At 40.5% G+C, this 288,202-nt stretch overlaps 7 protein-coding genes across 15 annotated transcripts in view; 3 read left to right on the forward strand and 4 right to left on the reverse strand.

Annotated features, from left to right (window-relative positions):
* Positions 1–78,804: 78,804 nt before the first annotated feature.
* Positions 78,805–158,019, reverse strand: LOC140679755 (tubulin-specific chaperone D-like). Its single transcript, XM_072915804.1, has 39 exons — positions 157,574–158,019; positions 157,437–157,487; positions 156,549–156,646; positions 152,100–152,201; positions 151,864–152,010; positions 144,786–144,841; positions 143,156–143,288; positions 142,739–142,784; positions 139,338–139,470; positions 139,114–139,235; positions 138,977–139,037; positions 138,812–138,886; positions 138,639–138,733; positions 123,892–124,048; positions 116,201–116,258; positions 116,083–116,112; positions 115,725–115,810; positions 110,281–110,361; positions 108,083–108,156; positions 107,846–107,963; positions 107,712–107,772; positions 107,608–107,630; positions 107,499–107,530; positions 107,355–107,417; positions 107,216–107,292; positions 106,046–106,127; positions 103,880–103,998; positions 103,699–103,790; positions 101,151–101,291; positions 95,338–95,421; positions 95,068–95,226; positions 94,856–94,994; positions 88,643–88,764; positions 84,560–84,637; positions 84,272–84,358; positions 84,089–84,176; positions 83,915–84,024; positions 83,752–83,836; positions 78,805–78,928 (listed from the first exon to the last, which is right to left on the reverse strand). The coding sequence occupies exons 1-39, from the start codon at positions 157,818–157,820 to the stop codon at positions 78,917–78,919; spliced, it is 3,624 nt and encodes a 1,207-aa protein (XP_072771905.1). The 5' UTR covers positions 157,821–158,019; the 3' UTR covers positions 78,805–78,916.
* LOC133615117 (zinc finger protein 750-like) lies at positions 131,898–138,379 on the forward strand. 2 transcript variants are annotated; one of them, XM_061973473.2, is made up of 3 exons: positions 131,898–132,028; positions 135,556–136,762; positions 137,323–138,379. In XM_061973473.2, the coding sequence occupies exons 2-3, from the start codon at positions 135,567–135,569 to the stop codon at positions 137,825–137,827; spliced, it is 1,701 nt and encodes a 566-aa protein (XP_061829457.2). In that variant the 5' UTR covers positions 131,898–132,028; positions 135,556–135,566; the 3' UTR covers positions 137,828–138,379. The 2 variants fall into 2 exon arrangements, with proteins under 2 accessions (XP_061829457.2, XP_061829458.2); XM_061973474.2 differs by lacking the exon at positions 131,898–132,028 and adding an exon at positions 132,437–132,538.
* Positions 158,020–164,146: 6,127 nt separating the features above from the next.
* LOC140679756 (ketosamine-3-kinase-like) lies at positions 164,147–178,101 on the reverse strand. 2 transcript variants are annotated; one of them, XM_072915806.1, is made up of 6 exons: positions 177,816–178,101; positions 173,809–173,960; positions 173,625–173,716; positions 166,168–166,244; positions 165,965–166,087; positions 164,147–165,875 (listed from the first exon to the last, which is right to left on the reverse strand). In XM_072915806.1, the coding sequence occupies exons 1-6, from the start codon at positions 177,954–177,956 to the stop codon at positions 165,633–165,635; spliced, it is 828 nt and encodes a 275-aa protein (XP_072771907.1). In that variant the 5' UTR covers positions 177,957–178,101; the 3' UTR covers positions 164,147–165,632. The 2 variants fall into 2 exon arrangements, with proteins under 2 accessions (XP_072771907.1, XP_072771906.1); XM_072915805.1 differs by having other exon boundaries at positions 164,147–165,900.
* A 1,923-nt stretch (positions 178,102–180,024) lies between these two features.
* On the forward strand, positions 180,025–215,526 carry LOC133615662 (ADP-ribosylation factor-like protein 16). 2 transcript variants are annotated; one of them, XM_061974419.2, is made up of 6 exons: positions 180,025–180,169; positions 180,367–180,422; positions 182,794–182,910; positions 182,981–183,096; positions 185,012–185,108; positions 215,027–215,526. In XM_061974419.2, exons 1-6 carry the CDS (start codon positions 180,094–180,096, stop codon positions 215,033–215,035), a joined length of 471 nt encoding a protein of 156 aa, XP_061830403.2. In that variant the 5' UTR covers positions 180,025–180,093; the 3' UTR covers positions 215,036–215,526. The 2 variants fall into 2 exon arrangements, with proteins under 2 accessions (XP_061830403.2, XP_061830402.2); XM_061974418.2 differs by lacking the exon at positions 215,027–215,526 and having other exon boundaries at positions 185,012–185,214.
* Positions 185,209–227,153, reverse strand: LOC140679757 (epsin-3-like). 5 transcript variants are annotated; one of them, XM_072915807.1, is made up of 11 exons: positions 226,927–227,153; positions 221,431–222,136; positions 214,881–214,922; positions 207,718–207,827; positions 203,484–203,531; positions 203,072–203,161; positions 199,199–199,282; positions 192,756–192,885; positions 192,525–192,680; positions 189,353–189,583; positions 185,209–186,209 (listed from the first exon to the last, which is right to left on the reverse strand). In XM_072915807.1, exons 2-11 carry the CDS (start codon positions 221,996–221,998, stop codon positions 185,944–185,946), a joined length of 1,725 nt encoding a protein of 574 aa, XP_072771908.1. In that variant the 5' UTR covers positions 221,999–222,136; positions 226,927–227,153; the 3' UTR covers positions 185,209–185,943. The 5 variants fall into 5 exon arrangements, with proteins under 5 accessions (XP_072771908.1, XP_072771909.1, XP_072771911.1 ...); XM_072915808.1 differs by lacking the exon at positions 226,927–227,153 and adding an exon at positions 226,410–226,550; XM_072915810.1 differs by lacking the exon at positions 203,484–203,531.
* Positions 227,154–242,185: 15,032 nt separating this feature from the next.
* LOC133615653 (ankyrin repeat and SAM domain-containing protein 4B-like) lies at positions 242,186–262,631 on the reverse strand. The gene is made up of 2 exons (XM_061974404.2): positions 262,402–262,631; positions 242,186–244,412 (listed from the first exon to the last, which is right to left on the reverse strand). Exons 1-2 carry the CDS (start codon positions 262,560–262,562, stop codon positions 243,308–243,310), a joined length of 1,266 nt encoding a protein of 421 aa, XP_061830388.2. The 5' UTR covers positions 262,563–262,631; the 3' UTR covers positions 242,186–243,307.
* Positions 262,632–270,264: 7,633 nt separating this feature from the next.
* LOC140679726 (peroxisomal membrane protein PMP34-like) overlaps positions 270,265–288,202 on the forward strand; it is a 32,782-nt gene continuing 14,844 nt past the window's right edge. For both annotated transcript variants that reach the window (XM_072915749.1, XM_072915748.1), the window contains exons 1-6: positions 270,265–270,446; positions 270,544–270,604; positions 276,438–276,504; positions 276,660–276,814; positions 282,357–282,473; positions 282,553–282,698. In XM_072915749.1, the coding sequence (XP_072771850.1) occupies positions 270,372–270,446; positions 270,544–270,604; positions 276,438–276,504; positions 276,660–276,814; positions 282,357–282,473; positions 282,553–282,698 (621 nt within the window). In that variant the 5' untranslated portion in view covers positions 270,265–270,371. The remainder of the gene's footprint in view (positions 270,447–270,543; positions 270,605–276,437; positions 276,505–276,659; positions 276,815–282,356; positions 282,474–282,552; positions 282,699–288,202) is intronic.

Genomic DNA, 288,202 nt, shown 5'->3' on the forward strand with positions numbered 1-288,202 from the left:
TTCATCAACTCAATAACAGTCGCAATTTTACAAGAAAAGCTTACAATTTTAGCAATTTTATGAAAAGAGTCGTAATTTTACTCCACAAAAGTCACAACTTTATAAGAAAACTTTAAAATGTTGGCAATATTATGATATAAGTCGTCATTTTAATCAACACAAGTCAAACTTTTACAAGAAAAACGGAACATTTGTGCAATATTATGATAAAAGTTGGAATTTTGCGCAATAACAGTCGCAATTTTACAAAAAAAGCTTACAATTTTGGCAATTTTATGAAAAGAGTCGTAAAATTACTCAGCACAAGTCACAACTTTATAAGAAAGCTTTAAAATGTTGGTAGTATTTTAATAAAAGTTGTCATTTTACACAACACAGGTCAAAGAAAAAGAAAAAGAAAAACTTCTTCTAAAACCAATGTCCAAAAACGAGTATTTTGTTGCAACCCCCTCCACCCAAAAGCAGTTTTTGTGGAGCAATAAAGGCGAGCAAAGAGTGACAGGTCTCATGTGGCAACACGCCTCATTGTTCTGTTACCTCATCAGGGAGTCATTTGGCCATGACGTCCAGCGATGACACCAACTTACTCACAACATGCTGTCAGTTCATCCACCAAATAGTCCATTATCAACAGTTGTCAGTTGGGTAAAAAAAAAAGTGTCCAAGCCAGAACTTGTACCCTGGATCCTGAATCCTGACACATCACACAGACAAACGCTTCTCCTCGTCGGACGGGTTTAGTTTCCCATCGCTCCAGACATCGGTGTTTCACAAGAACCGGATAATGGCCGTGATGTGTTACGGGAGGGATGTTTATAAATCGTAACAGTTGGACAAGTCCATGCAGCTCTGCTTGTTCCCACAGGGGGAAAAAAAGCAAAACAATAAAGCAAGAGGCGACTATAGTCTTGGATGGCTGTCTCGTCATATTCAACAAAAGCCTAAAACAGGTTTAGTTTTTTTCTCCTACATTTTCTGTGCAAGGAGTGAGAGGAGACTCACATCAGCTAGATCAGGGGTGGGCAATTCATTTTTACCGGGGGCCGCATGAGCAACCTGAGCACTGCTGGAGGGCCACACTGACAATATTTCAATTAAATTTTGCTCAAATTCCATCCATCCATCCATCTTCTTCCGCTTATCCGAGGTCGGGTCGCGGGGGCAGCAGCTTAAGCAGGGAAGCCCAGACTTCCCTCTCCCCAGCCACTTCGTCCAGCTCCTCCCGGGGATCCCGAGGCGTTCCTAGGCCAGCCGGGAGAGATAGTCTTCCCAGCGTGTCCTGGGTCTTCCCCGTGGCCTCCTACCGGTCGGACGTGCCCGAAACACCTTCCTAGGGAGGCGTTCGGGTGGCATCCTGACCAGATGCCCGAACCACCTCATCTGGCTCCTCTCCATGTGGAGGAGCAGCGGCTTTACTTTGAGCTCCCCCCGGATGGCAGAGCTTCTCACCCTATCTCTAAGGGAGAGACCCGCCACTCGGCGGAGGAAACTCATTTCGGCCGCTTGTATCCGTGATCTTGTCCTTTCGGTCATGACCCAAAGCTCATGACCATAGGTGAGGATGGGAACGTAGATCGACCGGTAAATCGAGAGCTTTACCTTCCGGCTCAGCTCCTTCTTCACCACAACGGATCGATACAACGTCCGCATTACTGAAGATGCCGCACCGATCCGCCTGTCGATCTCACGATCCACTCTTCCCCCACTCGTGAACAAGACTCTGAGGTACTTGAACTCCTCCACTTGGGGCAAGATCTCCTCCCCAACCCGGAGATGGCACTCCACCCTTTTCCGGGAGAGAACCATGGACTCGGACTTGGAGGTGCTGATTCCCATCCCAGTCGCTTCACACTCGGCTGCGAACCGATCCAGCGAGAGCAGAAGATCTTGGCCAGATGAAGCCATCAGGACCACACCATCTGCAAATAGCAGAGACCTAATCCTGCAGCCACCAAACCAGATCCCCTCAACGCCTTGACTGCGTCTAGAAATTCTGTCCATAAAGGTTATGAACAGAATCGGTGACAAAGGGCAGCCTTGGCGGAGTCCAACCCTCACTGGAAACGTGTCCGACTTACTGCCGGCAATGCGGACCAAGCTCTGACACTGATCATACAGGGAGCGAACTGCCACAATAAGACAGTCCGTTACCCCGTACTCTCTGAGCACTCCCCACAGGACTTCCCGGGGTACACGGTCGAATGCCTTCTCCAAGTCCACAAAGCACATGTAGACTGGTTGGGCAAACTCCCATGCACCCTCAAGGACCCTGCCGAGAGTATAGAGCTGGTCCACAGTTCCACGACCAGGACGAAAACCACACTGTTCCTCCTGAATCCGAGGTTCGACTATCCGGCGTAGCCTCCTCTCCAGTACACCACATTTTATATATATCGTAAGATAAATAATAATAATAATAATAATTTCATTTAACCTAACTTAACTTTATACAAAAGCAGATTGCTTTTGATGGTTTTATTTTTAACACTGTCTTACACAACACTTCCTGATGTATAATACAATGCAAAAATGTCCATTTCTGTCACTTTATCCTGCATCCTCTTTAAAAGTCCAACATTTTTCCCTGTCAACCATCTGTTGTCACACCTGCCAGCTTGTCCCATTTCAGTCCTAACATGTCCAAACACACATTTACCTATGTGAACAAGTCATTACCTGTGGTTGTCTCTTTAATTGACTGCATGGCTGCCAGCTCCTTCGTGGTTTGAAAGTCTGCAGTTATCCCACGTAAGAAGATGAGCAGCTGGGCGGTGTCACGTACATCGCAGCTCTCATCCAAAGCCAGCGAAAAACAGTCAAAGTCGGCCCGTTCTGTTCTTCAGCTGAAGCTCCAAGTTTCCAGCGATGGTCTCAACCCGCCTCGTTACAGTGCGTCGGGAGAGTGACACGTTCTCAAATGCGCCCCCTCTTCTCCGGGCATATCAGCGCAACAGAGTCCAATAAGCACTCCTTAATAAACTCTCCGTCAGAAAACGCCTTACTTTTTCTGGCGATTTTGTGAGAAATGACGAAACTTGTCCTGACGGCTGCATCTCTGGGGGTGTGAAATTTGGCAAAAAGTCCTTGTTGGGTTTGCAGTTTCACCATCAACGCATCAGCCTCCCTTGCACGCGCTTCATCGGACAGATTCCGGTATTTTTCCTCGTGCTTTGTCGTGTAGTGGCGATTCAAATGACATTCTTTAAACACAGCAACATGTGTACCACAAATTAAGCACACGGCTTTACCTTTAATTTATGTAAAGAAATACTTGGCAGTCCATGTCTTGTTGGAAACACGCCATTCCTCATCAACTTTTCTCTTTTTAGCGTCTCATCACTTGTCGCTGTGCACCTTCACTCACAGGTTACACACGGACATACGCCCATAAATAACACTTTTCAAAATAAAAGCAGCACAGTTGTATTGCACGAGCGACATAGATGTTTTTTTTAAATTTATTTTGTAATTTGTGATTGCCGCTGTTCACATTCACTCACAACCGCGCACGAGCATACGTCCACACGGAAGTAATACAAATAACGCTTTTCAAAACAAAAGCAGCACTGTTGTATTGCACACTCGACATAGATACTTTTTAAAATGTATTTTGTAATTTATGAACGCCCAGGTCTGCTCTAGATCATACTTGCCAACCTTGAGACCTCCGATTTCGGGAGGAGGGGGGTGGGGCGGGGCGTGGTCGGGGGCGTGGTTAAGAGGGGAGGAGTATATTGACAGCGAGAATTCACCAAGTCAAGTATTTCATACATATACAGAATATATATATATATATATATATATATATATATATATATATATATATATATATATATATATATATATATATAGATATCTACATCCTGAAAATATACTGTCATGTCTGTATTATCATGTTTTGTTTTAAGTCATGTTTTGTTTAGTTTCTGTCTTTTCACTCCCTTGTCTGGTCACCATAGCAACCATTAGTTTTCACCTGTCACGTCACGCACCTGTTTCATGTTTTGAGTCACGCACCTGCTTTCACTAATCATGTCCATAGTATTTAAGTTCATTCATTTTCTGTTGTTCGTCCTGACGACCTCACCCCATATATGCTTCTGCACACTCTGCACACCCTTATGATCCTTGCTGCTCTTTTTTCATGCCGGTTCCATGCCAAGTACGTTTTTGTTTATCAAGCCACAGTTAATGTTTTGTTTAATTGTTCATAGTTTCCGCCACTGTGCGTGCTTTTCATTTGTACTTTTTTGCTATAGTCTTTTGGTTTCATAGTTTATTCTACGCCACTGTGCGCGCTTTTCGTTTGTACTTTTTTTAATATATTAAATAAATCATGTACCTTAATTCCCGTCTCGCCCGAGCCAACTTTCCGTTGCATCCCGGAAAAGCTAACACCCAGGACCAAGTCTTGACAGTAGGTCGTCAGCACGAACAACAGAAAATGAATGAACTTAAATACTTATGGACATGATTAACAACAGGTGCGTGACTCAACACAGGTGCGTGACATGACAGGTGAAACTAATGGGTAACTATGGTGACAAAACAAAACAAAAGTGCACAAAAAGTCCAAAAATAAAACCTGATCACACAGACATGACATATACAAACAAAACTGTGTTTAGATAATTGATACTTCAAACTTGCATAAATAAATATTAAGGAATATAACATAACTTGGCTTCTGAGAGCTTCAAAATGTAATGAATAAAATGTTAAAGTTGTTGATAAACAAGTAATTATTTTAATTATTAAATATGGTCATTTTAAATGAATTATTATGATAATTTAAAATCAATTATTTCAAATATGTTTATTTTAATGTATAATTCTATGGCTGGATGTAATAAGGAGTCAGGAAAAAATACAAATAAAAATACAATTAATTTTGATGTTTTTAGCTAAATATAGTAAACATGTATTTAGTTGGTTTTTTTTGTAAATTAATAAATATATTTATTTTTAGGTAAGATAAACATAATAATACAATTTATCTCTAGTCTGGATGATTTAGTTCTTGTCACCCTGTTGTCCTCCCGTCATGAAAAAAAGGCTGTCCTCACTCAGGTCCGCATGGAGCTGGAGGGGGCGTGGCTTCCAGCTACCGGCTGAAAATCGGGAAATTTTCGGGAGAATATTTGTCCCGGGAGGTTTTCGGGAGATGCGCTGAATTTCGGGAGGGTTGGCAAGTATGCTCTAGATACAAATCTTCATCCAGCAGTCATGTTCTGCCCAAGGAAGCAAAGAAAGAAGGGGAGTAGTTGCAGCCGTGTGAAACTATACCAAAATGAGCACAGCAGGTGTTTTAACGGAGTTTATTTCACAGCAAGAAAAGCCGGCATGTGTGTCAAAGGCACTTTTTCCCCTATTATTCCAGTTGCTCCATGACTTGTTGTTCCCTGCCCTTGGTTGCTGCTGTGGGCGAACAGGTTTGACTCTCACCCTCCACCTGTCATGACCTTTGTTTTGGCGGGATGAGATGCAGGAGTCATAAATTGATGGCAGACAGCAGGAAACGGTTACGCGTCTGCCGATACCGCTCCTTTTATACGACATTGGAGGCATTCTCATGGTATGCAACATTGAGGGGGGAACCTCCTGTGGAGTTGAGGGTGACAGGGTGGGGTTGGCTGTTGGAGGGGGGGAAGGGTATGGCTGTTGTTTTTAACTCCTGCTGACTCACTTTCATGACCAGAAGTCATCTGCAGGTGAAAAAGCAACCATAAAATAAATGACCCTGCTGACAGGATGGGATTTGTTTGCTCTCACACCCTGGAAATGATCTTCTTTTGTTGGAATACTTTCAATAGAATGTTGTTTAACCATGAAATATGACATTGTTTCAATATGAGTTGGGAAATTGTGTTAGATGTAAATATAAACGGAATACATCCATCCATCCATCCATCTTCTTCCGCTTATCCGAGGTCGGGTCGCGGGGGCAGCAGCCTAAGCAGGGAAGCCCAGACTTTCCTCTCCCCAGCCACTTCATCCAGCTCCTCCCGGGGGATCCCGAGGCGTTCCCAGGCCAGCCGGGAGACATAGTCTTCCCAACGTGTCCTGGGTCTTCCCCGCGGCCTCCTACCGGTCGGACGTGCCCTAAACACCTCCCTAGGGAGGCGTTCAGGTGGCATCCTGACCAGATGCCCGAACCACCTCATCTGGCTCCTCTCGATGTGGAGGAGCAGCGGCTTTACTTTGATCTCCTCCCGGATGACAGAGCTTCTCACCCTATCTCTAAGGGAGAGACCCGCCACCCGGCGGAGGAAACTCATTTCGGCCGCTTGTACCCGTGATCTTGTCCTTTCGGTCATAACCCAAAGCTCATGACCATAGGTGAGGATGGGAACGTAGATCGACCGGTAAATTGAGAGCTTTGCCTTCCGGCCCAGCTCCTTCTTCACCACAACGGATCGATACAGCGTCCGCATTACTGAAGACGCCGCACCGATCCGCCTGTCGATCTCACGATCCACTCTTCCCTCACTCGTGAACAAGACTCCGAGGTACTTGAACTCCTCCACTTGGGGCAAGATCTCCTCCCCAACCCGGAGATGGCACTCCACCCTTTTCCGGGCGAGAACCATGGACTCGGATTTGGAGGTGCTGATTCTCATCCCAGTCGCTTCACACTCGGCTGCGAACCGATCCAGTGAGAGCTGAAGATCCCGGCCAGATGAAGCCACCAGGACCACATCATCTGCAAAAAGCAGAGACCTAATCCTGCAGCCACCAAACCAGATCCCCTCAACGCCTTGACTGCGCCTAGAAATTCTGTCCATAAAAGTTATGAACAGAATCGGTGACAAAGGGCAGCCTTGGCGGAGTCCAACCCTCACTGGAAACGTGTCCGACTTACTGCCGGCAATGCGGACCAAGCTCTGGCACTGATCATACAGGGAGCGGACTGCCACAATCAGACAGTCCGTTACCCCATACTCTCTGAGCACTCCCCACAGGACTTCCCGAGGGACACGGTCAAATGCCTTCTCCAAGTCCACAAAACACATGTAGACTGGTTGGGCAAACTCCCATGCACCCTCAAGGACCCTGCCGAGAGTATAGAGCTGGTCCACAGTTCCACGACCAGGACGAAAACCACATTGTTCCTCCTGAATCCGAGGTTCAACTATCCGGCGTAGCCTCCTCTCCAGTACACCTGAATAGACCTTACCGGGAAGGCTGAGGAGTGTGATCCCACGATAGTTAGAGCACACCCTCCGGTTCCCCTTCTTAAAGAGAGGAACCACCACCCCGGTCTGCCAATCCAGAGGTACCGCCCCCGATGTCTAAACGGAATACAATGATTTGCAAATCATTTTCAACCCATATTCAGTTGAATATGCTACAAAGACAACATATTTGATGTTCAAACTGAAAACAGAAAAAGTAAGGCGTTTTCTGACGGAGAGTTCATTAAGGAGTGCTTATTGGACTCTGTTGCGCTGATATGCCCGTAGAAGAGGGGGCGCATTTGAGAACGTGTCACTCTCCCGACGCACTGTAACGAGGCGGGTTGAGACCATCGCTGGAAACTTGGAGCTTCAGCTGAAGAACAGAACGGCCAACTTTGACTGTTTTTCGCTGGCTTTGGATGAGAGCTGCGATGTACGTGACACCGCCCAGCTGCTCATCTTCTTACGTGGGATAACTGCAGACTTTCAAACCACGAAGGAGCTGGCAGCCATGCAGTCAATTAAAGGGACAACCACAGGTAATGACTTGTTCACATAGGTAAATGCATGTTTGGACATGTTAGGACTGAAATGGGACAAGCTGGCAGGTGTGACAACAGATGGTTGACGGAGAAAAATGTTGGACTTTTAAAGAGGATGCAGGATAAAGTGACAGAAATGGACATTTTTGCATTGTATTATACATCAGGAAGTGTTGTGTAAGACAGTGTTAAAAATAAAACCATTAAAAGCAATCTGCTTTTGTATAAAGTTAAGTTAGGTTAAATGAAATTATCATTATTTATCTTACAGGTGAACAGGCTAATTGGGAACAGGTGGGTGCCATGATTGGGTATAAAAGTAGATTCCATGAAATGCTCAGTCATTCACAAACAAGGATGGGGCGAGGGTCACCACTTTGTCAACAAATGCGTGAGCAAATTGTTGAACAGTTTAAGAAAAACCTTTCTCAACCAGCTATTGCAAAGAATTTAGGGATTTCACCATCTACGCTCCGTAATATCATCAAAGGGTTCAGAGAATCTGGAGAAATCACTGCACGTAAGCAGCTAAGCCCGTGACCTTCCATCCCTCAGGCTGTACTGCATCAACAAGCGACATCAGTGTGTAAAGGATATCACCACATGGGCTCAGGAACACTTCAGAAACCCACTGTCAGTAACTACAGTTGGTCGCTACATCTGTAAGTGCAAGTTAAAACTCTCCTATGCAAGGCGAAAACCGTTTATCAACAACACCCAGAAACGCCGTCGGCTTCGCTGGGCCTGAGCTCATCTAAGATGGACTGATACAAAGTGGAAAAGTGTTCTGTGGTCTGACGAGTCCACATTTCAAATTGTTTTTGGAAACTGTGGACGTCCAGACCAAAGAGGAAAAGAACCATCCGGACTGTTCTAGGTGCAAAGTGTAAAAGGCAGCATGTGTGATGGTATGGGGGTGTATTAGTGCCCAAGACATGGGTAACTTACACATCTGTGAAGGCACCATTAATGCTGAAAGGTGCATACAGGTTTTGGAGCAACATATGTTGCCATCCAAGCAACGTTACCATGGACGCCCCTGCTTATTTCAGCAAGACAATGCCAAGCCACGTGTTACATCAACGTGGCTTCATAGTAAAAGAGTGCGGGTACTAGACTGGCCTGCTTGTAGTCCAGACCTGTCTCCCATTGAAAATGTGTGGCGCATTATGAAGCCTAAAATAGCACAACGGACTGTTGAACAACTTAAGCTGTACATCAAGCAAGAATGGGAAAGAATTCCACCTGAGAAGCTTCAAAAATGTGTCTCCTCAGTTCCCAAACCTTTACTGAGTGTTGTTAAAAGGAAAGGCCATGTAACACAGTGGTGAATATGCCCTATCCCAACTACTTTGGCACGTGTTGGAGCCATGAAATTCTAAGTTAATTATTATTTGCAAAAAAAAAAATAAAGTTTATGAGTTTGAACATCAAATATGTTGTCTTTGTAGCATATTCAACTGAATATGGCTTGAAAAGGATTTGCAAATCATTGTATTCCGTTTATATTTACATCTAACACAATTTCCCAACTCATATGGAAACGGGGTTCGTAGATTCCATGAAATGCTCAGTCATTCACAAACAAGGTTGGAGCGAGGGTCACCACTTTTTCAACAAATGCGTGAGCAAATTGTTGAACAGTTTAAGAAAAACCTTTCTCAAGCAGCTATTGCGAGGAATTTAGGGTTTTCACCATCTACGCTCCGTAATATCATCAAAGGGTTCAGAGAATCTGGAGAAATCACTGCACGTAAGCGGCATGGCCGGAACAGTGTGGCTTCGTAAAAAAAGAGTGCGGGTACTTTCCTGGCCCGCCTGCAGTCCAGACCTGTCTCCCATCGAAAATGTGTGGCACATTATGAAGCGTAAAATACGGCAGCAGACTGTTGAACGACTGAAGCTCTACATAAAACAAGAATGGGAAAGAATTCCACTTTCAAAGCTTCAACAATTAGTTTCCTCAGTTCCCAATTGTTTATTGAATGTTGTTAAAAGGAAAGGCCATGTAACACAGTGGTGAACATGCCCTTTCCCAACTACTTTGGCACGTGTTGCAGCCATGAAATTCTAAGTTAATTATTATTTGCAAAAAAAAAAATAAAGTTTATGAGTTTGAACATCAAATATGTTGTCTTTGTAGCATATTCAACTGAATATGGGTTGAAAATGATTTGCAAATCATTGTATTCCGTTTATATTTACATCTAACACAATTTCCCAACTCATATGGAAACGGGGTTCGTACTAATTGGGAGAAGTTTTAGCACTGTGCAAGGCCAGTTCGTTCACACTCACAAGTGATGTCTAGTGTTAACAATTTTTGAGATTCATTGTCACTGGGGCATTTTTACCAGTGTGTTACATGGCCTTTCCTTTTAACAACACTCAGTAAAGGTTTGGGAACTGAGGAGACACATTTTTGAAGTGGAACTCTTTCCCATTCTTGCTTGATGTACAGCTTAAGTTGTTCAACAGTCTCCCTTCTCATATTTTAGCCTTCACATTTTCAATGTCTGGACTACAGGCAGGCCAGTCTAGTACCCACACTCTTTTACTATGAAGCCACGTTGATGTATCACGTGGCTTGGCATTGTCTTGCTGAAATAAGCAGGGGCGTCCATGGTAACGTTGCTTAGATGGCAACATATGTTGCTCCGAAACCTGTATGTACCTTTCAGCATTAATGGTGCCTTCACAGATGTGTAAGTTACCCATGTCTTGGTCACTAATACACCCCCATACCATCACACATGCTGCCTTTTACACTTTGCACCTACACTTGTTAGGGTTATTTCCACATCCTGTCCGAAATGAACCTCGCTCAATTGTCCAAACTTAGAAACATTTACACTAAGCCGGGATAAGGTTATCTTAGTCACCTCTAGTGTTGCTTTGTGTGCAAGTTCTTAAATGTAACTTATCTGAACAATATTCAGTGTTGTGGTATTTCAATGAACTGGAATCCAGGGTTAGGGTTAGGGTTAGGGTTAGGGTTAGGGTTGACACACGTCACATTCAAGGTAAGAAGTATTCAATTTATTATTCAGTATAACAATGCTATGATGAAAAATACGTTGAGATTAGGGTTGTACGGTATACCGGTATTAGTATAGTACCGCGATACTAATGAATCATTTTCGGTACTATATCGTCTCTGAAACGTACCGGTCCCGCACCCCCCCCGCGCCCGCGTCAAAGTCACGTGGTAACATTGCTGGGTTTACGAGCAGAGGAGCATGTTCGGCAGCGCACGCGCACAGAGTACTTACAAGCAGACACAGTGTGTAGACAGAAAAGGGAGAATGGACGCATTTTGGCGTAAAAAGTAAAGATAAAGGTGAAGTTATAACACTGAAACACCCTCAGGAAGAGCTGCTTTAAGACAAGGTTAAAGTCCACCCACAGTCTGCAGTGTTTTAGCTACGTCTAAATCACTAATCCTGGTATCCATGGCTACAGAGTAAGTTTCTTGCAAGTAGCATTATCACTGGAGGACGAGGAATAGCTAAACATGCTTTACTATACACCCTAGCTCACCGGCGTCACAATGTAAACAAACGCCACGGGTGGATCTACACCAGACAGCAGATATGAAGTAGATTGCTCACCCCCAAATCCTCCACACGACACCTCCGCTCCGGACAGGCTAACCTCCTCCAACCATCCGAGGACAAAGCTACGAACAATCGGAGACCGGGCTTTCTGCTCTGCCGCTCCCAGTTTGTGGAATGCTCTCCCTGACCACCTGAGGGCACCACAGACTGTGGATGCTTTTAAAAAAGGCTTAAAAACCCTTTTTTTTTTTTTAAAAGAGCCTTTTTTTAGATTTATGCGTGCTAGTTCTGGCTATTGGGCTGTTCTAGGGCGGTGTAGCTCCGTTGGTAGAGTGGCCGTGCCAGCAACTTGAGGGTTCCAGGTTCGATCCTCGCTTCCGCCTTCCTAGTCACTGCCGTTGTGTCCTTGGGCAAGACACTTTACCCACCTGCTCCCAGTGCCACCCACACTGCTTTAAATGTAACTTAGATATTGGCTTTCACTATGTAAAGCGCTTTGAGTCACTAGAGAATATTATTATATATATATTATTATTTTATTATCTTTATATTTGTTTTTATTAATTTTTTTATACACTGTAGCACTTTGAGGTTGTTTGCTCAATGTAAATGTCACGACTTGGACTACGGCGTGGTTTGTTCTCCCGAGGTGCAAAAGATTTGGACCATATGTGGCGTGAAGGGGAATACATGATTTATTTAAACACTATAACTACAAAAAAAAGTACAAACGAAAAGCGCGCACAGTGGCGGAGAAACGACTTGGCTATGAAAACAAATACTTGCACAAATGCAGAAACTATGAACAACAAAAAACACTAACTGTGGCTTAATAAACAAAAACTTACTTGGCATGGAACCGGCATGAAAAAAGATCAGCAAGGATCATAAGGGTGTGGAGAGTGTGCAGAAGCATAAATGCGGGGATGTCACCAGAAAGACAAACTGAAAACAATGAACTTAAATACTACAGACATGATTAACGAAAACAGGTGCGTGACGTGACAGGTGAAAACTAATGGTTGCTATGGTGACAAACAAGAGTGCACAATGAGTCCAAACGTGGAACAGGTGAAACTAATGGGTAATCATGGAAACAAGACAAGGGAGTGAAAAGCCAGAAACTAAAGAGTCCAATAACTAAACTAAACATGACTAAGACAAAACATGATTACACAGACATGACAGTAAAATGCTTTATACAAATAAAATATATTATTATTATTATTATAATTAATATAAATTCACTTTCTACCACTTGTCCTTAATAATGTGTACAAAATAATAGGTGTATAAATGACACAATATGTTACTGCAGACTAATTAGGAGTCTTTGTTTGTTTACTTACTACTAAAAGACAAGTTGTCTAGTATGTTCACTATTTTATTTAAGGACAAACTTGCAATAATAAACATATGTTTCATGTACACTAAGATTTTTTCTTATAATAAAGCCAATTTGTGCAGTTTTTTTGTGGTCCCCTTTATTTAGAAAAGTATCAAAAAGTACCGAAAAGTATCGGTATTGGTACCAAAATATTGGTAGATTTATGAAAATATTTATGTTTCATGGCTCACCCAGCCAATAAGGTTTCCAACCCTTGAGTGTGACAGTTTGACTAAACTACAACTCACACCTCTGGAAAACAAATAAATATGTTTATTACAAATAAAGTTTCACAACTTCCTGTTTTGACTCTGAACTGTGCTGTGCCTGTTTGGTAAGAGCTGGTGATGACAAGCTGACATCAGCACGTCAGTCACAGAAGTGTGTTGCACATGTCGTGGTATGTTGACGACCTGCCGCCGTACGCTTGTCATCATCCTACCTGGCTCGCTTCCAGACTGTCACTCACCTCCGACCTCGGGCCACATTCCTTGTGAGCAAACAGGAACACTGTCATTTGAACGTAACACGCATGTCTTTGTATCTCTTCACACCTGTGTTCCACCGTCTTACTTAAACATGGTCTTTGTATCTCTTCACACCTGTGTGCCACCCTCTTACTTAAACATGGTCTTTGTATCTCTTCACACCTGTGTGTCACCCTATTACTTAAACATGGTCTTTGTATCTCTTCACACCTGTGTGCCACCCTCTTACTTAAACATGGTCTTTGTATCTCTTCACACCTGTGTGCCACCCTCTTACTTAAACATGGTCTGTGTATCTCTTCACACCTGTGTTCCACCGTCTTACTTAAACATGGTCTTTGTATCTCTTCACACCTGTGTGCCACCCTCTTACTTAAACATGGTCTGTGTATCTCGTCACACCTGTGTTCCACCGTCTTACTTAAACATGGTCTGTGTATCTCTTCACACCTGTGTGTCACCCTATTACTTAAACATGGTCTTTGTATCTCTTCACACCTGTGTGCCACCCTCTTACTTAAACATGCTCTGTGTATCTCTTCACACCTGTGTGCCACCCTCTTACTTAAACATGCTCTGTGTATCTCTTCACACCTGTGTGCCATCCTCTTACTTAAACATGCTCTGTGTATCTCTTCACACCTGTGTGCCACCCTCTTACTTAAACATGCTCTGTGTATCTCTTCACACCTGTGTGCCACCCTCTTACTTAAACATGGTCTTTGTATCTCTTCACACCTGTGTGCCACCCTCTTACTTAAACATGGTCTTTGTATCTCTTCACACCTGTGTGCCACCCTCTTACTTAAACATGGTCTGTGTATCTCTTCACACCTGTGTGCCACCCTCTTACTTAAACATGGTCTGTGTATCTCTTCACACCTGTGTGCCACCCTCTTACTTAAACATGGTATTTGTATCTCTTCACACCTGTGTACCACCCTCTTACTTAAACATGGTCTTTGTATCTCTTCACACCTGTGTACCACCCTCTTACTTAAACATGGTCTTTGAAATGTGGAGAGGTATGTTTCAAATACGTCACATCTGGCTCAAGTCACTAAGAACATTCCATGAAGCCAGAGAAGACAAAAGGCTGCCTCTTGTTTGGATTACGCGCCAACGTAGGATCTCAAAATAATACGAGAGCGAGAGAAGAGCTGCTAAAGTGGAGAAGTAGTATCTGTTACAAGGACATGTGGGTGTTGCTATTGGAGGGTCCTGCGTGAGCCCCTTGATGCCTTCAAGCTGCGCCGGGCTATCAAATCCTATTTCCAGCAAACTGAGCTCACAAGAAGAATTTAGGCCTGAGAGTATTAGTCATTAAAAGCCATCAGATGTCAATGAGGACTAGGGTTGTACGGTATACCGGTACTAGTATAGTATCGCGGTTCTAATGAATCAAAACTGGTACTATACTCTGTTTGAAAAGTACCGGTTCCCCATTTAAAAAAAAATAAAAATTTAACGGGCATGACGGCGCGTCGTCACGTCATGACATTGCTGGTTTTACCAGCAGAGGAGCATGTTCGGCAGCGCGCACACACAGAGTACTTACAAGCAGACACAGTGTGTAGACAGAAAAGGGAGAATGGACACATTTTGGTGTAAAAAGTAAAGATAAAGGTGAAGTTATAACGCTGAAACACCCTCAGGAAGAGCTGCTTTAACACATGGCTAGCAAGCTAGCGGCTAACATCCATCCACAGTGTTTTAGCTACTTCTAAATCACTAATCCTCGTCTCCATGGCGACAAATAAAGGAATAGCTAAACATGCTTCACTGCACATTGTAGCTCACCGGCGTCACAATGTAATGTGATCTACACCTGACATCCACTGTAATGATACCAAGTACAGGAGCGTATCTAGTGGATACTACTATGATTACATCGATACTTTTTATCGTCACGCAATCTTTTTTTCTTTTAAAATAATTCTTATTATGTTTATAAAGTCAGTAAATATGTCCCTGGACACATGAGGACTTTGAATATGACCAATGTATGATCCTGTGACTACTTGGTATCGGATCGATACCTAAACGTGTGGTATCATCCAAAACTAATGTCAAGTATCAAAGAAGAGAAGAATAAGTGATTATTACATTTTAACAGAAGTGTAGATAGAACATGTTAAAACAGAAAGTAAGCAGATATTAACAGTAAATGAACAAGTGGATTAATAATCAATTTTTACAGTTTGTCCCTCATAATGTGTACAAAATAATAGGTGTATAAATGACACAATATGTTACTGCAGACTAATTAGGAGTCTTTGTTTGTTTACTTACTACTAAAAGACAAGTTAAGACCAACTTTTATTCTCTGGCTTTTAACACTGCTCTGTGTTTTTATATTTAGATTTGTATTTATTGTTTTAATTGGTTTGACCCTTTAAAATCTTTTTTAATCATATTTATTTTTATATTGGTTTTATATTTATTTATTTTTTCATTTTCATTCCGTCATTGGTGGCGCTAAGGATAATATTTTAATATTTTTTTTGATATTTTTGTGCAGCACTTTGGAAACATTTGTGTTGATTAAATGTGCTATATAAATAGAGTGGATTGGATTGGATTGAAGTTGTCTATTGTTCACTATTTTATTCAAGGACTAAATTGTTCTTTGATTGCAATAATAAACATGTGTTTAATTTTTTTTGTTCAAATAAAGCCAATAATGCCATTTTTTGTGGTCCCCCTTATTTAGAAAAGTACCGAAAAGTATCAAAATACATTTTGGTACCGGTACCTGTACTCAATTAATCAATCAATGTTTACTTACATAGCCCTAAATCACGAGTGTCTCAAAGGGCTGCACAAGCCACAACCACATCCTGAGCTCAGATCCCACATCAGGGCAAGGAAAAACTGAACCCAATGGGACAATGAGATTATTGGTATCGGGACAACCCTAATTAGGACTGCATTTTTCCGTTGGTTTTGGTGCTAAATGTTGGTGCTAAATGTTGACATTGGTACAACTTTTACAGTGCATAAGTAAAGCAGAAGGTTCTTGCCAACTTGGATCCTTCCGGAAGTGGTACTGCAACATGAAGACATTACAGCTGTCTCTTCATGCAGAATGTCACTGACAGGAAGAATGCTGACAACAAAACAAAGGTGTGTGTAGACGAGTCTTAGAATACTTGACTCTGTATCCACTGTAAACCCTGCAGTCAACTGGTCATTGAACCCTGCACGTGCTGCTCGTTAGCACGGGCAGGGTTCCACGGACTATCCCTGACCTAGGGCAGGGATAGTCCACTACATTTTTAGGGGAGGTCACCTTTCCAGGAAGCAAAAGACCGGGGGGCCGGACTACTCCCTTCACTATTAGTCTCATTTTGCATTTTTCAAAGAACCAGCGTCCTGTCCAGCAGGGCTCCCCAACGTTTTTCACACCACGGACAGGTTTAATGTGTTCATTACATTCCCGGACCGGCGTTCTCCGTGTGGCAGATCAAATCAGTGGCCTAGTGGTTAGAGTGTCCGCCCTGAGATGGGTAGGTTGTGAGTTCAAACCTCGGCCGAGTCATACCAAAGACTATAAAAATGGGAGCCATTACCTCCCTGGTTGGCACACAGCATCAAGGGTTGGAATTGGGGGTTAAATCACCAAAAATGACTCCCGAGCGCGGCCACCGCTGCTGCTCACTGCTCCCCTCACCTCGCAGGGGGTGAACAAGGGGATGGGTCAAATGCAGAGGACAAATTTCACCACACCTAGTGTGTGTGTGACAATCATTGGTACTTTCATTTTACTTTTAACTCAGAAATGTGTGAAAATCAGATTTAATTTCCACACTGTGTTCTTATTGGCCATCTTTAGAGATTTGTCATAAGGCTCGTAGGCAGTCAGAGTGAAGTCTGAAGTCAGAGTGAAGTCCGAAGACAGTCAGAGTGAAGTCTGAAAACACAGTGAAGTCTGAAGACAGAGTGAAGTCTGAAGACGGTCAGAGTGAAGTCTAGAGACAGTCAGAGTGAAGTCTGAAGACAATCAGAGTGAAGTCTGAAGGCAGTCAGAGTGAAGTCTGAAGACAGTCAGAGTGAAGTCTGAAGACAGTCTGAATGAAGTCTGAAGACAGTCAGAGTGAAGTCTGAAGGCAGTCAGAGTGAATTCTGAAGACAGTCAGAGTGAAGTCTGAAGACAGTCAGAGTGAAGTCTGAAGACAGAGTGAAGTCTGAATGAAGTCTGAAGACAGTCAGAGTGAAGTCTGAAGACAGTCAGACTGAAGTCTGAAGACAGTCAGAGTGAAGTCTGAATGAAGTCTGAAGACAGTCAGAGTGAAGTCTGAAGACAGTCAGAGTGAAGTCTGAATGAAGTCTGAAGACAGTCAGAGTGAAGTCTGAAGACAGAGGGAAGTCTGAAGACAGTCAGAGTGAAGTCTGAAGACAGAGGGAAGTCTGAAGACAGTCAGAGTGAAGTCTGAATGAAGTCTGAAGACAGTCTGAATGAAGTCTGAAGACAGTCAGAGTGATGTCTGAAGACAGTCTGAATGAAGTCTGAAGACAGTCAGAGTGAAGTCTGAAGACAGTCTGAAGACAGTCAGAGTGAAGTCTGAATGAAGTCTGAAGACAGTCTGAATGAAGTCTGAAGACAGTCAGAGTGATGTCTGAAGACAGTCTGAAGACAGTCAGAGTGAAGTCTGAAGACAGTCTGAATGAAGTCTGAAGACAGTCAGAGTGATGTCTGAAGACAGTCTGAAGACAGTCAGAGTGAAGTCTGAAGACAGTCAGAGTGAGGTCTGAATGAAGTCTGAAGACAGTCAGAGTGAAGTCTGAAGACAGTCAGAGTGAAGTCTGAAGACAGTCAGAGTAAGGTCTGAAGACAGTCAGAGTGAAGTCTGAAGACAGTCTGAAGACAGTCAGAGTGAAGTCTGAAGACAGTCAGAGTGAAGTCTGAAGACAGTCTGAAGACAGTCAGAGTGAAGTCTGAAGACAGTCAGAGTGAAGTCTGAAGACAGTCAGAGTGAGGTCTGAATGAAGTCTGAAGACAGTCAGAGTGAAGTCTGAAGACAGTCAGAGTGAAGTCTGAAGACAGTCAGAGTAAGGTCTGAAGACAGTCAGAGTGAAGTCTGAAGACAGTCTGAAGACAGTCAGAGTGAAGTCTGAAGACAGTCAGAGTGAAGTCTGAAGACAGTCTGAAGACAGTCAGAGTGAAGTCTGAAGACAGTCAGAGTGAAGTCTGAAGACAGTCAGAGTGAAGTCTGAAGACAGTCAGAGTGAGGTCTGAATGAAGTCTGAAGACAGTCAGAGTGAAGTCTGAAGACAGTCAGAGTGAAGTCTGAAGACAGTCAGAGTAAGGTCTGAAGACAGTCAGAGTGAAGTCTGAAGACAGTCAGAGTGAAGTCTGAAGACAGTCTGAAGACAGTCAGAGTGAAGTCTGAAGACAGTCAGAGTGAAGTCTGAATGAAGTCTGAAGACAGTCAGAGTGAAGTCTGAAGACAGAGGGAAGTCTGAAGACAGTCAGAGTGAAGTCTGAATGAAGTCTGAAGACAGTCTGAATGAAGTCTGAAGACAGTCAGAGTGATGTCTGAAGACAGTCTGAATGAAGTCTGAAGACAGTCAGAGTGAAGTCTGAAGACAGTCTGAAGACAGTCAGAGTGAAGTCTGAATGAAGTCTGAAGACAGTCTGAATGAAGTCTGAAGACAGTCAGAGTGATGTCTGAAGACAGTCTGAAGACAGTCAGAGTGAAGTCTGAAGACAGTCAGAGTGAGGTCTGAATGAAGTCTGAAGACAGTCAGAGTGAAGTCTGAAGACAGTCAGAGTGAAGTCTGAAGACAGTCAGAGTAAGGTCTGAAGACAGTCAGAGTGAAGTCTGAAGACAGTCTGAAGACAGTCAGAGTGAAGTCTGAAGACAGTCAGAGTGAAGTCTGAAGACAGTCTGAAGACAGTCAGAGTGAAGTCTGAAGACAGTCAGAATGAAGTCTGAAGACAGTCAGAGTGAAGTCTGAAGACAGTCTGAAGACAGTCAGAGTGAAGTCTGAAGACAGTCAGAGTGAAGTCTGAATGAAGTCTGAAGACAGTCTGAATGAAGTCTGAAGACAGTCAGAGTGATGTCTGAAGACAGTCTGAAGACAGTCAGAGTGAAGTCTGAAGACAGAGGGAAGTCTGAAGACAGTCAGAGTGAAGTCTGAAGACAGAGGGAAGTCTGAAGACAGTCAGAGTGAAGTCTGAATGAAGTCTGAAGACAGTCTGAATGAAGTCTGAAGACAGTCAGAGTGATGTCTGAAGACAGTCTGAATGAAGTCTGAAGACAGTCAGAGTGAAGTCTGAAGACAGTCTGAAGACAGTCAGAGTGAAGTCTGAATGAAGTCTGAAGACAGTCTGAATGAAGTCTGAAGACAGTCAGAGTGATGTCTGAAGACAGTCAGAGTGAAGTCTGAAGACAGTCTGAATGAAGTCTGAAGACAGTCAGAGTGATGTCTGAAGACAGTCTGAAGACAGTCAGAGTGAAGTCTGAAGACAGTCAGAGTGAGGTCTGAATGAAGTCTGAAGACAGTCAGAGTGAAGTCTGAAGACAGTCAGAGTGAAGTCTGAAGACAGTCTGAAGACAGTCAGAGTGAAGTCTGAAGACAGTCAGAGTGAAGTCTGAATGAAGTCTGAAGACAGTCAGAGTGAAGTCTGAAGACAGTCAGAGTGAAGTCTGAAGACAGTCAGAGTAAGGTCTGAAGACAGTCAGAGTGAAGTCTGAAGACAGTCAGAGTGAAGTCTGAAGACAGTCTGAAGACAGTCAGAGTGAAGTCTGAAGACAGTCAGAGTGAAGTCTGAATGAAGTCTGAAGACAGTCAGAGTGAAGTCTGAAGACAGAGGGAAGTCTGAAGACAGTCAGAGTGAAGTCTGAAGACAGAGGGAAGTCTGAAGACAGTCAGAGTGAAGTCTGAATGAAGTCTGAAGACAGTCTGAATGAAGTCTGAAGACAGTCAGAGTGATGTCTGAAGACAGTCTGAATGAAGTCTGAAGACAGTCAGAGTGAAGTCTGAAGACAGTCTGAAGACAGTCAGAGTGAAGTCTGAAGACAGTCTGAATGAAGTCTGAAGACAGTCAGAGTGATGTCTGAAGACAGTCTGAAGACAGTCAGAGTGAAGTCTGAAGACAGTCAGAGTGAGGTCTGAATGAAGTCTGAAGACAGTCAGAGTGAAGTCTGAAGACAGTCAGAGTGAAGTCTGAAGACAGTCAGAGTAAGGTCTGAAGACAGTCAGAGTGAAGTCTGAAGACAGTCAGAGTGAAGTCTGAAGACAGTCTGAAGACAGTCAGAGTGAAGTCTGAAGACAGTCAGATTGAAGTCTGAAGACAGTCAGAGTGAAGTCTGAAGACAGTCAGAGTGAGGTCTGAATGAAGTCTGAAGACAGTCAGAGTGAAGTCTGAAGACAGTCAGAGTGAAGTCTGAAGACAGTCAGAGTAAGGTCTGAAGACAGTCAGAGTGAAGTCTGAAGACAGTCAGAGTGAAGTCTGAAGACAGTCTGAAGACAGTCAGAGTGAAGTCTGAAGACAGTCAGAGTGAAGTCTGAAGACAGTCAGAGTGAAGTCTGAAGACAGTCAGAGTGAGGTCTGAATGAAGTCTGAAGACAGTCAGAGTGAAGTCTGAAGACAGTCAGAGTGAAGTCTGAAGACAGTCAGAGTAAGGTCTGAAGACAGTCAGAGTGAAGTCTGAAGACAGTCTGAAGACAGTCAGAGTGAAGTCTGAAGACAGTCAGAGTGAAGTCTGAAGACAGTCAGAGTAAGGTCTGAAGACAGTCAGAGTGAAGTCTGAAGACAGTCTGAAGACAGTCAGAGTGAAGTCTGAAGACAGTCAGAGTGAAGTCTGAAGACAGTCAGAGTGAAGTCTGAAGACAGTCAGAGTGAAGTCTGAAGGCAGAGACCAGTGAGGTTGACAGGAGGAAGCACTTGCAGGCAGGACGACTTCCGCTCCTCCAGATTAGCCTCACTGCTCTCATTCTCATGGCTTCCTGTGGAGAAAGTGTCCTGGGTTCACCCCCCCACTCACCCACTCACCCACTCACCCACTCACCCACCCGCCTTCTTTGTGCCTTGCCAGTTTCCTGGAGGAGAAACCTCATCCTCATTCTTCACCAGCGCAGGATGCGCCGCACCAAACACATCAGGCATTAAGACGGCTAATTTCTGGCGACAGCCGTCATGAGAGCGCGGAGGTGGGAGGAGCTTGTTTTGTTCATTCCCAAGATGCTTTGTACAGGGTGATTAGTTCCTGTACGATACTTCATTCCAGCACTAACCTTCTTCGTAGAACAGCGTGGACCCAGATGACCCCGATTGAGTTTCACTCAAGGTCTGGGAGGACATTTTTAGCTTTGAAACACACGCAGGAAGAAGCTTACGACGTACAAGAACCTGGACCAAGTTGAAAGCGGGCGATTTGCTGAGCGGACAAAACACGCCATCAGCCGCCAGATCAGATGAGGGATCAGAGAGGCTGAGTGCGGCTACACCACGCTCTGTGATCTTATTGTTGTGTTAGTCGCTGGCTCCTTGGCCAGCTTAGGCAGAACGCACACACCCTTTGCACCTTTAGAAGCTTCTGGAGAGATGACTCAGCAGCTTGTCTGCTCTGGGGTTTGTGTGTCTGATACTGTACACACCTCATGTGGTAGTCCTACATACTGTACACACCTCATGTGGTAGTCCAACATACTGTACACACCTCATGTGGTAGTCCAACATACTGTACACACCTCATGTGGTAGTCCTACAAACTGTACACACCTCATGTGGTAGTCCAACATACTGTACACACCTCATGTGGTAGTCCAACATACTGTACACACCTCATGTGGTAGTCCAACATACTGTACACACCTCATGTGGTAGTCCAACATACTGTACACACCTCATGTGGTAGTCCAACATACTGTACACACCTCATGTGGTAGTCCTACATACTGTACACACCTCATGTGGTAGTCCAACATACTGTACACACCTCATGTGGTAGTCCTACATACTGTACACACCTAATGTGGTAGTCCTACATACTGTACACACATCATGTGGTTCACATGTGGGAGTCCAATATAGTGTACACACCTCATGCAGCCCTCAGACACATTTTCTTCTCTAAATTCATTAGCATTGTTGACACACATACATATATATATATATATATATATATATATATATATATATATATATATATATATATTTGCTAGATGACAGCATCGATAGCCTTTTATTGATTCCGGTAGGTATTCTTTTCGTGGTGGTGGGTGGGTGGTTGCTGTCATGGTGCACGTATTGGAGTGTTGTGTTGGGTTTCGTGAATGGTTGGTAGCTGTTATTTCTCAGGTTGAAAGTGACGTCAAGGAAGTTGACGGTTTGCTTGTTGGCTTCAATCGTGATCCGTAGGCCGCTCTCTTTGAAAATTTGGCATATGCGCTTCTTGGTATTCTCGCTACTTTATCTCCTTTGATATCGAGGAATTTTACCCTTCCATCACGCAAGACCTACTGACTCAAGCACTAGACTTCGCCTCAGACTACGACTCAATCACAGGCAACGAAAGAAACATCATCATCCACGCAAAAAAATCCATCCTCATCCACAACAGTACACCATGGCAAAAAAAGAACAATGCAACATTTGACGTCACTATGGGAAGTTTTGACGGAGCAGAAACGTGTGAACTCGTTGGGAGTTTCCTCCTCTCCCAGCTCGCTAGCCTCAATCTGAACCTTGGTATTTACCGTGATGACAGACTGGCAGTGTGTCGCGCCTCGCCAAGGAGCAGCGAGAATACCAAGAAGCGCATATGCCAAATTTTCAAAGAGAACGGCCTACGGATCACGATTGAAGCCAACAAGCAAACCGTCAACTACCTTGACGTCACTTTCAACCTGAGAAATAACAGCTACCAACCATTCACGAAACCCAACACAACACTCCAATACGTGCACCATGACAGCAACCACCCACCCACCACCACGAAAAGAATACCTACCGGAATCAATAAAAGGCTATCGATGCTGTCATCTAGCAAAGCTGAATTTGACCAAGCAACCCCCCCGTACCAAAAAGCCCTTGATGAAAGCGGATACAATTTCACCCTCACCTATGAACCCACGCCAGGAAACCAGCCAAAAAAGAACAGAAAACGAAACGACATCATCTGGTACAACCCCCCATACAGCAAAAACGTCTCAACGAACATTGGACACAAATTCCTCAATCTGATTGACAAACACATTCCCAAAGACAACACCCTAAGAAAAGTATTCAACAAGAACAACATTAAATTGAGCTACAGCTGCATGAACAATATACGACAAATCATCTCAAACCACAACAAAACAATTGCAAATGAGCCGTCGGCCCCCAGACAGAGCGACTCCAAAACCAACAAAGGATGTAACTGTCGAAAGAAACCTGATTGCCCTCTCAACGGGGGGTGCTTACAAACATCAGTTGTCTACCAATCTAAGGTAATACGCAAGGACATTAACACATCCGACACATATGTAGGATTAACCGAGGGAGAATTCAAAACCAGATGGAACAATCACAAGGCTTCTTTCAGGAACAAAAACCTGCGAAATACCACAGAACTCAGCAAACACATTTGGGACCTCAAAGACAATAATGTTGAATATTCAATAACATGGCAAATTCTTGCATCCAGCACACCTTACAATAGTGGTAATAAAAGATGCAACCTATGCTTGAAAGAGAAACTGTTTATTATTTACCGTCCAGACCTGTCATCCCTCAGCAAGCGCAGCGAAATTGTAACAGCATGCCGCCACAGACGGAAACACCTCCTAGGTAACACATGAGCCAATCACCACGCCCCTAGGCCAGCCTGTACCCACCCACTCTGTGCCCTATATAAACCATGGTATGCGAATGCTCCCATTAAAATCTCCTGACGATTGAGGGTACCCCCCCTCATGAAACAGGCCTGTAGAGATGAAATAGTCTTGTGATTTTTTTACCACACATACATATATATATACATATATATATATATATATATATATATATATATATATATATATATATGTATGTATGTATATATATATATATATATATATATATATATATATATATATATATATATATATATATATATATATATATAAGTATGATATACCGGCCCTCAGACACATTTTTTTCTCTAAATGTGCCCCCCCTGCGTCAAAATAATTGCCTAGGCCTGAGTTATACTGTGTAGGAGAAATAGATAAGTGTACAAACAAAACTCATTAGCATTATTGATACACAAAAGGTCATATTACTCGGGCTTACAGTACAAAAAGCACTTTAAGTTGTCTACATTTCAATATTAAGGCTAGATTTCCCTTCCAACACACTGTTGTGGGACCTCTCAGACAGACTTCAAGTTGATGAAAGTAGTATAGCACAGGACTTTAAGATGTACTTAACATGTACTTCATCAACTCTTCCTGAAGCATTTTCTGAACACCAAATCTCCGAGAACAGCGGCGGTGTGTTGCATAAGGGCGATTGATTACACATGCATGGAAAAGCCGCTTTGAGTCTCTGACTATTGCAAGTGTGTGATCAAAACCCCGCAGAAAAATGTCTGAAAACAAAGCCGACACCTCAGCGCTGTCCCACTCGCTTCCTGCAAAAGCCTCAGATCCAGCAGGAGCCTCCCGAGGAGCTCGCCACCGCACAATGGGCCCATTGTGCACGCCCAGGCTGCACCATTTACAGGTGGAAAGAAAACACCCACTTTTCACTACAGGTGACATGTTAGGAGATTGTTGTTGTTTGTGGTTTGTTGAGAGGCGTCCTGCCCCTGATGTTGTGCTTTAATAAGCTCCTGTTCACATACAACACAGAGTTGAGAGGAGATCTTTTACACATCAGGGATCTGTCATCAGGCAACTGGAGCAGCTTAATCCTCCACTTATAATAGCAAAAACATACTCTATATTGCCAAAAATACCTGCCTTGACTCACATATGAACTTGAAGTGCCATCCCATTCCTAACCCATAGGGTTCAATATGACCTTTTGCAGCTAATACACCTTCAACTCTCCTGGGAAGGCTGTCCACAAGGTTGCTGAGTGTGTTCATAGGAATTTTCCACCATTCTTTCAAAAGCGCATTGGTGAGGTCACACACTGAAGGCCTGGCTCTCAGTCTCCCTTCTAATTCATCCCAAAGGTGTTCTATTGGGTTCAGGTCAGGACTCTGTGCAGGCCAGTCAAGTTCATCCACACCAGACTCTGTCATCCATGTCTTTATGGACCTTGCTTTGTGCAGTCATGTTGGAAGAGGAAGGGCCCCACTCTAAACTGTTCCCACAAGGTTGAGAGCATGGAATTGTCCAAAATGTTTTGGTATCCTGGAGCATTCACTGGAACTAAGGGGCCTGAAAACAACCCCACACCATAATTCCTCCTCCACCAAATTTCACACTCAACACAATGCAGTCTGAAATGTAGCGTTCTCCTGGCAATTTCCAAACCCAGACTGGTCCATCAGATTACCAGATGGCAAAGTGTGATTCATCAGTCCAGAGAAGGCGTCTCCACTGCTCTAGAGTCCAGTGGCGACGTGCTTTACACCACTGCATCCCACGCTTTGCATTGGACTTGGTGATGCATGGCTTAGATGCAGCTGCACGGCCATGGAAACCCATTCCATGAAGCTCTCTGCGTACTGTACGTGGGCTAATTGGAAGGTGACATGAAGTTTGGAGCTCTGTAGCAAGTGACTGTGCAGAAAGTCTTTGCACTATGCTGACCTCTCTGTCAGTTTACGTGGCCTACCACTTGGTGGCTGAGTTGCTGTTGTTCCCAAAATCTTCCATTTTCTTATAACAAAGCCCACAGTTGACTTTGGAATATTTAGGAGCGAGGAAATGTCACGACTGGATTTGTTGCACAGGTGGCATCCTATGACAGTTCCACGCTGGAAATCACTGAAAGCGGCCCATTCTTTCACTAATGTTTGTAGAAACAGTCTCCATGTCTAAGTGCTTGATTTGATACACTGGGCCTAGTGATTAGGACACCTGAGTCTCATCATTTGGATGACTGGCCACCATACTTTTGGCAATATAGTGTATGTGTATATGTATGTATGTATGTATGTGTGTGCAATGTGCATATGTATACATGTATATATATGTGTATATATATATTTTTTATATATGTCTATATATAGACATATGTGTATATATACATGTGTGAGTGTATATGTAGACATATATGTATGTGTATTAGAGATGCGCGGTTTGCGGACACAACCGCGGAGTCCGCGGATTATCCGCGGATCGGGCGGATGAAATTTAAAAAAATAAGATTTTATCCGCTCGCGGGTCGGGTCGGGCGGATTAATTAGATTTTTTTTTTTTTGCGGGTGGCAGTTAAAACAATTGGGAAATATATATACATAGTTAAATGTTGTTACCCACATACGAAAAACGAGCAGGCACCTGCAGCATATGCCACAACAGAAGGAAAAAAAAAAAAGAGATGGACACTTTTACGGAGCAGAGAAGGGACGCCTCGCCGGGGTCCGGGACCGAGGCCCCTTCCCCCGAGAGGGCCCCACCGGGAGCCGTAGCTGAGGCGATCCGCGAGAAGGGCCCGACGCACGTCCAGGGTCACTACCGCGCCCACCGCACCGACACCCCGCCTCGTCCGCTTTCGCCGTGGCCGGCGTCACGCGCAGCAGGTAAGCAGCTTACCTGCCCGCCACCCCCGTGGCCGGGGGCTCGGAACATGGGTCACTCCGCGCGCTCCGCCCGCACAGCTTACCTGCTTGCCACCCCTGTTGCCGGGGGCGCGTAACAGGGGTCACTCCGCGCGCAGTGCGCTCACGAAAGGGGTGGGGCTCACCCTGGTTGATATAGACAGCAGCTGGACGGTGGCCATGGAAGTCGGAACCCGCTAAGGAGTGTGTAACAACCCACCTGCCGAATCAACTAGCCCTGAAAATGGATGGCGCTGGAGCGTGGGCCCATACCCGGCCGTCGCCGGCAGCGAGACGCGCTTGGAGGTGCGCTCAGCGCGGCTCCCATATGATTGCGCACTGGTGTGCGTCTGGGTCGTGACAGCGTGGCACGCGCAAGTCTGTGCTGCGTTGGATCAGTCTCCTTTCTTTAACAGGCAAAAGCTTTATAACCTCACCATACCTGCCAACTTTTAAATCAGAAAAACCTAGTAGCCAGGGTCCAAGGGCCGCAGGCCCCGGTAGGTCCAGGACAAAGTCCTGGTGGAGGGTTCAGGGCTTCGCCCCCCGACGCAAAATGATTATTAGCATTCAGACAGGTTAAAATGTTGCTAAAACCATCACTTTTCTATCAGTCACAGTGACTTTTCAAAACAAAAATATTACAGCAAAAATCGTATGGGTTGATTGGCATGTTTATTCTGTAAGCTAACTTCAATAGTTTGAAATTATTTTGACAGTTAATGCCAGTTATCCTGTCAACCTTTCACAAGACTTCAATTTGTTAATTGAAAGTATAAATAGTATAAACACTTTTTACAGTATGTCGTGCTGTGAAATACAGCCGACAGGATGGCGCACCAAACACGAAGCAAGGCCATGGTGCAGGAGAACAAAGGACTTCTTTCATTTAAGGTTTGTGATAAACCATCAAACTCATTCGTTAAAAGGACTCTATAGTAATATAAAGCGAATTTTTCTGGACATTATCATGCAAGAAAAGTTTATTTTTGGGATCGCGATCACCGCGTAATGATTTTTAAAGGTTGCATTACATTATTAACTGTCCCATGTGATCAGCCAGTGCGATTGGAAGTCCATGCTCAATTATTGCCTCCGTAAATAAAACTTCGGCATTTATCACATCCAAAGAATCTGTTTGGGCGACGAAAAACGTTGAAAGTTTTCCACTTGTATCGCTAGCAACGGCATTAGACTTGTGTTTTTTTGTCCCAACGTGGTCTTTTACATCGCTAATTCCTCCGTGTCCGATCGAAAAATCTTGTCTGCACAAGGTGCAATTCGCGTAGTTTTCACCCTTTTTATTTTATTTTATTAATATTAGATATATAACAACGGGCGGATGGCGGGCGGGTGCAGTTCTGATCAAACGTTACATCGGGTGGATGGCGGATGGTTGACGATTTTCTGCCGCGGTTGCGGATGAAATAAATTGCCTATCCGCGCATCTCTAATGTGTATATATACACATATTCACACCCATATATATGCTAATCTATCTCAAAGCAGAGGTTTTTTTTCTTCCTGACGTCATGAAAACCCAGAAGCTGAAATGCAAGCGGCAGAAGTGGAACAAACAAGTGAGATAGTTTATGTTTGGTTCCCATAAACATGCCGTAGGGACACATTACTTTTAGAGCGTCGTTCAAAAAGTCAATTTTTGGTGATGCATGGCTTAGATGCAGCTGCACGGCCATGGAAACCCATTCCATGAAGCTCTCTGCGTACTGTACGTGGGCTAATTGGTAAGTCACATGAAGTTTGGAGCTCTGTAGCAACTGACTGTGCAGAAAGTCTTTGCACTATGCTGACCTCTCTGTCAGTTTACGTGGCCTACCACTTGGTGGCTGAGTTGCTGTTGTTCCCAAAATCTTAACTTTTCTTATAAAGAGTGATTAGGACACCTGATTCTCATCATTTGGATGGCTGGCCACCAGACTTTTGGCAATGGAGTGTATGTGACATACAGTAAATGTGTTTGTTTTCTCTCCCACCTTATCACAGGGTGTGTGTGTGATGACAGGGATGTCAGCCCCCTGTCCTCCCCACACACATCCTGGGGAGATAAATGGCGGCTAAAACGCCTGCGCCTGGTTCCTGTCCACGCAGGAAGCATCATGGAGGTCTTGCTCCTTCCAGCTGGTCTGCATCCAACTCTTAGTTGAGTCTATTTGGACTCTGTGAGCCGCTTCCCCGCCTTTCATCCGCTTAGGAAACATCTGGATTAATGCGCTGCTTGAATGAAACTCTGTGTGTGCGCGTGTGTGTGTGTGTGTGTGTGTGTGTGTGTGTGTGTGTGTGTGTGTGTGTGTGTGCGTGTGTGTGTCTTCCAAGAATGGTATTGTGCGACGATGAACCTTGCTGTCCAAACAATAAATGACGGAAGCTAAAAGACGTTCAGGCTTTGACATCACCACACATTCCTGCCAGCACTAAAACATACCGGTGTAGTGACTTTACATTATTCACCCGAGGAACTTGAGTTATTAGAGAGTTCCGGTCGGACGCTTTTCCACGGGACACATTTCGGGGGTGCTGTTGTTGCACTGGTGAGCCACGGATGAGGAGATGCTGATTGAAGTAAAGTCTGAATCTCATTAAAACGGTTAGCGCCATCTTTTGACACTTCTTCCACTCCCGTCCTTGCACGCTACACCGCTACAACATCATATGTTATGTAGACCAGTGTTTTTCAACCTTTTTTTGAGCCAAGCCACATTTTCTGCGGAGGCACACCACCAGCAGAAATCATTAAAAAACTAAACTCAGTTGACAGTAAAAAGTCAATAGTTGGATATGACTTTAAAGCATAACCAAGCATGCATCACTATAGCTCTTGTCTCAAAGTAGGTGTACTGTCACCACCTGTCACATCACACCCTGACTTATTTGGACTTTTTTGCTGTTTTCCTGTGTGTAGTGTTTTACTTCTTGTCTTGCGCTCCTATTTTGGTGGCTTTTTCTCTTTTTTTTGGTATTTTCCTGTAGCAGTTTCATGTCTTCCTTTGAGCGATATTTCCCACATCTACTTTTTTTTAGCAATCAAGAATATTTCAGTCGTTTTCATCCTTCTTTGTGGAGACATTGTTGATTGTCATGTCATGTTCGGATGTACATTGTCTTTGCTCCACAGTAAGTCTTTGCTGTCGTCCAGCATTCTGTTTTTGTTTACTTTGTAGCCAGTTCAGTTTTAGTTTGGTTCTGCATAGCCTCCCCTAAGCTTCAATGCCTTTTCTTAGGGGCATTCACCTCTTGTTTATTTTTGGTTTAAGTGTTAAACATCTTTTTACCTGCACACTGCCTCCCGCTGTCACATCACACCCTGACTTATTTGGACTTTTTTTTTGCTGTTTTCCTGTGTGTAGCGTTTTACTTCTTGTCTTGCGCTCCTATTTTGGTGGCTTTTTCTCTTTTTTTTGGTATTTTCCTGTAGCAGTTTCATGTCTTCCTTTGAGCGATATTTCCCGCATCTACTTTGTTTTAGCAATCAAGAATATTTCAGTTGTTTTTATCCTTCTTTGTGGGGACATTGTTGATTGTCATGTCATGTTCGGATGTACATTGTCTTTGCTCCACAGTAAGTCTTTGCTGTCGTCCAGCATTCTGTTTTTGTTTACTTTGTAGCCAGTTGAGTTTTAGTTTCGTTCTGCATAGCCTCCCCTAAGCTTCAATGCCTTTTCTTAGGGGCATTCACCTCTTGTTTATTTTTGTTTTAAGTGCTAAACATCTTTTTACCTGCACACTGCCTCCCGCTGTCACATCACACCCTGACTTATTTGGACTTTTTTTTGCTGTTTTCCTGTGTGTAGTGTTTTACTTCTTGTCTTGCGCTCCTATTTTGGTGGCTTTTTCTCTTTTTTTGGTATTTTCCTGTAGCAGTTTCATGTCTTCCTTTGAGCGATATTTCCCACATCTACTTTTTTTTAGCAATCAAGAATATTTCAGTCGTTTTCATCCTTCTTTGTGGAGACATTGTTGATTGTCATGTCATGTTCGGATGTACATTGTCTTTGCTCCACAGTAAGTCTTTGCTGTCGTCCAGCATTCTGTTTTTGTTTACTTTGTAGCCAGTTTAGTTTTAGTTTCGTACTGAATATCCTTCCTTAAGCTTCAATGCCTTTCCTTAGGGGCACTCACCTTTTGTTTATTTTTCATTTAAGCATTAGACACCTTTTTACCTGCACCCTGCCTTCTGCTGTTTCTGACATCTACAAAGCAATTAGCTACCTGCTGCCACCTACTGATATGGAAGAGTATTACACGGTTACTCTGCCGAGCTCTAGACAGCACCGACACTCAACAACAACACATCATTTGCAGACTATAATTACTGCTTTGCAAACAATATTTTTAACCCAAATAGGTGAAATTAGATCATCTCCCACGGCACACCAGACTGTATCTCACGGCACACTCGCGGCACAGTGGTTGAAAAACATTGATGTAGACCACAATGAAGTATTTTACATTTAGAAAAAAATCATAATATGACCCCTTTAATGTGCCTTATAATCCGGTGCCCCTTTTGTATTGAAAAGGACTAGACCCGCTCATTGGCATGCGCCCTATGGTCCGACAAATACGGTATATTAGTTTCACATTTGAAGCTAAGTTGCTGATATGCATAGATTTCTAACCCGAACCCACATTTTTGGAGTTTCACTTTTATGTAGTGTTTACTATTTTAGTTACCATCGGTGTATTTTCAAAAAAGAATAAAAGGAATGTCCTCGACCAACGAGTGACAAAGTAGAGGTTTATGTCACTGTTGCGGTCATACTTGCCAACCCTCCTGGATTTTCCGGGAGACTCCCGAAATTCAGCGCCTCTCCCGAAAATCTCCCGGAATTCAGCCGGAGCTGGAGGCCACGCCCCCTCCAGCTCCATGCGGACCTGAGTCCAGTGTGCGCACACAAGGAGACGAAGCAGAAGAACGAGACCGTAGTCGAAGAGCGCAGGGGAGACACTTCTCCAGGGCCGATGTATGCTCGGTGCAACACCCTTCACCTTACCCGGCAGTGGGTCTCCACAGCGGACGACTTTAGGGTGAATTTTGAGACCAGCGATTAGTTGCAAATCTTGCTTAATTGATTGCTTGCACACAGCCAAATCCAACACAAAACCAACTAGTCCCTCCCCGCACTCACGCTACCGCTCCCTCTCTTCTCTCGCCCACACACTCACTGACGTCACTCACCTCACATGCTGTCACCTATTAAAGGGCCACACACACACATACTCTACTCTCATAACACACAGTACAGTTAGTAGAACAACTGTGTTTTCATTACTGTGTATTTGATAGGTGCCATTGCCCCGGAATTGTATTGCATTGTACTTTCAAGTACAACAATGAGTAGATGAGTGTTATGTGTGTGTGTATATGTGTAAATAAATGAACACTGAAATTCAAGTATTTCTTTTATTTATATATATATATAATAAAATAAATAAATATATATATAGCCAGAATTCACTGAAAGTCAAGTATTTCATATATAAAAAAATTACATTTTAAAAATCACTTCAAAATGTGATACAGGATTAATTAATTAATTCAAAACAATCAATCTTGCATTGTTGTACTATACTGGCTTGTTGACACAGCAATGACCTCATGATCTGTACCATGAATCGATTTAAGTGGACCCCGACTTAAACAAGTTGTAAAACTTATTGGGGTGTTACCATTTAGTGGTCAATTGTACGGAATATGTACTGTACTGTGCAACCTACTAATAAAAGTCTCAATCAATCAATCAATCAATCAATCAATCAATCTGATGTCAAAGAGAATTGTCCCGTGTTGTGCATTTTGAAGCGTGCACTGTTGGATAATGTATGTCTGGAAGCAGGTGAGCATGCAAAAGGCCGAGTCAGCGACTGCAACGTGTCTCTCCGTGTCCACGCATCCTGTCAGCATGTTTGACACACACACACACACACACACACACACACACACACCTGCACACGTACACCTGTCCACAAGACCAGCTGCTAGGGTGGTGCGCATACTTGCCAACTTTGAGACCGCCGATTTCGGGAGGTGGGGGGGTGGGGGCGTATTCGGGGATGGGGCGGGGGGCGTGGTTAAGATATATATATATAAGAAATACTTGACTTTCAGTGAATTCTAGCTATATATATATTTTTTTTTATTACATATATATATATATATATATATATATATATATATATATATATATATATATATATATATATATATATATATATATATATATATATGTATGTGTGGGGGAAAAAATCACAAGACTATTTCATCTCTACAGGCCTGTTTCATGAGGGGGGGGTACCCTCAATCATCAGGAGATTTTAATGGGAGCATTCGCATACCATGGTTTATATAGGGCACAGAGTGGGTGGGTACAGGCTGGCCTAGGGGCGTGGTGATTGGCTCATGTGTTACCTAGGAGGTGTTTCCGTCTGTGGCGGCATGCTGTTACAATTTCGCTGCGCTTGTTGAGGGATGACAGGTCTGGACGGTAAATAATAAACAGTTTCTCTTTCAAGCATAGGTTGCATCTTTTATTACCACTATTGTAAGGTGTGCTGGATGCAAGAATTTGCCATGTTATTGAATATTCAACATTATTGTCTTTGAGGTCCCAAATCTGTTTGCTGAGTTCTGTGGTATTTCGCAGGTTTTTGTTCCTGAAAGAAGCCTTGTGATTGTTCCATCTGGTTTTAAACTCTCCCTCGGTTAATCCTACATATGTGTCGGATGTGTTAATGTCCTTGCGTATTACCTTAGATTGGTAGACAACTGATGTTTGTAAGCACCCCCCGTTGAGAGGGCAATCAGGTTTCTGTCGACAGTTACAGCCTTTGTTGGTTTTGGAGTCGCTCTGTCTGGGGGCCGACGGCTCATTTGCAATTGTTTTGTTGTGGTTTGAGATGATTTGTCGTATATTGTTCATGCAGCTGTAGCTCAATTTAATGTTGTTCTTGTTGAATACTTTTCTTAGGGTGTTGTCTTTGGGAAAGTGTTTGTCAATCAGATTGAGGAATTTGTGTCCAATGTTAGTTGAGACGTTTTTGCTGTATGGGGGGTTGTACCAGATGATGTCGTTTCGTTTTCTGTTCTTTTTTGGCTGGTTTCCTGGCGTGGGTTCATAGGTGAGGGTGAAATTGTATCCGCTTTCATCAAGGGCTTTTTGGTACGGGGGGGTTGCTTGGTCAAATTCAGCTTTGCTAGATGACAGCATCGATAGCCTTTTATTGATTCCGGTAGGTATTCTTTTCGTGGTGGTGGGTGGGTGGTTGCTGTCATGGTGCACGTATTGGAGTGTTGTGTTGGGTTTCGTGAATGGTTGGTAGCTGTTATTTCTCAGGTTGAAAGTGACGTCAAGGAAGTTGACGGTTTGCTTGTTGGCTTCAATCGTGATCCGTAGGCCGTTCTCTTTGAAAATTTGGCATATGCGCTTCTTGGTATTCTCGCTGCTCCTTGGCGAGGCGCGACACACTGCCAGTCCGTCATCACGGTAAATACCAAGGTTCAGATTGAGGCTAGCGAGCTGGGAGTGGAGGAAACTCCCAAAGAGTTCACACGTTTCTGCTCCGTCAAAACTTCCCATAGTGACGTCAAATGTTGCATTGTTCTTTTTTTGCCATGGTGTACTGTTGTGGATGAGAATGGAGTTTTTTGCGTGGATGATGATGTTTTTTTCGTTGCCTGTGATTAAGTCGTAGTCTGAGGCGAAGTCTAGTGCTTGAGTCAGTAGGTATATATATATATATATATATATATATATATATATATACATATATATATATATATATATATATATATATATATATATATATATATATATATATATATATATATATATATATATATAAAAATAAATATAAGAAATACTTGAATTTCAGTGTTCATTTATTCACACATATACACACACATAACACTCATCTACTCATTGTTGAGTTAAGGGTTGAATTGTCCATCCTTGTTCTATTCTCTGTCACTATTTCAGAACACACACATTATACAAATATACATTATAAAATCAATAAGAAAACGGGAGCTCTAATTTGGGAGTCTGAATTAGGATCAGAAGTTCCTATATAAACATTGCGTACTCACGTCGCCTTTTTGTATTGATTACTGCAGCTGTGCACTGGATTCATTCACAAATACAAACTACAACTCACAAACGCTTTAGAGTTAGTGCTCCACCATCAGAATGTGTACTTAAACTTATAAAGATCACATGGATATTATTCAGTGAGTTGATTCACCAAAACTAACCTGTTATACAGGAGGAAAAAGCACACAGGACGTTTCAATTGTTCACAGACGGGTCGCGCTCATCAGAATGACAAGACACTTCCGGTCTGCAGGTGATAGCATTCAATTGGAAAGAAACACCCTACTGCCCCCTACTCACCAATGTGAATACTGATAAATGTGTAATGACAGCTCCAAAAACGGATTCAAACCACAAAATAAAATAAATAAATCAACACAAAAATGTGACACATTATGGGTGGGTCACATATGCATGTACAGTAGATGGCAGTATTGTCCTGTTTAAAAGTGTCACAACATTGCTGTTTACGGCAGACGAACTGCTTTACGGTAGACGAAAACTTGACTGCTGTTGTTATGTGTTGTTACCGCGCTGGGAGGACGTTAATGAAACTGCCTAACAATAAACACACATAAGAAACCAAGAACTCGCCCTCCATCATTAGCTGTTTATATTGTGGGAAAGCAGACGTGTGAACAGGCTGTCAACACGTCACTCAGGTCCGCATGGAGCTGGAGGGGGCGTGGCCTCCAGCTCCGCCTGAATTTCGGGAGATTTTCGGGAGAAAATTTGTCCCGGGAGGTTTTCGGGAGAGAGGCGCTGAATTTCGGGAGTCTCCCGGAAAATCCGGGAGGGTTGGCAAGTATGGTTGTGCGGTATACCGCTACTAGTTTAGTATCCCGGTACTAATCAATCAAAAACGGTACTATACTCTGTTTGAAAAGTACCGCTTCCCAACAGGCATGACATTGCTGGTTTTACGAGCAGAGGAGCATGTTGGGCAGCGCACACACACAGAGTACTTACAAGCAGACACAGTGTGTAGACAGAAAAGGGAGAGTGGACGTATTTTGGCGTAAAAAGTAAAGATAAAGGTGAAGTTATGACACTGAAACACCCTCAGGAAGAGGAGCTTTAACACATGGCTAGCTATCTAGCGGCTAGTGTTTTAGCTACTTCTAAATCACTAATCTTGGTCTCTATGGTGACAAATAAAGTAAGTTTCTTACAAGTAGCATTATCACTGGAGGATGAGGAATAGCTAAACATGCTTCACTACACACTCACTGGCGTCCCAGTGTAAACAAACGCCACGGGTGGATCTACACCTGACATCCACTGTAATGATACCAAGTACACGAGCGTATCTAGTCGATACTACTATGATTACAACGATATTTTTTATCGTCACAAAATCTTAAAAAAAAAAAATCACATTATGTTTATTAAGTCAGTAAATATGTCCCTGGACACATGAGGACTTTGAATATGACCAATGTATAATCCTGTGACTACTTGGTATCGGATCGATACCTAAATGTGTGGTATCATCCAAAACTAATGCAAAGTATCAAAGAAGAGAAGAATAAGTGATTATTACATTTTAACAGAAGTGTAGATAGAACAAAAAACAAACATGTAGCTGTTTGGCCACAATACCCAGCAATATATTTGAAGGAGATAATCCCAGGAACAGCATTCCTACCGTCAAGCATGGTGGTGGTAGTATTATGCTCTGGGCCTGTTTTGCTGCCAATGGAACTGCTGCTTTACAGAGAGTAAATGGGACAATGAAAAAGGAGGATTACCTCCAAATGGTTCAGGACAAGCTAAAATCATCAGCCCGGAGGTTGGGTCTGGGGCGCAGTTGGGTGCTGACCCCAAACATACCTCAAAAGTGGTAAAGGAATGGCTAAATCAGGCTAGAATGAAGGTTTTAGAATGGCCTTCCCAAAGTCCTGACTTAAAGGTGTGGACAATGCTGAAGAAACAAGTCCATGAGTTGTAGAAATGATTGTAAAGTCAAGACAGCCATGACATGATGTTCTTTACAAGTGGATGTACACTTTTGACCACCACTCTACGTATTTTGTTAATTTGATATAACTACTCAAATAAGATTTTACTTAAAAAAACAACATACAGCCATCTATGGTATACATAAACAAATAAAAAATGTAATTTTCACCTAGGTATGAATACTGTCATTTACAAACTAAACAAAAACACTCCAAGGGCTCATTGGAAGGTCTGTTCAAATATGACATCATCATGGTCTGTGCAGAGACACTAAGATGTGCTTTTTGGGAGGGTCAGGGAGGATGTTTTGCCTCCTGTGCAGTGACCTTTGACCTCCGTCATCCTTCCCCCCTCGACCTGACTGACCCCGCCTCCCTCTTATCAACCGCTGACATGTTCATAACTTACACTATGGGACTTCTGCTCATGAGTTACTGTCTCTTTAAGGTCTTTAAGTGTGACAGTTTGAGTAATAAGTGACAGCTGAATAAAGTGTGTTACTAAACAACACTCTGCTGTTATTGGGCCGCACAAACACAACAACTTCCATCGTGACATGGAATATATAAATGCAACTGTTTTATATTTGCTCCCATTTTCTATTACCATATTTTCCGGACCATAGGGCGCACCGGATTATAAGGTGCACTGCTGAAAATTTTTTATTTTTTTTTCATATACAGGTAAAAGCCAGTAAATTAGAATATTTTGGAAAACTTGATTTATTTCAGTAATTGCATTCAAAAGGTGTAACTTGTACATTATATTTATTCATTGCACACAGACTGATGCATTCAAATGTTTATTTCATTTAATTTTGATGATTTGAAGTGGCAACAAATGAAAATCCAAAATTCCGTGTGTCACAAAATTAGAATATTACTTAAGGCTAATACAAAAAAGGGATTTTTAGAAATGTTGGCCAACTGAAAAGTATGAAAATGAAAAATATGAGCATGTACAATACTCAATACTTGGTTGGAGCTCCTTTTGCCTCAATTACTGCGTTAATGCGGCGTGGCATGGAGTCGATGAGTTTCTGGCACTGCTCAGGTGTTATGAGAGCCCAGGTTGCTCTGATAGTGGCCTTCAACTCTTCTGCGTTTTTGGGTCTGGCATTCTGCATCTTCCTTTTCACAATACCCCACAGATTTTCTATGGGGCTAAGGTCAGGGGAGTTGGCGGGCCAATTTAGAACAGAAATACCATGGTCCGTAAACCAGGCACGGGTAGATTTTGCGCTGTGTGCAGGCGCCAAGTCCTGTTGGAACTTGAAATCTCCATCTCCATAGAGCAGGTCAGCAGCAGGAAGCATGAAGTGCTCTAAAACTTGCTGGTAGACGGCTGCGTTGACCCTGGATCTCAGGAAACAGAGTGGACCGACACCAGCAGATGACATGGCACCCCAAACCATCACCCAACCATGCAAATGTTGCATTTCCTTTGGAAATCGAGGTCCCAGAGTCTGGAGGAAGACAGGAGAGGCACAGGATCCACGTTGCCTGAAGTCTAGTGTAAAGTTTCCACCATCAGTGATGGTTTGGGGTGCCATGTCATCTGCTGGTGTCGGTCCACTCTGTTTCCTGAGATCCAGGGTCAACGCAGCCGTCTACCAGCAAGTTTTAGAGCACTTCATGCTTCCTGCTGCTGACCTGCTCTATGGAGATGGAGATTTCAAGTTCCAACAGGACTTGGCGCCTGCACACAGCGCAAAATCTACCCGTGCCTGGTTTACGGACCATGGTATTTCTGTTCTAAATTGGCCCGCCAACTCCCCTGACCTTAGCCCCATAGAAAATCTGTGGGGTATTGTGAAAAGGAAGATGCAGAATGCCAGACCCAAAAACGCAGAAGAGTTGAAGGCCACTATCAGAGCAACCTGGGCTCTCATAACACCTGAGCAGTGCCAGAAACTCATCGACTCCATGCCACGCCGCATTAACGCAGTAATTGAGGCAAAAGGAGCTCCAACCAAGTATTGAGTATTGTACATGCTCATATTTTTCATTTTCATACTTTTCAGTTGGCCAACATTTCTAAAAATCCCTTTTTTGTATTAGCCTTAAGTAATATTCTAATTTTGTGACACACGGAATTTTGGATTTTCATTTGTTGCCACTTCAAATCATCAAAATTAAATGAAATAAACATTTGAATGCATCAGTCTGTGTGCAATGAATAAATATTATGTACAAGTTACACCTTTTGAATGCAATTACTGAAATAAATCAAGTTTTTCAAAATACTCTAATTTACTGGCTTTTACCTGTATAAGGCGCACCGAATTATAAGGCGCATTAAAGAAGTCATATTATTATGAATATTTTCTAAATGTAAAATACTTCCTGTCAGGTTCAAACACTGATGACATCTATTAAACAAGACAAGAGGCAAAGAATCAAATGGAGACAGAATTAAATTTGGACTCAATTTTGAGGAGCAACGCGGCCACTGTACTCTCTGTACAGTCTTGCACCACGCTCTGCCAAAAGATTGCATTTGACTTTCTCCCCCCCCCCCACCTGACCACAGCTGCTTTCAGAGGGAAGTGGGTCGTAAACAGCCTTGCCTTTGGTTACCGAACAGTTCAAAAGAAGAGGTCGTAAAATAGTTCAAAAAGGGTTCCATAAAATAGTTCAAAAAGAGTTCGTAAAATACTTCAAAAAGAGTTCGTCTGGAAATTGGGCAGATCCTGCCATTTGTCCGCTTTGAAGTCCCAGTGGAGTTTTACGAGCATTCTTCTTGGTACGTTTCAAATACAGCCCCTGTCCTTTTGTCTTCTTGTCAGGAACACAATGAAATACAAAGTCTTTTTGTGATAACTTACAAACAATTACTCTAACACTTCCTTGTGGTCTACATAACATGTAATGGTGGTTCTTTGCTCAAAATGTTGCATAGATGATGTTTCACACATCATCTTCAAGTCACTTTCTGACAGTCTCTTCAGGATACGCCGTTTTGTGGGCGGTTTTATTTACGTGCCTCCACTTGGACAGCGTCTTCTCCCCGTCATCTTTGTTGTAGCGGTGTAGCGTGCAAGGACGGGAGTGGAAGAAGTGTCAAAAGATGGCGCTAACTGTTTTAATGACATTCACACTTTACTTCAATCAATAACGGAGCAGCATCTCCCCTTCCGTGGCTCACTCGTGCATCAACAACACCCGAAATGTGTAAATAACTAAAGTTCCTTGGGTGAATAATGTAAAGTCACTACACCGGTATGTTTTAGTGCTTTCATGGAGAGTTTACTGACAGATATAAGTAAGAACTTTACACTACTTTATATATAAGTTAAAGTAGCAATGATTGTCACACACACACTAGGTGTGGTGAAATGTGTCCTCTGCATTTGACCCATCCCCTTGTTCACCTCCTGGGAGGTGAGGGGAGCAGTGAGCAGCAGTGGTGGCCGCGCCCGGGAATCATTTTTAGGTGATTTAACCCCCAATTCCAAGCCTTGATGCTGAGTGCCAAGCAGGGAGGTAATGGCTCCCATTTTTATAGTCTTTGGTATGACTCGGCCGGGGTTTGAACTCACAACCTCCCCATCTCAGGGCGGACACTCTAACTACTAGAATTCCAGGTTTTCCAGGACATTTTTCCCATTCAAAATGAATTGGCCATTTCCACATTTTTCAACCGATTCAAACCATTCCACCTTCAACACATTCCCCTCGTCCTGGAAATTAAAACGATCATTTTTTCAAGTTAAGGAAAAATTCCAGGAATTCCCAGAATTCCATTTTTTGACCCTTTTTTCTGGCGAGTACTTCCTCCACATTTTTCAACCCATTTCAACCGTTTTACCATCAAAACATTCCTCTTAATCAGGACAAAAACAACGAAGTTGTTTTTCGAACTGGAAAAATTCCCAGTTTTCCCAAAATTCCTTAAAACCATTTCTCAATTAAAAATGTTACAACTTCAACATTTCTCGACCGATTTGAAAAATTCCAACACCAACCATTTCAAATCATTCAATTTTTTTTTTTGCATTTTCCAAACAATTCCCTCTTTTTCCAAAATCCCCAAATTTCCATGAAATTCCCATTGAAAAGAATAGGAAATTTTTCAAAGTTCCATAACTCCCACTCAAACCGTTCCAACTTCAAAATATTCAGCCAGTTCAAGAATTGTGTGCTCCCTTTCAAAAACTGTAAAAAAAAAAAATTCCCGGATTTCTAAGAATTCTCAGTTTTTAGGGACATTTTCTCCATTCCCAATGAATTATCCATTTTTCACACTTCCAACATTTTTCAACCGATTCAAACCATTCCACCTTCAACATATTCCACTCATCTTGAACATTGAAACTATCATTTTTTTAGGTAAAAAAAAATAATTCCAGGAATTCCCGTTTTTTTCCAACCCTTTTTTGACCCTTTTTTCTGGTGACTACTCCTCCCACATTTTTCAACCCATTTCAACCGTTCCACCGCCAAAACATTCCTTTCATCCTGGAAATTGAAACTATATTTTTTTCAAGTTAAGGAAAAATTCCAGGAATTCCCAGAGTTCCATTCTTTTCAAACACTTTTTTGACCCTTTTTTCTGGCGAATACTCCTTCCACATTTTTCAACCCATTTCAACCGTTCCACCGTCAAAACATTCCTCTTAATTGGGACAAAAACGAAGTTGTTTTTCGAAACTTCCCAGTTTTCCCGAAATTCCTTGAAACTGCTTAATACCATTTCTCAATTAAAAATGTTACTACTTCAACATTTCTCGACCGATTTGAAAAAATCCAACACCAACCATTTCAACTCATTCAGAACATTCCAAAAATGTTTTGCATTTTCCAAAAAATTCCCTTTTTTTCCGAAATCCCCAAATTTCCATGAAATTCCCATTAAAAAAAATGGGACATTTTTCAAAGTTCCACAACTCCCACTCAAACCGTTCCAACTTCAAAATATTCAGCCAGTTCAAGAATTGTGTGCTCCCTTTCAAAAACTGTAAAAAAAAAAAAAAAATTACCGGATTTCCAAGAATTCTCAGTTTTTAGGGACATTTTCTCCATTCCCAATGAATTATCCATTGTTCACACTTCCAACATTTTTCAACCGATTCAAACCATTCCACCTTCAACATATTCCACTCATTCTGGACATTGAAACTATCATTTTTTCAAGTAAATTTTTTTTTCCAGGAATTCCTGTTTTTTCCCAACCCTTTTTTGACCCTTTTTTCTGGCGACTACTCCTCCCACATTTTTCAACCCATTTCAACCGTTCCACCATCAAAACATTCCTCTCATCCTGGAAATTGAAACTACCATTTTTTCAAGTTAAGGAAAAATTCCAGGAATTCCCAGAGTTCCATTTTTTTCAAACCCTTTTTTGACCCTTTTTTCTGGCGAATACTCCTTCCACATTTTTCAACCCATTTCAACCGTTCCACCGTCAAAACATTCCTCTTAATTGGGAAAAAAAACGAAGTTGTTTTTCGAACTGGAAAAATTCCCAGTTTTCCCGAAATTCCTTGAAACTGCTTAAAACCATTTCTCAGTTAAAAATGTTACTACTTCAACATTTCTTGACCGATTTGAAAATTTCCAACACCAACCATTTCAACTCATTAAAATTTTTTTTTTGCATTTTCCAAAAAATTCCCTCTTATTCCAAAATCCCCAAATTTCCATGAAATTCCCATTGAAAAGAATGGGACATTTTTCAAAGTTCCACAACTCCCACTCAAAGCGTTCCAACTTCAAAATATTCAGCCAGTTCAAGAATTGTGTGCTCCCTTTCAAAAACTGTAAAAAAATTTTTACCGGATTTCCAAGAATTCTCAGTTTTTAGGGACATTTTCCCCATTCCCAATGAATTATCCATTTTTCACACTTCCAACATTTTTCAACATATTCAAACCATTCCACCTTCAACATATTCCACTCATCCTGGACATTGAAACTATCATTTTTTCAAGTTAAGAAAAAATTCCAGGAATTCCCGTTTTTTTCCAACCCTTTTTTGACCCTTTTTTCTGGCGACTACTCCTCCCACATTTTTCAACCCATTTCAACCGTTCCACCGTCAAAACATTCCTCTCAACAATGTCCCCATCCACCTTGTTTCTCCTCACCTGTCACTCATGTCCCATGGAGCTTTGCCCCCCCCTTTTCCCGACTGCATGACTGCCTGGCCTGTTGAGACAAGACTACTAGCGGATGCTAACGTGCACTGACGTGGACTTTGAAGTGGCCAGGAGAGCCAGGACCTAAGCCCGGCCCAACAAAAGCAATCTGATCCAGCGCTCATGTGTCAAAGTCTGTCCCCCCCCCCCCCCCCCCCACTCCACTGACAATGGTCTGGGACCCCCCCTCCCTCCCCACATGTATTGTGTACTTTAGAAGGGAATCTGCACGTTCTCCATGAGAAAGATGTGTTGACAGAAGATCTGAAATGACAGCGCTCAGCATGGCGAGTCAGGCCCAAATAGTGGTCTGGTACGTTCAAACACGGTATGCTAAATAGTGGTCTGGTACGTTCGACTAGGAGAAGGCTGACAAGGCTCAAACAACAGTTTTTCTGCCATAAAATGAGCCGTGTGATGAGAGTTTAAAAACTAAATGTTGCAGTTTCTACGGTGGCTCTGTAAGGCGCACTTAAAATCCAGTAGATGGCAGTCAAACATAAGAGATACGTGTATACTGCAATATGATGGCAATAAAGTTAAAGTCCCAACGGTTGTCACACACACACACACACACACACACACACACTAAGTGTAGCTCACTTGGGAGAGCGGCCATGCTAGCAACCTGAGGGTTCCAGGTTCGATCCCCGCTTCTGCCATCCTAGTGACTGCTGTTGTGTCCTCGGGCAAGACACTTCACCCACCTGCTCCCAGTGCCACCCACACTGCTTTAAAAATGTAACTTAGATATTGGGTTCCACTGTGTAAAGTGCTTTGAGTCACGAGAGAAAAGAGCTATATAAATATAATTCCATTCAATTCAAAGTGTTGCTGCTTGTTAGAATAATCATGTGTAAGTTATCACACAACTCTTATGCTTAAAGGCCGTTGCTATAGTTGTTATCAATTGTGCTGAAGTTGTACTCTTCTATCTGTGCAAAGACACAACTTGTGGTCTTGCTTTGCGAGTTTTCTCTTGTCGGCAGTTTGGTTCCAGACCCTGCCTGCTGACAGCCAAGGACGGACATCGAGTACCCCAACGCAGACAAAGCAGAGACAGGGCGAAATCACGAGTGTCAGCACATTTCCATTCTGAATAATCATGTATGGTGTCTACTGGGAGCTGCTTGCACACACACCTGCACACACACCTGCACACACACCTGACTCAGTTGAGAGCTGGCTAGTGATGCAGCAGTTGAAGAATGAACTCGGCATCTCCTGAGCTACATCTGCTCCACTTTAGCGTGAGCGTCAACAAGCGCTTCCACACTGCTGCTGCATGCAACCTCCTTCAGTCTTGATGAATCATGGGTGTGACCGCCAAGCTTTCTTTTTGTGAGTAATTAGTTATTCATGCAGCGCCGTGTGTCAGGATGATGAAGAAGGACCATTTGCATACCCAGGAGTGCACACCAAGCCCACTGGAGGTAGGGGGTCCTTCATAACATGATTTACTGTCAAACATGCAGCTGTAAAAGAGGGCAAGATGGTGCAGTTTGATAAAAAAGAATATGCCGGATAACAATCTTTTAACGTACGCCTAGAGATGATGACATAAACCTGTTTCCACTCTGGCCCCTGTGTCTTTAACAACGCTCCCTTTGTTCCCGCGTGTCCAGTGAGTGGAAAAATGAAAGCGAGCCGTCGTCCAGCGTCTGTAAATCTCTCACAGGCGTCCACATGGCAATTTATTCCAGAGATTTTTTGGTCAGGTTCAAACACTGATGGCATCTATTAAACAAGACAAGAAGCAAGGAATTAAACAGAGACAGAATTCAATTTGGCTCAATTGAGGAGAAAACGTCTGGACTGTACTCTTTGTAGAGTCCCACCACGCTCTGATTTTATTTGGACTTTCCCTGATTACATGGCAACAGCTGTTTCTAAAGGGAGGGGGGGTCATAAACAGCCGCTGCCTTTGGTCACAAAACAGTTCAAAGAAAAGGTGCCTGGAGGGGAGTCAGGCCCTGCTTCCTCTCCGCATTGTAAATCTCGGGTCAAGACCAAATCTTCCTATGGATCACAATACATTAAAAAAAACGCCAACTTCATGTCGCTTCCCATCCTACACAGTGGAGTTTACAAGCCTTCTGCTTGGTAAGATCAAAGACAGCTTTTGTCCTCTCGCCGGGAACTAATGGTAACACAATGTTTTGTGATAACTTAGATACAATTATTCTGATATTTTTTTGGATTTTTTTAATGTTTTTTTTTTTATTAATGTCAGTGAGGAATTTTTAATCACTGCTATGTTGAAATTGTTACTAATATTGATACTGTTGTTGATAATATTCATTTTTGTTTGACTGCTATTAGATTGTTTTGTGTCATATTTGTGTGTCCTCTCACAATTCTGGAGCTTAATTTTTTAACCATTTCTGCTGGTAGTGTGCCCTGGATTTTTTTTTTAACGAAAAAAAAATGTGCCTGGGCTGAAAAAAGGTTGAAAAACACTGACTTAAAAAAGTTGAAAAACACTGACTTAAAAAGGTTGAAAAACACTGACTTAAAAAAGTTGAAAAACACTGACTTAAAAAGGTTGAAAAACACTGACTTAAAAAGGTTGAAAAACACTGACTTAAAAAGGTTGAAAAACACTGACTTAAAAAGGTTGAAAAACACTGACTTAAAAAGGTTAAAAAACACTGACTTAAAAAGGTTGAAAAACACTGACTTAAAAAGGTTAAAAAACACTGACTTAAAAAGGTTGAAAAACACTGACTTAAAAAGGTTAAAAAACACTGACTTAAAAAGGTTGAAAAACACTGACTTAAAAAGGTTGAAAAACACTGACTTAAAAAGGTTGAAAAACACTGACTTAAAAAGGTTGAAAAACACTGACTTAAAAAGGTTGAAAAACACTGACTTAAAAAAGTTGAAAAACACTGACTCAAAAAGGTTGAAAAACACTGACTTAAAAAGGTTGAAAAACACTGACTTAAAAAGGTTGAAAAACACTGACTTAAAAAGGTTGAAAAACACTGACTTAAAAAGGTTGAAAAAAACACTGACTTAAAAAGGTTGAAAAACACTGACTTAAAAAGGTTGAAAAACACTGACTTAAAAAGGTTAAAAAACACTGACTTAAAAAGGTTGAAAAACACTGACTTAAAAAGGTTGAAAAACACAAAAAGGTTGAAAAACACAAAAAGGTTGAAAAACACTGACTTAAAAAGGTTGAAAAACACTGACTTAAAAAGGTTGAAAAACACTGACTTAAAAAGGTTGAAAAACACTGACTTAAAAAGGTTGAAAAACACTGACTTAAAAAGGTTGAAAAACACAAAAAGGTTGAAAAACACTGACTTAAAAAGGTTGAAAAACACTGACTTAAAAAGGTTGAAAAACACTGACTTAAAAAGGTTGAAAAACACAAAAAGGTTGAAAAACACTGACTTAAAAAGGTTGAAAAACACTGACTTAAAAAGGTTGAAAAACACTGACTTAAAAAGGTTGAAAAACACTGACTTAAAAAGGTTAAAAAACACTGACTTAAAAAGGTTAAAAAACACTGACTTAAAAAGGTTGAAAAACACTGACTTAAAAAGGTTAAAAAACACTGACTTAAAAAGGTTGAAAAACACTGACTTAAAAAGGTTAAAAAACACTGACTTAAAAAGGTTGAAAAACACTGACTTAAAAAGGTTGAAAAACACTGACTTAAAAAGGTTGAAAAACACTGACTTAAAAAGGTTGAAAAACACTGACTTAAAAAGGTTGAAAAACACTGACTTAAAAAAGTTGAAAAACACTGACTCAAAAAGGTTGAAAAACACTGACTTAAAAAGGTTGAAAAACACTGACTTAAAAAGGTTGAAAAACACTGACTTAAAAAGGTTGAAAAACACTGACTTAAAAAGGTTGAAAAAAACACTGACTTAAAAAGGTTGAAAAACACTGACTTAAAAAGGTTGAAAAACACTGACTTAAAAAGGTTAAAAAACACTGACTTAAAAAGGTTGAAAAACACTGACTTAAAAAGGTTGAAAAACACAAAAAGGTTGAAAAACACAAAAAGGTTGAAAAACACTGACTTAAAAAGGTTGAAAAACACTGACTTAAAAAGGTTGAAAAACACTGACTTAAAAAGGTTGAAAAACACTGACTTAAAAAGGTTGAAAAACACTGACTTAAAAAGGTTGAAAAACACAAAAAGGTTGAAAAACACTGACTTAAAAAGGTTGAAAAACACTGACTTAAAAAGGTTGAAAAACACTGACTTAAAAAGGTTGAAAAACACTGACTTAAAAAGGTTGAAAAACACTGACTTAAAAAGGTTGAAAAAAACACTGACTTAAAAAGGTTGAAAAACACTGACTTAAAAAGGTTGAAAAACACTGACTTAAAAAGGTTGAAAAACACTGACTTAAAAAGGTTGAAAAACACTGACTTAAAAAGGTTGAAAAACACTGACTTAAAAAGGTTGAAAAACACTGACTTAAAAAGGTTGAAAAACACTGACTTAAAAAGGTTGAGAAACACTGACTTAAAAAGGTTGAAAAAAACACTGACTTAAAAAGGTTGAAAAAAACACTGACTTAAAAAGGTTGAAAAACACTGACTTAAAAAGGTTGAAAAACACTGACTTAAAAAGGTTGAAAAACACTGACTTAAAAAGGTTGAAAAACACTGACTTAAAAAGGTTGAAAAACACTGACTTAAAAAGGTTGAAAAACACTGACTTAAAAAGGTTGAAAAACACTGACTTATAAAGGTTAAAAAACACTGACTTAAAAAAGTTGAAAAACACTGACTTAAAAAGGTTGAAAAAAACACTGACTTAAAAAGGTTGAAAAAAACACTGACTTAAAAAGGATGAAAAACACTGACTTAAAAAGGTTAAAAAACACTGACTTAAAAAGGTTGAAAAACACTGACTTAAAAAGGTTGAAAAACACTGACTTAAAAAGGTTAAAAAACACTGATTTAAAAAGGTCGAAAAAAAAACACTGACTTAAAAAGGTTGAAAAACACTGACTTATAAAGGTTGAAAAACACTGACTTAAAAAGGTTGAAAAACACTGACTTAAAAAGGTCGAAAAACACTGACTTAAAAAGGTCGAAAAAAACACTGACATAAAAAGGTTGAAAAACACTGACTTAAAAAGGTTAAAAAACACTGACTTAAAAAGGTTGAAAAACACTGACTTATAAAGGTTAAAAAACACTGACTTAAAAAAGTTGAAAAACACTGACTTAAAAAGGTTGAAAAAAACACTGACTTAAAAAGGTTGAAAAAAACACTGACTTAAAAAGGATGAAAAACACTGACTTAAAAAGGTTAAAAAACACTGACTTAAAAAGGTTGAAAAACACTGACTTAAAAAGGTTGAAAAACACTGACTTAAAAAGGTTAAAAAACACTGATTTAAAAAGGTCGAAAAAAAACACTGACTTAAAAAGGTTGAAAAACACTGACTTATAAAGGTTGAAAAACACTGACTTAAAAAGGTTGAAAAACACTGACTTAAAAAGGTTAAAAAACACTGACTTAAAAAGGTTGAAAAACACTGACTTAAAAAGGTTGAAAAACACTGACTTAAAAAGGTTAAAAAACACTGACTTAAAAAGGTCGAAAAAAACACTGACATAAAAAGGTTGAAAAACACTGACTTAAAAAGGTTGAAAAACACTGACTTAAAAAGGTTGAAAAACACTGACTCAAAAAGGTTGAAAAACACTGACTTAAAAAGGTTGAAAAACACTGACTTAAAAAGGTTGAAAAACACTGACTTAAAAAGGTTAAAAAACACTGATTCAAAAAGGTCGAAAAAAACACTGATTTAAAAAGGTCGAGAAAAACACTGACTTAAAAAGGTTGAAAAACACTGACTTAAAAAGGTTGAAAAAAACACTGACTTAAAAAGGTTGAAAAACACTGACTTAAAAAGGTTGAAAAAAACACTGACTTAAAAAGGTTAAAAAACACTGATTTAAAAAGGTTAAAAAACACTGACTTAAAAAGGTGGAAAAAAACACTGACTTAAAAAGGTTAAAAAACACTGATTTAAAAAGGTTAAAAAACACTGATTTAAAAAGGTTGAAAAACACTGTCTTAAAAAGGTTGAAAAAAACACTGACTTAAAAAGGTTAAAAAACACTGACTTAAAAAGGTTGAAAAAAACACTGACTTAAAAAGGTTAAAAAACACTGACTTAAAAAGGTTAAAAACACTGACTTAAAAAGGTTAAAAAACACTGACTTAAAAAGGTTAAAAAACACTGACTTAAAAAGGTTGAAAAACACTGACTTAATAAGGTTGAAAAACACTGACTTAAAAAGGTTAAAAAAAACACTGATTTAAAAAGGTTAAAAAACACTGACTTAAAAAGGTTAAAAAACACTGACTTAAAAAGGTTGAAAAACACTGATTTAAAAATGTTAAAAAACACTGACTTAAAAAGGTTGAAAAACACTGACTTAAAAAGGTTGAAAAAAACACTGACTTAAAAAGGTTAAAAAACACTGATTTAAAAAGGTTAAAAAACACTGATTTAAAAAGGTTAAAAAACACTGACTTAAAAAGGTTAAAAAACACTGACTTATAAAGGTTGAAAAACACTGACTTAAAAAGGTTGAAAAAAACACTGACTTAAAAAGGTTAAAAAACACTGATTTAAAAAGGTTGTAAAACACTGACTTAAAAAGGTTGAAAAACACTGACTTAAAAAGGTTGAAAAAAACACTGACTTAAAAAGGTTAAAAAACACTGACTTAAAAAGGTTGAAAAAAACACTGACTTAAAAAGGTTAAAAAACACTGATTTAAAAAGGTTAAAAAACACTGACTTAAAAAGATGGAAAAAAACACTGACTTAAAAAGGTTAAAAAACACTGATTTAAAAAGGTTAAAAAACACTGATTTAAAAAGGTTGTAAAACACTGACTTAAAAAGGTTGAAAAACACTGACTTAAAAAGGTTGAAAAAAACACTGACTTAAAAAGGTTGAAAAAAACACTGACTTAAAAAGGTTAAAAAACACTCATTTAAAAAGGTTAAAAAACACTGACTTAAAAAGGTGGAAAAACACTGTCTTAAAAAGGTTGAAAAAAACACTGACTTAAAAAGGTTAAAAAACACTGACTTAAAAAGGTTAAAAACACTGACTTAAAAAGGTTAAAAAACACTGACTTAAAAAGGTTAAAAAACACTGACTTAAAAAGGTTGAAAAACACTGACTTAATAAGGTTGAAAAACACTGACTTAAAAAGGTTAAAAAAAACACTGATTTAAAAAGGTTAAAAAACACTGACTTAAAAAGGTTAAAAAACACTGACTTAAAAAGGTTGAAAAACACTGATTTAAAAATGTTAAAAAACACTGACTTAAAAAGGTTGAAAAACACTGACTTAAAAAGGTTGAAAAAAACACTGACTTAAAAAGGTTAAAAAACACTGATTTAAAAAGGTTAAAAAACACTGATTTAAAAAGGTTAAAAAACACTGACTTAAAAAGGTTAAAAAACACTGACTTATAAAGGTTGAAAAACACTGACTTAAAAAGGTTGAAAAAAACACTGACTTAAAAAGGTTAAAAAACACTGATTTAAAAAGGTTGTAAAACACTGACTTAAAAAGGTTGAAAAACACTGACTTAAAAAGGTTGAAAAAAACACTGACTTAAAAAGGTTAAAAAACACTGACTTAAAAAGGTTGAAAAAAACACTGACTTAAAAAGGTTAAAAAACACTGATTTAAAAAGGTTAAAAAACACTGACTTAAAAAGGTGGAAAAAACACTGACTTAAAAAGGTTAAAAAACACTGATTTAAAAAGGTTAAAAAACACTGATTTAAAAAGGTTGTAAAACACTGACTTAAAAAGGTTGAAAAACACTGACTTAAAAAGGTTGAAAAAAACACTGACTTAAAAAGGTTAAAAAACACTGACTTAAAAAGGTTGAAAAACACTGACTTATAAAGGTTGAAAAACACTGACTTAAAAAGGTTGAAAAACACTGACTTAAAAAGGTTGAAAAACACTGACTTAAAAAGGTCGAAAAAAACACTGACATAAAAAGGTTGAAAAACACTGACTTAAAAAGGTTGAAAAACACTGACTTAAAAAGGTTGAAAAACACTGACTCAAAAAGGTTGAAAAACACTGACTTAAAAAGGTTGAAAAACACTGACTTAAAAAGGTTGAAAAACACTGACTTAAAAAGGTTGAAAAACACTGACTTAAAAAGGTTAAAAAACACTGATTCAAAAAGGTCGAAAAAAACACTGATTTAAAAAGGTCGAGAAAAACACTGACTTAAAAAGGTTGAAAAACACTGACTTAAAAAGGTTGAAAAAAACACTGACTTAAAAAGGTTGAAAAACACTGACTTAAAAAGGTTGAAAAAACACTGACTTAAAAAGGTTAAAAAACACTGATTTAAAAAGGTTAAAAAACACTGACTTAAAAAGGTGGAAAAAAACACTGACTTAAAAAGGTTAAAAAACACTGATTTAAAAAGGTTAAAAAACACTGATTTAAAAAGGTTGAAAAACACTGTCTTAAAAAGGTTGAAAAAAACAATGACTTAAAAAGGTTAAAAAACACTGACTTAAAAAGGTTGAAAAAAACACTGACTTAAAAAGGTTAAAAAACACTGACTTAAAAAGGTTAAAAACACTGACTTAAAAAGGTTAAAAAACACTGACTTAAAAAGGTTAAAAAACACTGACTTAAAAAGGTTGAAAAACACTGACTTAATAAGGTTGAAAAACACTGACTTAAAAAGGTTAAAAAAAACACTGATTTAAAAAGGTTAAAAAACACTGACTTAAAAAGGTTAAAAAACACTGACTTAAAAAGGTTGAAAAACACTGATTTAAAAATGTTAAAAAACACTGACTTAAAAAGGTTGAAAAACACTGACTTAAAAAGGTTGAAAAACACTGACTTAAAAAGGTTGAAAAAAACACTGACTTAAAAAGGTTGAAAAAAACACTGACTTAAAAAGGTTAAAAAACACTGACTTAAAAAGGTTGAAAAACACTGACTTATAAAGGTTGAAAAACACTGACTTAAAAAGGTTGAAAAACACTGACTTAAAAAGGTTGAAAAACACTGACTTAAAAAGGTCGAAAAAAACACTGACATAAAAAGGTTGAAAAACACTGACTTAAAAAGGTTGAAAAACACTGACTTAAAAAGGTTGAAAAACACTGACTCAAAAAGGTTGAAAAACACTGACTTAAAAAGGTTGAAAAACACTGACTTAAAAAGGTTGAAAAACACTGACTTAAAAAGGTTGAAAAACACTGACTTAAAAAGGTTAAAAAACACTGATTCAAAAAGGTCGAAAAAAACACTGATTTAAAAAGGTCGAGAAAAACACTGACTTAAAAAGGTTGAAAAACACTGACTTAAAAAGGTTGAAAAAAACACTGACTTAAAAAGGTTGAAAAACACTGACTTAAAAAGGTTGAAAAAAACACTGACTTAAAAAGGTTAAAAAACACTGATTTAAAAAGGTTAAAAAACACTGACTTAAAAAGGTGGAAAAAAACACTGACTTAAAAAGGTTAAAAAACACTGATTTAAAAAGGTTAAAAAACACTGATTTAAAAAGGTTGAAAAACACTGTCTTAAAAAGGTTGAAAAAAACACTGACTTAAAAAGGTTAAAAAACACTGACTTAAAAAGGTTGAAAAAAACACTGACTTAAAAAGGTTAAAAACACTGACTTAAAAAGGTTAAAAAACACTGACTTAAAAAGGTTAAAAAACACTGACTTAAAAAGGTTGAAAAACACTGACTTAATAAGGTTGAAAAACACTGACTTAAAAAGGTTAAAAAAAAACACTGATTTAAAAAGGTTAAAAAACACTGACTTAAAAAGGTTAAAAAACACTGACTTAAAAAGGTTGAAAAACACTGATTTAAAAATGTTAAAAAACACTGACTTAAAAAGGTTGAAAAACACTGACTTAAAAAGGTTGAAAAAAACACTGACTTAAAAAGGTTAAAAAACACTGATTTAAAAAGGTTAAAAAACACTGATTTAAAAAGGTTAAAAAACACTGACTTAAAAAGGTTAAAAAACACTGACTTATAAAGGTTGAAAAACACTGACTTAAAAAGGTTGAAAAAAACACTGACTTAAAAAGGTTAAAAAACACTGATTTAAAAAGGTTGTAAAACACTGACTTAAAAAGGTTGAAAAACACTGACTTAAAAAGGTTGAAAAAAACACTGACTTAAAAAGGTTAAAAAACACTGACTTAAAAAGGTTGAAAAAAACACTGACTTAAAAAGGTTAAAAAACACTGATTTAAAAAGGTTAAAAAACACTGACTTAAAAAGATGGAAAAAAACACTGACTTAAAAAGGTTAAAAAACACTGATTTAAAAAGGTTAAAAAACACTGATTTAAAAAGGTTGTAAAACACTGACTTAAAAAGGTTGAAAAACACTGACTTAAAAAGGTTGAAAAAAACACTGACTTAAAAAGGTTGAAAAAAACACTGACTTAAAAAGGTTAAAAAACACTCATTTAAAAAGGTTAAAAAACACTGACTTAAAAAGGTGGAAAAACACTGTCTTAAAAAGGTTGAAAAAAACACTGACTTAAAAAGGTTAAAAAACACTGACTTAAAAAGGTTAAAAACACTGACTTAAAAAGGTTAAAAAACACTGACTTAAAAAGGTTAAAAAACACTGACTTAAAAAGGTTGAAAAACACTGACTTAATAAGGTTGAAAAACACTGACTTAAAAAGGTTAAAAAAAACACTGATTTAAAAAGGTTAAAAAACACTGACTTAAAAAGGTTAAAAAACACTGACTTAAAAAGGTTGAAAAACACTGATTTAAAAATGTTAAAAAACACTGACTTAAAAAGGTTGAAAAACACTGACTTAAAAAGGTTGAAAAAAACACTGACTTAAAAAGGTTAAAAAACACTGATTTAAAAAGGTTAAAAAACACTGATTTAAAAAGGTTAAAAAACACTGACTTAAAAAGGTTAAAAAACACTGACTTATAAAGGTTGAAAAACACTGACTTAAAAAGGTTGAAAAAAACACTGACTTAAAAAGGTTAAAAAACACTGATTTAAAAAGGTTGTAAAACACTGACTTAAAAAGGTTGAAAAACACTGACTTAAAAAGGTTGAAAAAAACACTGACTTAAAAAGGTTGAAAAACACTGACTTAAAAAGGTTGAAAAACACTGACTTAAAAAGGTTGAAAAACACTGACTTAAAAAGGTTGAAAAACACTGACTTAAAAAGGTTGAAAAACACTGACTTAAAAAGGTTAAAAAACACTGACTTAAAAAGGTTGAAAAACACTGACTTAAAAAGGTTAAAAAACACTGACTTAAAAAGGTTGAAAAACACTGACTTAAAAAGGTTAAAAAACACTGACTTAAAAAGGTTGAAAAACACTGACTTAAAAAGGTTGAAAAACACTGACTTAAAAAGGTTGAAAAACACTGACTTAAAAAGGTTGAAAAAACACTGACTTAAAAAGGTCTCATTGTCCTGTTGGAACACCCAATAAAACATTGACTTGATATTTATTAGTCAGTATACATTGAGACTATATATGATGTACAATATACACTTCACTATACAATATAGTGCATATTTGCACATGCTTCTGAGCCAGAAAGTGTCTCTAAACTTTGTCAAAAGACTTGAACCAAGTGTATTGTTTAGTGTTGGAGAGTAATAGTGAGTCCCACTGATGTGCAGACACTAGTACAAGTGTATTGTTTAGTGTTGGAGAGTAATAGTGAGTCCCACTGATGTGCAGACACTAGTACAAGTGTATTGTTTAGTCTTGGAGAGTAATAGTGAGTCCCACTGATGTGCAGACACTAGTACAAGTGTATTGTTTAGTGTTGGAGAGTAATAGTGAGTCCCACTGATGTGCAGACACTAGTACAAGTGTATTGTTTAGTGTTGGAGAGTAATAGTGAGTCCCACTGATGTGCAGACACTAGTACAAGTGTATTGTTTAGTGTTGGAGAGTAATAGTGAGTCCCACTGATGTGCAGACACTAGTACAAGTGTATTGTTTAGTGTTGGAGAGTAATAGTGAGTCCCACTGATGTGCAGACACTAGTACAAGTGTATTGTTTAGTGTTGGAGAGTAATAGTGAGTCCCACTGATGTGCAGACACTAGTACAAGTGTATTGTTTAGTGTTGGAGAGTAATAGTGAGTCCCACTGATGTGCAGACACTAGTACAAGTGTATTGTTTAGTGTTGGAGAGTAATAGTGAGTCCCACTGATGTGCAGACACTAGTACAAGTGTATTGTTTAGTGTTGGAGAGTAATAGTGAGTCCCACTGATGTGCAGACACTAGTACAAGTGTATTGTTTAGTGTTGGAGAGTAATAGTGAGTCCCACTGATGTGCAGACACTAGTACAAGTGTATTGTTTAGTGTTGGAGAGTAATAGTGAGTCCCACTGATGTGCAGACACTAGTACAAGTGTATTGTTTAGTCTTGGAGAGTAATAGTGAGTCCCACTGATGTGCAGACACTAGTACAAGTGTATTGTTTAGTGTTGGAGAGTAATAGTGAGTCCCACTGATGTGCAGACACTAGTACAAGTGTATTGTTTAGTGTTGGAGAGTAATAGTGAGTCCCACTGATGTGCAGACACTAGTACAAGTGTATTGTTTAGTGTTGGAGAGTAATAGTGAGTCCCACTGATGTGCAGACACTAGTACAAGTGTATTGTTTAGTCTTGGAGAGTAATAGTGAGTCCCACTGATGTGCAGACACTAGTACAAGTGTATTGTTTAGTGTTGGAGAGTAATAGTGAGTCCCACTGATGTGCAGACACTAGTACAAGTGTATTGTTTAGTCTTGGAGAGTAATAGTGAGTCCCACTGATGTGCAGACACTAGTACAAGTGTATTGTTTAGTCTTGGAGAGTAATAGTGAGTCCCACTGATGTGCAGACACTAGTACAAGTGTATTGTTTAGTGTTGGAGAGTAATAGTGAGTCCCACTGATGTGCAGACACTAGTACAAGTGTATTGTTTAGTGTTGGAGAGTAATAGTGAGTCCCACTGATGTGCAGACACTAGTACAAGTGTATTGTTTAGTGTTGGAGAGTAATAGTGAGTCCCACTGATGTGCAGACACTAGTACAAGTGTATTGTTTAGTGTTGGAGAGTAATAGTGAGTCCCACTGATGTGCAGACACTAGTACAAGTGTATTGTTTAGTGTTGGAGAGTAATAGTGAGTCCCACTGATGTGCAGACACTAGTACAAGTGTATTGTTTAGTCTTGGAGAGTAATAGTGAGTCCCACTGATGTGCAGACACTAGTACAAGTGTATTGTTTAGTGTTGGAGAGTAATAGTGAGTCCCACTGATGTGCAGACACTAGTACAAGTGTATTGTTTAGTGTTGGAGAGTAATAGTGAGTCCCACTGATGTGCAGACACTAGTACAAGTGTATTGTTTAGTGTTGGAGAGTAATAGTGAGTCCCACTGATGTGCAGACACTAGTACAAGTGTATTGTTTAGTGTTGGAGAGTAATAGTGAGTCCCACTGATGTGCAGACACTAGTACAAGTGTATTGTTTAGTGTTGGAGAGTAATAGTGAGTCCCACTGATGTGCAGACACTAGTGCAGGCTGAGAAGATGAAAGTCATGTGATCATCTCCCAGTCCCATGATCACACTCACACTCTTTTCTAACTTTCACTTCTTCAGCTGCAAAGCACTTAAGGCTGCACAATGTGACATCAGCACATCCTCACTTCCAACGCAACACCCCTTCATTTGATTTTTTTTTGCTTTTGGAAGAGCTGCCGATGTTAGGATAACAGATTCCAAGTATTAGTGGGATGGGGGAGGAAGGAGAGATGGCGACCTTCAGCTGGCCTCACGCTCACATGCTTTGCCCACAACTGGGAGCATCAACAGCAACGAGTGATGACATTTTTTTGCAAATAATCATCAACTTGGAATTTAATGGCAGCAACATATTGCAAAAAAGGTATTTTTATCAGTGTGTTACATGGCCTTTCCTTTTAACAACACTCAGTAAAGGTTTGGGAACTGAGGAGACACATTTTTGAAGTGGAATTATTTCCCATTCTTGCTTGATGTACAGCTTAAGTTGTTCAAACAAATATATGATCATAGATTCAAACAATGTTTTTGTTCAACTAGAAATAAATACTTTTTATCTGCTTGACTTATGATTTCTAAGCAAGTTATTCATCAAATTGTCAAATTTAAGAAATATTTTAAAATACATTTTAAATAAATATTTATAAAAAAAAAATTAAATTTAAATTTTTATTTTTTTATAAATATCTTTCCAACATAAATATTATAATGTAACAAATATATGATCATAGATTCAAACAATGTTTTTGTTCAACTAGAAATAAATACTTTTTATCTGCTTGACTTATGATTTCTAAGCAAGTTATTCATCAAATTGTCAAATTTAAGAAATATTTTAAAATACATTTTTAAATAAATATTTATTAAAAAAAATTAAATTTAAATTTTTATTTTTTTATAAATATTTTTCCAACATAAATATTATAATGTAACAAATATATGATCATAGATTCAAACAATGTTTTTGTTCAACTAGAAATAAATACTTTTTATCTGCTTGACTTATGATTTCTAAGCAAGTTATTCATCAAATTGTCAAATGTAATAAATATTTGTAAATACATTTTTAAATAGATATTTAAAAAAAAAATTGAATTTGAAATATTTTTTAAATGTTTTAATAAATATTTTTCAAACATAAATATTATAATGTAACAAATATATGATCATAGATTCAAACAATGTTTTTGTTCAACTAGAAATAAATACTTTTTATCTGCTTGACTTATGATTTCTAAGCAAGTGATTCATCAAATTTAAGAAATATTTTAAAATACATTTTTAAATAAATATTCATAAAAAAAATTTAATTTACATTTTTATTTTTTTATAAATATTTTTCCAACATAAATATTATAATAACAAATATATGATCATAGATTCAAACAATGTTTTTGTTCAACTAGAAATAAATACTTTTTATCTGCTTGACTTATGATTTCTAAGCAAGTTATTCATCAAATTGTCAAATTTAAGAAATATTTTAAAATACATTTTTAAATAAATATTTATAAAAAAAAATTACATTTAAATTTTTATTCTTTTATAAATATATTTCCAACATAAATATTATAATAACAAATATATGATCATAGATTCAAACAATGTTTTTGTTCAACTAGAAATAAATACTTTTTATCTGCTTGACTTATGATTTCTAAGCAAGTTATTCATCAAATTGTCAAATTTAAGAAATATTTTAAAATACATTTTAAATAAATATTTATAAAAAAAAATTAAATTTAAATTTTTATTTTTTTATAAATATCTTTCCAACATAAATATTATAATGTAACAAATATATGATCATAGATTCAAACAATGTTTTTGTTCAACTAGAAATAAATACTTTTTATCTGCTTGACTTATGATTTCTAAGCAAGTTATTCATCAAATTGTCAAATTTAAGAAATATTTTAAAATACATTTTTAAATAAATATTTATAAAAAAAAATTAAATTTAAATTTTTATTTTTTTATAAATATTTTTCCAACATAAATATTATAATGTAACAAATATATGATCATAGATTCAAACAATGTTTTTGTTCAACTAGAAATAAATACTTTTTATCTGCTTGACTTATGATTTCTAAGCAAGTTATTCATCAAATTGTCAAATGTAATAAATATTTGTAAATACATTTTTAAATAGATATTTAAAAAAAAAATTGAATTTGAAATATTTTTTAAATGTTTTAATAAATATTTTTCAAACATAAATATTATAATGTAACAAATATATGATCATAGATTCAAACAATGTTTTTGTTCAACTAGAAATAAATACTTTTTTATCTGCTTGACTTATGATTTCTAAGCAAGTGATTCATCAAATTTAAGAAATATTTTAAAATACATTTTTAAATAAATATTCATAAAAAAAATTTAATTTACATTTTTATTTTTTTATAAATATTTTTCCAACATAAATATTATAATAACAAATATATGATCATAGATTCAAACAATGTTTTTGTTCAACTAGAAATAAATACTTTTTATCTGCTTGACTTATGATTTCTAAGCAAGTTATTCATCAAATTGTCAAATTTAAGAAATATTTTAAAATACATTTTTAAATAAATATTTATAAAAAAAAATTACATTTAAATTTTTATTCTTTTATAAATATTTTTCCAACATAAATATTATAATAACAAATATATGATCATAGATTCAAACAATGTTTTTGTTCAACTAGAAATAAATACTTTTTATCTGCTTGACTTATGATTTCTAAGCAAGTTATTCATCAAATTGTCAAATTTAAGAAATATTTTAAAATACATTTTTAAATAAATATTTATTAAAAAAAATTAAATTTAAATTTTTATTTTTTTATAAATATTTTTCCAACATAAATATTATAATGTAACAAATATATGATCATAGATTCAAACAATGTTTTTGTTCAACTAGAAATAAATACTTTTTATCTGCTTGACTTATGATTTCTAAGCAAGTTATTCATCAAATTGTCAAATGTAATAAATATTTGTAAATATATTTTTAAATAGATATTTTTTTAAAAAAATTAATTTGAAATATTTTTTAAATGTTTTAATAAATATTTTTCAAACATAAATATTATAATGTAACAAATATATGATCATAGATTCAAACAATGTTTTTGTTCAACTAGAAATAAATACTTTTTATCTGCTTGACTTATGATTTCTAAGCAAGTGATTCATCAAATTTAAGAAATATTTTAAAATACATTTTTAAATAAATATTCATAAAAAAAATTTAATTTACATTTTTATTTTTTTATAAATATTTTTCCAACATAAATATTATAATAACAAATATATGATCATAGATTCAAACAATGTTTTTGTTCAACTAGAAATAAATACTTTTTATCTGCTTGACTTATGATTTCTAAGCAAGTTATTCATCAAATCGTCAAATTTAAGAAATATTTTAAAATACATTTTTAAATAAATATTTATAAAAAAAAATTACATTTAAATTTTTATTCTTTTATAAATATTTTTCCAACATAAATATTATAATGTAACAAATATATGATCATAGATTCAAACAATGTTTTTGTTCAACTAGAAATAAATACTTTTTATCTGCTTGACTTATGATTTCTAAGCAAGTTATTCATCAAATTGTCAAATGTAATAAATATTTGTAAATACATTTTTAAATAGATATTTAAAAAAAAATAATAATTTGAAATATTTTTTAAATGTTTTAATAAATATTTTTCAAACATAAATATTATAATGTAACAAATATATGATCATAGATTCAAACAATGTTTTTGTTCAACTAGAAATAAATACTTTTTATCTGCTTGACTTATGATTTCTAAGCAAGTGATTCATCAAATTTAAGAAATATTTTAAAATACATTTTTAAATAAATATTCATAAAAAAAAATTAATTTACATTTTTATTTTTTTATAAATATTTTTCCAACATAAATATTATAATGTAACAAATATATGATCATAGATTCAAACAATGTTTTTGTTAAACTAGAAATAAATACTTTTTATCTGCTTGACTTATGATTTCTAAGCAAGTTATTCATCAAATTGTCAAATTTAAGAAATATTTTTAAATACATTTTTAAATAAATATTTATAAAAAAAAATTACATTTAAATTTTTATTTTTTTATAAATATTTTTCCAACATAAATATTATAATGTAACAAATATATGATCATAGATTCAAACAATGTTTTTGTTCAACTAGAAATAAATACTTTTTATCTGCTTGACTTAAGATTTCTAAGCAAGTTATTCATCAAATTGTCAAATTTAAGAAATATTTTAAAATACATTTTTAAATAAATATTTATTAAAAAAAAAATTTAATTTAAATTTTTATTTTTTTATAAATATTTTTCCAACGTAAATATTATAATGTAACAAATATATGATCATAGATTCAAACAATGTTTTTGTTCAACTAGAAATAAATACTTTTTATCTGCTTGACTTATGATTTCTAAGCAAGTTATTCATCAAATTGTCAAATTTAAGAAATATTTTAAAATACATTTTTAAATAAATATTTATTTAAAAAAATTAAATTTAAATTTTTATTTTTTTATAAATATTTTTCCAACATAAATATTATAATGTAACAAATATATGATCATAGATTCAAACAAAGTTTTTGTTCAACTAGAAATAAATACTTTTTATCTGCTTGACTTATGATTTCTAAGCAAGTTATTCATCAAATTGTCAAATTTAATAAACATTTTTAAATAAATGTTTAAATAAATATATATATTTTTTTATTTTAATTAAAAAAAAATTAATAAATATTTTTCCAACATAAATATTATAATGTAACAAATATATGATCATAGATTCAAACAATGTTTTTGTTAAACTAGAAATAAATACTTTTTAACTGCTTGACTTGTGATTTCTAAGCAAGTTATTCATCAAATTGTCAAATGTAATAAATATTTTTAAATACATTTTTAAATAAATATTTGTTCATATTTTTCATTAAAATTTTTATTTTATAATAAATATTTTTCCAACATAAATATTATAATAACAAATATATGATCATAGATTCAAACAATGTTCTTGTTCAACTAGAAATAAATACTTTTTATCAATCAATCAATGTTTATTTATATAGCCCTAAATCACAAGTGTCTCAAAGGGCTGCACAAGCCACAACGACATCCTCGGTACAAAGCCCACATAAGGGCAAGGAAAAACTCACCCCAGTGGGACGTCGATGTGAATGACTATGAGAAACCTTGGAGAGGACCGCATATGTGGGTAACCCTTTATCTGCTTGACTTATGATTTCTAAGGAAGTTATTCATCAAATTTAATAAATAGATTTTACAGCGACTTTAACAACATTTACTGTGGTTTTTCAGCATTTTACTGTACATTAAAAATTTGACCATAAAATGCTGGCAGGTTTTTACTGTAAAAAAACGGTGGTACTGTGTTGCTACTCACAATAGTATACAGTAAAATCTACAGTTGTCATTTTTGCTGTAAAATCCTGCAGCTAAATTGCTAGAATCTGACTGTAAAAATGCAGTTTTATATTTACAGTAAAAAAAAAAAACAACCTGTAAAATTCTAACTGAGATAACAGTGGTACTGTTTTTTCCATTTACAGTAACATACTGGAAAAAACACTGTCAATTTTACAGTAAAAATTTTTGCGACTGACCTGTCACTTATTTACTGTAAAATCTACCAAAAAAAAATTCACATTGTTGTACATAAAAAAAAAAAAATCCAAATCATGAAATGCAATAATATCATTGACTGTTAGAAGTGGCCCTCTGAGGGCAAACAGGACTGCGACGTGGCCCTCAATTAAAACCAGTTTGACACCCCTGATTTAGCCTTATGAAGATGTTAAAATACAAAAATGTTATCCCGGAAATGTTAGAATCATTTGATCTAAGTTATCACAAAACTTTGTGTTGAAATGAGTTCCCAGCGAGAAGACCAAAAGCTGTCTTTGAAACCTACCAAGAAGAAGGCTTGTAAAACTCCACTGTGTAGGGTGGGAAGCAACATGAAGGTGTTTCTGTTTTCTTCCATGTATTGTAATCAACAGAAAGATATTGGACTTCAAAGCGGAGAGAAGGCAAGTTCAACCTCTTTTTGAACATCCTTTTTCAACTGTTTTACGAACTTCTTTTTCAACTATTTTACCACCTTTTCTTTTGAACTGTTGTAAGAAAAAGCGATGGCTGTTTATGACCTCGTCTCCCTTAGAAGCAGCTGTTGTCATGTGGTCAAAGAAAGTCCAAATAAAGGGGGAGGCGTACAATCTTTTGGCAGAGCGTGCTGAGAGACTGTATCAGGGCCGGCCCGTGGCATAGGCCGTATAGGCAAATGCTAAGGGCGCCGTCCATCAGGGGGCGCCACGCCAGTGCCACAAATGTTGGAGAAAAAAAAAAAAAAAGTTGGTACTATTATTTCTAAATACAAAAAATAATCCCACGTTAATTAAAATGCAAAGTAAAGCCTATATAATAGAAATATTATTTGTTACAATATTACAACCCCCGCCCCCCCTTCGCCCGGTGCGCCCCCTCCCTTCCCGTATCAAGACTCGTTTTGGACGTCACCACATCAAAAAATCAACACAAGATGTCAAAACGGCCAAAACTGTCAGGTGCCCAGGGAAGAAAAAAGAGAAAAGAAGAGGAGGAGAAACGAGAAAAAGACAGAGGTAGCAGGTAGGTAACGTTAGCCTACATGAAATTATTTGTCTGTTACAGAATGTGATAGTAACCTGGCTTTTTAGCATTAAGCTAATGTTACATGATTCGGCAATTGCTAATCAATAAATAGCTAGTTCTGTTTTAACGTCGGGTTAATATTGTGGAGGGGGCTAAATTGTTATGGAAAATAATAATGTAACGTTAGGTAATTACAGTACTCCCACCTTACATTCCTCAGGGACATTTGTATTAGATCTCTTAAGCAGGTGTTTTTTGTTTACATTGTTATTGCCTTCTGGTTAGCTAATGTTTGCCCTGCAGGTAATAGTCACTTTTCCACCCATTAGGTATAGTTGTAAGCCTAGTTGTTAAAGTGCACATCATTAATGTTAATTAAGCAATATGTATGTAAAAAATATTGTATTTCATATATTCATTTTTTATTTTTTGCATTCATTTATTTATTCATATTTTTTTTTATCTGGTTAACTATTCTGATTGTTAATTTGCTTTCTTTAAGTAAAAAAAAAAGGTCAAAGACAAAGCTATTTGGTTTCTTGTGAGTATATACAGTTCACTGCCGATGTGGGGGGGGCGCCATCTAAAATCTTGCCTAGGGCGCCAGATTGGTTAGGGCCGGGCCTGGACTGTATGCTGAGACACTGCGCAAGGGTACAGTGTCCGTGCGTCTCTCCTCAAATTGAGCCAAATTTCATTCTGTCTCTGTTTAAATCTTTGCTTCTTGTCTTGTTTAATAGATGTCATCAGTGTTTGAACCGGACAGGAACAATAACTTTTGATAGCTTGAAGCATCCCTGACCTTGTGTCATCAGCATAAATGAGGATAATACAGAGCAGGATTGTGTCATCAGTATAAATGAGGATAATACAGAGCAGGATTGCACCGACTGTGTCAGGACTTGGTCTTGGGTGTGTGCTTTTCCGGGATGCAACGGAAAGTTGGCTCGGGCGAGACGGGAATGAAGGTACATGATTTATTAATTATTATCAAAAAAAAGGAATAAATGAAAGCGCGCACAGTGGCAGAGAATAAACTATGAAATCAAAAGACTATAGCAAAAAGTACAAACGAAAAACACGCACAATGGCGGAGAACAAACTATGAAACCAAAAAGACTATAAACATGGAACAAAAACTTACTTGGCTTGGACAAAAATAGTTGCATATGGAGAATGGACATGGAAAGAAGTATCAGGCATGGACAGAGCATAAATGTGGTGAGGTCGTCAGAACGACAAACTGAAAAGAATGAACTTAAATACTATGGACATGATTAGTGAAAGCAGGTGCGTGACTCAAAACGTGAAACAGGTGCGTGACGTGACAGGTGAAAACTAATGGGTTGCTATGGTGACAATCAAGAGTGCACAATGAGTCCAAACGTGGAACAGGTGAAACTAATGGGGTAATCATGGAAACAAGACAAGGGAGTGAAAAGACAGAAACTAAAGAGTCCTATAACTAAACTAAACAAAACATGATTACACAGACATGACCGACTGTAAGGACACAAGTTGTAATGAATGAGATTGAAATACTGCAACTATAATTGTAGAGAAGATGGTCGTGTCAGGGACAAGATAGCGTGCAGCAGATTCTAACTGTGGTGAAAGGTTGTAAAAAGGCTGTGGTCAAGCTGTCACATTCATGATGACATCATCTCTTCTATTTCCATCAATGGTGGAATTACCAGGCTGGGCCGTGTTATTATCATGCTAACTTCCATCTTTTATTTATGCTTCAACTTCCACTTTTACGACTCGGCGTATACTTCATGAACGATTTCTATCTAAATTTAAACACGCCTCCCTGTGGTCTAGATCAGTGTTTTTCAACCACTGTGCCGTGGCACACTAGTGTGTCGTGAGATACAGTCTGGTGTGCCGTGGGAGATTACCTAAATTCACCTATTTGGGTTCAAAATATATTTTGCAAAGCAGTAATTATAGTCTGCAAATGATGTGTTGTTGTTGAGTGTCGGTGCTGTCTAGAGCTCGGCAGAGTAACAGTGTAATACTCTTCCATATCAGTAGGTGGCAGCCGGTAGCTAATTGCGTTGTAGATGTCGGAAACAGCGGGAGGCAGCGTGCAGGTAAAAAGGTGTCTAATGCTTAAACCAAAAATAAACAAAAGGTGAGTGCTCCTAAGAAAAGGCATTGAAGCTTAGGGAACAAAAGTAAAACTGAACTGGCTACAAAGTAAACAAAAACAGAATGCTGGACAACAGCAAAGACTTACTGTGGAGCAAAGACAGCGTCCACAATGTAAATGGTAAATGGGTTATACTTGTATAGCGCTTTTCTACCTTCAAGGTACTCAAAGGGGTTTGACACTATTTCCACATTCACCCACTGATACAAATATTTGCAAAAAATAAAGTTTTCCAGTGTGAACGTTAAATATCTTGTCTTTGCAGTCTATTCAATTGAATATAAGTTGAAAAGGATTTGTTGTATTCTCTTTTTATTTACCATTTACACAACGTGACAACGTCACTGCTTTTGGGGGTTTATACATACATAAATGATGTTGCAAATTACATGTTTGTTTTTGGAGTAAACCTGACTGTGAGTTTTGTTTTCAAAATACAAACCTGTTCCCATATCCCCAGGAGGCTGTCATGCTGATGAAAAGGTGCGAGCAGAAGGAGGGAAACTGTATTTGTCAGCCAGTCTCACACATGCAATGGCCACAAACTTATACCACATTATACCAAACTTATACCACAATTATTGACATATTCAAGGCTCCAATTACTTCACATCAAATATTACACTTTGAAATATATTTTGGGGAAAATACGTTTGCCATATGAAAACAGTTTTCTATGGCAGGGCATGAAACAAACAAAAAACATAATAAAATAATAACTTATAATCAACAATCTGAAGTTAATCAATAGATTTAAGTGTTGAAAGTAGAGGAAAAAATTTAAAATGATGTATGACTTATTTTTGAACACTTTTAGGAGTGGTACCCTTTTGGGTCCTGAGGAACTTTAGTGTGTTTTTTTTTTTAATGAATAGTGAATCAAAATTAAAGTTGTTATGAACTATTAACACATTCAAGGCTCCAATTACTTCACATCAAATATTACATTTTGAAATATATTTTGGGGAAAATATGTTTGCAATATAAAAACAGTTTTCTATGACAGGGCATAAAACAAACAAAAAACATAATACAATAATAACGTATAATCAACAATGGATCTGAAGTTAATCTATAGATTTAAGTGTTGAAAATAAAGACAAAATTTAAAATAACGTGTGACTTATTTTTTAATACTTTTATGAGTGGGACCCTTTTGGGTCCCTAGGAACTTTAGTGTGATTTTTTTTTTTTTATGAACAGTGAATCAAAATGAATGTTATGAATTATTGACATATTCAAGGCTCCAATGACTTCACATCAAATATTACACTTTGAAATATATTTTGGGGAAAATATGTTTGCCATATAAAAAAAATGTTTTTTATGGCAGGGCGTAAAACAAACAAAAAACATAATGAAATAATAACTTATAATCAACAATCTGAAGTTAATCAATAGATTTAAGTGTTGAAAGTTAAGAAAAAAATTAAAAATAATGTATGACTTATTTTTTAACACTTTTATGAGTGGGACCCTTTTGGGTACCTAGGAACTTTAGTGTGATTTTTTTTTGCAATGAATAGTGAATCAAAATGACTGTTGTTATGAATTATTGACATATTCAAGGCTCCAATGACTTCACATCAAATATTACACTTTGAAATATATTTGGGGGAAAATATCTTTGCAATATAAAAACAGTTTTCTATGGCAGGGCATAAAACAAACAAAAAACATAATAAAATAACTTGTAATCAACAAATGGATCTGAAGTTAATCTATAGATTTAAGTGTTGACAATAAAGAAAAAATTTAAAATAATGTGTGACTTATTTTTTAACACTTTTATGAGTGGGACCCTTTTGGGTCCCTAGGAACTTTAGTGTGATTTTTTTTTTTTTAAATCAAAAATGAATGTTGTTATGAATTATTGACATATTCAAGGCTCCAATAACTTCACATCAAATATTACACTTTGAAATATATTTATTAATATATTTATTTTATTATTTTAATATTGCTGATTATGGCATACAGCTTAAGAAAACTCAAAAATCCTCCCTCAAAAAATTAGAACATTTCCTCAGACCAAGTAAAAAACAAAGATTCATAACAGCAAAACAAAATCAAACATTTGAAAATGTCAATTAATGCACTCTGTACTTGGTTAAGAATAATAATAATAATAATAATGAATTGCATTTATAACGCACTTTATATTTGTTAAAATCTCAAAGTGCTACAAAGTATAAAAATAAAAATAGAAAGTAAGAATATATAATAAAAAATTAAAATAGAAATGAAATCATGACGCACAAACAGAAACATAGATAAAAATAGAAATGAAAAGCATGAAAGCACTGGATAAAAAAACAGATAAGCAAGCAGTGCATTTAAAAACAAGAAGGCAGAGAAATGAGATAAAAGCTGTGCTAAAAAGGTGGCTTTTTAGTCCCTTCTTAAAACGGTCGACCGACTGTGGTGCTCTAAGATGGTCGGGGAGAGCGTTCCAAAGTTCGGTAGCGGTCGAACAGAAAGCCCGAGGGCCCATAGATTGTAGCTTTGTCCTGATGGCTTTGAGCAGGTTAGTGTGTGAGGAGCGGAGGTTGCGGGTAGGAGGTTGAGGGGAAACTAGGTCCTTGAGGTAGGAGGTTGAGGGGAAACTAGGTCCTTGAGGTAGGAGGTTGAGGGGGAACTAGGTCCTTGAGGTAGGAGGTTGAGGGGAAACTAGGTCCTTGAGGTAGGAGGTTGAGGGGAAACTAGGTCCTTGAGGTAGGAGGTTGAGGGGAAACTAGGTCCTTGAGGTAGGAGGTTGAGGGGAAACTAGGTCCTTGAGGTAGGAGGTTGAGGGGAAACTAGGTCCTTGAGGTAGGAGGTTGAGGGGAAACTAGGTCCTTGAGGTAGGAGGTTGAGGGGAAACTAGGTCCTTGAGGTAGGAGGTTGAGGGGAAACTAGGTCCTTGAGGTAGGAGGTTGAGGGGAAAGTAGGTCCTTGAGGTAGGAGGGGGCGTTGCCGTAGATGCATTGGTGAGTGAGCAGGTTGATCTCAAATTGACTGGTTGGTTGGGAATCCTTTTGCACAGATTACTGCATCAATGCGGCGTGGCATGGAGGCAATCAGCCTGTGGCATTGCTGAGGTGTTCTGGATGCCCAGGATGCTTCAATAGCGGCCTTTAGCTCATTTGCATTATTGGGTCTGGTGTCTTTCAGCTTCTTCTTCACAATACCCCACACATTCTCTATGGGGTTCAGGTCAGGGGAGTTGGCAGGCCAATGGAGGACAGTAATGCCATGGTCAGTACACCAGTTACTGGTGGTTTTAGCACTGCTGGATCATGCTGGAAAATAAAATCATCATCTCCATAGAGCTTTTCAACAGATGGTGCTCTAAAATCTCTAGTAGCGTCTGACTTGGACTATGGAAAAGAAGCACTGGACAGTTGCAGAGTGGTCCAGAGTCCTGTTTTCAGACGAAAGCAAGTTTTGTATTTCATTTGGAAGTCAAGGCGCTAGAGTCTGGAGGAAGGCTGGAGAGGAGCAAAATCCAAGTTGCTTGAAATCCAGTGTGAAGTTCCCACAGTCAGCAATGGTTTGGGGAGTCATGTCAGCTGCTGGTGTTGGTCCACTCTGTTTCATCAAGTCCAGAGTCAATGCCATACTTGCCAACTCTCCCGGATTTTCCGGGAGACTCCCGAATATCAGCGCTTCTCCTGAAAACCTCCCGGGACAAATTTTCTCCCGAAATTCAGGCAGACCCGAGTGACGTGTCGACAGCCTGTTTTCACGTCCGCTTTCCCACAATATAAACAGCGTGCCTGCCCAATCACGTTATAACTGTAGAATGGTCGAGTGCGAGTTCTTGGTTTCTTATGTGGGTTTATTGTTAGGCAGTTTCATTAACGTCCTCCCAGCGCGGTAACAACACACAACAACAGCGGTCACGTTTTCGTCTACCGTAAAGCAGTTCGTCTGCCGTAAACAGCAATGTTGTGACACTCTTAAACAGGACAATACTGCCATCTATATATCGGCACATGCATATGTGACAATAACATCTACGGCTTTTAGAGAGTGCAGTGCACAACTGCGCACACAACAAGGAGACGAAGCAGAATGCGTCATCAGAGAGGGTGTTCAGCATGGTTAGAAAAATAGTGACAGAATAGAACAGGGGTCGGCAACCTTTACCAGTCAAAGAGCCATATTGACCAGTTTCACAAATTATAGAAAACAATGGGAGCCGCAAAATTTTTTTGAAATTTTAAATTTAATAACATTGCATACAAAGTTGTTTTTTTTGCTCTGTGCTATGTATAAACCAGGGGTCTCAGACACGCTGCCCACACCTTTGTGTGGAATTTGAAAGCGGATGCGCCACACTGTGAACCCACACCAAACAAGAATGACAAACACATTTCGGGAGAACATCTGCCCAGTAACACAACATAAACACAACAGGACAAATACCCAGAATCCCATGCAGCCCTAACTCTTCCGGGATACATTATACACCCCCGCTACCAAACCCTGCCCACCTCAATCGACGCACAGAGGGGGGGGTTGATGTGTTAGGGAGCAGGGTTGGGGTGGGGGCGGGGTTTGGTGGTAGCAGGGGTGTATAATGTAGCCTGGAAGAGTCATGGCTGCATGGGATTCTGGGTGTTTGTTCTGTTGTGTTAAGGTGCAGATGTTCTCCCGAAATGTGTTTGTCATTCTTGTTTGGTTTTGGTTCAAAGTGTGGCGCATTATTAGTAAGAGTGTTAAAGTTGTTTTATATGACCACCGTCAGTGTAACCTGTGTGGCTGTTGACCAAGTATGCCTTGCTGTCACGTACGTGTGCAAGCAGCAGATGTATATTATATAACAAGTGTTGGGCTGGCACGCTGTTAATACAGATTGTAGAGAGCGCCAAATGTTGTACCATCATGGCACCACCCTTATTATAGCTGTAAGGGTGAAAATCGGTGAATATTAATCCCGGGAGTTTTCTGCGAGAGGCACTAAAATCCGGAAGTCTCACGGGAAAATTGGGGGGTTCAGCAAGTGAGCTGCTGAGCCGCATCAGAGTGATCAAAGATAATAAATAAATTAACACTGAAATTCAAGTATTTCTCTTATATATATATATATATATATATATATATATATATATATATATATATATATATATATATATATATATATATATATATATATATATATATATATATATATATATATATATAAGAGAAATACTTGAATTTCAGTGTTAATTTATTTATTATCTTTGATCACTCTATATATATATATATATATATATATATATATATATATTTATCTTTGATCACTCTATATATATATATATATATATATATATATATATATATATATATATATATATATATAAGATGTCACGTTCAAACACTGAGGACATCTATTAAACAAGACAAAAGGCAAGGAATCAAACAGAGACATAATTCAATTTGGACTCAATATTGAGGAGAGACATGGCCACTGCACTCTCTGTACAGTCCTGCACCACGCTCTGACGAAGAAGGTTTTCGTCTCCTCTTTTAATTCAGATGTTCAATGTTCACGCACCAACACATGTCACAGCAGGAATGGGAGGTATGTAAAACAGTCATTGTTTTCGGTCGCTTTGAAGTCCAAGAAGAGGATTTCTCGGGCTTGGGCTCTTCCTGGATCCAGCTGGGGCAGGTGTTGGAGGACAATGGATAACCCCTCCCGTCTCCTGACCACAGTGACTTCAAGAGGGCAGCGGGTCGTAAATAGCGTTGACCTCGGTTACCAAATAGTTGGAAGAGAGTTTGTGAAATACTTCAAAGAGAGTTCGTTTAACACTTCAAAGAGAGTTCCTCTGGAAGTTGAGCAGATCCTGCCATCTGTCCGTGTTGAAATCACAGTGGAGTTTTACGAGCCTTCTTCCTCTTGTTAGGCCTCGAAAGACAGCATTCATAATACAACGTTTCTTTTGTGATAACTTACAAACAATTATTCCAACAATTCCCTCCTGTTTATCGCAAAAACTTTCCCATAATCTCCTTATCCCTAACAATATGAAATACTTGACTTGGTGAATTCTAGCTGTAAATATACTCCTCCTCTCTTAACCACGCCCCCGACCCCGCCCCCACCTCCCAAAATCAGAGGTCTCAAGGTTGGCAAGTATGGTCAATGCAGCTGTGTACCAAGAGATTTTAGAGCACTACATGCTTCCATCTGTTGAAAAGCTCTATGGAGATGATGATTTCATTTTCCAGCATGATCCAGCAGTGCCAAAACCACCAGTAACTGGTGTACTGACCTCCATTGGCCTGCCAACTCCCCTGACCTGAACCTCATAGAGAATTTCAATAATACTCAACTTCTTTTTACGCTCGTGTTACTCTTGGCGTGTTAAAATATTACTTAAAACATTTGCTGTAAAGTCAGTAAAGATATTGAGGCTCATAGTTTATTTGAATTGTTCTCTATGGAAAAGAATGATGAATGTATTTATGCCAGCCTCTATTGAAGTCATTAGCAATTACCAATAACACTTAAAGAGTGCAAAGTGCAAATAGCACAGAGTGGATCAGGGGGACACCTCAAGCCCACTCCACTCCTCCACAAGGCTGCTTTTGTATAAGTAAGGGATCGCCATGGCTACTGGCAGCCGACTGTAAGCCTTAACAACAATTCATCATCTCAGCCTTGAGAAGTGTATAGAAAGCGTTTGGTTTGCTCACTTTATCGTCAAACCGCCCCCGGCCTACAGGGAGAAAAAAAAACCACCACCACCACCCTGTTTTACAGACAAAAAAATACCACTTGAGGAATTTCCATCTGGGCTGGGAATTAATTAAAGTGGAATTATGTGGCCAGGGCAATATTAAGACTGCAGCAGACAAATATATAAGAAGGCCTGCAGTTGGCAGGAGTGAATGTGAACCACTGACACAATAAACAATGCTATCACTTATAGGACTGCATATCTTAGCCACAATACAGCCTTGTGGAGACTATCCAGGAACATTCACATGACAACATTACCAAGTGCTTACTGTATATACATGCAACTACAGCTGGGGCATATATGGAATATACTCCATGTATCGCGGGTTTGTCTCGGTTTGTGCGATGTAGAAAATGACTAGATCGTGATGTTGGAGTATACGTTCTTTTATCAGTGACGTGCGGTGAGGTTGATGGCTGGTGAGGCACTGACTTCATCACAGTCAGATTTACAAACATATGAACCCTAAAGAGTATCTTATTCACCATTTGATTGGCAGCAGTTAACGGGTTATGTTTAAAAGCTCATACCAGCATTCTTCCCTGCTTGGCACTCAGCATCAAGGCTTGGAATTGGGGGTTAAATCACCAAAAATGATTCTCGGGCGCGGCGCCGCTGCTGCCCACTGCTCCCCTCACCTCCCAGGGGGTGATCAAGGGGATGGGTCAAATGCAGAGGACACATTTCATTACACCTAGTGTGTGTGTGACAATCATTGCTACTTTAACTTAACTTTAACTTTACACATACAAACTGTAGCAAACAAAAAACACATTTAATAAAAAAAAAAAACGCTATTATGGTCTTACCTTTACTTATAAATTAAGTCCATGCGCCGCAACTAAAGCCCTCACTTCAACTTTCCACGTGCAAGATTGAATCTATTTAAAAAAGTGTAACCGAGGGTTTATAAATGTCGCCTATACTGTATGAAACTACAAAATAACAAACACGGAGGCTCCAGTTTACACGAGGACCACTTTATTTACCTTCTTTCAAAAACCTCCGCAACGTGACATCACTTCCGCTCTTAGCGCCTTCAAAATAAGAGCTCAAGGCATATACTGTATAACAGCGCATAACAGGAACTTAACATCACAAAGAGGAAAGCCCATGAAAATAGGTTACAAAAGTTATTTAATAAGAAGCCAAAAAGTGCAAAAACAATAATGTTCGTGTTGGAGGAGTTGTGAATTAGGTACACCTGCAGGCTGCAGGTGTACCTAATGTTGTGGCCCTGCAGTCATTCACAACTCCTCCAACACGAACATTATTGTTTTTGCACTTTTTGGCTTCTTATGAAATAACTTTTTTAAGTAGATTCAATCTTGCATGTGGAAAGTTTAAGTGTGGGCTTTAGTTGATATAACAATTCTACGGCGGGGGTGCAGGAGGCGAGCCTCAGCCAGTGTGTCTTTTGCAGCCGTTTTATGATCGCTCAGCACAAGAAATACTTTACACACATACAGTTGTTGACAAAATACACTGTACATTATATACCTCAGCTAACTAAACTATGGAAATGTATAATATAATTCATATAGCAATACAGTCTCACTGCACAGCAGCCCAGCAGTTAGCCGAGTCATTGCGCAATCCATGTTGAGGCACTGAGTGACGTGCCTCGACTGGCTGCTGTTCACCGCACCGTCTCTTCTCAGTATTTGAACGGAAAATGTGAAAATTCAGCGATTTTAAATAAAAAATAATGTAAAACGGGTGAAGTTAAATGGAAAATAACTTTATAGTATAATCACTGGATACATATAACAATTTAATAAAACATTTTTCTTTTTAAATTTTTTTTCTTTCCATGATGGCAGGTGAGGCCTCTAGTGACTGCACGTCACTGGCATTACACTACAGGCTCTTCTCACTCTTTCTTGTCTCTCCTTCTCACAGAGACATGAAAGAAGCGCACCTTCTTACATACGTCACATGAATCTGGTGACAAATGAAGGAAAAATATTTAATTCCCAAGAAAAACAGCAGGGGGTCCATCGTCTGGCGGTGGTTTGGCTTCAAGCGGGAAGATGTTGAACAGACAACCGTAATATGTCAAGTATGCGGCTAAAGTATTACAGGGTTACTCTGCCGAGCTCTAGACAGCACCGACACTCAACAACAACACATCATTTGCAGACTATAATTACTGCTTTGCAAACAATATTTTTAACACAAATAGGTGAAATTAGATCATCTCCCACGGCACACCAGACTGTATCTCACGGTACACTAGAGTGCCGCAGCACAGTGGTTGAAAAACACTGGTCTATCAAATATCGGTCACACACACATATATATATATATATATATATATATATATATATATATATATATATATATATATATATATAAACAAAAAACAAGTCAGATTATATCAGCTTGCATCTAAAGTCCCCAATATCATATTTATTTTACATTGTTTTTAATTGTGTTTAATATTGTTGTGCAGCACTTTGGAAACATGTTGTTGTTTAAATGTGCTATATAAATAAAGTGGATTGGATTGGATTGAATATAAGTTGTCTGATACAAGCAGCCATGTGCAAAGCTTGTGGAAAATTTAATGAATTTCTGTGGCCACTCTGTGTCGCCAAAACATAAATACCACCCTACTTCAACTTAAAAACAGCATGGTCCTGAATACGGACTACAGCTGAGAAACAGATATTTTTTAGCGGCCCTCTTGGGCAGTGTTTTTCAACCACTGTGCCGCGGCCGTGAGATACAGTCTGGTGTGCCGTGGGAGATGATCTAATTTCACCTATTTGGGTTAAAAATATATTTTGCAAAGCAGTAATTCTAGTCTGCAAATGATGTGTTGTTGTTGAGTGTCGGTGCTGTCTAGAGCTCGGCAGAGTAACCGTGTAATACTCTTCCATGTCAGTAGGTGGCAGCAGCTAGCTAATTGCTTTGTAGATGTCGGAAACATGCTTTGTGGTGATCACAATATGCAGGAAGCAGCGTGCAGGTAAAAAGGTATCCAACGCTTAAACCAAAAATAAACAAAAAGTGAGTGCCCCTAAGAAAAGGCAATGAAGCTTAGGGAAGGCTATGCAGAACGAAACTAAAACTGAACTTGCTGCAAAGTAAACAAAAACAGAATGCTGGACGACAGCAAAAACTTACATACAGCACGAGGAGCAGATGGCGTCCACAAAGGACATCCCATACATGACATGACAATCAAAGAAGGATAGCGTCCACACGACTTAAATAGTCTTGATTGCCAAAACAAAGCAGGTGCGGGGAATAGCGTTCAAGGAAGACATGAAACTGCTACAGCAAAATACCAACAGAACAGGAAAAGCCACCGAAAAAGGAGCGAAAGACAAGAACTAAAACACTACACACAGGAAAACGTCAAATACCTCAAAATAAGTCAGGGTGTGATGTGACAGGTGGTGACAGTACACCTACTTTGAGACAAGAGCTATAGTGAAGCATACTTGGTTATGCTTTAAATCAGGGGTGCTCACACTTTTTCTGCAGGCGAGCTACTTTTCAATTGATCAAGTCGTGGGGATCTACCTCATTCATATATATCATTTATATTTACTTATTTATGAAATATATGTTTTTGTTAACAAGTTAAAGGTGTTTAATGATAATACAAGCATGTTTAACACATATAGTTAATATTGTTAATACATTAAAGGTGTTTAATGATAATACAAGTATGTTTAATACATATAGTTAATATTGTTAATAAGTTAAAGGTGTTTAAAGATAATGCAAGCATGTTTAACACATATAGTTAATATTGTTAACAACTTAAAGGTGGTTAAAGATAATACAAGCATGTTTAACACATATAGTTAATATTGTTAACAACTTAAAGGTGGTTAAAGATAATACAAGCATGTTTAACACATATAGATTCCTTTCTTTCATGAAGACAAGAATATAAGTTGGTGTATTACCTGATTCTGATGACTTGCATTGATAGGAATCAGACAGTGGTGCTGACAATGTCCGCATTTTTGAATGAAGGAGAAAAAAAGTCCTCCTTTCTGTCCAATACCACATGAAAGTGGTTGGTTTTTGGCATCTTATTTGTCCAGCTTCCGTACTCCTTTGTATACACTTTACAAGAAATACATTGTCGGCAAACTCCGTAGCTTGCTAGCTTGTGCACGCCAGCTTTCTGAGACTCTTATTTTGGTAGCGCAGGCAGGATGAAGCAGAGCTTTTATTGTGCAACTGTGCAGTCGGTCTTTGGAGTTTTGACGACAGGTACGGCGCCAGAGTCTGTTGAAATAAAGTGTTTCTCGCCTTCCAGTCGGTCATTTTAATGAGCTGGCAGCAGCCAGCGTCATCTCAGAAGACCCTCGGGTGCCGTGAATGTCAATCAAGTGACGAAAGTGACGTCATAGTGAAGATTTACCATCGCTCATTTTTAGGACTATTTTTTTAATGCCTGGCTGGTGATCGACTGACACACCCTCCGAGATCGACCGGTAGCTCGCGATCGACGTAATGAGCACCCCTGCTTTAAAGTCATACCAAACAATTGCGAAAATCACTTTTTATTGTCAATATTGGCTGCTGAGTTTTATTTTTCAATGATTTCCCCTGGTTGTGTGCCTCGGGATTTTTTCAATGAATACAATGTGCCTTGGCTTAGAAAAGGTTGAAAAACACTGCTCTAGGCGGCTATGGCTAAGAAACACTGCTTTAAAGTATGTTGACAGTTTGTCCCTGCTTGCTAAAAAATGACTGGGCACAACTAGCTAACTATCAACACAACTAGCTAACTATCAACACAACTAGCTAACTATCAACACAATTAGCTAACTATCAACACAACTAGCTAACTATCAACACAACTAGCTACCTATCAACACAATTAGCTAACTATCAACACAACTAGCTAACTATCAACACAATTAGCTAACTATCAACACAACTAGCTAACTATCAACACAACTAGCTAACTATCAACGCAATTAGCTAACTATCAACACAATTAGCTAACTATCAACACATCTAGCTAACTATCAACACAATTAGCTAACTATCATCACAACTAGCTAACTATCAACACAACTAGCTAACTATCAACACAATTAGCTAACTATCAACACAACTAGCTATCTATCAACACAATTAGCTAACTATCAACACAACTAGCTAACTATCAACACAATTAGCTAACTATCAACACAACTAGCTAACTATCAACATAATTAGCTAACTATCAACACAACTAGCTAACTATCAACACAATTAGCTAACTATCAACACAACTAGCTAACTATCAACACAATTAGCTAACTATCAACACAATTAGCTAACTATCAACACAACTAGCTAACTATCAACACAATTAGCTAACTATCAACACAATTAGCTAACTATCAACACAACTAGCTAACTATCAACACAATTAGCTAACTATCAACACAATTAGCTAACTATCAACACAACTAGCTAACTATCAACACAATTAGCTAACTATCATCACAACTAGCTAACTATCAACACAACTAGCTAACTATCAACACAATTAGCTAACTATCAACACAACTAGCTAACTATCATCACAACTAGCTAACTATCAACACAACTAGCTAACTATCAACACAACTAGCTAACTATCAACACAACTAGCTAACTATCATCACAACTAGCTAACTATCAACACAACTAGCTAACTATCAACACAATTAGCTAACTATCAACACAACTAGCTAACTATCAACACAACTAGCTATCTATCAACACAATTAGCTAACTATCAACACAACTAGCTAACTATCAACATAATTAGCTAACTATCAACACAACTAGCTAACTATCAACACAACTAGCTAACTATCAACACTATTAGCTAACTATCATCACAACTAGCTAACTATCAACACAATTAGCTAACTATCAACACAACTAGCTAACTATCAACACAACTAGCTAACTATCAACACAATAAGCTAACTATCAACACAATTAGCTAACTATCATCACAACTAGCTAACTATCAACACAATTAGCTAACTATCAACACAACTAGCTAACTATCAACACAACTAGCTAACTATCAACACAATTAGCTAACTATCAACACAACTAGCTAACTATCAACACAATTAGCTAACTATCAACACAACTAGCTAAGTATCAACACAACTAGCTAACTATCAACACAACTAGCTAACTATCAACACAATTAGCTAACTATCAACACAACTAGCTAACTATCAACACAAGCACAAGCCGCTGACCACTTTCATTCAGGGATTAAGTGTGCCTTCCCCACAGGACAAATAAAGAAACTATCCTTGTTAAAGTAATCATATTACCAAAGAATGTATCGCAATATGCCCAAGATTCTTAGTCCAAGACCATGACGCAACAATTGCAGCTCTGTCAAGAGCCAGGAGGAGGACAAAGTGGACACTATGAGCAACACAATGGCTTCTGTCTCTGCTGAGAAGCAAGAAGGGTGCGAGTGCTAAAATGCTTCAATTGTGGAGGGTTTTACCTGCCAGGGGAGATCTCATTTGACATGCGCACACAATAACACGGACAGACTTTCAATTGGAACAAAATAGTCGACGCGAGGGATTTTTGTTACTATTTATTATCATGTAAAAACATGATTCCGAGCAGCGTAAACCATGCATGATGTCATTCAGTCATTATTTTCTACCTTGCTTTAAACACATGATCAGGAATGTCAGCCAGGTTTCTGTTGGCAAAAAGAGACACTAGTTCAAAACAAGTTTTGGTTAATACAAAACAGTTATAGTTCATGCACAAATTGTATCAAAGGAGTGCACTGATTGGTCACAACTTTAGGAACAGCAACAAAATCGAATGAGATAATTACCTTCATCTGACCATAAATGTTCCAAATAAAAACATCTACCGTATTTTTCAAAGTATAAGTCGCACCGAAAATGCATAATAAAAAAGGAAAAAAACATATATAAGTTGCACTGGCATACTTGCCAACCTTGAGACCTCCGATTTCGGGAGGTGGGGCGTGGGGGCGTGGTCGGGGCGTGGTTGGGGGCGTGGTTAAGAGGGGAGGAGTATATTGAAAGCTAGAATTCACCAAGTCAAGTATTTCATATATATATATATATATACATCCTGAAAATATGCAAACAAACTGTGTTTAGATAATTGATACTTCAAACTTGCATAAATAAATATTAAGGAATATAACATAACTTGGCTTCTGAGAGTTTCAAAATGTAATGAATAAAATGCTAAAGTTGTTGATAAACAAGCAATTATTTTAATAATTAAATATGGTCATTTTAAATGAATTATTATGATAATTTAAAATCAATTATTTCAAATATTTTTATTTTAATGTATAATTCTATGGCTGGATGTAATAAGGAGTCACGAAAAAAATACAACTAATTTTGATGTTTTTAGCAAAATATAGTAAAAATGTATTTAGTTTTGTTTTTTTAAATTAATAAATATATTTATTTTTAGGTAGGATAAACATAATAATACAATGTATCTCTAGTCTGGATGATTTAGTTCTTGTCACCCTGTTGTCCTCCCGTCATAAAAAAAAAGGCTGTCCTCACTCAAGTCCGCATGGAGCTGGAGGGGGCGTGGCTTCCAGCTCCGGCTGAAAATCGGGAGATTTTCGGGAGAATATTTGTCCCGGGAGGTTTTCGGGAGAGGCGCTGAATTTCGGGAGTCTCCCGGAAAATTCGGGAGGGTTGGCAAGTATGTGCACTGGAGCCCGGCCAAACTATGAAAAAAACTGCGACTTATAGTCCGAAAAATACGGTATTCAACTACAAAAGCAGTAAAGTTGGCACATTGCGTAATTTGTAAATAAAAAGAGAATACAACAAATCCTTTTCAACTTATATTCAATTGAATAGACTGCAAAGACAAGATATTTCATGTTCATACTGAGAAACTTCTTCTTTTTTTTTTTGCAAATAATCATGAATTTAGAATTTAATGGCAGCAACACATTGCAAAAAAGTTGTTACAGGGGCATTTTTACCACTGTGTTACATGGCCTTTCCTTTTAACAACATTCAGTAAAGGTTTGGGAACTGAGGAGACACATTTTTGAGGTGGAATTCGTTCCCATTCGTGCTTGATGTACAGCTTAAGTTGTTCAACAGTCTCCCTTCTCATATTTTAGCCTTCATATTGCACCACACATTTTCAATGAGAGACAGGTCTGGACTACAGGCAGGCCAGTCTAGTACCCGCACTCTTTTACTATGAAGCCACGCTGTTGTAACACGTGGCTTGGCATCGTCTTGCTGAAATAAGCAGGGGCGTCCATGATAACAACATACCGTATTTTCCGCACTATAAGGCGCACCTAAAAACCACAAATTTTCTCAAAAGATGACAGTGCGCCTTATAACCCGGTGCGCTTTATATATGGATAAATATTAAGATTCATTTTCATAAAGTTTCGGTCTCGCAACTTCGGTAAACAGCCGCCATCTTTTTTCCCGGTAGAACAGGAAGCGCTTCTTCTTCTACGCAAGCAACCGCCAAGGTAAGCACCCGCCCCCATAGAACAGGAAGCGCTTCTTCTTCTACTGTAAGCAACCACCCGCCCGCGTAGAAGAAGAAAAAGCGCGCGGATATCACCGTACGTTTCATTTCATTTGTGTGTTTACATCTGTAAAGACCACAAAATGGCTCCTACTAAGCGACCGGGATCCGGTTCATGAAAAGACGCAATCTCTCCATCCGCACACGGATTACTATTTCACAGCAACTGATATTCCTGTGAACCGCACTGTGGATACAACGGGAGCACGTACGGTGAATATTCGCACCACAGGGAATGAGAAGTCATCCTTCACTGTGGTTCTAGCTTGCCATGCTAATGGCCAGAAACTTCCACCCATGGTGATATTCAAAAGGAAGACCTTGCCAAAAGAGACCTTTCCAGCCGGCGTCATCATAAAAGCTAACTCGAAGGGATGGATGAAGAAAAGATGAGCGAGTGGTTAAGGTAAGTTTAAGTTTACGCGAAGAGGCCGGGTGGCTTTTTTCACGCAGCTCTGTCCATGTTGATATACGTATGTTTGTGATTGCACATTTGCGTACATTTTGGGAGTGAACAGAGTTGTTAGAACGCTGGTTTTTAATATATTATTAAAGTTTGACTGACCTATCTGACTGTTTTTTTGACATTCCTTTAGCGCAGTTAGATGCGGCTTACAACACCGGGCGGCTTATAGGTGGACAAAGTTTTGAAATATGCCGTTCATTGAAGGCGCGGCTTTTAACCCAGGGCGCCTTATGGTGCGGAAAATACGGTATGTTGCTCCAAAACCTGTATGTACCTTTCAGCATTAATGGTGCCTTCACAGATGTGTAAGTTACCCATGTCTTGGCCACTAAAACACCATTTGCAGGCATCACATTCCAAATGAGCTAATATTTGCAAAAAATAACAAAGTTTACCAGTTCAAACGTTAAGTATCGTGTCTTTGCAGTCTATTCAATTGAATATAAGTTGAAAAGGATTTGCAAATCATTGTATTCTCTTTTTATTTACCATTTACACAACGTGACAACTTCACTGCTTAGTATAAATGGCTGCCTTTGCAGTATTATGAAATCCCGCAACTTTATCTCCCTCTGCACGTGCCCTAAAGTGTTGCTTGTTGTGAAAATTGTGCGTTGACTATTGCCGTACTGTACTTATGATGAACTCATCAGCGGTGTTAATTCAAACTACCGTATTTTTCGGAGTATAAGTCGCTCCGGAGTATAAGTCGCACCGGCTGAAAATGCATAATAAAGAAGGAAAAAAACATATATAAGTCGCACTGGAGTATAAGTCGCATTTTTCGGGGAAATGTATTTGATAAAAGCCAACAGCAAGAATAGACATTTGAAAGTAAATATAAAATAAATGAAGAATAGTGAACAACAGGCTGAATAAGTGTACGTTATATGAGGCATAAATAACCAACTGGTATGTTAACGTAACATATTATGGTAAGAGTCATTCAAATAACTATAACATATAGAACATGCTATACGTTTACCAAACAATCTGTCACTCCTAATCGCTAAATCCCATGAAATCTTATACGTCTAGTCCAGGGGTCGGCAACCCGCGGCTCTTTGATCACTCTGATGCGGCTCAGCAGCTTACTTGCTGAACCCCCCAATTTTCCCGTGAGACTTCCGGATTTCAGTGCCTCTTGCAGAAAACTCCCGGGATTAATATTCACCGATTTTCACCCTTACAGTTATAATAAGGGTGTGCCATGATGGTACAACATTTGGCGCTCTCTACAATCTGTATTAACAGCGTGCCAACCCAACACTTGTTATACAATATACATCTTCTGCTTGCACACGTACGTGACAGCAAGGCAGACTTGGTCAACAGCCACACAGGTTACACTGACGGTGACCATATAAGACAACTTTAACACTCTTACTAATAATGCGCCACACTTTGAACCAAAACCAAACAAGAATGACAAACACATTTCGGGAGAACATCTGCACCTTAACGCAACATAAACACAACAGAACAAACACTCAGAATCTCATGCAGCCCTGACTCTTCCGGGCTACATTATACACCCTTGCTACCACCAAACCCCGCCCCCACCCCAACCCTGCTCCCTCACACATCAACCCCCCCTCTGTGCGTCGGTTGAGGTGGGCAGGGTTTGGTAGCGGGGGTGTATAATGTATCCCGGAAGAGTTAGGGCTGCATGGGATTCTGGGTATTTGTCCTGTTGTGTTTATGTTGTGTTACTGTGCAGATGTTCTCCCGAAATGTGTTTGTCATTCTTGTTTGGTGTGGGTTCACAGTGTGGCGCATTATTAGTAAGAGTGTTATAGATTTTTTTATACCGCCACCGTCAGTGTGACCTGTGTGGTTGTTGACCAAGTATGCCTTGCTGTCACCTACGTGAGCAAGCGGAAACACCATTCAACGTGTGGCTGATCAGGCACGCTGGTTGTAGTGGGTGCTATATGCTGTACCATCACGGCACGCATGACGCTGACAAGTGCCATTCATATAAAACCCGCGTGCCGCACCAGCTTTCAAATTCCATATAAAAGGTGTGGGCTGCGTGTCTGAGACCCCTGGTTTATACATAGCACAAAGCAAAAAGAAAACGTTGTATGCGGTGTTATTTCATTTAAAATTTCAAAAAACTTTTGCGGCTCCTATTGTTTTCTACAATTTGCGGAACTGGTCAAAATGGCTCTTTGACTGGTAAAGGTTGCCGACCCCTGGTCTAGTCTCTTACGTGAATGAGATCAATAATATTATGTGTTCATCATTTCACACATAAATCGCTCCTGAGTATAAGTCGCACCCCCGGCCAAACTATGAAAAAAACTGCCACTTATAGTCCGAAAAATACGGTAAGCAGTTTGCTCTTTCCTTCATTACAGCAATGATTCTTTTTTGCCATTTATCGCCTGTTTCCAATCAACACAAAGTCCTCTTTGCAGCTATACTTTCGGCTCTAACTTGGATTTCATCCCATGGGATAGATGTGTGCCTGGTGAGTGTTATACCTTAGCAATCAGCCGTGGCCTGGGGACTTCCAGCCAATCACAAAGCTGATTTCTGGGGTTCCGCAGTATGGCAGGGTCGCTCTCCCTGGACCCAAGAAGCAAACTTTGACATTTCCACAATCTACGAAATAAATGCTTGAAATGAAGGAACGTGGCCTTTTACCAGTTCGTGTCACTAAGCAGAGTCATGACATCATCCAAAACCTCGGGATCAACAACGTCATCGTAGGTCAGCAGCATCTCGTACATCTGGCTTGCAGTGGTTGTCCTTATCTGCAGAAGAAACGTTGCATGAGGAAATAAGATCATTCCTTTTTGTGTTGACTTGGGGAAGTACCACGAGGAATGAATGGCAGAGCAACAGCATCAGCTGGAAGAGGATCTTCTTCCTGACGTCACCCTGGAACTGGATGAGGCCACAGTAGCTGGCAATGGAATGGGTGGTACAAGTAAACATGGATGTTGACTCTCTAAGACAGGAAGCAGGGCACACTTCTTATCAAGCGACAGAGAAACTCACACGGCGATGCAGGCACGGAGCTTGGAGATATCTCTGCATCTCCTGATGCCTTCACACAGAGCCAGGAGGTCCATGCAGAACTGGTGACTGGTAACGTAGAACATACGCTGACAAAGTAGTCCACCACATTAACTCATACAGTGGTACCTTTCGACATTATTTCTTATGGGCAAAATTTGCTTTGACTTTCAAACGTTTCGGTTTTCGACTGTCCCGTTGGAACAGATTAATAACAAAAACCAAGGTACCACTGTATTGAAATATGAAAAGTGTTGCAGTGACACTCACTTTTCTTCTGTTGTAAAGATCTCAAAGGAGCTGTTAGACAACATCTGATTGAGCATCTTGAGGAAAGGGAGGGCAATCCTACAAAAATACACAGAAAATAAACATTTGATTAAAGCAAATCATATTCCGACATATGGTTAAAAACAACACCCAGTGCGATGCAGTACAGATCCATACTATTGCAAACTGCACAATAATATACATATTGTGTACAATAGTGTTTCTACATGATTACACCCTCTATGGCAGGGGTGCTCATTACGTCGATCGCGAGCTACCGGTCGATCTCGGAGGGTGTGTCAGTCGATCACCAGCCAGGCATTAAAAAAATAGTCCTAAAAATGAGCGATGATAAATCTTCACTATGACGTCACTTTCGTCACTTGATTGACATTCACGGCACCCGAGGGTCTTCTGAGATGACGCCGGCTGCTGCCAGCTCATTAAAATTACCGACTGGAAGGCGAGAAACACTTTATTTCAACAGACTCTGGCGCCGTACCTGTCGTCAAAACTCCAAAGACCGACTGCACAGTTGCGCTAACAAAACGAGTCTCAGAAAGCTGGCGTGCACAAGCTAGCAAGCTACGGAGTTTGCCAACAATGTATTTCTTGTAAAGTGTATACAAAGGAGTACGGAAGCTGGACAAATAAGATGCCAAAAACCAACCACTTTCATGTGGTATTGGACAGAAAGGAGGACTTTTTTCTCCTCCATTCGAAAATGCGGACGTTTTTAGCACCACTGTCTGATTCCAATCAATGCAAGTCATCAGAATCAGGTAATACACCAACTTATATTCTTGTCTTCATGAAAGAAAGGAATCTATATGTGTTAAACATGCCTGTATTATCTTTAAACACCTTAACTTGTTAACAATATTAACTATATGTGTTAAACATGCCTGCATTATCTTTAAACACCTTTAACTTATTAACAATATTAACTATATGTGTTAAACATGCTTGTATTATCATTAAACACCTTTAACTTGTTAACAATATTAACTATATGTGCTAAACATGCTTGTATTATCTTTAAACACCTTTAACTTATTAATAATATTAACTATATGTATTAAACATGCTTGTATTATCATTAAACACCTTTAACTTGTTAACAATATTAATTATATGTATTAAACATGCTTGTATTATCTTTAAACACCTTTAACTTGTTAACAATATTAACTATGTGTATTAAACATGCTTGTATTATCATTAAACACCTTTAATTTATTAACAATATTAACTATATGTATTAAACATTCTTGTATGATCATTAAACACCTTTAATTTATTAACAATATTAACTATATGTGTTAAACATGCTTGCATTATCATTAAACACCTTTAACTTATTAACAAAAACATATATTTCATAAATAAGTAAATATAAATTATATATGAATGAGGTAGATCCCCACGACTTGATCAATTGAAAAGTAGCTCGCCTGCAGAAAAAGTGTGAGCACCCCTGCTCTATGGCGAGTGGTCAAAATGATTAGGAGGACATGCTAGCACACATGTAATACAGGTGTTTTCAATGCATTACACACAATGTTAATGACTTATGGACAACTTGCAGCCTCTGTCAAGATGATTGTGTTGTTCTTCAGCAAAACACCCATGAGCACATAGTGGGGCAGGCCCCCCTGTGCGATGCCAGGTGGGGTGAGTGTGACCACGTGCTTTATTCGTATAACGCTTCAAACCCCGCTTTTGAAAAGCCGTGCACTACAAAACATTCCTCATTTTGATTAAAAAAACAATTGTTTTATTCATTTTTGTTTTGTAGGTTAGTGTTTTATATATTCTGCTCTTGGGTTAATGTTGCAATTTAATTTTAGTTTACAGTATCAAATGGTCCAAGTCGGTCCAAAAAATGGTTATAGTTTCAGTAAGGATTTTTTTTAAATTACAGGCAAATTGATGCACTTTAACTCTAAAGGCTTAGTGGCCACATGCGTGGACAGCACCTTTTAGCTCTTATTTTCAAAATCGTGTACACTGCTGAATTGGGGTCTTATGGCCACTTATGTGGACACTTATACTGCCATTTGGTGGTGTCAGAAGAGTATAACATACAATGGAATGGGGGCGTGGCTAAGAGGGGAGGAGTATATTTACAGCTAGAATTCACCAAGTCAAGTATTTCATATATTATATATATATATATATATATATATATATATATATATATATATATATATATATATATACCCTGTATATATATATATATATACCCTGTATATATATAAGAAATACTTGACTTTCAGTGAATTCTAGCTATATATATATATTTATTTTATATATATATATATATATATATATATATATATATATATATATATATATATATATATATAAATAAAAGAAATACTTGAATTTCAGTGTTCATTTATTTACACATATATACACACAACACTCATCTACTCATTGTTGAGTTAAGGGTTGAATTGTCCATCCTTGTTCTATTCTCTGTCACTATTTTTCTAACCATGCTGAACACCCTTTCGCAGGTACCCAGAAAGGTTTCGAGTACCACCAAAAAAACTGAATCTCTGAAGACAGTATAAAAATCTGTGTTAAAGGTGTACAAATAATGTTTGTATAATAAGCATGTTATTGTTTACAAATGAGGGTTAAGAGTTCAGTACTAAAAAAGAAAAAAAGAATGTGGCTTAAGTACAGTTTTTTAATTGAGCTGCTGCATTTTTTGGTTGGGTTGTTTATTTATTTTGAGTAACTTCTACATTTCTAAAAGGGGAGGAATGTAATAGAGGGATCTATGTTTGTCTGTTGCCATCTCCTGGTGAATGTTGGCTATAGCGTACTGGGGTTACTTTTTGGTTGGCCAACGATTTACGTGGTGTTGCGCACCTGACGTCAAGTGTGTGAGTCTGTTCTGAAGTCTACAGCAAAGAGACGTACTTCATCACCTCGCCTGGTTATTGCCTCCAACTCAATATATTACAACAACATTGCTGTTTACGGCAGACGAACTGCTTTACGGTAGAATAAAACATGACTGCTGTTGTTGTGTGTTGTTACCCCGCTGGGAGGACGTTAATGAAACTGCCTAACAATAAACCCACATAAGAAACCAAGAACTCGCCCTCCATCATTCTATAGTTATAACGTGTTTGGGAAGGCACGCTGTTTATATTGTGGGAAAGCGGACGTGAATACAGGCTGTTGACACGTCACTCAGGTCCGCATGGAGCTGGAGGGGGCGTGGCTTCCAGCTCCGCCTGAATTTCGGGAGATTTTCGGGAGAAAATTTGCCCCAGGAGGTTTTCGGGAGAGGCGCTGAATTTCGGGAGTCTCCCGGAAAATCCGGGAGGGTTGGCAAGTATGCTATTACAGACTAAAAAACAATGTTAATAAAGTTATTCTTTGTTGTAAGTTGATCTGATTTTCTTTGTTTTCGTTATGTTATAAGGATACAATGTTACGCAAATGTATACCTATAGACAAATGATACTGTTTATAGTCACAGCAGAGAGTGGGGGCGGAATGTTTTCTTCTTCCCAGGGGGTGCGTAACAGAACTATTGAGAAGCACTGCTCGAAAGCTATAGTATAGTGGATGTTTTTAAAGCACATATGAGAAATTTCTAGTCAATCTGTGGTTTGAATGATCAGGTTTAATAATGGTTATTTGTCAGAAAAATAGTAGGAGCGCATGTTTTGGCAACATGTTTCTTTTGTGTACAGCAGTTCAGCAGTAGAAGAGTTAGTACTTCTCAAATAATGGGGTGGTACCCACTGACAAAGAGGGCGTGGTAAAGTGTTGGATGGAAGGCAGGGGGTACTTTCAGTATTGGGCGGGGGGGGGCATGACAGAGAATAATTGATTGAGAAGCACTGGCTTACACAATATGGTCACGCAGTGCCGCTCGACAGTTCCAGTCGATTCTGTTTGTATTTAATGTCATTTGATAGTACATGTGCCTAATCAAATGCCTGTTCAGTGTCCGCATTTTAAGGCAGTTTGACTTTTAGAAGATGATTGAAAACAATCCAGGGTGAAACAAATGTATGCTTGTTGTTGAGTTAGGTGACAGCAGAAAGTTTGTACCTGTCATTGCAAGCATTGTCCCTAAAGATTTTCAGCAACGTGTCTCTAAAGTGTTGTAGGGCGGCGTGGTCGTCCTGGATCCCCCGCAGGAATTCAAACGTAGACTGGGACGAGGAGTGCACCTGGAGAGGAGCGACATAAAGTCAGAATTGACAACCTCAATGAATGGGACCATAATGTAACACCGTTAGCTACTTTGTTGTAGCTTTCTTGAGTGTCTGAAAATGGAGCTACACTTTTTGGGGGAATTTTGCCTGTCGTTCACAATCATTACAAAAAATATGAGGACAGATGGATTTTTTTAATGCATTCTAACTTGCAAATAAAAGTAAATAAAAGTCAGCTCATGGGAGCGCCTCTATTTCGCCCATAAATACCAATAAATAACCATTCAAAAACAACCAACAATACATTTTGTGACTTGAATAGCAAACAAGTATTATTGATATTGTTATTATAAGCGCTAACTCAAACAAACTATTTATAGCGGCGACGTGATCACTTCCGTGTGTGCCTATGTTACATCATCAAGTGGTCTGCTGCTTCCTCGCTTCCCTGCACGTTTATTCCTAGATCATACATCATGCACCTCACCTGGACAGAAGGCGTCTTCAGTAGGTATTGCGACAATTTGGTACAGGCCTTTAGGACCCGAAACTGGCGAGGAGGACACGAAAAGATGCTTGGTGCCCCCCCCCCACCCCTGCTTTTCTTTGAGAGGACTATGGTCATTCGTCATCTAAAAGGGAATACATAAACATCCCAGCAGTCTGCAACCCAATGACAGCAGACCTTGTATAGTAAGTGATGTTTTATTGAGAAACAATAAGAAACATCTGCGGTCCCCTCCGAGGTTTCTCATTGTCATCCCATTGGGTTGAGTTTTTCCTTGCCCTGATGTGGGAACTGAGCCGATTATGTCGTTGTGGCTTGTGCAGCCCTTTGAGACACTTGTGAGACAATGTGACACTTGGGACAATGAGAAACCTTGGAAGGGACCCCACCCCCAAGGCGACCGGTGCATAGTGGATCTAACATAATAGTGTGAGAGTCCAGTCCATAGTGGATCTAACATAATATTGTGAGAGTCCAGTCCATAGTGGATCTAACATAATAGTGAGAGTCCAGTCCATAGTGGATCTAACATAATATTGTGAGAGTCCAGTCCATAGTGGATCCAACATAATAGTGTGAGAGTCCAGTCCATAGTGGATCTAACATAATAGTGTGGGAGTCCAGTCCATAGTGGATCTAACATAATAGTGAGTCCATAGTGGATCTAACATAATAGTGAGAGTCCAGTCCATAGTGGATCTAACATAATAGTGTGAGAGTCCAGTCCATAGTGGATCTAACATAATAGTGTGAGAGTCCAGTCCATAGTAGATCTAACATAATAGTGTGAGAGTCCAGTCCATAGTGGATCTAACATAATAGTTTGAGAGTCCAGTCCATAGTGGATCTAACATAATAGTGTGAGAGTCCAGTCCATAGTGGATCTAACATAATAGTGTGAGAGTCCAGTCCATAGTAGATCTAACATAATATTGTGAGAGTCCAGTCCATAGTGGATCTAACATAATAGTGTGAGAGTCCAGTCCATAGTGGATCTAACATAATAGTGAGAGTCCAGTCCATAGTGGATCTACCATAATAGTGTGAGAGTCCAGTCCATAGTAGATCTAACATAATATTGTGAGAGTCCAGTCCATAGTGGATCTAACATAATAGTGTGAGAGTCCAGTCCATAGTGGATCTAACATAATAGTGTGAGAGTCCAGTCCATAGTGGATCTAACATAATAGTGTGGGAGTCCAGTCCATAGTGGATCTAACATAATAGTGAGTCCATAGTGGATCTAACATAATAGTGAGAGTCCAGTCCATAGTGGATCTAACATAATAGTGAGAGTCCAGTCCATAGTGGATCTAACATAATAGTGAGAGTCCAGTCCATAGTGGATCTAACATAATAGTGAGAGTCCAGTCCATAGTGGATCTAACATAATAGTGTGAGAGTCCAGTCCATAGTGGATCTAACATAATAGTGTGAGAGTCCAGTCCATAGTGGATCTAACATAATAGTGAGAGTCCAGTCCATAGTGGATCTAACATAATAGTGAGAGTCCAGTCCATAGTGGATCTAACATAATAGTGAGAGTCCAGTCCATAGTGGATCTAACATAATAGTGAGAGTCCAGTCCATAGTGGATCTAACATAATAGTGAGAGTCCAGTCCATAGTGGATCTAACATAATAGTGAGAGTCCAGTCCATAGTGGATCTAACATAATAGTGTGAGAGTCCAGTCCATAGTGGATCTAACATAATAGTGTGAGAGTCCAGTCCATAGTGGATCTAACATAATAGTGTGAGAGTCCAGTCCATAGTGGATCTAACATAATAGTTTGAGAGTCCAGTCCATAGTGGATCTAACATAATATTGTGAGAGTCCAGTCCATAGTGGATCTAACATAATAGTGTGAGAGTCCAGTCCATAGTGGATCTAACATAATAGTGTGAGAGTCCAGTCCATAGTGGATCTAACATAATAGTGTGAGAGTCCAGTCCATAGTGGATCTAACATAATAGTGTGAGAGTCCAGTCCATAGTGGATCTAACATAGTGGATCTAGTTACATCATGAGTATAAAACCTTAATGGAGGTGTCTGGATGTTTTTTTAAGGGCTTTATAGGCGGTATTGCGCAGCTCCCATAGGCTCCATTGTAAGTGAACTTTTGATTGTATTTATTTAATATTTCAAATGCAAAAAAAAAAAAATTATATCCCAAAAAAGTGCAGTTCCCCTTTAAGTCCTCATCTGCATTGAAAGAGCATGATTAAATGACAATGTCTGAACTATACTACAACAAATTGCTTTATAAATAGACACACGCTTGCTGATTAAAATCTTGTTAAGTAAACCACTTTTATAGGTCTCTGAACATATCCTCATATGCCCACGGGAGCTGTGAATGGACGGTTCCTGGGAGGCTATTTGATGCTTTAACACAATGTGTGTGTGTGTGTGTGTGTGTGTGTGTGTGTGTGTGTGTGTGTGTGTGTGTGTGTGTGTGTGTGTGTGCCTGTGGTGTGGGAATGCTGATGTTGGCCCGTGCATTGATTCGGCTCTGGTTCATTTTACATTCAATCCTGAGCAAACATATCAATCTAAGAATGCATGTGTGGAAAAGCAAGCATCTTTCCTTCCAATGTGTTGATTCACTCCACTGATACAGGAACTTGATTTTTACTGACCTCGTCTGTGCAGTTTTTAGCTCTTTTTTTTTTATCAGCTCCCAAAAGGCCGAAGGGAGAAAATGAGGTGAAGTGTTCTCAAGAGACAAGACTATGGACTCAGGAGAGTGAGTGGAATTGGCTTCAATAGTTATATGGCTCCCTCTGTTGGCCGGTTTTTGTTACACATAGGTTTGTAAATAAATATTTGAGCTGCATGCTGACAAAAAACAACCTTAAACAATACTTCAAAAATACAGATGGCCATATTTTTTGTACCTTTTTTTATCTTTGTATCTGCATTATAGCCAATTTAAAAACATGAGGAAAGTAATTCATGGAAAAGGCTTATCTCGATTGGTTCCGCTCTTACCTATACGGAAGGCAGCAATGTGTATGCGTCAATGATCACAATTCACCCTGTATGACCATAAATTATGGGGTTCCCCAGGGATCCATCTTGGGGCCTCTCCTTTTTATCCTATACATAAATGATTTTGTAAACTCCTCCGAAACTTTTCATAAAATAATTTTTGCTGATGATACAAATTTGTTTACCTCACACAGGAGCCTACACGATCTACAAGTAACTGTCAATTCAGAGCTTCTGAAAGTAGATTCCTGGTTCAAATGCAATAAGCTCTCACTTAATGTAAATAAAACAAATTTTATTCTATTTCGTTCTAATAAAAACCAGACAAATACTGAGCACTGCCATATCAACATCAATGGGCAGGAAATACAGAGAGTGTACTCCACAAAATTCCTGGGGGTCATCATTGACGAATACCTCAATTTCAAATGTCACATTAGCCATCTGTTAAACAAATTATCCAAATATGTTGGCCTGTTCTTTCACCTTCGTCATTATCTTCCTCTTTATGCTCTACTCACACTATATAAAACTCTCTTTGAACCACATCTAAACTACTGTAATGTCATCTGGTGTAACACCTTCCCTACCTACCTCCACAAATTAGAATCTATGCAAAAGAAAATTATACGGGCCCTGTCATGGTCCAAGTTTAATGCCCCCACTCGACATCTATTCCATAATTATCATCTCTTAAGACTGACAGAGTTCAATATTTATCAAAATGCTTGTTTAACCTATCAAGTCATTTACAGGCTGAATTTAAGGCTCTGTAGCTTGGTTCCTATCTACCATCCCCAGCATGCCCACAACACTCGTAACTTAGATTTGATATCAGGGAAACATCGTTTACTGGATTGTACCGCTCGAAGTGTTGTATGCAGGGGACCAAAGATTTGGAACCGGCTTAATGAGAGCCTCAAGGGGCCAAAGATTTGGAACCGGCTTAATGAGAGCCTCAAGATGCTGTATCCATTCTCCAACTTCAAAAATAAACTAAAAACTTATCTATTAACCACCTATATTTAATGCCTCATGTAGGGTAGACTACTGTTGGGTTTTGCATGGTTGAATGAATGTATGTATGTATGTGTATGCTTGCTTTAGTACTATTATCTTGTGTTAATCATATAGCGTTGTTTTTTGTTGTTGTACTTGCTACCATGTTCCATCATTCCATGTATATTCCATCATTTCATGTATATTCTATCCTCTGGACCCCCTGTCAAAAGCTTCTTCTAGCTTATTTGGGGGACCCTTTCACATACCAACATCTTTAAATGATGATATTTTACTACTATTGTATTTGTTATATGGTATTGTGAATAAACTTGAATAAACTATTAACAAAATGTCAAAATAAAAAAAAAAAGGAACTTAATATGAATCATAAAGGGTGTAACGGTACGTGTATTTGTGTTGAACCGTTTTGGTACGGGGGTTTCGGTTCGGTTCGGAGGTGTACCGAACGAGTTTCCACACGGACATATTAAGTACGTTGTGTAAACAATGCACACCGAGGCACAACATACGGCATGCTAGCAGCGACCGGGCTACGACAACATGCAAAAGCCAGAGCTGGAAGACCCTCCTGCCTCGTTAAGATCTCCCGTTTGGGAACATTTCGGTTTCGCGGTGCGATACAACAATGGATAACATCGCTTCAACGAAAAGAAAGACGAGCATGGTGCAAACACCGCATTCAAGCACAGCCTCTCCTCGGCGAGTCAGGCAGGGCTAAAGCAATAACAAATGTTTTTATAGCAGCACATTTAAGACCGTATTGCATTAAAAACTAGATTTCGAGCCACCTGTATGGTGGAAGAACAATGAGCCCATATATCCTCTTACTGCCAAGTTGGCCAGGCACTACCTCGCCATACCTGCTACTTCCGTGCCCAGTGAAAGGGTATTTTCCACAGCTGGAGACATTGTAACTGCAAGCAGGTCTGCTCTTTCTGCAGACAATGTGGATAAACTGATTTTTCTGGCAAAAACATGAAGATTGAGTGAAAGTCACCAGGGTTAAAGGCTGGGGGGGAAAAGAAAAGTTAATCTGAGGCTGAGTTGACTTGAAACTGTTTAATGTTGCACTTTTTATATGTAGAAGAAAAGTTTTGTCATTTTATTTAATCCGAGCAAAAACTTGAAGCAGTTTAATGTTGCACTTCATATGTGGAAATGTTGCACTTTATATGTAGAAAGGTTTTGTTAAGAAACCAATTCTGAGCCTTATCTTATTTAGTTTTTACTTTATATATGTTGACTGCATTAACCCTGGCAATCGACCCTGTGTGTATATATGTATGTTATTGTTATGTTAAAAGGATAAAGCCATTCTTTACAAATTTTGGTAAATATATAACCAGAAAATGTATATATATTTTTTCTTACTGTACCGAAAATGAACCGAACCGTGACCTCTAAACCGAGGTACGTACTGAACCGAAATTTTTGTGTATCGTTACACCCTTATTAATCATTCATTAAAAGAGTTTCCTAATTTTGTGGTCAAATCTCAAAATGGGTCAGGGGCACATTCTAAAAAAATATATTTAAAAACACAATCTGTTCTATGAGTGTGTGTGTCTGTTAGCTACTTACAGTGGATTGGGTCATGCCTCCCACTGACACTGTGAGGCCTAGGAGGGTGTGATACTGGTATTCCGGCAGCCCTAGCAATCGGGTAATATAGGGGAAGGCTTGGGACGGGGCGTTCCAGTTCAGAGTGGTTTGGACTTCCCTAGAAAGGCAAGGAGATTGACAGGTGAATATGAGGTCACAAACAGGTGGCAGAGGGGACAGGAGATGCTCACGGAGGGAAGATGCTGAGCAGCTCCTCTCGGTGGGGGATGTGCGGTACTGCAGGGTCAGAACAGTGGAGAAGCTGCGTGAAGACGTTGCCGGCATGCGCTCTGTAGCGGTCAATCTTCTCTGCTGCCTGTCGGACCAGGCCGCACATCATGCTCTTCACCCTTAAAAGAGGACGGATGCAGTGCAGATAATGTGTAATCATCGCCAAGACACCTTGCTCCTTCTTTGAAGCAACGAAGCAAGACGGTAAGGTGTGAGGAACATCTACTCACTGGTCCGGTAGAAGAATTCCTGGAGCAGTTCTGGTCACCAGGATAGTCACATCCTTCAGGCTACTCATGGCTGCCTCCCTCACCCTGTGGAGGATTGAAGAAGAAGCCAATGTCCACGTCATCATCAAACTCTTCAACAAGGTTCCACACCAGAGCTCAGCTTGGCAAGGATCACAAAATGAACGCTGGGTGTGTACTTTGCTGTTTGCAACATTCAGTCCGAGAGCTGGAGTATCGGGATTCAACCTAACCTTGTTTTTTTTATAGCCCTTTACAGAGTGAAAGCCATTATCTAAGTTACATTTAAAGCAGTGTGGGTGGCACTGGGAGCAGGTGGGTGAAGTGTCTTGCCCAAGGACACAACAGCTGTGACTAGGATGGCAGAAGCGGGGATCGAACCTGGAACCCTCAAGTTGCTGGTAAGACTCAAGCGGAGTCCAAATACTTTTGTAAAAAACATTCTTAAGGCGTTTGCGTTTCGCTTTGTTTTACCTTTCACAGTGCTTAACTTATTGTTACACTTGTACGACAACCACGAATGGTAAAATTGAACTTCAAAATGTTGGCGGTGTACTTAAATGTTTAATGATGGTGACGACTTGACTAAGGCTGAAACAACGCGTCGACGTAGTCGGTTACGTAAATACGTCGACGCCGTTTTTGTGCGTCGGCGCGTCGCATATTTACGTCACTCTACTTTACTGTCATGGCGGAGCGCAAAGCAGACGATGCGAGCGAGGGGAAAAAAGCACGCCAAAAGTCGTCAAAAGTGTGGGAGTATTTCAATAAACGGCCTAATAATGTTGTTGTATGCACACTGTGTCGAGCGGAAATGGCCTATCATAGCAGCACAACGGCTATGAACGAACATTTGAAAAGAAAACCCCCGACAGCGTTCTTGCCATCACCATCAACAAGTCAATCGTCCGCGTGCGTATACGTTGTCATTATTACACAAAAACATGAATGTGTCATTTGTATCTGCGTTGTAAATTCATAAACTAAAGCACCGTTTCGCTCTGAGAGGCGCGTTTGGCGTGCCTGTTCAGTGTTTACAAAGACGCGCTCCTCTTTAACGCTGTGGAGAGGCGGCGGCGGTGGCGAGCGAGCGGCGAGGCGGGGCGCGCCGGGAGCGACGCCGCAATCGTGCCCAGGTGCGCGATCCGCGCAGTTGGAAGAGAAAAGACTTTGTGTAAAATTAAAAGATTGTAAACCTGGCAAAGCCGTCTGGCGTTCAGTCTGTCGGTCCTGAAAGAACCCCACGGCACAAGACGTGTCACAAACGCTAACGTTAATTAGTTGTGCAAATACCTTTTACAACATTAACAGTTACATATACTATGTACAAACCAACAATTAACTTTCACTTTAATCATACTATCATTGTTGTGTTATTAAGCAAAATAAGCAATACTTTTACTTTTGTTGAAATGTTTACACTGTACACTTTTTTGTATTGGATGTTTAGCTTTATTTTTGCACATTTTAGCAAATAAGCAATACTTTTACTTTTGTTGAAATGTTTACACTTGTTACAGAATATTTCCGTTTTGCACTTTTTTGTATTGGATGTTTATCTTTATTTTTGCACATTTTAAAGCAAAATAAGCAATACTTTTACTTTTGAAATGCTTATACTATTCCAGAATATTAAGATTTGCACTGGATGTTTACTTTTATATTTGCACATTAAAAAGCAAATGAGCTACTTTTTAATTTTGTTAAATGTTAAAAGTTTTAAATGTTTACATTGTTACAGAATATTTTGTCATGTTGTTGTCAATGTTGACTGAGTGGCCATACTTTTTTTTTTGTAAATAAAAGCCATGCCTTTTGAAAAAACTGGCCTACATTTATTTTTTCCTCTTCATTTTAAATTAAAAAAAAATCGGTAAAAGGAAAAATAATCTATAGATTAATCGAAAAAATAATCTATAGATTAACCGATTAATCGAAAAAATAATCTATAGATTAATCGATAGAAAAATAATCGTTAGCTGCAGCCCTAGACTTGACACAGGAACAGATTATTTTTTATTTTCATTACAGTGGTACCTTTCTACTCCCAACTTTGATAAAGAAAGTGAGAAACACTAGTGAATTAAAAAAAAGGTGGTGTCTTCATGAGTGTCCCACACCTCCTCGCTCATTGCTGTCTTCAATCAAGGTAAATAAAATGTCAAATGTTCGTTTATCCATTTATCACATACATTTATAACCATTCTCTATAAAATGTGTTTGATGTTTAGTTTAGTTTAGTTTATTAAGGATCCCCATTAGTCTACACCGCAGTGGAGACTATTCTTCCTGGGGTCCAGGCACAAAACCTCACACAATCACAAAACAAAAGATTACAATGCAGTACAACATGATCAAATAATAAAATGTTGTAATACAAAAATAGCAACAACAAAGAATCAAAAAAAAAAAAAAAAAAAAAAACTTTGAGTTTACATAATAATGTTCATACCAAAGACAAAAATAGCAATATAAAAATAGTAGGGGTGTAACGGTACACAGAAATTTTGGTTCGGTACGTACCTCGGTTTAGAGGTCACGGTTCGGTTCATTTTCAGTACAGTAAGAAAACAACAAAATATACATTTTTTGGTTATTTATTTACCAAATTTGTAAACAATGGCTTTATCCTTTTAACATTGGGAACACTATAATAATTCTGCCCCCGTTAATCAACATTAAACTGCCTCAAGTTGTTGCTCAGATTAAATAAAATGACAAAACGTTTCTTCTACATATAAAAAGTGCAACATTAAACAGTTTCAAGTCAACTCATCATGCTTAATTTATTACAGCATTTGGGAAGCATGTAATTGATTTGTATTATGTAAATGTTATATTTTTATCAACATGTGACAGCAGGGACCCTGCCATTCAAAACTAGGCTGCTCCATTACTAATGATTCATGTAACTATAGCTGAAAAAATGGTACAATAGCAATAGGAGAGACTATTCATCCCTGAAGTTTATGTAGGCTTAATGATGCACTTACATTATTATATCAACTATCAGAGACAGAAACTCTTCATTTAACATAATGTCCTTTTTTGCTGTTTCAACACAGCTCAATCAACACAGAAAAAGGTAAAGTGAAATAACAGACAGATAGGGCTTTGCTGTCCGTAACACACACACACACACACACACACACACACACACACACACACACACACACACACACACACACACACACACACACACACACACACACACACACACAGCAAAATGAGCTAACGTTACGCTAAAAGCGAATTAGCTTTCACCTCAAGCCAGGACTGCGAGCGAGCTGAGCTGTCTTTTTTGTTTCTAGAAGGTCAACGGGCTCATAGTGATGTTACTAGTAGTTGACTGGGAGGTGTTTATTATCATTTGGGGAGAGTCCGCTGCCTGATGCTTACCTGCTAAACGCTAAGCACTGACTACATGCGCTCTGAATACGCACTGCTGATTGGCTGTTACCGCTCTGTTTGTAACCAATCAGATGGTTGTGTGGGTGGGACAATGCTGGGTGCTGTGTAGAGGACAGACAGAAACAGAGGCAGAAAGAAGCGGAGGCGGCTACTTAATATGTTCGTGTGGAAACTCGTTCGGTACACCTCCGAACCGAACCAAAACCCTCGTACCAAAACGGTTCAATACAAATACACGTACCGTTACACCCCTAATAAATACAGTGGGGCAAAAAAGTATTTAGTCAGCCACCAAATGTGCAAGTTCTCCCACTTTAAATGATGACAGAGGTCTGCAATTTTCATCATAGGTACACTTCAACTGTGAGAGACAGAATGTGAAAAAAAATCCAGGAATTCACATTGTAGGATTTTTAAAGAATTTATTTGTAAATTATGGTAGAAAATAAGTATTTGGTCACTTCAAACAAGAAAGATCTCTGGCTCTCACAGACCTGTAACTTCTTCTTTAAGAAGCTCTTCTGTCCTCCACTCGTTACCTGTATTAATTAATAAACCTGTTTGAACTCGTTATCTGTATAAAAGACACCTGTCCACAGCCTCAAACAGTCAGACTCCAAACTCCACTATGGCCAAGACCAAAGAGATGTCGAAGGACACCAGGAAAATAATTGTAGACCTGCACCAGACTGTGAAGAGTGAATCTACAATAGGCAAGCAGCTTGGTGTGAAAAAATCAACTGTGGGAGCAATTATCAGAAAATGGAAGACATACAAGACCACTGATAATCTCCCTCGATCTGGGGCTCCACGTAAGATCTCATCCCGTGGGGTCAAAATCATCATGAGAACGGTGAGCAAAAATCCCAGAACCACACGGGGGGACCTGGTGAATGACCTGCAGAGAGCTGGGACCAAAGTAACAAAGGTTACCATCAGTAACACACTACGCCGACAGGGAATCAAATCCTGCAGTGCCAGACGTGTCCCCCTGCTTAAACCAGTGCATGTCCAGGCCCGTCTGAAGTTTGCCAGAGAGCACATGGATGATACAGCAGAGGATTGGGAGAATGTCATGTGGTCAAATGAAACCAAAATAGAACTTTTTGGTATAAACTCAACTCGTCGTGTTTGGAGGAAGAAGAATACTGAGTTGCATCCCAAGAACACCATACCTACTGTGAAGCATGGGGGTGGAAACATCATGCTTTGGGGCTGTTTTTCTGCTAAGGGGACATGCCGACTGATCCGTGTTAAGGAAAGAATGAATGGGGCCATGTATCGTGAGATTTTGAGCCAAAAACTCCTCCATCAGTGAGAGCTTTGAAGATGAAACGTGGCTGGGTCTTCCAGCATGACAATGATCCCAAACACACCGCCCGGGCAACGAAGGAGTGGCTCCGTAAGAAGCATTTGAAAGTCCTGGAGTGGCCTAGCCAGTCTCCAGACCTCAACCCCATAGAAAATCTGTGGAGGGAGTTGAAAGTCCGTGTTGCTTGGCGACAGCCCCAAAACATCACTGCTCTCGAGAAGATCTGCATGGAGGAATGGGCCAAAATACCAGCTACTGTGTGTGCAAACCTGGTAAAGATCTATAGTAATTGTTTGACCTCTGTTATTGCCAACAAAGGTTATATTACAAATTATTGAGTTGAATTTTTGTTATTGACCAAATACTTATTTTCCACCATCATTTACAAAAAAATTCTTTAAAAATCCTACAATGTGAATTCCTGGATTTTTTTTTCACATTCTGTCTCTCACAGTTGAAGTGTACCTATGATGAAAATTACAGACCTCTGTCATCATTTTAAGTGGGAGAACTTGCACATTTGATGGCTGACTAAATACTTTTTTGCCCCACTGTATATATATATTTTTTTGCAAAAATAAAACAAAGAACCAATGGCCTAAAATATACACATTAGTGTACCAAAGACAAATAAGTGACGAAAATGTACCATCCATCCATTTTCTACTGCTCGTCCCTTAATCAATAAAATTAGTCAATAGTTCATATTGTTTGGGTGTCTGGAACAGATTCATTGGATTTACATTATGTCTTATGTTTTGGTCTTTGTTAGATTTAGTTGTGTTTGGTTTTCAGTACTGTAGATAGATTTTATAATGTATAGCTCCAGTATATCTCTACGTAAATAAAAGAGCGAAATGATTAGCCCACCCCATGTATCGAGGAGGGACACAAGTAACAAGTCTGGTGGCATTCCTGCTGAGAAGGTAAGCATCCCCTCAGGCTACTGCTAAGATCATTGTGTGTGTGTCCCAGGGTGGAAGGAAAACAAGACACTAGAAAGGCCTAAGGGAGGAGAACATTCTCAATACCTAAGGCCAATAGAAAAGGACCTTAGATAGGATTGACTCACCATGCCCCCACGTCACCCCTGCTGTCCATGCTGTAGTCATCCATGCTGTCCAGCAGGACAGCGTACACTTCAGCTATGTTGTCTGAGCAGAGAACTGAGTCAGGGGGTCCGCTGGCACAGACGCCTGCCTTCAGACACACTCTAATGTAGGAGGAAAACACATATGATTGAGTTAAACCAAAGTCAAGTGTAATGCTTTTCAATGTCTTGCAGTACTGTACTGTACTGTACTTAATCACATATTTACATCAATATATATATAAACATAAACACACTTGGAAGTGACGTCATTTCTCCATAGCTTGTGTGACAAATGAAAACAAGCATAGTCTATGCTAAAAACAAGACTTATCAAACTGAGACTCACTGACTTTGGCTCATTTTCTGTGAAGAATGGTAAATGGTAAATGGGTTATACTTGTATAGCGCTTTTCTACCTTTTTTTAAGGAACTCAAAGCACTTTGACACTATTTCCACATTCACCCAATCCCACACTGATGGCGGGAGCTGCCATGCAAGGCGCTAACCAGGACCTATCAGGAGCAAGGGTGAAGTGTCTTACTCAAGGACACAACGGACGTGACTAGGATGGTAGAAGGTGGGGATTGAACCAGGAACCCTCAGGTAGCTGGCACAGCCACTCTCCCAACTGCGCCACGCCGTATAGAACATATATCAGAATACATATTTAATGACCACACACCACACACCCCCCCTACACATTTCTATTACATATAAGATGTCTGGGTCCACTGGACCCGGGGCTAATAGAAGTGTGGAAATTGATGTTCTGTGTACAAAGCAATTTCCAGCTACCTACAGTATTTGCCGCATAAAAAACATGTTTTATAAAATTTAAGCAACGAACTGTACATAAATAAAATAATACTTTAACTTGTTTACTTACATTACTTTTAAAAATGTAATTAGTTTTGCTATAACTGTTTTTACTTACTATAGCGTATCCATTTTATTTATCCTTAAAAAACAAGCTCACTATTAGGTCAGATCCATCCATCCATCCATCCATCTTCTTCCGCTTATCCGAGGTCGGGTCGCGGGGGCAGCAGCCTAAGCAGGGAAGCCCAGACTTCCCTCTCCCCAGCCACTTTGTCCAGCTCCTCCCGGGGGATCCCGAGGCGTTCCCAGGCCAGCCGGGAGACATAGTCTTCCCAACGTGTCCTGGGTCTTCCCATTGGCCTCCTACCGGTTGGACGTGCCCTAAACACCTCCCGAGGGAGGCGTTCGGGTGGCATCCTGACCAGATGCCCGAACCACCTCATCTGGCTCCTCTCCATGTGGAGGAGCAGTGGCTTTACTTTGAGCTCCCCCCGGATGACAGAGCTTCTCACCCTATCTCTAAGGGAGAGCCCCGCCACCCGGCGGAGGAAACTCATTTGGGCCGCTTGTACCCGTGATCTTGTCCTTTCGGTCATAACCCAAAGCTCATGACCATAGGTGAGGATGGGAACGTAGATCGACCGGTAAATTGAGAGCTTTGCCTTCCGGCTCAGCTCCTTCTTCACCACAACGGATCGATACAGCGTCCGCATTACTGAAGATGCCGCACCGATCCGCCTGTCGATCTCACCATCCACTTTTCCCTCACTCGTGAACAAGACTCCTAGGTACTTGAACTCCTCCACTTGGGGCAAGGTCTCCTTCCCAAACCGGAGATGGCACTCCACCCTTTTCCGGGCGAGAACCATGGACTCGGACTTGGAGGTGCTGATTCTCATCCCAGTCGCTTCACACTCGGCTGCGAACCGATCCAGTGAGAGCTGAAGATCTTGGCCAGATGAAGCCATCAGGACCACATCATCTGCAAAAAGCAGAGACCTAATCCTGCAGCCACCAAACCGGATCCCCTCAACGCCTTGACTGCGCCTAGAAATTCTGTCCATAAAAGTTATGAACAGAATGGGTGACAAAGGGCAGCCTTGGCGGAGTCCAACCCTCACTAGGTCAGATATTGTTTTTGAAATCACCTGACATGTATACTGTGTATATGTACATCATTTATCCCTTTTTTAAACATATTTTTTATATACATGTTACAGCTTATATGTGTTTTATTATTGAATGTATCAAATATGATGAATATTTAATGGACCACAATGGAAACAAGCCTTTTGGCTTTTTGTGCCATCCATTTGCCTTTTTAAAGCATTACATGGATTACATTCTTTAAGATGTCAATAAACTTCTTAATCAATCAATCAAAAAGAGAGCACAATTTGCAGTAAAAAATATTATTTAAATATGTACATATTTATTTTGTAAAGCATGTTTTGAAACATTAAAGAGAGCCTAAAACAAAACTCTTGAGTTAGTAAAAAAAAAAGTATATTTAATAATCTGATGTGACTAAATAGGAGGTGTGAGGAGTAGGGTACAATTGGACTGACACGTCATTCAGGTCCTGCAGGTATTGTCAGTCAGCCTGACTGAAGCTTGCACACATCAGGTAGTATGACACAAAAGGGTTTGTGAGAAATATGCTAGAAAAAACAAATCACAACTTTATACAACAAGAAAAAAGCTCACTGTGCCACGGCTCGGACCGCATCCCTCCTGGCCTCTGGGAAACGCCCTTCTCTCAAGCAGGCGCCATGCATCTGCCCGAGACCCTCTAGGATCTAATGAGAAGCATACAGCAGACAATAAGTTGACATTGATACACTGCAGTGACGAGAATGTCAACGACTTGTGTTGACTTTAGGCACACCTGCTTCAGTTTGCCGTGGATCATAAAGCTTGGCAGACAGCCGAGGGCCAGGGCAGAGCCGCAACGGGTGAGCATCTGCGGGCTCTTCAGCTCGTCGATGTACTGAGTCATCACGACGCCTAAACACACATTCATTTAGAAGGTCACCTTTGTCTGTAATGCTTATCACACTGCTGCCTAGAATTGCCTAAGGGCTGATGGAGTGTTTATTTTAAGTACAAAGGGGTGAACAATAAGGTGGAATGTGAAAGTAGAAAGAAGTACAGTACCAAATTATGATTATTAGTAAATTGGGGGAAACATTTTAATTTAGCATGAAATAAGTTGTAATGGTAAGGGAGTAACAACAGTATGGGGACACATGTTTAAAGAAAATAATAACTCATAATATTACAATATGTTCATAATTTAAAAAAAAGACCATCAACCACACTCTTTTTCTCAAAATGAATTAGGTATTATCATTAAATACATTATTATTGTACAAAGTACAGAATATAGGTCTATTGTTCACGTTTACTTTGTCTAACTTGACAACATCCTTGACAGTTGTCAGTTTAATGCAGCCGTTTATGTTCCACTTTATTTGCTTAAGTTTTTCCTCAGAATATTACCACTTTATTCTCATACAATTAGTAGTTACTAACAGTAGTACTACTTTATTTTCTTAAATGTACATGATTTTCTCTTCTCTATCTTTAAAAACATATCTTAATATTACAACTTTACCCTCATAAAATGTGCACGTCATTCCTCATAATATAACATTATTCAAAATGTTTTGCTCCGAATATTTTGACTGTATTGTCATAAATTATTAATTTTTTTTTTTCAATGAACATTACGACTTCATTGTCACAAAATTGTCTTATCAAAATTTCAATCTTTTACATTTCCTATTAAGTTTCTTTAAATTTCAGTTAATAGTATGGCTTTGTTTTCATCAAATGTGTTATATCATTTATTAGTGGGGCTGTAAAAAATCGATTCACATTCATTACAATTCTGAATCTATTCAAAATCTTCAAGAATGGATTTAAAAATATATATTTTTTAAGACATTTAGCGCTTAATTGTGGTGCATATACAGTACAGGCCAAAAGTTTGGACACACCTTCTCCTCATTCAATGCCTTTTCTTTATTTCCATGACTATTTACATTGTAGATTGTCACATCAAAACTATGAATGAACACATGTGGAGTTATGTACTTAACAAAAAAAGGGGAAATGACTGAAAACATGTTTTATATTCTAGTTTCTTCAAAACAGCCACACTTTGCTCTGATTACTGCTTTGCACACTCTTGGCATTCTCTCCATGAGCTTCAAGCACACCTGTGAAGTGAAAACCATTTCAGGTGACTACCTCTTGAAGATCATCAAGAGAATGTCAAGAGTGTGCAAAAAAACTAATCAGAGCAAAGGATACCGATATATACAGTCGTGGAATGAACACATTATTATGCCTAATTCTGTTGTGATGCCCAGCTGGATGCATTAAACAATGTAACAAGGGGTAGCGGGGGGTGTATATTGTAGCGTCCCGTAAGAGTTAGTGCTGCAAGGGGTTCTGGGTATTTGTTCTGTTGTGTTTAGGTTGTGTTACGGTGCGGATGTTCTCCCGAAATGTGTTTGTCATTCTTGTTTGGTGTGGGTTCACAGTGTGGCGCATATTTGTAACAGTATTAAACTTGTTTATACGGCCACCCTCAGTGTGACCTGTATGGCTGTTGACCAAGTATGACTTGCATTCACTTGTGTGCGTGAAAAGTCGTAGATATTATGTGATTGGGCCGGCACGCAAAGGAAATGCCTTTAAGGTTTATTGGCGCTCTGTACTTCTCCCTACGTCCATGTACACAGCGGCCTTTTAAAAAGTCATACATTTTACTTTTTGAAACCGATACCAATAATTTCCGATATCACATTTTAAAGCATTTATCGGCCGATAATATCGGACTGCCGATATTATCGGACATCTCTAATTGTGGTCCTAATACTTTGTATTGTTTGAATTATAATAAAATGATTCAGATATTTTTGAACCAGACCCTTCACACAATTTCCTAAAATTCTTACCCTGAAAGCAATTTAATGACATCCCCCCCTTTAAAAATGTAGGGAATTGTATTTAAATGTACAGTAGTAAAGCAAAAAGAACACACTCTGCTTCTCAGAATCAGCCTGGCCAGTCTGGGCCTGGTAGTACTCCTCACACAAGGCCGTCAGGGCACAAACCACAGCAGCCTGTCGGCACACAAAAGCTACAATAGTAGGGGTGTAACGGTACGTGGATTTGTATTGAACCGTTTCGGTACGGGGGTTCCGGTTCGGTTCGGAGTTGTACCGAACGAGTTTCCACACGGACATATTAAGTAGCGTAACGCACGTTGTGTAAACAATGCACACCGAGGCACAACACACAGCATGCTAGCAGCTAACGGGCTAGGATAGACTGACCATACGTCCTCTTTTCACCGGACATGTCCTCTTTTGCGGAGCTGTCAGGGCGGAGTTTCATAAATGCCTCAAATGTCCGGCATTTTGAGTTGGGGTTGCGTGTATTTTCAATGTACGTTCAGGGTTAAGAAGGGGTTAAAAACAAAACAAACAGCAGCATTGGTGAGGGAGGGGCAGAGACAGAGAGAGAGAGAGAGTTATGATAAACGCGCATGCGTCACCAGGCTTTGCTTTTTATCCATAGATTTATCACATTTAATGTTTTATTATCTATAGCAGGGGTGTCAAAAGTGTGCCCCGGAGGCCATTTGCGGCCCACAGCTAATGTTTTAAAGGCCCACGGCACATTCTAAAGATACTATTAAAATAAACAAAAACATAACAAAAGTGAAATAAAAAAGCTTAAAGGTGAAATGTAATTTAGAAAAAGTTGCAATGTTGACTAATAAAACAAAACTGTTTTTTTTTTTTTTCAAACTGTCATTGCTCAAAACATAATATTGAATCAAAATCAATGTTATGAATTATTGACCTATCCAAGGTTCCCATTACTTCACATCAAATATTACACTAAGAAAAATATTTTCGGTGGAAGATTTTGCAAATTTGGTAAATAAATAACCCAAAAATTTATATTTTGTTGTTTTCTTACTGTACCGAAAATGAACCGAACCGTGACCTCTAAACCGAGGTACGTACCGAACCGAAATTTTTGTGTACCGTTACACCCCTATACAACAGTAAATACAATTGTCACACTTGTGCTCCACATTAGACCTGCCTACACTAACAACTGAGCATTATTGTCTTTGCAAAGGCAAATTATTTATCAAGGAAAAAGATGCTGAATAAAATTGCGTAATGTTTCGTCCTACCACAATGCCGTCCTTGGCGCTGCTGGAGACTAGATGCAGAGTCTTGATGGTGTCGTCAATAAGCCACTGCCAGCCAGCTGCAAGCCAGTACACTTGGTCAGTGGCACATACAAGCCTGTCATTGAACTACATGACTCACTGATGACTGGGTCCGTCTTGAAGGGCATTTTGGACAGGGAAAGCTTTTCTATAAGTCCGCACACTGCAAAAAACCATAACTCATAAAATCTTACTCATGTTAGTTTGATGTTGTTGCATTTAAATTTGTTTAAGATTCACTCACTCGCTGGCCTCATCAGCTCTCCACCAAAACCCCTGCACAACATTGGAAAAACAACAGTTATGTTTTCTTATCATAAAACGTTAGGAATGTTTGATTTTTTTCGTCCTACTTGTACTGTTTCCTGTCTTGTAGCTGAAAGTAGGTCAACACATGGTATTTAGCAAAAGTGTGAGTTATTGACCCCAGTTTTATACCTTGTGGAGCATGCATTACCTTCTGATGAATATCTTTCAACGCCTCCACACATTTTGGGGGAATTATGTCTACTACGGTCCTGTTTAGGAATGGAGTTTGTTTTAAAGTGATGCACCTGTGGTTGTGAGCAGTGTCCTCTACAAAACATTTACCTGCTGGTGTGCAGGCCCAGTTTGTAGAGCGCGTGTACGACCTCAGCGCACGCCAAGATGGCGCCGTGGCGACCGTGAAGGTCGGGAGCCACTGCCATGAGCAACAGCTGCGGCAAAACTTGCAAACAAACAAGACAGAAAGCGCAGTTTGTTTTCAATAATTGTAGGTTTCAGTAAAAAGATGTGCTTCCTGAGGAATTTAACTTTCAAGCAAACGGGTATGGCGACATTGCTTACCTAAAGTCGCCATGTAATCAGGGGCTTGAGGCGTCAGGTTGTGGAGGGCTTTGGATGTGAGCTCTCGAATGGAACTGAAAAAAACAAAAACATAAAAAATGATCTAAAAAAAAAAATGCACTGTAGGTATAGAAAAGTGGTTCTTAACTTTGTTTGAGGTACCGAACCCCACCAGTTGTATATGAACCCTTCTTTAGTTAAAAAATTAAATGTTTTTTTTTTTTTCAAATTCAAGACAAAGTTATGTTTTTGGTAACACTTTAGTATGGGGAACATATTCTAAGTACCGTATTTTTCGGACTATAAGTCGCAGTTTTTTTCATAGTTTGGCCGGGCTCCAGTGCGACTTATATATATATTTTTCCTTCTTTATTATGCATTTTCGGCAGGTGCGACTTATACTCCGGTGCGACTTATACTCCGAAAAATACGGTAACAAAGACTTAATTTAGAGTTTTTTAGACACTAGGGGAACATATTCTAAGTAACAAAGACTTAATTTAGAGTTATTTGGTTAGGGCAGGGGTCGGCAACCCGCGGCTCCGGAGCCGCATGCTGCTCTTTGATCACTCTGATGCGGCTCAGCGGCTTACTTGCTGAACCCCCCAATTTTCCCGTGAGACTTCCGGATTTCAGTGCCTCTCGCAGAAAACTCCCGGGATTAATATTCACCGATTTTCACCCTTACAGCTATAATAAGGGTGTGCCATGATGGTACAACATTTGGCGCCCTCTACAATCTGCATTAACAACGTGCTAGCCCAACACTTGCTATATAATATACGTCTTCTGCTTGCACACGTACGTGACAGCAAGGCATACTTGCTCAACAGCCACACAGGTTACACTGACGGTGACCATATAAAACAACTTTAACAATCTTACTAATAATGCGCCACACTTTGAACCAAAACCAAACAAGAATGACAAACACATTTCGGGAGAACATCTGCACCTTAACACAACATAAACACAACAGAACAAACACCCAGAATCCGATGCACCCCTGACTCTTCCGGGCTACATTATACACCCCTGCTACCACCAAACCCCGCCCCCACCCCAAGCCTGCTCCCTCACACATCAACCCCCCGCCCCCTCTCTCTGTGCGTCGGTTGAGGTGGGCGGGGTTTGGTAGCTGGGGTGTATAATGTATCCCGGAAGAGTTAGGGCTGCATGGGATTCTGGGTATTTGTCCTGTTGTGTTTATGTTGTGTTACAGTGCAGATGTTCTCCCGAAATGTGTTTGTCATTCTTGTTTGGTGTGGGTTCACAGTGTGGCGCATTATTAGTAAGAGTAAAGTTGTTTTTTTTATACCGCCATCGTCAGTGTAATCTGTGTGGTTGTTGACCAACTATGCCTTGCTGTCTCCTACGTGAGCAAGCGGAAGCTACATTGAACATGTGGTTGATCAGGCACGCTGGTTGTAGTGGGCGCTATATGTACCATCACGGCACGCATGACGCTGACAAGCGCTATTCATTTAAAACCCGCGTGCCGCACCAGCTTAAAAATTCCATAATAAGGTGTGGGCAGCGTGTCTGAGACCCCTGGTTTATACATAGCACAAAGCAAAAAAAAAAACTTTGTATGCAGTGTTATTTCATTTAAAATTTCAAAAATGTTTGCGGCTCCCATTGTTTTCTATAATTTGTGAAACTGGTCAAAATGGCTCTTTGACTGGTAAAGGTTGCCGACCCCTGGGTTAGGGTTAGGGTTAGAGGGTTAGGGCCAGGGTTAGAGGGTTAGGGTTATAACAAGGCCATGCCGAATAAGGCATTAATAAGTACTTAATAATGACTAGTTAAGAGCCAATATGTTACTAATTTGCATGTTAATAAGAAACTAATTAATGGTGAATAAGTTCCCCATACTAAAGTGTTACCATGTTTTTTTACTGGTGCACAAAATGAAGCGTGCATGAACATCACCTTGTTCAAAGAACAAAACCAACACAGTGCATAAACTCACAACAAATTACACACCTGCAAAGGGAATAAGCGGTAGAAAATGGATGGATGGAAATCAGTCTGACTTCTGCTGTTGCCGTATCCGTAATACACTGATAGGGAGAAGTTTGTATTTACACCATGAGTCGGGTGTGTTTTGACCTCCGCCAAACCCCTAAGCCCGACTCACCGAACCCCTAGGGTTCCATCGAACCCAGGTTAAGAACCACTGGTATAGAAGTACTTACCTGTCCCAGTGGTTGATCTTCATTGCGACCAAGTGGTCAATCATTGCATTGGTGTACTCTGGAAAACTGGAAATGTAAACACTGAAAAAAGAAACAAAAAAACAAGAAACTGAGCATTAAAACACTGGAATTGGATTATTGTTTTAAAAATGTGGTGGTGGTAGGACTTAATAATGCAAGACTGACTTTTTAATAATGTACAGTAATATGTGTCTCTGGAGACTGTTTATGAACACCAACATAAGAAAAATCTATCTCACTCGTCTGCTCCACTTTTTTCTTTTCTCAGGCAAATCATATAGTTGATGTAGATGCCCATATCGGCTGTTCACATTTACTTTACACAAGAGAAGTGTAGGATACTTCTCTTGTTGCCTTATTTGTATATGACTTTATTAAATGTTCTTATATTATCATTTGGTGCAGCCGGGCCAGAGCAGGAGGGGATAGAAAGAGGAAAAAAAGGAAGACAGAGGGGGAAATTGTGGGGACAAGAGGGGGATAAGACAGAGAGACAACAACAACAACAGCAAACACAACAATAACAACAACAACAACAACAATAGAGCAACATCAGCAAATACGATAAGTACAAATATGACGGTAAAAGTGAGAGCAAAGCAGCAGTTAGCGAGATGAATAATAACACAGAAATGACAATGAGCATTATTACACTACAGAAATACAAATACCAATAAAAATAGCACTATTCATAATGAACAATACCAATAATTGACCTCTATTATCAACAATCAAGTTGTTCAAATGCAACAATACATATATGTAACAATAACTAGAGATACAAAATAATGCAGAAAAATGGAGGGGAAGAAAGAGAAGCAACCTATATTAACCTTGTAGATTGTTATAGTATCAATAGGTTAAGCTTTGTCAGTGTACCATGTGTTACCCAGTTTACCCTAGGGCAGCAACGTTAATTTATGCTCGATGAAACGTGATTATGTGCATGAGTGTATGTGTTAATATATATATATATGTAATTGTATATGTACAGTATGTGTATATGTGTTTGTACAGTGAATGTATATGTACAGTATGTTTGTACAGTGAATGCATATGTACATGTATGTGTATATGTATATGTACAGTATGTTTGTACAGTGAATGCATATGTACATGTATGTGTATATGTATATGTATGTTTGTACAGTGAATGTATATGCACATGTATGTGTATATGTATGTTTGTACAGTGAATGTATATGTACAGTATGTATATATGTATGTTTGTACAGTGAATGTATATGTACATGTATGTGTATATGTATGTTTGTACAGTGAATATATATGTACATGTATGTGTATATATATATGTTTGTACAGTGAATATATATGTACATGTATGTGTATATTTGTACAGTGAATCTATATGTACAGTATGTATATATGTATGTTTGTACAGTGAATGTATATGTACATGTATGTGTATATGTATGTTTGTACAGTGAATATATATGTACAGTATGTATATATGTATGTTTGTACAGTGAATGTATATGTACATGTATGTGTATATGTATGTTTGTACAGTGAATATATATGTACATGTATGTGTATATGTATGTTTGTACAGTGAATGTATATGTACAGTATGTATATATGTATGTTTGTACAGTGAATGTATATGTACATGTATGTGTATATGTATGTTTGTACAGTGAATGTATATGTACAGTATGTGTATACGTATGTTTGTACAGTGAATGTATATGTACATGTATGTGTATATGTATGTTTGTACAGTGAATATATATGTACATGTATGTGTATATGTATGTTTGTACAGTGAATGTATATGTACAGTATGTATATATGTATGTTTGTACAGTGAATGTATATGTACATGTATGTGTATATGTATGTTTGTACAGTGAATGTATATGTACAGTATGTATATATGTATGTTTGTACAGTGAATGTATATGTACATGTATGTGTATATGTATATGTATGTTTGTACAGTGAATGTATATGCACATGTATGTGTATATGTATGTTTGTACAGTGAATGTATATGTACATGTATGTGTATATGTATGTTTGTACAGTGAATGTCTGCTCCACTTTTGGGGGAATCATTCTATTTGAGGTGGTGCTCGGTTGGGAGAAGAAGTAATTGCCAAATTTGCAAAATTGGCAATGACGCATTTGCAAAAAGTGACAAAAAAAATACAAAAAGCAAAATGTATACGTTCAGGACTATAAATTACCTTTCTTCAGTCGCTTTTTTTTTTTTTTTAATATCACACACAAGACAGAGGCGTCTGTGACTGCTTGACTTTGCCCTCGTCAAAAAAAGTGTATAGAAGAGTCCAATTACTCGCTAAATTGGCACCAACGATCCCTCCTACTTTGTCTTCTTATTCTGTCAGAGCCGGTGTGTTATAATGTGTTCATGAATGAGTGCACAGGTCTAATCGTGGCAGTTCAGATTTGTGCTGTGCTGCCACAAATCAAACACTGATGAAGGAAACCCCTCTCTGAGCCTGCCCCCTCCGTGTATATCTTATAAACTCTATGTCCTATAAAAAAAATCAGGCAACCCACTACCTACATGACACGCAAAAAAAAAAAGTTGAATCACTAACCAATAAGGTTGAATTAACTGATACTAAAAACAAGCAAAGTGTGGAGCAATAAAACTAAACCTAATTTAGGGGGCTTGTGTTCTGCTGGTCAAGTGAATATTCTGTAATAAAGGCAACTACCGTATTTTTCGGAGTATAAGTCGCACCGGCCGAAAATGCATAATAAAGAAGGGAAAAAACATATATAAGTCGCACTGGAGTATAAGTCGCATTTTTTGGGGAAATGTATTTGATAAAAACCAACAGCAAGAATAGACATTTGAAAGGCAATTTAAAATAAATGAAGAATAGTGAACAACAGGCTGAATAAGTGTACGTTATATGAGGCATAAATAACCAACTGGTATGTTAACATAACATATTATGGTAAGAGTCATTCAAATAACTATAACATATAGAACATGCTATACGTTTACCAAACAATCTGTCACTCCTAATCGCTAAATCCCATGAAATCTTCATCCTCCGTGTCGCTTCTAAACAACTCTGCCAACTCCAAAGGTATGCGCCGCTTCCTTTCTTTCTGCTGCTCGATTGCCGTTTTCTGCTGCATATTTCACTACGTCCAGCTTGTAATCTGCAGTAAGTGATTTCCTTTTCGGTGCCATTTTTGTTCAGCCCTTCTCAGTTTTTATAAGTTACTGCCAATGTTGAAATGATCCATTTTCAAAGGTCCGGACATAGTAGCAGGTAGCATCTTTTTTTTCCACAATACACCTCCACCATGACCCACAATGCACTTGTGCCATGACCCGCCCCCGCCGAATTTCTATTGGTTGACGTGTGTGTGACGATTGCTGATATACACGCCTCTCTCTTACGTGAATGAGATAAATAATATTATTTGATATTTTACGGTAATGTGTTAATAATTTCACACATAAGTCACTCCTGAGTATAAGTCGCACAAACTATGAAAAACACTGCGATTGATAATCCGGAAAATACGGTATCTGTCAATCAAATATAGGAGCTGCAAATTTGATCATTGTGTTTTTCTTAAGCAACAATAAGCTAATCTCGCATGATGTTCGGTTAAAACGTGACTGTAATGTTTGCAATGTAGGTCACATAGCTAAGCTGGTGTTGCTAACCTTTGTGTTATATTGCATTATACATTAGGCAGTGACGTGCAGTCACTAGAGGCAGGTGAGGCGGGGCCTCACCTGCCATCATGGAAAGAAAAAAAATTTAAAAAGAAAAAAATATATATTAAATTGTTAAATGTATCCAGTGATTATACTATAAAGTTATTTTCCATTTAACTTCACCAGTTTTAGATTATTTTTATTCAAAATCGCTGAATTTTCACATTTGCCGTTCAAATACTGAGAAGAGATGGTGCGATGAACAGCAGCCAGTCGAGGCACGTCACTCAGTGCCTCAACATGGACGGACTCGGCTAACTGCTGGCCTGCTGTGCAGTGAGACCGTATTGCTATATGAATTATATTATACATTTCCATAGTTTAGTTAGCTGAGGTATATAATGTACAGTGTATTTTGTCAACAACTGTATGTGTGTAACGTATTTCTTGTGCTGAGCGATCATAAAACGGCTGCAAAAGACGCACTGGCTGAGGCTCGCCTCCTGCACCCCCGCCGTAGAATGCATGGCAACCCCTGATGGGAGTGTTATATCAACTAAAGCCCACACTTAAACTTTCCACGTGCAAGATTGAATCTATTTAAAAAAGTTATTTAATAAGAAGCCAAAAAGTGCAAAAACAATAATGTTGGTGTTGGAGGAGTTGCGAATGACTGCTGGGCCACAACATTAGGTAAACCTGCAGACTGCAGGTGTATCTAATTCACAACTCCTCCAACACGAACATTATTGTTTTTGCACTTTTTGGCTTCTTATTAAATAACTTTTGTAACCTATTTTTATGGGCTTTCCTCTTTGTGATGTTAAGTTCCTGTTATGCGCTGTTATACAGTATATGCCTTGAGCTCTTATTTTGAAGGCGCTAAGAGCGGAATTTTGACACGTTGGAGTGGAGCGGAAGTTTTTGAAAGAATGTAAATAAAGTGGTCCTCGTGTAAACTGGAGCCTCCGTGTTTGTTATTTTGTAGTTTCATACAGTATAGGCCACATTTATAAACCCTCGGTTACACTTTTTTAAATAGATTCAATCTTGCACGTGGAAAGTTGAAGTGAGGGCTTTAGTTGATATAACACTCCCATCAGGGGGTTCATTAATCCAGCACAACAGCGGCGCATTTATAAGTAAAGGTAAGACCATAATAACGTTTTTTTATTAAATGTGCTTTTTTGTGTGCTACAGTTTGTATGTGTAAAGTTAAAGTTAAGTTAAAGTAGCAATGATTGTCACACACACACTAGGTGTAATGAAATTTGTCCTCTGCATTTGACCCATCCCCTTGTTCACCCCCTGGGAGGTGAGGGGAGCAGTGGGCAGCAGCGGCGCCGCGCCCGGGAATAATTTTTGGTGATTTAACCCCCAATTCCAACCCTTGATGCTGAGTGCTAAGAAGGGAAGAATGCTGGTATGAGCTTTTAAACATAACCCGTTAACTGCTGCCAATCAAATGGTGAATAAGATACTCTTTAGGGTTCATATGTTTGTAAATCTGACTGTGATGAAGTCAGTGCCTCACCAGCCATCAACCTCACCGCATGTCACTGACATTGGACAAGTGCAGAGTTACAGTGTATATGTAAAATGTGTCAATCAGAATGTCATTCTTTGTCTCCTACTAAGAGGCCTGTGTAAATGGTAACACCCCAATAAGTTTTTCAACTTGTTTAAGTAGGGGTCCAAGTTAATCAATTCATGGTGAATATTGGTATTACTGCATGTATTTTCCTACCTGGTCTTCAGATAGCAGTTGTTGCGATTTCCCACTGCATGGTAGTCGGCTGCAGTTGCAATGTCAATGCCATGTGGAAATGTCCCCTATTGATTGACAGACAAACACGCCAATTCAGCACAAAGGAACGTGGCCACACACTTGAAGAGTGATTTAGAGCTCAGTGACAGTTAGGAACTGTAGTTCGCTGCTGCCCTGAAGCTGTACTGGAAGGCTATTCCAGCTTCAAACGTTTTCATGAGCACTACAAGTTGTATCATGAAGACCTCGACACTATTTTGACAGCAAATGAGCTTAAAAAGAAATCACGGTGAAGGTGTAATATGAAGTAGTGTGGTACAATCGTGTAATCACAGACCTGTCTGCCGACGTTCTCCTGGAAAGCGGCCTGAGACAAAGTGAGACAAGAACAAATTGAATTCTGTCACAAGACAACTGATATGTTATGATAGTTGATGCGAATGCCAAACACGTACAGAGGCAGCTCTGCGGCAGCTGACATCTCGATCAAACACGGTGGTGATCTGCAAAGAGCTGTGGAAAAGCACATATACATTAGACACTTCATTTGGTTGGTTGGTAGAAGTTTATTTCGAACATACAGTTAGGTCCATAAATATTTGGACATTGACACAATTTTCAGTATTCCAGCTCTGTACAACACCACAATGGATTTGAAATGAAACAATCAAGATCTGCTTTAAGTGCAGACTTTGAGCTTTAATTTGAGGGTATTTACATCCAAATCAGGTGAACGGTGTAGGAATTACAACACATTTTATATGTGCCTTCCACTTTTTAAGGGACCAAAAGTAATTGGACAATTGGCTATTCAGCTGTTCCATGGCCACGTTTGTGTTATTCCCTTGTTTTTTTTTCATTTATTTAATTTACAAAGAGCAGATAAAAGGCCTAGATGGCATTTCAAGTGTGGTATATTCATTTGGAATCTGGGGAGGTCATCTCTTAATATGATGTCCAAAGAGCTGTCACTATCAGTGAAGCAAGCCATCATTAGGCTGAAAAATCAAAACAAAGCCATCAGAGAGATAGCAAAAACATTAGGTGTGGCCAAATCAACTGTTTGTACATTCTTAAAAAGAGAGAACGCACTGCTGAGCTCAGCAACACCAAAAGACCTGGAAGACCACGGAAAACAAGTGTGGTGGATGACAGAAAAATCCTTTCCCTTGTCAAGAAAAAGCCCTTCACAACAGTTGGCCAGATGAAGAAAAGTCTCCAGGAGGTAGGTGTATCTGTCCAAGTCAACAATTAAGAGAAGACTTCTCCAGAGGAAATACAGAGGGTTCATCACAAGGTGTAAACCATCGGTGAGCCTCAAAAACAGGAAGGCCAGATTAGAGTTTGCCAAGAAACATCTAAAAGAGCCTGTGCAGTTCTGGAACAACATCTTATGGACAGATGAGACCAAGATCAACTTGTAGCAGAATGATGGAAAGAGAAGAGTATGGAGAAGGGAAGGAACTGCTCAAGATCCAAAGCATACCACCTCATCAGTGAAGCATGGTGGTGGTAGTGGCATGCATGGCTGCCAGTGGATCCTGATCTCTTATATTTATTGATGATGTGAGAGCTGACAGTAGCAGTAGAATGAATTCTGAAGTGTTTGGGGCAATATTATCTGCTCATATTCAGCCAAATACTTCAAAAGTCATTGGATGGCGCTTCACAATGCAGATGGTCAATGACCCCAAGCATACTGCGAAAGCAACCAAATAGTTTTTTAAGGCAAAGAAGTGGAATGTCCTGCAATGGCCAAGTCAATCACCTGACCTGAATCCAATTGAGCATGAATTTCACTTGCTGAAGACAAAACTGAAGGGAAAATGCCCAAAGAACAAGCAGGAAGTGAAGACAGCTGCAGCAGAGGCCTGGCAAAGCATCACCAGGGACCAAACCCTGCGTCTGGTGATGTCTATGTGTTCCACACTTCAGGCTGTCATTGACTGCAAAGGATTTGCAACAAAGTATTAAAAAATGACAATTTTATTTATGATTATATTAGTTTGTCCAATTACTTTTGGTCCCTTAAAAAGTGGAAGGCACTTATAAAATGTGTTGTAATTCCTACACCGTTCACCTGATTTGGATGTAAATACCCTCAAATTAAAGCTCAAAGTCTGCACTTAAAGCAGATCTTGATTGTTTCATTTCAAATCCATTGTGGTGTTGTACAGTGCTGGAATACTGAAAATTGTGTCAATGTCCAAATATTTATGGACCTAACTGTATATCGATATATATTCCATTTCTCTTTAAATCAAGCCCGAAAGGAGTAGGAAGAAGCAAAGCTTATTTAATCCTACCCCTTTTCCACTTAATCACAATTACTAACAAACACATTAGTTCTTGTTCTCAATTTCTAACATCATTTATATCTAATAATTCTAAATATGAGTGTTCTGAATAGTTAAAACCGTTATGTTTCACTTATTGAGATAACAATAACATATCTTGTTTTTCAATAGTTCAATAAATGTCACAATTCTTCTTTTTGTACTTTGTCAACACTTGTAGTTCAAATAGTCTCTTAAAGGTGATCATATTAGCACATTTTTTGACTTCTTTGCTTAATTTATCCATCATCCAACCCCAGTTTTGTACGTGCATGCAAATGTTTTCAGTTAAGAGTTTTCTCTCAGATTATACTCCTCCTCTTTTGTTGATAATAATTATTGTACATTATTGGGTAGCAGGTTATAGTTTGATTTGTACATCATTTGAGCTGTTTGCAAATGCACCAAACCAGCTAAATGGTTTCATTAGGGACAATTTAATATGAATTAATAACATCGAGTCTGTCTTTACAAAGATACTGATGCTCCATGTGACAGAGGTTTTAATTGAACAGTATGTTTGTTATGACTATGATACGGTATGACATGGATTGACGTTTCTTATTAGCAGGATTAACCAGCAGACAGAAAAAAGTAGGAGAAACCTCCTTTTGGCGCCAACGCTAAATGAATGCAGATTCAAGTGATTGATGGTGATATTGAACAAGTGACATCGTGTAAGTATGGTTGGCACACAGGGTCTGAGGCTCTTTTTAACACCAACAGCGGTCCTAAGAAGGTACAGTAAAACCCTGCTACAGCAACGCAGCACCAATTATCACGGCGAGCAAGGTGCTTTAACGATCCCGGGAATTCTAAGCATCAACATTAGAACACAAGCATTTCTGTGTGTACTCTATTGTTGGTTTTATAATTATGAACATTTGTTGTGGATTTTATTTCTTACTTTTGAAGTATTTAAATGACAATGTTCAACTTGAATTCCATAAAATTCCATAAAAATGAAAAGACATTGTTTTCCCAAAAAAAAGCGTATGTTTTTTTAAATTAAAAAATTGTATTGATCTTGTTTAATTGGAAGCTGGCTCGCCCCCCATCACACGGCCGTTGGATTAGAGGTTCTCTACAATCTAAAACTAGAAAAACTTAGGTTTTCGCTAAAAGGCTCGGCTCAAGCATTTGAAAGCTCATGGAGTCCTTTTTTGCTGTATGTCAACTCTCTTGACCTATGCCCAGACGCAGATGAGGAATAATCTCCCTTTTATTTATTAGTATTATTTTATTATATTTTTGTATTATTATATATTATTATTAACTTTTTATTTAATGTTATTATTATTATATATTTTTTTATATATATATAATTATTTTTTTTTTTTTAATTTATTTTTTTCTCCCTCTCTCTCCTTTTCATCCCGTCTGTCTGTCTCTGGCCTCGTACGTGTGTGTGTGTGTGTGTGTGTGTGTGTGTGTGTGTGTGTGTGTGTGAGAATGTGTCTGTCTTTGTCGTCTTACTTGTTATATAATTGTGCCATTTGTCCCTCGTTGGTGGGACCTGAGTGGGGTGGGAGGGTGGTTGGGTGGTTTGGGTTTTAAGGTAAAGGGTGTGAATAATTTACTGACTTTAAAATTGTACTGTTTCGACTTGCACTTTTTTCTGTCTATTTGAAAATGCCAATAAAAAAGTTGGAAAAATAAAAAAATAATAATAATTGTAGCGGTTCCGGGACCATTAGGCACTGAAACAGTTCCAATACTACCCTTGTGTGGTGTTCGGGTCTGTGGGACCCGTTTTCATTATTTATTAAAAGAAAAATGATACAATTAATTAACTTTTCAAACTGAGACTCACTGACTTTGGCTCATTTTCTGTGAAGAACATATATCAGAATACATATTTAATGACCACTCACCATACACCCCCCCTACAAATTACCATAACTTGCTCGATTTTCGACCAATTTACAAACGGTTTGCCTTGTTACAAATCTTATTACATGTAGATATGACATAGGATGCTGTACCTGTTGAAATTACCTCTTTCGCTTTTAAAAAAAAAGACTTAATTGTGCAACATAGTTGTGTAGGGTCAGTGTTAGTCAGTTCTCTGATTATTTTAAACTGTTTCAGAATATATTATTAAAAGCTATTTTTAACATTTTAAAATGTATGTTATTGCTGGTGGACCAGTTCTGGCTGAAAGATGTGATTATGGTGTTTGTTGTCTTATTATTTATTTGGGTCACATTTTGTATTACCCTGTATTGTGTTTATGTGGTATGAAATAACCTTCATCAGCGCGCGACATGTTTTTATCCACTTCTTCCTCCGTAAATCTTGATAGATATTGACGATGACCCGCCCTGCTATACTTCTGATTGGCTCTGAGCATTTTTCAGCATTTTTCGCCTGACCAATCAGAAAGAAGGGGACGTCTAAGCATACCCGCCCCCAAAGTGCCAAAAAGAAACATGACAGCGCGAGGAGAGATGCCAGGAGTACACAGAGAGCGCGCAGAAAGGCGTCGCGCGCGCACAGAAAGGCACCGCGCGCGCGCAAAAGGGTGTCGCACGCGATAACAGTTTTTATGCGCTCGGATTTTTGGCACTAATGAACGCCATACATTCTTCTGTTCAACTTGAATTCCATAAAATTCCATAAAAATGAAAAGACATTGTTTTCCCAAAAAAAAAGCGTATGTTTTTTTTAATTAAAAAATTGTAGCGGTTCCGGGACCATTAGGCACTGAAACAGTTCCAATACTACCCTTGTGTGGTGTTCGGGTCTGTGGGACCCGTTTTCATTTTTTATTAAAAGAAAAATGATACAATTAATTAACTTTTCAAACTGAGACTCACTGACTTTGGCTCATTTTCTGTGAAGAACATATATCAGAATACATATTTAATGACCACTCACCATACACCCCCCCTACGCATTTCTATTACATATAAGATGTCCGGGTCCACTGGTGTGGAAATTGATGTTCTGTGTAACGGTCATTTTCAGGCCTGGAGCTGGACTGCCCTCGCCTTAAAACTGTCACGATTGCACTCCAGATAACTTTTTTGTTTGTACGTTGTGCCTAAAATGTTTTGGACACTCGGGTGAAGAGAGGGGCGGAGCTTTCTACCGACCACCACCTGGTGGTGAGTTGGCTGCAATGGTGGGGGAGGATGCCGGACAGACCTGGCAGGCCCAAACGCATTGTGAGGGTTTGCTGGGAACGTCTAGCAGAGTCTCCTGTCAGAGAGAGTTTCAATTCCCACCTCCGGAAGAACTTTGAACATGTCACGAGGGAGGTGCTGGACATTGAGTCCGAATGGACCATGTTCCGCGCCTCTATTGTCGAGGCGGCTGATTGGAGCTGTGGCCGCAAGGTAGTTGGTGCTTGTCGTGGCGGTAATCCTAGAACCCGTTGGTGGACACCGGCGGTGAGGGATGCCGTCAAGCTGAAGAAGGAGTCCTATCGGGTTCTTTTGGCTCATAGGACTCCTGAAGCAGTGGACAAGTACCGACAGGCCAAGCGGTGTGCGGCTTCAGCGGTCGCAGAGGCAAAAACTCGGACATGGGAGGAGTTTGGTGAGGCCATGGAAAACGACTTCCGGACGGCTTCGAAGCAATTCTGGACCACCATCCGAAGCACCGTGTATGGCGAGGATGGTGTTCTGCTGACCTCGACTGCGGATGTTGTGGATCGGTGGAGGGAATACTTCGAAGACCTCCTCAATCCCACCAACACGTCTTCCTATGAGGAAGCAGTGCCTGGGGAGTCTGTGGTGGGCTCTCCTATTTCTGGGGCTGAGGTTGCTGAGGTAGTTAAAAAGCTCCTCGGTGGCAAGGCCCCGGGGGTGGATGAGATCCGCCCGGAGTTCCTTAAGGCTCTGGATGCTGTGGGGCTGTCTTGGTTGACAAGACTCTGCAGCATCGCGTGGACATCGGGGGCAGTACCACTGGATTGGCAGACCGGGGTGGTGGTTCCTCTCTTTAAGAAGGGGAACCGGAGGGTGTGTTCTAACTATCGTGGGATCACACTCCTCAGCCTTCCCGGTAAGGTCTATTCAGGTGTACTGGAGAGGAGGCTACGCCGGATAGTCGAACCTCGCATTCAGGAGGAACAGTGTGGTTTTCGTCCTGGTCGTGGAACTGTGGACCAGCTCTATACTCTCGGCAGGGTCCTTGAGGGTGCATGGGAGTTTGCCCAACCAGTCTACATGTGTTTTGTGGACTTGGAGAAGGCATTCGACCGTGTCCCTCGGGAAGTCCTGTGGGGAGTGCTCAGGGAGTATGGGGTATCGGACTGTCTGATTGTGGCAGTCCGCTCCCTGTATGCTCAGTGCCAGAGCTTGGTCCGCATTGCCGGTAGTAAGTCGGACACGTTTCCAGTGAGGGTTGGACTCCGCCAAGGCTGCCCTTTGTCACCGATTCTGTTCATAACTTTTATGGACAGAATTTCTAGGCGCAGTCAAGGCGTTGAGGGGATCTGGTTTGGTGGCTGCAGGATTAGGTCTCTGCTTTTTGCAGATGATGTGGTCCTGATGGCTTCATCTGGCCAGGATCTTCAGCTCTCGCTGGATCGGTTCGCAGCCGAGTGTGAAGCGACTGGGATGAGAATCAGCACCTCCAAGTCCGAGTCCATGGTTCTCGCCCGGAAAAGGGTGGAGTGCCATCTCCGGGTTGGGGAGGAGATCTTGCCCCAAGTGGAGGAGTTCAAGTACCTCGGAGTCTTGTTCACGAGTGAGGGAAGAGTGGATGGTGAGATCGACAGGCGGATCGGTGCGGCGTCTTCAGTAATGCGGACGCTGTATCGATCCGTTGTGGTGAAGAAGGACCTGAGCCGGAAGGCAAAGCTCTCAATTTACCGGTCGATCTACGTTCCCATCCTCACCTATGGTCATGAGCTTTGGGTTATGACCGAAAGGACAAGATCACGGGTACAAGTGGCCGAAATGAGTTTCCTCCGCCGGGTGGCAGGGCTCTCCCTTAGAGATAGGGTGAGAAGCTCTGCCATCCGGGAGGAGCTCAAAGTAAAGCCGCTGCTCCTCCACATGGAGAGGAGCCAGATGAGGTGGTTCGGGCATCTGGTCAGGATGCCACCCGAACGCCTCCCTAGGGAGGTGTTTAGGGCACGTCCGACCGGTAGGAGGCCGCGGGGAAGACCCAGGACACGTTGGGAAGACTATGTCTCCCGGCTGGCCTGGGAACGCCTCGGGGTCCCACAGGAAGAGCTGGACGAAGTGGCTGGGGAGAGGGAAGTCTGGGCTTCCCTGCTTAGGCTGCTGCCCCCGCGACCCGACCTCGGATAAGCGGAAGAAGATGGATGGATGGATGGACGTTGTGCCTAAACAAGTATTAATGCATAAAGGAAAAAAAAAATGTCGTTCCCACAGTTCCACGTCCTTTTTCAAATGTCATCAGGCTGAATGGCGCAGGAACCAGCTTGCCAAAGTCCCCGCTGCCAAGCAGTGACCGAAACCTACAGCAACAGGCGAAACCTGGCGATCCAGTAGGCGAGGGCAAAGGAGGGTGTCAACGTCGCGATGCTAGGGGATCTAACCGACACTGCAGAGCTGGTCTGCACAGTCACAGGCCGCAGGTCGGTACATGCACTGCCGTCGAGTCACTCCTGAGAAAAAGACTGACGCAACAGTGTGGCGTCATTTTGCAACTCAGCTTCGTGCCAGTTACAGATTACACCTAATTGTCATTGCTGCACGGCCGAGACACGATGAGCTGCTAACCAAGTATCAATTAAATGTGTCTTCATGTCAACTGCATTTACACTCCTAAGGCGTAAGATTTGATTTGGTCTTTTTTTATCTTAGCTTGTGCTTCTGGAAGTACCTTACCTGGCAATTTGATTGACAAACGGCTTGAGCTCTTTAGGATCGTACGCCCTGGCAAAGGACCAGCACACGTAGCAAGCTGCGTCACGGACATTGGAGCCAATGCTGCATGCTCCCCTCTTCTCGTCATAGGTCAGGGACCTGATGATGAGTGGCACAACTAAAAGAGAAAATAATTGATCAGTATAAATCCCTCAATAATTAAAACCTAGCGTGTGATTACTACAGTGTACTGTAAAGAGTATGGAAAGTAAACTGGATACAATTCAATGTAGTCGGTGACAGTATAGAGGTGCATCTCAAATTAAAATATAGTGCGAATTATAAGATTTCAGGAGTTCAATTCACACTAAGAAATTAAAAGGCTGAGGAAGTTTTTGTAGTTCATTGAATGAATGAAATAAGTTTGAATGAAATAAGTTTATTTCGGTCATATAATCAACCATCAACCATTCTGTGTGATCAGTTTAACAGTACAGATTAGACATATTTAACAATCACACACATTTAAGCGCAAAAAGAAAAGAAAAAGAATGACCGAAAAAGGAATACCGTATTTTCCGCACTATTAGCCGCACCTAAAAACCACACATTTTCTCAAAAGCTGACAGTGCGGCTTATAACCCGGTGCGCTTTATATATGGATTAATATTAAGATTCATTTTCATAAAGTTTAGGTCTCGCAACTACGGTAAACAGCCGCCATCTTTTTTCCCCGTAGAAGAGGAAGCGCTTCTTCTTCTACGGTAAGCAACCGCCAAGGTAAGCACCCGCCCCCATAGAAGAGGAAGCGCTTCTTCTTCTATTGTAAGCAACCACCCGCCCCCATAGAAGAAGAAGCGCGCGGATATTACGTTTCATTTCATTTGTGTGTTTACATCTGTAAAGACCACAAAATGGCTCCTATTAAGAGACACGCGTACAACGCAGAATTCAAACTCAAGGCAATAAGTCACGCAGTAGAACACGGAAATAGAGCAGCAGCAAGAGAAGTGAACATAAATGGTGCGTAGGTAGCGCCACTAAGACAGGGAGACAGCGCCGGACGACATACGCCAACATCTTCCAGTGGATTGTAAATGCCTGGGCGAATATATCGCTCTCAACTGTGGTCCGAGCTTTCCAGAAGGCAGGATTCACGGAACTGCTGGACAACAACAGCGACATTGACTCTGATGACTTCGACGAGACGGAGCCGGGCATTTTGGATGCCGTATTCGCCCAACTTTTTAATTCAGACACTGAAGAAGAATTCAAGGGATTTATGGATGAGGAATAATTTCAGAAAGTGAGCTTTAAATGTTTATTTTGTGTGTTGTGTGACATTAACGTTCGAGCAACGTTGAGTTATTGATGTTGCTATTGCTCTGCAGTAATTTGAGTGTTACTATTTTTGTGATTGCACATTTGCACATTACATTTTGGGGGTGAACAGAGTTGTTAGAACGCTGGTTTTTAATATATTATTAAAGTTTGACTGACCTATCTGACTGTTTTTTTGACATTCCCTTTAGCGCAGCGTAGGCGCGGCTTATAACCCGGGGCGGCTTATAGGTGAACAAAGTTTTGAAATATGCCATTCATTGAAGGTGCGGCTAATAACCCGGGGCGGCTTATAGTGCGGAAAATACGGTAGGCTGAAGTCAAGGCCTATCCTATACATTCACTGAAAATAAGATTACCAAGAACATCAATGTTAAAAAAAAACAATGGGATGAAAGTAATTGTTACTATATTTTATCATTTTCAATTATTTCACCTTTCAAGGTTTTCTTAAACCTTAACAAAGAACTACATGTCTTCAACTCATCGCTGAGCTTCTTCCACCATTTAACTCCTAAAACTGAAATACATTTGTATTTTATATTCCTTCTTACTTTACCTATTTCAAAAATCAATATCCCCCGTAAATGATAGTTTTCTCCTCTTAATTTAAATAAGCTAAGAATACAAGCTGGAAGGCTGTAGCTCTTTACTCCAAACATCATTTCCATTGCTTTTAAAAACACAATATGTGAACATTTGAACACATTAGAACTTATAAATAATGGATTGGTATGTTCATAGTAGCACGCTTTGTGTATTATTCTAATGACCCTTTTTTGAAGTTTAATTATTGGGTCTGTGTTTGTTCTATAAACATTTCCCCAAACTTCAACACAATATGTTAAATATGGAAAAATAAAAGAATAATATAACATATGCAGACATTTCTTATTCAGCATGTGTCTTAGTTTATAAAGAATAGCAATGAATTTGGATATTTTTCCCTTTATATATTCAATCTGCGGTTTCCAACATAATTTATGATCAATTATTATTCCCAAGAACTTAATTTCATATACTCTATCAATTACCACTTGATTTAATTTTGCTTCACAATTTGTCCTTGCACCACTAAACACCATAAATGTAGTTTTCTTATCATTCAATGATAACTTATTAATATCAAACCATTTTTTTAGCTAAATCAACTCAACCTCTAATATCCTCAGCACTTCCTTCAAGTCTTCTCCTGAACAATATACATTTGTATCATCTGCAAACATAATACATTGACATTTATTAGATACTGAACAAATATTATTTAAATAAAGTATAAATAACCTAGCCTTGCCGAGTCATTTGCTGATTAGAGCACAAACCAGCAGCTTACGACTGTTGCCAGCTGTTCAGACAATAATGGTTGCGTGTTGACTCATTTTCAGTGGATAGAAAATCTATACCGCTGTACAAACTGGACACTACTCTAAAACAGGGGTCTTCAACGTTTTCCAGGCCAAAGTCCCACAAATTGATGGAAGGAGTGAGCAGGGGACCACTTACTTAGCCTATATATCTTGTATGAAATTGTGTTTTAAACTAAACTGGTCTTAAAAGTACCTTGTTAAATTGTGGTTTCTGAGATAGGGTATGCTTATTTGTCAGATGCTTGTGTTTTTTTTTTGTTGCGTTACAAAACGATCCATTTTTCCCGATCCAAACACTTAAAACATAAGAAGGCTACTGGCTAATAATGGGCTCTCAGCCAATCACAGGAAACCTGAGCGAGTCTTGTGACAGACACAACAGTGATAGGGGAGTGTCCTCCTCGTTGGAAGGAAAGGTGAATAAAACAGTTTGTCTGAAAGACGTCTTCTGCCGCTATTTATGTGTTCACTATAGTGTGTTGGATCAATGTTAATTGTACTTTCAACCAAAAGTGTCATGAGCCCCCTGCAGACCCCCTGTTGAAGACCTATGTTCTAAAGTATATCCAAGCTTAGATTTATAGCAGAGGTTCTCAAACTTTTTTTGTTAACCAAGTACCACCTCAGAAAAAACTTGGCTCTCCAAGTACCACCATAATGACCAACATGAAAACACATTAGCATAGTAGGCCTAAGTATTCATTAAAAACAAAGCGGAGGTTTTATTTGACAAGCATATTTAATATTGTTGGCCACTGTAACACTACTAAGGCTGAAACGACGCGTCGACGTAGTCGACGTCATCGGTTACGTAAATACGTCGACGCCGTTTTTGTGCGTCGACGCGTCGCATATGTACGTCACACTACTGTCATGGCGGAGCGCAAAGCAGAAGATGCGAGCGAGGAGAAAAAAGCACGCCAAAAGTCATCAAAAGTGTGGGAGTATTTCAATAAACGGCCTAATAATGTTGTTGTATGCACACTGTGTCGAGTGGAAATGGCCTATCATAGCAGCACAACGGCTATGAACGAACATTTGAAAAGAAAACACCCGACAGCGTTCTTGCCATCACCATCAACTAGTCAATCGTCCGCGTGAGTATACGTTGTCATCATTACACAAAAACATGAATGTGTCATTTGTATCTGCGTTGTAAATTCATAAACTAAAGCACCGTTTCGCTCTGAGAGGCGCGTTTGGCGTGCCTGTTCAGTGTTTACAAAGACGCGCTCCTCTTTAACGCTGTGGAGAGGCGGGGCCGGCGAGCGAGCAGCGAGGCGGGGCGCGCCGGGAGCGACGCCGCAATCGTGCCCAGGTGCGTGATCCGCGCACCTGGGCACGATCATCCAATCTCCTCTCACTGAAGAAAAGGGGAGCAGCAGAGAGAGAGGGAAGAGAGACAGGAAGGAGGCAAAGTGAAGCTGACGTGGAGCGAGAGAGGAGGAGAGCCAGAGACAGAGGACGACGAGCGAGCGAGGAAGAGGAGCCGAAAAGCGAGGAAAGAAAGAGAAAAGAGTTGGAAGAGAAAAGACTTTGTGTAAAATTAAAAGATTGTAAACCTGGCAAAGCCGTCTGGCGTTCAGTCTGTCGGTCCTGAAAGAACCCCACGGCACAAGACGTGTCACAAATGCTAACGTTAATTAGTTATGCAAATACCTTTTACAACATTAACAGTTACATATACTATGTACAAACCAACAATTAACTTTCACTTTAATCATACTATCATTGTTGTGTTATTAAGCAAAATAAGCAATACTTTTACTTTTGTTGAAATGTTTACACTGTACACTTTTTTGTATTGGATGTTTATCTTTATTTTTGCACATTTTAGCAAATAAGCAATACTTTTACTTTTGTTGAAATGTTTACACTGTTGTTACAGAATATTTCCGTTTTGCACTTTTTTGTATTGGATGTTTATCTTTATTTTTGCACATTTTAAAGCAAAATAAGCAATACTTTTACTTTTGAAATGCTTATACTATTGCAGAATATTAAGATTTGCACTGGATGTTTACTTTTATATTTGCACATTAAAAAGCAAATAAGCTACTTTTAATTTTGTTAAATGTTAAAAGTTTTAAATGTTTACATTGTTACAGAATATTTTGTCATGTTGTTGTCAATGTTGACTGAGTGGCCATACTTTTTTTTTTGTAAATAAAAGCCATGCCTTTTGAAAAAACTGGCCTACATTTATTTTTTCATCTTCATTTTAAATAAATAAAAAAAATCGGTGAAAGGAAAAATAATCTATAGATTAATCGAAAAAATAATCTATAGATTAATCGATAGAAAAAGAATCGTTAGCTGCAGCCCTAAACACTACACAAAGTTTGAACAGTTACACTGTGTTTGAATATTTGATTAAGTAATTCTTTGGTGTACCACTCGATGGAGCCGTGTATGGAGAGAGTATGGCCAACCTGGTTTCAGGCGATCTCCTCAATGATTGGTCAAAAGGCACGCACATGACTACAGAGCGCCATGTTTGCTACCAACTTTGAGCTGATGCTATGTTTGCGGTGCTTTTCCGTTGTGTAAAAATGCCATGTTGTGCAGCACGGATATGTACCACCCGCGTGAATAACCCAGAAAAAGGTATGGGAAGTGAAGGTTCGCCGTCAACACTGGAGAGCCACCAACTACAGAGTCTTGTGCGAAGTAAACACACGACACAATGTCTGCGTTTTGTCCAGGACAGAACACACAGAAGATAATACAAACAACAACTAATTTAAGAGATGTATATTAAAATACACTATCCTTGAATCTCAGTGAATCTATAATAATGCTATTCGGTAACAGCATGGGAGAAAGTCAAACACAAATATAAATAGACTGTGCAGACATTTAAAGAGTAAACAAAATCAAATTTGTGGTGTAATAATGAATGATAAAATGAACTGGAAATCTCATATAAAAATATACAACATAAAGTGGCAAGAAATACGTCAATAATGAATAAAGCTAAATATGTTCAGGACCAAAAATCACTCCATATTCTCTGCTGTTATATGGAGTGTTACCATATCTAAGTTTTTGTGCAGAAATATGGGGAAAAGTCATAATTTTGCCGTGATTGTTGGTCCAAAGCTGATAAAGATTTTGGCAAAAGGTATGGTAGCACTTTTTTTTTTTTTGGTCGCTCTATGTATTCTTTTACATTTTATGTGGCGTCGAGTAGGTAATAGAGAGCCTGCTGGCCACTAAACACTGTATGAATGTAGCAGCAGAGTGCGTCACGTATGGCCGCAAAATTATTATTTGACAAAATAAAAGCTTGCTTTATTGTAATATATGAGCTGGGGTATGTTTAGAACTACATTTAGACATGATTCAAGTTAAGTTAAAGTTAAAGTACCAATGATTGTCACACACACACTAGGTGTGGTGAAATGTGTCCTCTGCATTTGACCCATCCCCTTATTCACCCCCTGGGAGGTGAGGGGAGCAGTGAGCAGCAGCGGTGCCGCGCCCGGGAATCATTTTTGGTGATTTAACCCCCAATCCCAACCCTTGATGCTGAGTGCCAAGCAGGGAGGTAATGGCTCCCATTCTTATAGTCTTTGGTATGACTCGGCCGGGGTTTGAACTCACGACCCACCCATCTCAGGGCGGACACTCTAACCCAGGGGTGCTCATTACGTCGATCGCGATCTACCGGTCGATCTCGGAGGGTGTGTCAGTTGATCACCAGCCAGGCATTAAAAAAATAGTCCTAAAAATGAGCGATCATAAATCTTCACTATGACGTCACTTTCGTCACTTGATTGACATTCACGGCACCCGAGGGTCTTTTGAGATGACGCTGGCTGCTGCCAGCTCATTAAAATTACCGACTGGAAGGCGAGAAACACTTTATTTCAACAGACTCTGGCGCCGTACCTGTCGTCAAAACTCCAAAGACCGACTGCACAGTTGCACAATAAAAGCTCTGCTTCATCCTGCCTGCGCTACCAAAATAAGAGTCTCAGAAAGCTGGCGTGCACAAGCTAGCAAGCTATGGAGTTTGCCGACAATGTATTTCTTGTAAAGTGTATACAAAGGAGTACGGAAGCTGGACAAATAAGATGCCAAAAACCAACCACTTTCATGTGGTATTGGACAGAAAGGAGGACTTTTTTTCTCCTCCATTCGAAAATGCGGACGTTATCATCACCACTGTCTGATTCCTATCAATGCAAGTCATCAGAATCAGGTAATACACCAACTTATATTCTTGTCTTCATGAAAGAAAGGAATCTATATGTGTTAAACATGCTTGTATTATCTTTAACCACCTTTAACTTGTTAACAATATTAACTATATGTGTTAAACATGCTTGTATTATCTTTAACCACCTTTAAGTTGTTAACAATACTAACTATATGTGTTAAACATGCTTGTATTATCTTTAACCACCTTTAAGTTGTTAACAATATTAACTATTTGTGTTAAACATGCTTGTATTATTTTTAACCACCTTTAACTTGTTAACAATATTAACTATATGTGTTAAACATGCTTGCATTATCTTTAAACACCTTTAACTTGTTAACAATATTAACTATATGTATTAAACATACTTGTCTTATCATTAAACACCTTTAATGTATTAACAATATTAACTATATGTGTTAAACATGCTTGCATTATCATTAAACACCTTTAACTTGTTAACAAAAACATATATTTCATAAATAAGTAAATATAAATGATATATATGAATGAGGTAGATCCCCACGACTTGATCAATTGAAAAGTAGCTCGCCTGCAGAAAAAGTGTGAGCACCCCTGCTCTAACCACTAGGCCACTGAGTTGGAGTATTTTGGTGTATTTTGTCAGGAAAACTAACGTCAACATGACAACAATTGCATGCTTTGGGGTACAGCCACGCAAAGCTTTGATAGCAGAGATGGCGTCTGTTGTTTATTTGGCCATACTCTCTTAATACACGACGCACCAGTTTGAGAATCACCGTTTTATAGTACTGTCCATTGAGAAGATACAATGAAATGGTTGTTGAAATGTAAGGGACATACTCATTTTTGTGAAAAACCGTAACACATGCATCTCTTCCTGGTCACCTCTCGAAACCACATTTGAATATTCAGCGGCTGCGGTGACAACGCAGTGAGTGCAGCCCGCTAAAAGACACGGCGTGACCCGAAACAAGACCAGATGACTGAAGGCGCCCACCTTGGCGCATCATGCAAACCGTGGCTTGAGGCTTGACTAATATCAGGAACAATGATGTTGCCCGAGGGCCCTGCTGTTTGAGCTCAGGCCACACCCTCTGGGTGAGACAACACATCAGAAAGAGGAACTCACCACACAACTAATATCAATACACATGCTGGGTCACACACAAACACGCTCTCAAGTCATATTAGGAGCAACTATCCCGACCAGACCGAGGAACTGCTCGTCAGACACGACTACCAGTTGGACTTAGAGCAGGTAAAAGCTATTTTAACAATTCCTAAAGAAAGATACACTATGTTAGGATATTCGGACACTTTTGTGTCATTGGTGATGATTGTTCTCACCAATGTGTGTATAATTTCCCCAGCATGGAAGATTAATGTAAATATGATAGAAATAGATAAATATACTGCAAACATTTAACCTAAAAAAAAACATTTTAGAGCTAATTGGAGTTCTTTGTGAGGGAGTGGCAGAAACTTGAGGGACAACTTCTTGCGACAGCGCATGACAAGCAGGTTTCTCAGAGCAGCGACACAACTTTAGGCGATGTTTCATCTCTAAGGAAGGTGCCACATAGTCTGGACACTTCTTTTTTCACATCCACGGAAAGATTTGTGAGGCGTAAAGAAGCTTTTCCTCAAATTTGTTAGCGAGCGTCAGTGATGCATCTGCAGGTGTAGTCATGGGAAACAGGTGGCTCCAGGTTCCCACACAGCTAGCAGTGAGCTGGGGAAAGGAGCAAGTTACAGCAAGTCCGTGTCAGTAAGTTAAACCAACACCTGCGTTGTAGCGGCTTTAGGATGAGTGATATTTGGTGGATACGGATGAAGGCATTTTACGCAGCTGCTAATTACCCAAAACCCCAAGCAGACAGCATACGAAGCGTCGGCATGCACATTTATTTGCATACGTTTTGCATATTCAACCCTGTCTTGTTTGTTATCTAACCAGTTTGCAGCAGTTGTAGAAATACATTAGCCCTAGGGTGCACTGTTTTGGACAGATAGAGATTTTGCGCTAATATTTGCAAAAACTTATATTTTCCCAATGCGTTCTGGTATTTCATTTAACACAACTACCAGTATTTGCAAAAGTATAACCAGGGGGAAATTAATCAGCATTTGCGAATTCAAAAAAAGTTTCCATTTTGGGTTCCTTTCAAGTGTATGATTGTTTATTTAATTTAATGTTGCCATCAGAGGTGGGTAGAGTAGCCAGAAATTGTACTCAAGTAAGAGTACTGTTACTTTAGAGATTTATTACTCAAGTAAGGAGAAGTCACCCAAATATTTACTTGAGTAAAAGTAAAAAGTATGTTGTGAAAAAACTACTCAAGCACTGAGTAACTGATGAGTAACATACACACACATATCATATATATATATACACACATTATATATATATATATATATATATATATATATATATATATAAACATACATATATATATATACAGTATTTCATCCATCCATCCATTTTCTACCGCTTATTCCCTTTGGGGTCGCGGGGGGCGCTGGAGCCTATCTCAGCTACAATCGGGCGGTAGGCGGGGTACACCCTGGACAAGTCGCCACCTCATCGCAGTATACAGTATTTCATTTATATTTATTTATTTTTCCGTTTTTGTTTACATGTTAAAGGTGTTTTAATGAATATACATGCATGTTTAACACATATAGATTCTTTCATGAAGACAAGAATATAAGTTGGTGTATTACCTGATTCTGATGACTTGCATTGATTGTAATCAGACAGTAGTGATGATAACGTCCATGTTTTCAAATGGAGGAGAGAAAAAAAGTTCCTCCTTTCTGTCTAATACCACATGAAAGTGGTTGGTTTTTGGCATCTTATTTGTCCAGCTTCCATATTCGTTTTTATACACTTTACAAGAAATACATTGGCGGCAAACTCCGTAGCTTGCTAGCTTGTTTGCGCTGGCTTTCGGAGACTCTTATTTTGAAAGCGCAGGCGCGATGGAGCGGCACTTTTATTGTGAAGACAGGAACTGTGCAGTCAGTCTTTAGGCTTTTGACGGGATGTACGGTTGGAAAAAAAAAGGGTCTTTTTCCTTCACACTTTTGATTGATTGATTGAAACTTTTATTAGTAGATTGCACAGTACAGTACATATTCCGTACAATTGACCACTAAATGGTAACACCCCAATAAGTTTTTCAACTTGTTTAAGTCAGGTCATGTGACCGCCTGGCTCTGTTTGATTGGTCCAACGTCACCAGTGACTGCATCTGATTGGTGGAACGGAGTGAACGTCACCAGTGACTGTATTTGTTGAAACGCAGGCACTATGAAGGTCTGTCTGACAGACCAAAACAAACAAAGCGTGCATTATCAGATCGATAAAAATTAGTAGCGAGCTGAATGTAGATAAAAGTAGCGGAGTAAAAGTAGCGTTTCTTCTCTATAAATATACTCAAGTAAAAGTAAAAGTATGTTGCATTAAAAGTACTCTTAGAAGTACAATTTATCCCAAAAGTTACTCAAGTAGATGTAACGGAGTAAATGTAGCGCGTTACTACCCACCTCTGGTTGCCATGGAATCAGACAATTGCTATTACTGGCTCTTTTACCGAAATTACTTGAGAATAGCTCAAATTTAAGTTAGAAGTTATGCTGCCATGTCTTTGCATATTTTTATGTAGTTGTTAGTGTGAGGTAACTCTTCTACTCTTAAACCTGACTTACTGACTGTGTTGGTATTAAAGTCAAATTGACTCCATATTTTTGTACACAACTCAGTGGACTCTACAAAACACCCACTGGAGCCTTAAGGTTTTGCGCCACATCACCACTAAATTTGGTACACACATACAGTACATGTAGGGGAATGAAAAGCACATGTCTATAAAATGTGAGGACGATTAATTGAAAAACATGCCCGCCATCAAGCATCTTTGCAGTAACATGAGTCAGACTTAGCAAGAAATTACCTAAAAGTCACTGACCATTTGTCCAATGATCATAAAACTTTGAGGATGAATGTATTACATGTATGCCAGTAGAAGTGAGAATCTTTGGCCACCTCACAAATTGATTACGATTACGATTCAGGAGCTATGAATTGATTAAGTTAAAGTTAAAGTACCAATGATTGTCACTCACACACTAGGTGTGGTGAAATGTGTCCTCTGCATTTGACCCATCCCCTTGTTCACCCCCTGGGAGGTGAGGGGAGCAGTGGGCAGCAGCGGTGCCGCGCCCGGGAATCATTTTTGGTGATTTAACCCCCAATTCCAACCCTTGATGCTGAGTGCCAAGCAGGGAGGTAATGGGTACCATTTTTTTATAGTCTTTGGTATGACTCGGCCTGGGTTTGAACTCACAACCTACCGATCTCAGGGCGGACACTCTAACCACTAGGCCACTGAGTAGTAAAATCAATTATTGATGCATCTTTATTTTATTTATATTGATTCAGTTTTATATTTATTTTTGTTTTTCTAAATAAGCGTTCATCGCTTACAACTTTTAAAAACAGTGCATTTGTAATAAGAAATGTCCATCACTCTTCTTAAATTCATGGAAATGTGTGCAAATCCAAATTGCAATGCATCTAAAAATCGATCATTGTATTTCCCCCACCTCTATACGCTAGCATGTCTTCCAAAGTGTTTTGCCCACAACCAATAGGGTGGACCACAAAGTCATGCTGAAAAACTAAGAGGCCATTGTCATGTGGACAGATGAATCTTAGAATGCCATTGTTGAGGGTTAAAGCTTTTATCTTAGTAATGTGTTCACTGATTTTTTTTTTTATAGACAAGCTAGAGATGGACACTGCTCAAGAACGCAAGCCAAAAAGGCCTCACTACATTCCTCGACCGCTTGGGAAGCCATTCAAGTACCAGTGTTTCCAGTGTCCATTTACCTGCAATGAGAAGTCCCACCTCTTTAACCACATGAAATATAACCTGTGTAAGAACTCCATCTCTCTGATGTCACAGAAAAATGGTCCAACGGCCCGACAGGACAAGACAGCAGCAAAGGCCACCCTAGTAAAGTCAATGGACTGTCAAAACTTGCCAGGCGGTGCATCCATCAATCAGGACAAACAGCAGGCTAAGGAGAACAAAGACGAGGTGAGAGATGCAAGTGAAGAGGTCAATGTTGGGTGTGAAAATCCAATCAAAAGGGGAAAAGGAAGGGAAGAGGAACGTCCAGCAGGAGAAAACCAGGACAGCAAAGACACTAAGTCAATGCCACGCCGCCAATCTGCCTTCTCCCTGGTCACACCCAACCGTGACGAAGCCTTCAACACACCCATGCAGCCATCAGACCATCCACAAATTCCTCATTTCAATCGCCCTGCATTTCCAATAACGTTTAAGCCATTCCCCGCTCCAATTGGTCTAGAATACTCTCCTTATCTCCTACCTGACCAACATCTCTCCACGCAATACTACCACCCTGCCAACCAACATGCAAATGAGCTTGATTCTTCTTTTCGGCGAGAGGTCCCAAATCCCCAAAGGCCAGTGGTGCCACATGGCACTGCTTCGCCACTTCCTGCTTCACTCTTCCCACCATACCAATACAGATACTGCCACCCAGTCCACCCCTTTCATTATGGCCTGTACAGACCCCATGACATCTCCATGCCCATCACAGCATCAAGATATATTCCCTTGGACTGGTACCAGCAAACTCTCAGCTCTAAAGATCACAATGTATACATACAATCCCATCCCTGTCATTTCAACGCCATCGAACAAGAGCAGCTAGAACACAGGCAAAGGGAAGACAAGGCAACCAGGCTGAGCCCCAAGGAGGGATGTTCTGCTTTGGGATCCCCTGACAGACCAAGTCATGCACAGGTCATCCAGAAGGACGGAGGTCAGGCGCCACAGGACACCAACGTGGACAAGCGGCTGCCATCGACAGTGGCTCAGCATATGCAGACCAACGCCAGGCATAAAGATACAGCGGAGAGCTTGCTGCAGCTAGGAACTCTGCTTGTAGATAGAGGGTAAGCAAATGACCAATGTTCAGTATCTTTTTATGTCATCAACAAAGCTCTCTCTCAATGTTCCAGTGTATTATTCATCAGAATAGTGCTGCCCAGATGAGTTGTGCCATAAGTGATGTAGCTCAAGTTCATTACGTTGCAGTAAACGACTTAAGCATCCACAAAGCCTCTGTTGAATGACGTGAAGTACTGCACTCCACTTTTAGGATCAAGTAATCCCTGTGGTACAAGAACCACTGGTGGTACACAGGCTCCATCAAGTGGTATGCAGTAACAACAGCGCATTTGAATTTGTGGTTTCCATGCAAGTATTTTGCTGCTGCACAAAAGGCCCAAAATTCAGAGCTAAATCGTGATAGCAATGACAGTTTTGAGAAACACTGGATTAATTGATGATTCAGTAGAGGATACCAACCTCAAGCCGATTATTTCTATTGATACATTCACTAGAACAACCAAACCCTCTGTTCAAAGCGTAATTTTGGGAGTCAACATACTGCAACATTTTTGGGAACATGATAACTTTAATCATTGGAGCGCTAACTTAATCTATTTTACAGATCATCTGACAACAGCAGATATTGCGCTGTGTCTGAGTCATGTCCCAAAACTACATCCGAACATGAAGACGAGGACAACGGAGACGATCCAGCACCGCTAAACCTCTCAACGAGAAACCAAGACAAAGACAGATTTTCAGCCGACCACAGAGACCAGCCAAAGGGGGCAGAGTTACCCCTGAACCACACCCTTTGTTCTTCTCAGGCTAGCTCTTCAGATGATCCTCAGCTGAGTGCGGATGAAGAAACCTTTGACCAGAGGCAGAATGCAGCGCTCGCGCTCTGTCAGCTCTACGTAGCGAGCACGGCTGCCTCTTTATGTGACTTTGAGCCCGCAGAGGGACTCAAGGAAGATGACGTAGGTCCCCAAAAGACAAAACGTACGACCAGGGCGACCATGACAGGTGTGAAACGAGCACACCAAGCTAAAACAAACAATAAAGCAAACAAGAGAGCTAAAGTGACAAAGCGGAATGTGAGGAGGAGGAGACCTCGCCGCAGCTAAGCATATAATATTATTTTGTATTAATTGGTGAAAAGCTTTGATCTAATCAGCCTGTGGAACATCATCACTGAAGCACTGAAAGACTGTAAATAAAACACTGCCTGTAATGTACAGTATGTAAATATGGTTTTATGTTGTAATTGTACACACACTGGACACAACATTAGGTAGACCTCCATAATATGAGCGACCGACTTATGTACATGTTTGCTCTTGTGGTTGTATTTTAAAGGGTTGTCTCTAATATTGTGGGTACCCCATTTAACCATATGAGTAGAGAAAATGCTGTTTACCAAATGTATTTACTCTAATAAACATAAACTCGAAATTGAGCATTATTGACACAAATATCTGTAATGTATTAACATGTGTACCATATTTTTTGCATCATATTTCTTGGCTGCTCGGCAGTTTTAGAACGATCTTACATTAGCATTAGCACTCCTCTAGGGTTTGCTGGATTGCTAACAAACCTTTGAAACGGTCAGGTCTCTTCAGGTGAGTGTGTAAGTCACAGGAAAAAAGCTCAGACTCTCTTGGGGAAAAATCAATTTGTTGGTTTGTATAAATCTGTTGTCCCTAAATATAAGACAACCCTTTTTTTTTTTAGACTTTTTTTCCAGGTGTGAAATACTGTCTTGTATTTGATTCAAAATGTATATTGGTGACAAGGATTCTTTATAGAGTATGTTCATATAAAAATATGGGCACTTTTTGTGACGTCGTTTGAAGAAAAACTGAAAAAAGACAAATAAATACACATACTCACATCAATGGCGCATGTACTGATTTGTAAATACCGGCCACCTACCGTCTGTCAATCTGGAAGGCAGCAGCAGGCCTCTCCGTCCAAGTTCCGCCAGAGCCAGACATCCTCCATGCCAAGTGTTGTCTGTTTCCTGGAAGCTTCAACATGAACACACACACTATTATTAACAACTAACAGCTACTAAACAACAGCACAGCATGAAAGCAGTGAAGTACCTGAAGCAATCTAGGACTGATGCGACCACCTCATCTGCCAGCTCCTTGGGTAGCCTCCCAGTCACCCTCCCGACACTTAACGGGTTAGAAACACACAGTTTAATATTTAGAGACATGCAACACCAAAATGTAGCAAGAATGTTTTACTATTAAGAACATTGATACCCTTTTGCTGCAGACCAACGCACAATTGTTTCCTTATCCTTAAGTCCCACCAGTAGATGCTCTAACAACACATCCAAGAACACATTGGATTATCTTCTACAGGTAACTTCAGATGTACGTATTATTTAGAACCTCACCAATAACGGTCTCTAACTCTTCAGGAATGTCGTAATCCTCCTCCGCTTGTGTCCCACCGGGCTCTGTTGAGGGAGTGTTGGTCAAAAGGGTGGATGCTATGGACCTGCTTCCTCTCTGGTACCTACAAACATCAACACACATGGAGGAGCAAGTCTGTCATGTTAAAGCTAACTAGCAGCACATGTTTTATGTTAAATGAACAGATATCAGGTTTGTGTCTGACCTCCAATGGGCCAAGCAAGGCTTCAGGTAGGTGAGGCCCAGTCTCTGAATGAGTTTGACATTGAGCTTCCTTAGCATGGCCTCGCTGCTCTCTGACAAATGTTTTTGTTCCAGACACTTCAAAACTGTAGAAGCTGTAGGATGACAATAGCATTCATGGTAATAAAAAACACTTAAAATAATGATAAACATGAATAGATAAAAGCACATTTCTATGAAATGAAAGGATCTGTTTTTATTTTGAGAGACACCTAATCTGTTTGCATGCAAACATCTGCCCAAGACACTATTATTTGTATTCACAAATCTTTGTGACTACAGGCAAAAGATGTCCAAAGACCTGTGCTGCCATGGTGAAATAAGCCTGTTAGAGATTCCAGGGCCTGAGAATGCATAAGATGGACAGCGTGGAGGGGATGCTGCTGACGACCTTCACAGAGTAGCCACTGAAGCCCTCCTGATCCACTGTAACTCAGTACATTACACTGCTGCAGCAGACAAAACAGCCCTGAATAGAATGGCGAGAGAAGCTAAAAAAAAGATATTGCTGCCTCTCGCTACCTCAGCAGAGCAACAAAGTTCCTAGCTCCTCTAACCTGGGAAACTACTGGTTCCAACTGTTGCCTTTTGGCAGGCACTACAGATGAGTCAGATCACATACATCCAGACTCAGGGAGTTTCTTTGCTAGGGCCATCTGTGTCCTCGACAATTATTTGCAGTGAATCTGCTGCCACGGTGCTCTTTTTACTTTACATTGTATTATTCTCTATTAAATGTGGTGCGATAATATTTTTGGATATACATTATTTCTTACATGAACATTTGCTTTGGTTTTGGTATGATTTGGTCTTTAGGGTTAAATTACAAACACCCAGGTACCACACATGGCTGATTTTGTGATACCTTTTAAATCAGAGCTAGGCAAATTAAGGCCCGGGGGCCGCATGCGACCCGTTAAGCTTTTCAATCTGGCCCGCTGGACATTCCCAAATTATTTTTGTAGATCTTTAAAATTGAAAGTGTAGCTGCCATTATGATGTGCAGTGATGTATTCAAATGACTGTAAGTCTTGAACTATACTGAGTATTTCAATGGTTGGAATCTGCACTTTTGCATGATATACTAGTTACTATGGTAATCTAATTAGTTACTATGGTAATCTAATTAGTTACTATGGTAATCTAGGTCACAGCAGCTCAGACAAGGCACCAAGCAGTGTGGGTGGGGAGCGTTTCCACAGAGTGTTTCCAGAGTGGCCAGCCTGAAATGTGGGTGTCAGGGACAGAGGCGAAAGGATATTTTTACAACAAAAGTTCTAAAGCTTAGTGATGTATCAGACGTATCAGATCGTAAGTGAGTTTTTTTGTTTTGTTCTGCTTGATTGGAAAATATGTAGACCAAGAGGGTGTGTGACGTTCATATGTTGTCGATATTCAGTTATTTATCGTCCATCCATCCATCCATCTTCTTCCGCTTATCCGAGGTCGGGTCGCGGGGGCAGCAGCCTAAGCAGGGAAGCCCAGACTTCCCTCTCCCCAGCCACTTCGTCCAGCTCCTCCCGGGGATCCCGAGGCGTTCCCAGGCCAGCCGGGAGACATAGTCTTCCCAACGTGTCCTGGGTCTTCCCCGTGGCCTTCTACCGGTCGGACGTGCCCGAAACACCTCCCTAGGGAGGCGTTCGGGTGGCATCCTGACCAGATGCCCGAACCACCTCATCTGGCTCCTCTCGATGTGGAGGAGCAGCGGCTTTACTTTGAGCTCCTCCCGGATGACAGAGCTTCTCACCCTATCTCTAAGGGAGAGACCCGCCACCCGGCGGAGGAAACTCATTTCGGTCGCTTGTACCCGTGATCTTGTCCTTTCGGTCATGACCCAAAGCTCATGACCATAGGTGAGGATGGGAACGTAGATCGACCGGTAAATCGAGAGCTTTGCCTTCCGCCTCAGCTCCTTCTTCACCACAACGGATCGATACAGCGTCCGCATTACTGAAGACGCCGCACCGATCTGCCTGTCGATCTCACGATCCACTCTTCCCTCACTCGTGAACAAGACTCCGAGGTACTTGAACTCCTCCACTTGGGGCAAGATCTCCTCCCCAACCCGAAGATGGCACTCCACCCTTTTCCGGGTGAGAACCATGGACTCGGACTTGGAGGTGCTGATTTCCATCCCAGTCGCTTCTCACTCGGCTGCGAACCGATCCAGTGAGAGCTGAAGATCTTGGCCAGATGAAGCCATCAGGACCACATCATCTGCAAAAAGCAGAGACCTAATCCTGCAGCCACCAAACCAGATCCCCTCAACGCCTTGACTGCGCCTAGAAATTCTGTCCATAAAGCTTATGAACAGAATGGGTGACAAAGGGCAGCCCTGGCGGAGTCCAACCCTCACTGGAAACGTGTCCGACTTACTGCCGGCAATGCGGACCAAGCTCTGACACTGATCATACAGGGAGCGAACCGCCACAATAAGACAGTCCGTTACCCCATACTCTCTGAGAACTCCCCACAGGACTTCCCGGGGTACACGGCCGAATGCCTTCTCCAAGTCCACAAAGAACATGTAGACTGGTTGGGCAAACTCCCATGCACCCTCAAGGACCCTGCCGAGAGTATAGAGCTGGTCCACAGTTCCACGACCGGGACGAAAACCACACTGTTCCTCCTGAATCCTAGGTTCGACTATCCGGCGTAGCCTCCTCTCCAGTACACCCGAATAGACCTTACCGGGAAGGCTGAGGAGTGTGATCCCACGATAGTTGGAACACACCCTCCGGTTCCCCTTCTTAAAGAGAGGAACCACCACCCCGGTCTGCCAATTCAGAGGTACTGCCCCCAATGTCCACGCGATGTTGCAGAGTCTTGTCAACCAAGACAGCCCCACAACATCCAGAGCCTTAAGGAACTCTGGGCGGAACTCATCCACCCCCGGGGCCTTGCCACCGAGGAGCTTTTTAACTACCTCGGCAACCTCAGCCCCAGAAATAGGAGAGCCCACCACAGATTCCCCAGGCCCTGCTTCCTCATAGGAAGACGTGCTGGTAGGATTGAGTTATTTATCGTTCGTAGTTAATATTGTAAATCCCACATTCTTTATTTTCATGTACATTCTGGGTGTCTCATTCAGTAAAATAATCTTGAATTCCATTTCGTTTTTTAAGGTCGTCTGTCATGAAGTTTTTAGCATTCAATCATTATTGTGAGGTTTTGTATTAGTGAAAAATATCTAAAAAAAGAGATATACCTGCCCCCAGACACAATTGTTTCTCTAAATTTGGCCACTGAGTCAAAATAATTGCCCAGGCCTGTTTTAAATGAATGCTGAAAGTCAACACTTGAATCATATCTTAAATGTTTCACGTCAAATATACTATGGTGAACATCCTAAGGGGAACCTACCGTGCTGTAAGAGGTCGTCGCGTTTTCCGTGTTTAAAAAGTGTCGCCTGTTGGAACAGAGACAAGATGCAGATAAGACATGTTCAAACTTCTTCTTTCATTAATATCACTTATTAGATCGACGAAAAAACACATTGTTTCTGTGGGCAGGCCTCCGTTTTGAATGTGGATAACAAAACGGGGAGATATAATAGAAACACATTTTTCAAGTGCCACAAATACAACGACTTGCTTGGCTGACATCACCTTAACTAAAAAGGAAGTCATTTGACCTCCATCTTAACAAAAACATCAGACGTGTCATGTGGCTTCAATTCAATTAAATCACAGTACTTTAGCATTGGATATTAAATTGTCTTACAATATAGACTACAAAAATGTACACACACTATCACATGTGACCTGAGTGGGTGTTTACCAGGGACTGGAGAGCTCCATCCAGCAACATAATGGAGTGCACGGACTGGTCATTTGTTCGGAATATGGTTGTAAGGCTCCAGTCCAGAAAGTGTCTAAGGCACTTCTTTTGCACATCAGGACGTGTCATGAACCTGTAAACGACAATTATACATGAGTCAAGAACATAAAGTCGGTGTACAAAAATCAGTGTAATTAATACAGAAAAATTATGTGCATAAAAATTCAGTTTAAAAACAATTCTGAGCATAAATATTCAGTTAGAAAAAAATTATGTGTAAAAAAAACTCACTGTAAAAAAATCTGTGTAAAAAATCAGTTTAAAAAAGCTTCAGTGTAAAATAAATTTGGTGTAAAAAAAAAATCTGTGTAAGAAATTCAGTGCAGAAATATTTTGTGTTAAAAATGTATGTACAAAAATTTAGTGTATAAAAACTCAGAACAAAACAATTAAACTTTTTTTTTTAAATCTGTTTAAATAAGATTCAGTGTAAAATAAGTTTGGTGTAAAAACAAAATCTGTGTAAAAAAACATTCAATGCAAAAAAAAAAAATGTTCAGTGTAAAAATTCAGAATACAACAATTCAGTTTAAAAAATTCAGTGTGAAAAAAATTTGAATAAAACAATTCAATTTTGAAAAAATCAGGTTTAAAAAAGATTCAGTGTAAAATAAGTTTGGTGTAAAAAAAAATCTGTGCAAAAAAAAAATCAGTGTAAAAAATAAATGCACAAAAATTGTGTGCCTATAAATTCAGAATAAAATAATTCAGTTTAAAAAATCCAGTGTAAAAAAATGTAGGTTAAAAAAAAATTCAGTGTAAAAAAATTAATTGTAAAAAAAAAACAGTGTAAAAAAAATCAGTTTAAAAAAGCTACAGTGTAAAAAAAATCTGTGTAAAAAAATTCAGTGCAGAAAAATTATTTGTTTAATGTTTAAAATTTAAAATTTTATGTACAAACATTCACAATAAAACAGTTCAATTTTGAAAAATTCTGTGTAAAAAAATTTAAAAAAAAAAATCTGTGTAAAATAATTATGTTTCAAAAAAATTCTGTGTAAAAAAATCAGTGCAGAAAAAAATTAAATGTTAAAATTGAATGTACACAAATTCTGTGTATAAAAACTCAGTGTAAAAAAGTCAATTTTCCCACAAAAAATGTCTAATTTAGCGATACCATTCATTTTCTTTCCGATCCAATACATTATTTGTACGTTATCTTAAATGTATTATTTGTACGTTATCTTAAATGAACATGATAGCACCATTTAAATGTGGGGGAAACGTTCTGTAGCTATGTACCCAGCAGAGGGCGCTGTCTCCCAAGTCAGTTCACTCAACTTTTCCCAGCAGGACTTTTAGGTTTACTTTGTACATTTTTTTAAGTAAAATACTGTATGCCTGTCATTGTTTCTTAATATGTAAAGCCAAATTTACAATGTCTTAAATAACCGTGAGAGGCATGTCATTGGGTTTGGAGCAACAAAAATTGACATTTTTAGAGCTTTTTATAAGTTTAACTAATGCGTCCGCTATTTGTGGTTAAGTGTGCAATAATATGTGCAATAATAAACTGTAAGAGTTGCTTACGTTGAATGAATGTGCTTTTTTTAACAGTAATATGACTTACTTGGATACCAAAACGGATGCAGCATCCCTGGAACTATCACTGACCGCCAGATAAGACTGCAAAGAGAAAACGCTACTGTTGACTCAAACATTGTTAAATAAAGACACACCATTAAAAAAAAATCATGCAAGTAATACTGCTACTGGATGCTTAGTAGTTACACATACATTTGAACTACTAAAGTCCAACACTTTGATTTGTGTAAATGTAGATTTTTTTCCCCGTGAAAATAAAAATAATTAGTTTCAGGGTCAAAATGTTCCCATCATGAAGTAACATTTCTATCTTCTTTAAGGGAATCTACACTTGCTTTGGAATGTTGCCTATTATTCAACATCCACCCTGATGTAAGAACATGTTTTTTAGGGCCCGCATGGCCCATTGTATAAGGACTCCCAAAGGGAGTCCTTATGCAATGGGACATAAGGACCTATTGAATTTGTAAGGTTTTATCATTCTTTATTCTTCCGCCGCCACTTTAAACTGTAATTTGACCCACTTAACATGCTTCAAAACTCACCATATTTGACCCACACATCAGGACCTGCAAAAATTGCCTTTTTCTAAAAAAACGAACCACAAAATTCAAAATTGCGCTCTAGCGCCCCCTACAAAAAAAAAACTAGACTGCCTGTAACTCCCACTAGGAAGGTCGGAGAGACATGAAACAAAAACCTTTATGTAGGTGTGACTTAGACCTAGATTTCATAATAGTATATTCTTGGGCAAAAATCAACAGGAAGTTGGCAATTCCCCCTTCAAGACAAAAAAGTACTAAAAACAGTCACTTTTGCCTCTTAGAGCTGTAATTTGACCCCCTTAACACGCTTCAAAACTCACCGAACTGAACACACACATCAGGACTGGCAAAAATTGTGATCTAATAAAAAAACCTAACCCCAAATCTCAAAATTGTGCTCTAGCGCAATTTTTTAATGAAACGCACAAAAAACTGCTCCTCGGATGAAAAAACTGACAAAACTGCCTGTAACTCTCCTTGGGAAGGTCGGAGAGACATGAAACAAAAACCTCTATGTAGGTCTCACTTAGACCTACATTTCATAAATTGACAACCCCCAGCAAAAATCAACAGGAAGTTTGCTATTCCCCCTTCAAAACAATTTTTTTGTAAAAACCGGTCACCTTCCTTCAAAAACTATCTCCTCTGAGCGCGTTTGTCGTTTCGGCTTCAAACTAACACAGGAGAGAGATTAAACCCTTGTGAATAAAATAACAGAACAGCTTTTTAATACCTGCTCCGGTTTTGATTTTATGACGCTTCAAAGACCCGCTGCGCTGATGCTGCTGCGCTGCTGTTTTTTTAAGATGGCTGCTTAAAAGCAGGAAGCACCAGCGTGCCTACACAATGCAGACAAGTTGGTACACTAGACAAAAGTCTTGGGACACTTCAGACTAAAAGAAGACAAAAGTATTGGGACACTTAGGACTAGCACCTGCCAAATACGCGGGCCCGACCAATGCTGCTTGCAGCTTTAATTTCTTTTTAGTATGCATTCTAACTAGTAAGTAAACATAAATAAAAGTGAGTTAACAATCTTGTCTCTCTTCTGTCTATAAAGCTTTTTTTAAAAACATCCAAACACCTCCATTAAGATAGATGGATAGTACTTTATTGATTCCTTCAGGAGAGTTCCCTCAGGAAAAAAAAAAAAAGGTTTGATATACTGTACATGTTGTAAGTATGCATGTAGTGTCGTAACAGGCACATTCATAACATGTAATATTTACCTATTTTAAGCATACAGCGGCGCATTAATTTCATAGACGCATCACAATGTTCGCTTTTCTTTCAACGACTACTACATATCAGCAGACTTCATTAGAAACAACTAACATAATAAAATAATCTCTTACCGTACAATGTCTGCTCTTACTAGGTTGGCGACCGATTGGATGTTCATTTAATCCCGTTTAGATTAAGAATTATTCATTAAAAAAAAAAGACGGTGTTTTGTGCCACAGAAGAGTGTCTTTTCATGTCTTTCTCGCCATCTCCGGGTATAAGTTGAATGTCACAGATGACCAACTTCTTGGTTATGGGCACAACCTTCTATTATCATGGTGAGATACATTGTTTATCATCTACAATTAACTTTCAACAACTCAGAACTGACTATGATCTTAGTATGACAACACTGCAGCTGCTGCACAAGCCAGTTAGTTCTCTCTAACATAGTTTGTCTGCGTCTACGCTTACAATAACAATGTTTTGTAATACTCTGTAATACTCAATGTTTTGTAATACTCTGTTAATATTCAGGTCATGGGACCTAAATGGAGTATTGTTGGCGGTTTTTGAAAGCATTTTAGAGGGATTTAGAGGTAGAATTGATAACTCCCATTAGCTGCATAGCTAATAGAGATGCGCGGATAGGCAATTTATTTCATCCGCAACCGCGTCAGAAAGTCGTCAACCATCCGCCATCCACCCGATGTAACGTTTGATCAGAACTGCACCCGCCCGCCATCCGCCCGCCATCCGCCCGCACCCGCCCGAAGTTTTATTTACGGAGGCAATAATTGAGCATGGACTTCCAATCGCACTGGCTGATCACATGGGACAGTTAAATGTTTGTAATGCAACCTTTAAAAATCATTACGCGGTGATCGCGGTCCCAAAAATAAACTTTTCTTGCATGATAATGTCCAGAAAAATTCGCTTTATATTACTATAGTCCTTTTAACGAATGAGTTTGATGGTTTATCACAAACCTTAAATGAAAGAAGTCCTTTGTTCTCCTGCACCATGCGCGCGTGCGCTTTGGCCTTGCTTCGTGTTTGGTGCGTAATCCTGTCGGCTTTATTTCACAGCACGACATACTGTTAAAAGTGTTTATACTATTTATGCTTTCAAGTCCAAGTTGAAGAAATCTTGTTAAATGTAGACAGCATAACTACCAAAATACAGAAGTATGTCCTTAATATTTTTGCAGTGCTATTTCTGTTGAAAAGTTCAAATGATTACATTAGAGATGTGATGTGCCACTTTTCAAGTGTCTGTTGGCTTAAATTAATTTTTCATATTTTGAATTCTTTTGAAAGGCTTACAAAAAAACTACATTTGAATTGTAATTCCATGCTATTGACAGGACTATTAATTTTAATGAAGTTAGCTTACCATGTTTACAGTATGATAATTGTGATAGAAATGTGAATTTTAGGCACAGAATATTTTTTACAATTGAACAAGGCAGTAGATTATACAAGCTTGGACAGAAAGTTAATAATGACACCAATTTTTTTTTTTATGGAATTGTTTAGTACTGTTTTACCGTTTGTTTACTGTAAAAAGTGTTTATACTTTCAATTAACAAATTGAAGTCTTGTGAAAGGTTGACAGGATAACTGGCATTAACTGTCAAAATAATTTCAAACTATTGAAGTTAGCTTACAGAATAAACATGTCAATCAACCCATATGATTTTTGCTGTAATATTTTTGTTTTGAAAAGTCACTGTGACTGATAGAAAAGTGATGGTTTTAGCAACATTTTAACCTGTCTGAATGCTAATAATCATTTTGCGTCGGGGGGCGAAGCCCTGAACCCTCCACCAGGACTTTGTCCTGGACCTACCGGGGCCTGCGGCCCTTGGACCCTGGCTACTAGGTTTTTCTGATTTCAAAAGTTGGCAGGTATGGTGAGGTTATAAAGCTTTTGCCTGTTAAAGAAAGGAGACTGATCCAATGCATCACAGACCTTCGCGTGCCACGCTGTCACGACCCAGACGCACACCAGTGCGCAATCATATGGGAGCCGCGCTGAGCGCACCTCCAAGCGCGTCTCGCTGCCGGCGACGGCCGGGTATATGGGCCCAACGCTCCAGCGCCATCCATTTTCAGGGCTAGTTGATTCGCCAGGTGGGTTGTTACACACTCCTTAGCGGGTTCCGACTTCCATGGCCACCGTCCTGCTCTCTATATCAACCAGGGTGAGCCCCACCCCTTTCGTGAGCGCACTGCGCGCGGAGTGACCCATGTTACGAGCCCCCGGCCACGGGGGTGGCGGGCAGGTAAGCTGCGCGGGCGGAGCGTGACGCCGGCCGCGGCGAAGGCAGACGAGGCGGGGTGTCGGTGCGGTGGGCGCGGTGGTGACCCTGGACGTGCGTCGGGCCCTTCTCGCGGATCGCCTCAGCTACGGCTCCAGGTGGGGCCCTCTCGGGGGAAGGGGCCTCGGTCCCGGACCCCGGCGAGGCGTCCCTTCTCCGCTCCGTAAAAGTGTCCATCTCTTTCCTTTTTTTTTCTTCTGTTGTGGCATATGCAGCAGGTGCCTGCTCGTTTTTCGTATGTGGGTAACAACATTTAACTATGTATATATATTTACCAATTGGTTTAACTGCCACCCGCAAAAAAAAAAAAACAAAAAAAAAAAAAATCTAATTAATCCGCCCGACCCGACCCGCGCGCGGATAAAATCTTATTTTTTTTAATTTCATCCGCCCGATCCGCGGACTCCGCGGTTGTGCCCGCAAACCGCGCATCTCTAATAGCTAACCACCTAGAAAGAGCTGATTATTACAAATTACTAGGGGTGTAACGGTACGCGTATTTGTATTGAACCGTTTCGGTACAGGGGTTTCGGTTGATATGTAAGTGCATCATTAAGCCTACATGAACTCCATGGTGTTCAGGGATGAATAGTCTCTCCTATTGCTATTGTAGTATTTTTTCAGCTATAGGTACATGAATCATTAGTAATGGAGCAGCCTAGTTTTGAATGGCAGGGTCCCTGCTATCACATGTTGATAAAAATATAACATTTACATAATAAAAATCAACTACAGGCTTCCCAAATGCTGTAATAAATTAAGCATGATGAGTTGACTTGAAACTGTTTAATGTTGCACTTTTTATATGTAGAAGAAAAGTTTTGTCATTTTATTTAATCTGAGCAACAACTTGAGGCAGTTTAATGTTGATTAACGTGGGCAGAATTATTATAGTGTTCCCAATGTTAAAAGGATAAAGCCATTGTTTACAAATTTGGTAAATAAATAACCAAAAAATTTATATTTTGTTGTTTTCTTACTGTACCGAAAATTAACCGAACCGTGACCTCTAAACAGAGGTACGTACGGAACCAAAATTTTTGTGTACCGTTACACCCCTACAAATTACAATGCAAAAAAATACCTATGTGTTCTTGTCTTACAAAAGGATTGTGAAAGATAGGCAAAATTCCAAAAAAATCTCATTTAGCTGCATTGCATGTGTAAAAAATAATCAATCACAGGAAATAAGACCAAAATAAAGTACATTTAGTTTGACCTGACCAAAGTTTAGCATAAAATAAGTGCATTGATAAATTAAAATTAAACGCCGGATAGTCGAACCTCGGATTCAGGAGGAACAGTGTGGTTTTCGTCCTGGTCGTGGAACTGTGGACCAGCTCTATACTCTCGGCAGGGTCCTTGAGGGTGCATGGGAGTTTGCCCAACCAGTCTACATGTGTTTTGTGGACTTGGAGAAGGCATTCGACCGTGTCCCTCGGGAAGTCCTGTGGGGAGTGCTCAGAGAGTATGGGGTATCGGACTGTCTGATTGTGGCAGTCCGCTCCCTGTATGATCAGTGCCAGAGCTTGGTCCGCATTGCCGGTAGTAAGTCGGACACGTTTCCAGTGAGGGTTGGACTCCGCCAAGGCTGCCCTTTGTCATCCATTCTGTTCATAACTTTTATGGACAGAATTTCTAGGCGCAGTCAAGGCGTTGAGGGGATCTGGTTTGGTGGCTGCAGGATTAGGTCTCTGCTTTTTGCAGATGATGTGGTCCTGATGGCTTCATCTGGCCAGGATCTTCAGCTCTCACTGGATCGGTTCGCAGCTGAGTGTGAAGCGACTGGGATGAGAATCAGCACCTCCAAGTCCGAGTCCATGGTTCTTGCCCGGAAAAGGGTGGAGTGCCATCTCCGGGTTGGGGAGGAGATCTTGCCCCAAGTGGAGGAGTTCAAGTACCTCGGAGTCTTGTTCACGAGTGAGGGAAGAGTGGATGGTGAGATCGACAGGCGGATCGGTGCGGCGTCTTCAGTAATGCGGACGCTGTATCGATCCGTTGTGGTGAAGAAGGAGCTGAGCCGGAAGGCAAAGCTCTCAATTTACCGGTCGATCTACGTTCCCATCCTCACCTATGGTCATGAGCTTTGGGTCATGACCGAAAGGACAAGATCACGGGTACAAGTGGCCGAAATTAGTTTCCTCCGCCAGGTGGCGGGGCTCTCCCTTAGAGATAGGGTGAGAAGCTCTGTCATCCGGGAGGAGCTCAAAGTAAAGCCGCTGCTCCTCCACATGGAGAGGAGCCAGATGAGGTGGTTCGGGCATCTGGTCAGGATGCCACCCGAACGCCTCCCTAGGAAGGTGTTTAGGGCACGTCCGACCGGTAGGAGGCCGCGGGGAAGACCCAGGACACGTTGGGAAGACTATGTCTCCCGGCTGGCCTGGGAACGCCTCGGGGTCCCACAAGAAGAGCTGGACGAAGTGGCTGGGGAGAGGGAAGTCTGGGCTTCCCTGCTTAGGCTGCTGCCCCCGCGACCCGACCTCGGATAAGCGGAAGAAGATGGATGGATGATAAATTAAAAGCTTATTTTTAAAACGTATTAAATTGAGTATTGAGTAAAGAGGAACATTTCTATCAGCACAAAGTGCTGCCATGCAAGCCCTGAAAGAAAGTTTTGAAAACCAAGACTATTTCCTGCAAGTGGGTGCATTTTTCTACACTATATTTTACCTTTAGCTTTATTCTCATCTACTAAATTACTTTGGCTGTCTTTTCGACACTTACAAGTCCCATGTAAAGTACCACATAATGTTTTGCTTTTTCAGTAGATAATTCACAAACATTAGTAACACTAAAAATGTTAAGTAAAACTCTATAACATGCGTGCAAAGAACTCTGAAAACGTTTCCCAATTGTCAACTCTATCCTATGGCTGCGCCTCCTAGGGTGAAATATTTCCGGTGCATTTGTTGACAAAATGTTGGTGGAAATCGAAATTGCTTGAATTAGTTTAACATTTGACCTCTGAGGTTCCACTTCATTTTTTTAAATTTAGCATCATTTCAACTTGCCTTTGTGATTGACAGAATACGGTCCATGATAGGCTCTCTGGCTTGGCCACCTTCAGACTCCAAATGACCATCGAGGCGAGAAAGGTCAAAGGGTGTGAGGCACGTCATGGACAGCCACAGTAACAACATGTAGCGTGTCTCCCATGTCTGGAATAAGAACATGGTTATAAAGCAACAACAATCTTGTTTAGCATCTGATAAACTAGACTACAAAGCTGTTCTTGTGTTGATCATACCTCTGTGTCTGTAGGGTCCTGCCTGGACAGCAACTCCAAAACCGGCTGGATGTCAGCGACCTCATGAGGGAAACGCCGCATGAAGATTTTATAGCCTCTCACCTGGGCAGACACACACATTTGTATTTGTACATCGGATTGTTGCATACATGCAAACAACTTCATGGTGACTATGTTTGAGGTCTCCTATTAGGCATTTTTTTCCTAGAGCAGAGGTCTACAACTTGTGGTGGCTCCCTCAGATTTGTTTTAACGCCATACTGAGCAAAGTTTATCCATCCATCCATCCATCCATCTTCTTCCGCTTATCCGAGGTCGGGTCGCGGGGGCAGCAGCCTAAGCAGGGAAGCCCAGACTTCCCTCTCCCCAGCCACTTCATCCAGCTCTTCCTGTGGGACCCCGAGGCGTTCCCAGGCCAGCCGGGAGACATAGTCTTCCCAACGTGTCCTGGGTCTTCCCCGCGGCCTCCTACCGGTCGGACGTGCCCTAAATACCTCCCTAGGGAGGCGTTCGGGTGGCATCCTGACCAGATGCCCGAACCACCTCATCTGGCTCCTCTCCATGTGGAGGAGCAGCGGCTTTACTTTGAGCTCCCCCCGGATGACAGAGCTTCTCACCCTATCTCTAAGGGAGAGCCCCGCCACCCGGCGGAGGAAACTCATTTCGGCCGCTTGTACCCGTGATCTTGTCCTTTCGGTCATAACCCAAAGCTCATGACCATAGGTGAGGATGGGAACGTAGATCGACCGGTAAATTGAGAGCTTTGCCTTCCGGCTCAGCTCCTTCTTCACCACAACGGATCGATACAGCGTCCGCATTACTGAAGACGCCGCACCGATCCGCCTGTTGATCTCACGATCCACTCTTCCCTCACTCGTGAACAAGACTCCGAGGTACTTGAACTCCTCCACTTGGGCCAAGATCTCCTCCCCAACCCGGAGATGGCACTCCACCCTTTTCCGGGCGAGAACCATGGACTCGGACTTGGAGGTGCTGATTCTCATCCCAGTCGCTTCACACTCAGCTGCGAACCGATCCAGTGAGAGCTGAAGATCCTGGCCAGATGAAGCCATCAGGACCACATCATCTGCAAAAAGCAGAGACCTAATCCTGCAGCCACCAAACCAGATCCCCTCAACGCCTTGACTGCGCCTAGAAATTCTGTCCATAAAAGTTATGAACAGAATGGGTGACAAAGGGCAGCCTTGGCGGAGTCCAACCCTCACTGGAAACGTGTCCGACTTACTACCGGTAATGCGGACCAAGCTCTGGCACTGATCATACAGGGAGCGGACTGCCACAATCAGACAGTCCGATACCCCATACTCTCTGAGCACTCCCCACAGGACTTCCCGAGGGACACGGTCCAATGCCTTCTCCAAGTCCACAAAACACATATAGACTGGTTGGGCAAACTCCCATGCACCCTCAAGGACCCTGCCGAGAGTATAGAGCTGGTCCACAGTTCCACGACCAGGACGAAAACCACACTGTTCCTCCTGAATCCGAGGTTCGACTATCCGGCGTAGCCTCCTCTCCAGTACACCTGAATAGACCTTACCGGGAAGGCTGAGGAGTGTGATCCCACGATAGTTAGAACACACCCTCCGGTTCCCCTTCTTAAAGAGAGGAACCACCACCCCGGTCTGCCAATCCAGTGGTACCGCCCCCGATGTCCACGCGATGCTGCAGAGTCTTGTCAACCAAGACAGCCCCACAGCATCCAGAGCCTTAAGGAACTCCGGGCGGATCTCGTCTACCCCCGGGGCCTTGCCACCGAGGAGCTTTTTAACTACCTCAGCAACCTCAGCCCCAGAAATAGGAGAGCCCACCACAGATTCCCCAGGCACTGCTTCCTCATAGGAAGACGTGTTGGTGGGATTGAGGAGGTCTTCGAAGTATTCCCTCCACCGATCCACAACATCCGCAGTCGAGGTCAGCAGAACACCATCCTCGCCATACACGGACGGTGTGAGCAAAGTTTAATATTTTTTAAATTAATCTATAATTTCCGACTGTCTGTGAGGCCGTGAATTCGCAAAGAGTGAGTTCCGAGGCACAAGAGAGGCAAGAAAAAGAGACCGGAAGCCTGTGTGTTCAGTTTAAGCTTCTCGAGTGTGGGTAAGCTAAGCATGAATATTTTCCAAAAAAGAAAGGAAAAAAGATTTAATTTTCTGTAAAATGAAAATTCAAAAGATGAAAATGTTTAAAAGTTTATAAGCTGTGTTACATTTTGTGTCTCTGTACTATTTTTCTTTCATTGAAATTGCAGTAAAATGTCTCTTTTGATAGTAAATGTTGCAGACCACTGTTCCAGAGCATTTTTCAGCAGCAAATAAGAGAAAAATCTATTCAAGATTCATCGATTCAAGAACTCCTTCATTCCGCACTCCATCCAGCTGTATAATCACTCGCCATACAGCAATAGATGATGTCTATTACCTGACACCTTCTATGTTTGCTACTTCTCTTTGATTATAATGTCTATTTTCTACTGGATTTACTCTCTATTTTATGCTGCAGCTGTTACATATACTGTAATATTGTACATGGTAATTGTTATGTATTGTATATGTGATATAAACATATAATATATCAGTATATATCCTATACTGTACATATATTATGTAAATATTACATACATATGCATACCTGCCAACTTTTGAAATCAGAAAAACCTAGTAGCCAGGGTCCAGGGGCCGCAGGCCCCGGTAGGTCCAGGACAAAGTCCTGGTGGGGGGTTCCTTCGCCCCCCGACGCAAAATGATTATTAGCATTCAGACAGGTTAAAATGTTGCTAAAACCATCACTTTTCTATCAGTCAAAATGACTTTTCAAAACAAAAATATTACAGCAAAAATCATATGGGTTGATTGACATGTTTATTCTGTAAGCTAACTTCAATAGTTTGAAATTATTTTGACAGTTAATGCCAGTTATCCTGTCAACATTTCACAAGACTTCAATTTGTTAATTGAAAGTATAAACAGTATAAACACTTTTTACAGTAAACAAATGGTAAAACAGTACTAAACAATTCCATTAAAAAAAAAATATTCTGTGCCTAAAATTCACATTTCTATCACAATTATCATACTGTAAACATGGTAAGCTAACTTCATTAAAATTAATAGTCCTGTCAATAGCATGGAATTACAATTCAAATGTAGTTTTTTTGAAAGCCTTTCAAAAGAATTCAAAATATGAAAAATTAATGAAAATTAATTTAAGCCATCAGACACTTGAAAAGTGGCACATCACATCTCTAATGTTTGATGTTTTGGTTCGACCACATCCATCTTTTTTGGCGATTAACGAGTCGGGAAACATTTTCCGAAATAACTGTCCCATGTGATCAGCCAGTGCGATTGGAAGTCCATGCTCAATTATTGCCTCCGTAAATAAAACTTCGGCATTTATCACATCCAAAGAATCTGTTTGGGCGACGAAAAACGTTGAAAGTTTTCCACTTGTATCGCTAGCAACGGCATTAGACTTGTGTTTTTTTGTCCCAACGTGGTCTTTTACATGGCTAATTCCTCCGTGTCCGATCGAAAAATCTTGTCTGCACAAGGTGCAATTTGCGTAGTTTTCACCCTTTTTGGAACGGATAATTATTCCCGGATAGGCTTTTGAATATTCTTCACGGAATGACTGCAGTTTTCTTTTCGGTTGAAGACTCGTTTGCGATTTTTCTCCGGCTGATTCCATGATCGTTCGCTCGTTTGGAAACAATGGCAACTGGTGCCTCGTGCTTGGCAGCGGTGCTATAAATAGCCTCGCGCATGGCATTCGGAATGGCTCGATAGGAAGTTACGGGAAGCAGTGTCGATTGTCATTGTTGTTACGCGATTTCGTGAATAAAACTTAAAAAAAAAAATTTTTTTTTTAATTAATGAAAAAACGTATTTTTTATCACTGCAACCGTAACCCGGAATAGGTTGATGAAAACCGTACTAATTACGGGAAAACCGGAGTAGTTGGCAGGTATGCATAGGTTATATTTTATATTGCTTTTAGTCTATTTTATACCTGCATTGTCCTTTCCATCTTTTCCATCCTTTGTAACTGAGCTACTGTGTGGAACAATTTCCCTTGTGGATCATTAAAGTTATTATTTGCGGATTATAACTACTGGTTAATTACTTTTAACCCAGTTAGGTGAAATTACATCATCTCCCACGGTGATTGAAAAACACTCATCTGCAAAGATACAAATAATTACTATTGCGACATCCAGTGGACACATTTAGAACAGCTGTTTCTTTCATTCAAAAATTTCAGGTTAATTTCTATATTTAGCAAACTCATCTGATCCGGCCCTCGGGCCGTACGTTTGACACCCGCGGTTTAAACTCTCTAAATTCCAGCATCAATAATGCTACATATTGGAGCGACCCGCTCAGTTCCAATAAACATTTTTTTAGTTAAATGGCAGTAATTGCTGACCTTACAGATGATGTAAAGAAACTGGAAGCTCAAATGAAACAGGGAAGAAGGGCAGTCTTCATTCCGGACATATTCCAGTATCATATTGACCATCCATTCTGAAACATGAAGCAAAGATGATTGGTAATGAGACGTAAACATGAGGTTGATCCTTAGATGAGAACATACCCAAGTGTGGGTTTGTTCTCATCTGGTAATATGGTTCTCAGCCTAATAGTGAGACGTAAACATGAGATTGATCTTTATATGAGGACATACCCAAGTGTAGGTTTGTTCTCATCTGGTAATATGGTTCTCAGCCTGGTAATAAGACGTAAACATGAGATTGATCTTTATATGAGGACATACCCAAGTGTGGGTTTGTTCTCATCTGGTAATATGGTTCTCAGCCTGGTAATAAGACGTAAACATGAAATGTATCTTTAGATGAGAACATACCCAAGTGTGGGTTTGTTCTCATCTGGTAATATGGTTCTCAGCCTAGTAGTGAGACGTAAACATGAGATTGATCTTTATATGAGGACATACCCAAGTGTAGGTTTGTTCTCATCTGGTAATATGGTTCTCAGCCTGGTAATAAGACGTAAACATGAGATTGATCTTTATATGAGGACATACCCAAGTGTGGGTTTGTTCTCATCTGGTAATATGGTTCTCAGCCTGGTAATAAGACGTAAACATGAAATGTATCTTTAGATGAGAACATACCCAAGTGTGGGTTTGTTCTCATCTGGTAATATGGTTCTCAGCCTGGTAATAAGACGTAAACATGCGATTGATCTTTATATGAGGACATACCCAAGTGTGGGTTTGTTCTTATCTGGTAATATGGTTCTCAGCCTGGTAATAAGACGTAAACATGAGATTGATCTTTATATGAGGACATACCCAAGTGTGGGTCCAGAAGATGAGGCTGGTCTCTGTAGTGGTTGAGTGTCACTGGAAGTAGAAATGCAGTTATAAGACAGGGGCGTAGCTGACGTCAGTGCGTGGTTTTTAAGGCCCTAATATTCAGCGGGCCTCACCCAGGAGCTTCTCCGTGGCCGACTCTCTGCTCGCCAGCTGCCCGTGGAGCTCCGGCAGACTGGCGATGAGAGCCGCGGTCATGTCCTTCTCACTGAAGCCCTCCAGGACACATGTTCTCAGGGAGACATCTCCAGCATCCCCCGCGGCCCCAATCTCCTGCGTCACATCGTCCCCGTAGCCAATCTCCATTTCACATGGAACCAAATGACCTTCATCACCCGCACTTTGACTTTGGGACAACGCCATTCGGACCAAGTAATGTTGTGACAGACCGAGTGTTGTTGTGATAGCAGCTAACGTTAGCTTTTAGCGGCGAGCAAACATAGCATGCGAGGGTGATGTCGTATTACATATACGAACCAAGCAACGTTTTAGAACAATGTTTAACAATGTAACATGTTAAGTTAAATGAAGCTACTCATCTTCACGTAAGCGGACTGTCACTACCGCCCTGCCCAATATTAGCACGTTCATGCGGAATGCTTCAACACGGGACTTTAGAGCGCATGCGTCAACATAGAACTAACCGGAAGCAAAACAAGACACTTGACCTTATAAGGGTACGCAGAATGGAGCGCTACTGCCTACTGGCGCTGACGAGACGCGGGGCCGCCATCTTGGAGTGGTGATCCGCTCCATCCATCCATCCATCCATCCATCTTCTTCCGCTTATCCGAGGTCGGGTCGCGGGGGCAGCAGCCTAAGCAGGGAAGCCCAGACTTTCCTCTCCCCAGCCACTTCGTCCAGCTCCTCCCGGGGGATCCCGAGGCGTTCCCAGGCCAGCCGGGAGACATAGTCTTCCCAACGTGTCCTGGGTCTTCCCCGTGGCCTCCTACCGGTCGGACGTGCCCGAAACACCTCCCGAGGGAGGCGTTCGGGTGGCATCCTGACCAGATGCCCGAACCACCTCATCTGGCTCCTCTCGATATGGAGGAGCAGCGGCTTTACTTTGAGCTCCCCCCGGATGACAGAGCTTCTCACCCTATCTCTAAGGGAGAGCCCCGCCACCCGGCAGAGGAAACTCATTTCGGCCGCTTGTACCCGTGATCTTGTCCTTTCGGTCATGACCCAAAGCTCATGACCATAGGTGAGGATGGGAACGTAGATCGACCGGTAAATCGAGAGCTTTGCCTTCTGGCTCAGCTCCTTCTTCACCACAACGGATCGATACAGCGTCCGCATTACTGAAGATGCCGCACCGATCCGCCTGTCGATCTCACCATCCACTCTTCCCTCACTCGTGAACAAGACTCCGAGGTACTTGAACTCCTCCACTTGGGGCAAGATCTCCTCCCCAACCCGGAGATGGCACTCCACCCTTTTCCGGGCGAGAACCATGGACTCGGATTTGGAGGTGCTGATTCCCATCCCAGTCGCTTCACACTCGGCTGCGAACCGATCCAGTGAGAGCTGAAGATCTTGGCCAGATGAAGCCATCAGGACCACATCATCTGCAAAAAGCAGAGACCTAATCCTGCAGCCACCAAACCAGATACCCTCAACGCCCTGACTGCGCCTAGAAATTCTGTCCATAAAGGTTATGAACAGAATGGGTGACAAAGGGCAGCCCTGGCGGAGTCCAACCCTCACTGGAAACGTGTCCGACTTACTGCCGGCAATGCGGACCAAGCTCTGACACCGATTATACAGGGAGCGAACCGCCACAATAAGACAGTCCGTTACCCCATACTCTCTGAGCACTCCCCACAGGACTTCCCGGGGTACACGGTCGAATGCCTTCTCCAAGTCCACAAAGCACATGTAGACTGCTTGGGCAAACTCCCATGCACCCTCAAGGACCCTGCCGAGAGTATAGAGCTGGTCCACAGTTCCACGACCAGGACGAAAACCACACTGTTCCTCCTGAATCCGAGGTTCGACTATCCGCTCCACTCAGTACAATTCATTTGGCAGGAGCAATGAACTGTCAGCGCATTTAATTCATCTTACCTCACTGAATACTACTGATTTTCACGCGTTTTTTTTGTCATACGTGTAAGACACATGTTTTGGCGTGTTTTATTATTCATAGTTAGCTTAACAGTGATAGAATATTCTTATATGCTATAAGTGACCAGACGTCCGAGATCAAAACTGGGAATATAAACCTAGAGAAGGGGGGAAAAATTGTCAGCTATTTTTAAGTTCAAGAAACAATATGATTAGATTAAATACAGAGGTGTGGACTCGAGTCACATGACTTGAACTCGAGTCAGACTCGAGTCATGAATTTGATGACTTTAGACTCGACTTGACAAAATGTAAAGAGGCTTGCAACCCCGATTTGCACTTTAACATCAATGACCTGTGACTTCACTTGGACTTGAGCCTTTTGACTTGACAAGACTTGCTACTTTCCCCAAAACCCAAAGATTAAAAAGTTATTCAGGAGCGCTCCATATCTTTAATTGTGTACGTGTGTGTCTGTCAGTGTTAGAGATGCGCGGATAGGCAATTATTTCATCCGCAACCGCATCACAAAAGTCGTCAACCATCCGCCATCCACCCGAACTAACATTTAATCAAAACCGCACCCGCCCGCACCCGCCCGTTGTTATATATCTAATATAGACGATGCAAGGCATTAGTGAGGTTATAAAGCTTTTGCCTGTTAAAGAAAGGAGACTGATCCAATGAAGCAGAGACATTCAATGCGTGCCACGCTGTCACGGCCCAGACGCACACTAGTGCGCAATCATCTGGGAGCCGCGCTGAGCGCACCTCCAAGCGCACTCGCGCCACTCAAACTGCTGCAGGCAGCTGCGTTCTATCTTGTTTTAACATCCTGTGGCACTCTTCTGGGATCACGGCGGACGAAACTGCTCATGCTCAGGGTGTTTGTGGAGGTTCGGGGTTTTGCACAAATGTGATGCACCATGTTAGATGTCCCGGTTTTGTGACTGTCGTAGACATAAACAGCGTCGCAGCTCTTGCAAATCACGTAGCCAGCATTGCTATCATCCTGATTTACAACCTCATGAAAACGAGTCCACGCTGAATTTTTCTGGCCTTTTTTTCCCCTGGTCTTTAGTATTCCCTTTTTTAGTTTGTCGCGTACCACGTTTGCTGCCGGCGTTGCCATCTCTTTTTTTTTTTCTTCTTCTGTTGTGGCATATGCAGCAGGTGCCTGCTCGTTTTTCGTATGTGGGTAACAACATTTAACTATGTATATATATTTCCCAATTGGTTTAACTGCCACCCGCCTGAATCTATTTAAAATCTAATTTTTTTTTATTTCAACCGCCCGACCCGACCCGCGGATAAAATCTAATTTTTTTTTTATTTCAACCGCCCGACCCGCGGATAATCCGCGGACTCAGCGGTTGTGTCCGCAAACCGCGCATCTCTAGTCAGCGTGTGTGCTGCCTGTCAGTACAACATCCAATCAAATTACATCCACCTTGTTGTCATCCCACAGCATTCATCCAATCAAATTACATCCACCTTGTTGTCATCCCACAGCATTCATCCAATCAAATTGCAGGACAACCAACGAAGAAGAGTTGTCAAACAACGCGCCAGTGAGGAAAAATTATGCCAAAAATAGTTTTGTTCGGGTATTAAAACTACGAGTTGGTCAACAAAAAACTAATTCCAGTATGCAAAACATGCGGTTCGAAGATTACAGACGGGGACGCAACACCTTCCAACTTCGTTTGACATTTGAAGTTGCACAAAGAAGGGTAAATTTTGAATGTAAGCTGACGTTTATTGGCTAAGTAACGTAACTTTTATTTGCTGTGTAGTTAAATCAGTGAGGCTGTAAACTCACTGCTAACGTTATAACCATAGACATCTTATAAGTAGACGCAGCATGGAGCGCTACTGCCTACTTGCGCTGACGAGACGCGGGGCCGCCATCTTGGAGTGGTGATCAGTGCAATTCATTTGGCAGGAGCAATGAACTGTCAGCGCATTTAATTCATTTTACCTCACTGAATACTACTGATTTTCACACGTTTTTTGTCATACGTGTAGCTATGATAAAGGACACATGTTTTATTAGTCATAGTTTGCTTAACAGTAATAGAATATTCTTATATGCTATAAGTGACCAGACGTTCCAGATCAAAACTGGGAATATAATCCCAGAGAAGGGTCAGCTATTTTCAAATTGAAGAAACAATATGATTAGGTTATTTAGACATGCGTATATCCTACATAAACAATGTATGAATACATTAGATATCTATATATCTTATAGACTGTATCTCTGTTGCTGCAGAAGCAGATAGTTTATTCTGTCTTGACACTTTGTATTGATATTTTGTATTCAATCAATCAATCAATCAATGTTTATTTATATAGCCCTAAATCACAAGTGTCTCAAAGGGCTGCACAAGCCACAACGACATCCTCCTTTTTACTGTCAACTGAGTTTCGTTTTTTAATTATTTCTGCTGGTGGTGTGCATACGGATTTTTTCAACACAAAAAATGTGCCTTGGCTCAAAAAAGGTTGAAAAACACCGGTTTAGGCTGCTCATACTTGCCAACCTTGAGACCTCCGATTTTGGGAGGTGGGGGGTGGGGGGCGTGGTCGGGGGTTGGGCGGGGGGCGTGGTCGGGGGCGTGGTTAAGATATATATATATAAGAAATACTTGACTTTCAGTGAATTCTAGCTATATATATATATATATATATATATATATATATATATATATATATATATATATATATATATATATATATATATATATGTATATATATATATATATATAAATAAATAAAAGAAATACTTGAATTTCAGTGTTCATTTATTTACACATATACACACACATAACACTCATCTACTCATTGTTGAGTTAAGGGTTGAATTGTCCATCCTTGTTCTATTCTCTGTCACTATTTCAGAACACACACATTATACAAATATACATTATAAAATCAATAAGAAAACGGGAGCTCTAATTTGGGAGTCTGAATTAGGATCAGAAGTTCCTACATAAACATTGCGCACTCACGTCGCCTTTTTGTATTGATTACTGCAGCTGTGCACTGGATTCATTCACAAATACAAACTACAACTCACAAACACTTTAGAGTTAGGCTCCACCATCAGAATGTGTACTTAAACTTATAAAGATCACATGGATATTATTCAGTGAGTTGATTCACCAAAACTAACCTGTGATACAGGAGGAAAAAGCACACAGGACGTTTCAATTGTTCACAGACTGGTCGCGCTCATCAGAATGACAAGACTCTTCCGGTCTGCAGGTGATAGCATTCAATTGGGAAGAAACGCCCTACTGCCCCCTACTGACCAATGTGAATACTGATAAATGTGTAATGACAGCTCCAAAAACGAATTCAAACCACAAAATAAAATAAATAAATCAACACAAAAATGTGACACATTATGGGTGGGTCACATATGCATGTACAGTAGATGGCAGTATTGTCCTGTTTAAAAGTGTCACAACATTGCTGTTTACGGCAGACGAACTGCTTTACGGTAGAATAAAATATGACTGCTGTTGTTGTGTGTTGTTACCGCGCTGGGAGGACGTTAATGAAACTGCCTAACAATAAACCCACATAAGAAACCAAGAACTCGCCCTCCATCATTAGCTGTTCATATTGTGGGAAAGCAGACTGTGAACAGGCTGTCAACACGTCACTCAGGTCTGCATGGAGCTGGAGGGGGCGCGGCCTCCAGCTCCGCCTGAATTTTGGGAGATTTTCGGGAGAAAATTTGTCCCGGGGGGTTTTCGGGAGAGGCGCTGAATTTCGGGAGTCTCCCGGAAAATCCGGGAGGGTTGGCAAGTATGAGGCTGCTCGCCTGCTCCTCATCACCACTTCAAGATGGCGGCCGAATTTCTCGCGTGACAGCAGTCAATGCTGCGTCTACTTATAAGATGTCTATGATGAGTGGTACGATAGGTTGGGACATTTTTTTTATCAACAATTAACAATGTAGCATGTTAAGTTAAATGACGCTATTCATCTTCACGTCAGCGGACTGTCACCGTACTTCCGCCCTGCCTAGCACGTTCATGCGGAATGCTTCAACACGGGACTTTAGAGCGCATGCGTCAACACAGTACTAAGTTAAAGTTAAACTTTAACTTAGTACCCGGAAGCAAAACAAGACAATTGACTATGTGAGTAATAAAATAAATATTGTGACATTTTTGTTGCACTATTTCGTGTGCTCACCTTTGGCTGCTTCCCCACTTTTCATAGCTACACACGTATGTTGTTTCTCGTTGGAGCCATAAGTGGATGTCTTTCATGTCTGTGATCCTACACGTCTTTTTGCTTTACGTTTAGTACGACCGTCAATTCCCATGTACTGCTATATTTCATGTCATTTTGTTCCCCAAAACTATTATGTCTTTTTTATCATAATAAATATTGCGATGACTCTTTGTTGTAATAGACATGTAGTCATGACCATGAATTGATTAACGTGGACCCCGACTTAAACTAGTTGAAAAACTTATTGGGGTGTTACCATTTAGTGGTCAATTGTACGGAATATGTACTGTACTGTGCAATCTACTAATAAAAGTCACAACACAAGCATAATGAAGAAACATGCAAAATGCATTTATTTACTGATGGAATGTCATGCATTATGCAATTTGGCAACAGCAGCAAAAATAATGACGTAGTGTTATGGATCAGTGGTCTCCAACCACCAGTCTGGGGACCGGTACCGGTACCCAGGGCCGGCCCGTGGCATAGGCCGTATAGGCAAATGCTAAGGGCGCCGTCCGTCAGGGGGCGCCACGCCAGTGCCACAAATGTTGGAGAAAAAAAAAAAAAAAAAAAAGTTGGTACTATTATTTCTAAATACAAAAAAATAATCCCACGTTAATTAAAATGCAAAGTAAAGCCTATTTAATAGAAATATTATTTGTTACAACATTACGCCCCTCCCCCCCGCACGGTGCGCCCCTCCCTTCCCGTATCATGACTCTTTTTGGACGTCACCACATCAAAAAAATCAACACAAGATGTCAAAACGGCCAAAACTGTCAGGTGCCCAGGGAAGAAAAAAAGAGAAAAGAAGAGGAGGAGAAACGAGAAAAGACAGAGGTAGCAGGTAGGTAACGTTAGCCTACATGAAATTATTTGTCTGTTACAGAATGTGATAGTAACCTGGCTTTTTAGCATTAAGCTAATGTTACATGATTCGGCAATTGCTAATCAATAAATAGCTAGTTCTGTTTTAACGTCGGGTTAATTTTGTGGAGGGGGCTAAATTGTTATGGAAAATAATAATGTAACGTTAGGTAATTACAGTACTCCCACCTTAAATTCCTCAGGGACATTTGTATTAGATCTTTTAAGCAGGTGTTTTTTGTTTACATTGTTATTGCCCTCTGGTTAGCTAATGTTTGCCCTGCAGGTAATAGTCACTTTTCCACCCCTTTATATATTAGGTATAGTTGTAAGTAAAAAAAAAAAGGTCAAAGACAAAGCTATTCGGGTTCTTGTGAGTATATACACTTCACTGCCGATGTGGGGGGGGGGGGGGGCGCCACCTAAAATCTTGCCTAGGGCGCCAGATTGGTTAGGGCCGGGCCTGCCGGTACCGTGACGCATTTGCTACCGGGCCGCAGGAAAACATTAAATAATTTATAAAGGACTGCATTTTCTCAGACTTAACTGTCGCCTGTCCCACTGGACCAGGGGTCGGCAACCCAAAATGTTGAAAGAACCATATTGGACCAAAAATACTTCTGGGTGGAACCTTACACACACAGTTCTAGGTAGAACCCTCCAAAAGGGTTCCAGGTGGAACCTTTATAAAAAGGTTCTACCTGGAGCCAAAAAGGGTTCTCCTATGAGGACGAGCCGAAGAACCATATATGGTTCTACTTAGCACTTTTATTTCTAAGAGTGTAGGATTACATAAGCTCTGCTTCTTCCTACTCCTTTTCGGGCGTGCTGTAATGAAAGGAGTGGAACTGTGTGATGGGTCACATTGTATGGTACGCATGTTCCACATGAACCGAAAAGAGCCTGAGTGCAGTTATTTGAGCAAGTCCTTCATCACACTGATTGATGAGCCTCTGTAGCCGCCGCCAAAGTGGTTCCAGTGGTTCAGGTAGTGATAAAGTTGATAAAGCTGGTTCCTCCTTGCAAAGCCAGGCGTCTTGGGTAATTTATGGTGGTAAGCGGAGTAAAAGGAGTCGTTAAACCCTCCAAACATACGAGAGATTCCCAACTCATACTCTGAATGGCCGTAGAAGGAAGCGGGGTCGAAGATGACCGGCCCGTCGCCCGATTCTGCCACGTTGCCTCCCCACAGGTCTCCGTGGAGGAGAGCGGGGACAATCTCCATCTCTTTGAAAAACGGTGGCGTCTTCAGCTGTACAATCGGGTGTCACTGTGGGTTATTGTTGCAGACATGAATGGTGTCAGGGATGGTGTACCTGAAGCTCTGCCCAAAGCTCTCTGGCTTCTCTATCACCCTCAGATTCCTCCAGAAGGTTGAACTGAAACTGAAGCCTGTGGCGTGTAAAAAATGTCACCCAGTCATCCTGCCAGTCATTTTCCTGTTAGGGAAAGAAAGAAAAAAAGCCACAATTGAATCCTCATAAGTCTTACATCCTGTAAGGATGCAAATGTATCTTACCTGTGCGATGTATCCACAGCACGTTGTGGTAGAGAACCCAAATTTGTCCACATACTCTGACTGACCAGCTCCTTTCCCTGTTAACAGAGACAACATTAATAAGTGGACCAGCTCTATACTCTCGGCAGGGTCCTTGAGGGTGCATGGGAGTTTGCCCAACCAGTCTACATGTGTTTTGTGGACTTGGAGAAGGCATTCGACCGTGTCCCTCGGGAAGTCCTATGGGGAGTGCTCAGAGAGTACGGGGTATCGGACTGTCTGATTGTGGCAGTCCGCTCCCTGTATGATCAGTGCCAGAGCTTGGTCCACATTGCCGGCAGTAAGTCGGACACGTTTCCAGTGAGGGTTGGACTCCGCCAAGGCTGCCCTTTGTCACCCATTCTGTTCTGAACTTTTATGGACAGAATTTCTAGGCGCAGTCAAGGCGTTGAGGGTATCCGGTTTGGTGGCTGCAGGATTAGGTCTCTGCTTTTTGCAGATGATGTGGTCCTGATGGCTTCATCTGTCCAGGATCTTCAGCTCTCACTGGAGCGACTGGGATGAGAATCAGCACCTCCAAGTCCGAGTCCATGGTTCTCGCCCGGAAAAGGGTGGAGTGCCATCTCCGGGTTGGGGAAGAGATCTTGCCCCAAGTGGAGGAGTTCAAGTACCTCGGAGTCTTGTTCACGAGTGAGGGAAGAGTGGATCGTGAGATCGACAGGCGGATCGGTGCGGCGTCTTCAGTAATGCGGACGCTGTATCGATCCGTTGTGGTGAAGAAGGAGCTGAGCCGGAAGGCAAAGCTCTCAATTTACCGGTCGATCTACGTTCCCATCCTCACCTATGGTCATGAGCTTTGGGTTATGACCGAAAGGACAAGATCACGGGTACAAGCGGCCCAAATGAGTTTCCTCCGCCGGGTGGCGGGTCTCTCCCTTAGAGATAGGGTGAGAAGCTCTGTCATCCGGGAGGAGCTCAAAGTAAAGCCGCTGCTCCTCCACATGGAGAGGAGCCAGATGAGGTGGTTCGGGCATCTGGTCAGGATGCCACCTGAACGCCTCCCTAGGGAGGTGTTTAGGGCACGTCCGACCGGTAGGAGGCCACGGGGAAGACCCAGGACACGTTGGGAAAACTATGTCTCCCGGCTGACCTGGGAACGCCTCAGGGTCCCACAGGAAGAGCTGGACGAAGTGGCTGGGGAGAGGGAAGTCTGGGCTTCCCTGCTTAGGCTGCTGCCCCCGCGACCCGACCTCGGATAAGCGGAAGAAGATGGATGGATGGATGGATGAACATTAATAAGTGAACAATTCACCTTCACTTTATCCCCAAATAGTAGACTCCGCTACAGTAGATATTCCTCAAAAACAAATCGTAGCCTGCAGTATTTTTCAAATGTTTTTTTTTTGTTTCCAGTCTGTAGCACACAAATTAAAAAGACAGACGCCTTACTCCAAAGAAACACCTATTACTCTCTGCAGTTAAGTACAAATATGGACACTATTTCAGGAAATATGGTTTATACAATGCAATCTCTTGAGATATAAGAATGCAATTATGGTGTATTGGAAGTGTGTTGTCTAAATTTAAGCATCCAAACAATTGAAATGTGCTTTTAGTTGGTGCAGTTTGAAAAATGAGCTATTGATTAATAATGATTTGTAATTAATTAATCCCCTTTTCATCTCACCTAAAAAGCCCTCAACTTCTATCCCATCCATCCATTCTCTACCGCTTATTCCCTTCGTGGAGCCTATCTCAGCTACAATCGGGCGGAAGGCGGGTTACACCCTGGACAAGTCGCCACCTCATCACAGGGCCAACACAGATAGACAAGACAACATTCACACTCACATTCACACACTAGGGACCATTTAGTGTTGCCAATCAACTTATCCCCAGGTGCATGTCTTTGGAGGTGGGAGGAGCCTATCCCCAGGTGCATGTCTTTGGAGGTGGGAGGAGCCTATCCCCAGGTGCATGTCTTTGGAGGTGGGAGGAGCATATCCCCAGGTGCATGTCTTTGGAGGTGGGAGGGGCCTATCCCCAGGTGCATGTCTTTGGAGGTGGGAGGGGCCTATCCCCAGGTGCATGTCTTTGGAGGTGGGAGGGGCCTATCTCCAGGTGCATGTCTTTTGAGGTGGGAGGAGCCTATCCCCAGGTGCATGTTTTTGGAGGTGGGAGGGGCCTATCCCCAGGTGCATGTCTTTGGAGGTGGGAGGGACCTAACCCCAGGTGCATGTCTTTGAAGGTGGGAGGAGCCTATCCACAGGTGCATGTCTTTGGAGGTGGGAGGGGCCTATCCCCAGGTGCATGTCTTTGGAGGTGGGAGGGGCCTATCCCCAGGTGCATGTCTTTGGAGGTGGGAGGGGCCTATCCCCAGGTGCATGTCTTTTGAGGTGGGAGGAGCCTATCCCCAGGTGCATGTTTTTGGAGGTGGGAGGGGCCTATCCCCAGGTGCATGTCTTTTGAGGTGGGAGGAGCCTATCCCCAGGTGCATGTCTTTGGAGGTGGGAGGGGCCTATCCCCAGGTGCATGTCTATGGAGGTGGGAGGAGCCTATCCCCAGGTGCATGTTTTTGGAGGTGGGAGGGGCCTATCCCCAGGTGCATGTCTTTGGAGGTGGGAGGGGCCTATCCACAGGTGCATGTCTTTGGAGGTGGGAGGGGCCTATCCCCAGGTGCATGTCTTTGGAGGTGGGAGGAGCCTATCCCCAGGTGCATGTCTTTGGAGGTGGGAGGGGCCTATGCCCAGGTGCATGTCTTTGGAGGTGGGAGGGGCCTATCCCCAGGTGCATGTCTTTGGAGGTGGGAGGAGCCTATCCCCAGGTGCATGTTTTTGGATGTGGGAGGGGCCTATCCCCAGGTGCATGTCTTTGGAGGTGGGAGGGGCCTATCCACAGGTGCATGTCTTTGGAGGTGGGAGGGGCCTATCCCCAGGTGCATGTCTTTGGAGGTGGGAGGAGCCTATCCCCAGGTGCATGTCTTTGGAGGTGGGAGGGGCCTATGCCCAGGTGCATGTCTTTGGAGGTGGGAGGGGCCTATCCCCAGGTGCATGTCTTTGGAGGTGGGAGGAAGGAGGGAACCCACGCAGTCACGGGGAGAACATGCAAACTCCACACAGAAAAATCCCGAGCCCGGGATTGAACTCAGGACTACTCAGGACCTTCGTCTTGTGAGGCAGATGCACTAACCCCTGTACCACCGTGCTGCCCTTCAATCCAATCCAATCCACTTTATTTGTATAGCACATTTAAACAACAAAAATGTTTCCAAAGTGCTGCACAACAATATTAAAAACAATATTCAAATATTATCCTTAGCTCAAAGCTCCACCAATGACTGAATAAAAAACAAAACAAAAACAAAATTACAATAAAAACAATATAAAAATAAATATGATTAAAAACAATTTTAAAGGGTAAAACCAATTAAAACAATAAATGTGGTTGTGCTTGTAGTTGGCTGAGCTCCACACAAGGATCTGGGCTCGAGTGCATTGCCAACTCCTTCAAGATGGCAAAAAAAATAATGAACCAATCAGGATCGCCGGGCGGGATTTCATAGATGTGATGTAGCGCCGAAGTGACTGTTTGATTCAAACAACAATGGCGGCACGTCGTGTGCTGACATTGAGTCTGCTATTGCAACTGTTTTGCCACATGGATGTGTACTGACATTGCTGCCTTGTTTCAGTAAAACTTCTCTAACTTTTTGCTCTGTCGTTATCCAATATGTTGATTTCCATGTGAGTGCTTGAAGTAGCATGTCATTCAAGATAACGGACAAGTGCTTTATCCAATCACATGCAACGATTTTTTTACAAGGCCCCGCCTTCTGAAATACATCTCCTATTGAGAAGTCCCAGATCCTTGTGTGGAGCTCAGCCAACAACAAGGATCTGGCCAGAGTCAGGTTATGAAGTAGCACATCACTCAAGATAACTTTGAGAGACCGGGCTTTCTGCTCCGCCGCTCCCAGTCTGTGGAACACTCTCCCTGTCCACCTGAGGGCACCACAGACTGTGGATGCTTTTAAAAAAGGCTTAAAAACCCTTCTTTTTAAAAAATCTTTTTTTTTTTTTTTTTTAGATATATGCATACTAGTTTTAGCTATTTGGCTGTTCTAGTTTTTATTTGTATTTATTTTTTATTATCTTTTTATTTTATTTATTCTTTAATACACTGTAGCACTTTGAGGTTGTTACTCAATGTAAAGTGCTTTTTACAAATAAAATCTATTATTATTATTATTATTATAATAACGGACAAGTGCTTTATCCAATCACATACAATTTTTTTATTTTTTTTTGCAAGGCCCCGCCCTCTGTAATACATCTCCTATTGAGAAGTCCCAGATCCTTGTGTGGAGCTCAGACAACAAGGATCTGGCCAGAGTCAGGTTATGAAGTAACACATCACTCAAGATAACTTTGAGAGACCGGGCTTTCTGCTCCGCCGCTCCCAGTCTGTGGAACACTCTCCCTGTTCACCTGAGGGCACCACAGACTGTGGATGCTTTTAAAAAAGGCTTAAAAACCCTTCTTTTTAAAAAAGCTTTTTTTTTTTTTTTTTTTTTTTTTTTTTTAAGATATATGCATATTAGTTTTAGCTATTTGGCTGTTCTAGTTTTTATTTTTTATTATCTTTTTATTTTATTTATTCTTTAATACACTGTAGCACTTTGAGGTTGTTACTCAATGTAAAGTGCTTTTTACAAATAAAATCTATTATTATTATTATTATTATTATTATTATTATAACAGACAAGTGCTTTATCCAATCACATACAATTTTTTATTTTTTTTTGCAAGGCCCCGCCTTCTGAAATACATCTCCTATTGAGAAGACCCAGATCCTTGTGTGGAGCTCAGCCAACTACAAGGATCTGGCCAGAGTCAGGTTATGAAGTAGCACATCACTCAAGATAACTTTGGGAGACCGGGCTTTCTGCTCCGCCGCTCCCAGTCTGTGGAACACTCTCCCTGTTCACCTGAGGGCACCACAGACTGTGGATGCTTTTAAAAAAGGCTTAAAAACCCTTCTTTTTAAAAAAGCTTTTTTTTTTTTTTAGATATATGCATACTAGTTTTAGCTATTTGGCTGTTCTAGTTTTTATTTTTATTAATTTTTTATTATCTTTTTATTTTATTTATTCTTTAATACACTGTAGCACTTTGAGGTTGTTACTCAATGTAAAGTGCTTTTTACAAATAAAATATATTATTATTATTATTATTATTATTATTATAATAACGGACAAGTGCTTTATCCAATCACATACAATTTTTTATTTTTTTTGCAAGGCCCCGCCCTCTGTAATACATCTCCTATTGAGAAGTCCCAGATCCTTGTGTGGAGCTCAGACAACAAGGATCTGGCCAGAGTCAGGTTATGAAGTAGCACGTCATTCAAGATAACTTTGAGAGACCGGGCTTTCTGCTCCGCCGCTCCCAGTCTGTGGAACACTCTCCCTGTTCACCTGAGGGCACCACAGACTGTGGATGCTTTTAAAAAAGGCTTAAAAACCCTTCTTTTTAAAAAAGCTTTTTTTTTTTTTTAGATATATGCATACTAGTTTTAGCTATTTGGCTGTTCTAGTTTTATTTTTTATTATCTTTTTATTTTATTTATTCTTTAATACACTGTAGCACTTTGAGGTTGTTACTCAATGTAAAGTGCTTTTTACAAATAAAATCGATTATTATTATTATTATTATTATTATTATTATTATTATAACAGACAAGTGCTTTATCCAATCACATACAATTTTTTATTTTTTTTTGCAAGGCCCCGCCTTCTGAAATACATCTCCTATTGAGAAGTCCCAGATCTTTGTGTGGAGCTCAGCCAACAACAAGGATCTGGCCAGAGTCAGGTTATGAAGTAGCACGTCATTCAAGATAACTTTGGGAGACCGGGCTTTCTGCTCCGCCGCTCCCAGTCTGTGGAACGCTCTCTCCCTGTCCACCTAAGGGCACCACAGACTGTGGATGCTTTTAAAAAAGGCTTAAAAACCCTTCTTTTTAAAAAAGCTTTTTTTTTTTTTTTTTTTAGATATATGCATACTAGTTTTAGCTATTTGGCTGTTCTAGTTTTTATTTTTATTTATTTTTTATTATCTTTTTATTTTATTTATTCTTTAATACACTGTAGCACTTTGAGGTTGTTACTCAATGTAAAGTGCTTTTTACAAATAAAATCTATTATTATTATTATTATTATTATTATTATAATAACGGACAAGTGCTTTATCCAATCACATACAATTTTTTATTTTTTTTTGCAAGGCCCCGCCCTCTGAAATACATTTCCTGTTGAGAAGTCCCAGATCCTTGTGTGGAGCTCAGCCAACAACAAGGATCTGGCCAGAGTCAGGTTATGAAGTAGCACATCACTCAAGATAACTTTGGGAGACCGGGCTTTCTGCTCCGCCACTCCCAGTCTGTGGAACGCTCTCCCTGTCCACCTGAGGGCACCACAGACTGTGGATGCTTTTAAAAAAGGCTTAAAAACCCTTCTTTTTAAAAAAGCTTTTTTTTTTTTTTTTAGATATATGCATACTAGTTTTAGCTATTTGGCTGTTCTAGTTTTTATTTTTATTTATTTTTTATTATCTTTTTATTTTATTTATTCTTTAATACACTGTAGCACTTTGAGGTTGTTACTCAATGTAAAGTGCTTTTTACAAATAAAATCTATTATTATTATTATTATTATTATAATAACGGACAAGTGCTTTATCCAATCACATACAATTTTTTATTTTTTTTTGCAAGGCCCCGCCCTCTGTAATACATCTCCTATTGAGAAGTCCCAGATCTTTGTGTGGAGCTCAGCCAACAACAAGGATCTGGCCAGAGTCAGGTTATGAAGTAACACGTCATTCAAGATAACTTTGAGAGACCGGGCTTTCTGCTCCGCCGCTCCCAGTCTGTGGAACACTCTCCCTGTTCACCTGAGGGCACCACAGACTGTGGATGCTTTTAAAAAAGGCTTAAAAACCCTTCTTTTTAAAAAAGCTTTTTTTCTTCTTTTTTTTTTAGATATATGTATACTAGTTCTAGCTATTTGTCTGTTCTAGTTTTTATTTTTTATTATCTTTTTATTTTATTTACTTTTAATACACTATAGCACTTTGAGGTTGTTTACTCAATGTAAAGTGCTTTTTACAAACAAAATATATTATTATTATTATTATTATTATAACGGACAAGTGCTTTATCCAATCACATACAATGTTTTTTTTTTTACAAGGCCCCGCCTTCTGAAATACATCTCCTATTGAGAAGTCCCAGATCCTTGTGTGGAGCTCAGCCAACTACAAGGATCTGGCCAGAGTCAGGTTACAAAACAGCAGCAGGCGGCCGTGTTCCAATACTAATCAAATATCATCCCGGGGACCATAAATCATTCATTCGTGGGCCCGCTGGCCTTGACTTTGACACCCCTGGTCTAAAGAAAGGCACTTAGGCTGCATTACCAACTGTCTGCTGCTCTTTGCTGACTTTCTCCAGCTGTCTCTTGTTGTGGAGATGAAGTTCAGCCAGCTGATCGCCAAGTTGCTTTGAATATCTGCACATTGCAACAAAAAAAAAATCAATGAATAATAATAAATAAATAAATACTGCTACTAACTGGCCATACAATCAAAGGGAGTGTCCTACTTGTTCAGACCATGCATGTCCAAGTGTTCCATAACAAACGCACACCCTCCAGTCTCCAACTGCAACACCTTCACGGGTCTGGGGACTTTGACACTTTCTGTCTTTAATATGGCCTCCAAACTGGCCATTTCCCCATCGAACATTACTTTGGCCTAGATAAGAGGGAATAGATCAAAACCATCACTCACAGGCATGATTCTAACAAGATGCAAACAGGTAACAGTTGTTGAGTTGAGTTTGAGTTTATTTCGAACATGCATGCATACAACATGATACATCACGCATGCATGCATACAACATGATACATCACGCATGCATGCATACAACATGATACATCACACATGCATGCATACAACATGATACATCACACATGCATGCATACAACATGATACATCACACATGCATGCATACAACATGATACATCACACATGCATGCATACAACATGATACATCACACATTCATGCATACAACATGATACATCACGCATGCGTGCATACAACATGATACATCACACATGTATGCATACAACATGATACATCACACATGCATGCATACAACATGATACATCACACATGCATGCATACAACATGATGCCTCACACATGCATGCATACAACATGATGCCTCACACATGCATGCATACAACATGATACATCACACATGCATGCATACAACATGATGCCTCACACATGCATGCATACAACATGATGCCTCACACATGCATGCATACAACATGATACATCACACATGCATGCATACAACATGATGCATCACACATGCATGCATACAACATGATACATCACACATGCATGCATACAACATGATACATCACACATGCATGCATACAACATGATGCCTCACACATGCATGCATACAACATGATACATCACACATGCGTGCATACAACATGATACATCACACATGCATGCATACAACATGATGCCTCACACATGCATGCATACAACATGATACATCACACATGCATGCATACAACATGATGCCTCACACATGCATGCATACAACATGATGCCTCACACATGCATGCATACAACATGATACATCACACATGCGTGCATACAACATGATACATCACACATGCATGCATACAACATGATGCATCACACATGCATGCATACAACATGATACATCACACATGCATGCATACAACATGATACATCACACATGCATGCATACAACATGATACATCACACATGCATGCATACATGATACATCACACATGCATGCATACAACATGATACAACACACATGCGTGCATACAACATGATACATCACACATGCATGCATACAACATGATACATCACAATTTCCAGTTTCTCTTTTCAACATGTTGGAAAAGGAGTATGAAGAAGCAGAGCTTATTTAATCCTACCCCTTTTCTTTTACATAACAGTTGCTATCACTTTTGTTCACTTCCTGTTCTCAATTTATTCACAATATACTCCATAAGTAATCACAATAACAATAAATAAATTAAAGCTGCAAGCAGCGTTGGTCGGGCCCGCGTATTTGGCAGGTGCTAGTCCTAAGTGTCCCAATACTTTTGTCCAGTTTTAGTCCCAAGTGTCCCAATACTTTTGTCAAGTTGTAGTCCCAAGTGTCCCAATACTTTTGTCCAGTTCTCGGCCTAAGTGTCCCAATACTTTTGTCCAGTGGTAGTTATAAGTGTCCCAATACTTTTGTCTACTTTTAGTCCGAAGTGTCTCAAGACTTTTGTCGAGTGTACCTACCTTGTCTGCATTGTGTGGGCACGTTGGTGCTTCCTGCTTTTAAGCAGCCATCTTGAGAAAACAACACCGCAGCAGCATCAGCAGCGCAGCGGTTCTTTGAAGGCTCATAAAATCAAAACCGGACCAGTTAGAAAAATTATTTCGATAACTTTTATTTGGAAGAGTTCAATCTCTCTCCTGTGTTATTTTGAAGCTGAAACGACAAACGCGCTCAGAGGAGATAATGTTTGAAGAGAAGTGACCGGTTTATAAAAAAATGTTGTTTTGAAGGGGAAATTGCAAACTTCCTGTTGATTTTTGCTGAGGGTTGTCAATCTATGAAATGTAGGTCTAAGTGAGACCTACATAGAGGTTTTTGTTTCATGTCTGTCCGACTTTCCCAGTGGGAGTTACAGGCAGTTTTGTCAATTTTTCTTCAAAGGAGCAGTTTTTTCTGCGTTTTATTAAAAAATTGCGGTAGAGCACAATTTTTAAATTTGGGGTTAGGTTTTTTCATTAGATCGCAATTTCTGCTAGTCCTGATGTGTGCGTTCAGTTTTGAAGCATGTTAAGGGGGTCAAATTACAGCTCAAAGAGGCAAAAGTGACTGTTTTTAGTACTTTTTTGTCTTGAAGGGGGAATTGCCAACCTCCTGTTGATTTTTGCCCGAGGATGTACAATTATGAAAACTAGGTCTAAGTCAGACCTATATAGAGGTTTTTGTTTCATGTCTCTCCGACCTTTGTAGTGGGAGTTACGGGCAGTCTAGTTTTTTTTCTCCCTAGGGGGCGCTAGAGCGCAATTTTGAGTTTTGGGGTTTGGTTTTTTGATAAAACGTTTTGCCGTATATTACTGATGTGTGTGTAAAATTTGGTGAGTTTTGAAGCATGCTAAAAGGGTCAAATTACAGCGCAAAGTTGCGGAATAATAATAATAATAATAATTAAAGCTGCAAGCAGCGTTGTTCGGGCCCACGTATTTGGCAGGTGCTAGTCCTAAGTGTCCCAATACTTTTGTCCAGTTTTAGTCCCAAGTGTCCCAATACTTTTGGCCAGTGTAGGTGTCCCAATACTTTTGTCCAGTGGCAGTCCTAAGTGTCCTAATACTTTTGACCAGTTGTAGTCCTAAGTGTCCCAATACTTTTGTCAAGTTGTAGTCCTAAGTGTCCCAATACTTTTGGCCAGTGTAAGTGTCCCAATACTTTTGTCCAGTGGCAGTCCTAAGTGTCCCAATACTTTTGCCCAGTTGTAGTCCTAAGTGTCCCAATACTTTTGTCTAGTGTACCTACCTAGTCTGCATTGTGTGGGCACGCTGGTGCTTCCTGCTTGTAAGCAGCCATCTTACAAAAACAGCAGCGCAGCATCATCAGCGCAGCGGTTCTTTGAAGGCTCATAAAATCAAAACCGGAGCAGTTATAAAACAAGCGCTTCTGTTGTTGTAATCACAAGGGTTCAATCTCTCTCCTGTGTTAGTTTGAAGGCGAAACGACAAACCCGCTCAGAGGAGTTCGTTTTTGAAGGAAGGTGACCGGTTTTTTAAAAAAAATTGTTTTGAAGGGGGATTAGCAAACTTCCTGTTGATTTTTGCTGGGGGTTGTCAATTTATGAAATGTAGGTCTAAGTGAGACCTACATAGAGGTTTTTGTTTCATGTCTGTCCGACTTTCCCAGTGGGAGTTCCAGGCAGTTTTGAAGCATGTTAAGAGGGTCAAAGTAGTGCGCAAAGCTGCGGAATAAGAAAGAATAATAATAAAACCTTAGAATAACAATAGGTCCTTATGTCCCATTGCATAAGGACTCCCGGGGAGTCCTTTTGCAATGGGCCATTGCGGGCCCTAATAATAAACCCTTAGAAATTCAATAGGTCCTTATGTCCCATTGCATAAGGACTCCCTGTGGGAGTCCTTATGCAATGGGCCATGCGGGCCCTAATAATACTCGGTGAAGTAAGCTACATTTCATATGGTGAGATGGATGAAATAAATTCAGAATGTTTATCATGGTTCTTCTTCTTTGTATTTTGTAAACACTTTTAAGTTTGAAGAGTTTTTTGAAGTGGATCATATTAGTACATTGTTTGATTGCTTTGCTTAATCCATTCCATCATTTAATTCTACATACTGATATACTGAAAGTCTTAAGTGTTGTACAAATGTTTTAAATTACATTTTCCTCTAAGATTATATGTCTCCTCTTTAGTTGAGAAGAATTGTTGTATATTCTTGGGTAGCAGATTATACAGGAGTTTGCTTTGTGCATCATTTTAGCTGTTTGCAAGTCACCTGGCTCTTGTGGTTCATCTTGACAAACACTCTGCCGGTGTCGGTGTCATAACTCTGACCCTGGCTGATGCAGCCCCCGGCGGCCTGTCCTGCACACTTCAACATGGATGTCCCCAACTCCTTCTTCAACGCAGCTTCCATCGCTGAAGCACTTGCAACACACCGCGCTGGAGTGGCCGACGACCTGACGTCGACCTGACAGACGCTTGGATGTTTCTCGCTTGTTTATGTGGAATGTTTCTTGCTTGTTTATGTACGACGATCAGCCTCCATCGAGCCTTCTCACGTGACGTCACGCTCTACGCGCCATGATCATGATTTAGCGCCTATATACTGTTTATTATTATTATTATTATTATTATTTCTCAATTGTTTGAAAATGTTGCAATATAAAAATAAAGGTTTATAAAATAAAAAAAAATATATATATATATATTTTTTTTAGCTCCTATATGTAAATATTGGCAATGTAACTACAACTATTTATGTTTTTTAACTATTTAATTTGTTTTAACAGTATTTAGGAAACATAATGTAACCTATTTTTATGGACTTGCCTCTTTGTGATGTTAAGTTCCCGTTATAAACTGTTATACAGTATATACCTTGAGCTCTTATTTTGAAGGCGCAAAGAGCGGAAGTGGTGACACGTTGTAGTGGAGCGGATTTTTTTTAAAGAGTGGTCCTCGTGTAAAACTGCAGCCCCTGTGTTTGTTATTTTGTAGTTTTATATAATCCCTCGGTTACAATAACAACATTTCGAGTACAGTATTAACGTTCAAACAGTATTCACGTTTAACGAGTTTTGGCTTAAATCGTTTTCCGTAGTATTTGCATTACAACCGACCAATCAAAAACTGACGTCGTGCCCCACTTTGTCCAATCAGGAGGCTCCATCTGATCACCTGATCATCACCAGGGTGACAGACGGTTGGCTGTTTCTTGCTTGTTTATGTTATTTATTTATTTATTTATTTTATTTATTTATTTATTTATTTATTTTTTTGTGTCCTGTCCAGCTTCTCAGGCAAATCATATAGTTGATGTAGATGCCCATGTCGGCTGTTCAGATTTACTTTACAAAAGAGAAGTGTAGGATACTTCTCTTGTTGCCTTATTTGTATTTGACTTTATTAAATGTATTTATATTATCATTTAGTGCAGCCGGGCCGGAGCAGGAGGGGATAGAAAGAGAGAAAAAAAAAGAAGACAGAGGGGGAAATTGTGGGGACAAGAGGGGGATTAGACAGAGAGACAAAAACAACAACAGCAAACAACAACAACAACAACAACAATAGAGCAACATCAGCAAATATGACATTTACAAATATGATGGTAAAAGTAATAGCAAATAAGCAGTTAGCGAAAAATAAAAAATAATACAGAAATGACAATGAGCATTATTACACTACAAATGGATCAATACAAATACCAATAGAAATAGCGCTATTGATAATGAACAATACCAATAATTTACCTTTATTATCGACAATACAGTTGTTTAAATGCAACAATACATATACGTAATGATAACTTGAGATACGAAAGAATGCAGAAAAATGGAGGGGGAGAAAGAGAAGCAACCTACATTAACCTTGTAGATTGTTATAGTCACAATAGGTTAAGCTTTGTCAGTGTGCCATGTGTTACACCCAGTTTACCCTAGGGCTTGTTTATGTTAAATGTTTATCTTATTTATGTGCGACGATCAGCCTCCATCGAGCCTTCTCATGTGACGTCACGCTCTACGCACCGTGATCATGATTTAGCTCCTATATAAAAATAAATACAAAAAATAAAAACAAAAACACATTTTTTTTTAGCTCCTATATACTGTTTTTGTACTTATTTTGATTATTATTATTTCTCAATTGTTTGTAAATGTTGCAATTTATTAATAAAGGTTTATAAAATTCAAAAAAATAAAAATTACAAATTAAAATATACTTTTTTTTTAGCTCCTATGTATAAATATTGGCAATGTAACTACACATATTGATGTTTTCTAACTATTTTAATTGTTTTAACAGTATTTCAGAAACATAACAACAATTTGAGTACAGTATTAACGTTCAAACAGTATTCACGTTTAACGAGTTTTGCCTTAAATCATTTTCCGTAGTATTTGCATTTACAACCGACCAATCAAAAAGTGACTCGTGCCCGCTTTGTCCAATCAGGAGGCGCCATCTGATCACCTGATCATCACCAGGGTTACTCGGTGAAGCCAGGTTGTGCTAAGTGCTAACTAGCATCACGCTAACGACGAAAGGCGCCAATGAGCAGCAATGGCGTCTGTTTGCTCCTCGGAGCAACAGGCGTCGGGAAAACCCTCCTGCTAAAACGTTTGCAAAATATCCTTTTGCTCGGTTGTAGTCGTAGAATGAACACTTGGAGGTAGTTTGAAAGTTGTGTGTGTGCTAACCCTGACTAGGCTAAATTTAGCCACAAGGAAAGCAGACAACATTGCGTCAACATTCCGATATAAAACATGTTTTAGGGCCAAAAAATACCCAAGTTTTGCTGTTGCCTATCCTAACCTTTTCTTCACAGCTCAGTTTGCATGGAGATTATGAGTCGGATGCCCTGCCACATACTCTGCCAACGGTAAATAAAGGTTAAAAAGATTCGATGTGTTGTATAGCACCTTGCTTCAATGCCTTAAGAGCTGTGTTGGACAATGGGTCGACAGAGTTTGAGCTCATTGGCTAGCACTGCTTGACACCCAGCAGGGATTTGTGGTTGCCAGTACGAAGGGGACGACCATTGTTAAACATATATACTGCACTATTCACCAAAAATATGTGTTGTCCATCATTAAAAATTAACCTAAAATGCACGTTAACATTTTATAATTAGGTTTACTACACAAACGTCAAACTCAAGGCCCGGGGGCCAAATCTGGCCTGCCACATTATTTTATGTGGCCCGCGAAAGCCTGGAAATAAGATGCGTTAATAAAATTTTTAATCTTTTCTTACTGAATATATTTGTTCTTTCCCCTTTGACATTAAAAATAATGTACTACAAGCAATTGCACCATCTTTTAAAATTCAATAGTATCAAAATATTATATTATCATGGATTGCAAAAATATTTTTTGTTAAAATAAAGATAAATACTGTACTTATCTGCTCGACTTATGATTTCAAAACAAATGATCAATCAAATTGTAGACTGTAAAATTGACAATAGATTTTACGGTTGAATTCCGCCGACTGAGGTTTTTTTTTTTTATCGTGAATTGAACTTTGGTGCTGTTTTTTTCCATATACAGTAAGACACTAAAACATTAAAATCAAACAAAAAATTAAATATTCTCTAAATCAAAATGTTATATTATCATGTATTCCAAAAATATTTTTTGTTATTATAAAGATAAATACTGTACTTATAAATATCTGCTTGACTTATGATTTCAAAACAAATTATCAATCAAATTGTAGGCTGTAAAATTGACAATAGATTTTACGGTTGAATTCCGCCGACTGAGTTTTTTTTTTATCGTGAATTGAACTTTGGTACTGTTTTTTTCCACATACAGTAAGACACTAAAACATTAAAAAAACAAACCAAAAAAAACAACCAGATTTTAGGGGGGGGGGGGGGGGGGGGGAAACTGGCAGCTCTGTTGCTTGAATTTTACCGGCTAAAAACAGTGGTATTGTTTCTCCATTTATTCCATTTTTTATATGCTCTAAAAAACACTACTTTTACTGTAAAATTCTGGTGACTGAGCTGCCAGTTTTTAAAGTTAAATTTTAAAAAAAATTTTTCAGTTTATGTAAAAAAAAATATTGTTAATGTATTATATATATATATATATATATATATATATATATATATATATATTCATATATTACTCATTGTTAAATGCGGCCCTCTGAGGGCAACCGTAACTGCTATGTGGCCCTCAATGAAAACTAGTTTGACACCCCTGGTTTACTTGTTGAAATACTTTTGCACTGCTTGTGTTTTTAATAAGGCGCTAGGGCAAAATGTACATGGGTGTGTGATACATAAATTGACCAATACATTTCCTGCTTCAATTGAAATTACTTTTACAACTGTTGCCTTCATAGTACTTTTCCCATTTTGACATCATGAGACCAAGACAACACCTAAATTGTTGATCAACAAATCCTGGCCATCACAAGGCTTCCAACAGGATATTCTCATAAGGACGTGGCGACTGAGCTTAGGTGGCACAGAGTTTCGTCATCAGACTGGAAGTTTGAATTTTAAAAACACTTCTTGTTCCATAGAGAACGGCAATTTAGGGGGAAAGTACTGAAACGTTAAGCAGTAACGTGGGTTTAAAAGGTTTAGATGTAAATAAGGTTATAGTGCATGTGGTGAATTATACCGTGTACCATTTTCTTATATGATTGTGAACTAGCTTGTATTTGGTCACAGAATCCTTGATTATCCTATTAAGGAAATATGCCCTTAGATTGCTTTGGGTGCAGAAGTCCATCGCAACTAGTCCAGAGATTGGGGGCTATTGCCCCCAGGACATTGATGAACTTAAAGGTTTTTAGCAGTTGGATTTTAGGTAGAAGTGTAAACACAATAACTACATCTGGTAAGAGCCCCCACTGGTAGGAGTAGAGATCAGGGGTTGGAGGTCACCCGATTCCATTGAGCGAAGTGACAACGCCTAGGTGTTCACATTTGTACAAACAGCCCCAAAGCTAGAACAACAAAGAGTAACTGTCTTTATGTAAAAGGTATTTAAGGACAGTTGTCCAAGAAGACAGGAGAAGAGTAATCCGGCCCATACTCTTTTTCCCGGAAACTGCAGTTCCAGTCTGAGGCTCGCTGAAACAAATAAAGCTTTTTGTTTGACGATTCCTAGTTGGCGTCTTCTTGGCTCGCCACCCATCACACGACCAACAAATATAAAACATGCATTTTTGGTTCATTCTAAAAATGTCATCTGTTTGAACGCATGTTAATTTGTGTTTCATGGCCACAGGTAGGAACCAATCTGACGGACTTGACCCTAAAGAGAAAGAAGTTGACAGTGCGGGAGCTTGGAGGCTGCATGGGCCCAATATGGCACAGTTACTACAATGATTGCTGCTCTGTAATAGTATGTACTCTTGCTTTTTTGTTTTTTAGCTCAAAACACTAGTTATTTGAGTGTTGTTTTTTCTCCCAAGTTTGTCGTAGACTCGGCCAACATTTGTCAGACGTCGTCTTCATGTATCCAGCTGTTGTCTGTGCTTTCAGCCGAGCCTCTGCACAATGCATCTGTGCTGATCCTCTTCAACAAGAGGTGACCTTAACCATAAGAGAGCATGATATATCTCTGTGACAGCCATTATCCCTCTTTAGGTAGAAGAGTTGACACGAGATATTCACCGGCCTTTTTTATTTGGACCTGATGTTGTGGCAAGTGTGTATACAGGTAAAAGCCAGTAAATTAGAATATTTTGAAAAACTTGATTTATTTCAGTAATTGCATTCAAAAGGTGTAACTTGTACATTATATTTATTCATTGCACACAGACTGATGCATTCAAATGTTTATTTCATTTAATTTTGATGATTTGAAGTGGCAACAAATGAAAATCCAAAATTCCGTGTGTCACAAAATTAGAATATTACTTAAGGCTAATACAAAAAAGGGATTTTTAGAAATGTTGGCCAACTGAAAAGTATGAAAATGAAAAATATGAGCATGTACAATACTCAATACTTGGTTGGAGCTCCTTTTGCCTCAATTACTGCGTTAATGCGGCGTGGCATGGAGTCGATGAGTTTCTGGCACTGCTCAGGTGTTATGAGGGCCCAAGTTGCTCTGATAGTGGCCTTCAACTCTTCTGCGTTTTTGGGTCTGGCATTCTGCATCTTCCTTTTCACAATACCCCACAGATTTTCTATGGGGCTAAGGTCAGGGGAGTTGGCGGGCCAATTTAGAACAGAAATACCATGGTCCGTAAACCAGGCACGGGTAGATGTTGCGCTGTGTGCAGGCGCCAAGTCCTGTTGGAACTTGAAATCTCCATCTCCATAGAGCAGGTCAGCAGCAGGAAGCATGAAGTGCTCTAAAACTTGCTGGTAGACGGCTGCGTTGACCCTGGATCTCAGGAAACAGAGTGGACCGACACCAGCAGATGACATGGCACCCCAAACCATCACCCAACCATGCAAATTTTGCATTTCCTTTGGAAATCGAGGTCCCAGAGTCTGGAGGAAGACAGGAGAGGCACAGGATCCACGTTGCCTGAAGTCTAGTGTAAAGTTTCCACCATCAGTGATGGTTTGGGGTGCCATGTCATCTGCTGGTGTCGGTCCACTCTGTTTCCTGCGATCCAGGGTCAACGCAGCCGTCTACCAGCAAGTTTTAGAGCACTTCATGCTGCTGACCTGCTCTATGGAGATGGAGATTTCAAGTTCCAACAGGACTTGGCGCCTGCACACAGCGCAAAATCTACCCGTGCCTGGTTTACGGACCATGGTATTTCTGTTCTAAATTGGCCCGCCAACTCCCCTGACCTTAGCCCCATAGAAAATCTGTGGGGTATTGTGAAAAGGAAGATGCAGAATGCCAGACCCAAAAACGCAGAAGAGTTGAAGGCCACTATCAGAGCAACCTGGGCTCTCATAACACCTGAGCAGTGCCAGAAACTCATCGACTCCATGCCACGCCGCATTAACGCAGTAATTCAGGCAAAAGGAGCTCCAACCAAGTATTGAGTATTGTACATGCTCATATTTTTCATTTTCATACTTTTCAGTTGGCCAACATTTCTAAAAATCCCTTTTTTGTATTAGCCTTAAGTAATATTCTAATTTTGTGACACACGGAATTTTGGATTTTCATTTGTTGCCACTTCAAATCATCAACATTAAATGAAATAAACATTTGAATGCATCAGTCTGTGTGCAATGAATAAATATAATGTACAAGTTACACCTTTTGAATGCAATTACTGAAATAAATCAAGTTTTTCAAAATATTCTAATTTACTGGCTTTTACCTGTAGTTGAAGACTAACGGTCATGAGAAAACATGACTGCACAACATAATGGCAGCTACACTTTCCATCTTAAAGATCTACATAAATTATTTGGGAATGTCCGGCGGGCCAGATTTAATAGCTTAGCACCATGTGGCCCCCGGGCCTTAATTTGCCCAGTTCTGCTGTACATAATGTCAGTGGTGTTCTTTCTACGTCACGTTGCAGGGATATGCCTTGCACTATGAGTCTGGTGGAGATCCAGTCCCTTTTCCGGTTGGATGACATCCTTGCATCGGCTCCTCAGACTGTCACAACACTGGAGGTCAGTGCTCGCTCTGGAATGGGACTCCAGGAGGTGTTGGCCTGGCTGGAATCAGTCACCATCAAGTGATGGGGGGGGAAAAAAGGATGCTACAGCACAGTAAATGGCCATAAGTGACATTTTATTCAGACTTAAAGGAAAAGTCAACTCAGTAGAGCCATGGGAAGATAGAAAGATGGCACTTCAGTTAAGTAAGTAGCTGGACTAAATATGCAAAAATGTCAATGTATTCACCAGTGGATTGCAGGAATCACTGATGCTTGTTGACTATGAACCTACATGGGGTGTAGTGTGAACAGCAAATACAGAGAGCAGTTCAGTTTTATACTTACAATAGTGCTCTCATCGCACTCTTGTTTACAAACAAAACTATTTTTAATATTTATCGTAACTCCTGAAGCACTCGGCCCTCCCAAATTATATATTTTCTATCACCTAAATCCAGTTGTTATCCAACAGATGGTTTGCCAACAGAAAGTTAATAATTTTCCAGAGTGAGTCCAGAGTCCAGACTGATGTGTGACAACACACAAACAGCTGAGTGGGCAGGGGGATTGTTGACTACACAAAACCAGTCAGAGATAAAGGCAAAAGTGCAACAACCACAACTTCTATGTATTTAGTCAAGGTAGCCAATTAGCAATAGCCTAAAAAGGACATTTATGGGATATTAGTTGCATGATTTCTATCCTGTTGAGAAAAGCAGCATGCATCAGTAAAGGTTAGCGTGTTATAACACAGTATATATTACAAATGAAAGAGCGTTGCAGTTCAATCTGACGTTTTAAGCCTAGTTGTATTTTCCCCACAGTATTCTCTCCAGTTGAAGTGGTCCTCATAGGAAAGGGTTCTGATTGTTCGGTGCAGCCTGGTCCAGAGTGCTGCCAGTAGAGAAGGGCAACAAAGGCTCAGGTAGATCCAAGGCAGTCGGGGTGGGATGAGTGTAAGACAATGGGAGGTTGGTGGGCTGGTGGTTGATAGGCAGTGGTAGGGAGGTGCTGTACGGAAGAGACCCCTCTAGCGTGGCCGAGCCCATTTGATCCAGAGTTAGTCTGGTCTGGTCTACTTGGAATGGATTGCTGGTTGCGGGAGGGACTCCATCTTGGGTTAAAAAGATGAGGCAAAATAGGAGAATGTACATTAATTGTTTAAAGCAGTAGTTTTCACTTTATATCATTTACGGTTAAATTCTCTTTATACTTGTGTGACAGTTAAACATGTAATTAAAACATTGAAGTGTTAATAAAAGTTTTGTAATGGAAACAGTCTCAAAAACAAGACTCTCCAAAAATAGATCTCCACTGTATGGTCTTTTTTTCATATTGAATAATGCTACACAAACGCAGGCTCCAATGTTTTAAAACCGATTGAGCAGCGATACAATATTGGGTCAGAATGTCTCAGGGAAATGTACGTTTTTACACCGTGAAAACCTAATACTATTCGATGAGCCAAAACTAATGCTATTTTCTTTTATACATTTTCGTATATTATATATATATATATATATATATATATATATATATATATATATATATATATATATATATATATATATATATATATATATATATATGTATGTGTGGGGAAAAAAATCACAAGACTATTTCATCTCTACAGGCCTGTTTCATGAGGGGGGGTACCCTCAATCATCAGGAGATTTTAATGGGAGCATTCGCATACCATGGTTTATATAGGGCACAGAGTGGGTGGGTACAGGCTGGCCTAGGGGCGTGGTGATTGGCTCATGTGTTACCTAGGAGGTGTTTCCGTCTATGGCGGCATGCTGTTACAATTTTGCTGCGCTTGTTGAGGGATGACAGGTCTGGACGGTAAATAATAAACAGTTTCTCTTTCAAGCATAGGTTGCATCTTTTATTACCACTATTGTAAGGTGTGCTGGATGCAAGAATTTGCCATGTTATTGAATATTCAACATTATTGTCTTTGAGGTCCCAAATGTGTTTGCTGAGTTCTGTGGTATTTCGCAGGTTTTTGTTCCTGAAAGAAGCCTTGTGATTGTTCCATCTGGTTTTGAATTCTCCCTCGGTTAAACCTACATATGTGTCGGATGTGTTAATGTCCTTGCGTATTACCTTAGATTGGTAGACAACTGATGTTTGTAAGCACCCCCCGTTGAGAGGGCAATCAGGTTTCTTTCGACAGTTACAGCCTTTGTTGGTTTTGGAGTCGCTCTGTCTGGGGGCCGACGGCTCATTTGCAACCCCCCCGTACCAAAAAGCCCTTGATGAAAGCGGATACAATTTCACCCTCACCTATGAACCCACGCCAGGAAACCAGCCAAAAAAGAACAGAAAACGAAACGGCATCATCTGGTACAACCCCCCATACAGCAAAAACGTCTCAACTAACATTGGACACAAATTCCTCAATCTGATTGACAAACACTTTCCCAAAGACAACAACCTAAGAAAAGTATTCAACAAGAACAACATTAAATTGAGCTACAGCTGCATGAACAATATACGACAAATCATCTCAAACCACAATAAAACAATTGCAAATGAGCCGTCGACCCCCAGTCAGAGCGACTCCAAAACCAACAAAGCATGTAACTGTCGAAAGAAACCTGATTGCCCCCTCAACGGGGGGTGCTTACAAACATCAGTTGTCTACCAATCTAAGGTAATACGCAAGGACATTAACACATCCGACACATATGTAGGATTAACCGAGGGTGAATTCAAAACCAGATGGAACAATCACAAGGCTTCTTTCAGGAACAAAAACCTGCGAAATACCACAGAACTCAGCAAACACATTTGGGACCTCAAAGACAATAATGTTGAATATTCAATAACATGGCAAATTCTTGCATCCAGCACACCTTACAATAGTGGTAATAAAAGATGCAACCTATGCTTGAAAGAGAAACTGTTTATTATTTACCGTCCAGACCTGTCATCCCTCAACAAGCGCAGCGAAATTGTAACAACATGCCGCCATAGACGGAAACACCTCCTAGGTAACACATGAGCCAATCACCACGCCCCTAGGCCAGCCTGTACCCACCCACTCTGTGCCCTATATAAACCATGGTATGCGAATGCTCCCATTAAAATCTCCTGATGATTGAGGGTACCCCCCCCTCATGAAACAGGCCTGTAGAGATGAAATAGTCTTGTGATTTTTTTTCCCCACACACACACACATACATATATATATATATATATATATATATATATATATATATATATATATATATATATATATATATATATATATATATATATATATATATATATATATATATATATATATATATATATATATATATATATATATATATATATATATATATATATATATATATATATATATATATATATCTATATCTCAGCACCTCCAAGTCCGAGTCCATGGTTCTCGCCCGGAAAAGGGTGGAGTGCCATCTCCGGGTTGGGGAGGAGACCCTGCCCCAAGTGGAGGAGTTCAAGTACCTAGGAGTCTTGTTCACGAGTGGGGGAAGAGCGGATCGTGAGATCGACAGGCGGATCGGTGCGGCATCTTCAGTAATGCGGACACTGTATCGATCCGTTGTGGTGAAGAAGGAGCTGAGCCGGAAGGCAAAGCTCTCAATTTACCGGTTGATCTACATTCCCATCCTCACCTATGGTCATGAGCTTTGGGTTATGACCGAAAGGACAAGATCACGGGTACAAGCGGCCCAAATGAGTTTCCTCCGCCGGGTGGCGGGGCTCTCCCTTAGAGATAGGGTGAGAAGCTCTGTCATCCGGGGGGAGCTCAAAGTAAAGCCGCTGCTCCTCCACATGGAGAGGAGCCAGATGAGGTGGTTCGGGCATCTGGTCAGGATGCCACCCGAACGCCTCCCTAGGGAGGTGTTTAGGGCACGTCCAACCGGTAGGAGGCCACGGGGAAGACCCAGGACACGTTGGGAAGACTATGTCTCCCGGCTGGCCTGGGAACTCCTCGGGATCCCCCGGGAAGAGCTGGACGAAGTGGCTGGGGAGAGGAAAGTCTGGGCTTCCCTGCTTAGGCTGCTGCCCCCGCGACCCGACCTCGGATAAGCGGAAGAAGATGGATGGATGGATATATATATATATATATATATATATATATATATATATATATATATATATATATATATATATACATAAACATATATGTGTAATTGTCTATATATATATACATATGTATATAAATATACATTTATATACATGTGTGTGTGTGTATATATATCACAAATGTCACTGTGAAAATACCTGATAGAAAGGGGTTCAAGGTCGCGGGCTGAGCTGGGATCAAAGTGTCCATGTTGACCAATGAAGCAGCTGAGGGTCCAAGGAAGGCCTCTGGGGTATGCAGTGTACGAGGGGTGGGCTCCACCAGGCTTCGTCTGAGTTGGGTCAAGTCATAGATCTCAGGGCTGCCCTCCCTTCGCCCGTTGATGTTCATGGAGCCTCCGTCCATGGCTTCATCAAACAGATCCCCATCTAAAAAGACAGTATGGTTACAATAGAACATTCTTATGTTGATGCCTCCTGGACTGGCTGATCCTGGAGATCCTCCACCGCTTTTTCAAGCTTCTGATTGAACAAAATGAACATGACACCCATTGAAAGTGTTTTTTTTTGCGTATAGACTTCTTTTTTTTAAACTCCACTTGTGAGGAGGGTGACATTGTTTTACACAGGAGTAGTAGAAATGTGCATTTTGAAAAGACTTTTAATGGTTTCAGACTGTCTGTGGAATTGGATGAATGCAATGAAGGCAAAAGAAAGGGAGGTGGAGCGAGTGAGTGAGTGAGCGTGTGGTGAGAAAGATGTCTTCTTAATGAGAAGAAGTCTTCTTAACATTATATTCATTAAACCTGTTCCTTCCATAAAATAGTTTGTTGATTAGTGATGTGCGGACCAATACTGAAATATCGATACCGCCAATACCAAATCTTTATGCTCTAATATTGACTCTCAAAATCAAAATATTGATACCTCTGATACTTTAGTTCAGGGGTCCAAACTTCTTCCAGCAAGGGCCGAATATTGAAAAGTCAAAGTATGCTAGGGCTATATTAATATTTTTTTTATTTACAAAAATACTAAAAAAAAACAAAAAACTGTCAGCTTTGTATTATAGGTGACTAAGCAATTAGTATTAGTATTAGTAATAACATTTCCGCTTTTTGTCATTACAATCGGATTTTTTGCTTTTTTTTCTCAAATGTTACTGTTGTTGTTGTCCCCTGTAAGAATAGAGTAAATAATAATAATAGGATTGTGTAACTGATTGTGTCAAAACATTCTGCGTGTACAAAATATTAATGTTCAGTTACACATTTAAGTGTTTGTTATGGTTGTTGTAATTTTTTTTTTAATTAATTGATTTGTAAGTCAGTATTATTAAAAAAAAAAAATTACCTAACTAAACTTTTTTTACATTTTAAGTAAAAAAATTTTTTTTTTAGATCTTCTAATATTTTAGATTAGTGGTGTCTAAACTTTTTATATATATATATATATATATATATATATATATATATATATATATATATATATTGTATCTGTTTATAGCATTTTTTTTTAAATATCAAAAGAGGCCCCCCCATTCTTGACTTGTCAGTATGCGGCCGTTGGTGGAAACATTTTAGACACCACTAATCTAAAATATTAGAAGATCTAAAAAAAAAAATTTTTTTACTTAAAATGCAAAAAAAGTTTAGTTAGGTAATTTTTTTTTTTTTTTTAATAATACTGACTTACAAATCAATTAATTAAAAAAAAATTACAACAACCATAACAAACACTTAAATGTGTAACTGAACATTAATATTTTGTACACGCAGAATGTTTTGACACAATCAGTTACACAATCCTATTATTATTATTTACTCTATTCTTACAGGGGACAACAACAACAGTAACATTTGAGCTGCATTCATATATATATATATATATATATATATATATATGAATGCAGCTGAGATAGGCTCCAGCACCCCCCGCGACCCCAAAAGGGACAAGCGGTAGAAAATGGATGGATGGATGGATATTATATATATATATATATATATATATATATATATATATATATATATATATATATATAATATCCATCCATCCATTTTCTACCGCTTATATATATATATATATATATATATATAAACAGTGTTATAGGTGACTGACTATATTATTATCATTAATTATTAGTTAAAAATTTAATCTTTTTCTCGTTAAATTCCAAATTTTTGCTCTTTTTTTATTCCAATAGTAGCTCTTATTAATTAATAATGTTTTAATGTTTTTATTTTTTTCCTTTTTTATGGTTTGAATCACCACTTTTGTGAGACTTTGTAATTTTGTCCTGTTTTTTTCTGTTGCATTAGCTTAGCTATATTGTTATTCACTTATTCACCACATTACCTCAATCTACTTAAGAGTTAAAAAACAAACAAAAAAAACCTTGGTATTTTGTTCTTTATGCTATGAGATACGTTATTATTTAAAATTTACAACGTTTTAAATCTTAGCAGACACATTAGGTAGATTTGCACAAGGTATCTGATTGGTATTCCCGATACCAGCCTGAATTTTACTCGGTATCGCAAATCCCTGTTGTTGATTGACCACCTCCTCTTTTCAAATGTGGACTTGTCAGACCACAGAACAATTTTCCACTTTGCATCAGGCCATCTTAGATGAGCTCGGGCCCAGCGAAGCCGGCGGCGTTTCTGGGTGTTGTTGATAAATGGCTTTGGCTTTGCATAGTAGAGTTTTAACTTGCACTTACAGATGTCGCAACCAACTGTAGTTACTGACAGTGGTTTTCTGAAGTGTTCCTGAGCCCATGTGGTGATATCCTTTACGCACTGATGTCGCTTTTTGATGCAGTACCGCCTGAGTGATCGGAGGTGCGTAATATCATGGCTTACGTGCAGTGATTTCTCCAGATTCTCTGAACCTTTTGATGATATTACGGAGCGTAGATGGTGAAATCCCTAAATTCCTTGCAATAGCTGCTTGAGAAATGTTGTTCTTAAACAATTTGCTCAGGCGTTTGTTGACAAAGTGGTGACCCTCGCCCCGTCCTTGTTTGTGAATGACTGAGCATTTCATGGAATCTACTTTTATACCCAATCATGGCACCCACCTGTTCCCAATTAGCCTGTTCACCTGTAGGATGTTCCAAATAAGGCAACTTTTTTTGCCACTTGTGCCAGCTTTTTTGAAACATGTTGCAGGCATCAAATTCCAAATGAGCTAATATTTGCAAAAAATAACAAAGTTTACTAGTTCGAACGTTAAACATCTTGTCTTTGCAGTCTATTCAAGTGAATATAAGTTGAAAAGGATTTGCAAATCATTGTATTCTCTTTTTATTTACCATTTACACAACGTGACAACTTCACTGCTTTTGGGGTTTGTAAAACACACCCACCTGTGTTGGAGAGTCCCCATAGTTTAGAGGCACTGCTCTTTGGGGCATCCCAAGGGTTGCTTGGGGGCGAGCTTGGCTCCCAGGCTGGAGGGGGACTAGTGGAGGTGGGCGACACCAACCAGGGAGAATCTAATCTTAACGAGCTGCTTCTTCCATCTTTTATGAGAAATAAGGATCATGACATACTGCAGCTTTTACATACAATCATTCTCAGACGCTGGCAAAGCTCACCCAAGGGGTCCCAGGAGCTCGACCCTCTGGTACGAACAGACGAGGAGTATGCAGTTTTTTTCCAATTTTGGTCACTAGGAGGAGGATCTGAAGACACTGAAAATACATCCACCAGGTCCATGAACGCGGTCTGAAAACATGGGGAAACAAATCATTCTTATCACATGATTTCAGTTCAAATACACATGCTCTTGACAATTGGTATTAATGCTGAATTGTTGTGCAATACTCGCAAAGAACCAATATTGATACACAGCTAATACTTCAACATCAATGGCTTTAATTCAATCCATGCAATGGATGGTAAACGGTGTGCAACTGCAGTATTTATGGATCCAATAAAAGCATTTGACACAATCACAATATTCAAATAAATAAATTAGAACGGAATGGCATCAGGGGTGCGGTACCTCTGGATTGGCAGACCGGGGTGGTGGTTCCTCTCTTTAAGAAGGGGAACCGGAGGGTGTGTTCTAACTATCGTGGGATCACACTCCTCAGCCTTCCCGGTAAGGTCTATTCAGGTGTACTGGAGAGGAGGCTACGCCGGATAGTCGAACCTCGGATTCAGGAGGAACAGTGTGGTTTTCGTCCTGGTTGTGGAACTGTGGACCAGCTCTATACTCTCGGCAGGGTCCTTGAGGGTGCATGGGAGTTTGCCCAACCAGTCTACATGTGCTTTGTGGACTTGGAGAAGGCATTCGACCGTGTACCCCGGGAAGTCCTGTGGGGAGTGCTCAGAGAGTATGGGGTATCGGACTGTCTGATTTTGGCGGTCCGCTCCCTGTATGATCAGTGTCAAAGCTTGGTCCGCATTGCCGGCAGTAAGTCGGACACGTTTCCAGTGAGGGTTGAACTCCGCCAAGGCTGCCCTTTGTCACCCATTCTGTTCATAACTTTTATGGACAGAATTTCTAGGCGCAGTCAAGGCGTTGAGGGGATCTGGTTTGGTGGCTGCAGGATTAGGTCTCTGCTTTTTGCAGATGATGTGGTCCTGATGGCTTCATCTGGCCAGGATCTTCAGCTCTCGCTGGATCGGTTCGCAGCCGAGTGTGAAGCGACTGGGATGAGAATCAGCACCTCCAAGTCCGAGTCCATGGTTCTCGCCCGGAAAAGGGTGGAATGCCATCTTCGGGTTGGGGAGGAGACCCTGACCCAAGTGGAGGAGTTTAAGTACCTCGGAGTCTTGTTCACGAGTGAGGGAAGAGTGGATGGTGAGATCGACAGGCGGATCGGTGCGGCGTCTTCAGTAATGCGGACGCTGTATCGATCCGTTGTGGTGAAGAAGGAGCTGAGCCGGAAGGCAAAGCTCTCGATTTACCGGTCGATCTACGTTCCCATCCTCACCTATGGTCATGAGCTTTGGGTTATGACCGAAAGGACAAGATCACGGGTACAAGCGGCCGAAATGAGTTTCCTCCGCCGGGTGGCAGGGCTCTCCCTTAGAGATAGGGTGAGAAGCTCTGTCATCCGGGGGGAGCTCAAAGTAAAGCCGCTGCTCCTCCACATGGAGAGGAGCCAGATGAGGTGGTTCGGGCATCTGGTCAGGATGCCACCCGATCGCCTCCCTCGGGAGGTGTTTAGGGCACGTCCGACCGGTAGGAGGCCACGGGGAAGACCCAGGACACGCTGGGAAGACTATGTCTCCCGGCTGGCCTGGGAACGCCTCGGAATCCCCCGGGAAGAGCTGGACGAAGTGGCTGGGGAGAGGGAAGTCTGGGCTTCCCTGCTTAGGCTGCTGCCCCCGCGACCCGACCTCGGATAAGCGGAAGAAGATGGATGGATGGATGGATGGAATGGCATCAGAGGGTTGGTCTTGAACTGGGTGATAAGCTTCTTAACCAACAGGAAGCAATACGTGAAGCTAGGCCAACAAAAGTCTACAAGGCTAAATATATCCTGTGACTACCCACAGGGATTAATACTGGGACTAAAATTGTTCAATCTGTATATAAATGACATTTGTGAAGTTACAAAAGACTTAAAAGTTAATATTATTCGCAGATGATACAACTGTGTTTTGTTCACAAGAGAACACACAGAAGCTAATACAAATAATAACAGAAGAAATGAACACATTCAAGAGATGGTTTGGACAAAACCAGACTATCCTTAAACCTCAGTAAAAATCAAATAATGCTATTCAGCAGTGATGGGCAAGTTACTTGGAAGTAAGCCAAGTTACAAGTTACTCTTGCTTAAACATAGCTAAGCTACAGGGGAAGCTATCCCTGGGGAATTGTAGCAAGCTACATGATAAAAGTAGCTTGCTACATTTAACAACATGTATATCTCTGGGCCCACATGTATAATATCCATGTTGATGTAACTGAGAGTGTACAAATTGACAAAATAAGGGTCCATTACTATTAACTATCTGTCATTTAGCTAGGGACACCCTACAACTACCTCTAGGGGTCTTTATTTTAGTTGGCCTACCCCTATAATGTTATTCATTTTTTCTGCCTCCATTTAAAAAAAACAATCTATCTATATCTTGTCAAAACAAAACAAAGACTTGTGTGTTGTTTGGGAACAGTTGCTAATGGTTATGTGCAGTAAAACTCTTCATGAACACAACTCACTTTAATGTGTGTTGGTCGTCTTAGATGAAGAGAGCGGTTATAATTTTGGTTTACAGAGTAAACAACTAAAACCTAAAGTTTTGGGCATTGTTTCCTCTAAATGCATACATTTGTCTAAATACGGCCAAGGACACGCTTCATTACTACAGAAAAAAATCGAAACTACGGTAGAGAATTCCTCTGCCATTTTCAACTACCGGTATGGTTTTTGTTTTTTTGAGTGGTCAGCTTGAAGCGTCCCTCTGTCTCTGACTCCCTCATCGTCATGTGACATTAGTACGTGTCTGGTGTGATTTGCTTACTAGTTTTGATGACCCGACTAATCTTGCTTCCGATTGGCCAGTCTGTAATTTTTCGCCCTAACCTTAGCCAATTCTGACCCATCATAGGAACACCAACCAATCATCGGATTTTCTACGTATGTATGGATGTTCTCATTCATCCAAAATTGGTGCAGTTCAGCTAGATTTGTTGGTTTTCTGACATGGACTTGTTTCTTCAGCATTGTCCACACGTTTAAGTCAGGACTTTGGGAAGGCCATTCTAAAACCTTCATTCTAGCCTGATTTAACCATTCCTTTACCACTTTTGATGTGTGTTTGGGGTCATTGTTCTGTTGGAACACCCAACTGTGCCCAAGATCCAACCTCTGGGCTGATGATTTTAGCTTGTCCTGAACAATTTGGAGGTAATCCTCCTTTTTCATTGTCCCATTTAAAGCACCAGTTCCATTGGCAGCAAAACAGGCCCAGAGCATAATACTACCACCACCATGTTTGACGGTAGTAATGGTGTTCCTGGGATTAAAGGCCTCACATTTTCTCCTCCAAACATATTGCTGGGTATTGTGGCCGAACAGCTCCATTTTTGTTTCATCTGACATCATGGACAAAGATAAGACCTTCTGGAGGAAAGTTCTGTGGTCTGGGCCTGTTTTGCTGCCAATGGAACTGGTGCTTTAAATGGGACAATGAAAAAAGTAGGATTACCTCCAAATTGCTCAGGACAAGCTAAAATCATCAGCCCGGAGGTTGGGTCTAGGGCGCAGTTGGGTGTTCCAACAGGACAATGACCCCAAACACACCTCAAAAGTGGTAAAGGAATGGCTAAATCAGACTAGAATGAAGGTTTTAGAATGGCCTTCCCAAAGCCCGGACTTAAACGTGTGGACAATGCTGAAGAAACAAGTCCATGTCAGAAAAGCAACACATTTAGCTGAACTGCATCAATTTTGTCAAGAGGAGTGGTCAAAAATGCAAGCAGAAGCTTGTGGATGGCTACCAAAAGCACCTTATTGCAGGTAAACTTGCCAAGGGACATGTAAGCAAATATTAACATTGCTGTATGTATACTTTTGACCCTCACATTTTCAGTAGACCCATAATAAATTCATAAAAGAAGCAAACTTCATGAATGTTTTTTGTGACCAACAAGTATGTGCTCCAATCACTACATCACAGAAAAATAAGAGTTGTAGAAATGATTGTAAACTAAAGACAGCCATGACATGATGTTCTTTACAAGTGTATGTACACTTTTGACCACGACTGTATGTATTGATAATCTTGAAATATGAAATACAACTTACTTTACTATAGATGTTTTTTTATTTAATTGTATTATTTATGGAGCATATTGTGAACAAATTGAGAACAGGAAGTGAACAAAAGTGACAGAGATTGCTACGTAAAGGAAAAGGGATAGATTAGGATTAAATACAGGTAAAAGCCAGTAAATTAGAATATTTTGAAAAACTTGATTTATTTCAGTAATTGCATTCAAAAGGTGTAACTTGTACATTATATTTATTCATTGCACACAGACTGATGCATTCAAATGTTTATTTCATTTAATTTTGATGATTTGAAGTGGCAACAAATGAAAATCCAAAATTCCGTGTGTCACAAAATTAGAATATTACTTAAGGCTAATACAAAAAAGGGATTTTTAGAAATGTTGGCCAACTGAAAAGTATGAAAATGAAAAATATGAGCATGTACAATACTCAATACTTGGTTGGAGCTCCTTTTGCCTCAATTACTGCGTTAATGCGGCGTGGCATGGAGTCGATGAGTTTCTGGCACTGCTCAGGTGTTATGAGAGCCCAGGTTGCTCTGATAGTGGCCTTCAACTCTTCTGCCTTTTTGGGTCTGGCATTCTGCATCTTCCTTTTCACAATACCCCACAGATTTTCTATGGGGCTAAGGTCAGGGGAGTTGGCGGGCCAATTTAGAACAGAAATACCATGGTCCGTAATCCAGGCACGGGTAGATTTTGCGCTGTGTGCAGGCGCCAAGTCCTGTTGGAACTTGAAATCTCCATCTCCATAGAGCAGGTCAGCAGCAGGAAGCATGAAGTGCTCTAAAACTTGCTGGTAGACGGCTGCGTTGACCCTGGATCTCAGGAAACAGAGTGGACCGACACCAGCAGATGACATGGCACCCCAAACCATCACCCAACCATGCAAATTTTGCATTTCCTTTGGAAATCGAGGTCCCAGAGTCTGGAGGAAGACAGGAGAGGCACAGGATCCACGTTGCCTGAAGTCTAGTGTAAAGTTTCCACCATCAGTGATGGTTTGGGGTGCCATGTCATCTGCTGGTGTCGGTCCACTCTGTTTCCTGAGATCCAGGGTCAACGCAGCCGTCTACCAGCAAGTTTTAGAGCACTTCATGCTTCCTGCTGCTGACCTGCTCTATGGAGATGGAGATTTCAAGTTCCAACAGGACTTGGCGCCTGCACACAGCGCAAAATCTACCCGTGCCTGGTTTACGGACCATGGTATTTCTGTTCTAAATTGGCCCGCCAACTCCCCTGACCTTAGCCCCATAGAAAATCTGTGGGGTATTGTGAAAAGGAAGATGCAGAATGCCAGACCCAAAAACGCAGAAGAGTTGAAGGCCACTATCAGAGCAACCTGGGCTCTCATAACACCTGAGCAGTGCCAGAAACTCATCGACTCCATGCCACGCCGCATTAACGCAGTAATTGAGGCAAAAGGAGCTCCAACCAAGTATTGAGTATTGTACATGCTCATATTTTTCATTTTCATACTTTTCAGTTGGCCAACATTTCTAAAAATCCCTTTTTTGTATTAGCCTTAAGTAATATTCTAATTTTGTGACACACGGAATTTTGGATTTTCATTTGTTGCCACTTCAAATCATCAAAATTAAATGAAATAAACATTTGAATGCATCAGTCTGTGTGCAATGAATAAATATAATGTACAAGTTACACCTTTTGAATGCAATTACTGAAATAAATCAAGTTTTTCAAAATATTCTAATTTACTGGCTTTTACCTGTAAACTCTGCCTCTTCTTAGTCATTTTTGAACATGTTGAACAGAGGAAATTGTGATGTATCATGTTGTATGCATGCATGTTCAAAACAAACTCAAACCATAACCACGTTCAACAACTGTAGATATTCCTATAGTTGTCGGCAGCATGAGCTGCAGGTGCACTGGGTGAAACAACATTGTGGCTGTATCTGCATTTCAAGTATCGTGAGTGGTCAGGACCCAGCAGCTCTGCATTTATGTGAAAGCATGTCCAGTGAGCGGGTGTGAAAGTCATGCATTACACATGCCATGCTCTTGACAATCGCCATAAATGCTGACTGAGCAGTCTGCTCCATACCGTTGCTGCTTTGTTGTACAATATACAGCTTTTCCTCTCCAATTTCTCATGCACTCCAACATGTCAGTGTAGATATATCAGATTATAGCCTGATTCCAATTAACCTTACTCAGCTATAATTACAGAGTTTATGGTAAATGTCAATACAAATCCAACCCCCAATGAAAGCTCTCTACTTTCCCCCCAGCAAGCATCTGTACCCCAAAATTGCATACCCCGCCTTTAGACGACATCTCACGTTTGCTCTCCTCCAAAGCTTTCCGCAGCATCGACTCGTCGCCTTGACGACTGAGCTTCTCCTGTCAACAGATACACACACGGGCATCAGACCTTATATCAGGAACTGCGGGCGAGATGGAACATTCTCTGGTCATGAAAGTAAGAAGGTGAGCGTTACCCGCCATGACCTCTTACAGTGCTTCTATTTTGTTGCCATCATGAAATGACAGAACAGTGGATTCTACAAACCCCAAAAGCAGTGAAGTTGTCATGTTGTGTATCGTATTTTTCGAACTATTAAGTCGCAGTTTTTTTCATAGTGCGACTTATATGTTTTTTTTCCTTTTTTATTATGCATTTTCGGCAGGTGCGACTTATACTCCGAAAAACACGGTAAATGGTAAATAAAAAGAGAATACAATGATTTGCAAATCCTTTTCAACTTGTATTCAATTGAATAGACTGCAAAGACAAAATATTTAACGATTGAACTGGAAAAATGTATTTTTTGCAAATATTAGCTCATTTGGAATTTGATTCCTGCAACAGGTTTCAAAAAAGCTGGCACAAGTGGCAAAACGACTGAGAAAGTTGAGGAATGCTCATCAAAGACTTATTTGGAACATCCAACAGGTGAACAGGCTAATTGGGAACAGGTGGGTGCCATGCTTGGGTATAAAAGCAGCTTCCATGAAATGCTCAGTCGTTCACAAACAAGGACGGGGCGAGGGTCACCACTTTGTCAACAAATGCCTGAGCAAATTGTTTAAGAACAACATTTCTCAACCAGGTATTGCAAGGAATTTAGGGATTTCACCATCTACGCTCCGTAATATCAACAAAAGGTTCAGAAAATCTGGAGAAATCACTGCACGTAAGCCATGATATTACGGACCTTAGATCCCTCAGGCGGTACTGCATCAAAAAGCAACATCAGTGTATAAAGTATATCACCACATGGGCTCAGGAACACTTCAGAAAACCACTGTCAGTAACTACAGTCGGTCACTACATCTGTAAGTGCAAGTTAAAATTGTACTATGAAAAGCCAAAGCCATTTATCAACAACACCCAGAAACGCTTCGCTGGGCCCGAGCTCATCTAAGATGGACTGATGCAAAGTGGAAAAGTGTTCTGTGGTCTGATGAGTCCACATTTCAAACTGTTTTTGGAAACTCTGGACGTTGTGTCCTCCGGATCAAAGAGGAAAAGAACCAACCGGATTGTTCTAGGCGCAAAGTGTAAAAGGCAGCATGTGTGATGGTATGGGGGTGTATTAGTGCCCAAGATATGGGTAACTTACACATCTGTGAAGGCACCATTAATGCTGAAAGGTACATACAGGTTTTGGAGCAACATATGTTGCCATCCAAGCAACGTTATGATGGACGCCCCTGCTTATTTCAGCAAGACAATGACAAGCCACATGTTACAACAGTGTGGCTTCATAGTAAAAGAGTGCGGGTACTAGACTGGCCTGCCTGTAGTCCAGACATTGAAAATGTGTGGTGCAATATGAAGGCTGAAATATGAGAAGGGAGACTGTTGAACAACTTAAGCTGTGCATCAAGCAAGAATGGGAAATAATTCCACTTCAAAAATGTGTCTCCTCAGTTCCCAAACCTTTACTGAGTGTTGTTAAAAGGAAAGGCCATGTAACACACTGGTAAAAATGCCCCTCTGACAACTTTTTTGTAATGTGTTGCTGCCATTAAATTCTAAGTTCATGATTGTTTGAAAAAAAACAATAGTTTCTCAGTGTGAACATGAAATATCTTGTCTTTGCAGTCTATTCAATTGAATATAAGTTGAAAAGGATTTGTTGTATTCTCTTTTTATTTACCATTTACACAACGTGACAACTTCACTGCTTTTGGGTTTTGTAGATAAATACATTGACACAGTGACCTCCACCAAGGCCAGTCAATCCTAAACATGTCTACTTGACTTGAAAAGTGTGTAGTATTCCACTCCAGTCCTGGAAGTGGCAGTAATACCTATTTACCCAGTGGTGTCACTGCACAACTTCTCCCCAATGTAAGTGGACAGCATCATAGTCCTAGCCAACTAAATACCAGTGATCTAAATGACCTTATTATCCATCCATCCATCCATTTTCTACCGCTTATCCCTTTTGGGGTCATGGGGGGTGCTGGAGCCTATCTCAGCTGCATTCGGGCGGAAGGCGGGGTACACCCTGGACAATTTGCCACCTCATCACAGAGCCAACACAGATAGACAGACAACATTCACACACTAGGGCCAATTTAGTGTTGCCAATCAACCTATCCCCCAGGTGACCTTATTATAATAAACCGAATGTGTTTATTGTTGTGGTTGTACAGTACTTTGCAATGGTGTAGTACTGCAAGACATCATACAAGCCACATTCACACTACTTTCAAACTACCTCCAAAGGTGGAACATTGCGGGGTTGCCCATTCTGTGTTGGAGGCACTTATACAGAGAAATGCAATCTTTTAGAAGCAGTGCATAAGAAGCTATTTCCCAAGCACCATTGTGACCTGTGTCTCTCTCATATACTGCAGCTAAATCCATCCATCCATCCATCCATCTTCTTCCGCTTATCCAAGGTCGGGTCGCGGGGGCAGCAGCCTAAGCAGGGAAGCCCAGACTTCCCTCTCCCCAGCCACTTCGTCCAGCTCCTCCCGGGGGATCCCGAGGCGTTCCCAGGCCAGCCGGGAGACATAGTCTTCCCAACGTGTCCTGGGTCTTCCCCGTGGCCTCCTACCGGTCGGACGTGCCCGAAACACCTCCCTAGGGAGGCGTTCGGGTGGCATCCTGACCAGATGCCCGAACTACCTCATCTGGCTCCTCTCGATATGGAGGAGCAGCGGCTTTACTTTGAGCTCCCCCCGGATGACAGAGCTTCTCACCCTATCTCTAAGGGAGAGCCCCGCCACCCGGCGGAGGAAACTCATTTCGGCCGCTTGTACCCGTGATCTTGTCCTTTCGGTCATGACCCAAAGCTCATGACCATAGGTGAGGATGGGAACGTAGATCGACCGGTAAATCGAGAGCTTTGCCTTCTGGCTCAGCTCCTTCTTCACCACAACGGATCGATACAGCGTCCGCATTACTGAAGATGCCGCACCGATCCGCCTGTCGATCTCACGATCCACTCTTCCCTCACTCGTGAACAAGACTCCAAGGTACTTGAACTCCTCCACTTGGGGCAAGATCTCCTCCCCAACCCGGAGATGGCACTCCACCCTTTTCCGGGCGAGAACCATGGACTCGGATTTGGAGGTGCTGATTCCCATCCCAGTCGCTTCACACTCGGCTGCGAACCGATCCAGTGAGAGCTGAAGATCTTGGCCAGATGAAGCCATCAGGACCACATCATCTGCAAAAAGCAGAGACCTAATCCTGCAGCCACCAAACCAGATACCCTCAACGCCTTGACTGCGCCTAGAAATTCTGTCCATAAAGGTTATGAACAGAATCGGTGACAAAGGGCAGCCTTGGCGGAGTCCAACCCTCACTGGAAACGTGTCCGACTTACTGCCGGCAATGCGGACCAAGCTCTGACACCGATTATACAGGGAGCGAACCGCCACAATAAGACAGTCCGTTACCCCATACTCTCTGAGCACTCCCCACAGGACTTCCCGGGGTACACGGTCGAATGCCTTCTCCAAGTCCACAAAGCACATGTAGACTGGTTGGGCAAACTCCCATGCACCCTCAAGGACCCTGCCGAGAGTATAGAGCTGGTCCACAGTTCCACGACCAGGACGAAAACCACACTGTTCCTCCTGAATCCGAGGTTCAGCTAAATAAGCAGCTAAATAAGGTCATCAATATATATTAAGGAAACACATCTAATATTGTGACCGGTGGCGTACCTGTACGAGCGTCTCCTTGCTCATGTTCAGAGCTAACTTCAGTTGAGCGTCATCGTCCATGTCCATTGTGGCCGGCATAGGCTTGGAAGGCTATGAGGAAGAAAAACCCCAAAAACAAGTAGATGTTTTTAGATCGACTTTGACCCGCACCACCACCACCACCCTGAGATACCTGAGCTCTCACACCAACAAGGAGAGCACTTTGATTGATTAATGGTGGAGAGTTGCATAGTCCATGTTGACCACTATACACATTATATGGGTAAAAGTGTTGGAACAAATGGCTTTTACAACGACACGGAATTGTATGCAAAGTTGTGTCTCAATACTTTTGTCCATACATTGTGTCACATTTCTAGCAAGAAGAAAAAGAGGAAAAACAAAGCTTCCTTGACCCTGAGTGAATTTGTACCTTCTTGACTGTCTTGCCGGCACTCTGCAACTCGCTGTTTTCATCAGACTAAGGGTCATGAAGGAGGGGGAAGGGGGGGTGATGAAAAAGTTGAAGATGCAATTCATTCACTTGATACGCAAACATGAAATTTAAACTACGCTGCTCTCCGGTAGTGCAGTGAAGGCCAGGGCGGGCTACTGCTTGGCTTCTTGGGTGTGAATCGATGCACACGTCCAGTCTTCCCAGTGATGGATCTACTGTAAGTGCCATTAGTGGCTGAGTCAGAGACTAACACCTTCTGTTCTCAGACAATAGTTGGAATGCATAAGTTAGCTTTAATGCCTTAGCAGGGCAGCACACCTGAAAGAAAGACAACCGTGCATCTTTCTATATTCAGACCCCTTTTGATTTTTCACTCTTTGTTTCATTGCAGCCATTCGCTAAAATCAAAAAAGTTCCTTTTATTTCTCATTCATGTACACTCAGCACCCACCTTGACAGGAAAAAAACAAAGATGTAGAATTTTTTGCAAATGTATTAAAAAGGAAAAACTAAAATACGACATGGTCATAAGTATTCAGACCCTTCAGAAGTTATCTAATCAGAGGGTTAGTCTTAAACTGGATAAGAAGTTATCTAATGAACAGGAAACAATACGTGAAATTAGGCGAACACACCTCTACAACGCTAAATATATCCTGTGGTGTACCTCAGGGATCAATACTAGGACCTAAATTATTCAATCTATATATAAATGACATTTGTAAAGTTACAAAAGATTTCAAGTTAGTATTATTTGCGGATGATACAACAGCGTTTTGTTCAGGAGAGAACACACAGAAGATAATACAAATAATAACAGAAGAAATTAACAAATGAAAAAGATGGTTTGACAAAAACAGACTATCGTTGAATCTCAGTAAAACTAAAATAATGCTATTTGGTAACAGTAGAAGAGAAAGTCAAACACAAATACAAATAGACGGAATAGAAATTGAAAGAGTAAATGAAACCAAATTTCTTGGTATAATGATTGATGATAAATTGAACTGGAAATCTCACGTAAAAAATATACAACATAAAGTAGCAAGAAACACGTCAATAATGAATAAAGCAAAACATGTTCTAGACAAAAAATCACTTCATGTTCTCTACTGCTCACTAGTGTTACCATATCTGAGTTACTGTGTAGAAATATGGGGAAATAACTACAAAAGTACACTTCATTCATTAACGGTGTTACAAAAAAGATCAGTTAGAATAATACATCATGTTGGATATAGAGAACACACAAATCCTTTATTTATTGAATCAAAGATACTGAAATTCTACGACATAGTGAATTTGCAAACAGCTAAAATGATACACAAAGCAAACTATAACCTGCTAGCCAAGAATATACAACAATTCTTCTCAACAAAAGAGGAGAAATATAATCTTAGAGAGAAATGTAATTCAAAACATTTGTATGCACGTACAACGCTTAAGACCTTCAGTATATCAGTATGTGGAATTCAATGATGGAATGGATTAAGCAAAGCAATCAAACAATGTACTATTATGATTCACTTTAAGAAACTCTTCAAACTTAAAGTGTTTACAAAGTAAAAAGAAGAAGAACCATAATAAACATTCTGTATTTATTTAACTCATCCATTCACTCACAAACTAATCTTACTTATCTCAACATATGAAATGTAACTTACTTCACCAATTATTATTTATTTACTTATTTTTATTGTGATTACTTATGGAGTATATTGTGAATAAATTGAGAACAGGAAGTGAACAAAAGTTTTAGCAACTGTTATGTAAAATAAAAGGGGTAGGATTAAATAAGCTCTGCTTCTTCCTACTCCTTTTCGAACATGTTGAATAGAGAAACTGGAGATTGTGATGTATGATGTTGTATACTTGCATGTTCGAAATAAACTCAAACTCAACTCAACTCAACCCTTGGCTCAGTATTGAGTAGAAGCACCTTTTGAGCTCGTCGGCCATGAGTCTTCTTGGGATTGATGCGACGAGTTTTTCACTCCTGGATCCACTCCTTGCAGATCCTCTCCAGCACTGTCAGGTTGGATAATGAACGTTGGTGGATGGCCATTTCAGGTCTCTCCAAAGATGCCCAATTAGCTTGACCAGTCAAGAATGGTCACAGAGTTGTTTGGAAGCCACTCCTTTGTTATTTTAGTTGTGCACTGAGGTCCTGAGCACTCTGGAAAAGGTTTTCTTCCAGGATATTTATGTACCTGGCCGCATTCAACTATCCTCCAATTGCAACCAGTCGTCCTGTCCCTGCAGCTGAAAAACACCCCCATAGCATGATGTTGCCACCACCTTGTTTCACTGTTGGGTTTTTATTTGGAATGTGATGGGCAGTGCCTGGTTTTCTCCACACATACAGCTTAGAAATAATGCCAAAAAGTTCAATCTTGATCTCATCAGACCAGATAATCTTATTTCTCAATGTCTGGGAGTCCTTCATGTGTTTCTTGGTGAACTCTTGGAGAGGCTTCCGTCGGGCCACTCTGCTATAAAGCCCCAACTGGTGGAGGGCTGCAGTGATAGATGACTTTGTGGAACTTTCTGCCATCTCTCTACTGCATCTCTGGAGATCAGCCACAGTGACCACTGGTTTCTTCTTTACCTCTCTCACCTAGGCTCTTCTCCCACGATTGCTGGACAGCCAGGTCTAGGAAGAATTGCGGTCGGCCCAAACCTCTTTTAAGGATTAATGAGGACACTGTGCTCTTAGGAACCTTAGGTGCTGCAGAAAATATTTCACAAACTTGGCAAGATCTGTGCCTTGCCACAATTCTGTCTCTAAGATCCTTGGGCAGTTCCTCCGACCTCATGATTCTCATTTGCTCTGACATGCACTGTGAGCTGTAAGGTCTGATATAGACAGGTGTGAGTCTTTCCTAATGAAGTGAAATCAGTTTAATTAAATGCAGCTGGACTCCAATGAAGGAGCAGAACCACCTCAAGGAGGATCGGAAGAAATGGACAGCATGTGAGTTAAATATGAGTGTCACAGCAAAGGGTTTGACTACTTACGACCATGAGTTATTTAAAAAAACATTTTTAATACATTTGCAAAGAATTCTAAATTTCTGTTTTTTTCTGTCAAAAGTACATTAATGAGAAATAAAATTCACTTTTTTGATTTTAGGAAATTGCTACAATGAAACAAAGACTGAAAAATGTAAAGGGGTCTGAATACTTTCCGTACCCATTGTATACTGCACTTTATTTGCTGAGTATAAACTGTGCTGTGCTAAAGTCTTGGTCATAAGACATGTTGCTCAGTTTCTTCAGCAGCAGGGGCGCCGAAAAGGGGGGGTAAAGGAGACTGATTCTAGGTGCCCATGATGGAGGGGGGCCCAGAGAGGCCCCTAATGATGATTAAATTATAATACAGAAAAAATAATGACACTGTGTTGGGGGCCCTGTAAAGATTCTTTTCATGGGGCCCAAAATCCCTAGCAGCGCCCCTGTTCAGCAGTATAGTATTTAGTATTATTTTGCTAAAACTACACTTGTTGACATGTACCTCAGAACCATTGTGTATTTAGAATGTGCATAAAGTGTTTATTTAAAAATGTCAAACATTTATTAAACAAAAAAAAGTAATTAAAAAAATAATTTATACTTCAGTAAGTACCTCAGAACCATTGTTGATTTAGACTTTGCGTAAAATATATATTTTTTCAAATGCTAAAAAATGTCAGAAAAAATTACAAAATAATAATACAAATGAAATGTAAATTGTTTTTAACATTTTTATGGCAAAACATTGTTTTCATCTACTTTGGAACCAAGTTAAGACTTTGTCTAAAGTTGTAATTCAAAACACAAAACTGGGATTTAATAATAAATACAAATGTGTACTTAAAAAAAGATTTTTTTAAATTACTATTAAGGCAAAAAATTACTGTTAATTACTATTAAGGCAAAACATTCCATTTACACTACATTGGCTCTCATATTATATCTGAACAATTTGCATAAAAATCTTTATTAAAAATGGAAATTAAATTAAATTAAAAAAATAAATAAAATGAAGGGAAACATTTTTACCTTACACTAATTTGTTTGTACCTCTGAACTATTGGTAAGACTTTTCATAAAATTGTTTATCTTAGAAAAAATTAAGATGAAAAAAATGGCTTGTGTGTGTGTGTGTGTGTGTGTGTGTGTGTGTGTGTGTGTGTGTGTGTGTGTGTGTGTGTGTGTGCTTTTCACTCGCCTCCCGGCTCATGGCCAAGGCCAGCTGCAGCTGAAGCTCCTCCTCTCCGCTGGTAGTGGGCCGAGCCTGCTCCAAATCTGGCGCTAGTCTAGGCGAGGAGGAAGAGGAGGCTGTGGAGCCAGAGGAAGGAGAGGAGAGGAAAGTGTTGAACGATGGTCGATTGACATATTGATAGTGTAAAAGAGGCCATAACAAAAACACTCTGGCTTCGTTTTTGAGTGGTCAGAAAGGCGCTGGTACACACATTGCATGTTAATTCATCTTCTGTGGCTTGTTGTTTAGCATCTTTGTTGTTGTTGTTACTTGACACAGCGCCTGCACTGAGAACAATGCTGGGCCTGTGCAGAGAGAGCTAACGAGAGGGGGTGCCAGGGGAATTGGAGCAGGGCCCATCGCAAAAAGCCTCTGGAAGGGTTTCTAGAACTCGAGTTCAGGTTTTGGCTGATGGTTTGGTCAAGGTGGGGTAGCACCGGACCATGCAAACAAGGTGTGAAGTGACCACTTGTTTCAAGTTTTAAAGTATGTAAGGAACTCTTCATGTACCATATGGTAGTGAAGGCTTGAGAGGAACAGGAACAGTCAGATACCGTCTGCAGACATGCTCTGCTACTGTATCACAACTTTCAATGTGGCCCACAATCATCCACACCGTCAAAAAATATTTGAGTACCACTTTTGTATGCTCAACAACAGGGTAGAGTTAGTGGATGGCAAATTGGGCTCAAGCCCTGAATGTATTCTGAAAAAAGCGCCTCATCTGAATTTGACTTTTGAGGGGAAGGGGGGCTTCTCCAAATTAACGTGCAGTACCTGAGTCCAACAAGACAGGTAGCACAGTGTTTTTCAACCTTTTTTGAGCCAAGGCACATTTTTTGCATTGAAAAAATCCAGAGGCACACCACCAGCAGAAATCATTAAATAAAACGAAACTCAGTTGACAGTAAAAAGTCAATTGTTGGATATGACTTTAAAGCATAACCAAGCATGCATCACTATAGCTCTTGTCTCAAAGTAGGTGTACTGTCACCACCTGTCACATCACACCCTGACTTATTTGGACTTTTTTGCTGTTTTCCTGTGTGTAGTGTTTTAGTTCTTGTCTTGCGCTCCTATTTTGGTGGCTTTTTCTCTTTTTTTGGTATTTTCCCTGTAGCAGTTTCATGTCTTCCTTTGAGCGGTATTTCCCGCACCTACTTTGTTTTAGCAATCAAGAATATTTCAGTTTTTTTATCCTTCTTTGTGGGGACATTGTTGATTGTCATGTCATGTTCGGATGTACTTTGTGGACGCCTTTTCTGCTCCACAGTAAGTCTTTGCTGTCGTCCAGCATTCTGGTTTTGTTTACTTTGTAGCCAGTTCAGTTTTAGTTTCGTTCTGCATAGCCTTCCCTAAGCTTCAATGCCTTTTCTTAGGGGCACTCACCTTTTGTTTCCGACATCTACAAAGCAATTAGCTACCTGCTGCCACCTACTGATATGGAAGAGTATTACACGGTTACTCTGCCGAGCTCTAGACAGCACCAACACTCAACAACAACACATCATTTGCAGACTATAATTACTGGTTTGCAAAAAATATTTTTAACACAAATAGGTGAAATTAGATAATCTCCCACGGCACACCAGACTGTATCTCACGGCACACCAGTGGTTGAAAAACACTGAGGTAGCAGATGCATAAAGTAGCCTGCCTGAAGAAGCCAGTATGCTCCTGACTGAGAATACTGTAAACATGGAGTTTTTTGTAACAGATTGACAACACTATCTGTGATAAAACAGGCGATGAGTCGTGTTTCTAGCACTCTACCGAGCCTGTGGAACCGTTTCCACTGCTCCAGATTCTTCTAGGTCTGGCGCAGGTAACATTTGTCAATCCTATTTGAAGTGTTTGATGTCAATCAGACGTTTCGCTAAATATTAGTAAAGTTATGGTACAAAGAAGGTAAATAATAGCAAGGTACTCTTACATACAGTACAGAACACACCTTCTCCTCATTCAATGTGTTTTCTTTATTTCCATGACTATTTACATTGTAGATTGTCACATCAAATCTATGAATGAACACATGTGGAGTTATGTACTTAACAAAAAAAAAAGGGGAAATAATTGAAAACATTTTTTAAATTTTTATGTAAGGGTTCCCCCTTAAGACATTTTAGCGAAAAAAAGTTTGCGAAAAATATAAATGTTCTGCCATTTGCGGGTGTTGTCGAGACTCCTGAGGAGGTTTTGAGACATCTCCTACATATACAGGACCAGCATTGTGCTGTTGAATTAAGACCGTTTTTTTAAATAAGGTTCCCCCTTACGACATTTTAGCGAAAAAAAAGTTTTCGAAAATTATACATTTTTGGCCATTTTCGGGTGTTGTCGAGACTCCTGATGAGGTTTTGAGACATCTTCTACAACTACAGGACCAGTATTGTGCTGTTGAAGCAAGACCGTTTTTTAAATTAGTTTCTTCAAAATAGCCACCCTTTGCTCTGATTACTGCTTTGCACACTCTTAGCATTCTCTCCATGAGCTTCAAGAGGTAGTCACCTGAAATGGTTTTCACTTCACAGGTGTCATAGTTTTGATGTGACAATCTACAATGTAAATAGTCATGAAAATAAAGAAAACGCATTAAAATGAGAAGGTGTGTCCAAACTTTTGGCCTGTACTGTATATGATAACAAGGGAATGATCCAAACAAGCTTGGTTAATCATCTTCAAAATAAAAGGGAAAAACGGAGAGGCTGATGCTTTCTGGATGATTCAGTGTGGATGGGAATCGAAAACCGGTTCTTGTTGAGAGCCGCCAGGAGGTTATTTATATATAATTGCAAAGGTGTGTTATTTAGTTAGTTAGTTAGTAACCAAACTCAAAAGATTAGGGGGAAATGTTCATGAAAATTTCAGGAAATGTCTGAAACGGGATAAGGAACAATTGGTTCCATTTTGGGCGTGATCCGGAACATTTATACAAGGTTCTTAGAAGCTTCAACTTGTGTGTTTTTCTAAGATAGCAAAGACCAACAAGCGAGTTCACTCGGTTTCTTTCATTTCACTACAGATAGCAAAAGAAAAAAAAAAGGAAAAAGAAAATTGATCAGATTGTAAACTACAGTCTCACCCACACTCCAAAGCAATAGATTGGCGGTAATGCAACATGAAGATGGATGCCAACCACCATAAAAGACAAAGAAGAAGAAACACTGCCTGTGTTTGCCTTAAATGTACATTTTCCCCATACTTACACCATCAATGTATTGAACTTCATGCCTCGGTCTTTAACAGGTAGCACACATCTCCAGGAAAAGAGCAATATAACTGCTCCGTGAGTTTATCAAAGTGTGATTATATATCAGGGTTTTACAATCATTTAAATGTGAACGTGTTTCTCCTTCTTCTACATGTACAGACGCTTGTGGAAATCACACATGAATACCTTAAGAGAAAGCCATTGCAGCTATTTGGGATACAACACTTCTCAGACGGCAAGAGAACTTTCCAATGTCCGACCGGGTCAGCTGTGATTTTATTTAGCGAAAAACTTCGTCCATTTGTCGAAGGAGAGACAACGAGAATGCGATTTCCCGTGGATGTGATTAAAAAAAGATAGCGTGTGCTTTGTGTTACCTGGCCGTCGAGGAAAACGGCGAATGCTTTTGGACTGGCAAAGCAGACTGTATCAGTTATTGTCCGCCATGTATGTAGCGGACTCAACATCTAGGTCCAGAGTATATAAAGTCACCAAAAAGGAATGGACAATGAAGGTGAAGGCAAAAGAGTGAAGAGTGTCCTGACCACATTTCTAGATCCCTAGTTTGATTGATGTAAAATGTTCTTTATCAAATTGTTTACGTGTCCACTAAAGATTTGATTAATTTATGATCTGGCTTCCTCCCACCTCCAAAGACATACACCTGGGGATAGGCTCCTCCCACCTCCAAAGACATGCACCTGGGCATAGGTTGATTGGCAACACTAAATGGTCCCTAGTGTGTGAATGTGAGTGTGAATGTTGTCTGTCTATCTGTGTTGGCCCTGTGATGAGGTGGCGACTTGTCCAGCTGAGATAGGCTCCAGCACCCCCCGCAACCCCAAAAGGGACAAGCGGTAGAAAATGGACGGATGCATGATGGCTCAGGTGTGATTCACTACAATAGGGCCCCACAGCACACTGGATTCCAGTTCATTGAAATAGCACAACACTGGATATTGTTCAGATAAGTTACATTTAAGAACTTGCACACAAAGCAACACTGGAGGTGACTATGACGTGCGCATTTTCCGCGCATGCGTACTAGGCAGTGACGTGCAGTCACTAGAGGCAGGTGAGGCAGGGCCTCACCTGCCATCATGGAAAGAAAAAAAAATGTAAAAAGAAAAAAAAAATTAAATTGTTATATGTATCCAGTGATTATACTATAAAGTTATTTTCCATTTAACTTCACCAGTTTTAGATTATTTTTATTCAAAATCGCTGAATTTTCACATTTGCCGTTCAAATACTGAGAAGAGACGGTGCGGTGAACAGCAGCCAGTTGAGGCACGTCACTCAGTGCCGCAACATGGATTCCGGACTCGGCTAACTGCTGGCCTGCTGTGCAGTGAGACTGTATTGCTATATGAATTATATTATACATTTCCATAGTTTAGTTAGCTGAGGTATATAATGTACAGTGTATTTTGTCAACAACTGTATGTGTGTAACGTATTTCTTGTGCTGAGCGATCATAAAACAGCTGCAAAAGACGCACTGGCTGAGGCTCGCCTCCTGCACCCCCGCCGTAGAATTGTTATATCAACTAAAGCCCACACTTAAACTTTCCACGTGCAAGATTGAATCTATTTAAAAAAGTTATTTCATAAGAAGCCAAAAAGTGCAAAAACAATAATGTTCGTGTTGGAGGAGTTGTGAATGACTGCAGGGACACAACATTAGGTACACCTGCAGACTGCTTGTGTATCTAATTCACAACTCCTCCAACACGAACATTATTGTTTTTGCACTTTTTGGCTTCTTATTAAATAACTTTTGTAACCTATTTTTATGGGCTTTCCTCTTTGTGATGTTAAGTTCCTGTTATGCGCTGTTATACAGTATATGCCTTGAGCTCTTATTTTAAAGGCGCTAAGAGCGGAAGTGATGTCACGTTGCGGAGGTTTTTGAAAGAAAGTAAATAAAGTGGTCCTCGTGTAAACTGGAGCCTCCGTGTTTGTTATTTTGTAGTTTCATACAGTATAGGCCACATTTATAAACCCTCGGTTACACTTTTTAAAATAGATTCAATCTTGCACGTGGAAAGTTGAAGTGAGGGCTTTAGTTGCGGCGCATGGACTTCATTTATAAGTAAAGGTAAGACCATAATAACGTTTTTTTTATTAAATGTGCTTTTTTGTGTGCTACAGTTTGTATGTGTAAAGTTAAAGTTAAGTTAAAGTAGCAATGATTGTCACACACACACTAGGTGTAATGAAATTTGTCGTCTGCATTTGACCCATCCCCTTGATCACCCCCTGGGAGGTGAGGGGAGCAGTGGGCAGCAGCGGCGCCACGCCTGGGAATCATTTTTGGTGATTTAACCCCCAATTCCAAGCCTTGATGCTGAGTGCCAAGCAGGGAAGAATGCTGGTATGAGCTTTTAAACATAACCCGTTAACTGCTGCCAATCAAATGGTGAATAAGATACTCTTTAGGGTTCATATGTTTGTAAATCTGACTGTGATGAAGTCAGTGCCTCACCAGCCATCAACCTCACCGCACGTCACTGGTAGTAGGTGGCGTTGTGCCGGCGGACGGAGGGGGTCTTAAACGGTGGCTTTGTTGTGTGTGTGGACACGGATAAGGTTAGGTGTGAACCTTATCCAGCTTAGTGTAAACGGGGCCTTTTACATTGACACAGGGCCGGCCCGTGGCATAGGCCATATAGGCAAATGCTAAGGGCGCCGTCCATCAGGGGGCGCCACGCCAGTGCCACAAATGTTGGAGAAAAAAAAAAAAAAGTTGGTACTATTATTTCTAAATACAAAAAATAATCCCACGTTAATTAAAATGCAAAGTAAAGCCTATATAATAGAAATATTATTTGTTACAATATTACGCCCCCTCCCCCCCCGCACGGTGCGCCCCCTCCCTTCCCGTATCATGACTCTTTTTGGACGTCACCACATCAAAAAATCAACACAAGATGTCAAAACGGCCAAAACTGTCAGGTGCCCAGGGAAGAAAAAAGAGAAAAGAAAAGGAGGAGAAATGAGAAAAGACAGAGGTAGCAGGTAGGTAACGTTAGCCTACATGAAATTATTTGTCTGTTACAGAATGTGATAGTAACCTGGCTTTTTAGCATTAAGCTAATGTTACATGATTCGGCAATTGCTAATCAATAAGTAGCTAGTTCTGTTTTAACGTCGGGTTAATATTGTGGAGGGGGCTAAATTGTTATGGAAAATAATAATGTAACGTTAGGTAATTACAGTACTCCCACCTTACATTCCTCAGGGACATTTGTATTAGATCTTTTAAGCAGGTGTTTTTTGTTTACATTGTTATTGCCTTCTGGTTAGCTAATGTTTGCCCTGCAGGTAATAGTCACTTTTCCACCCCTTTATATATTAGGTATAGTTGTAAGCCTAGTTGTTAAAGTGCACATCATTAATGTTAATTAAGCAATATGTATGTAAAAAATATTGTATTTCATATATTCATTTTTTATTTTTTGCATTCATTTATTTATTCATATTTTTTTTATCTTGTTAACTATTCTGATTGTTAATTTGCTTTCTTTAAGTAAAAAAAAGGTCAAAGACAAAGCTATTCGGTTTCTTGTGAGTATATACACTTCACTGCCGATGTGGGGGGGGCGCCACCTAAAATCTTGCCTAGGGCGCCAGATTGGTTAGGGCCGGGCCTGCATTGACAGGCATATTTTCTGAACTCAATGGAATGACGATGCTCAACCAGACATGTCCAATACTGAATACATCTCCTACAAGTAAATCACCTGGAATAGTGAATATAGTAATCATTTTCCAAAACACGACAATTCCACAGGCAGAAGTCAATACATGAGCATCGACAATATATCACCTGCATGGTGACTAACCCTTTTTTTTTTTTTTTTTAACACTTGCTTGATGGTTAAAAAAGTAAAGTCAAGTTTAACAGAAAACCTCACCTGGATATTGAATAACAGTTGTTTGATGCTGGTAGATTGACCCTGGAACAGATAATTTAAAATGTCCATGATTTCATACAGAATGTGGCATCCATTTTGCTCTGTTTTTGACATAGGGTGGGCCTCATGTCTTTTGCACAATGCAGGTCAGCTGACTGTGACTGTGTACGGGAGAATGACAGGAATGCAGATGCCTGACAGTCAGTGGAGAATAAAAAGCACAACGCTCGTTGGGACTGAATGTTGCACATCAGACGAGGCAAATATAACTATCTATATAACTAATAACCTCAATGACGATTTGCATTGTGCCAAATGAAGGATGGCTGTGTTTTCTCTTTAAATGTACACTCAAACATGTGACCTGTCCTGGAGCCCGCCACCAAATTCTGGGGGCACTTGCATGCAGAGAGATGGAGCTTCACTTCTGTGCTCACATTACAGTTAAGTGCATTGAGAACATCAAATGTAGCTTGTTACTGTAACTGCTTTAGTGAGATAAGATGACAACTTAGCAGAAAGAAAAGTCGGTCGGGAGGAAGCTTAGAGGCACTTCATGGCCAAAAGACACGTCGGTCTTAAAAACATGTCAAGACACCTCTTCTCAAAGCAATCACACAATTCTGACTTCAAAATAAAAGTGCTACTCGTCACATCCGGTCCAACTACACTAACCAAAATGAAAAATGGTTGACATTACAATCATTCTTTGGTTATCAAAGATGTTTAAAAGACTTCCTTGTGGTCTACATAACATGTAATGGTGGTTCTTTTGTCCAAATTTCGCATAGATGATATTTTACAGACCATGTTGAAGCCGCTTTGTGACCATATCTTCAGCATGTGCAGTTTTGTGGGCGGTTTTATTTACGTGCCTCCACTTCGACTGCATCTTCTCCCCGTTAAAGTACCAATGATTGTCACACACACACTAAGTGTGGCAAAATTATTCTCTGCATTTGACCCATCACCCTTGATCACCCCCTGGGAGATGAGGGGAGCAGTGAGCAGCAGCGGTGGCCGCACCCGGGAATAATTTTTGGTGATTTAACCCCCAATTCCAACCCTTGATGCTGAGTGCCAAGCAGGGAGGTAATGGCTCCCATTTGTATAGTCTTTGGTACGACTCGGCCGGGGTTTGAACTCACAACCTACCCATCTCAGGGCGGACACTCTAACCACTAGGCCACTGAGTAGTTTTTTTTTTAGTTTTTAACGCTTCCATATGGAATCTACCGACAGATATAAGTTTGAACTGTACGCTACTTTGTATTAGAAATGGCAACAGCTAAATATGCACATGCATGTATGAGCCAGTCTGCCTCAGAACAAGAGGAATGGGAAAAAGAAGAAACGTATTGACTATAACGTCGGACTACAATTGAAGACTCGCGCAAAGCTCTTTGAATAAAACTTTACCATATATGGAGATATCCGCTGACATCATCAATGGAAAAAACGTCACAAATGGGGCAAATTCCAAACGGCTCGTTTGGAGTAAGCATAAAGGAAGGCAAAAATGTTTTAGAAATATCGCCGCAATGCCTTCAATGGTTTGATTTCACATTTTCAAGACTTATGCAGATCCCAAATACACAAAAACAGGTACCAGTAGGTAAAAAATATAGGTATACCCTATGGGGTGGGCCTCTTTGGTTGTCAAAGATGTTTTGTAATGTAATCTGTGATATTTCTACCTAAATAAATGCTAGTACATCAATTAAGGCATATAGGGGGGAATTGTTCTTGCAGGCTGAAATATTATGTTTATTCTTTTATAACATCTTCTAGTTGATAGTCCTCCATTACAGAATGTTTAGCAGGCTGAATAATAGACTTTATTAATAAAACCAGAAGGTTAAGACATTTTCATGCAGCGATATGAATACCATTAACCTGTACAATATCAGAAGCATTTATTCAGGTAGAAATATCACAGATTACACCTTTGACAATCAAACAATGATAAAAAAAATCCACATTTTGAGTTAACATGCAAAACTGGTATGTAAAACGGAAGTGTAGCTCCTCTTCGCTGAATGCAAGTGCTTCTACAGCAGGAATCTAAATTCTGTCAGGGATACACCAACGCACTGTAGGTAATTATTTTTATTGTCATTAAAAGCCTGTTTTGTCCAGTTTGTGTTAAGCTATTTAAAAAAGCATAATGTTAAATAAACATGCCATTAAGCCAAACAAATTGTCTAATCCCAAAAAACTTGAAAATGATCTGTCTATGGTACATTTGTTAATGATGTAAAAATGATATATGTCTGCGATTATAGCGATTCATTTCGAGTTAACTATGAATAAAAAGTGATTAATCGTTATTAAATATTTAAATCATTTGACAGCTCTAAAGTATAATATTATTATTGTATTATCATTAGTGCATCGTCTGAGGCTTAAAGGGGAACTGCACTTTTTTTGCAATGTTGCCTATTCTTCATATTACATATATAAGACAAGAACACATATGTTTTTATTTTGTTGAAGCATTCTTAGTAGTAAATAAATGCGATCAAAAGTCACCTTACAATGGAGCCAATGGGAGTCGCTCGATTCTGCTCTTTAAAAACCATCCAAACACCTCCATTAAGGTTTTATATACATGCTGTAAGTATATATGTAATATAGTAACAGACACATTTATTATAACATTTAATAATTTATGTATTTTGGTCATTTGAAGCATACGCGGCGCATTAATTTAAAAAACACATCACGACTTTTGCTTTTTTCTTCAACATCACAAAATTTCTACTCACTGCAGACTTCATGAGAGCCAACACGCATAATAAAACATCACTTACTGTACAATGTCTGCTGTCATTAGGATGCCGATTGCTAGAATCTTGTTATAGTCCCATTTAGATGGAGAATAAGTCATAATCCTCGAGAGGAAAAGGGGGGTAGAAGCAAGCATCTTGTTGTATCTTTCTTGTCATTTCCGGGTCTAAATTGGTTATCAACTTGTCCTAATACGTCCTTATTCTCCTACAATCAAGGTGAGAGGCATGATTTATGATCGAGAATTAACTTTCACCAGCCCAAAGGCGAGGAAGCAGCTCACCACTCGGTGGTGTCAACAAAGCCACACAAGCTAGTAACCAAGGCGCCGCTATAAATAGTTTGTTTATAATAACATTATTAATAATACTTAGCTAATATTCACGTCACGAAATGCAATTGGCGTATTGTTGGCGGTTTTTGGGTGGAAAGGCGGAAAAGATGACCTCCCTTTAGCTCCATTGTAAGCAGACTTTTATTTACGTTTATTTACCAATTAGAATGCATTGAAAATAAATACATCTGTTTTTCATAATGATTGTGAACGATACGCTAAATTCCAAAAACGTTTTTTTTTTTAATACATTCTAAATAGTAAATAAATACGATCAAAAGTCTGCTTACAATGTAACGTCTGAGAGTTGCTCTATTCTGCCTATAAAGCCCTTAAAAACATCCATTATTGTTTTAAAAGTTAAAGTTAAAGTTAAAGTACCAATGATTGTCACACACACACTAGGTGTGGCGAGATTATTCTCTGCATTTGACCCATCACCCTTGATCACACCCTGGGAGGTGAGGGGAGCAGTGGGCAGCAGCGGTGGCCGCGCCCGGGAATCATTTTTGGTGATTTAACCCCCAATTCCAACCCTTGATGCTGAGTGCCAAGCAGGGAGGTAATGGCTCCCATTTTTATAGTCTTTGGTATGACTCGGCCGGGGTTTGAACTCACAACCTACCGATCTCAGGGCGGACACTCTAACCACTAGGCCACTGAGTAGGTGCACATACATAATTTAAGTATATATGTAATGTAGTAACAGGCACCTTTATAATCACATTTAATATTTACATATTTTGCTCATCTTAATTTCAAAAACACATTGTTTGTTATTTTTTCAACTCCCATCACTGATTATTACTCACTGCAGACTTCATGAAGAGCCATCAAACATAATGAAACATCACTTACTGTACACAGTCTGCTGTCATAAGGGGCATGACTGCTAGGATGTTCATATATTCCCATTTAGATGATGAATGACTCCTCGTGAAGAAAAGGGGGGTGAAACCAAGCGTCTTTTCTCGCCATTCCCGGGTTTAAATTGGCTGTCAAAGTGTACCAACTTGTGGGAATATGTCTTCGTCCCTCTGTTATCCAGGGGAGATGCATGATTTATAATCTACAATAAAGTTTGACGAGCAACTGATCAATCGATCATGTCAACATTGGCACACAAGCTCGTGATCATGGCGCCGCTATAAATAGTTTGTCTGTGTTAGCACTTATAATAACAATATCACTAACACTTGTTAATATTCAAGTCAGGAAATGTAAATGGAGTATTGTTGGCGGTTTTTGGATGTTTTTTTCATAGGGTTTTACGGGTGGAATAGAGGATATCCAATTGGCCGCGCTGTAAGCGGACTTTTATTTACGTTTAGGAGTTAGACTGTCTTGGTTGACAAGACTCTGCAGCATCGCGTGGACATCGGGGGCGGTACCACTGGATTGGCAGACCGGGGTGGTGGTTCCTCTCTTTAAGAAGGGGAACCGGAGGGTGTGTTCTAACTATCGTGGGATCACACTCCTCAGTCTTCCCGGTAAGGTCTATTCAGGTGTACTAGAGAGGAGGCTACGCCGGATAGTCGAACCTCGGATTCAGGAGGAACAGTGTGGTTTTCGTCCTGGTCGTGGAACTTGGTAGGGTCCTTGAGTGTGCATGGGAGTTTGCCCAACCAGTCTACATGTGTTTTGTGGACTTGGAGAAGGCATTCGACCGTGTCCCTCGGGAAGTCCTGTGGGGAGTGCTCAGAGAGTACGGGGTATCGGACTGTCTGATTGTGGCAGTCCGCTCCCTGTATGATCAGAGCCAGAGCTTGGTCCGCATTACCGGCAGTAAGTCGGACACGTTTCCAGTGAGGGTTGGACTCCGCCAAGGCTGCCCTTTGTCACCCATTCTGTTCTGAACTTTTATGGACAGAATTTCTAGGCGCAGTCAAGGCGTTGAGGAGATCTGGTTTGGTGGCTGCAGGATTAGGTCTCTGCTTTTTGCAGATGATGTGGTCCTGATGGCTTCATCTGGCCAGGATCTTCAGCTCTCACTGGATCGGTTCGCAGCCGAGTGTGAAGCGACTGGGATGAGAATCAGCACCTCCAAGTCCGAGTCCATGGTTCTCGCCTGGAAAAGGGTGGAGTGCCATCTCTGGGTTGGGGAGGAGATCTTGCCCCAAGTGGAGGATAAGTACCTCGGAGTCTTGTTCACGAGTGAGGGAAGAGTGGATCGTGAGATCGACAGGCGGATCGGTGCGGCGTCTTCAGTAATGCGGACGCTGTATCGATCCGTTGTGGTGAAGAAGGAGCTGAGCCAGAAGGCAAAGCTCTCAATTTACCGGTCGATCTACGTTCCCATCCTCACCAATGGTCATGAGCTTTGGGTTATGACCGAAAGGACAAGATCACGGGTACAAGCGGCCGAAATGAGTTTCCTTCGCCGGGTGGCGGGGCTCTCCCTTAGAGATAGGGTGAGAAGCTCTGTCATCCGGGAGGAGCTCAAAGTAAAGCCGCTGCTCCTCCACATCAAGAGGAGCCAGATGAGGTGGTTCGGGCATCTGGTCAGGATGCCACCCGAACGCCTCCCTAGGGAGGTGTTTAGGGCACGTCCGACCGGTAGGAGGCCGCGGGGAAGACCCAGGACACGTTGGGAAGACTATGTCTCCCGGCTGGCCTGGGAACGCCTCGGGGTCCCACAGGAAGAGCTGGACGAAGTGGCTGGGGAGAGGGAAGTCTGGGCTTCCCTGCTTAGGCTGCTGCCCCCGCGACCCGACCTCGGATAAGCGGAAGAAGATGGATGGATGGATGGAGTTAGAATGCATTAAAAAAAATACATCTGTCGTCATGTCTTTCGTAATGATTGTGAACAATAGGCAAAACTCCCCAAAAAAACTTAGTTCCCTTTTAACATTACAGTAGTACTTCAGTTTCCGTTAGTAATCCGTTTCAAAAGGTCCAATGAAGATTTAATAGAACAAAGTTGGAATGGTATGATATGGTATGGTAAAACTTTTCTCCATAAGAAATAATGCAAATCCAATCAATGGGTTACATACACCTAAAGATACAGCATCAACACAAAACATATTTTATAGAAAACACTTATTAGAGCTAGTTAAACTAATATATTTACCGTACTGTGGATCAAAATCTTTTAAGGCATAATATTATTTCTCTATTTTAATGTTTGTGTTGCTTGCTGCTGAGTATTCATTACATCAGGGCCGCAAATGGCATTTTTGAACTTGGGCACCCCATTCCATGAAACGTGGGCACACTGACTAGTTTGTTAAACGCAATATTTGGCCGCACAACAACTGAGACGGAACACTAAAACGATGCAAAACTTTTGGTGAAACTTTCTTTGATAACTAAATCACACCAAAGGTTTGTCCCAACAGTCACCTGATCCTGATCTAATATACCCCTCCTTTTTGGACTCTTGGGTGACTGTTTAAAGGGTCAATCAAAGAGGATGCTACTCACAATGCACAGAGGAAGGTGAGCTCCTGGACGGGTACGTCCCGTAATGGCTGGAGTGGCTTCCCGGGTACGGAGGAGGCAGATCTCCAAAGGAATATTGCACCCCCACCATACGCGACTTGGTTTTCAACGCCTGGCTCCTCTCCTTTTTCAGCTTTTCTGGGTCCTTCAGCAGAGAAACCAGATTCTTGGCCTTTTCGCGTATGTGCTGCCCTTGGTCCTGTCCGTCTCGGTCTATGTACTGGAAATCTTTCAGGGTCTGAATGGAGTAGATGTTGTCCCGGCACTCCTGCGCCACACGTTCCGAGCCCGTTTTGACCAGGTAGTTCATCAGGCCAAGCGCCTTGTACACGTGGCGCCAGTTTTTCCCGTGGTCGTTGAGCCGCCTCCACAATATACCCATGACCTCGGTGAAGGCCATCATGTTGTAGGTCAGGTCAGCAATTTCCGCCATCAGCGAGCTGGAGGGGCCCCACGGGTCGTTGGAGGTGGCTTCTCGCACCTTGATCTCGGCCTCCGTGTAGCTGTTGACCACATTTTTCATCTGCCGGCGAATTGATGAGGTCGTCATGGTGTCTGGTTATTTACACAGGTGCTCCGGTGGGGGAAAAAAAACTGGGGATTTCGTTAAAAAGTGTCTTCAGAAAAAAAATAAGAAAAATCCAACGTCAAGGTGTTTGCAACTTCAGTGACAACCACAAGGGTGTTCCTGTGTAAGAAGAAGACAACTGATTAGGTGCTGAAGACAAAAGTACCGTATTTTCCGCACCATAAGCCGCCCTGGGTTATAAGCCGCGCCTTCAATGAACGGCATATTTCAAAACTTTGTCCACCTATAAGCCGCCCCGTGTTATAAGCCGCATCTAACTGCGCTAAAGGGAATGTCAAAAAAACAGTCAGATAGGTCAGTCAAACTTTAATAATATATTAAAAACCAGCGTTCTAACAACTCTGTTCACTCCCAAAATGTACGGTAATGTGCAAATGTGCAATCACAAACATAGTAAAATTCAAAATAGTGCAGAGCAATAGCAATGTCACAACACACAAAATAAACATAACGCTCACTTTCTGAAGTTATTCTTCATTCATAAATCCCTCGAATTCTTCTCCTTCGGTGTCCGAATTAAAAAGTTGGGCGAATACGGGATCCAAATTCTCGTCGAAGTCATCAGAGTCAATGTTGCTATTGTTGTCCAGCAGTTCCGTGAATCCTGCCTTCCGGAAAGTTCGGACCACAGTTGAGACCGATATATCCGCCCAGGCATTTACGATCCACTGGCAGATGTTGGCGTATGTCGTCCGGCGCTGTCTCCCTGTCTTAGTGGCGCAGGTCATCTTGTTGCTTCAATTCTCTTGCTGCTGCTCTATTTCCGTGTTCTACTGCGTGACTTATTGCCTTGAGTTTGAATTCTGCGTTGTACGCGTGTCTCTTAATAGGAGCCATTTTGTGGTCTTTACAGATGTAAACACACAAATGAAATGAAACGCAATATCCGGGGGCTTCTTCTTCTACGGGGGCGGGTGGTTGCTTACAGTAGAAGAAGAAGCGCTTCCTCTTCTATGGGGGCGGGTGCTTACCTTGGCGGTTGCTTACCGTAGAAGAAGAAGCGCTTCCTCTTCTACGGGGAAAAAAGATGGCGGCTGTTTACCGTAGTTGCGAGACCTAAACTTTATGAAAATGAATCTTAATATTAATCCATATATAAAGCGCACCGGGTTATAAGCCGCACTGTCAGCTTTTGAGTAAATTTGTGGTTTTTAGGTGCGGCTAATAGTGCGGAAAATACGGACTGGGACGATTGGATCTTTCTACCAGAGTCCAACTGTAAATATCATTTAATTCAGTGTTTTTCAACCACTGAGATTATCTAGTTTCACCTATTTGGGTTAAAAATATTGTTTGCAAAGCAGTAATTATAGTCTGCAAATGATGTGTAGTTGTTGAGTGTCGGTGCCGTCTAGAGCTCGGCAGAGTAACCGTGTAATACTCTTCCATATCAGTAGGTGGCAGCAGGTAGCTAATTGCTTGGTAGATGTCGGAAACAGCGGGAGGCAGTGTGCAGGTAAAACGGTGTCTAATGCTTAAACCACAAATAAACAAAAGGTGAGTGCCCCTAAGAAAAGGCATTGAAGCTTAGGGAAGGTTATGCAGAACTGAACTGGCTACAAAGTACCGGTAAACAAAAACAGAATGCTGGACGACAGCAAAGACTTACTGTGGAGCAAAGACGGCGTCCACAATGTACATCCGAACATGACATGACAATCAACAATGTCCCCACCAAGAAGGATAAAAACAACTGAAATATTCTCGATTGCTAAAACAAAGCAGGTGCGGGGAATATTGCTCAAAAGAAGACATGAAACTGCTACTGGAAAATACCAACAAAACAGGAAAAGCCACCAAAATAGAAGCGCAAGACACTACACACAGGAAACACCAAAAAAAGTCCCAAATAAGTCCCGGTGTGATGTGACAGGTGGTGACAGTACTTTGAGACAAGTATATTGATGCATGCTTGGTTATGGTTTGAATTCATATTCAACAATTGCGACGACAAATTGTAATTGTCAATATCGAGTTACATTTTTTAATGATTTTTGCTTCGGATTTTTTCAATGAAAAAAATGTGCCTTGGCTCACAAAAGGTTGAAAAACACTGTCTTAGGCGATATCAATGCTGACTGAGCAGTTTCTTTCTTACCACTATTACAACATTGGTTCTCTTGCTGCTCATTCGTGGCTTGCACTACACTTGTAAATACATTACTATATGGTCAAAAAAAAAGCTATGTTTTCTTTTCAATTCTTTCATTCGGACCAAAGCATTATTAAAAGTTAAGATGTTGTACAATGATGACATTTCTAAAATACGCGGCTCTCTGAATTCAACGCCCTGTTTAGTGGTTGAGTGTTGTAAATGACTGGGCTATAATTAGAATCCTAATGAAGGGCTCAGCCCGGTTAATGAATTGATGGACAAAATGTGTCCCAAGAGATCAAATTTTCACCCTTGCCATTTTTATTTTACAAGCCGCAGTCACTGTCGCTGTGCAACTGCGCCAAGAAACACAACACCCGAGCTGGTCATTCTTTGGAACAACGCTGAGTAATTGTGTTGCGAAACAACGCGTTGTTTCCAAGCTCAGTCATTGTTCACAGTTTCCTTCCTTCAAAAAGGTAAGTGGTGTACAGTCCAATGCCAAACCCCAGTTCAGGAACTAGGTGAAATATGTTGCTGTAACTTTAATAGTGTCAATCAGGATACGACTGATACCGATCCACTTTCAATTCCAAATAGGCCGACTAGCCCCAACATTAGCTCCATAAAATGGTAGTAATTATTTCCAATGCCTGTCAAAATGATGACTTGTCCTTAAAATGATACCGGTCTTAATGAAAAATAGTTTTATTGTTGGCCATTTAGCTAGCTTAGCCTAATACCTAGCAAGAACTCAACAACTTTGTAGAGGACCGTAAGAAACTCTGAATTTTTCTTTCAGAGCTATGTTTGATTTATTTTTTACATTCTTTGTCTGAGTCACCATTGCATAAATAAAAGGTATATTCCCATAGACATCTTCTAAGGGTACACAGCATGGAGCGCTACTGACGAGAGGCGGGGCCGCCATCTTGGAGTGGTGATCAGTGCAATTCATTTGGCAGTAGCAATGAACTGTCAGCGCATTTAATTCATCTTACCTCACTGAATACCACTGATTTTCACCTGCTTTTTTCTCATACGTGTAGCTAAGATAAAGGACACATGTTTTATTATTCATAGTTTGCTTAACAATAATATAATATTCTTATATGCTATAAGTGACCAGACATCTGAGATCAAAACTGGGAATATAATCCCAGAGAAGGGGGAAAAAATGGTCAGCTATTTTTAAATTGAAGAAACAATATGATTAGGTTATATATCCTACATAAACAACATTAGATATATATATATCTTATAGACGATATCTCTGTTGCTGCAGCAGCAGAGAGTTTATTCTGTCTTGACACTTTGTATTACATTCTTCCCTTAAATGATCATGTTTACACTGATTGTTTTATATGTATTTGTTATGTATGTAGCTTCGGATAAAAGCGTCTGCCAAATACTTCAACATAAACATAAATAAACACCTGAAAGTCTTTATATCAGCTAAAACCACCAATCTGTTTCACTGGATTCAGAATAAAACCAAATTCTGTCTTACCCAACAATGTTAGTTTTTGAATATTGTTACTTGAAGACTTATTCCTGGTTACAATTATACTGTTAAGAAAGTCTTGTCTTATACTTTGCCTAAAATGAGAATGCATCGTAATCAGCGGCGGCTGGTGAATTTTGTTTTAGGTGGGGCTGAAAATTTGTAAACCAAACCCCCATATATTGCCCTGCCCCCTACACAATCTGGACTGTGGTCCTAACTTTTACCCCTGTTGGCTTTTACAATCTTTATCTTCATCATTTATTTCAACTTTTTGTTATTCAAGTATGACATTTTTAAATGTAATTAATTTCATTGACAAGCAATTCTATTATGGTCATACTCTTGTTTGCTAGCGGCTCCTATTTCAGTACTATTGAAGATCGTTGCTACTTCTCAACTCTGTGGTAATATTCTTTTCACAAAATACAACGTTAATGTTAAATCCTACTTGTGAAAAGTAACCCCCCGATTCCTATTTTCAACAATCCGCTCATTTGAGCAGGAAAACGCTGAAGTTTAGGCTCCTCATCACCACTTCAAGATGGCGGCCCAATTTCTCGCGTCACAGCAGCCAATACTGCGTCTACTTATAAGATGTCTATGGCTGCTAATTAGCAAACACGGGAAAACAAAAATGCGACGTTTTTTCGCACCATTTTTTTCCCTATTAAGCGATATTAGCTATTTTTTCCGAGTAAAGAAGATATGTTGGATACTTTTGAAACACGTTGTAATCTCAGGTGTGTAGATCTCTACGCTTGTTTACATACTTCACTATTTTGTTCAGCAAGGTGTTGGCCGCCAAACCGTCAACATTTGAGGACACGTGGCGAAAGTTCGCCAGTCGGTTACCTGCCGTCACGCGATGACGTCACGGAACTTCAGGTAAAAGCACTTCCTGTTATTTCGCCGACTCATGCGCACACGTTAAACGCCATACATCTCAAAGATATATTTGTTTGGAACATTTACAATTTTGTGCGCAATACTATGACTTACAAGCATGTCTAGACGATTTATTGACATAAACAAACTAGCTCCTCGCTACTGTAGAAGTCGCATATTTGGGTTTATACGCGGTTATAATTTTACCCATAATGCACTATGTCTCCCCGATAATTCCCACAAGAATGTCTTTATATGACGTCGCGTCAAATGTGTCGATGAGGTAAAAGTTCATCACCATGACTCAGCATTTTGTGTTAATCTTCAAAAAAAAAAAAAAAGTTACACCGTCAACTTTGAGGAAAAGACCATTTTCTATGTGAGCTTCCGCCTTCCTCTTACCTTCATGACTTGGCAGCGTCACGCTCCCAAACTGACGACCACGAAGACGAGGAGGAGAATGTGGCTGCTGCAAGAAGACCAAAATGTGCCTCCGCCTCTCCGCATGTCCTGACCGGACACAAGTAGTACTCGAGATCCCAACGTAGAAGGTACTAGAACCCTGACCCTACTTCGTAGAGGAAGCCGAGCTGAGAGCAGACTGGTCTGGCAGGACTGGAACACATCAGAGTGGAGGCTGGCCTGCACACAATTAACCCTTTCACTGCCTCATGCCACACTCAGTCATAACATTAGGTACAACATAACCCTTTCACTGCCTCATACCACACTCAGTCATAACATTAGGTACAACATAACCCTTTCACTGCCTCATGCAGGTCATAACATTAGGTACAACATAAGCCTTTCACTGCCTCATGCAGGTCATAACATTAGGTACAACATAACCCTTTCACTGCCTCATGCAGGTCATAACATTAGGTACAACATAACCCTTTCACTGCCTCATGCCACACTCAGTCATAACATTAGGTACAACATAACCCTTTCACTGCCTCATGCAGGTCATAACATTAGGTACAACATAAGCCTTTCACTGCCTCATGCAGGTCATAACATTAGGTACAACATAACCCTTTCACTGCCTCATGCAGGTCATAACATTAGGTACAACATAACCCTTTCACTGCCTCATGCAGGTCATAACATTAGGTACAACATAACCCTTTCACTGCCTCATGCAGGTCATAACATTAGGTACAACATAACCCTTTCACTGCCTCATGCAGGTCATAACATTAGGTACAACATAACCCTTTCACTGCCTCATGCAGGTCATAACATTAGGTACAACATAACCCTTTCACTGCCTCATGCAACTCAGGTCATAACATTAGGTACAACATAACTCTTTCACTGCTTCATGCAGGTCATAACATTAGGTACAACATAACCCTTTCACTGCCTCATGCAGGTCATAACATTAGGTACAACATAACCCTTTCACTGCCTCATGCAGGTCATAACATTAGGTACAACATAACCCTTTCACTGCCTCATGCAGGTCATAACATTAGGTACAACATAACCCTTTCACTGCCTCATGCGGGTCATAACATTAGGTACAACATAACCCTTTCACTGCCTCATGCAGGTCATAACATTAGGTACAACATAACCCTTTCACTGCCTCATGCAGGTCATAACATTAGGTACAACATAACCCTTTCACTGCCTCATGCAGGTCATAACATTAGGTACAACATAACCCTTTCACTGCCTCATGCAGGTCATAACATTAGGTACAACATAACCCTTTCACTGCCTCATGCAGGTCATAACATTAGGTACAACATAACCCTTTCACTGCCTCATGCAGGTCATAACATTAGGTACAACATAACCCTTTCACTGCCTCGTGCAGGTCATAACATTAGGTACAACATAACCCTTTCACTGCCTCATGCAGGTCATAACATTAGGTACAACATAACCCTTTCACTGCCTCATGCAGGTCATAACATTAGGTACAACATAACCCTTTCACTGCCTCATGCAGGTCATAACATTAGGTACAACATAACCCTTTCACTGCCTCATGCAGGTCATAACATTAGGTACAACATAACCCTTTCACTGCCTCATGCAGGTCATAACATTAGGTACAACATAACCCTTTCACTGCCTCGTGCAGGTCATAACATTAGGTACAACATAACCCTTTCACTGCCTCATGCAGGTCATAACATTAGGTACAACATAACCCTTTCACTGCCTCATGCAGGTCATAACATTAGGTACAACATAACCCTTTCACTGCCTCATGCAGGTCATAACATTAGGTACAACATAACCCTTTCACTGCCTCATGCAACACTGATATATATGATATGATGATATGAACAATAAAACACTGAATATTAACAACATATCAGACCAACTTCTCCACAGTTGTGTGTCTTTTACAATCAAGCAAAATGCAACAAAAATGTTAAAAAACAACAAAACATGAATGCAAAGTGTAATAAACACCTACAATATGATATATTATCACTTTTATCCACATCTGTTCCTGACACGTGTGTTTGGGGCTGGCTGATCCGTAAACAAGCCCCGCCCACTCTGCTTTGTTCCTGGTCTGAGCTGCTGTGACCTAGATTACTGTAATAACTCCTATAACACTCAAAAGTGCAGATTTCGACCATTGAAATACTTTCTATAGTTCCAGACTAAAGTTTTGATGGTAAAGGTCTAAAAATGGGAGACCGGGCTTTCTGCTCCGCCGCTCCCAGTCTGTGGAACGCTCTCCCTGACCACCTGAGGTCACCACAGATTTTTAAAAAAGGCTTAAAAACCCTTCTTTAAAAAAAAAGGGGGGAAAAAGCCTTTTTTTAGATATATATACACATACTAGTTTTAGCTATTTGGCTGTTTTATTTTTTATTTTTTTATTTTTTATTCTCTTTTTATTTGTATTTATTTATTTTTATTACACTGTAGCACTTTGAGGTTGTTTACTCAATGTAAAGTGCTTTTTACAAATAAAATCTACAAACCCCGTTTCCATATGAGTTGGGAAATTGTGTTAGATGTAAATATAAACGGAATACAATGATTTGCAAATCATTTTCAAGCCATATTCAGTTGAATATGCTACAAAGACAACATATTTGATGTTCAAACTCATAAACTTTATTTTTTTTTGCAAATAATAATTAAGTTAGAATTTCATTGCTGCAACACGTGCCAAAGTAGTTGGGAAAGGGCATGTTCACCACTGTGTTACATCACCTTTTCTTTTAACAACACTCAGTAAACGTTTGGGAACTGAGGAGACACATTTTTGAAGCTTCTCAGGTGGAATTCTTTCCCATTCTTGCTTGATGTACAGCTTAAGTTGTTCAACAGTCCGTTGTGCTATTTTAGGCTTCATAATGCGCCACACATTTTCAATGGGAGACAGGTCTGGACTACAGGCAGGCCAGTCTAGTACCCGCACTCTTTTACTATGAAGCCACGTTGATGTAACACGTGGCTTGGCATTGTCTTACTGAAATAAGCAGGGGCGTCCATGGTAACGTTGCTTGGATGGCAACATATGTTGCTCCAAAACCTGTATGTACCTTTCAGCATTAATGGTGCCTTCACAGATGTGTAAGTTACCCATGTCTTGGGCACTAATACACCCCCATACCATCACACATGCTGCCTTTTACACTTTCACCCTAGAACAATCCGGATGGTTCTTTTCCTCTTTGGTCCGAAGGACACGACGTCCACAGTTTCCAAATACAATTTGAAATGTGGACTCGTCAGACCACAGAACACTTTTCCACTTTGTATCAGTCCATCTTAGTTGAGCTCAGGCCCAGCGAAGACGACGGCGTTTCCGGGTGTTGTTGATAAACGGTTTTCGCCTTGCATAGGAGAGTTTTAACTTGCACTTACAGATGTGACGACCAACTGTAGTTACTGACAGTGGGTTTCTGAAGTGTTCCTGAGCCCATGTGGTGATATCCTTTACACACTGATGTCGCTTGTTGATGCAGTACAGCCTGAGGGATGGAAGGTCACGGGCTTAGCTGCTTACGTGCAGTGATTTCTCCAGATTCTCTGAACCCTTTGATGATATTACGGAGCGTAGATGGTGAAATCCCTAAATTCCTTGTTGAGAAATGTTGTTCTTAAACAATTTGCTCACGCATTTGTTGACAAAGTGGTGACCCTCGCCCCGTCCTTGTTTGTGAATGACTGAGCATTTCATGGAATCTACTTTTATACCCAATCATGGCACCCACCTGTTCCCATTTTGCATGTTCACCTGTGGGATGTTCCAAATAAGTCTTTGATGAGCATTCCTCAACTTTATCAGTATTTATTGCCACCTTTCCCAGCTTCTTTGTCACGTGTTGCTGCCATCAAATTCTAAAGTTAATGATTATTTGCAAAGTTTATGAGTTTGAACATCAAATATGTTGTCTTTGTAGCATATTCAACTGAATATGGCTTGAAAATGATTTGCAAATCATTGTATTCCGTTTATATTTACATCTAACACAAATTCCCAACTCATATGGAAACGGGGTTCGTATTAATATTATTAAAAAAATGATGTAGAAAGTCCAGCGGGCCGGATTGAAAATCACAACGGGCCACACTATTTTGCCCAGGTCTGCTTTAGGATCTTGAAATTAAGTACATTTTATAGCTTGTGCTTGGATTCACATTTCGGGTGATTATTGAGAATAATGACAATGATAATAAAGCAACAAAGTGAACTAGGGGTGACTTTAGAAAAAAACAATAGAATGCAGTTACTAATTCCAGGTGGGGCTCATGCTGCATTCCTCCTATGCAAATAAACAAAGTGTTCCAAAATATTATGGCTGTAATGTTTTCCAAGAAGCATTTTTGTCCCACAAAGGAGTTCTGGCTGATATGGCCTCGTTTCCTTTCTGGGCCAAACCATGACTTATTTATCCTCACTAATGGCACGTTGAGGACGTCACATCCTGATGCATTATGCAGGATTGTACAGTACACTCAGCCTGATGCATTATGCAGGATTGTACAGTACACTCAGCCTAGTTGAGGACGTCACATCCTGATGCATTATGCAGGATTGTACAGTACACTCAGCCTGGCGGTGCAGTGGGGTCTCTGCAGGCTGCGGCGGAAGATTCCGAGAGAGGTCCAAGTGAGGGAGGGAGCGGCCCGTCTAGGTGGCTGAGCAGGATATACAGGAAATACCAGCACCACCTTGACAAAACAAAGTCACAAAGTATTGCAAATGTCAACAGTGTTGATGGCTTAAGGACATTTTTGAGAAACACAACCTTTTGTTGTCGTGACACAAAAATATAGCTTTGTGGCAGCGCTATCCTATTTTAGTGTTGCTGTGTGAACAGTTTGTGTGGCACTTTGACTCCCACTGATCAGGTCAATGGAGCTGTGCTTCATAGCTCCGACACTCCCTCCATCTGTCCCGGCGTCTTTATTCCTGCTGAAAACAGATGCCTGAACATTCTTTGTTCCCCAACAAAAGGCCTGCTGGGGTCAGTGCGAAGAAAGGAAAGGGAGAGAGAGGGTGTGCACACTAAAGGGGGAAGGAAAAAGTGTGTAAAGCACATGCAAACAGAGGAAAGTTTAGCCTTTTTTTTAATATGTCATTTTTGTGGTTAAGCTTAAAGAGGACTTGCTATGCAAAACCAACTTTTGTTTGCCTTTTTTGGTGTATTTGGGATCTGCACAAGTCCCAAAAAAACAATAAAATAATAATGATCATAATACTAGGGCTGCAGCTAACGATTATTTTTCTATCGATTAATCTATAGATTATTTTTTTCGATTAATCGGTTAATCTATAGATTATTTTTTCGATTAATCTACAGATTATTTTTCCTTTTACCGATTATTTTTTTTATTTAAAATGAAGAGGAAAAAATAAATGTAGGCCAGTTTTTTCAAAAGGCATGGCTTTTACTTACAAAAAAAAAAAGTATGGCCACTCAGTCAACATTGACAACAACATGACAAAATATTCTGTAACAATGTAAACATTTAAAACGTTTAACATTTAACAAAATTAAAAGTAGCTTATTTGCTTTTTAATGTGCGAATATAAAAGTAAACATCCAGTGCAAATCTTAATATTCTGGAATAGTATAAGCATTTCAAAAGTAAAAGTATTGCTTATTTTGCTTTAAAATGTGCAAAAATAAAGATAAACATCCAATACAAAAAAGTGCAAAACGGAAATATTCTGTAACAAGTGTAAACATTTCAACAAAAGTAAAAGTATTGCTTATTTGCTAAAATGTGCAAAAATAAAGCTAAACATCCAATACAAAAAAGTGTACAGTGTAAACATTTCAACAAAAGTAAAAGTATTGCTTATTTTGCTTAATAACACAACAATGATAGTATGATTAAAGTGAAAGTTAATTGTTGGTTTGTACATAGTATATGTAACTGTTAATGTTGTAAAAGGTATTTGCACAACTAATTAACGTTAGCGTTTGTGACACGTCTTGTGCCGTGGGGTTCTTTCAGGACCGACAGACTGAACGCCAGACGGCTTTGCCAGGTTTACAATCTTTTAATTTTACACAAAGTCTTTTCTCTTCCAACTCTTTTCTCTTTCTTTCCTCGCTTTTCAGCTCCTCTTCCTCGCTCGCTTGTCGTCCCCTGTCTCTTGCGGCGTCTCTCCCGGCGCGCCCCGCCTCGCCGCTCGCTCGCCCCCGCCGCCTCTCCACAGCGTTAAAGAGGAGCGCGTCTTTGTAAACACTGAACAGGCACGCCAAACGCGCCTCTCAGAGCAAACAGTGCTTTAGTTTATGAATTTACAACGCAGATACAAATGACACATTCATGTTTTTGTGTAATGATGACAACGTATACGCACGCGGACGAATGAATTGTTGATGGTGATGGCAAGAACGCTGTCGGGGGTTTTCTTTTCAAATGTTCGTTCATAGCCGTTGTGCTGCTATGATAGGCCATTTCCGCTCGACACAGTGTGCATACAACAACATTATTAGGCCGTTTATTGAAATACTCCCACACTTTTGACGACTTTTGGCGTGCTTTTTTCCCCTCGCTCGCATCGTCTGCTTTGCGCTCCGCCATGACAGTAGTGTGACGTAAATATGCGACGCGCCGACGCACAAAAACGGCGTCGACATATTTACGTAACCGATGACGTCGACTACGTCGACGCGTCGTTTCAGCCTTAAATACTAATAATGAAAAAAAAAAAAAAAAAGAATGATAATAATAATAATGAAATTAATAATAATAATAATGATGATGATAATATTAGTAATACAAATAATAATAATAATAACCATGAAAATAATAACTACAAAAATAATGAAAATAATAATTTAAACTAATAACAACAAAGATAATAAGAATTAAATTACTGATGATAATAATAATTGTAGTGATAATAATAGTAATAAAATTAAATTAATAATAATAAATAATAGTAATAATCATAAAAATTACAGTAAATAATACAATTGAAACTTATTGAAAATAAGATATTCTTCATCTCAGTATGTTGGTAATGACTGAATTAATTAATGACATATTACAAAACTGTTGTGTGTACTAATTCACAGATGTTATTTTATTATATAAAAAGGTCAGTAAATGATTCTATATATTTGTAAACGCTGAAGTGGGAAAGGGGTAGGATTAAATAAGCTTTGCTTCTTCCTACTCCTTTTCGGACATGATGTAAAGTGAAATTATATGAAATTGTGTGATGTATTATACTGTAAGTGTGGTCATGTTCGAAATAAACTAAAGAAAGAAAGAAATAAATTAATAATATAAATAATAATGATAATGCTAACAATAATAAAATACATTTGTAATAATTATGATAATAATAATAATAATAATAATACAATTAATAATAATGATGATAATAATAATATTACAATCAAATTAATAATAATAATGATCACATTCGTAATAATGAAAATAATGAAAATATTGAAATGAATGATAATAATAATGAAATTAATAATAATAGTAATAATACAAATAATGATGATAATATTAGTAATACAAATAATAATAATAACCATGAAAATAATAATTACAAAAATAATGAAAATAAAAAACAATTTAAACTAATGATAACAACAATGATGATAAGAATTAAATTACGGTAATGATTTTAATAATAGTAGTGATAATAATAGTACTAAAATAATAATGAAAATTATAGTAATAATCACAAAAATGACGGTAAATAATAAAATTGAAATTAATAATAATAATAATAATGATAATCAATCAATCAATCAATCAATGTTTATTTATATAGCCCTAAATCACAAGTGTCTCAAAGGGCTGCACAAGCCACAACGACATCCTCGGTACAAAGCCCACATAAGGGCAAGGAAAAACTCACCCCAGTGGGACGTCGATGTGAATGACTATGAGAAACCTTGGAGAGGACCGCATATGTGGGTAACCCCCCCCCCCCTCTAGGGGAGACCGAAAGCAATGGATGTCGAGTGGGTCTGACATAATATTGTGAGAGTCCAGTCCATAGTACTGCTAATAATGCTAATAATAATAAAGTAAAATAGTAATAATGATGATAATAATAATAAAACAATTAATAATAACGATACAAATAGTAATAAAATAAGAATGAAAATATTAATGATGAAAATTATAAAAATACAATTGAAATTAATGACAATAATATTACAATACAATTAATAATAAAAATGATCACAATAGTAATTATGAAAATAATGAAAATATTAAAATGAATGATAATAATAATAATAATAATAATGAAATTAATAATAATAATAATGATGATAATATTAGTAATACAAATAATAATAATAACCATGAAAATAATAATTACAAAAATAATAAAAATAATAACAATTTAAACTAATGATAACAACAATGATAATAAGAATTAAATTACTGATAATAATAATAGTAGTGATAATAATAGTAATAAAAGAATAATAATAATAATGAAAATAATAGTAATAATCATACAAATTACGGTAAATAATACAATTTAATCTAAAAAGAATAATAATATTAATACTAATGATAATAATAATAAAATAGTAATAATCATGATAACAATAATAATAATATTACAATGAATAATAATGAAAATAATGACAATAATAAAAATACAATTGAAATTAATTACAATAATAATATTACAATACAATTAATAATAATAATGATCATAATAGTAATAATGAAAATAATGAAAATAATGAAAATATTAAAATGAATGATAATAATAATAATGCAATTAATAATAATAATAGTAATAATGATGATAATATTAGTAATACAAACAATAAGAATAACCATGAAAATAATAATTACAAAAATAATGAAAATAATAATTTAAACTAACGATAATAACAATGATAATAATAATGAAATTACTGATAATAATAACAGTAGTGATAATAGTAATGAAATAATAATAATAATAATAATGAAAATAATAATAATCATAAAAATTACAATAAATAATACAATTGAAATTGTATTATTAATATTAATATTAATAAATAATACGATTGAAATTGAAACGAGCCGCTTGGAATTTGCCCAATTTGTGACCTTTTTTTCCCAAGTGTGACGTCAGCGATATCTCCATATATGGTAGACATTTACCCAAAGTGCTTTGCGCGAGTCCGCCATTGTAGTCCGACGCCGTAGTCACTAAGTTCTTTTTTTTTTTTTGTACATGCACATGCATTCCTCCGCTGTTGCCATTTGTAAAACAAAGTAGCGTATCGTTCCAATGGAAACGCTAAAAACTACAAGATGGATGACGGGGATGTCAAAGTGGAGCCACACAAATAGAACCGCCCACACAACGGCGTATCCTGAACCAGTGACGTGCGGCACTGACTTCATCACAGTCAGATTTACAAACATATGAACCCTAAAGAGTATCTTATTCACCATTTGATTGGCAGCAGTTAACGGGTTATGTTTAAAAGCTCATACCAGCATTCTTCCCTGCTTGCCACTCAGCATCAAGGCTTGGAATTGGGGGTTAAATCACCAACAATGATTCCGCCGCTGCTGCCCACTGCTCCCCTCACCTCCCAGGGGGTGATCAAGGGGATGGGTCAAATGCAGACGACAAATTTCATTACACCTAGTGTGTGTGTGACAATCATTGCTACTTTAACTTAACTTTAACTTTACACATACAAACTGTAGCACACAAAAAAGCACATTTAATAAAAAAAAACTTTATTATGGTCTTACCTTTACTTATAAATGAAGTCCATGCGCTGCTCCTTCTGAACAAAAGCATTGATAACAAGTCTTCCTTATCTTTCTTCAGTTTTAAAAGTCTCTCTGTCTCGATGGAGATCTTCCTTTAATTATTACCTCCTGCTTCCATTGAAAGTCCAGTTTAGAAAACTGTTTTATTTTAGATATGTAATCCTCCATGTTAAAAGTCCAGGCGAGAGGAAAAAATAAACGATTGCTGCTAACTGTTGCTGCTTGTTGTCACTTATTCTGCAGCCGAGTAGTCGCAAGAATGATCTCTGGGATCACTAGCGCCCTCTACCACCAGGAGGCGGGATTACTGCGAGCCTCACACATTGCGTCTTTGCAGCAGTTTTATGGTTGCTCAGCACAAGAAATACGTTACACACATACAGTTGTTGACAAAATACACTGTACATTATATACCTCAGCTAACTAAACTATGGAAATGTATAATATAATTCATATAGCAATACGGTCTCACTGCACAGCAGGCCAGCAGTTAGCCGAGTCATTGCGCAATCCATGGTGAGGCTCAACTGGCTGCTGCCTCACCGCAAGTCTCTTCTCAGTATTTGAACGGCAAATGTGAAAATTCAGCGATTTTGAATAAAAATAGTCTAAAACTGGTGAAGTTAAATGGAAAATAACTTTATTGTATAATCACTGGATACATTTAACAATTTAATTAATTTTCTTTCTTTCCATGATGCCTCCCCTGTCTGCACGTCACTGTCCTGAACACAGTCAGAAGGTGCTCTGTAAAACATCATCTATGCAAACCTTTGACCATCATCACATGTTGTAGACCACAAGTGTGCTAACTTAGTGGGTTATATAGTGGGTCATGTTCTGAACTAGCTCTGCTTTATACACACAAGGCAGGACACTTCATGCTCAATAAGTGTATTCTGTGCTAAGACAAATAAGCTAAGCACGCCCCTTTGTGGTGTGAGGTAGAACTGCAGGTGATTAACTGCATTACCACATCTTCCTCCCTAGGCCATAAGGTGAACCAGGAAAAAGTTGCTAGAAAGTGATTTTCGTTCCCACGTCTGGGCACTACTCTTTTTTTTTTTGCATTTTTGCATAGACAATGCCATTGTGGACATTAGGTTAAAAGTTCTCCGCAAAATATCCTGGCACTTTTTTTTAGAACCATAAATGTATAAAAATAGGAATGACAAAAAAACGAAAATCTTATGCAGCTGTTTTTTCTTGTAAATGTATTTGCATTCATTCTGGAAACAGAATCTCTCCCACAAATTGACATTAATACATGTACCTAACATTTAAGACAAGTATTTTAGCATTGGTATATTTTAATTTGAATTGAAACCATGAAACATACAAAAAAAATGAAAAAAAACACTTCAAAATTGTCACGACTCGGACTATGGCGTGGTTTGTTCTCCCGTGGCGCAAATGAACATTTGGACCAGACATGGCGTGAAGGTGAAGACATTATTTATTTTACACTAACAAATAGTGATGGGTCCGGCAACACCGATGCATCGGCGCATGCGTCGAGCTCATAGAGCGAAACCCTGTGTCGGTGCGCGTACCGCTTTTAGAAAGTCACGTGACCGATCATGAGCTGTTTTGGTCACGTGACCGATACGCCAACTGTGTCGCACTGACGCCTCCTCTGTGCCCTGTGAGCGGCTCTTTTCTACAGCCGGAGAAATAATAACTAAGAAGAGAAATCGTCTAAAATGTAATACGTCGGAAAAACTTTTTTTTTTTTTTTTTAATAAAAATGTGTAAAAAAATAAAATTAAAAAAATTCCCAGTCCACAATCATCCACAACACGTTCTCTTAGATTTCCATGTTATGATACATGTTCACATTATTTATTGACTGTATCTAAAAAAGATACAAATATATTTTTATTTCAATGAAGATATGAAATAATCCTAAATGAAATACAATGACTTGGTTTATATTATTGTATATACTAGGGCAGGGGTCACCAACGCGGTGCCCGCGGTCACCAGGTAGCCCGTAAGGACCAGATCAGTCGCCCGCTGGCCTGTTCTAAAAATAGCTCAAAGAGCAGCACTTACCAGTGAGCTGCCTCTATTTTTTTAATTTTATTTATTTACTAGCAAGCTGGTCTCGCTTTGCTCGACATTTTTAATTCTAAAAGAGACAAAACTCAAATAGAATTTGAAAATCCAAGAAAATATTTTAAAGACTTGGTCTTCACTTGGAATAAGCGGTAGAAAATGGATGGATGGATGGGTCTTCACTTGTTTAAATAAATTCATTTATTTTTTACTTTGCTTCTTATTACTTTTAGAAATACAATTTTAGAGAAAAAATACAACCTTAAAAATGATTTTAGGATTTTTAAACAAATACCTTTTTACTTTTTAAATTTCTTCCTCTTCTTTCCTGACAATTTAAATCAATGTTCAAGTAATTTTTTTATTTTTTATTGTAAAGAATAAATATTTTAGCTTCTGTTTTTTCGACGAAGAATATTTGTGAAATATTTCTTCAAACTTACTATGATTAAAATTTAAAAAAAAATATTCTGCCAAATCTAGAAAATCTGTAGAATCAAATTTAAATCTTATTTCAAAGTATTTTGAATTTCTTTTGAAATTTTTGTTCTGGAAAATCTAGAAGAAATACTGATTTGTCTTTGTTAGAAATATAGCTTGGTCCAATTTGTTAAATATTCTAACAAAGTGCAGATTGGATTCCCTCTCCCCAGCCACTTCGTCCAGCTCTTCCTGTGGGACCCCGAGGCGTTCCCAGGCCAGCCGGGACGGGTCTTCCCCGTGGCCTCCTACCGGTCGGACGTGCCCTAAACACCTCCCTAGGGAGGCGATCGGGTGGCATCCTGACCAGATGCCCGAACCACCTCATCTGGCTCCTCTCCATGTGGAGGAGCAGCGGCTTTACTTTGAGCTCCCCCCGGATGACAGAGCTTCTCACCCTATCTCTAAGGGAGAGACCCGCCACCCGGCGGAGGAAACTCATTTGGGCCGCTTGTACCCGTGATCTTGTCCTTTCGGTCATAACCCAAAGCTCATGACCATAGGTGAGGATGGGAACGTAGATCGACCGGTAAATTGAGAGCTTTGCCTTCCGGCTCAGCTCCTTCTTCACCACAACGGATCGATACAGCGTCCGCATTACTGAAGACGCCGCACCGATCCGCCTGTCGATCTCACGATCCACTCTTCCCTCACTCGTGAACAAGACTCCGAGGTACTTGAACTCCTCCACTTGGGGCAGGGTCTCCTCCCCAACCCAGAGATGGCACTCCCTAGTCATAATACATTCCAGTTTACTTGCTAGAGTATACTAAAGACATTGTAATGGAAAACACAAGCTGTTTTCAAATATGACTATGAAAGAAAATAAGTAACACTAAAATTCGGATATATGTAAATATCTGCCTCCGACAGGTTCAAATCGATATGACTCAATAGCTTCAGTTTCTTCTTCAATTTGGTTTTCGCTACCTGCCTCCACACTACAACCATCCGTTTCAATACATGCGTAATCTGTTGAATCGCTTAAGCCGCTGAAATCCGAGTCTGAATCCAAGCTAATGTCGCTATAGCTTGCTGTTCTATGCGCCATGTTTGTTTGTGTTGGCTTCACTATGTGACGTCACAGGAAAATGGACGGGTGTATATAACGATGGTTAAAATCAGGCACTTTGAAGCTTTTTTTTAGGGATATTGCGTGATGGGTAAAATGTTGAAAAAAACTTCAAAAAATATAATAAGCCACAGGGAACTGATTTTTAATGGTTTTAACCATTCTGAAATTGTGATAATGTTCCCCTTTAAATAGTTCCAATGTTTAGATTTGGAGAGCAGTGCAAAAAGAGGCAACAAAAAAAAGGTTCAGACAAGACAAGACAAAGAAGCAAGCAGGAGAGACAAGGGAGAGGAAAGGGGAGCGTCCGCCCTCGATGAGTGCCAGTGAGAAAGACAAGTGTTTCAAATAATTAAACCGTCAGGATCCCAGTGCACACATTAAAACAGTACTTACGAAAGCCTAATCTGCAGTATTCCCTTCGAAGCTTGAGTCTCTTCCAGAGGTGGGTAGAGTAGCCAGAAATTGTACTCAAGTAAGAGTACTGTTACTTTAGAGATTTATTACTCAAGTAAAAGTAAGGAGTAGTCACCCAAATATTTACTTGAGTAAAAGTAAAAAGTATGTTGTGAAAAAACTACTCAAGTACTGAGTAACTGATGAGTAACATACACACTCATATATATATATATATATATATATATATATATATATATATACATACACACACACACACACATATATATACACACACATATATATATATATATATATACACACACACATATATATACATACATTGATATATACAGTATATAATTTATATTTATTTATTTTGCCGTTTTTGTTTACATGTTAAAGGTGTTTTAATGAATATACATGCATGTTTAACACATATAGATTCCTTTCTTTCATGAAGACAAGAATATAAGTTGGTGTATTACCTGATTCTGATGACTTGCATTGATTGTAATCAGACAGTAGTGATGATAACGTCCACGTTTTCAAATGGAGGAGAAGAAAAGTTCCTCCTTTCTGTCTAATACCACATGAAAGTGGTTGGTTTTTGGCTTCTTATTTGTCCAGCTTCCATATTCGTTTTTATACACTTTACAAGAAATACATTGGCGGCAAACTCCGTAGCTTGTTTGCGCTGGCTTTCGGAAACTCTTATTTTGAAAGCGCAGGCGCGATGGAGCGGCGCTTTTATTGTGAAGACAGGAACTGTGCAGTCAGTCTTTAGGCTTTTGACGGGATGTACGGTTGAAATAAAAAAGGGTCTTTATTCCTTCACGCTTTTGATTGATTGATTGATTGATTGAAACTTTTATTAGTAGATTGCACAGTACAGTACATATTCCGTACGATTGACCATTAAATGGTAACACCCGAATACGTTTTTCAACTTGTTTAAGTCAGGTCATGTGACCACCTGGCTCTGTTTGATTGGTCCAACGTCACCAGTGACTGCATCTGATTGGTGGAACGAAGTGAAACGTCACCAGTAAGGCAGGCACTTTGAAGGTCTGTCTGACAGACCAAAACAAACAAAGCGTGCATTAACAGATCGATAAAAATTAGTAGCGAGTAGCGAGCTGAATGTAGATAAAAGTAGCGGAGTAAAAGTAGCGTTTCTTCTCTATAAATATACTCAAGTAAAAGTAAAAGTATGTTGCATTAAAACTACTCTTAGAAGTACAATTTATCACAAAAGTTACTCAAGTAGATGTAACGGAGTAAATGTAACGCGTTACTACCCACCTCTGGTCTCTTCATACAAAGCTGCAGTGCAACGTTCAAAAAAATCCAAAACAATCGTGCACCAATTAGAACCTTTTATTCATTCAACATCCAGCCTCCAGATGAACCTCTTACAGCATTTTGTGACATGACAGAATTAACGCAACTCATCTTTTCTTCACTCTCTTTGACATGATGCTATTTCTGTACTTAACTACATAAAGTGTGTCAGGTTCAAACACTGATGACATCTATTAAACAGACAAGAAGCAAGGAATCATGCAGAGACAGACTTCAATTTTACTCAATGAGGAGAGACGTATGGGGCTGTACTCTAGTTACAGAAACAACCTACGCTCTAAGGCACAGCCCACGTTCTCCTCTATTTATTTGGGAGGTCCCTGGTTCATCCCTCTTAGTTCATATTTACTGGTTCACATCTGAAACATCTTCTGGACCACTTCTGGAAGCATATTATTATTTACTTCTCTGTGAAGCGCTTCGAGTGTCTAGAAAAGCGCTATATAAATCTAATGCATTATTATTATTATTCATCACTGAGGCTGCTGCTGAAGGACGGGGGGTAATTTCGGCAGCCCCAGTTAGACACAATATATGATTATTCAGAAATGCAAATGTGCTGACACTCGTGATATCGCCCTGTCTCTGCTTTGTCTGCGTCACGGTACTCGATGTTCGGCCTTGGGGGGCCCACATCTGCGGTACCCTCCAATGTTTCTCATTGTTATCCCATTGGGTTGAGTTTTTTCTTGCCCTGATGTGGGATCTGAGCCAAGGATGTCGTTGTGGCTTGTGCAGCCCTTTGAGACACTTGTGATTTAGAGCTTAATAAGTAAATTGATTGATTGATTGATTGATTGATGATAACTGCTACCAAGGACGTGTGTGGCTGTGCCCGGATGCATGGTGCCCCAGTTAGATACAATATATGATTATTCAGAAATGCAAATGTGCTGACACTCGTGATATCGCCCTGTCTCTGCTTTGTCTGCGTCACGGTACTCGATGTTCGCCCTTGGCAGTCAGCAGGCCGGTTCTGGACACAAACACTGATACCAGTACAACTTCAGCACAATTGATAATAACTATAGCAACAGCCTTTAAGCATAAGAGTTGTGTGATAACTTACACGTAATTATTCTAACAAGTGTTATTCCAGCTCTTGTTTTGGAGATAGTTGAATCACTTTTTTGCACACCAAATCAAACTTCCTCTCTGAAACATGGCACATTCTAATGTCATCTTTTTTTGGAGTTCTCACAGACAGCTGTCCCCCATGGCGCACGGGCGTTCCAGCACGTTTTTCCGACGCGAAACCGCTTCCAGGATCTTCTTTCTGAGTCCCAGCTGGATGCGAATGCTTTTCAGGTCTTCATCGGAGCAAAGCATGAGCGCCTCCAGGTCCAAGTGCTCTCTGGTGAAAGCCAAGGCAAACTCTGACAAGGACATGGAAGACAAAAAGGCGTCCAGCGGAGAAGTCTCCTCCTCCTCCTCGTCATCCAGGCCCAGATCTTCCTGCTCCCACGGCACATCCGTGTTGGCGTTCCCCTCTTCCTCTGCCTCGAGTGTTTCGTTTTCAACCAGGTAGCCGAGATTTTCGCTGCTTCCACTAAAGACCTCCTCCGTGTCCAGGCTCATCCTCTTCATAAAAATAAGACCACCAAGACCGGGTCTGTTGAAGATGGACTGTTTGACTTGACCCGAGTCACTATCCTCGCCATGGTCGGCCTCTTCTTCCTCTTCTAGCCTCCTCTCATCCTGCTCGGTGAAAACGTCCAAGAAGTCAGGATTCCCAGCCGCTCCGTCTTCCTGCTTGAGGAAAATAACGTTTCCATCCGCGCCTGATCTCTGCAGAGTCCCCTTTTCTTTCTTTCCCAGCTTCTTCTGCAGCGTGCCTCTCACTCGGGCTGTCAGCGAGCCAGTTTGGTCAGAGGCGATAAGCTTGGAGAACTGCTCGCTAACCGTGTCGCTGCTCGGCAAAGCCGACGTCTCGCTGACCTCCGAAACAGACCCCGCGGCGTCTGCGCCGCGGTACATCTTATTCATCTTGCTCTGGTGTCTCCTCTTCACCTTCTCGCAGAGCTTCCTCCGTTTCTCTGCTTCTTTGCTGGCCTCCTTCTTTAACCTGGCGACCCTCTTTGGGTTCTGGCTGGTCTGCTGGGAGGCCGCACCATCCAGGAAGCGCACACACTCCATGCGGTCCCGTGACGCAGCGACGTCCATAGCGGTGTGAAAGTCATTGTCCAACGCAAACAGGTTGGCGTCAAAGCTGACCAGGAAGCTGAGGATGTGCATGTGGTCGTTAGCGGCGGCATGGTGCAGCGGCGTGTTGCCCCAGATGTCGCTTCTGTTGGGGTCTCCCCTGTGGGCCACAAATACACTTGTAAGTGGACTCCTTTTTTCTGTTCAACACCACAATAGTAGTATCTAACATAATAGTATGAGAGTCCAGTCCATAGTGGATCTAACATAATAGTGTGAGAGTCCAGTCCATAGTGGATCTAACATAATAGTGTGAGAGTCCAGTCCATAGTGGATCTAACATAATAGTGAGAGTACAGTCCATAGTGGATCTAACATAATAGTGAGAGTACAGTCCATAGTGGATCTAACATAATAGTGTGAGAGTCCAGTCCATAGTGGATCTAACATAATAGTGTGAGAGTCCAGTCCATAGTGGATCTAATATAATAGTGTGAGAGTCCAGTCCATAGTGGATCTAACATAATAGTGTGAGAGTCCAGTCCATAGTGGATCTAACATAATAGTGTGAGAGTCCAGTCCATAGTGGATCTAACATAATAGTGAGAGTCCAGTCCATAGTGGATCTAACATAATAGTGTGAGAGTCCAGTCCATAGTGGATCTAACATAATAGTGTGAGAGTCCAGTCCATAGTGGATCTAACATAATAGTGTGAGAGTCCAGTCCATAGTGGATCTAACATAATAGTGAGAGTCCAGTCCATAGTGGATCTAATATAATAGTGTGAGAGTCCAGTCCATAGTGGATCTAACATAATATTGTGAGAGTCCAGTCCATAGTGGATCTAACATAATAGTGTGAGAGTCCAGTCCATAGTGGATCAAACATAATAGTGTGAGAGTCCAGTCCATAGTGGATCTAACATAATAGTGTGAGAGTCCAGTCCATAGTGGATCTAACATAATAGTGTGAGAGTCCAGTCCATAGTGGATCTAATATAATAGTGTGAGAGTCCAGTCCATAGTGGATCTAACATAATAGTGTGAGAGTCCAGTCCATAGTGGATCTAACATAATAGTGAGAGTCCAGTCCATAGTGGATCTAATATAATAGTGTGAGAGTCCAGTCCATAGTAGATCTAACATAATAGTGTGAGAGTCCAGTCCATAGTGGATCTAACATAATATTGTGAGAGTCCAGTCCATAGTGGATCTAACATAATAGTGTGAGAGTCCAGTCCACAGTGGATCTAACATAATAGTGAGAGTCCAGTCCATAGTGGATCTAACATAATAGTGTGAGAGTCCAGTCCATAGTGGATCTAACATAATAGTGTGAGAGTCCAGTCCATAGTGGATCTAACATAATAGTGAGAGCCCATTCCATTGCGGATCAAACGTAATAGTGTGAGAGTCCAGTCCATAGTGGATCTAACATAATAGTGAGAGTCCAGTCCATAGTGGATCTAACATAATAGTGAGAGTCCAGTCCATAGTGGATCTAACATAATATTGTGAGAGTCCAGTCCATAGTGGATCTAACATAATAGTGTGAGAGTCCAGTCCATAGTGGATCAAACATAATAGTGTGAGAGTCCAGTCCATAGTGGATCTAACATAATAGTGTGAGAGTCCAGTCCATAGTGGATCTAACATAATAGTGTGAGAGTCCAGTCCATAGTGGATCTAATATAATAGTGTGAGAGTCCAGTCCATAGTGGATCTAACATAATAGTGTGAGAGTCCAGTCCATAGTGGATCTAACATAATAGTGAGAGTCCAGTCCATAGTGGATCTAATATAATAGTGTGAGAGTCCAGTCCATAGTGGATCTAACATAATAGTGTGAGAGTCCAGTCCATAGTGGATCTAACATAATAGTGAGAGTCCAGTCCATAGTGGATCTAACATAATAGTATGGACTGGACTCTCCCACTATTATGTTAGATCCACTATGGACTGGACTCTCACAATATTATCTTGGATCCACTATGGACTGGACTCTCAAACTATTATGTTAGATCCACTATGGACTGGACTCTTACTATTATGTTAGATCCACTATGGACTATCAGTCTCACAATCAACCACAGTCTTGAAGCAATTGAGGCAAAAATGCAAACAGCACTGTTGATTCATTCCAAAAAAGAGTCGTGAATAAAGAGAGTATGTCCAACTAAACAACACACGCCATAACAGATGAGGCGCTAGCTGTCTAAAGTCGGGACCCAGGGTGGACCACTCATCTGTGCATCATCTCTGCGCTGCTGACCTGTCTCCACTCAAGATGATCTCCTGCTGGCCCCACTATGGACTGGACTCTCACTATTATGTTAGATCCACTATGGACTGGACTCTCACTATTATGTTAGATCCACTATGGACTGGACTCTCACTATTATGTTAGATCCACTATGGACTGGACTCTCACTATTATGTTAGATCCACTATGGACTGGACACTCACTATTATGTTAGATCCACTGTGGACTGGACTCTCACTATTATGTTAGATCCACTATGGACTGGACTCTCACTATTATGTTAGATCTACTATGGACTGGACTCTCACTATTATGTTAGATCCACTATGGACTGGACTCTCACTATTATGTTAGATCTACAATGGACTGGACTCTCACTATTATGTTAGATCCACTATGGACTGGACTCTCACTATTATGTTAGATCCACTATGGACTGGACTCTCACACTGTTATGTTAGATCCACTATGGACTGGACTCTCACTATTATGTTAGATCCACTATGGACTGGACTTTCATACTATTATGTTAGATCCACTATGGACTGGACTCTCACTATTATGTTAGATGCACTATGGACTGGACTCTCACTATTATGTTAGATCCACTATGGACTGGACTCTCACTATTATATTGGATCCACTACGGACTGGACTCTCACAATATTATGCTAGATCCACTATGGACTGGACTCTCACTATTATGTTAGAGCCACTATGAACTGGACGCTCACTATTATGTCAGATCCACTATGGACTGGACTCTCACTATTATGTTAGATCCACTATGGACTGGATACTCACTATTATGTTAGATCCACTGTGGACTGGACTCTCACTATTATGTTAGATCCACTATGGACTGGACTCTCACTATTATGTTAGATCTACTATGGACTGGACTCTCACTATTATGTGAGATCCACTATGGACTGGACTCTCACACTATTATGTTAGACCCACTATGGACTGGACTCTCACAATATTATGTTAGATCCACTATGGACTGGACTCTCACTATTATGTTAGATCTACTATGGACTGGACTCTCACTATTATGTTAGATCCACTATGGACTGGACTCTCACTATTATGTTAGATCTACTATGGACTGGACTCTCACTATTATGTTAGATCCACTATGGACTGGACTCTCACTATTATGTTAGATCTACTATGGACTGGACTCTCACTATTATGTTAGATCCACTATGGACTAGACTCTCATACTATTATGTTAGATCCACTATGGACTGGACTCTCATACTATTATGTTAGATCCACTATGGACTGGACTCTCACTATTATGTTAGATCCACTATGGACTGGACTCTCACTATTATGTTAGATCCACTATGGACTGGACTCTCACTATTATGTTAGATCTACTATGGACTGGACTCTCACAATATTATGTTAGATCCACTATGGACTGGACTCTCATACTATTATGTTAGATCCACTATGGACTGGACTCTCACAATATTATGTTAGATCCACTATTGACTGTACTCTCACACTATTATGTTAGATCCACTATGGACTGGACTCTTACAATATTATGTTAGATCCACTATGGACTGGACTCTCACACTATTATGTTAGATCCACTATAGACTGGACTCTCATACTATTATGTTAGATCCACTAGGGACTGGACTCTGGGGGGGCCCAAATCTGCCGCCCCCTCCAATGTTTCTCATTGTTATCCCATTGGGTTGAGTTTTTCCTTGCGCTGATGTGGGATCTGAGCCAAGGATGTCGTTGTGGCTTGTGCAGCCCTTTGAGACACTCGTGATTTAGGGCTAAACAAGTAAACATTGATTGATTGATTGATTGATGATAACTGCTACCAAGGACGTGTGTGGCTGTGCCCGGATGCATGCAATTGCTGTCCTTCTGATGTTAGTTTTTCTGACAAAACAAACCAAATGAATACGTCCATATATAGTTCTAAACATACTGCGGCTCCATTCACCCATCCAGTTTCTATAAACTTCAAATAAAACATGCTTTCATATCGTGAAAGTAGAGTAGAGAGACCAATTACTGCTGCGTAATTAAATGTTGCAGCATTATGACTACAAAAGGGAAAATCTTTGGGACCAGAGGGCTATCCTAAATATTTTGGCATAAGCCAGCCACCTTATTATTGGACATGTACAATGAATCGTTTGAATCTGGCCGCCTCCCCCAAACACTCAACACCGACCCTGGTGCACTCTGTATTGTTCTATTAGCCTTTTAAATGTGGACTTGAAAGTGCTGGCTTCACGTCTGGATACTATCCTGTCTTCTATTATTAATGCGGATCAAAGCAGGTTCATTCGGAATAGCACTCCTTTTCTAATCTTTGACGTCTTATCAATATATTGAATGATGTGCCTGCTCTTAACACTGAAGAGGCAGGGATATTTATACTTGCTGAAAAGGCGCTCGACCGAGTGGAGTGGAATGATCTATTTTATGTCCTGGAGAGATTTGGCTTTGGTAACAGTTTTATTTCATGGATTAACTTTTCCTGAATCCTTGGTCAGGACAAATATTATTCAATCGGAATGTTTTTGCCTTTACCGTTCCACGCGGCAGGGTTGCCCTCTGAGCCCATGACTTTTTGCTCTTGCCATTGAGCGTCTGTCAATAGAGCTTTGTACTAGAGATGCGCGGATAGGCAATTATTTCATCCGCAACCGCATCAGAAAGTCGTCAACCATCCGCCATCCACCCGATGTAACATTTGATCAGAATCGCACCCGCCCGCCATCCGCCCGCACCCGCCCGCACCCGCCCGTTGTTATATATCTAATATAGACGATGCAAGGCATTAGTGAGGTTATAAAGCTTTTGCCTGTTAAAGAAAGGAGACTGATCCAATGCAGCACAGACATTCGCGTGCCACGCTGTCACGACCCAGACGCACACCAGTGCGCAATCATATGGGAGCCGCGCTGAGCGCACCTCCAAGCGCGTCTCGCTGCCGGCGACGGCCGGGTATGGGCCCAACGCTCCAGCGCCATCCATTTTCAGGGCTAGTTGATTCGGCAGGTGGGTTGTTACACACTCCTTAGCGGGTCCCGACGTCCATGGCCACTGTCCTGCTGTCTATATCAACCAGGGTGAGCCCCACCCCTTTCGTGAGCGCACTGCGCGCGGAGTGACCCCTGTTACGCGCCCCGGCAACAGGGGTGGCGGGCAGGTAAGCTGCGCGGGCGGAGCGCGCGGAGTGACCCCTGTTACGAGCCCCCGGCCACGGGGGTGGCTGGCAGGTAAGCTGCTTACCTGCTGCGCGTGACGCCGGCCGCGGCGAAGGCGGACGAGGCGGGGTGTCGGTGCGGTGGGCGCGGTGGTGACCCTGGACGTGCGTCGGGCCCTTCTCACGGATCGCCTCCACTACGGCTCCCGGTGGGGCCCTCTCGGGGGAAAGGGCCTCGGTCCCGGACCCCGGCGAGGCGTCGGGGGCCTTCTCCGCTCCGTAAAAGTGTCCATCTCTTTTTTTTTCCTTCTTCTGTTGTGGCATATGCAGCAGGTGCCTGCTCGTTTTTCGTATGTGGGTAACAACATTTAACTATGTATATATATTTCCCAATTGGTTTAACTGCCACCCGCCTGAATCTATTTAAAATCTAATTTTTTTTTATTTCAACCGCCCGACCCGACCTGCGGATAAAATCTAATTTTTTTTAATTTCATCCGCCCGATCCGCGGATAATCCGCGGACTCCGCGGTTGTGCCCGCAAACCGCGCATCTCTACTTTGTACCAACCTGCTTCTTACGGGCATATGTAGACACAATGTGCAGGGGGAAGTCCCTCTCTATGCAGATGACCTCCTATTTGTCTCGGACATCTCTGTCTCGGTCTCGGCTGCTTTATGTACTCTGCAAGCTTTTGTGTCTGGTTACAAATTGAACTTGGGGTAAAGTGAAACATTTCCGATAAATTCTGCTGCTAAGAAATATCTTCTGCGAAATTTTCCCTTTAAAATTGCCATGCAAAGTTTCACATACTTGGGTGTCCAGGTCACACGTGCGCTTGCAGAGCTTTATCAAGCCAACTTCGTTACACTGTTTTCCAGAATCCAGGGAGATTTTGATCGCTGGTCCTCACTTAATTTATCTACAGAGGCTCGTGTCAACTCTGTTAAAATGTATGTGCTTCTGCGATTTTCCTACTTGTTCTAGTGCAGGGGTCGGCAACCCGCGGCTCCGGAGCCGCATGCGGCTCTTTGATCACGCTGATGCGGCTCAGCAGCTTACTTGCTGAACCCCCCAATTTTCCCGTGAGACTTCCGGAGTTCAGTGCCTCTCGCAGAAAACTCCCGGGATTAAAATTAACCGATTTTCACCCTTACGGCTATAATAAGGGCGTGCCATGATGGTACAACATTTGGCGCCATCTACAATCTGTATTAACAGCGTGCCAGCCCAACACTTGTTATACAATATACATGTTTTGCTTGCCCACGTACGTGACAGCAAGGCATACTTGGTCAACAGCCACACAGGTTACACTGACGGTGACCATATAAAACAACTTAGTAACACTCTTACAAATAATGCGCCACACTTTGAACCAAAACCAAACAAGAATGACAAACACATTTCGGGAGAACATCTGCACCTTAACACAACATAAACACAACAGAACAAACACCCAGAATCCCATGCAGCCCTGACTCTTCCGGGCTACATTATACACCCCTGCTACCCCCCCCCCCCCCTCTGTGCGTCGGTTGAGGTGGGCGGAGTTTGGTAGCGGGGGTGTATAATGTATCCCGGAAGAGTTAGGGCTGCATGGGATTCTGGGTATTTGTCCTCTTGTGTTTATGTTGTGTTACGGTTCTCCCAAAATGTGTTTGTCATTCTTGTTTGGTGTGGGTTCACAGTGTGGCGCATTATTAGTAAGAGTGTTAAAGTTTTTTTTATTTTTTTATACCGCCACCGTCAGTGTGACCTGTGTGGTTGTTGACTAAGTATGCCTTGCTGTCACCTACGTGAGCAAGCGGAAGCGCCATACAAAGTGTGACTGATCAGGCACGCTAGCTGTAGTGGGTGCTATATGCTGTACCATCACAGCACGCATGACGCTGAGCCATTCATTTAAAACCCGCGTGCCGCGCCAGCTTTCAAATTCCACTTATAGGTGTGGGCAGCGTGTCTGAGACCCCTGGTTTATACATAGCACAAAGCAAAAAAAAACCTTTGTATGCAGTGTTATTTCATTTAAAATTTCAAAAAGAATTTGTGGCTCCCATTGTTTTCTATAATTTGTGAAACTGGTCAAAATGGCTCTTAGACTGGTAAAGGTTGCCGACTCCTGTTCTAGTGTATACCACTTTTTCTCTCTCAGTCCTTTTTTTTGTTTTCCTCCAAACATATTGCTGGGTATTGTGGCCAAACAGATCAATTTTTGTTTCATCTGACCACAGAACTTTCCTCCAGAAGGTCGTATCTTTGTCCATGAGATGTCAGATGAAACAAAAATAGAGCTGTTTGGCCACAATACCCAGCAATATGTTTGGAGGGGAAAAGGTGAGGCCTTTAATCCCAGGAACACCATTCCTACCGTCAAGCATGGTGGTGGTAGTATTATGTTCTGGGCCTGTTTTGCTGCCAATGGAACTGGTGCTTTACAGAGAGTACCGTATTTTCCGCACCATAAGGCGCCCTGGGTTATAAGCCGCGCCTTCAATGAACGGCATATTTCAAAACTTTGTCCACCTATAAGCCGCCCCGTGTTGTAAGCCGCATCTAACTGCGCTAAAGGAATGTCAAAAAAACAGTCAAATAGGTCAGTCAAACTTTAATAATATATTAAAACCAGCGTGATGTGGGCGCGCATGGAATCGTATATCAACATGGACGAAGCTGCGTGAAAAAAGCCACCCGGCCTCTTCGCGTAAACTTACCTTAACCACTCGCTCATCTTTTCTTCATCCATCCCTTCGAGTTAGCTTTTATGATGACGCCGGCTGGAAAGGTCTCTTTTGGCAAGGTCTTCCTTTTGAATATCACCATGGGTGGAAGTTTCTGGCCATTAGCATGGCAAGCTAGAACCACAGTGAAGGATGACTTCTCATTCCCTGTGGTGCGAATATTCACCGTACGTGCTCCCGTTGTATCCACAGTGCGGTTCACAGGAATATCAGTTGCTGTGAAATAGTAATCCGTGTGCGGATGGAGAGATTGCGTCTTTTCATGAACCGGATCCCTGTCGTTTAGTAGGAGCCATTTTGTGGTCTTTACAGATGTAAACACACAAAGGAAATGAAACGTACGGTAATATCCGCACGCTTTTTCTTCTTCTACGCGGGCGGGTGGTTGCTTACAGTAGAAGAAGAAGCGCTTCCTGTTCTATGGGGGCGGGTGCTTACCTTGGCGGTTGCTTGCGTAGAAGAAGAAGCGCTTCCTGTTCTACCGGGAAAAAAGATGGCGGCTGTTTACCGTAGTTACGAGACCGAAACTTTATGAAAATGAATCTTAATATTTATCCATATATAAAGCGCACCGGGTTATAAGGCGCACTGTCAGCTTTTGAGAAAATTTGTGGTTTTTAGGTGCGCCTTATAGTGCGGAAAATACGGTAAATGGGACAATGAAAAAGGAGGATTACCTCCAAATTCTTCAGGACAAGCTAAAATCATCAGCCCTTGGAGGTTGGGTCTTGGGCGCAGTTGGGTGTTCCAGCAGGACAATGACCCCAAAGTGGTAAAGGAATGGCTAAATCGGGCTAGAATGAATGTTTTAGAATGGCCTTCCCAAAGTCCTGACTTAAACGTGTGGACAATGCTGAAGAAACAAGTCCATGTCAGAAAAACAACAACGCTACCTGAACAGCACCAATTGTGTCTGCAATAGCTGCAATAGGTGTATCTTCAAAGCTGTTTTGAATGACAATTTACTTTGTGAGAGAATAATGTGAGATGGCAACCGATTCCAGAATGATAAACATCGATACATGACTGCATTTTTGAGGAGATTAGAATGATAAACATCTATACATGAGTGTATGTTTGAGGAGATTGGTCCTGGGAGCAGAAAGTGTTTGTTTGGTTTTGTACTGTGTAGTTATATTTTTATGGTAATTAATATTCTGTGACTGTAAATTGTTTGCTTGTTTGCTTGTTGAGGCTTTTATTTGTTTCTGTATTGTGTATGTATAATTATATTGACTGCACTTAAATGTAGAGTATATGTAGAATATATTTATATTATTTATATATTTTATATATATATAATATATTATACTGTATATATTATATTATTTAGGGACTGAGTCCCTTTGGAGGGACCGAGTCCCTTTGGGACAGAGGACCCTATTATTATACCGCCGCCTCTTTGAGCTGTAATTTGACTTAACATGCTTCAAAACTCACCAAATTGGACACACACATCAGGTCTGGCAAAAATTGCGATCTAATCAAAACACCAAACCCCAAAACTCAAAATTGCGCTCTAGCGCCCCCTAGGAAGAAAAAACAGACAAAACTGCCTATAACTCCCAGTAAGAATGTCGTAGATGTTGGAATAATTGTTTGTAAGTTATCACAAAAGAAACGTTGTATTATGAATGCTGTCTTTCGAGGCCTAACAAGAGGAAGAAGGCTCGTGAAACGCCACTGTGATTTCAACACGGACAGATGGCAGGATCTGCTCAACTTCCAGAGGAACTCTCTTTGAAGTGTTAAACGAACTCTCTCTGAAGTATTTCACAAACTCTCTTCCAACTATTTGGTAACCGAGGTCAACGCTATTTACGACCCGCTGCCCTCTTGAAGTTGCTGTGGTCAGGAGACGGGAGGGGTTATCCATTTGTCCTCCAACACCTGCCCCAGCTGGATCCAGGAAGAGCCCAAGCCCGAGAAATCATCTTCTTGGTCTTCAAAGCGACCAAAAACAATGACTGTTTTACATACTTCCCATTCCTGCTGTGACATGTGTTGGTGCGTGAACATTGAACATCTGAATAAAAGAGGAGACGAAAACCTTCTTCGTCAGAGCGTGGTGCAGGACTGTACAGAGAGTGCAGTGGCCATGTCTCTCCTCAATTGAGTCCAAATTGAATTCTGTCTCTGTTTGATTCCTTGCCTTTTGTCTTGTTTAATAGATGTCCTCAGTGTTTGAACGTGACAGTAGAGACATGAAACAAAAACCTCTATGTAGATCTCACTTAGACCTATATTTCACACACTGACAACCCGCAGCAAAAATCAACAGGAAGTTTGAAATTCCCCCTTCAAAACAAAAGTTGTGTAAAAACAGTCACCTTTTTTCAAACATTATCTCTTCTGAGCGCGTTTGTCGTGTCGGCTTCAAATTAGCACAGGAGAGAGATTCAACCCTTCTGATTAAAAGTTGATGAAAGAGTTTTAAATACTGCTTCGGTTTGGATTTTATGAGCCCTCAAAAATAATGCTCTTTGTTTTGTCAATATTCACAACAAGTGTACTATCTTTTACTGAGATAATAATGAATGAACTTGTCTCATTAATGGTCATGCTCGTCTCTTAGCATTCACACAACAAGCACAAAGCATAATGTAATAGTTCAACCATTAAGATGTAAAGTCCACAGTGTTCCAGCTATAAAAGTCCTCATAAATCCCTGTGCGTGTGTACTGACCATTTGTGGCCCCGTTGGTAAAACAAGCCCCGCCTACAGCAGTGAAAACAATGGAAATGGTGTTCTCTAGTGATGTGCCACAGCTACAGGCTCCTTTGTTGAGTCTAATGAGGGATGTAGATGGAAATTATCATTGAATAAACAGTTCTTTTGTTTTGGACGCTGAAACATTTGGCTTCAGCCATCAGAGAGCTGCCACAAGAAATAAAAGTTGTCACTGGTTTTTGACGCAGTGCGACTATAGTCCGACTCGCTCATGACCAAACAAAGACTCAACTTTATAATGTATAAGTAAAAAAATCAATCAATAAATTAAAGCTGCAAGCAGCGATGGACGGGACCGACTTTGACGGCACATAAAATCCAAACCGGAGCAGTAATTAAAACTCTTTGGTCAACTTTTAATCAGAAAGATTCAATCTCTCTGCTGTGCTAATTTGAAGCCGACACGACAAAAGCGCTCAGAGGAAATAATGTTTGAAAAAAGGTGACCGGTTTTTACAAAACTTTTGTTTTGAAGGGAGAATTGCAAACTTCCTGTTGATTTTTGCTGGGGGTTGTCAATAAATGAAATGTAGGTCTAAGTGAGACCTACATAGAGGTTTTTGTTTCATGTCTCTAAGACACTCCTACTGGAAGTTACAGGAAGTTTTGTCTGAGTTTTCGTCCTAGGAGCAGTTGTGTCTGTGTTTTCTTCCTAGGGGGCGCTAGAGCGCAATTTTGAGTTTTGGGGTTGTTGTTTTTTTTATTAGATCTCACTTTTTGCCAGTCCTGATGTGTGTGTCCAGTTTGGTGAGTTTTGAAGCATGTTAAAGGGGTCAAATTACAACTCAAAGAGGCAAAAGTGACTGTTTTTAGTAAACTTTTGTTTTGAAGGGGGAATTGCCAACTTCCTGTATATTTCTGCTGAAAGATGTCAATGTATGAAATCTAGGTCTAAGTCAGACCTACATAGAGGTTTTTTTTTCATGTCTCTACGACATTCCTACCGGAACTTACAAGCAGTTGTGTCTGTGTTTTTTCCTAAGGGGCGCTAGAGCGCAATTTTGAGTTTTTTTTATTTATTTTTTATTAGATGGCAATTTTTGCCAGTCCTGATGTTTAAGTTGTACTTCTTCCATTTCTTTGTCATATTTGAAAACAGCTCGTGTTTTCCATTTCTTCTCTTGATGCTCTGTCAGCAAGTATACTGTGTGTGTTAACCTTGAGTTCTTTGGAATGTGTTTTGACTAGCATTTTGTTTTGTCTACAGAGACAGGACGAGAGAGAGGGTGGTGGGATCGGGAAGAGAGACCATTTTGGAAGGCGCAATAGAATGTTCTAGGGTTAGACTGGTCTCAAAATGTATATTGGCAAAGCTTTGAGAATATACAACAAAATACCTATTCTGTCTCTGGTGGTTTTTCAACTCAGCTTTAAAGTGTCGTAAAGAGCTTGGGAGCGAATTGTGACTTGAATTCCCTGGGAGGAACAACCGGTCCAAAACGCAACAATATATATATATATATATATATATATATATATATATATATATATATATATATATATATATATATATATATGAAATACTTGAGTTGGTGAATTCTAGCTGTAAATATACTCCTCCCCTCTTAGCCACGCCCCCAACCACGCCTCTGCCCCACCCCGACCACGCCCCCACCCCACCCCACCCCCCAAAATCGGAGGTCTCAAGGTTGGCAAGTATGCTCTGAGGGCAGTCATAACTGTAATTTGGCCCTCAGCTCAAGGGCATGGAGCATTTTACAATTCGGTCTGCTTTGTATAAGTTAAAGACTAAGATGAGAAACAAAAGTGATATATCATACTGTATATTGTCATGATCTGTGGTCTAGATCAGTGGTCCCCAACCTTTTTGTAGCTGGTCAACGCTTGAAAATGTGTCCCACGGACCGGGTGGGTTGTCATAAAGAAATACAATCATTGTCATGTCTGTGTAATCATGTTTTGTCTTAGTCATGTTTTGTTTAGTTTCTGTCTTTTCACATCCCTTGTCTTGTTTCCATGATTACCCCATTAGTTTCACCTGTTCCACGTTTGGACTCATTGTGCACTCTTATTTGTCACCATAGCAACCATTAGTTTTCACCTGTCACGTCACGCACCTGTTTCACGTTTTGAGTCACGCACCTGCTTTCACTAATCATGTCCATAGTATTTAAGTTCATTCATTTTCTGTTGTTCGTCCTGACGACCTCACACCACATTTATGCTCTGTCCATTTTTTCATGCCCATGTTCACGCTGCTCCTTTTTTGTCCATGCCAAGTAAGTTTTCTTTATTCAAGCCATAGTTTGCAAGTTTTGTTTAATTGTTCATAGTTTATTCTCCGCCACTGTGCGCGCCTTTTGTTTGATCCTTTTTTTGTATTTATAGTTAATAAATAAATCATGTACCTTAATTACCGTCTCGCCCGTGCCAACTTTCCGTTGCATCCTGGAAAAGCACACACTCAAGACCAAGTCTTGACAGTCATGTGTGCTTACGGACTGTATTCCTGCAGACTGTATTGATTTATATTGATATATAATGTAGGAACCAGAAATATTAATAACAGAAAGAAACAACCCTTTTGTGCGAATGAGTGTGAATGAGTGTAAATGGGGGAGGGAGTTTTTTTTTGTGTTGGTACACTAATTGTTAGTGTATCTTGTGTTTTTTATGTTGATTTAATATATATATATATATATATATATATATATATATATATATATATATATATATATATATATATATATATATATATATATATATATATATATATATTGTTTTTTATATATATATTTTTTTAATTTCTTGTGCGGCCCGGTACCACTGGTCTAGATCATGTTGTGTTTGGTTATGTTCTGTTGGTTTTTGGACTCTTTTAGTTCCCGTTTGCGCTTCCTTGTTTGTTTAGTCACCATGACGACTCATTGGTTTCACCTGACTCATCTTGACTCACTCATCTGTTCTAATCTATTCAAGCCTGTTTTTTTCAGTTAGTCGTCCTGGCGACATTGATGTTTATTTCTTGCTCTGCTCATGTTGGTACTCTGTTCATGCTCGGTTCATACCATAGTTCATGCTTCATGCCATGCCACGTCAGTTTTGTTTATTCAAGCCACAGTTTAGTGAGTTTTTCAGTTTCATGTTTCATGTCCTAACTTTTTTTGCCTTTGCTTTCACGTGCGTTAGGCACGCTCGTTGTTTGTTGTTTTGTAGTACTTTTTGACAAAGATTAAATCATGTTTCAAGGGGCGGCATAGCTCGTTTGGTAGAGTGGCCGTGCCAGCAACTTGAGGGTTCCAGGTTCGATTCCCGCTTCCGCCATCCTAGTCACTGCCGTTGTGTCCGTGGGCAAGACACTTTACCCACCTGCTCCCAGTGCCACCCACACTGCTTTAAATGTAACTTAGATATTGGCTTTCACTATGTAAAAGCCAGTGACGTGTGGTGAGGTTGATGGCTGGTGAGGCACTGACTTCATCACAGTCAGATTTACAAACATATGAACCCTAAAGAGTATCTTATTCACCATTTGATTGGCAGCAGTTAACGGGTTATGTTTAAAAGCTCATACCAGCATTCTTCCCTGCTTGGCACTCAGCATCAAGGCTTGGAATTGGGGGTTAAATCACCAAAAATGATTCCCAGGCGCGGCGCCGCTGCTGCCCACTGCTCCCCTCACCTCCCAGGGGGTGATCAAGGGGATGGGTCAAATGCAGAGGACAAATTTCATTACACCTAGTGTGTGTGTGACAATCATTGCTACTTTAACTTAACTTTAACTTTACACATACAAACTGTAGCACACAAAAAAGCACATTTAATAAAAAAAAACGTTATTATGGTCTTACCTTTACTTAGAAATTAAGTCCATGCGCCGCAACTAAAGCCCTCACTTAAACTTGCAACGTGCAAGATTGAATCTATTTAAAAAAGTGTAACCGAGGGTTTATAAATGTGGCCTATACTGTATGAAACTACAAAATAACAAACACGGAGGCTCCAGTTTACACGAGGACCACTTTATTTACCTTCTTTCAAAAACCTCCGCAACGTGACATCACTTCCGCTCTTAGTGCCTTCAAAATAAGAGCTCAAGGCATATACTGTATAACAGCGCATAACAGGAACTTAACATCACAAAGAGGAAAACCCATGAAAATAGGTTACAAAAGTTATTTAATAAGAAGCCAAAAAGTGCAAAAACAATAATGTTCATGTTGGAGGAGTTGTGAATTAGGTACACCTGCAGTCTGCAGGTGTACCTAATGTTGTGTCCCTGCAGTCATTCACAACTCCTCCAACACCAACATGATTGTTTTTGCACTTTTTGGCTTCTTATGAAATTTAAAAAAAAAATAGATTCAATCTTGCACGTGGAAAGTTTAAGTGTGGGCTTTAGTTGATACAACAATTCTACGGCGGGGGTGCAGGAGGCGAGCCTCAGCCAGTGCGTCTTTTGCAGCCGTTTTATGATCGCTCAGCACAAGAAATACTTTACACACATACAGTTGTTGACAAAATACACTGTACATTATATACCTCAGCTAACTAAACTATGGAAATGTATAATATAATTCATATAGCAATACGGTCTCACTGCACAGCAGGCCAGCAGTTAGCCGAGTCATTGCGCAATCCATGTTGAGGCACTGAGTGACGTGCCTCAACTGGCTGCTGTTCACCGCATCGTCTCTTCTCAGTATTTGAACGGCAAATGTGAAAATTCAGCGATTTTGAATAAAAATAATCTAAAACTGGTGAAGTTAAATGGAAAATAACTTTATAGTATAATCACTGGATACATATAACAATTTAACATTTTTTTTTTTTCTTTTTACATTTTTTTTCTTTCCATGATGGCAGGTGAGGCTTTTACCAGTGACTGCACGTCACTGGTAAAAGCGCTTTGAGTCACTAGAGAAAAGCGCTATATAAATATAATTCACTTCACTTCACTTTTTACCTGCAAGCCTTGTCCGGTCAAGTCCGTTTGCATCCTGGGAAAACAATCCTCGCAGTAAGCTGCGTAAAAATCCACGTCATGACAGTATATAATATTGGCGCAAAGCTAGAAATGGCATAAAAAATTACTATTCAAAAATAATAATAATAATAATACAAGTAAAAAAGTTTCAATATTTAAAATATTAAAATAATTTTCTGCTGGATCTACTCTTTATTTTATGCTGCCGGTCATGTCTGTGTGATCATGTTTTTGTCTTAGTCATGTTTTATTTAGTTATTGGACTTTTTAGTTTCTGGCTTTTCACTCCCTTGTCTTGTTTCCATGATTACCCCATTAGTTTCACCTGTTCCACGTTTGGACTCATTGTGCACTCTTGTTTGTCACCATAGCAACCATTAGTTTTCACCTGTCACGTCACGCACCTGTTTCACGTTTTGAGTCAACGCACCTGTTTTCGTTAATCATGTCTGTAGTATTTAAGTTCATTGTTTTTCAGTTTGTCTTTCTGGTGACATCTCCACATTTATCAATCATCAATCAATCAATGTTTATTTATATAGCCCTAAATCACAAGTGTCTCAAAGGGCTGCACAAGCCACAACGACATCCTCGGTACAAAGCCCACATAAGGGCAAGGAAAAACTCACCCCAGTGGGACGTCGAAGTTATGCTTCTGTACACTCTTCATCCTCTAAGATCCTGCTTCATGTCCCATGCCAAAGTAAGTTTTTGTTCCATGTTTATAGTCTTTTTGTTTTTCATAGTTTGTTCTCCGCCATTGTGCGCGCCTTTTGTTTACTTCCTTGTTTTGTAGTTATAGTGTTAATTAAAAATGTACTTACATTCCCGTCTCGCCCGAGCCAACTTTCCGTTGCATTCCGGAAAAGCAAACACCCCGGACCAAGTCATGACACTGCCCTTTTTTGCTGCAGCTGTGACATATACTGTAATATTGTACATGGGATTTGTTACATATTGTATATATTATATAATAATATAATATAATATATCACTATATATTATACACTGTATATATAATATGTAAATATTACATATAGGTTACATATTATATTGCTACTATGGTACGTTTTTGGTCTTATTCATTCCTTTTGTTTTCGCCCTCTTTTTGTGCCCTTGTGTGCATTATCCTTTCCATCCTTACCCTTTCAATCCTTTGCAACTGAGCTACTGTGTGGAACAATTTCCCTTGTGGATCATTAAAGTTTGTCTAAGTCTAAGTTCATTAATGAACACTTAAAACCTCAACACAAATGCATACTTGCCAACCTTGAGACCTCCGATTTCGGGAGGTGGGGGGAGGGGTTGGGGGTGATCGGGGTGGGACGGGGGCGTGGTTGGGGGCATGGCTAAAAGGGGAGGAGTATATTTACAGCTAGAATTCACCAAGTCAAGTATTTCATATATATATATATATATATATATATATATATAAAGAAATACTTGACGTTCAGTGAATTCTAGTTATATATATATATATATATATATATATATATATATGTATATATATATTTATTTTATTATATATATATATATTTTATTATTTTTATATATATATATATATATATATATATATATATAAATACTTGAATTTCAGTGTTCATTTATTCACACATATACACACACATAACACTCATCTACTCATTGTTGAGTTAAGGGTTGAATTGTCCATCCTTGTTCTATTCTCTGTCACTATTTTTCGAACCATGCTGAACACCCTCTCTGATGATGCGTTGCTGTGTGGCACGCACAAAAGTGCTTTCATCAAATGCACTAGATGGCAGTATTGTCCTGTTTAAGAGTGTCACAACGTTGCTGTTTACGGCAGACGAACTGCTTTACGGTATACAAAAAAGTGACTGCTGTTGTTGTGTGTTGTTGCCGCGCTGGGAGGACGTTAATGAAACTGCCTAACAATAAACCCACATAAGAAACCAAGAACTCGCCCTCCATCATTCTATAGTTATAACGTGATTGGGCAGGTACGCTTTTTTATATTGTGGAGGACCTGAGTCCGCCTGAATTTCGGGAGATTTTCGGGAGAAAATTTGTCCCGGGAGGTTTTTGGGAGAGGCGCTGAATTTCGGGAGTCTCCCGGAAAAATCCGGGAGGGTTGGCAAGTATGCAAATGATACTATTAGGAAAATAAAAAGTTGTGCGTATATGTTTTTAACTCCTAAAAAAATGTTTTTGCATTGCTTTCAGATTTTTTTTTTTTTTTTTTTTTTTTTTAGCAGGTAACAGGTAGACAAAGCTAAAGCACAATACTCACCCTCTGCTGCAAATGAGCTGGAGTGCATTGACGTGTCCGTGGAAAGCAGCCAGCAAGGTGGGCGTCATGCCATCCTCGTCTGGCCAGTTCAGGTCCTTTCTTGTGGCCTCCTTCAAAAGGTCGGAGTTGCCGTCAATGGCCGCCTTGTGGTACCGAGACATCGTTGAACTCCCCCCAGAGTGAAAGGAAACAAAAGCGATCACTTTTCTTCTCGTGCTTTCAGGCGTGCAGACAAGGAACAGACCAAGTGAGCTCGTGCAGGGCGTCGTCCTGTCGGCAGCTCAGAGCCATAAAACAATAGCAAAGTCCAGTTCAGTGCTCCTATGTGGCAATTAAGGCCTGCTTTTATAGTTCTCTACAAACCTTTTCTCACTACCTTTTTTCCAAGTACGTAACCACTTACTCATTTCATTCTTGAACAGGGATGGGCAGTAACAAGCTACATACTAGAGATGCGCGGATAGGCAATTATTTCATCCGCAACCGCATCAGAAAGTCGTCAACCATCCGCCATCCACCCGTTTCTAACATTTAATCAGAACCGCACCCGCCCGTTGTTATATATCTAATATAGACGATGCAAGGCATTAGTGAGGTTATAAAGCTTTTGCCTGTTAAAGAAAGGAGACTGATCCAATGCAGCACAGACATTCGCGTGCCACGCTGTCACGGCCCAGACGCACACCAGTGCGCAATCATATGGGAGCCGCGCTGAGCGCACCTCCAAGCGCGTCTCGCTGCCGGCGACGGCCGGGTATGGGCCCGACGCTCCAGCGCCATCCATTTTCAGGGCTAGTTGATTCGGCAGGTGGGTTGTTACACACTCCTTAACGGGTTCCGACTTCCATGGCCACCGTCCTGCTGTCTATATCAACCAGGGTGAGCCCCACCCCTTTCGTGAGCGCACTGCGCGCGGAGTGACCCCTGTTACGCGCCCCCGGCAACAGGGGTGGCGGGCAGGTAAGCTGCGCGGGCGGAGCGCGCGGAGTGACCCCTGTTACAAGCTCCCGGCCACGGGGGTGGCGGGCAGGTAAGCTGCTTACCTGCTGCGCGTGACGCCGGCCGCGGCGAAGGCGGACGAGGCGGGGTGTCGGTGCGGTGGGCGCGGTGGTGACCCTGGACATGTGTCGGGGCCTTCTCGCGGATCGCCTCAGCTACGGCTCCCGGTGGGGCCCTCTCGGGGGAAGGGGCCTCGGTCCCGGACCCCGGCGAGGCGTCCCTTCTCCGCTCCGTAAAAGTGTCCATCTCTTTTTCTTTTTTTTTCTTCTGTTGTGGCATATGCTGCAGGTGCCTGCTCGTTTTTCGTATGTGGGTAACAACATTTAACTATGTATATATATTTCCCAATTGGTTTAACTGCCACCCGCCTGAATCTATTTAAAATCTAATTTTTTTTTTTTTTTCAACCACCCGACCCGACCCCCGCGGATAAAATCTAATTTTTTTTTATTTCATCCGCCCGATCCGCGGATAATCCGCGGATAATCCGCGGACTCCGCGGTTGTGCCCGCAAACCGCGCATCTCTACTACATACTACCTACTCCAGGGGTCGGCAACCTTTACCAGTCAAAGAGCCATTTTGACCCGTTTCACAAATTAAAGAAAACAATGGGAGCCACAAAACTCTTTTGAAATTTAAAATGAAATAACACTGCATACAAAGTTTTTTTTTTGCTTTGTGCTATGTATAAACCAGACACGCGGCCCGCACCTTAATATGGAAATGCAACGTTAGTGCGGCCCGCGAGTTTTATATGAATGGTGCTTGACAGCAGAGGTGGGACCAAGTCATTGTTTTGCAAGTCACAAGTAAGTCTCAAGTCTTTGCCCTCAAGTCCGAGTCAAGACAGGCAAGCCCCGAGTCAAGTCCAAAGTCAAGACTGGAAAGTCTCAAGTCAAGTCCTAAGTCCTGCATTTTGAGTTTCGAGTCCTTTCAAGTCCTTTTAACCACAGACTAATATATTAACACAGATTGTGTATGCTTTTCAAACGCTGTATTTATTTATTAAAACAAGTGCATTTTAAATTGCAGGAAAGAAAATTGTGCTGACATTGCACTTTATAATAGCACTATTAACCAGTCATTTTAAACATTAACTCATTCCTTTACAGAACAAACACATTGAAAAATAAAGTGCAAATGTACTTATTTGTACAAAAGTGTTAACATTGAAAAAACATGACATATACGTGAACATAACAAAAAAGTTGTACTTTTTATATGTCAGGGCCCTATGCTGCATTGCATTTGCAAAAGACCAAATTAGCCAAGAGTCTGTCAGTCATTTGTGCACGATGGGGGCGTAGTATGATGCCACCATGGCTGAAAACTCGCTCCACTGGAGCACTGGAGGCAGGCACTGCCAAGACTCTCATGGCCACTCGGAACAGTGAAGGAAGAGTCTTCATGTTCAATGCCCAGAACAAAAGGGGGGAGAGAGTTGTTTTGGGTTGGTGCACTACTTGTAAGTGTATCTTGTGTTTTTTATGTTGATTTAATTACAAAAAGAAAAGAAAAAAAAATTATTTCTTGTGCGGCCCGATACCAATCGATCCACGGACCAGTAGCGGGCCGCGGTCCGGTGGTTGGGGACCACTGAGGTAAACAACCAACAGTATGTCAGAAAGCTAGCTAAAGCGGTACACATATTCATAATATAGTATACATTTTAACTGACCTTTATTTGACTATTTTTGTCTTTTTTTAGGTGGCTAAAATACGCGGTGCTGCTGACCGCCGTCTAACGTTACGTGTGATATATTGACTAACGTAACCCTGCTTAAAAAAAAATCACTGAACAAAAAGTATGAATAAGGTAGTGAACTGCAACAGATTCCCGTGTTTGCAATAACGTTATAACGTTAGCAGTGAGTTTACAGCCTCACTGATTTAACTACACAGCAAATAAAAGTCACGTTACTTAGCCAATAAACGTTATCTTACATTCAAAACTTACCCTTCTTTGTGCAACTTCAAATGCCGGACGAAGTTGGAAGTTGTTGCCTCTCCATCAGTCATTTTCGAACCGCATGTGTTGCATACTGCAAACCGTTTTGTGTTGACCACCTCGTAATTTTTATACCCAAACAAAATGATTTTAGGTATCATTTTTTGTTCACTGGCGTGTGGTTTGGACATGTCTTCTTCGTTGGTTGTCCTGCAATTTGATTGGATGAATGCTGTGTGATGAAAACAAAGTAGATCTAATTTGATTGGCTGTTGTACTGAGAGCACACCAGCTGACACACGCAACGCTGATAGACAAGTACACAATGAAAAATATGGAGCGCTCCCGAATAACTTTTTCATCTTTGGGTTTTGGGGAAAGTAGCAAGTCATGTCAAGTCATGTCAATTCAAAAGGCTCAAGTCCAAGTGAAGTCACAAGTCACTGATGTTAAAGTCTAAGTCGAGTTGCAAGTCTTTTTACGTTTTGTCAAGTCGAGTCTAAAGTCATCAAATTCACATCCGCACCGTAACACAACAGAACAAATACCCAGAATCCCAAGCATCCCTAACTCTTCCGGGCTACTTTATACACCCCCGCCCACATCCTCCCTACCAGGGGAGGTCTGTGTCATGGGAGACCCACTTTTGCAATGCCGGACATTCAAGTACCTCGGAAGCACAGTGACAGAAAATGCCAAGCTTGATGATGAGATCAAACTGAGGATGGGGAGAGCGAGTGCTGTGTTTGGGAAATTAAGGGAAAGACTCCGGAACAACAGGCATGTCTCTATTTGCGTCAAGTGCAAGGTGTACAGAGCAACTGTGCTAGCTTCACTTTTGTACGGTGCTGAAACCTGGACCCTCTACAGGTTGCAAGTCAGAAAACTTCACGCCTGCATGATGCGCCACCTTCGGACCATCATGGACATCTCCTGGAGAGACAAAATCCCGAACGCAGAGGTCCCAAGTCGTGCTGGACTGCCATCGATGGATGACATCTTAACCCAAACAAACCTGAGATGGGTCGGGCATGTAGAGAGAATGAGTCACGAGCGGCTCCCTCGGCATCTGCTCTACTCACAGCTGGAGGAAGGGAAACGAAACAGAGGGAGGCCAAGGCTACGGTACAAGGACACCGTTAAACGGAATTTGAGGGAACTGAAGATCGACACTGCAACCTGGCAGCTGAAGGCAAAAGACCGGGCTGAGTGGAGGACTATGATTCGACCGAAATGAAACAGTCATTGTCGCGCCCGACAGACTGCTATGATGACCACCAAAGCCCGCCACCCCAACCCTGCCCCCCCACACATCAACAACACCCCCCCATCCCCCGTGCGTAGATTGAGGTGGGCGGGTTTTGGTGGTAGCAGGGTGTGTAATGTAGCCCGGAAGAGTTAGGGATGCTTGGGATTCTGGGTATTTGTTCTGTTGTGTTTATGTTGTGTTACGGTGTGGATGTTCTCCCGAAATGTGTTTGTCATTCTTGTTTGGTGTGGGTTCACAGTGTGGCGCATATTAGTAAGAGTGTTATAGTTGTTTATACGGCCACCGTCAGTGTGATCAAGTATGCCTTGCTGTCACTTAGTGTGTGAGCAGACAAAATGTGACTGGGCCGGCACGCTGTTTCTTAGGTGAAAAAGCGGACGCGACGACAGGTTGTAGAGGACGCAAAATGCAGTGCCATCACGGCACGCCCTCAATTTTGTTGTCTGGGTGAAAATCGGAGAATGTTTGCCCTGGGAGAGGCAGTGAAATCCGGAAGTCTCCCGGAAAAATCGGGAGGGTTGGCAAGAATGCAGCTGAGCCGCATCAGAGTGGTCAAAGATGGAGCCGCGGGTTGCCGACCCCAGACCTACTCAGTGGTTGGAGTGTCCACCCTGAGATCGGTGAGTTCAAAGCCCGGCCGAGTCATACTGTTAGAAGAATTGTTTGTAAGTTATCACAAAAAAACTTTGTGTTGAAATGAGTTCCAGGCAAAAGGACAGGGGCTGTCTTTGAGGCCTACCAAGAGTAAGGCTCGTAAAATTCCACTGTGTACGGGGGAGAGCCACATGAAGGGTTTTCTATTTTCTCTCATGTATGGTAATCAACAGAAGGATGTTGTTTTGGCCCGAGGACTTCAAAGAGGAGAGATGACAGGATCTGCCCAATTTCCAGACAACCTCTTTTTGAACTATTTTATGGACCTCTCTTTGAACTATTTTACGAACTCTTTTTGAACTGACCTTTTCTGTGAATTGTTTACGACCTCTTCTGTGAACTTTTTTATAAAGAAAATAAAGTGGTCCTCGTGTAAAACTGGAGCCTCCGTGTTTGTTATTTTGTAGTTGTATACAGTACAGGCGCCATTTATTTTCTTTCTTTTCAAAAACCTCCGCTGCACTACAAGGTGTCATCACTTCCGCTCTTAGCGCCTTCAAAATAAGAGCTCAAGGCATATACTGTATAACATCGTATAACAGGAACTTAACATCACAAAGAGGAAAGCCCATAAAAATAGGTTACAACATTAAAAAATTAAACTCAGCAGCTGATATTGACAGTAAAAAGTCGTTCTTACAAGTGTTGGATATGAATTCAAACCAAAACCAAGCTCCGCCAAGGCTGCCCTTTGTCAACGATTCTATTCATAACTTTTATGGACAGAATTTCTAGGCGCAGTCAAGGCGTTGCAGGACTAGGTCTCTGCTTTTTGCAGATGATGTGGTCCTGATGGCTTCATCTGGCCAGGATCTTCAGCTCTCACTGGATCGGTTCGCAGCTGAGTGTGAAGCGACTGGGATGAGAATCAGCACCTCCAAGTCCGAGTCCATGGTTCTCGCCTGGAAAAGGGTGGAGTGCCCCGAGACCCTGCCCCAAGTGGAGGAGTTCAAGTACCTCGGAGTCTTGTTCACGAGTGAGGGAAGAGTGGATGGTGAGATCGACAGGCGGATCGGTGCGGCGTCTTCAGTAATGCGGACGCTGTATCGATCCCTTGTGGTGAAGAAGGAGCTGAGCCGGAAGGCAAAGCTCTCAATTTACCGGTCGATCTACGTTCCCATCCTCACCTATGGTCATGAGCTTTGGGTTATGACCGAAAGGACAAGATCACGGGTACAAGCTGCCGAAATGAGTTTCCTCCGCCGGGTGGCGGGGCTCTCCCTTAGAGATAGGGTGAGAAGCTCTGTCATCCGGGAGGAACTCAAAGTAAAGCCGCTGCTCCTCCACATGGAGAGGAGCCAGATGAGGTGGTTCGGGCATCTGGTCAGGATGCCATCCGAACGCCTCCCTAGGAAGGTTGTTTCGAGCACGTCCGACCGGTAGGAGGCCACGGGGTAGACCCAGGACACATTGGGAAGACTATGTCTCCCGGCTGGCCTGGGAACGCCTCGGGATCCCCCGGGAAGAGCTGGACGAAGTGGCTGGGGAGAGGGAAGTCTGGGCTTTCCTGCTTAGGTTGCTGCCCCCGCGACCCAACCTCGGATAAGCGGAAGAAGATGGTTGGATGGATGGATGGACCATAACCAAGCATGCATCACTATAGCTCCTGTCTCAAAGTACTCTAACCTATTTTAATGGGCTTACCTCTTTGTGATGTTAAGTCATACTTGCCAACCTTGAGACCTCCGATTTCGGGAGGTGAGGGGTGGGGGCGTGGTCGGGGGTGGGGCGGGGCGTGGTTGGGGGCGTGGTTAAGAGGGGAGGAGTATATTGACAGCTAGAATTCACCAAGTCAAGTATTTCATACATACATACTATATATATATATATATATATCCTGAAAATATGCAAACAAAACTGTGTTTGGATAATTGATACTTCAAACTTGCATAAATAAATATTAAGGAATATAACATAACTTGGCTTCTGAGAGCTTCAAAATGTAGTGAATAAAATGCTAAAGTTGTTGATAAACAACCAATTATTTTAATAATTAAATATGGTCATTTTAAATGAATTTATATGATAATTTAAAATTAATTATTTCAAATATGTTTATTTTAATGTAAAATTCTATGGCTGGATGTAATAAGAAGTCAGAAAAAATTAAAATAAAAATACAATTAATTTTGATGTTAAAAGCAAAATATAGTAAAAATGTATTTAGTTTTTTTTTTTTTTTTAATTAATAAATATCTAGTTATTTTTAGGTAAGATAAACATAATAATACAATGTATCTCTAGTCTGGATGATTTAGTTCTTGTCACCCTGTTGTCCTCCCGTCGTGAAAAAAGGCTTACCTCACTCAGGTCCGGCTGAAAATCGGGAGATTTTCGGGAGAATATTTGTCCCGGGAGGTGTTCGGGAGAGGCGCTGAATTTCGGGAGTCTCCCGGAAAATTCGGGAGGGTTGGCAAGTATGTGTTAAGTTCCTGTTATAAACTGTTATACAGTATATGCCTTGAGCTCTTATTTTGAAGGCGCTAAGAGCGGAAGTGGTGACACGTTGTAGTGGCGCGGAGGTTTTGAAAGAAAGGAAATAAAGTGGTCCTCGTGTAAAACTGGAGCCTCCGTATTTGTTATTTTGTAGTTTTTATACTACATAAAACTACAAAATAACAAACGCGGAGTTTTATACTGTATACAATTCCCGCTTTTAGCGCCTTCAAAATAAGAGCTCAAGGCATGTACTGTATATCAGCGTATAACAGGAACTTAACATCACAGGAAAAGCTCATAAAAATAGGTTACAATGTGTGTGTGTGTCTCTGGATTTTTTCAACGCAAAAAATGTGCCTCGGCTTCAAAAAAAGGTTGAAAAACACTGCAGTAAGCAGCCATCTGGTGTAATTCCCTCCTCAGTGGCTAGATGGCGGTAAATTTAAAGTTGTGTTTTTCGCAAGCGACGAAAAAGAAAATGCGGAAAGTCCAAGTCAAGTGAATGAGGGGCGTGGCTACCAGTTGTACTTCCTGTTTCAGTTACGCGACAGTCCGCCATGTGCGTGTGAATGTTTGACTTATTTACCTAACACTTACTTTGCAAACTTAACGGAGACCTCACTCGGTATTTTGTTCCCCGGCGCGACGAGCCGCAGACATGTCCGCTCACGGAAGCGCTATCGTCGGCCTGTTGTCCTACGAGACGCTGGTGCACGCCGTGGCGGGAGCGATGGTGAGCAGAGATACGTCGTGTGTGTCAAGGAGATGCCAATATATGTTGTTTTGATCACTTTCAACAAGTGTGCCGTCTCGGTTTGTTGTCGTTCCAGGGCAGCGTCACAGCGATGACCACCTTCTTCCCGTTGGACACGGCTAAAAGTCGCCTGCAGGGTGAGGTGCACCTCCAAACTATCAACAATCATTTAAGGCAGTGTTTTGCAACCTTTTTTGAGCCAAGGCACATTTTTTTGCGTTGAAAAAATGCGGAGGCACACCACCAGTAGAAATCATTAAAAAAACGAAACTCAGTTGACAGTAAAAAGTCGTCTTTGCTCCACAGTAAGTCTTTGCTGTCGTCCAGCATTCTGTTTTTGTTTACTTATGTAGCCAGTTCAGTTTTAGTTTCGTTCTGCACAGCCTTCCCTAAGCTTCAATGCCTTTTCTTAGGGCATACTTGCCAACCCTCCCGGATTTTCCGGGAGACTCCCGAAATTCAGCGCCTCTCCCGAAAAACTCCCGAAATTCAGGGGACCTGAGTGACGTGTTGACAACACACAACAACAGTGTCTACCGTAAAGCAGTTTGTCTGCCGTAAACAGCAATGTTGTGACACTTTTAAACAGGACAATACTGCCATCTACTGTACATGCATATGTGACCCACCCATAATGTGTTGATTTATTTATTTTATTTTGTGGTTTGAATTCGTTTTTGGAGCTGTCATTACACTTTTATCAGTATTCACATTGGTCAGTAGGGGGCAGTAGGGCGTTTCTTCCCAATTGAATGCTATCACCTGCAGACCGGAAGTGTCTTGACATTCTGATGGTGGAGCCTAACTCTGTAGTTTGTAAATGAATACTGAAATTCAAGTATTTATTTTATTTATATATATATATATATATATATATATATATATATATATATATATATAGCTAGAATTCACTGAAAGTCAAGTATTTCTTATATATATATATATATATATCTTAACCCCGCCCCCGCCCCACCCCCGACCACGCCCCCGCCCCCACCCCCCACCTCCCGAAATCGGAGGTCTCAAGGTTGGCAAGTATGTCTTAGGGGCACTCACCTTTTGTTTATTTTTGGTTTAAGCATTAGACACCTTTTTACCTGCACGCTGCCTCCCGCTGTTTCCGACATCTACAAAGCAATTAGCTACCGGCTGCCACCTACTGATATGGAAGAGTATTACACGGTTACTCTGCCGAGCTCTAGACAGCACCGACACTCAACAACAACACATCATTTGCAGACTATAATTACTGCTTTGCAAAAAATATTTTTAACCCAAATAGGTGAAATTAGATCATCCCCCACGGCACACAAGACTGTATCTTCTAGTTCAGTGTTTTTCAACCTTTTTTGAGCCAAGGCACATTTTTTTGCGTTGAAAAAATGCGGAGGCACACCACCAGTAGAAATCATTAAAAAAACGAAACTCAGTTGACAGTAAAAAGTCGTCTTTGCTCCACAGTAAGTCTTTGCTGTCGTCCAGCATTCTGTTTTTGTTTACTTTGTAGCCAGTTCAGTTTTAGTTTCGTTCTACACAGCCTTCCCTAAGCTTCAATGCCTTTTCTTAGGGCATACTTGCCAACCCTCCCGGATTTTCCGGGAGACTCCCGAAATTCAGCGCCTCTCCCGAAAAACCTCCCGGGACAAATTTTCTCCCGAAAAACTCCCGAAATTCAGGCGGACCTGAGAGACGTGTTGACAACACACAACAACAGTGTCTACCCGTAAACAGCAATGTTGTGACACTTTTAAACAGGACAATACTGCCATCTACTGTACATGCATATGTGACCCACCCATAATGTGTCACATTTTTGTGTTGATTTATTTATTTTATTTTGTGGTTTGAATTCGTTTTTGGAGCTGTCATTACACATTTATCAGTATTCACATTGGTCAGTAGGGGGCAGTAGGGCGTTTCTTCCCAATTGAATGCTATCACCTGCAGACCGGAAGTGTCTTGTCATTCTGATGAGCGCGACCAGTCTGTGAACAATTGAAACGTCCTGTGTGCTTTTTTCCTCCTGTACAACAGGTTAGTTTTGGTGAATCAACTCACTGAATAATATCCATGTGATCTTTATAAGTTTAAGTACACATTCTGATGGTGGAGCCTAACTCTAAAGTGTTTGTGAGTTGTAGTTTGTAAATGAACACTGAAATTCAAGTATTTATTTTATTTATATATATATATATATAGCTAGAATTTACTGAAAGTCAAGTATTTCTTATATATATATATATATATATATATATATCTTAACCACGCCCCCGCCCCACCCCCGACCACGCCCCCGCCCCCACCCCCCACCCCCACCTCCCGAAATCGGAGGTCTCAAGGTTGGCAAGTATGTCTTAGGGGCACTCACCTTTTGTTTATTTGTGGTTTAAGCATTAGACACCTTTTTACCTGCACACTGCCTACCGCTGTTTCCGACATCTACAAAGCAATTCGCTACCGGCTGCCACCTACTGATATGGAAGAGTATTACACGGTTACTCTGCCGAGCTCTAGACAGCACCGACACTCAACAACAACACATCATTTGCAGACTATAATTACTGCTTTGCAAAAAATTGTTTTAACCCAAATAGGTGAAATTAGATCATCTCCCACGGCACACCAGACTGTATCTCACGGCACACTAGTGTGCCACGGCACAGTGGTTGAAAAACACTGATTTAAGGGATGTACTTGTTGGGTTACAAAGGTTTCTTTACAACACCCGCTAGACCAGGGGTGCTCACACTTTTTCTGCAGGCGAGCTACTTTTCAATTGATCCAGTCATGGGGATCTACCTCATTCATATATATAATTTATATTTACTTATTTATGAAATATATGTTTTTGTTAACAAGTTAAAGGTGTTTAATGATAATACAAGCATGTTTAATACATATAGTTAATATTGTTAACAAGTTAAAGGTGTTTAATAATTATACAAGCATGTTTAACACATAGTTAATATTGTTAAAAAATTAAAGGTGTTTAATGATAATACAAGAATGTTTAATACATATAGTTAATATTGTTAACAAGTTAAAGGTGTTTAAAGATAATGCAAGCATGTTTGACACATATAGTTAATATTGTTAACAAGTTAAAGGTGTTTAAAGATAATACAAGCATGTTTAACACATATAGATTCCTTTCTTTCATGAAGACAAGAATATAAGTTGGTGTATTACCTGATTCTGATGACTTGCATTGATTGGAATCAGACAGTGGTGCTGATAGCGTCCGCATTTTCGAATGGAGGAGAAAAAAAGTCCTCCTTTCTGTCCAATACCACATGAAAGTGGTTTGTTTTTGGCATCTTATTTGTCCAGCTTCCGTACTCCTTTGTATACACTTTACAAGAAATACATTGGCGGCAAACTCCGTAGCTTGCTAGCTTGTGCACGCCAGCTTTCTGAGACTCTTATTTTGTTAGCGCAGGCAGGATGAAGCAGAGCTTTTATTGTGCAACTGTGCAGTCGGTCTTTGGAGTTTTGACGACAGGTACGGCGCCAGAGTCTGTTGAAATAAAGTGTTTCTCGCCTTCCTGTCGGTAATTTTAATGAGCTGGCAGCAGCCAGCGTCATCTCAGAAGACCCTCGGGTGCCGTGAATGTCAATCAAGTGACGAAAGTGACGTCATAGTGAAGATTTATGATCGCTCATTTTTAGGACTATTTTTTTAATGCCTGGCTGGCGATCGACTGACACACCCTCCGTGATCGACCGGTAGCTCGCGATCGACGTAATAAGCACCCCTGCGCTAGACTGACTTAAAAGTGTGGACAATGCTGAAGAAACAAGTCCATGTCAGAAAACCAACACATTTAGCTGAACTGCACCAATTTTGTCAAAAGGAGTGGTCAAAAATTCAAGCAGAAGCTTGTGGATGGCTACCAAAAGCGCCTTATTGCAGGTAAACTTGCCAAGGGACATGTAAGCAAATATTAACATTGCTGTATGTATACTTTTGACCCTCACATTTTCAGTAGAGCCATAATAAATTCATAAAAGAAGCAAACTTCATGAATGTTTTTTGTGACCAACAAGTATGTGCTCCAATCACTACATCACAAAAAAATAAGAGTTGTAGAAATGATTGGAAACTCAAGACAGCCATGACATGATGTTCTTTACAAGTGTATGTACACTTTTGACCACGACTGTGTATATATACATACCTGTATATGTTTGGTAATGAGTCACAGGTGAGTGTGAAGTGTGGAATGGCAGAGTCTGATTGGCTGTGAGGCGATGAGCAGATCTCTGGAGTGAGGGAGTGGACGTGGTCCTGACAATATGTGTGTGTGTGTGTGTATATATATATATTTATATATATATTAGAGATGCGCGGATAGGCAATTATTTCATCCGCAACCGCATCAGAAAGTCGTCAACCATCCGCCATCCACCCGATCTAACATTTAATCAAACCCGCACCCGCCCGCTGTTATATATCTAATATAGACGATGCAAGGCATTAGTGAGGTTATAAAGCTTTTGCCTGTTAAAGAAAGGAGACTGATCCAATGCAGCAGAGACATTCGCGTGCCACGCTGTCACGGCCCAGACGCACACCAGTGCGCAATCATATGGGAGCCGCGCTGAGCACACCTCCAAGCGCGTGGAGGTGCGATGTCCCTCGTGCCCGAGGCTTCAGCGCGCATCGCGGCGGCCATCCTACTCGTCGCGGCCTAGCCCTCGCGGCTCTCGCTGCCGGCGACGGCCGGGTATGGGCCCGACGCTCAGGTGGCGGGCAGGCTGCGTTGACCCTGGATCTCAGGAAACAGAGTGGACCGACACCAGCAGATGACATGGCACCCCAAACCATCACCCAACCATGCAAATTTTGCATTTCCTTTGGAAATCGAGGTCCCAGAGTCTGGAAAAAGACAGGAGAGGCACAGGATCCACGTTGCCTGAAGTCTAGTGTAAAGTTTCCACCATCAGTGATGGTTTGGGGTGCCATGTCATCTGCTGGTGTCGGTCCACTCTGTTTCCTGAGATCCAGGGTCAACGCAGCCGTCTACCAGCAAGTTTTAGAGCACTTCATGCTTCCTGCTGCTGACCTGCTCTATGGAGATGGAGATTTCAAGTTCCAACAGGACTTGGCGCCTGCACACAGCGCAAAATCTACCCGTGCCTGGTTTACGGACCATGGTATTTCTGTTCTAAATTGGCCCGCCAACTCCCCTGACCTTAGCCCCATAGAAAATCTGTGGGGTATTGTGAAAAGGAAGATGCAGAATGCCAGACCCAAAAACGCAGAAGAGTTGAAGGCCACTATCAGAGCAACCTGGGCTCTCATAACACCTGAGCAGTGCCAGAAACTCATCGACTCCATGCCACGCCGCATTAACGCAGTAATTCAGGCAAAAGGAGCTCCAACCAAGTATTGAGTATTGTACATGCTCATATTTTTCATTTTCATACTTTTCAGTTGGCCAACATTTCTAAAAATCCCTTTTTTGTATTAGCCTTAAGTAATATTCTAATTTTGTGACACACGGAATTTTGGATTTTCATTTGTTGCCACTTCAAATCATCAAAATTAAATGAAATAAACATTTGAATGCATCAGTCTGTGTGCAATGAATAAATATAATGTACAAGTTACACCTTTTGAATGCAATTACTGAAATAAATCAAGTTTTTCAAAATATTCTAATTTACTGGCTTTTACCTGTGTGTGTGTGTGTATATATATATATATATATATATATATATATATATATATGCAGGTGTATTTATATATGTATGTAGATAGATGGATAGCCCGGCCAAATTCCTTTTAACACAATGTGGCCACCAAGTCAAAAAGTTTGGGGATCCCTTTCTGGCAATTATGATAAGTCCAAAACTGAGACAATCTTGATGAAGTCACAGGGTTTGTTTTCCCTCACAGACCAGAAACAATAATCTGTGTCACCTTTTGTTTTAGTAACATTCTGTGTGTATTTGTCCTTTTTTCAGTTGACGAGACTCGGAAGTCAAAATCCACCCCAATCATCCTGGCTGAAATAGCCCAGGAAGAGGGCGTGTAAGTATGCTCATGTTCATTATGCTTTATTTTTGACAGGAAATCCCCTTTTTTGACACTATTTAGGCATCAAAATATGCTCTTTTTATAGTCAGGTCAAGCTTATAATGTGTACAGAGCAACACCTGAACACTTCAAATGTCAAATTCTTCTAGGCTGGCTTTGTACAGAGGCTGGTTTCCGGTCATATCCAGCCTCTGTTGCTCCAACTTTGTCTACTTCTACACCTTTAACACACTCAAGAGGCTGACAGCCACCGGGCGCCACCAATCAAGACTTGGCAAGGACCTGCTCATTGGCATTGTTTCAGGTGACAACATTTACAGTTATTTGCAACTTCATTACCCCGAATAGTCTCAAATGCCCGTTTCCACTGCATGGTACATACCTTTCCACCACTAAATTGAAATGACTTGGTCATCTAAGGAAACTTAAGAGAAAATCAAAATCAGGCACTTGACATGTGTTGCGTTTTGGACCAGTTGTTCCTCCCAGGGAATTCAAGTCACAATTCGCTCCCAAGTTCTTTCCGACACTTAAAGCTGAGTTGAAAAACCACCAGAGACAGAATAGGTATTTTGTTGTATATTTTCAAAGCTTTGCCAATATACATTTTGAGACCAGTCTAACCCTAGAACATTCTTTCGCGCCTCCCAAAATGGTCTGTCCCCCCAACGCCAAAAAACCCCTCTTTTCCTTCCCCCTCCCTAGCCATAATACAAGCACAACGTCTCCCTAGCCATAATACATTCCAAAGAACTCAAGGTTAACATACACAGTTTACTTGCTGACAGAGCATCAAGAGAATAAATGGAAAACACGAGCTGTTTTCAAATATGACTAAGAAATGAAAGAAGTACAACTTAAATTCGGATATATGTAAATATCTGCCTCCGACATGCTAACATCAATGGCATTTGGAGAACATGTTTGTCTTAGAGGAGACCCGGGAAAGAAAAAACAATCGCTGCAACTAAATTAGGAAGAATGTTGAGTATAATAATGCAGCGTGTGTTTATTTTCCATCCATCCATCCATTTTCTTCCGCTTATCCGAGTTCAGGTTTCAGGGGCAGCAGCCTAAGCAGAGAAGCCCAGACTTCCCTCTCCCCAGCTACTTTGTCCAGCTCCTCCCGGGAGATCCTTAGGCTTTCCCAGGCCCTCCGGGAGACATAGTCTTCCCAACGGGTCCTGGGTCTGCCCCGTGGCCTCTTACCGGTCGGACGTGCCCTAAAGGCGTTCGGGTGGCATCCTGACCAGATGCCCGAACCACCTCATCTGGGTCCTCTCCATGTGGAGGAGCTGCGGCTTTACCTTGAGCTCCTCCCGGATAACAGATCTTCTCACCCTATCCGCCACCCGGCGGAGGAAACTCATTTGGGCCGCTTGTACCCGTGATCTTGTCCTTCCGGTCATAACCCAAAGGCATCTCCACTGCTCTAGAGTCCAGTGGTGACATGCTCTACACCACTGCATCCCACGCTTTGCATTGGACTTGGTGATGCATGGCTTGGATGCAGCTGCTCGGCCATGTAAAACCCATTCCATGAAGCTCTCTGCGTACTGTACGTGGGCTAATTGGAAGGTGACATGAAGTTTGGAGCTCTGTAGCAACTGACTGTGCAGAAAGTCTTTGCACTATGCTGACCTCTGTCAGTTTACGTGGCCTACCACTCGGTGGCTGAGTTGCTGTTGTTCCCAAACTCTTCACTTTTCTTGTAATAAAGTTGACTTTGGAACATTTAGGGGCGAGGAAATTTCACGACTGGATTTGTTGCACAGGTGGCATCCTATGACAGTTCCATGCTGGAAATCACTGAGAGCGGCCCATTCTTTCACAAATGTTTGTAGAAACAGTCTCCATGCCTAAGTGCTTGATTGTATACACCTGTGGCCGGGCCAAGTGATTGGGTCACCTGATTCTCATCATTTGGATGGGTGGCCAAATACCGTATTTTCCGCACTATAAGGCGCACCGGATTATTAGCCGCACCTTCTATGAATTACATATTTCATAATTTTGTCCACCAATAAGCCGCCCCGGACTAAAAGCCGCGCCTACGCTGCGCTAAAGTGAATGTCAAAAAAACGCTGCGCTAAAGTGAATGTCAAAAAAACAGTCAGATAGTTCAGTCAAACTTTAATAATATATTGAAAACCAGCGTTCTAACAACTCTGTCCCAAAATGTACGCAAATGTGCAATCACAAACATAGTAAAATTCAAAATGGTGTAGAGCAATAGTAACATAATGTTGCTCGAACGTTAATGTCACAACACACAAAATAAACATAGCGCTCACCTTCTGAAGTTATTCTTCATTCGTAAATCCTTCGAATTCTTCGTCTTCGGTGTCCGAATTGAAAAGTTGCGCAAGCGTGGGATCCAAAATGGCCGGTTCCGTCTCGTAGAAGTCATCGGGAGTCAGTGTCGCTGTTGTTCTGTGAATCCTGCCTTCCGGAAAGCTCGGACCACAGTTGTGACCGAAATATCTGCCCAAGCATTTACGATCCACTGGCAAATGTTGGCGTATGTCGTCCGAGGCTGTCTGCCCGTCTTAGTGAAGGTGTGTTCGCCTTCGGAGCTGTGTGAAAAAAGCCACCCGGCCTCTTCGCGTAAACTTCCCTTAACCACTCGCTCATCTTTTCTTCATCCATCCATCCCTTCGAGTTAGCTTTTATGATGACGCCGGCTGGAAAGGTCTCTTTTGGCAAGGTCTTCCTTTTGAATATCACCATGAGTGGAAGTTAGCATGGCAAGCTAGAACCACAGTGAAGGATGACTTCTCATTCCCTGTGGAGCGAATATTCACCGTACGTGCTCCCGTTCCACAGTGCGGTTCAGTTGCTGTGAAATACGGTAGTAATCCGTGTGCGGATGGAGAGATTGCGTCTTTTTATGAACCGGATCGTTTATTAGGAGCCATTTTGTGGTCTTTACAGATGTAAACAGGAAATGAAACGTACGGTGATATCCGCGCGTTTTTTCTTCTTCTTCCGGGGGCGGGTGAAGCGCTTCCTGTTCTATGGGGGCGGGTGAAGCGCTTCCTGTTCTATGGGGGCGGGTGCTTTCCTTGGCGGTTGCTTGCGTAGAAGAAGAAGCGCTTCCTGTTCTACCGGGAAAAAAGATGGCGGCTGTTTACCGAAGTTGCGAGACCGAAACTTTATGAAAATGAATCGTAATAAAGCGCACCGGGTTATTAGGCGCACTGTCAGCTTTTGAGAAAAATTGTGGTTTTTAGGTGCGCCTTTTAGTGCGGAAAATACGGTACTTCTGTATAAGGCTGCAGCTAACGATTATTTTTCTATCGATTAATCTATCGATTATTATTTATTTTTTTTCGATTGATCGGTTAATCTATAGATTATTTTTTCCGATTAATCTATAGATTATTTTTCCTTTTGCCGATTATTTTTTTTATTTAAAATGAAGATGAAAAAATAAATTTAGGCCAGTTTTTTCAAAAGGCATGACTTATTTACATAAAAAATGTATGGCCACTCAGTCAACATTGACAACAACATGACAAAATATTCTGTAACAATGTAAACATTTAAAACTTTTAACATTTAACAAAATTAAAAGTAGCTTATTTGCTTTTTAATGTGCAAATATAAAAGTAAACATCCAGTGCAAATCTTAATATTCTGCAATAGTATAAGTATTTCAAAAGTAAAAGTATTGCTTATTTTGCTTTAAAATGTGCAAAAATAGAGATAAACATCCAAAACAAAAAAGTGCAAAACGAAATATTCTGTAACAGTGTAAACATTTCAACAAAAGTAAAAGTATTGCTTATTTTGCTTAATAACACAACAATGATAGCATGATTAAAGTGAATGTTAATTGTTAAAGTTAAAGTAAAGTTAAAGTACCAATGATTGTCACACACACACTAGGTGTGGTGAAATTATTTTCTGCATTTGACCCATCACCCTTGATCACCCCCTGGGAGGTGAGGGGAGCAGTGAGCAGCAGCGGTGGCCGCGCCCGGGAATCATTTTTGGTGATTTAACCCCCAATTCCAACCCTTGATGCTGAGTGCCAAGCAGGGAGGTAATGGGTCCCATTTTTATAGTCTTTGGTATGACCCGGCCGGGATTTGAACTCACAACCTACCGATCTCAGGGCGGACACTCTAACCACTAGGCCAAACGCGCCTCTCAGAGCGAAACGGTGTTTTAGTTTATGAATTTACAACGCAGATACAAATGACACGTTCATGTTTTTGTGTAATGATGACAACGTATACTCACGCGGACGATTGACTAGTTGATGGTGACGGCAAGAACGCTGTCGGGTGTTTTCTTTTCAAATGTTCCTTCATAGCCGTTGTGCTGCTATGATAGGCCATTTCCGCTCGACACAGTGTGCATACAACAACTGTCAAGTGTTTTGCTTTTTTCGCTGTGCTTATCCCACACTTGAAGGGATGTACCAATGCTGAATGTGGCTTCTGGATTTCACTCAAAAGACCAGACCGTAGTTACTTTTTCCTTTTATTTTCCTTTAGTTTGCAACAGTTTTTCTAACGAAGAAACAGCTTCTTTTTTCTTCTTCAGTTTTTTTAGCAGTCTTTAGCAGTGTTAGTAGACTTTAGTTTCTTTAGCTGTCATTAGCTGTCTTTAGTAGCCTTTAGTAGCCTTTAGCTTCTTTAGTAGGTGAAAAACCTTTAAGGACAAAACACCACAAGATTAACATGCTGTAAAAAATCAATCAATTATCAATCCCATAATTTACAATTATTAATTAGGCTATCAAACTCTTAACCATTAAACAAGTGCAAGGTAATGGATACATCTTTTCCCTTTAAGTTAAAACAGATTTTAAATAAATTGTCTCAACATAAATGCACCAAGATACATATAAAATACATTTAACACCAGAAACACAATAGATAAATGCAGCAGAAAACCCAATATGCAAATACATAAATACCTAACCAATTAACCACCTATTTAGATACATATTTAAAATCCATATTCAATATAAATATATTATTAATTTAGCAGTGAAACACTCAATCTTAAACGCTGTCTACTGGTAGAAAAATGCCCCTTTTTCTAAGCCCTCACCAGCAGCCAATGATCCAACACAGTTAAATCCAACACTTGAAGTTGAGCGACTTCACCCTCCTGATGAAGCAAACTGCTCCAACATTTATCAAACTAAGCAAAGAATATCAACACTAAACAACAGTTACATAACACACTGTGTGTATTTAGCCTCCAGACTAAGCACGCTACATGCACACAACTCCCCCACACCCCCCATCTCACCAGCGCAACAGGTGCGCCACACCCACAAAGAGAAATAAAGTCTTACCGGCTGTCCGTTCAGCTTTTTGAGACGGGAGTGCGCCGCGTTATACCTGCGCGTGAACGTAAACTGATCGGCTCTGATCATATAAGCCGACTGGCAGAAATAATGCCGAATTATATACATTTCCTGGGGTTGCCTATGTGAATAGGGATGCGGATGTGCTCTAAGATCAAATATAATTTTATTAAGTGGGGTTTGACTGGTTGCTAAACAGCCACGGTTGCGAGCTCGCGCTTCAGCTGACGAGACAGCTGTTCGCCGCTACAACATTATTAGGCCGTTTATTGAAATACTCCCACACTTTTGACGACTTTTGGCGTGCTTTTTTCCCCTCGCATCGTCTGCTTTGCGCTCCGCCATGACGGTAGTGTGACGTAAATATGTGACGCGTCGACGCACAAAAACGGCGTCGACGTATTTACGTAACCGATGACGTCGACGCGTCGTTTCAGCCTTACTTTTGTATAGTGTATGTGTAACGCAAGTCTGTATGAGTGTGTACTTAATGTTATGTTCATTCTTGCTCATGCAGGGGCGGTAAATGTGATCCTGACCACACCCATGTGGGTGGTCAACACTCGTCTGAAGCTTCAGGGAGCAAAATTCAGAAATGAGGACCTTCATCAAACGCATTACCAGGGCATTTTTGGTGTGTGTGTGTGTGTGAGTGTACATCCACCTATCCACCGCCTATTTGGTCTTACTTCAGAGTGTATTTTCCTCTTTAGATGCGTTTTCACAGATCATAGCCAGGGAGGGTGTGGGGACTCTGTGGAACGGCACGCTGCCGTCGCTCATCCTCGTCCTCAACCCGGCGGTGCAGTTCATGTTCTACGAGTCAATGAAGAGAAGGGCAGGTCAAGGAGGGAGGAAGGTTGGTTTGATTGATTGATTGAGACTTTTATTAGTAGATTGCACAGTGAAGTACATATTCCGTACAATTGACCACTAAATGGTAACACCCCAATAAGTTTTTCCACTTGTTTAAGTCGGGGTCCACGTTAATCAATTCATGGTCATGGTCATAGTTTATTTGTTGCGAACAAGTTATGTTCATAAATATTACATGATTGCAAGGTGTGTCAGAAACGTTTCAGGACTGCTCTTGGAAGTCAGAGTCCTCGCTCACTGTGAGTTCTTCTGCTGTTTTCTTCATTCAGCGGGTGAGAGGCCAGATGCTCACAATGGGCCCCATTCAGCAACCGTTCTTAAGAACTCATTTTGTTCTTAGGGCCACATATGAAATTTTTAAAGGGGAACATTATCACAATTTCAGAAGGGTTAAAACCATTAAAAATCAGTTCCCAGTGGCTTATTTTATTTTTCGAAGTTTTGTCCAAAATTTTACCCATCACGCAATATCCCTAAAAAAAGCTTCAAAGTGCCTGATTTTAACCATCGTTATATACACCCGTCCATTTTCCTGTGACGTCACATAGTGAAGCCAACACAAACAAACATGGCGGATAGAACAGCAAGCTATAGCGACATTAGCTCGGATTCAGACTCGGATTTCAGCGGCTTAAGCGATTCAACAGATTACGCATGTATTGAAACGGATGGTTGTAGTGTGGAGGCAGGTAGCGAAAACCAAATTGAAGAAGAAACTGAAGCTATTGAGCCATATCGGTTTGAACCGTATGCAAGCGAAACCGACGAAAACGACACGACAGCCAGCGACACGGGAGAAAGCCAGGACGAATTCGGCGATCGCCTTCTAACCAACGATTGGTATGTGTTTGTTTGGCATTAAAGGAAACTAACAACTATGAACTAGGTTTACAGCATATGAAATACATTTGGCAACAACATGCACTTTGAGAGTGCAGACAGCCCAATTTTCATCAATTAATATATTCTGTAGACATACCCTCATCCGCTCTCTTTTCCTGAAAGCTGATCTGTCCAGTTTTGGAGTTGATGTCAGCAGGCCAGGGAAGCTCGGGTCGATATTCTTCTCTTGATCATCTTCGGTGGCATAAGGGACGGTGTGAGCCAAGACATCCAGGGGGTTTAGCTCGCTCGTCTGCGGGAACAAACTGCCGCCATTGCTTGCCGTGCTACCGAGGCCCTTTGTCCCTGAATTGCTCACACACTCGGGTAGATTCAATGGGGGTCTGGCGGCAGATTTCTTTGACTTTATCGTTGGAAATGCATCTGCTTTGAGTGTCGCAGGATATCCACACATTCTTGCCATCTCTGTCGTAGCATAGCTTTCGTCGGTAAAGTGTGCGGAACAAACGTCCAATTTCTTGCCACTTTGGCATCTTTGGGCCACTGGTGCAACTTGAATCCGTCCCTGTTGGTGTTGTTACACCCTCCGACAACACACCGACGAGGCATGATGTCTCCAAGGTACGGAAAACAGTCGAAAAAAACGGAAAATAACGGAGCTGATTTGACTCGGTGTTTGAGAAAATGGTGGATTGCTTCCCGATGTGACGTCACGTTGTGATGTCATCGCTCCGAGAGCGAATATTAGAAAGGCGTTTAATTCGCCAAAATTCACCCATTTAGAGTTCGGAAATCAGTTTAAAAAAATATATGGTCTTTTTTCTGCAACATCAAGGTATATATTGACGCTTACATAGGTCTGGTGATAATGTTCCCCTTTAAGGAGATTTTTGTATTCCCCAATGTTTTCTTCGTAGGTAAGAACAAAATTTTACGAGCGCTCCAGAGCACTCTCAGGGTGGCCTATGTGTTTTTAAGTGTGACAAGTTCCCTTACTTCTGTTGCCTAATGCACTGTTTTTCAACCTTTTCTGAGCCAAGGCACATTTGCAGACTATAATTACTGCTTTGCAAAACATATTTTTAACACAAATACAGTGGGGCAAAAAAGTATTTAGTCAGCCACCAAATGTGCAAGTTCTCCCACTTAAAATGATGACAGAGGTCTGTCATTTTCATCATAGGTACACTTCAACTGTGAGAGACAGAATGTGAAAAAAAAATCTAGGAATTTACATTGTAGGATTTTTAAAGAATTTATTTGTAAATTATGGTGGAAAATAAGTATTTGGTCAATAACAAAAATTCAACTCAATACTTTGTAATATAACCTTTGTTGGCAATAACACAGGTCAAACGATTACTATAGGTCTTTACCAGGTTTGCACACACAGTAGCTGGTATTTTGGCCCATTCCTCCATGCAGATCTTCTCGAGAGCAGTGATGTTTTGGGGCTGTCGCCGAGCAACACGGACTTTCAACTCCCTCCACAGATTTTCTATGGGGTTGAGGTCTGGAGACTGGCTAGGCCACTCCAGGACTTTCAAATGCTTCTTAGGGAGCCACTCCTTCGTTGCCCGGGCGTTGTGTTTGGGATCATTGTCATGCTGGAAGACCCAGCCACGTTTTATCTTCAAAGCTCTCACTGATGGAAGGAGGTTTTGGCTCAAAATCTCACGATACATGGTCCCATTCATTCTTTCCTTAACACGGATCAGTCGGCCTGTCCCCTTAGCAGAAAAACAGCCCCAAAGCATGATGTTTCCGCCCCCATGCTTCACAGTAGGTATGGTGTTCTTGGGATGCAACTCAGTATTCTTCTTCCTCCAAACACGATGAGTTGAGTTTATACCAAAAAGTTCTATTTTGGTTTCATTTGACCACATGACATTCTCCCAATCCTCTGCTGTATCATCCATGTGCTCTCTGGCAAACTTCAGACGGGCCTGGACATGCACTGGCTTAAGCAGGGGGACACGTCTGGCACTGCAGGATTTGATTCCCTGTCGGCGTAGTGTGTTACTGATGGTAACCTTTGTTACTTTGGTCCCAGCTCTCTGCTGGTCATTCACCAGGTCCCCCCGTGTGGTTCTGGGATTTTTGCTCACCGTTCTCATGATCATTTTGACCCCACGGGATGAGATCTTACGTGGAGCCCCAGATCGAGGGAGATTATCAGTGGTCTTCTATGTCTTCCATTTTCTGATAATTGCTCCCACAGTTGATTTTTCCACACCAAGCTGCTTGCCTATTGTAGATTCACTCTTCACAGTCTGGTGCAGGTCTACAATTCTTTTCCTGGTGTCCTTCGACAGCTCTTTGGTCTTGGCCATAGTGGAGTTTGGAGTCTGACTGTTTGAGGCTGTGGACAGGTGTCTTTTATACAGATAACAAGTTCAAACAGGTGCCATTAATACAGGTAACGAGTGGAGGACAGACGAGCTTCTTAAAGAAGAATTTCAGGTCTGTGAGAGCCAGAGATCTTCCTTGTTTGAAGTGACCAAATACTTATTTTCCACCATAATTTACAAATAAATTCTTTAAAAATCCTACAATGTGAATTCCTGGATTTTTCCCCACATTCTGTCTCTCACAGTTAAAGTGTACCTATGATGAAAATTACAGACCTCTGTCATCATTTTAAGTGGGAGAACTTGCACATTTGGTGGCTGACTAAATACTTTTTTGCCCCACTGTAGGTGAAATGAGATAATCTCCCACAGCACACCAGACTGTATCTTCTAGTTCAGTGTTTTTCAACCTTTTCTGAGCCAGGGCACATTTTTTTTTCCAATGAAAAAATCCTGAGGCACACAACCAGCAGAAATCATTGCAAAATTAAACTCAGCAGTCGATATTGACAAAAAAAGGTCGTCGTCGCAATTGTTGGATATGACTTTAAAGCATAACCAAGCATGCATCACTATAGCTCTTGTCTCAAAGTAGGTGTACTGTCACCACCTGTCACATCACACCATGACTTATTTGGACTTTTTTGCTGTTTTCCTGTGTGTAGTGTTTTAGTTCTTGTCTTGCGCTCCTATTTTGGTGGCTTTTTCTCTTTTTTTGGTATTTTCCTGTAGCAGTTTCATGTCTTCCTTTGAGCGATATTTCCCGCACCTACTTTGTTTTTAGCAATCAAGAATATTTCAGTTGTTTTTATCCTTCTTTGTGTGGACATTGTTGATTGTCATGTCATGTTCGGATGTACTTTGTGGACGCCGTCTGCTCCACTCCACAGTCTTTGCTGTCGTCCAGCATTCTGTTTTTGTTTACTTTGCAGCCAGTTCAGTTTTAGTTTCGTTTTGCATAGCCCTCCCTAAGCTTCAATGCCTTTTCTTAGCGGCACTCACCTTTTGTTTATTTTTGGTTTAAGTGTTAGATACCTCTTTACCTACACCCTGCCTCCCGCATATTGTGATCATGACAAACCATGTTCCCGACATCTACAAAGCAATTAGCTACCTGCTGCCACCTACTGATATGGAAGAGTATTACACGGTTACTCTGCCGAGCTCTAGACAGCACCGACACTCAACAACAACACATTTGTGGCTTAAAATTACTGGTTTGCAAAAAAATTTTTTTACCCAATTTGGTGAAATTACATAATCTCCCACGGCACACCAGACTCTTTTATGGCACGCTGGTTGAAAAACACTGGTATGATGTTAAATTAATATTATGCATGCAGGCACACACACACACTCACACACACACACACACAATCATCAATTACCGGGGCGTTGATTTAGCGATTGGTAACTCTTTAAAGGACTCAACTCACACAATAGCAATGCTTTTGCTGCTACTGCAAGAGGAGGAGGGAGCGCATATTTCACGACCATGTAGACCTATTTGCCCGAAGTGACGAATATTTATTCGAACGCTTTAGGCTACCTCAGCAGTACCCCCTTTCTTAAATTTACATTATGACATTATTTATTTCCCCCGCGGGATAATACAAATTTATCTTCTGTAATCTGTTTGTTTTCTCCGTGTGTTTGATGTTCGGCTTTTCCGCCGGAATTGTGCCCTTACATGGGGAGTTAGGGGCGTTTACCTATGCAAATTACGGAATTAAGGGTGTTTACATATGTACAGTATATTGGGGAAATAAGGGTGTGTTTATATGCAAATTATGATAGACACGCATTTCCAACAGCAGGTGGGAACAATTTGGCCGTTTAAGAACACGTCATGAATTTGAATGGACTCCTTTTGGGAAATCACTTAGGAAGAAAAATAAGAGGGAAAGTTAGGAATTTATTGCTGAATGGGGCCCAATGCCCTTAGCATTCCACACTTCGAGACCATGCCAGTAGCCTTTGTACTCTTTCTTTCGCTGTGCCATTTTTCCCCCCCTCTTTTTCCCAAGCTCAATGGGGAAAAGAGGAAAATACATAGATGAAATCTAAATGGCTGTGACGACAGGACCTGGATAGAGTTCTCCTGGGAGTGCATATAGGCATGGCAGGGAAGGCTGGGATTGTTCCTTCCAGGGGATTACGTCGGGAAAATGTGAAACATATCTTTAGTAACATAAGTCCTGCAAGTTTAATAAGTCCTCCTTACACAGGTTTGCATGTCCAAAAAGAAGTAGGAAAATGCAGAGTTTATTTAGTAATGTTTCTTCCTGCGTGT

This window comes from Nerophis lumbriciformis, linkage group LG22 (genome assembly GCF_033978685.3).
Source record: "Nerophis lumbriciformis linkage group LG22, RoL_Nlum_v2.1, whole genome shotgun sequence".
Lineage (NCBI taxonomy): Eukaryota > Metazoa > Chordata > Actinopteri > Syngnathiformes > Syngnathidae > Nerophis > Nerophis lumbriciformis.

Excerpts from the sequence above, each read along its gene's own strand:
- LOC140679756 (XM_072915805.1), bottom strand. The coding sequence starts at position 177,956 with ATGGAAGCTGCGTTGAAGAAGGAGTTGGGGACATCCATGTTGAAGTGT. Across the intron at positions 166,088-166,167 it reads GCTGTGGATACATCGCACAG|GAAAATGACTGGCAGGATGA; the intron begins GTAAGATACATT and ends TTTCCCTAACAG. Across the intron at positions 165,901-165,964 it reads AGCTTTGGGCAGAGCTTCAG|CTGAAGACGCCACCGTTTTT; the intron begins GTACACCATCCC and ends CCGATTGTACAG.
- LOC140679755 (XM_072915804.1), bottom strand. The coding sequence starts at position 157,820 with ATGGCGTTGTCCCAAAGTCAAAGTGCGGGTGATGAAGGTCATTTGGTT. Across the intron at positions 107,773-107,845 it reads CTGGGCCTGCACACCAGCAG|GACCGTAGTAGACATAATTC; the intron begins GTAAATGTTTTG and ends ATTCCTAAACAG. Across the intron at positions 84,177-84,271 it reads CTCCGTGCCTGCATCGCCGT|CTACTGTGGCCTCATCCAGT; the intron begins GTGAGTTTCTCT and ends TTCCATTGCCAG.
- LOC133615117 (XM_061973473.2), top strand. The coding sequence starts at position 135,567 with ATGGACACTGCTCAAGAACGCAAGCCAAAAAGGCCTCACTACATTCCT. Across the intron at positions 136,763-137,322 it reads ACTCTGCTTGTAGATAGAGG|ATCATCTGACAACAGCAGAT; the intron begins GTAAGCAAATGA and ends TCTATTTTACAG.
- LOC133615653 (XM_061974404.2), bottom strand. The coding sequence starts at position 262,562 with ATGTCTCGGTACCACAAGGCGGCCATTGACGGCAACTCCGACCTTTTG. Across the intron at positions 244,413-262,401 it reads CAGCTCATTTGCAGCAGAGG|GGGAGACCCCAACAGAAGCG; the intron begins GTGAGTATTGTG and ends TGTGGCCCACAG.
- LOC140679757 (XM_072915807.1), bottom strand. The coding sequence starts at position 221,998 with ATGACGACCTCATCAATTCGCCGGCAGATGAAAAATGTGGTCAACAGC. Across the intron at positions 203,162-203,483 it reads CCGGCAAGACAGTCAAGAAG|CCTTCCAAGCCTATGCCGGC; the intron begins GTACAAATTCAC and ends TCTTCCTCATAG. Across the intron at positions 192,681-192,755 it reads GAGCTCCTGGGACCCCTTGG|ATGGAAGAAGCAGCTCGTTA; the intron begins GTGAGCTTTGCC and ends TTCTCATAAAAG.
- LOC133615662 (XM_061974418.2), top strand. The coding sequence starts at position 180,094 with ATGAGCAGCAATGGCGTCTGTTTGCTCCTCGGAGCAACAGGCGTCGGG. Across the intron at positions 182,911-182,980 it reads ATGATTGCTGCTCTGTAATA|TTTGTCGTAGACTCGGCCAA; the intron begins GTATGTACTCTT and ends TTTTCTCCCAAG. Across the intron at positions 183,097-185,011 it reads CTGATCCTCTTCAACAAGAG|GGATATGCCTTGCACTATGA; the intron begins GTGACCTTAACC and ends GTCACGTTGCAG.